The sequence below is a fragment of the Haemaphysalis longicornis genome, unplaced genomic scaffold (genome assembly GCF_048455015.1).
Source record: "Haemaphysalis longicornis isolate Haplotype H1 unplaced genomic scaffold, Haemaphysalis longicornis Haplotype H1 scaffold_2, whole genome shotgun sequence".
In the NCBI taxonomy this organism is placed as follows: Eukaryota; Metazoa; Arthropoda; class Arachnida; order Ixodida; family Ixodidae; genus Haemaphysalis; species Haemaphysalis longicornis.
The window spans coordinates 254,875,276-255,098,895 of NW_027526295.1; the positions used below are offsets into that span (position 1 = coordinate 254,875,276).

Sequence of the window (223,620 nt, forward strand, 5' to 3'; positions counted from 1 at the left end):
GAGTGGCCACCGGTGAGGTCCTGCGGCGCCTTCCCACTCGTTTGATATAGCAAAAACGAAGCGTTCCCTCGTCCACCGGTCGGGTTCGCACCGGTGGCTTTAACAGAGCAGTACGCCTCCACAGGCAGGTACGCAAGGCCTCACCCACCTGTGCGCATTGCGTGGACCATGAGGCCTTGGAGCACATCCTATGCACCCGCCCCAAGAATGTTGGTGACCGCCAGTACTGACGGTACCGCAGAGGAAATACTGCCTCATCGGGGGCCCCGCATGCTGCATGCACAGAGACCTTCAGGCTCCTCAAGACATGGCTCGAGGAGGCGGGCCCGAACACCCGCCCCTGAATTGTCAAAAAGCTAAATCCACCCACCCGCCCACCCGGTTTCCGTTTTTGATCGTGTGTGTGTGCGTGCAGAATATGTATATATAATGTGTGTAGTCTGTGTGTATATGGTGTGTATATGGTGTGTATATAATCTGTTCATCGCCTGTTTTTCATTCCCCTTCCTATTATTTAATTACTCTTTCACTAACCTTCCTTTCATTGTTCTACCATCCCCCCCCCCCCCCCGGCGGGACCTGTGCCCTCTGTTGAGAAGAAAAACTTCGCCATGTAAATATTACCCGTTCAGTACACACTTACTCTCCCTCTATTTATCACACACACACACACACCCACATAGACAAATCCCAACCTAGCTGCAACGTTCGAGACTCCTTGCCTCGCCGGGAACTGCGAGATCCTTCGGCTCAGCCCCTCCGCAAACGTCCACGCGAGCCTAGCGGCCCGTGGGCGGGAGTTGCTAGCCCGGTACGGGGCCTGTGAATGAGGCTCCGCTCCCGTCGACTGGTCCCCCCCCCCACCGGAGGGGGCTCACTCTTTTGATCAATCAATCAAAGTTTGATCAATCAATCAATCAAGTAGTTGAGCGTTCAAACAAAAACGCTGTCTCTTGGACAAGTTCGGCCTTATAACAACTCGGTATTTTCTCTTTCTGGCGATCCCCTCCAGCCTCCGTGCAAGCGTAGGGGAGGGGAAAATTTACGCCGCCAGCTGTCACTCAGCCATCAGCCGCATAATCAATTAGGCGTCACCGCTTACGGGCGAAAAGCCTGTATGTTACACGAGCAGGTGAGCAAGCACGTGGTGGCGGGAATGCATACCGACTCCGAAGTGTCAGTGGAAAGGGGACGGCTAGCGAAAGACAACCGTTCCTACGGTGATGCACGACAGAGGAATCTCGTTGCAAAAGAGGCCGCTTCTGTGGCCGCCTGACGACAATAATTATCCTTTGTTTATACGCTACACACACAATCATCGGGACTTGACGGGCGGCCTGCCTTCGCAAAGGAGCGTATCCCCGCGGCATTGTCCCCACCTCGAAAAGCTGTCTCTCGAACGGCCGCAGCGAGTTGACCACGGCAACAGCGTAGTATTAACAGTTCTGCGCCTCCAGACAGAGTGGCGGGGTTCTATCCTTTCAATCGCAAGGCGAGGGCGTCTGGCCGCTGACCACGCGAGTCGACCTTTCAGCAGCTATGTGCGCGGAAGAACCACGGAGCCCGGGACGTTAAGATATGTGTCCACGGCCATTTTAAGCAACCGGTTTGGCAATATGGACATGTTGAAGCTAGCTCCGAGCTCTATGACAGTTGTCCGAGCAGTTGTTCGCTTAGGTAATGGGCCGAATCGTTTGGAGTCGACCTCTGTTGTCTTGTCTGCTCGACCTGTAGACTCAAGCGGCCTCTTCCGGGCTTGATGGCGGAATCGCAAAGTTTACTTGAGATTTTGGTGTATCCATCTTCAAGTGGTTTTTGTGGTGGACCCCATGACGCTGCAGTAAAGGGACGCATGACGAAACGATCGAGGCGTCTTCCCTAGTACGCTGGCTCCTCGGTGCGAGCAGCAGCGCAGCGGTACCGCGCTTCCGTCGCCGTTGTTGCCGGTGTGGTAATATTTATGTTGGGTCGAAGATAAGAGGCGGGGGGAGAGGCAGGAGGATATAGAGGAACGACAAATCTTGTAAATCCGTGTCGTGGTTAGCTGGTTAGTCACCGATTGTATAATCCAAAAAAATTGGCTCCAATCCACGCTGTGAAGGTGGTTGGAAAGCAAAGCTGTAAACGACACCCACAACAACTGCCCATGCGACGTCGCTGGAATTCACACACATGGCTCTACAAAGAGTCAAACCAGAGATTCTGCCAGCCGTTACCCGGAATACGCGGGGACGTCTTCCCGAACGCAGAAGCGTCGGCCACGCCGGGCTAGAGCGACGGACACCGCCGCTCTAGAACGGCCATGCATCGGCAGAAAAAAAAACAACAGAGAGGGTCGTCTTTCGAAATGTGAGACAGCGGAACCTAGCCATCCTGATGTGCTAGCGAGGGGCTACACTACTCAGCGGCACAAGCGCATGGCACCGAAACAATTCGTCATGCGAGCTTAGTAATTCCCATTTGTACCAATTTAAACTAGTTTTGTAAGTTTGAAAATTGCGAAAAAGCTGAGGAAACTTTTATAATCGCTATTTATCAGAGCGAGTTGCTCCTTTAGCCCTTTGTAATACCTCTTAAAACACAACCGAATCGGTTTCACCGATATAGAAAACAGAGTCCCATTCGTTGCAAGCGGTGCGTCAAAGGCTGCGTTGCTCTAGCGGCCAGATGTCTGTATGTGGTTTGTATATTTTGTTTTCCCGCCCTGCAAACCAATATTTAACGTATGTTTGCCGTACGACCAGTTAATTCCGTCGGGTGTGCTGTCGGGTGTAGCCTGTCGGGTGTATCCTGGAGGTGCTGTCGAACAAGATAATCAAGCCGTGCGAAGGAAGCGCGTAATGTACGTGAAGTTGCGCCAACACAGGCCCAAAACAACTGTCGCTAAAGCGGACGACAAAGCCGACGGAATGTTCCCGCCGACGAGCCCGCCGGGGCGAGCAGCTACAGCGCGCGGGGAACGCTGGGTAATAGCGCTCATTCTCCGCGCAATCTACTTTTTGCTCCGTGAGTGAAAAGCGCCCTCCCTCTTCGCAGCCACGTTGGGAGTTTCTTGCCGCGCACGCCACGACGAAAAAGTTGGCTGGTAGAGTCAGAAAGCTTTACTTTAAAAACACAGGGGAGAAAAGCGGAGGGGGTGGTAGACGCACGAATGAAAAACGCGTTTCATTGTAGTGAATGGCCGCTTGAGCAACTATGTTTACTATTGCAGATACCCACACGCCTACAGTGTCCTCTGATCTATATAAACTTGAAATAGCGTTGTCCGAAATCTTTACACTAGAAGAGGCTGTTCAATGACTGCCGTTATAGCGAATATCTTTAAAAAATTGGGAGCTCATAAAATCTAAATAAGGATTGAAGTCTACACATACCAAATGCAGAATGTTTTGGTTATAAAGTCTTTTCACCTGGCGACTATACATCTTTATATTTACGGTTAAACACAAGCGATGCGTTTTCACTTCCATCTTCCACACAGAAAGCCGACATTTTACATTCACACGTATCAAATGAGATCATCAATAACATTCAATTCTGAAGCTGAAAAATTCAAATTATTCCTTTAAAGCAAATCTTTCTACCCCTACCAGCCAATGGTTCCGTAGTGGTGGGCGTGAAAAGAAACTCCCAGCGCGGCTAAGGAGGGGAGGGAGATTTTCACTCACGGAGCAAACTGTAGATGGTGCGGCGAATGGGCGCTATTACCCGGCGTTCCCCGTGCTCACCCCGGCGGGCGCATCGGCGGGACCCTTCTGTCGGCTTTGTCGTCTGCTTTAGCGGCATTTGTTTTGGGCCAGTTTTGACGCAGCTTCGCGTCCATGGCGCGCTCCCTTCGCACGGCTTGATTAACTTGGTCGACAGCACCTCCTGGGTAGCCTGGTTTATACGGAATTAAGTGGTCGAACAGCAAAGATACGTTAGGAATTGGTTTGCAGAGTTGGAAAACAATATGTAGATATCATGTACAGACATCTGGCCGCTAAAGAAACGCTACCTATTGCGCACTGCTTGCCACGAATCGAACTCAGTTTTCTAAATTGGTGAATACCAATTCGGTTGTGTATTAACATGTATTACAAAAGGCTAAAAGGAGCAACTGGTTCTGATAAATAGCGATTATAACTTCCCTTAGCTTTCTCGGAATTCTCGAATTTGCTTAACTAACTAGCTTAAATCGGTATAAATGGGAATCGCTAAGCTCACATGCCGAATTGTTTCTGTGTCTGCGCTTGTGTCACGGGGGGATGTAGCCACGAGCTAGCATAGCAGGATGGCTAGGTTCCGCTGTATCACCCTTTAAAAGGCGCTCCTGTCCCTTTTCTTTATGCCAACGCACGGCCGTGCTGGAGTGGTGGCGTCCGCCGCTCTAGACCGGCCGCAGCCGACGCTGCTGAGTTCGGGGCGCCGCCCCCGCAAATTCCAGGTAACCGCTAGCAAAATCTCCGGTATCCCTCTTTGTAAAGCCACGTGTGTGAATTGAAGTGACGTCACATGGGCAATAGTTGTGGGTGTCGTTTACAGCTTTGCTTTCCAACCCTCCTTCACAGCGTGGATTGGAGCCAGTTGTTTTTTGTTTAATTTTTTATTGCAACTCTTCGGCAGCGCGATCCCAATTTATAAACTGTGAGAAGATAAATAACGCACAATATTTTTGTACGTCTTTATTTCTGCATATAACCGGTTAAAACAATTGCGGCAGAAATAGGGTGGTTTATGGCTGTGGGGAAGGGGAACCGTTGTCCACTTCTTCTCCGAGGTTGGGTGGTCTCGGAGCTAGCTCTGCGTAGAAAAGACCAGGTCCTTGTTTTTTCTTAAAATATTGAAAAAAGGCGTGCCAGAGGCGAAGCACGATGGCCCGATGTGCGATGGCGGATCGACCTACTCTTGTAAGGTTCGACGTCGATGGAACGCCGAGGGACGGAAGTGCTCTTTCCCGGAGCTCTGTAAAGGCAGGGCGTCTTTACAGGAGATGCTCGGTCGTGACTTTTGCAGGGCATGATCGGCGCTATGGGCTCATACATGAGCGCAGGTTACTGAGGTGCAACCGTGCTGGTGAGAGAAGTCGACCAGTCTGGTCTCGACGTAGAAGTGCCTCTACCTTCCGGATTGTACTGGGCGGACGGCGATATAGTTTCTCAGAGTTAACAAAGTGTCAAAGAACGCTGCGGCGATATCTTTGTGCGCGATGCTATGTCTCTGCCGTATCCATAGACGGCGACGGCGGAATTGAAGCGTCGGCAGGGTCCCAAAAAGTTGGAACAACAGCGCCTCCAGGCATAGCTGCGGAAACAGCTGCAGCGCGCGCTGCCTAGTGTTCCTTTTCGTTTGCGGTAATTGCTTAATGTGCAGGAATACATTTTATGACGACTTTGTAGGCTTGCGCTCGCAGACGGGGGACTTCTTTGCTGATAGGGCTAGGAACGGCCTGGTCGGCTACCCCTGCACGGCAAGCGGTGTACGCTGCTTGTGAGTCAGGGTAAACGCAAGGCGCATCTCGTCTTTTTCCTACCCGACTATGGCAAGGCGTGTGGCATTGAGCTCAAGGTTAGTGACAGGGTGCTCCTCGGAAAGTACTTTAACTAGGGTGATGTCGGACTCAGAATCGTGGCAAGCTGTGGCGGCGCCTTGTTGTAACTGAGTTGCATCTGTGTAGAGTTGGATAATCCCTTTTTCGGCTGGCTTGTATGAAAGCTCTCTGTGACATATAGCTGCAGCTTTGCGTCTTTGGGGATTAACTGAACTCATGTTATTTGATAATTACTTGCCATCTACTACGTCGATCAGCCCCCATGGTGGAGCCGGAGACTATAGCGGCTCTAGGTGGTCAACGTCGTACCTCCTTAATGCTCGCAGTATATGACAACCAGCCACCGTTGTGGAGAGACGGACACGCTGGGCTTGCCATTGCTGCTCGGCCACATCCCGCGCGGCATTTATTTTGCTTCACGTGTGTAGATCCGCTACTGCGCATTAGTGCGGTAAACTAGTAACTAAGCGCATCGCTGTCCGATTGATTCGCTGAAGCTGAAGACATACGTAACATATTAATGCATAGCATTATCGGCCTAGTACCGCCACAACCAGGGCTGTGAAATGCTTTGCATTTGCATAATATTGCAGAATTGGCGTAAGTAACACCCTCATTGTTGTATTTGGGAAAATAGGGATAATAGGTCGTACAAAATTTCGAAAACACAAGAACTAATAAAAACGAAAACCCCTACAATTCTCACAACAGGGATTTGATGAAATAAAAAAAAACATGCATCTTTTGCATCTCCTCGAATAAACGAAGGCTAAACTAAAAAAAGCCGGCAATAGAAGACCGAAAATGCGTGTGGAAAATAGCGAAAAGGGGCAAACTGTGTAAAGCTTTGCATTTCTACAAAAACGCATAACTGGCGGAAGTAACGTATTTAATGGTTGTAATAGGGTAAATGGAGATAATTGTTTGAAGAAAAGTTTTTAGAAAAAGTGAAAATATTTTTACAGAAATGAACTGACATAATCACAAATATGGATATTATACATTTCCTCTAAAAAACGAAGCCTAAACTAAAAAGACCTTTTAAAAGAACGATAGAAACACAAATGAAAATAGCGAAAATCGGCTAACCCTGCGCTACGCCTTGCCCCTGGGGAAAAATACAGGTGTCGAAGTAGAGGCAGTACATCGCTATAAATCTGTCAATTTACATCATTGGCGGAAAAGAAACAAAAGTATACTTAAAACAATAAAATAACGAAACGTATTCCGATACTCATGCTCAAACCTGGCTGCATAGAACTGAAACTCTAGACAAGCAGAATGATAATGATGCGCATTAGTAGACAATTATATTAATTTCTGCAGATTTTTATTGACGAGGACGACAATTTCAAACCGTTGCTGACAAAACGGAATTCATCATGATGACCTGGCGAATGCTCGCGCGTTAAAACTTCTCATAAGGCACTTTCAACATCAGTGCCCCTTTAAAGTGCCTCTCTTGCTCTAGGCTTTTAGAACTTTCGTGTTGCTGATAGATGGTTGCTTATTCCTGAAAACAGCAATTATTGGGCTCCATCTGCGACACGAACGGACGCGTATAGATGCATGCCATGCGGTGACACAGCGGTTACTGGTAACTAAATACCAGTGACTACTTAGCAGTGCCCCTGAACATCTTCGTGATTCAGCGAAGTCACTCAGCAGCTATCTCGTGCTGCTGAGAACGAGTGTATGGGTGAGACTTCTGCCGTGGCGTGGCTCTTGTTTTAAGTGCGATGCCCTTCTTAAGCGACCCTGAACCTGCGTCCACCGGCGATGTCCGCATAGCATACCCACGTGGGGGATTGGCCAGGAATCTCCTCGTCTTCCTTTGCAAGGGGGGGAGATGGGGATTGGCCAGGAATCTCCTCGTCTTCCTTGGCAACGGGGGGAGATGGGCGCGCGCTGCCTGGCCGCTGACATGGCACATACCCACGTAGGGGATTGGCCAGGAATCGGGTGTGAGAAGGGCTAATGCACCCGCTTAAAGGAGTACTGACACGAAATTTCAAAGCTGAGATCCGCCCTAGCAATCAAGTACAACGACAACACAAATAGGTGTCTGTGAATAAATGCATCTTTCTTTCTTTGTAGTTGTGTGTGTGTGTGTGTGTGATCTCTCTTTCGCGAAGATTACCGAACCGCGCAAATTCAACTCGTGCATTCGCACTTTCACATTCTTCCCCTCGGGGAAATGCGGGGAATTTTTATGATGGAGACGAATTAAAGATACGCCTGCGTGTGCGAAGTTTCGGCGCCTGCCAAAAATCCCAGTGGGATCTAAATTAGTTTCGAGTCCTCGGCTGCTGCGCGCCTCGTAGCATAGCTTAGACGTGTAAAAGTCCTATTGAAACTCAACTACAATACTTCCTGCGAAGTCCATCTTCCTGTCCCCTACTCTAAAACATGTTCCATTCGCTGAATATGAAGTTTACAGTATATGAAAACCAACTTGCAGTTTCTTTCCTTTCCAAAGACAACACCGAAGGGCGCAGGAAAAAAAATGATGCAAGTCTCCCGTGCAGCCGAGTGAGCTGCCTGGTTCTCCGTAGTTGACTCCTCCTGTCCAGGCGACCAGTACGCGAAGAAGATGAATGCCGCTAGATTTTAGGATGGACCTCCGATGAAGGATTTGGTTGGCGATAGTATTGGTCGACGTGGGACTTCTTAAAATATTTACGGCTCGGAATGAGCCCGTCAGGATGCTTATTTGGGAAGGGACGGAGGAGCGAAAGTCGAACATGAGGAGGTCCAGGGACTTAGCCAGAGGGAGGTTTCGGGGCCCCGCGTAAGCGAGGCTTTGCGTTCTTTTTGGCCAATCTCCTCCCTTCCGATAACCCATAACCGCCTCCGAAAAACAATTCTGTCAACGGTACTGAGGACGTCTATGGCTTGAATGATGGCATGGAGTTCCGCTTCCGGGATGGCAGCACGTGGAATATTAAGCGTTCGTTTGCCTCGGATGGAGGGGAGATCAGGCGATGCCCATGCGGTGCCAACTAGTGGAGGAGCTATGCTTGCGTCAGTGTAAATTTTGATTTCGTGGGCGCGTTTACTATACCGGAAGGCGTTGATGCGGGGAGCGTGGACGTGGAGGGCGCTACGCAGGACGATATGGCTGGCCGTAGAGTCTATGGCAGAAAGGCGGCTCCAGGGAGCCAGAGGCGGTCGGATGTCGTGGGGTTGCAGTGGCCTGGGGTTGCCCCAGGTGTTGATGGAGACACCTTAATGCGTTAATGAGCGTTTATGAATGGATTGCTGTACTTGCTCTGGAATACTATTTTCTAAGAAAGAAACGCCAATACCATAGAGAAGTTTTGAAGGAGCAGTGAAGAATTTGCTAATAGGTGTCGCCTGTGTTTCGCCTTCACAGCATGTAAGCAGACTTAAATGCCCGAGCTGAGGAATTTTTATCGTAGTTATAAGGATGCGCCTCCATAAACAATGAAAAGAAAAGTAACGCACAATATTACTCAGGGTGACGACATCTTTTAGCGGTTCCAGACTTTCGAAGGCCCTAGAAACAACACTTGTTATTCGAGCATTGCGGATGGTCACATGTTAAAGCTTTTCGTGGAAAATTTGAATGTCAGCATGCGCTGCGAAGAGCATGTCCATCCCTTGACGTTTACAATCTTGATCTTGCTTATAGATCGATGTTTGACACTTACATCATGCGGAAATTGGGTTCCGGAAGCTTCGATGCCTCTCCAGGTGTTAGTGATTCAGCGTCGGTGACCTATAAGTGGTGACTAAGATCGTCGCGGATCCACTGCATCGGTTCGATGAGTGTGTCCTAACGCAACCGCTATATTGACGCAAGAGAACTCCTTAGGGGGACAAGCCTATACCGATATCTTCTTTCGACACCTTATAGTACACTAACGCGGCGACAGTCAGCTCTGTTGACAAATACAGTCCCGATTCCTTCCCATTCCTCAGACGATGCACAAATTCCCCAAAATTCAGGATACTAGAAAATGTATACACTGCGGGAAGTACTCTGACATATATCACACACCTTGGTCTTGTGCCAACAATTTCGCCCTCCCTCCCATACGTCACGCGACCTTCGAAAATGCGAGGATTGGCTGCCTGACTCAAGCGTGCAAGGCAAGCCACAGGTAGCTGAACGGGCAGAGTTGTCCTTGAACTCGATACCCTCAGCCCCGGGTTAGAATCTAGAACATTTCGTTAATAAACTTACAATATTGTCCGAATTGCAGTCACAGGGACCCAATACAATACAGTCATCGGCAAGGCGCATCACACAAACTGGGAAAATTTTCTGAAAGTCAGGGCGACCTCTACCCAGCCAGACCCAGGCTACAGTTGTTAGACCACTCAACTAAAAAAAAGACATCATCGGCCACACCATCGAAATTGCCACCACTGAAGATATTCCCTACATTGACAACCATTTTCTTGGAATTTGGGAAGCCTGCCAGCACTTGACCAAGCGATGGAAACGACAACAACACAATACAAAACTACGAAAACGCATTACGCAACTCAACGCAAAAGCATCTGCCTACGCAAAAGAACTGGCCAAGGAAAACCGGCTAAAGATACGTGACGAGGTTACTGGCCACCTATCCCTCGAGCAAACATGGAACCTCCTTCGCCACCAGATTGACCCAGCGAAAGGAAAATTGGAGGCAAAATGGGGGATCACTCACACTATCAATGCCTACAAGGGCACCCACGAGCAGCTTATTGACAACCATGGCCACACTATACCTCCGATGCAAAACACCCGCATCAAAAACTTCTCACCCAGACTACAGCGGCCTTCCAAACACCACACTGGATGAGCCCATCTCAATTCAAGAATTGAAGGAAGCGCTAGCCTCGACTAATGAGAGCAGTGCATCAGAAGCCGACTCTATAGCGTACAAAGCCCTGGCGAACTTGGAAGACGCTGGCCTCGAATCACTCCTCCACCACATGAACCAAGCCTAGGAAGAGGGTTTCATTCCCGAGGAATGGAAACACTCAAGTGTAACTTTCATCCAGAAGCCAGGCAAACCACTCACCATTGAAAATCTGAGACCAATATCCCTCAGGTCTTGCGTGGGCAAGCGAATAATGGAGAAAATTATAAAGCCCGACTACAAAACTTCCTCGAACAGACCGGGCAACATGGTTGGCTTCCGCCCTTATCTTAGCACCCAGGACGTCCTCCTCCAACTAAAAGAAGACGTATTTGACAAGGCCACCCGGAACACTTACAGAGGTATATTGGCACTGGACCTAAAATGTGCCTTTGATAACGTGCTACATGAGGGGATCCTTGCTACACTAAACAGCACTGACTGCGGTGAGCGCGCCTATAACTGCATTCGCTCATTTTTAACAGGACGCACAGAGCAAATCAAGATAGGTGGCTTGAAGTCGGACACCTTCCTGATCGGTCACAGGGGCACCCCGCAAGGGTCAGTCCTCTCTCCACTCATCTTTAATCTTAATATTCTCCACCTACCGCATAAACTACAACGCATCCCAAACCTCAAGGTACTCTTCTATGCAGATGACATTCCCTTATGAACCACCAAACCGGACTCCCTGGGCAAGCTACAAGATACACTCCAAGAAGCCGCAGACATAATTACAGAACACGTGCATGCCATGGACCTCAAATGTGCACCTCAGAAGACAGAACTGGTGTTTATGAAGATAGGCAATTCTCAAAACCCTGCAATCCAACAAGTCAACCTCCCCATAGAAGACCAAAAGGTATACCCTGCATGCAAGCCAGTCCGGATTCTGGGTCTCCACATTCAAGCCAACAACAGATGGACCCATCAGATCAACCACCTCAAGAAACAATTAGAACAACTAGGCCACATGATCCGGAGGGTTACGACTAGACATCGCGGATGAGGAAGCAGACACCCTCCACCTGGTACAAGCCTTCGCCATTTCCCGAGTTGTCTACATGACTCCCTACATGAATCTTAAAAGCCGACAAGGCCGACTGGAAGATATACTCCGGAAAGTTACAAAAACAGCCCGGCATCTTCCAGCCTCGTCATCCACGCAGATACTTATGGAGATGGGCGCCCACAACACCCTTGCAGAATTGGTTGAGGCTCACCACGTTAACCAACTGGTTAAACTTGGTAAAACACCAGCAGGAAAGACCATCCTCACTCAACTGAACCTCAAGCCCATCCACGTGGGTGAAGCACCCCGGAAAATACCACCTGCCTGGAGGTCCCTTATCGACGTCCGCCCAGTACCAGAACACATGCACCCAACGAAGCACAAGGGCAGGCGAGAAGCACGCACCATAGCACTAAGCAAGATGCTTCAGCACATAGCCCCTCACAGAGTGGCCTACACAGACTCAGCCCTGGTCTGTGCAAGTGAAGTGGTAGCCGTGGCATGTACCGGGGACGACAACTCGAAAGTAGCTTTTCTTCGCACCCTGTAAGTGAAGAAGTTCCGATCGGTGACCAGGTGGCCATCGCTCTAGCCATCATACAGCATCCCGGCTACATCTACACCGACTCCCAAGAGAGAGAGAGAGAGAAACTCTTTATTAAAGAGGAAAGTGCAGAGAGGTTTGCCGACATCAGTTCGCCGGCATGCTACTCTGCGGGGAAAGGAGGAGAGGGAAAAAGGTAGTAGGTGTAGTGAAGAAAAGGAGAGTAGTAGCAGTGAAAAAAAATAAAATATGATCCTTCTTCAGGGTATTGAGTTCAAAGGCTCTTGAGATGGAGGAACGACTACAATTTCGTCGACACACCAATGTCCTGGAGGAATTCGAATAGCGCGGACAAGATTTTGCGCTGAGCGGAGGGAGAGGGCCATGGTCCAAGTACCAATCTTAGTGTCAATGGTACAGGGTGGAGGCAATCAATTTTATGTTGTAAACGGCACCTTGAGTCGGCATAGACAGAGCATTCCAATAATATGTGTTCAACAGTTTCAAGTGAACCACAATTGTCGCAATATGGGCTTGAAGTCTGGCCGATCCGATGTAGATAGGAATTTGTTAGTGCTGCATTAAGACGAAGTCTATGCAGCAACGTCTCCAAGTGGCGGGGTAGACGCTCTGGCAGCCGCATTCTGACATATGGGTCTATGGAATATAAAAAGCCGTAATGACGCTGCTGCAAGGACCATAAACGGTTCCTTTCCGACAGAGCTAGTGCTAGCACGTTGTAAGCTTTGAAGTGCTGCTCTCAAATCAGAGAAAACGCTCCAACATCTCGGCGGCTGGCGTAGAATATATCGAAGTGCTTCTTTAATCCCGTAGAGCTCCGCTGACGCAGGCGAAGTCGGTCGCTCAAGCCGATATGAAAATGCTTTTTCACTTGATGGAATGAAAATTCCCGAGGAGCTGCACTCAGGTGTTGCCGATCCATCGGTATAAATGTGAGTAGTTGCCGAGTAAAATCTGTTAATGTGTGCAAGCGTCATCTGTAGCAGGCCAATTTGAGGGATATGTTTTTTTTAATCAATTCCGGGTATGAATGATTTTATCCGTAGATGCGTCAGATTCCAGGGCGGGAAGTTCCGTGGCATGGTCGGCGGTGCTTGAATTGGAATTGGGGCATTAATACTTTTTATTTTGTCCAAAGCTAGAATTCGGATTTTGAACCGCAATACGGGACAGGAAATGGGTTCGTGCATGTAGCGTATGCCTCAAAGGAACGCGGAGCGTTTCTTGGAGCCGTAGCACGTCCAAGGGGAGGCAACCTGCTTCAGCAGTTGTCCCAGAACATGACGAGCCTTTCGGAAGTCCGAGGCATTTTCTGAGGCAGTTATTTCTCGCCGCCTCCAGCTGTCTTTAGCTTGTAGGTGTCAGTTGCTGCAGGACAGGAAGGCTATAGCGCAACAGGCCATCCACATACGCCTTGAACAGCAAAACCATGGAGCGGCAATCGCTACCCCAGTGGCTGCCAGCAAGATACCCAATAATTTGCGATGCTGTTGATATTCGCTTCCGTAGCCTCTGCACTTCAGGGGCCCAGGAGAGGTTTCTGTCTAAGAGAATACCAAGATATCTTTGGGTCCGTCTGTAATGCAGAGGCCGACCACCCAGGATTAAGGGATATCTATCCAAGCATTTGCGAGTGACTGCCATGGCGACGCTTTTTGCTGAGGAAAGATGGAGTCCTTTAGGCGCCAGGTACGCAGATATATTTGCAAGCGCCTTCTGAAGTTTGTTTTGCGTTACCCTCCGGGATTTTGATGCACTCCAAATACAGATGTCGTCCGCATAGAGAGTGATCTTGACGCCACGGGGGAGAACACGCTTCAGGTGGATGAGCGTGAGATTAAAAAGTAAAGGGCTTAATACAGCTCCTTGAGGTACTCCTCTTTTTATTTCATGATGTGATGTTGGGCCTTCTGCCGTGCACATGAAGAGTTTTCGTCCTTGAAGGTAATTTGAAATCCATACGTATAATCTTCCGCCTAGTCCAAGTGCAATAAGGGATGATAATATGGCATCGTGATAAACGGAGTCGAACGCTGATTTAACGTCTAGAAACACTGCGACGGGTACATCTCCAGAATGTAGTTCTTCTTCAACAGACGATACAAGGGCAATGATGTTGTGAATAGCCGATCTGTTTTGCCGAAATCCATTCATTTGAGGTGGATAAAGTTTTTTGGTTTCCATGTACCAAGTGACCCTCTTAAAAATCATTTTTTCCATTAATTTTCCAACACAGCTCAGCAAGGCTATCGGTCGAAAGGAGTTGTAGCTTGTCGGTGGTTTTCCAGGTTTTAAGACAGCAGTGATTTTCGCCAGTTTCCAACCAGAGGGGACGATGCCATGTAGCCATGCTCTATTGTAATATACTAGAAGACGTAGACGGGAGTGCTGAGATAGATGAGAGATTGCGTCATAGGTGATTTCGTCATAACCAGGAGAGGAGCGTTTTCTGACGTCGGAAATCGCTGCGTTGAGCTCCTCTATTGTAAACGGAAGGTCCAAGGCAGGTGAAGCAGCTGGCGGAGGAGCGATATCGTTGAACTGTGAGCGCATGTGCGTCGACGAGGTTGCCGAAAGGAGCTTGCAATACTGTTCAGCTGCTTCCATCTGAGAAATGTTTTCGTGCAGCGATAGCGCCCTGAATGGGTGCAGCTGCGAGATATTGTTGCGCATGCCCTTTACAACGCGCCAGATGTGCGACGAAGGTTTGTGAATGTCTAAATTTGCGCAGAAGTCTTGCCATCGCTGCCTTCGTAACTTTTCTAAATGGCGCCTCACATGTCTCTGTGCCTTGCGGGTTGTTGCAGGTCTTCTAAAGTTCTGGTGTGTCGCGCCTTGGCCTCCGCACGCCTGCGAATGGCTCGTAATCTCTCATATTCCTCATCTGTCTTGATGTTCAAACGCCTTCGCATCACACACGACGATTCCTTAAGGCAGCGAGGTATGGTTGGAATGAGGTCATCATCTGTAGTCGCAGCAGTAATCAGCTGATCTACACTGTATTCATAGATGTCCCAGTTGGTGCACTTCATTTTAATTTCCAGTCGGGGCGCATCTTTACCGAGGTAGGATAGTAAAATCGGGTAGTGGTCGCTGCCCCTAGTTTCCATGTCTGTGTGCGATGAAAACCTGTGACCGCTGCGGCTTGAGACAAATGAACCGTCAATGCAGCTGCTGACTGTCGTGTTTTTCATATATGTGATGCTTCCATTGTTAAGGGGCTCAATAGAGTGTCTCATCATTAGCTCGGATAGTTTCACTCCGCGGGAACTTGTATATGCGCTGCCCCAGATCTCATGGTGCGCGTTAAAGTCTCCGCAAATAAGGTAAGGCGGGGCCGTGCTGTTTATTATACTTTGTAGCCTTGAAGCATCGAAACCGTTTTCTGGTTCTATGTATGCAGTGATGAATGTGAAATATTGAGTGCCGATCATGGTTTTGGCCCATACGTATTCTTCAGTCTCATGAGTAGGAACGGCAACTCTGGCTACAGGCACGTCATTGCGGACGGCAACAAAAAACCGACTTACGCCGTTAGAGCGTTGCGAGTGTAGTAGATGGTAATTTTTTAATCTAAAGTCATCTTCAACCCGAGATTCGCATATTACAATGAAAGGAAACCGATATGTACGTACAAGTTGCCGAAAGTCGGTGAGCTTTGATCGTAGTCCACGTGCATTCCATTGGAAAACTGTACAGGTCTTAAGATTTGCGTTGATAAACGGTTTCAGGGTGCAGGTGTCCGACGAAGTCATTTTCGTTGGTCTCCGGAGACACGCCGCAAAGCCGAAGAAGAGGCAGCCACAAGATGTTCTAGGGACAAGACAGCTTCTACTTCAGGAATACGTTCGTAGGAGGGGTTGGCACGCAGCAGAGCCTTTATGGCCGCAAATAGCATGGGGATCAAGATGCCAGTAATGTCGGCCGGTGTGTCCTGACCTGCCGTCTGCTGATTCTCCGTGCGGGAACGTCGACTTGCTTGGTAACTTGCACCCTGCGAGAGCGCGTCACGTGTGACCTGAGTAGTCTTGGTGGTCCGCTGGTCCTGTGTGGCTTGCGCGTAAGACTTGCTGGCAGGAGCTTCACTTTGAAGCGGAGGGCCATTTGTAGGCACAGCCAAGGCTGAAAGGACAACTTCTGGGTTGGATGGTGGTTGGCGTCGTGCAGGAGCTTTCCCTTGTATTTGCTCGACACTGCAGGCAAGTGTACCTGCCTTTTTCTTTGGGCAAGCCCCGTGCGACGCGGGATGTGGGCCATTGCAATTTGCACATCGGGGTTGGTTGCGCGAAGTGCAGTCCTTGTGTGTGCTCTCCAGAACAGATCTTGCAGCGGAGTTTTCCCCTGCAGTTCTTGGTGATTTGCCCATGTCTCTGACATTTGAAGCACTGCACAGCAGATCCAACGTATTCTGTGGCGGGGAAGCTATAAAATCCAAGGAACACTCGAGCTGGCTAAGGAGAGCCTGGCTTGAACTCCAAGATGACGGAGCGTCGACGACTTTCAGCCACGGCTTGGTTTTCATCTGGTGAGTAGGTGACTTGCCGACGAGCAGATCTCACACGTTGATCGTGCAGGTAGTTCCTTAGTTCCTCATCCGTGCACTCGAGGGGTAAGCCTTGAATTTTCCCATACGTCACCATGTATGACTGCGGCACACGCGTCTCGACTGCCGTACCAGCAAGGGTGGATATACGAAGGAGTCGGTTTACGGCGCTGAGCGACGACACGGTCACAATAAGGCTGCCATCTTTGTTCAGGCGATGGGTCAAAACTTTTTCTTGCGCCGTTGCCACGACCTCAGACGCCAATGAGTTGGGGTTCGCTCTCCACAAACTGTAACCTTCGGCTGGTTTGAAGATAACGGGAATTCCGGCGGCTCGCTTTTTGTTGTAAGTGACCATTGTGAATTCTCCTTCATTCATTTCCGTGTCAGTCGTGTCAGAAGACGCATTTTGACTGTTGGGTTCTCGGTCAACCGCACGCTTTTTAGAGACTGGCGCATTTTCCCGGTTATCCTCAGAATTGAAGTCATGTGGAACTGCAGGAATACCTTGATGCGGTCCACTTGGGGTAGGCAGAACCTGGTTAGTGGAGTCCATTACGGCACCATGCAGCGCAGGTGATGGCGGCACCCTGCTCAACTGCAGGGCCCGCTGGCAGCTGCGCTGAAGCCGTTTGACGCGGTGAGCCCGCCTTTTTGAAGTCACTGGATGATCGTAAGGAGGCAGGGCGAAGGATTATAGGCACTGCGAATAACCACGGTTACAAAAAACCAAAAAATACGGCCTGCCGTGCCTACCTACGTGGTCGTATTTGCCCTAATGCTCATCACATCCTCGACACCCACCAACCACCTGAAAGGAAGCGGATCATCAACATCATCTGGACTACGTCTTATACTGAGACCGAAGTGAGGGCAATGCCCGAGCCCATCACTTGGCACGCGAAGACGCTAGCGCCCGTGCCATGGTTTCGGGGGACGAAGATCCGGAGGAGCGGCTGCACCCACCTACCCCACTCACCACCTTTAGGAGCATCACAAAACACTATCGGGTGCAGCGGTGCACTCTACCACCACCTCATCATTTGCTTGACAAGGGTGAGCAAGTCAAGTGGCGTCTGCTCCAGAGCAACATCTACTCAACACCACCCAGAATGAACCTGCTCTACCCCCAGCTCTACCCCTCACCCGCATGTCCCAACTGCCAACAGGCCCGCGGCCTCATCTACCACGTGGTCCTTGCCTGCCCCAACCATACGGCATAACAAGACGCTGCACGACTGCGAGACCACTCCAACCCCTGGGAGACGGCTATCAGGGCCTCGGACGCGGAGGGTCAGCGCCAGCTGATTTCCTTAGCGGATGAGGCCTGCAGGACCAATGGGACCCTGGACGTAGTGACCAGCGCAGGTTGACCACCCGAAATCCTTTATAGCTACAATAAAGTCTATTCCTCCTCCTCCTACAGCAACTCTCGCGGGTGCACTCCTTTGGCCTAACTTTTGTGTTTGGGGTTTACGGCGTGAATCGATACTGCTGCTTGGCGTTCAGTGACCAATGTTTTGACTGGGTGTCGGTGTGCGATGTTCAAACCGAAGATATTACGTTAGGCGTAAGGTCCAAAACCTGAAAAGGGAAAGTTAGGCCTAACGTTTTGTGGCTAAAAGCCTTACGGCACGCAGAGCAACGCTATTCTCGTGACGGATTCTTTGGTTGACGTCTGAGTAGAAACGGAGCTACGGGACATAACTCGAGGGACCCACGTTCGATTCCGGCCACTGGAAGCGTTTTTTTTTTTCTGTCACTTCATCCACGATCCTTCGTCATCATCGTCAGAGAAAGTTGGCTTTCCTTCAAGGCGTATTGGCGTACAACGGCATCAGTGAAAGAAAAAAAGCTTCGCTTTAAAAACCAAAGCACAAGGAAATCGTGGAAACAAGATTAGAAGAGAAACCTTCAGAGAGAAAGTTAAATCAAAAGGTAAAGAACGATAGCGGTGCAGGAGAAAACACAATCATCATCATCATCATCATCATCATCATCACCAGCCCATTTACGCCCACTGCAGGGCAACGGCCTCTCCCATTAATGTCGATTATCCCGGTCCTGTGCTACCTGCGACCAATTTATCCCCGTCAACTCCTTGATCTGATCTGCCTATCAAACTTTCTGCCGCCCCGTGCCACGCTTGCCTTCTCTAGGGATCCACTCTACCATCACAACACCAACAAAAAAATAAAATACCTGCTGGACAACGCGTTGAGTTTAAGAATGGTAGATTTCGCTTTATCCCAGATTGCCGCAGGAAACGCAGCAAAGTGTTCGTCCTAAATGAGTCATTACTGTTGGCCCAGGGTCCAAGAAGTGACGCAATTGAAGCCTGCCTTCACGTCGTATACGGCACAGGGGGTAAGAGCACGACCAGCTGTAAAGTTGGTAAGAGTAAACCCAAAAGGAACACAGCTCCCTCTAGTAGTCGATCGTGGCGCCCGAAATTTTCGCTGCATTTAATTTCACCCCTCGTGGGTGTTGCTTCATTGTTGAAACAAATGGTTCTAAAGCAGCAGCTGAGGAAAAGCAATTGATGGGCACGGTTTTTTACGATGTTCTTATACTATTCCAGAAAAGGGAATAAAGTGCACTGTTCTGCGACGCAGCACCTTTTTATAGACCCTTGCCTGCACGTGTACATGCATAATGAAAGAATGAATTACTTTGTTATCCCCGTATATACGAGAAATAAAAATTTTTGGCTTGTCACACAATGTTTCTTTAAGCGACCAGTTAACGAAGGAAAAAAAAAATTCATGCCTAAAATCTCATCTTACACGGCGTGGTCGCGCAAAACATGCGCCTTTTGGCATGCCTAAACCGGCCCGCAAGCAATAGCAATGTTAAGACGCTGCCTGCAAGTAGCTAAAGTCTTTTCTAAAAGCACCTGTCAGGACTAAATAAAATGGTGACGACCGTTACCCGCATGAAAGCATGAATACAATAAACTAAAGGGGAAAGGACATTTCCCCGTTTCTCGCGGCACTTCTTGGTTAACCAAGCCCGTTAACCAATCCGATTGGTTTCTTTCTGTTGTAGAATAAAGCTTCCATTCATTCATTCATTCATTCAAGACAGGATAGGAAGTACAAGGAAGTAGAAGGCTGTGATTGGCTGCGGCCTCAAAATGCAGTTTGCCGCTTCCAGTTGCGTCGTTCGCCGCCGCGCGTTCGACATCTAGCTTGCGTAGATCGCCGGCGAACAGTAGTATTTTCGACGCCGGCGGCGGCCGCCGCCGGGCGACCCTTTTAAGAGCGAATGCTCTTTATAAGCGACCCCAAACCATCCACCGCCGGCGTCGGCGGCGGCGTCCGCAGTGCTCTTTAAAGAAAAAACAGCATCCGGCGCCAGGTTTCGATCCGATGACTTTGCGGGCCGCAGCGCAACGCGCTACCGACCAAGCCACAGACGCGACGGTGATATCAGTGTTAGACGCGCCTTATATCTTTAACGCATTCAAACTACGTCGTCAGCGGCGTGCGTTGGCGACTCAGCGGCGTTATAGCGGCTTGATAACTGCGTGGTGTACACGTGATACTACAAACCCGATGGAAGAGATGGAAGAGAAGGCGGCGAGGGGGTGGGCTGCGGGGGCCGAGCGCAAGCGCCGCAAGCGGGCCGACAACCGTGCATTCGCACTTTCACATTCTCCCCCTCGGGGAAATGCGGGGGAATTTTTTCGCCTACATTTCGCTGCATGGAGGTCGGCCTTTAGTCGACCCTCCAGCTCGCGACGCCGACCGTAAACGGCAACGTCAAGCAACGGATTCCTCGCTTCGAGAACGAGAAGCCGCTTTGAAACGCCAGTGGCGAGTAGCTGATCCAGATTACACGGCTTTGCATCCCCCCTCAGGGTTCCCACGTCTGAAGATGGAGTAATTTTTTTTTTCTAGGTTTGCTATGATTGGGGGCTTGTTATTTAACTAAGTAGGGTGTGCTAACGTTGAGAGATTACTTCGTCACAAAAAAATCTCACATAAAGGTTGTTTGAGCGCTGTTTTGACTGGCGTTTGTCGCCTAGCTTCCTGTCCACGCGTTTCGTTCAAGTACAGCTCTCCGATGGTTTTAGTTTCTTTTTTTGTTTCTACGTACTCTCTTAGAGTAACTAAACTAAACCATAAGGGCTGTCATCGTGTAATAAAAAACAATTCTGGATGTATTAATAACGCTCTAAAGATTGTTTTTAAAGCTTTCCTTTCCGGTCTACGCTAAAATGGTTGGCCGTGGACCCACTATATTTTTATAATGGAGGGCTGTAGAACAAAATAAACTTGCATGGCTGTGGCAATTGTATGTTACTCTTCTACCGCTTCTCCATTTTTCGATGTGCGATGAAGAAGATGCAGAGCTCAGCGTTATAATTGTAAGCTTACTTACAGCTGAGGCGTTCTGCATTGTATACCTGTTCCGTATTATCAGCTGTTGCCTGTTCGGTAGGTGCTAACTTGCGGCTGTGGAAACGGACATGCTGAAACTGCCTTATGACGCATACAGGGGACGGAAAAATTGCATGTGCGTGGCTATTAACTTTAAGCGCGCTCGCGCGTAAATCTCGGTGTAATACTTATGGCGTACGCTGAAGGTTATAAACGCTCAAATTGGGGGATCGAGCATTGTTAACACATAGAAATATTTCCCGAGCTGGCCCATAAGGCTCCGGATGGGAGGCTTTTTGTATTTTTATATTATGCATTACATAAATGGTTTGGGTAGGATATGCGACATGAGAAATTTTCGATATGTCCTTACATTTTATTTTTAATTACGTACCCTTGCATAAATTTGGGTCATATTTGCTGCAGCAAGTTTTATTTATTCGTGGCGGGATATTTACTGCGATAACCATGTCTGCCTCCGACTGGAACCCTACATAGGACTTATTTACAGATAGATGAAGTGGCGAACTTCCATTTTGTGCATGCTCAGTTGTAGCTCTGCTCGGACTACGCTGCAAATGTGCCGTTAGAATGATCTTCTTCAAAGACTTGCGCAGCGAAATGTATCGCTCAAGATTTCAGAAACTCGAGACCTCGAGAGTGCCCTTCGCAAGGTAAGTAATGCCAGAGTCCTTCAATGCTTTTCTGGTCACGAAACGTCTCCGTAACGCTATGGGAGAGCTTCATATGGGAACCAACGCTCCCGCACGGTGGCGCTACGAGTCTGGTGAAGGTAAGGTCCCTGGGTGAAGGCGGCTTTGACGGCGGCGGCCGTATTTGCAGTGCGTTGGAGCGCGAGCTTGCTCGTGTTTGTTGTGTGGTATAGCTTTCTAAACTCATTACGAAGGGCAAATTATGTGAACTACCATGCCTCTGACGTGCTGTGTACCTAATTGCCGCTCTGGCTGTCGGAATACAACGGAAAAGGCTTCATTGTTCTGCCTCCCAAGCGACCGCGAACAACGCGACAGGTGGAAGCGAGCCATTCCACGACAGGAGACGGACGCTTTCAGCTTCGAGTCGAAGGCCGTTCGTGTGTTCGGGAAATATTTCGACCCCACGGACATTATTCGAGCTGATGAGTTCAAAATAAGTGGACAACCTGTGCTTCTGCAGCGCGAGAAGCTCAAGCTCCGCGTCGCCCCGGATATTTGAAAACCTGCCGGCGTATCTTACGAAGCCCAGGGCACGATCGCGCTCACAACGAGAAAATCCGTCTGCTAAACGTCGTCGCGTTTCGTCGCCGCACAAAGATCGGACTGCAGCTGCTGTGATTTTGGTTATCCAACCAGATATTTTGAATTTGGAAAGCGGAGCATGGCTATCTTTGCCTTCATATATATATATATTTTTACTTGCCCGCCGCGCTTTCCCAGGGGCTAAGGCATTGTGCTTATTGATAAGCCCAAGGACGCGGGTTCCCAGCCGCTTTTCTGATGGAGGGGAAAAGAGAAAACGCTTGTGTGTTCGAGATTTCGGCGCAAGTTAAAGATACCTGAGTGGTTAAAATTAGTCCGGAGCGCTACACTACGGCGCGCGCCCGATTGCCTGTGTAGCGTCGGCACGTTAAACATCATAATCAATCAATCAATGTTTTTTAACTTGCCGCTTGGGTGGGAGGGGTGTGACAGGCACTGAGCGGGCGAGTTTTTATCTGTTGACACCCTATGCCTATGAGAACAGCCGAGAAAGTAGCTCAAAACTGTAGCATTTACTCCTACCCTGGCCCCTCCACGCGCCCATTCTGCTTCCATTTCGTGAGCGTTTTTTTCCCTGCTGTCCACGCTAACTTTCCGAATCTGGATTATTGTTTTACATTATTAGTGCGCTATAAAATAGCGCAAACACAGCGCTAACCCAACGTGCTGTACGTTTGCACACCTATTTGCTCAGCGCAGCATGTCGCGCCCAGGGTGAATACAGATTTAATTCTGGCGCTAGTTCACTCAAATCATGCAGGCGGCTGCAAAGGCTAGTCAAAAATTGAAAACGCCAGATGTCCGCCTTTTCGAAGCAAGAACGTAGCGGTGCTTGCCGGAACGAACGAACACTGCAACGTATGCGCCTCAGTAACACCCGTGGTCTTGCCTCAGTTTCACAGCTGAGCTACGGAACAACTGACTCAAAAACAACAACTGACTGACTCAAAAACTGACTCAAAAACTTCGCTCGCATTTTTACTGGTGGAAATGAAGAGCAGATGAAAGTAGGCGCGTGCCGACGGAGTAACAGCCGGCCAGCAAGCGTGGTCGACCGCCGGCGAAGCCTTCACGTAGAGTTCCTGTATATGCTCCCTACGGGAGCTTATACCTCCCGTAGGGAGCATATACAGGAACTCTACCTTCACGTTAACAGGGGCGATCCTAGCGGCAGCTTTTGTCCCTGAATGGAACTTCGGCCGGAGTTTCGTGACCAGAAAAGCATTGAAGGACTCTGGTAATGCTCTTTAAGGGCGCAGGCTGGGCATTGTTGTGCCAGAGCGCCTGGCCCAAAGGCGTTGCACGAGGCGACGCGCCGACAGCGAGGCTGAGTCACGCCTCTCCCTTTGTCGCTGCGGCGCGGCCGACTCCTGCATCTCGAAACGCTGCGGCGCGGCTGAATCCCTCAGCGGAGAACGACCCAAACAAGGGCATGTCGCTACGCCCGGAGGCGAGGTCACGGAGACGGCGGCGGCATCGCTCTCCCTTTCCCCATTGGCGGCGCAGCTGACTCACCGCTTCGCTACCATTCGTCGGAATTCAAACTTCAGGCAGCGAGAGCCCTGATTGGAGCATTTCGAACTTCTTGGGGCCACAACGAACTCCCGGGCTATAAAAGAAGCCCGGAGGCTCTCATCGTCGGCTTTCCTCGGCGGCTTCTCTCCGGCACCAGTCTCTTCGGAAGCACCGAGTGAAAGGGTGCTGTCGCCTTTGTGCGAATGATGAAACGTTTGCTTACCCTGTAAATACTGTATATAAATGTTACTTCAACTCTTCGTCGGCTCGAGGACTTCGTCGCTCTGCTCTGCGCCGCGTCGATAGCGGACGGAGCAAGGCAACATCGCAACAGCGGAGACAGCGTCGGGATGGCTGATTCCCAACCTCGGTGACGAGCAGGAAGGCGAGTCACAACCTTGGCGACCGCCCTGGGATAGTCATTCCCAACATTGGTGCCAGCGGTGGGAGACAACGGTGGGATGCTCATTCCCAACAGTGGATGGCAGCTGCGGGATCGACCGGCAACGGCTACTGCCTGGTGTGGTAAGCGCTCGACGTTTTCTCTCAGTTCACCAGACTTCTCTAGCACAGGTTATGGTAGTTTAGAGAAGGGCTGGGTGAAGCACTGTGTATAGCTTTGAGTGTTTCAAGCCTAGAGAAAGTGTTTTGAAACCAAAGCTAGTGCCGAGAGGTAAACAAAAGAGCGTAGAGAATTACTTGCGCGTGCCTTACTAGTAGCTTGGTAGTATAGGAACGGCAAGGGAATTCTAAAGCGGGTAAGCAGCAAGAGGCCAGTACAAACGATGGAGGACCTTAAAGTGAAGGAACTCATCGAAATTTGCGAGGAGCTGGGCCTTGACTTAGGCCGTGCGAAACGGAAGCATGCGATCCTTGAGATCATGCGGAAGAAGAACGTAACGGCTGAGGAAGTCAATGAGGCCAGGGATGATATCAAAGTGCGCCGTGAGCGCGAGGAGGCCGAAAAGAAAGAGCGCCGTGAGCGCGAGGAGGCCGAAGGACAGACCGGAAGAGCCGGACGAAGCTGGTCGAGACACCTGGGCAGCACGGCGAGGTACCTGTGATCCGGACCTGGCAGGCGGTACCTGTTCAAGGAGAGGAACTTGGTGGAGTCGCCCTTTTCCTGGGGCACTGGAGGTGTACCTGGATGAGCCTGGCGAACGAGCGCGCCCAGCATCCGAGCCACGTGGAGGCAGCTCGTCTTCACGGCGCATTGTCTGGCGGCGGGGGTGCTGTTGTGCCAGAGCGCCTGGCCCAAAGGCGTTGCACGAGGCGACGCGCCGACAGCGAGGCTGAGTCACGCCTCTCCCTTTGTCGCTGCGGCGCGGCCGACTCCTGCATCTCGAAACGCTGCGGCGCGGCTGAATCCCTCAGCGGAGAACGACCCAAACAAGGGCATGTCGCTACGCCCGGAGGCGAGGTCACGGAGACGGCGGCGGCATCGCTCTCCCTTTCCCCATTGGCGGCGCAGCTGACTCACCGCTTCGCTACCATTCGTCGGAATTCAAACTTCAGGCAGCGAGAGCCCTGATTGGAGCATTTCGAACTTCTTGGGGCCACAACGAACTCCCGGGCTATAAAAGAAGCCCGGAGGCTCTCATCGTCGGCTTTCCTCGGCGGCTTCTCTCCGGCACCAGTCTCTTCGGAAGCACCGAGTGAAAGGGTGCTGTCGCCTTTGTGCGAATGATGTAACTTTTGCTTACCCTGTATATACTGTATATAAATGTTACTTCAACTCTTCGCCGGCTCGAGGACTTCGTCGCTCTGCTCTGCGCCGCGTCGATAGCGGACGGAGCAAGGCGACATCGCTACACCGGTGACTGCGCTCGGGTGGCCAGTCGCAACAGCATACGTTCCGATCCACAGCTGTAATCGATATGTTTTTTCTATGTTTTTCGACACATTGTTTGATCTGCTTGTAGCATCGCAACAAGCACGACACATCGGGCTTGTGGATGGAACCTGAACTGTTGGGAGTGAATGACTGAATCACGTTTGGTGGTGCCGCGCCGCAGACGTCACGTGCTTTTGTACATTGGAGCACGTCCGCAAACGTTTTGTTCCACTTACCGACGACCACCATGAGCTCTGACTGCGTTCACAATATTTAATTATGACTTTTCTTGGGGTCCAATCCATTTTGCTAAGCACGAACTTCGAGCGTACAATGGGAGTCTACGGTTAAACCGAAACTGGAAAAGCCCAGTAGGGGCTAGTGTGGCGATGTCGACATCTGGCTAATGCGGGCTGAACCGTATGTATGTATGTGTGTGTGTATATATATATATATATATATATATATATATATATATATATATATATATATATATATATATATATATATATATATAGTTAATACTACCGACGCTAGAGGAAAGCTGCCCGGCCAGCCCGTGCATATGGTCCCTAGGGACCACACCGTGCATTGCAACCCTCACAGCGTTGCCCGCTGTCTTTTCGCCTACTAGAGTTGGCGGCTGTATTGGGATGGAACTAACGAATTCCATAATGGCAGCCACCGTTGCAGCGAATGCCCTGTGACAACTTCTCTGAGTAGAAACGTTGTGTGAAGTTTTTCCTGTGGTAGGTAGCGAACTTTTGTGCCATGATAACGTCTCAGATGCAGTGTTGAATTCTCCGCAAATTAGAAGGGTAGCGCGTAGATTAGCGGGTACTTCGCACGCTGGAAGAGGTAGCTTTTGCGTATGCGCCACGGGAGTTCGGTCGTCGCTTCTGATTTGATCGGACGTATTTTTTCGTGTTCCTGTGCTTCGAAGGGACTTCATTTCGGCGGCCCGTTGTACGCGCGGGCCGTCGCCGTGGATTTGGATGTCACCCGGCTTTCACTCTGCTGGTGTGGGCGGTGTTACGAATGGGCCAGCGCCGCAGTACTTCCCCGCATCACTCCTCGGCTGTGCGGCGAAGCCACTCGTGCTCCTTCGAAAACAGGCGCAATCATGTCGGCAACAAGTTGCGACAAAGCCTCGTCAGACGCTTCGCTCTCTGCGCATTCGGCGGCTGCCTGCGGCGGCTGAACTTCGGCGGCTGCCTGCACGGCTCGTCTCCACGCTCTTCAAGGACACAGAGGCAGGCCCCGGTGATCGCAACGGAGTCCTCCTCTCTCCCCTCTCTCGGACTCAACGTGCCCGAGGCTATGAACAGCTTACGAACTCTGGAAAGAGTGTGTAGTGCGTGTTCCCACGTGTTGCGTTTGACCGTTATCGCTTTTGGGTATAAATAGAGCTTGCCCAAGCGTTGTAAACCATTCCTGTAAGAGCAGCGAATCGATGTTGTCGCTCTGTTCGAGTCCTGTATTGTAACCTCGCCCGTCGGGGCATTGTTCTTTGGCTTCGGCTCACCGCTCGCTATGAAGTAAACAGTTACGTTAGCCTACAGCTCTGGACGTCTTCCCGGCTGCAGTCTGCCTTTCCGGTTGCAACAACTGGTTGGCAGCGGTGGGATGGCAACTTCGTAACACCTGAGGCCAGTGGTGCGAGACCCAACACCACGGACGTCAAAGCGGCTTCGGACTTCGCAGAATTCACGGCGGTCAATGGTGAGTGCGGGACTTTTCTTCACTGAGTTCTACCAGGCTTCTGAGGATAGCTGGTAGGGCGTGTGTTTTTGTCGCGTGGGTTAATCGCGCAAAACATTTTTGGGAGCAGTGGGAAAGCAGTACTCTAGACCGGCCATGAATTTGAAAGCGTTGAAAAAAACCGCAGTTGTTGGAGCTTGCAAAAGAGTTGCGCTTGGATGTTACGGACGCGCTGAGAAAGCCAGAGCTGATACAGGCTATACTCGCTGTTGGTGCTGACGATGAGGAGCTTTCGGAATGCATTGAGCGGATCAATGGCAGGGAGACCGCGAAACGTCAGGCCAGGTCAGGCTGCAGAGGCTGAGCGCCAGCGTGAGGAGTTCGAGTGGCAGAAACAAGAGCAGGAACGCAAGCTCAAGCACGAGGAAAAGATGCGATGGTACGACCTCGAGTTCGAGCGCCTTGAACAGGAAGCAAAGAAGCTCGAAAGAGAGAGACTCCAACGGGAGAACAAGCACCTAGAGCATGAAATTCAACTCGAACAGGGAGAAGTGAAGCCTGAGTTAGAATTGTTGCTCGAAAAAGACCTCGTTGTCGAGGGAAGCACCATGCCGGCGCTGCCAGTAGCAGACGCTCGGTTGCGCGAGTCGGAAGCGACCGTTGCTGCCCCGCAGCGCGTCAAGGTTTCTGAGAGAGATAACGACGGCGCATTAGCTCAGACTGTCGGCAGAGGCGGCAGAGGGCAGTGCTTGTCCACTGAGTGCGATAATGTGTCGGCGTTTGTTTTGGAGATCTCGGCGGAGTGTTCGGACGGTTCAAATTCGCGGGAGGCCATGGAAATGGCTACCGGTCTGAACATGAACATTTCGCGAGATAGCGATGTTTCGCTGGAGTGCGTAAACCATGGGGCTACCGAAAGACAACACGAGTCCGCTGAAACGGAGGTTGTTCCTTCGGACGGTAGTGAGGAAACGAGCGATGTGGTGGCAAAGCCTGCAGTCGAAGCAGCGAGCGGTTTGCACAGCTCAGCTGGGAGTCATGACGATCTCGCCACTGAGCAAGCCGACTCCGTCCTGCCACCCGCTCAGGTAGCTGACCTCGAGCAACGGCCAGCCGAGCTCGTCGAGATTCAGGTGTCGCGAGGCAGCGAACGGTTTGCACGGTTCAGTTGGGAGTCGTGACGATCTCGCCACTGAGCAAGCCGATGCCGTCCTGCCACCAGCTCAGGTAGCTGACCTCGAGCAACGGCCAGCCGAGCTCGTAGAGATTCAGGTGTCTGGGGCGGCTGAGCCGTCTTTTGAGACAGAGCAGCCTGCTTGTAGTGTAGTTCTAGCGGTGAGGAAGGAGAACGGGAACACACTTCGGCCTTCGCGTGCTGAGGCTGTCGCCGAAAACGCGAGGGATGACGAGATAGGGTCTGTTGGAAGTTACGAGGTGTCGAAAGAGCAGCTCGTGGCCTTGTCACTCCCAGCTGATGCTCCCGATGATAGGCCAACATCGGCGGAGCTAGTTGAGGTTGCGGTGTCGACTGCGGCTGAGCCGAAGTCGGGAACAGACCAGCCTAGAGGAGAGAACGCAAACGCATTCCGGCGTTTGCTTGCCGAACGCGTTCGCGAAAAGGCGAGCAAGAAGGATAGAGGGAAAACTTCCGCGCGTGCTTGCGGTGCGTGTTTCAGTGCGGGCACGCCAAGGGGCAAAGCCGTGAGCTCGCATCGCGCCAAGGGAACGCCGCCTCCTAGAAGGAGTGCGCGCCTTACGTTCGAACGCTGGAAAATCTCGCTCGCTTCTCCGCGCGCTCGGCCTTTGTCGAAAACAACGGCCGGTGTCATTTCACGCGGTCGCAGCAGCGTTGAGGGAACGGCTGCTGACGTGAACGTGAACACTTCGCGAGATAGCGACGTTTCGCAGGAATGCGTAAACGATGAGCTTTCCGAGACGCCGCACGAGTCCGCTGAAACGGAGGTTGTTCCTTCGGACGGTAGTGAGGAAACGAGCGATGTGGTGGCAAAGCCTGCAGCCGAGGCAGCGAACGGTTTGCACGGTTCAGTTGGGAGTCGTGACGATCTCGCCACTGAGCAAGCCGATTCCGTCCTGCCACCAGCTCAGGTAACCAACCTCGAGCAACGGCCAGCCCAGCTCGTAGAGATTCAGGTGTCTGGGGCGGCCGAGCCGTCTTTCGAGACAGTGCAGCCAGGTTGTAGTGTAGTTCTGGCAGGGAGGAAGGAGAACGGGAACACGCTTCGGTCTTCGCGTGCCGAGGCTGTCGCTGAAGGTGCGAGGGACGACAAGGTAGTGACTGTAGGGAACTACAAGGTGTCTAAAGAGCGACTCGTGGCCTTGTCACTCCCAGCTGATGCTCCCGATGATAGGCCAACATCGACGGAGCTAGTTGAGGTTGCGGTGTCGACTGCGGCTGAGCCGAAGTCGGGAACCGACCAGCCTAGAGAAGAGAACGTAAACGCGTTCCGCTGTTCGCTTGCCGAACGCGTTCGCGAAATGGCGAGCAACGAGGAGATAGCAAAAACTTCCGCGGGTACTTGCGGTGCGTGTTTCAGTGCGGGCACGCCAAGGGACAAAGCCGTGAGCTCGCATCGCGCCGAGGGAACGCCGCCTCCAAGGAGTGCGCGCCTAACGTATGAACGGTGGAAAATCTCGTTCGCTCCTCCGCGCGCTCTACTGTTGTCGAAGCGAACGGCTGGTGTCCTCTCACGCGGTCGCAGCAGCGTTCAGAGAACGGGCGCACCTAAAGTGCGATACAGGAAGGGGAAAACTCGGAGCAATGATGAGAGCTCGAATCGCAGCTCTCAGCGCGAGAAGTGGCCTGTAGACGCCTGACTTTCTCAATTTCATTGTTTTTCCTGACGCAGGTTTCGCCCTTTACGATTACATTTTTTTTGTGTGTGGGGCATTTCCAATCACGCGAAATGTCAACTTTCAGGTTTGTTCACGTGTCTAAAGTACTGCTGGGCAAAAACATAACTAGTGTAGTCAGTTATTAGCGTACTTTTTCGCAACTAAAAGCCTGGTAGAGCTTCAGTGTGGATTTGTCTTCGCACTTGCCGGCGATGCGGTTGTGTCTTCCTGTGGTGTTCTGTTGCTTGTCTGACCAAGCCAGAGACGTTCTTGGGGAGCCACTACTCGTCCAGTGACCCGCCCGGTGAGGCTCCAGCACGGTGTCGTACAGCCAAGGCCTGGAGTCGAGCGTCTGCCGAACACTTCACTTCGACAGCATCCCTCCGGACAACGGTTGCAGACCCTTATCCATCGGGATCTCGGACCCCCGGCGGAGAAGCTGTTACGAATGGGCCAGCGCAGCAGTACTTCCCCGCAACACTCCTCGGCTGTGCGGCGAAGCCACTCGTGCTCCTTCGAAAACAGGCGCAATCATGTCGGCAACAAGTTGCGACAAAGCCTCGTCAGACGCTTCGCTCTCTGCGCATTTGGCGGCTGCCTGCGGCTGCTGAACTTCCGCGGCTGCCTGCACGGCTCGTCTCCACGCTCTTCAAGGACACAGAGGCAGGCCCCGGTGATCGCAACGGAGTCCTCCTCTCTCCCCTCTCTCGGACTCAACGTGCCCGAGGCTATGAACAGCTTACGAACTCTGGAAAGAGTGTGTAATGCGTGTTCCCACGTGTTGCGTTTGACCGTTATCGCTTTTGGGTATAAATAGAGCTTGCCCAAGCGTTGTAAACCATTCCTGTAAGAGCAGCGAATCGATGTTGTCGCTCTGTTCGAGTCCTGTATTGTAACCTCGCCCGTCGGGGCATTGTTCTTTGGCTTCGGCTCACCGCTCGCTATGAAGTAAACAGTTACGTTAGCCTACGGCTTCTGGACTTCTTCACGGCTGCAACAGCGGCTGGCCGCTCGCATCATACACGCTACCACTCGTATGTCGGAGGCCACGGAACTCGGATCGGGTGCCCCGCCCGGTCGCAACAGCGGTCGAGTACCAGCTCCCCCCCCCCTTCCTGTGCCCCTGTCGGCCGCACTCCAATCCAGCGAACTCCGACGCGGTCGGGACCGCCGCAGACTTCACTCCTCGTCGTAGCAAGCTCGCCTGCGCGCTTCACCGTTCCTTTCGAGGCTTCTCGTCTCCCGGACGCAGCATTACGCCAGCCAACAGTGTTCGCTGTGTTGTGTGTGACGGAATCGACCACCGTGGAACTACTCTTTTCTAATCTTTCCTCACCTTTCTAATCTTTAATTTTCTATCTCATATCCTATTTCCCCTACTATTCCCGCTTCTGGACTGTGTTAAATGCAGGTGAGCTCCCATGAGAGCTTAATAATATCCCCAGTTCATTTATTTTCCTTCTTCCTTTTAAAAAAAATAACTTCCCCATGATTGCTTTTTTCCCCTGATTTTTTTTCTGGTGCCTTCCCCCATATTCGCGCATGCGCTGTTTGTGTATATATCCTTTTGTGTGTGGTAAAAGAGTTCAGTTGATATGCAGCGCTAGTCCTGTGTAGTATTTTCTTGGTGGTCCCGTCTGTACAGCGCTAATTTAACATGTTTCACACGCCCCCCCCCACACCCCCCACGTATGCGTCAGCTTATTGTTTTCGCAATCTATTGGGGTGCTCTTTACAACTACTTGCTTTTCTAGCGAATGGAAGTTCAAACTGGACAAAGCTTCCAAGAAATGCTTGTAAATGGAAATCGTATTTGTGACTGCACTTTATGCTAAACAAACACGCTTTCTGAGATAGTATAAGTGCCTGTCTACGAGGCCCCTGCAGCACGTGTGTCAACTTTTGTCTCCAGTTCAAAGGCTTTCAGGTAGTGGCTCTTGCATTAGATTATATTCAATAAACGGGAAATACCCAAGCCTAATATTACTGTGTTATGTGCATCATGAAACTCACTCAAGAGATTTTTTCTTTTTCTAGGTAAGCTTAGAAGATTTTCCATTGGTTGTGTGCTTTTGGACGTCACACAAGATAGATTACTAATGTTGCCAGGTTGCATTAGTTCGCAATTATTCTATTTAATAGCAGCTTAAACAAAATTTCAACAAAAGCAAACCAGAGACTAAAAGGGTATCATGAAAAACATGCAGTGCCATTCTGGGTTGGCGGTAACTATAGCTTTCACTATTTACAAACACAAATAAAGTAGTGCAAGTCTTCATGAGTATTACCGCACGGCACTTTACCCTTTAAAGTTCCACATCCCCATCTCTCAGAATGATTAAAGGAAAATTATGTGGACAACTGACTTGCTCCAGCAAAGCCATGGCAGTTTTAAAGCTTTAAAGCCAGACAGGGCTAGAAGCCAAAACGTTTTTGCAAGGAAAAGCAATTTCAATATGAAAAACATTTTGTTGTTGAGAAGAGCAGAAGAACGAAATAAACTCGTACAAATAGTGGCAGCATAAATAAAATGAGAGGCAGCATGAACGAAAGGCATAAGTGAGAGGCAGCATGAACGAAACAAGGGCAATTCTAAGAGCCAGTTTGGCACAAGAACCTGTCAGAAAGGAGCAGCTCCATTTCAGGCAAAAATTAAAAAATGTGTACAGTATTTACATCATGTACACAGCAAATCAGTCATATTTCACTTGAAGATACGGTGCAGCGGAAGCAATCAAATGAATTCTTGTCTTGAAGGCGCAGAATGAAGTGCGTAAGATGGGAAAACACCTCGAAATTCTGTAGGGTGTTACCAGCGTGTAGCATCCTTCGTTTGCCAATTTTATTGTTTTTCATGCTTATTTTTATGCCGTTTGTTTATTTTTTTGTCCGTGGTGTTGTCTTTGCACCTGCCATTCCCATGCCCTGTTTGTTTTTTATTTTCTCCTCAATTTTCTATCCTTTATATATACCAGTCATTTCATTCCCTTTCAAGCCCCTTATTACCATTTCCATGTGTACCGCAGCCAACCGGAAAGTTCATCTCATTCTTTCGTCCTTGAGTAACCTCCCTACCTTTCTTCTACGGCTTCTTGCTTTCCTTCAACTCGCACACCAGGTCATGTTAGACTCGCTGTTAGCATTACAAACTTCCCTAAAGGCCTGGTGGGAAAATTTAATGAGAATTTCTCGTAGATATGGGCCCGTTGCATTTTCTGTGTTTCTTTTTGCTTGTTCTCGCAGCCAAAGAGTAATGTGCTATATGTGCTGTACGTATGAAAAGTAATGCAGTGATGTATGTGCACAGGATTTTGCTGGGTTCAGCTTGCAAAGATAACTTCTCATGTCTCAAACATAACCTGCTGAGGAATGAGAGGGAACGGTTGTCAATGTCAAATGTGTCTTTGTTTCGTTGCCGGAATCGCAACACAGAATATATTCTGTGGTGTTGATATCTTATGTGTGTTGGCTATGTTGGCCATGGCTGTGTGTTGGCTAAGATATGTTCTGTGGTGTTGGCTGATGGCATTATCATGCCCCCATTATTTTTGATGGAACTAAGAATGCTGGTGATTTCAACGAGAATGAGCTGAAACTTTCATAATCATCTACAGAATTACTTGCACCCAGCTTTGCTAGTGCAACTTCGTCATCATTCTTGATGCTGTGAGCAGGCGGGAATGGAAGCTTTGAAATTTGACAAGGTTTGGTACGGCATATCTAGGGTCGCCGGTTTGACGTTCGAATAAAGAAGAAGGCTGTGCTACTTGTATAGGACTGGGAGGCGGATGGTTTATTATTCCTCCTTTCTAACGGATGTATACAGCTGAAGAACGTCTCTAGGTGGTCCTGGCTGAACTGATACGCGCATATGTAATTATCCCAATTTAAAAAAAAAACAGTTTAATATATTGTTGGCTATCTAATGACTGCTACATGCAATACATATTAAGTCTGAAAACTCTACACTAGTGAATGATGATTGTTCAATGCTAAGCAATTTGATTCACCTTCTGTAGTTAATATTTGGCAGCTGTTTCAACATTACTCACTATAGTTTAACTGATAAAGCGCAATCACTAATTTATAGATACACTCAAATTAATTTACTTGTGAAGGGAGACATACATCCTTGGTCGACTTCGCCTTGCACAAATACACAACATGCCATCGCGACTTGAGAATGCGCGTATATACGTTAGCACAAGACTCTTCGAAGGCGGTTTCTATAGGCCGGCAGATTTCTGGCCAAAACCGTAGGCATTTCAGGCAAAACCGGGTGCCAATGGAAGCGGCCGTTTCCCTTCATTAGCGAAGGCGCACAGGGAAGGACAGAATATTTTTTAACCCCCAACAGGGCTGGTCCCCAGACATCAGCGCCTAAGGCTCGCATGAATAAATTTTACTCCTCCGCCTCCTTCTCTGAGCAGGCATATATGTGGGCCATATAAGAGTGGAAGTAAAAGTAAACGTAAAAAAAAAATTAACTTCGCTGATCTATCGAGAATCGGTAATGTGTCATGCAAATCCTCAATAGGAGTGCATACGGGTGCACTATATCTTATCTTTAAAAATTTTGGATGGCGTGTTCAGTGATAGAAGGAGGATCTATCAATCGAAAACTGGTACCTTTCTGCTTCGCGCTGTCCTCCTCTAGAAAGCCATGTAATTGTGCAAATAAAATTATTATTATCAATTTTCTTTGGCGCTTGTTTCATTTCTCACTCAAACAAAAGAGCGTTTAGTGAGAGTACAACAGCACAGGTAAACAAGAACCTAGTTTTAGGCTAGACATCGTAAAATCTTTCGGACGCTTGTTTGTTTTTAATTTACGAGTCATGTACTTTCAAATGGAGCCAATCGTCTCAGCAATGTCTCGCCTAACATGACATGACCGGCTGACGGCGAGTTCATCATATCGGCAGCAGCCACTCCCAGGCATCGTCGGCAGTGTGCGGGCTGCAGCACGGGGGTAGATATGATAGTTTCCGCAAGCGTCGAAGTGACACAGTAGACGACACCATGGTGTGCTAGTGTGAAGCTTTATAAATTACTTCCACATGACTGACGCTCCTCACAAAATACCGGAACTAAATTTCGCGCCTCAGCCCCCCTTTGTTGTCGCCTAATATTACATTTATTTTTGTTCATCAAACATAAATGCGCTGAAAAAACTTATAAAGCCAATACAATACGTAGTAATTGTACTCCTACGTTTAGGTTAGGGGCCTGAATTTGTGCGTGATCTGGAAAATACTGTTAACGGTACCTTCAACTACTGATCTGGCAACAACAGTGTGGCATCATGGCGGCATCCGTGTTTAGACACTTTTCAGGGCCAGCTTTACCCGCCTGGGCTTAACGGCTCGCTGTAAACCGTCTATATCCTTCCCTATAACCTTCTCCATTAAGATGTTGCTGCCGTCTAGGAGAGGTGAAGCGAAGTAGTGCGTCATGGCACTAAGAAGGTCTGACAGTTGTCGCCTCGATAGCTGTAGTGCTTCTCCGCCGCCTACTGATGCGAGTGTGATGGCCCCGTGTAGAAAAACTTGCATTATAAGGGAACGTTGCGTTAAGACAGAAACTGTTGCACTAAGGCAGAAAGGCAACAGTGCCGAAGGGCGAATGTCGCGCTCGTGAGTGCTTTGATTCGACGAGAGACACGTGAGCGGGAAGCGGAACTCGTTCACGCATCATGGTGCACGCTACGAACTCTGCCTCTCGCGTTCGACAAGCTGAGCTCGCCGCAAGTGAATGGTCTGCCGTACACGCCACAGAGCAGCACGTGGTCGCACCTTTGCTGAAGCGACCCGCCAGCAGGACGTCCCTCGCCAAGTTTAGCCACAAGACAGCTGCTGACCTGCAAATCATGCTTCTTTCGCTGCAGCAGACTGTGAGTTCACCAAACGATTATCTGACAACCCGTTCGGTTTTGTTTGCAGGGTTTGCGACCGCCTGTGGTTCCAGTCGGATTTACGCAATGCTCCGCTGCGTGCAGTCCAGCGTCTAACGTTGATACGTCTAACGGTGCCATACCGACATAATATAAATAGCGATGTGCAAGTTCATCTCGATGCACAATAAACATTCAATTGATCCTGTGGAGGCACATTTCACTTTCGTTTTTTTACCGATTTTGATGAAAGAGCGATCAACCATATTTTTTTTCTCTAGTGTTAGACAGTCAACTTTCGCGTTTGCCTTTTGGTAATCGTAACGGCAGCCACTCTGGTGCAGCCGCTTGCCAGCCACGGTACCTTGACGGAAAAGAGTTTCACTTGTACACCTCGTCCAGTAACAACCGTGACCACACTCGGGGCTCCCGTGTCGGACACTGTGTAGGGCGCACACGTAATGTTGCCGGGCCGCAATGTCATACACAGCGGGCTCACCTGTTAATCATAAGAGCTCTGTTTGACGTTCTCTTCCATAGTGCCTCACTGGTTAATTGCGGCTTGTTTGGCATCAAAAATAGAACGGGTTAAATTCCACAAAGCAGGACGTTCCAATTGCGAAGTGATTGCCATTACCACAGGGAATACACCGAAGCACTGTCGTAGCTTCGGATAGCTTCCTCTCTTGTACAGCGCCTTCTTCCTCTCTTGTACAGCACCTTCTTGATTCCCGATTCAATCTAATAAAAAAACTTGAGTGTTACCATCCCATTGATGTGGGTGAGTTGAGGTGGAACAGCTGCCGGCGACATTTTGAAGGAATCCTCCCGGTAGCTACACAGCATCAAAAAATTGGCGCAGCTTGCAATAGTGGTGCAAGGCTGGAGAAATAGCGGTGAAAGGCTGGCAGAGCTGAGGATCGACCTATTTTCTCCCCATACTGATAACGGATCCCAGGAGAGAGCAAGCAGTCGAACCCCAACAGCGCAAAGCCATTTTGGACCGCCATGTAAAGCAAATACCATTAAAGCATGTACGGTGTTATATTCAGTAGTAATCATTGTAATCCCTTTCGTTGCCGTCGTTCGACGTCGCAGCCGCGCAGAGGAAATCCTTTTGTAGCGCGTTCCGAAGCTCAAACGACCAAAATTGTCCCGTGCGCAACACAGCGGCCTCCACCTCTACAGGAAGGTGATCTGGTTCGTGGATAGACGACGATACCGAAGCGAAGACGAGCAGGGCTCGTAACATCTTCATCAATCGAATAACGATAGGCGCTCGAAGGCCGTCAATGCCTTTAATTCGCGCCTGCCTTCTGGTTTCAGACAGCGACCGGCGCAGAACGGGTCCGCCGCGTCGAAGACGACGGCGACGATGGCGGGGCTCCTCATGTGGCGGCAGCCCGCGCGCAAGCATGGATGACGCCGGGCGCTCCTCTCAAGGGGCCCGCTTCAGTGCAGTCGGTATTTTTTTGCTAAATCTGCTGCGCAAAGGTCGGGCCGGGTGCCTCGCGCCGGGGGAGATTTTTTTGTTGTTATTTTTTCTGGTTGTCGCCAAAGGACCAAGCTCAATCTTAGCAGCTCTGCTGTTAAAACAAGCTCGAAAAGCTGCCCAGAAATGCTTGATTGAGCACTCTATTCTATACACGACTCGAAAGAAACAAAGAAAGAAAGACGAAACGAAAGGAAGAAAGAAAAAAGAAAGGGAGAAAAGCAGTGCAAGGGGAGAGAAAAAAAGGTCAGATTACTTTAGGCGCAGATGTCACATAAAGTGGCGACTACGACGCGCTCCTGATCTGGCAACCATGGTAGACTGGAGGGAAAATTTCAGGTACGCCAGGAAAAATCTGCCCTCTATGTGGAGATAACGAGAAAATCTGTCTGTTCCTCGTCACGCTCAAAGTGCGATCCCTTAGCCACATAAGGAAAGGCTCTTCACAAAAAGTCCCAGAACATTCATATTTTCATAGGTGTGCTTTTGTATTGCCTCTGAAAAATGTTCTTCCCAGCAATGTAACTGCGGAAAGTGGTGAAGCTTATTTTTTTAAGGTGGCTCGCGGTATGGCGCTCCATGGCGTCATATGGAGACATATTCTCAGCGATGCATTTGTGTATAACACTGAAGCCTAATTTCAAGGGCTCGGTGTAGAGCGGAGCGCCTTAATAATGCAGTTACCCCATAAGTGCAGATTTTAATAAATAACGCTGCAAGTCGTACCCGCCCAACCTGCGGAAACGTCCGTTGACTTCCGGAGGAAATGCCGCCGTTTCCCGTAACATGCTTTTTTTCCCTAACAGAGCTCACTCGTTGCACGCTGCTGCGTTAAATTACCGTCATATCACCCATAATGCTCGAGCAAACTTCCGAAGACTTGCTTGAAGGTCAGGCTATTACATTCCTATTATGATGTTCGCAAAAAATATGGAATTAGGCTATAGGCTTACCCACAGTAGCATCCTCCCCCTTTATTTCCCCCACAAACAGGATTCCGCAAGTTAATGAAACACTGACGGAACTCCAGAGTAGTACTCGCATGCTGTCTCGAGGAAACACAGTGTTTAAAACGACATACATTACGAGTCTGAGGCTTGCACGTAAATGAGCGTCCGGGAGAGCGGACTTTTATCGTCATTTACAGACAATTGTATATTGCTTTTTGGGTAGCATTGTCCCCGCCTAATAATAATAAATTGCGCCATATCTAGGAGTGTAAACAAACTTTTGTAATCGATGGACTGACTGCCTCGTTAACAACGACGCCAAACGTCCAGTTTCGGGAGCATGAAATATCAAAAATTTTCTTTTAATATTTGTTTTGATGCGGGTAAACAAATGCTTGTAAGGTTAGTAAAACGTTTTCAGAGGACCGATTTGTCTAGTATCATAACACAGTTTTCCTACACAAATTTCGAAAGCCAATTTGAGGGCTTTTGTTCCAGTGTGACAGTTTATTAACAACAAGATAGGAAATTGTTTTTTTTTTGCGAAAATAAAACTTGAACTACATTGCATTTCTCATCCACTACAATTTCTTATGTTTTCACAAAAAGGGGGTTGATACTAGTGACGAAGGATAAATTGTAGCCGGGGTTGACTGTATTTCGACAGATTATAAGATAATAGACTCAAGCGTTTGTTAAATTTGCCCTCACTATTTTACACAAAAGCTATAGTAGGTTCGATTAGCATTTGCTGTAGTAGGCCGAGATAGCTGCATGCCGTCTGCTACGGTTCCTCCCAAGGCTTCGCCGCGCGCGGGGAAAATGCTCAATCTAGCCACGCTGGAAAAAAAACGCATTCCAAATGAGTTATCAAAGCATGTATTGCTACACACAGAAAACTTTAAATACGCATTCTACTTTCGGAGGGTCATTTTCGGTACAGAAGTTCGCGTTCAGCACTTTTATACTTGTAAAGATAACACAACACGGCAAACAATGTGATTTCATAAATTCATGCTTCAGATTTTTAAATTACAAAACATTTAAAAGTTTGGGGTGCATCTTGTGCGCTTTCCTCAATAATTCAATTCCAATACTTTATTCGAGTGCTATGGCTGCAATGATTCAGTACAAGGGCACGCGCCACGAAGTGGAAGGAACCGCAGAAGACGACACGCAGCTATGTCCGCCTCTGGCACTGACTGCACATGTGCCGCAATATTCCCGCAGCACCCATCATGGCGCACCGATGTTACCTGTAACTGTGGCCGCGCCTGTACAAGGCGAACGAAACCCGCCACCATGCTATCCCTATAATACAAGATGGCGGCACACACAATACTGCGAGGCCCTTCGCCAACTTAACGTACTGTTTTTGCATTCACTCCAACAGCTAGAGGTCGTAGGTGTCACTAGAATTTGTTTAAGATGAAACGGACTTCAAAAGTACGGTTTTTTGCTGCACCATTCCTGAGCTATTTCGTGTATTTGGCGGTGATGATATGTTAGCAAGTTCAAAGGGCTTTCTATAAATAATTGTGAGCGCTTCTTTAGTATAGACTGTCTTTCATGCAGCAAAAAGTAATTAATAACTAATCCGGGTGGCAACCTTATTATTTTGAAGACATGGGTAGCACAACAACGTGCTGGAGAAGCAGTGCGACATCATTGTGTTGATTTGGAACGTTCCTTCACGTGGGAAATGGCGTTTTCTTTGCGAACACGTTTTATATGAACGGAAAAGTATCCGTCTAGCTCGAAATGGGGGAAAGTCCACCTTTCTGAACATTCAGTTTTACATTTCAAGGAAGCAATATTAACAGATCTGCATTGAATATTACCGAACACCGATTATGAGTGTTCTTCCAGAAAAAAAAATGCACAGAAGAGTCCAATAAAGGGCCGTCCCAACCGTAGTTTGCGACAGGTAAAAATCTTCAACGAAATACGCTTCGCAGTTGAAAAAAAGATAAGGAGTCGAAGTTGTAAAAATAAGGAAGTCGAGAGAGGGATAAACGTTTATTTATCCTAAAGGGAAAAGAGTAAAAGCGGCAGCGGTCATCCTCCAAAGTCCAGGATTTTGATTTGATTGATTGTGGGGTTTAACGCGCCGACGCAACGCAGGCGATGAGGCGCGCCGTAGTGGAGGGCTCCGGATTAATTTTGACCACCTGGGGATCTTTATCGTGCGCCGAAATCTCGTACACATGGGCGTTTTTGCTTTTCGCCTCCATCAGAAAAGCGGCCTCCGCGGCCGGGAATCGAACCCGCGACCTCGTGCTCAGCAGCGCAACGCCTTAGCCACTGAGCCACCGCGGCGGGTCCAAGTCCAGGAGGCCACGTGCCCGTGCTGATTCTAGTGCCCTGTCGACGAGAGCTTTTTGTTGCTTCGGGGCGGAGCTGGTCAGCGCAGACTCCCACTGCTCAGATAATTTGAGCGGCTGGGCTGTCTGGGCATGAGTGCAACAAGTTAAAAGTAGTCAGGGGGGACGTTGCAAGTGCGCCAGTCGTGTTAGAAGAGTGATGGAGAAATGTGGGAGAGAACCGTGTGGTTAAAGCAAGTGCTGGTCTGTAGCCGGCGCCAGATATGAAACTGTTCGTTACTAAAAGTGGGGTGATGTGGGAGATAGATCCTTCTGGCGTGCAGGTACTGGGATATTAGTTCATTGTATGTAGGGTCAAGGGGTGTAAGAGAGGGGTTTGGGGAACCTTGGCCGCTCGTGACATCTTGCGTTAAGGATGGGAGCGCCCGGAAGTGCAAATCGTGGGCGGCAGCATGAGCTGCCTTATTCCCCGCAAATCCCGAGTGGCATGGGGTCCATACGATGACGATTTAAATATCTTCGGGTAAGTTCCGGAGGATGCGAAGTGCGCTTGCCGGTCTCTGCCGCACTGATACAGTCAGCAGGCCTGTTGAGAGTCGGTAAGAATTGTGACTTCGGGTTTGTTCCGGTGGGCAGTTGCAGCATGGGAAATCCCGATGGCCTCGGCCCCGGTGAGGGATAGATTACAGTAAGACGCTTCCGTGGCCACCTCACCCAGCGGAGTTGGGGTAAAAATTGTGGCTCTTGGTGATCGGAAGTGCTGTGAAATGTCTGTGGGCTGAACTTTATGGTCTTCGGAGTATTTTATAGTCAGATGACGAACGCGAGCTTCACTGCGGCCTTTGTTGAATGTTGGGTGCATATGGAGGGGTATTGGAGCTACCCGCACCTTGCACCGTATGTTGGGCAGGATCGGGTGCGGGGCGTTGTTGGAACTGGAGGGTCCTCCCCTATGAGTCGTAGTACTCTCCTGCCTGCTGGTATTAAGGACAGGCGGTTGAGTTGCGCCATGTGTTGGGCTTCCAGAAGTTCTGTTAGAGTGCTATTACGGGTGCTGTGTATTCCGGGTTGTAATAGTTTCCCGTTGCTCGTGTGTGCAGGGAGTCCCAGTGCCGCTTTCTAGGTCTTGCGTTCAAGGGCATTCAACTTGGCTTGCTCTTTACGCTGGATGGCCTGGAACGGCGTGTCGTACATGAGGCTACAGAGGAGTAGCGCTTGTACGACGCAGCACGGGTTCTGTTCTTTCATTCTAAGTTTTTTGTTCCTGATGCAGTTGGGCTACTGTTGTTTGCAGTTGAGGTAAGAGGGCCGCGCCGGGCCCGTCGTAGTAGAATGAGGGCCCCATAATTCTTAGAGTCTTTACTTGGCGTGTGGGTTGACCGGAGATTGCTACCTGTGGATCAGGCGTTGGGGGAGGTTGGCGACCGCGGTGCGGGACTTCAAAACAATAAGGGCGGATTTGGAGGGTTCACAAGCCAGCCCTGTGGACTGGAGGTAGGAGGTCGGGGTATCGACTGATTTCTGTATGGCACCTTGTTGGGGACCGCTCGAGCCTTCTGTAGTCGATAGGGTAATATCAGCATAAAATGCATGCCGAAGGTACAGTATGGGTTCCAATTGTGAAGGAAGAGGGAAGAGGACTATATATAGTACGAGTGAAATCACCGGCCCTTGGGATATCCTCTTGGCCGCAGTTTTGAAGGTATGGGCCAAGTCAGAGTGTTGCTGTTCGATTTGTGAGGGAGGTTCTTATGAAGTTGGTGTGAATGAGCTTTTCTAGGATGGCTTCGTGAGTTACGTTGTCAAAGGCCCCCTTTATATTGCCACACTACAAAGACCAATTACCCCTCAGGGGTATGCGGATGCAATTATAAAGCCAGCTAGATAACCAATGGCACGGACTGTAATAAAAAAGTGGTGGTTCTGGGGCGGTTGCCGATGTTCTGTGTGTGCAGGATCTCCGATAAACCAACCTCTTCCCTCTGCTGATACAATATCGAGGGCCAGTACGGTGTTTGGCGTCGAGTGGCTGAGATGATCAATGACTTGCTCTTTTAGTTGTATAAGAACATCCTGCATTTACAGATTTTGAGAAAATCCAAACATGGTGGGGGGGAAGTTCTTGTATTTATACGTAGGTTGTCAAGGGTTAGTGCACTAAAAGCTCGAAAGGTTTACGAATGCACAATGTTGGTGAGGGGGGTCAAAGCGATGTTGGGGAAATCTTCTTGTGGTGTTTTGGAATTGGGGTGATGTCAAAATGTTTCCACTGGACCTGCAAGGTTCCCTGGTGCCAGTTCAGATTGAACAATTCTAGAAGCGAGTTTTGAGTTTCTTGGTCCAAGTTTGTGAGCAGTCGGATGGCGATCCCGTCTCTGCCCGGCATTGTGTTTCGGGTGAGACGTGCTGGCGCTTGCTGGAATTCTGTGTTGTGTGAAAAAAGCGTACAGTTCGCTATTGCGCTGAGCCATGTATTCAGTTGAAAAAGGGACCGGATACGCTGTAGGGTGACCGAAGAGGCGGGTTTTGATAGCTTGGAGGAGTTCTCCGGGTGTAAGACCACTCTTTCTGATCATTCGATAGATCTTGAGTTGGTGATGCACCGGGATTTGGGGTTGTCGATGAGGTGGCGCAGTATATGCCAGGTGTGCTTGGTACTGACAGTGCCCTTCAACCAGAGGCGTAGACAGAATTTTTCTCGGGGGAGGAGAGGCTGAGATTGCACCGCAGCCTCCGCCATATCATTTTTCAAACGATTAAAAATATGTACACAAAATACCCTACTTACCCGATTCTAACGCGCACTTTTTTTCCGGAAAAATAGGTCGAAAAATCGCATGCGCGTTAGAATCGGATACGAAACCGAAACTGCCGAAACAGCGGAAATTTCGTCCCACGTACCCATCGCCATCGCCATCTCAAGATGGCGCCAAAGCTTTTAGCAACGCGTTTTCGGACGCAGGAAGCACAGACGCCTAGGCTTTTCTATCGGCGTTCACACAAATCGTCAAATCGTTCCACTTGCGCGCTTGATAACAGCAATGGCAGCAGCGGCTCTTACGCGTTCAAAACGAGCGGTCGGCTGAACCGTGCGCCTCTGGAGAAGCTCGCGAGATGGGCGTGCGAGGCGTGGGCCATGATCCCATCGACCATGGTTGAACATTCGTTCAGAAGTGTGGCATCGCGAACGCGCTTGACAGCACCAAGGACGAGATGTTGTGGTCAGCGGTGAGCGACGAGGAGTGAGATAAGTGAGATTACTTCGAGAAATAAATCGCCCTTTTCTCTCGCATTCGTTTTTCTTGCGCACAAAGTTCCGTGCGCGTTACAATCGGAGGTTCAAGTTTTTCGGTTTTTTTGCCAGGAAAATCGGGTGCGCGTTAGAATCGGGGGCGCGTTAGAATGGGGTAATTGCGGTACATATCTATTAACAGATGATCTGAATATCTATTTACTAAGACTAGTAACTTTAAATTTTAAGTATTCACTGAAAATACATAACTAATAATTGTCCAGAACAAAGAAACTAAAATATTTTATAAAAAAATAATTCGCATGTTCGGAGAATCGTACCAGAACCACTATCACTGCTTGCAGTTTTCCGTTTTGTCTACATAAGAGGATATAACATTTTAAATATACTCAAACGTAGAACAAATATAAACATATGCTCATCAAACATGGAAGCAAAAACCATCAGAGTAAGGAACTACTTTATCTGAAACTAACGAAGCATGTAGCGCAAATTATAAACATGAAAAGTACGAAACAACTTGTGGGTGGTCCTTTTATTTTAAAGTTGCTTTATTATGCCAATTTTTTTTCTCATTATTGTATACATGTGACGGTTAGGGACAAATGTTAACGCCCCTGTCTCCTAGGCCAATCTACTGCGTAGGAGCAGCTTGTTACCGCCGCGCATTGCGAAATTTGCAACAAAATTAGCCACAGAAAAAATACGTCAAGATTACACTTGTACTGAAAAAACCGAGAAGATTGAGTACTTAAATATTTTGATCAGGGCAACCGAAGTGCCAGTGGCAAGGAAATGTACATGTATACAGAAAGCATGTTCTACATGGAGCGATACTCACCTACGAGGCAGAAACTTGGAGGCTCACTAAAACGATTAAACTTAAATTGAGTACTGAACGGGCAATGGAGCGGAAAATGATAGGTGTAACATTAAAGGGACAGTGAAGTGAATTTGTCAAGCTCCCGGTTTTGCTTACACTGCGTAGACTGGCTGAAATAGGTGTCGAGTTTTTTTTCCTAAAGGAAAAGCTTTAGTACTTGGTACATTTTACCGCCCGCCAAATAGTAGTGAAGAACCAATGGGCAAACTTACTGACGCACTATCAGTGATACCTGACGGGTCAATTTTAGGGGGCGATTTTAATCTGCCCGCCTTTGATTGGATTGTAGGAAATTCGACAAATATAACTTCTCAGCTTTATCGTAAGTTTAAATAATTGGTATCTACGTTTAGCTTCAACCAGTACGTTTTAGAACCTACCAGGCAGAACGCAATCTTGGATTTGATGTTATGTAACGACAAAAATATTATATCTAAAGTATCTGTTATTCCTGGCATAAGCGACCACAAAGCAGTTGTAGCAGAATCATCCTTACTTAGTGCTTCGAATCAAATGCAACATCCTCGCCAAGTTTTCCTGTGTCATAAAGGAAACTATGAGGCTATCTCTGCAGAATTACAATCATACCTCGAAATTTTTATTCGGCTGTCTGAATCCCTAGGGTTGGAAGAACTCTGGTGTATCTTTCGCGGTAAATTAAAACATCTAACGGAAACGTTTATACCATCGAAGTACCTAACGGCAAAAAAATAACAAAAACCTTGGTTCAGCGCGGAAATACGCAAGATAATAAGGAAAGCCCGGCGAACCTATAGACGTTTCTGCAGTAATAGTAGCGAATTTAATGAACAGGCTTTGAAAGACTCTAACAATAAGGTTAAGATTGCAATAAAAAATGCGAAAAGACAATTTTTTTGGCCAGTTGAACATTAACCTTAAGCAAAACCCGAAACAGTTGAAATGCTGAAATGGCGGAAGCATTCCATGCATTTTTCCAGTCTGTTTTTTTCACAAAAAACGTCAACTGCTCCTTTACCGTCATGCGTTAGTTATGTAACCCACTCTATGGATGATATTATTATAGATGTTTATGGTATATATCACCTCTTACGCGAACTGGGCACTTCTAAGGCATGTGGTCCAGATGGGCTATCGCCATTTGTACTGAAGGAGTGCCATGACGTTATTGCAAGGTATTTAGCTATTATTTACAAAATGTCACTTGAGTCAGGCATTGTTCGCAAAGACTGGAAATTTGCAAATGTAACGCCTTTTTTTAAGTCTGGGGATAGAAAAAAATTTGAAGAATTACACAGCAATTTCTTTGACTTCGATTTGCTGTAAACTCTTAGAACATATTATATATTGTGCATATTTCAATACCTCAACTCCCTCAACTACCTTACACCTTCTCAGCATAACTTTCGCAGTGGATTTTCATGCAATACTCAATTAGTAGAATTTCAGCATTACTTATCACTGGCCCTCGATAATAATACGCCAGTAGATGCAATCTTTCTAGATTTTAGGAAGGCTTTTGATACCGTTCCTCATAACCTTCTAGACAATAAACTTGCATCCCTGAATATTAACTATAAAATTCATTCTTGGGTACGAAACTACCTGCACGGCTGCGAGCAATGTGTGGTTTTAAATAGTCATAAATCTAGCTCTATTGCGGTGAGTTCTGGCGTACCACAAGGTAGCGTACTAGGACCATTATTGTTCTTAATTTATATAAATGATATAACAGAAAACATTACGTCCGAAATTAAATTATTTGCTGACGACTGTGTTGTTTATAGGCAGATAAATTCACTAAGCGACAGATACGGGCTACAAAAGGACCTAGAAACGGTAGCTCGGTGGTGTGACGGATGGGGCATGAACCTAAATATCGAGAAATTTATTCACCTCCAGTTTACACGAAAATCAGCTATAACCCAAGCAAATTATAAAATAAAAGACACAACAATCACTAGCGTTACAGAGTACAAACACTTAGGTGTATACTTAAAGGAGCCATGAAGACAAAATGCAAGTTAGGTTTATTAGAAATACTACTTAGTCCCGATAACAATGATACCACTATCATCGCAATCTTCGAAAAAATGACGGAGATATTGAAGAAAACGTGTGAAGCAGTCGCGACCCTCTAGCCAATTTCCCGCAACTTTTCTGTGACGTCACGGAACCTTGTTTGTGCGATTGGCGGCCGCCTAATTGACCTGTCGTGACGAAACATGACTGAACGTCTGTAATGGGGCCCCTAGTTCCTTTGACCGCATCACTTGAATGCTAATGTGCAGTTAACGCACTGAAAATTAAGTTTTATTGTTGGCCCGTATGACGTCATTCTTGCTCATAACACGTCACTGTGGCGCAAAATTTGAAAGTTTTTAAATATTTCTTGCTTTTTTTGTTAAAAAACATCTTTTGTGGCTGTAATGGAGCTGAGTGAGATACTAAATTCTAGTTCTTTCAAATTAAACGAAGTTGTATAGGCCAGTAGAATGTTATATTTTATCCGTAAAAACTTTAAGGATGCATCCAGAGAAGTGAAAGAAACACTGTATTTTATGCATGTCCGATCTATACTTGATTATGCGTGTGTAGTGTGGGACCCACACCAAGAGTACCTTATAGTCAGATGAGAAAAGCTGCAAAATCAGGCAGCGCGTTTTGTTACCAACAAGTACGACCCTTTTGCTAGCATCTCGGCGATTAAAGCTACCCTGAACTGGGAACTACTGCAGTCCAGACGTAAAAAGTTAAGGTTAAAATTTTTCCACTGCATTTACTACAATCGTACAGGTATCGACAAAAAACAGTATCTCCTCGAGCCAAACCACATATCACTTCGTCATGATAATCCTAAAAAAGTGCTAGAGTATTCCTACAGAACAAATATCCTTGCAACTTCTTTTTTCCCTAAAACAATAAGTGACTGGAATATGTAGTGAGAGGAATTGGTTAGCCTTCGAAATAACGATCTTTTTTTCTCCCGATTATGATCAATGTGGTGTTCGTTTTTTTAATCAATATGAATAAGGGCTTTTGAAAAAGTGTATGGATGTATAAATGTATTTGTATACTCTGTTCTGTACATGTTGGATGTCCCCCGTACAAAAATGCACTCGTGGCGATGTAGGTATCTCGTAGATAAATAAATAAATAAATTACCACACTTTTGATCGTTTATCCGGTTGATAAGTTGGTAATTATTTTATAAAGCGGGAAAGAAGAAAAACTACCATGCGCGGTCTGTGGTGGCCGCACCAACTAAAGGCTGTGACGTCGGGAGGAGGTGGCACCATGATTGGACGATGTCCAAGGTTGGCATTCAAACAAGTTTCGGTTTCAGTTCTGTAAAACAACATGCTTAACATCCGACGGCAGCGTTGGATGGGCGTTCTCGATATCTCACTAATCGTCGTACCACGCGTCTGCCATGTTGTTGGCTGTGATTTGCCTAAGATAAGCCTCCCAGGACGGCTCGGAATCGTAGAAATCACTAGCCGAGGCCTACGCAGTGAATGAACGCCTTCCGCGTCACCGCAGACGCTCAAATGCCATGCGCTTTTCCCGCATATTCGGAGCTTGCCTCACTCATGCCTGTGTCGTAAAAAGCGTGGTCGCACCAGGCCAAGCGTCTGCTGATTCAGGCCTGTTCCCACTGCCCGCCAGCAGTCGGCGCTTGAGGCAACAGCACGCCAACGAGAACTCGCTAGCGCGTCATTGTCTGTCTGCGCGCGTTCTGCGGACTCGTTCATGGAGAAGTGAACGTTACGGCCCAGAAATGGGAAACTCAGGTTAGAAAACATCGGCCGCAAACGAAAAAATCAACTTGCAAAAAAAAGCATGCACCCTCGCGGATTCGAACTTACGACTTGCAAAACAAAAAGCCTAGCGCTTCAGACCACTCGGCCACGAGCCAGTTCTGCTTAAGTGGGATATATAAGGTATATAATGTACAATACTTTTACACTTTTATTTAGTTTTAGCATTTCAAGTACTTTAGGTGACTATTTCTTGTATAGCGCTCGTGCAGTAAACGTCCCCCAAACTTCCACAATATCTCACGTCTAGCAATTGCTTTTCTTAAATCGAAAGGCGTTCGCAGATGTGTGGTCGTGCTACTGACCGCTGTGCTTGTTCACCCAGCGCAAAAAAGTGCTTCCTGCTCCCTAGTTTTGCGCTGTACAGTAAAAGTTTCAGTTGATTTTATTTCCATAGTACCTACATTGACTTCGCTGACCCTTCTCACGCCTTCAAGTGGCATCAGATTTTCCTACTAGCGTAAAGTCAGCGAAGCGTCGCATATGCACTTGTGCAGCGCTTGCGTGGAGCGACCCGGATTTGGAGCTTGATACAATGTACAAACTAACAAAGTAAAGAAAGGCACATTCTTCCATTCACAAACGTGTTGTGGCTTAGTTGCAACTGAGCGAGCGAATTGCGACGACCTGTCGGCGGCCGGCGGACTAAACGCTGGGCCGACTGACTCGGTCGGAAGGTCGGCGAGCCATGCAGTAGCGCAGCCAATTACCAGCTCATCTCCTCCTGACGTCACACGAAAACGCCGCAGAAAATTGGCGAGGGTGCAGACAGGAGGACAGTATTTTCGAATTGATTTTTCTACTAAATAAATTCGCGTAAACGCCCTCAGAGTGGCCGAAACATGCGCTATGGACTCCGGAATACAATTTGCGCTAGTAATTCCGCAATGTTTACAAATCACTTCAGTGTCCCTTCAAAGAGAGCGGAGTGGGTCAGGGAACAAACGCGTGTAAGCACATATTAGCAGAAATTAAGAAGAAGAAATGGACGTGGGCAGGGCATGTAATGCGAAGGGAAAATAACCGTTGGTCATTAAGGGTAACAGAGTGGATCCCTAGAGAAGGTAAGCGTTGCGGGGGGCGGCAGAAAGTTAGATGGGCAGATGAGATCAAGTTTGCGGGGATAAATTGGTCACAGCTGGCACAGGACCGGGGTAATTGGAGAATAATGGGAGAGACCTTTGCCCTGCAGTGGGCGTAGATAGACTGGTGATGATGATGATGATGACATGGAGCGAATTTAGGTACCTGCAAATTTGCTGCTGCGGCACGGCTCGTGCGGGAAAGCGACCTATTTTTGGAGCTGTGGCAGTAGATCGTTTTGCATACGAACGGCACTGAAGCAGCAAATTCGCAGGTAAATTCACACCATATGGAGGGGGAAGGAGATGACGAAGTCCCAAGTAGTTAACGAACTTGTTTACAGTTGAGGTCCTGGTTGCATGGAGGTGCTAAAGCAGCAAGGCTTGCGGTTCGCTTGCAAATATCCCCTAGTTTGTACTGAGCAGCGACGCTCCTTCGCACCGCGGAACGCGAGTTCGCAGGACAACCCCGTGGATGATGGCCTTACAGAGGAGTTAGGTATGCCAGGAGGGAAACGGGCCACCGATGGAGAGTATGTGCGCTTTCCGGACATGATTCCTGGGGGGTTGCAGACAAAATCCTATGATGGTTTCCAGCGCAAGTTATAGCGATCGGTCACCGTGCATAGCAGCGCGGCAAAATTTCGATGGAGGGAGGGGGCGGAAGCACCAAAAGCTCCCCCCCCTCCTCCTCGCTACACCCCTGTAGCCTAGGGATTGGGTCGTGGCTTGGGAGAGGGCGGAGATTGCCATTTCCAATTCGAGCTGACATGCTGTAAGCGCTGCCACTGTGGCGTGTAGTTGGGAGGTTGCTTCGGCCAAGGCTTTTGTAGTGGTGCCCAGCAGAGACTCGTAGTACTCGTCGAACTGCTCGGGCGCCGGTGGGAGGGAGGCAGTAGATGGGATGAGGGAGGTTTGCTTACTTGTTCTGTGAGGGCATCTTGGCATGCCTCAAATTGTTTTTGTTGCTGGGTGCATTTGTTTAGAAAGGCTGTTTTGTAGCGGGATACGGGAGGTCGTTGTAGGACATCATTAAGTTGAAGATGTTGGGAGGGAGCATTGGGAGTGCCGCCTACGACCGCTGGCCAGGTCATCTGCGTCGTTGGTAGTGGAGCATCCTGAACAAGAGTAGCGGGCTCCTGGCGCCGCTGCTATTGTTGTATACGGGCCTGGAACTATGCAGGTTGCTACTTTTGTGCTCGCTGGGGTAGTGGTGTCGGAAGACGGCTGCTGTGACACTCTTTTCTTGCAGTGAGGTGTGGTTGATCACTGAGTTTGTACTTTGGAAGACAGGTGTGTTTTGGTGGAGGGCTAGCAGATCCACACTTGTTGTCTCTGGGTGGGGACACACGCCTCAGTGGTGTCCCACCTCACGACAATGTTGGTATGCTTGTTCCACCCGCCTGTAGGGCGGCAGCGAGTGAGTTCGCACCCCACTTTCACTTAAGGGTACCTTGATTCCACTGAAGGCCAGAAGGGCTGAAGATGTCCGGCCCTGTAGCCTTGCATAAATTAGGTATAAGGGTTATTAGCAGCAGGCAGTTCGAAAAGGGTGTCATTTTCGACGTTCTCTGGCAGGCCGGGGATAACTCCGCGGGACGTCCCAAGAGGAGGCTTCCTGTTGGCGGAGATTTCGAAATTGGTTTACCTAAGAGTGATCGTTGTAATTTGTGGAAGGACGGTGGCGATATCGGGATCTAGGGCATGCCGCCTACGACGAGGTCCTCTGCCGGCTGGGCTTGGATGGTCACGCGTACCACAATTGTGCCCTGGGGAGATCACTGCAGGCGATCAACCCTTCTGCAATGTCCCGCGTGACCCCGGCTCCAACTCGCATGTCCGTTCTTGGTCGACAGACGTTGATGTTATGCGATCCCGGAAGGCGGGAAGGTGGAATGGCGCATACCGGCACGTGAGGCTCATCAAAACAGTTTCTGTTCAGCGTTGTTTGAATCTCTGCCCGCGCTTTGTCGAGAGACGTGCGGGTTCGCGCAGCGATCACGTCGGTCCATCGGTTGGGTGGGTAGACCGTCCCTCTGCTAGATTCATCGTAATCCATGGCTTCTGGTGGTCTTCCGGAGCTCGCAATTGTGGTCGGTCAGGGATGAGCCTCGCGGGGAAGGCCCGGGCCCGTTAGACCTGAGGACGAGGCTTAGCGCTACTGCAGGAGTGATCGGGGAAGTTAGTGGGCTGGGGTCGCCACCCGGTGGTTTTCGGGGGTCTTTTTGTGCAAATGCTCCGCTTGACTTTACGGAGTCAATGGTGAAGTTTTGGGCGTGGTCAGATGAGACTGTCCGCTGGTAGAGCGACAAAAATGGGAGCTGAAGTAAGCCGCGCGCGTCTACTTCAGCCCCAAAGTTAAAAAGAAAGATGATCTGCACCAGCTCACCAATACCTCAGTACCTGTGGCCCCCAACATTCTGTTCCTCTCGCTTCCCATAGCCTCGAATAGTGCGAGTGTGTGTTGACCAGCTCGGACCAGCAGGAGCAGAGCAGCCTGATCCAGCGGGACACACAAGAGCCAGAGATGGGCAGCCTACTGAACTGAGAAGGCTAGACACCATTTATGTTTCTTTGATGAGTTAACGTTTTACCTACCTACCTGCCTGCCTGTAGGCCAGCCTGCCCGCCCGTCCGCTCGCCTGCCCGCCTGTCTACCTGCCTACCTATACTGTCAGCAGCACCATAATTATCATTGTCATCGTCATAGTCATCGCCGGAATCAGCATCATCGGCGACGGATGCGTCATCATCGGAATCATCACCATTATCACCTTGCACGCAAACTTCGGCCCTAGAAATCCACTACACAGTGAATCAAAGCGCTATATTTGTTAAAATACGTAGGCACTAACAGATAAGGGTAATCAATAAAATAACTTCTAGTTACCCTTTCCAAAGAAGAGAAAGCATAAAAAATTACTTGCACGCAAGCCTTGCACACCACTGTTACATACCATTAATTTTGTTTGTCCATTTGCAGTCCATATTTTGCGACGGTCTCAACGCTTGGGAAAGGAAGTAAAAGGAATTGTGGCTTAATTCAAGTTCGTCTCTAAAAAATAGTGCAGTCGCTTAATCAAAGAAAGAGCACCAGGTTGCAAGGATTTTTTTCGCGCACAACATATATTTAGCCTGTACGGAAAGCGTGGTTCCTCTCAGTTGTTCCTTGCAGCACTGGCCACCGGGCTTTCCTTGCGTGCCCCACGCAGCGTGGCTATTCTTTCTGCTTATTTAGAGAGCGAAGCAAGAAATGTTGCGAACTTCAATAGCGACCGAACGACAACTTTATTAAAAACGTCAACGGTTTAAAGTAGCACTTGATTATGGGCTGGCCCTTGTGCTTAAAGTCGAGACCGCATGATCGCATACTTTTCCCCCAGTTATAACGTACTGTAAAAGACTGGCACAAATTGAGAAATGGTACTGTCACAACTGCGTGTCACTGTTCCACAAAGCTTTGGAAGAGCAGTTAAGGGCAAAACAGGATTTTTTGGAAAGTGTTATTTAATCTTCAAAATGACGTATTTTCAACTACAAGTCTTCCTCATTGTATACCTAATAAGGGCTGCCTTATTTCACAGGCACACTTTCCCCTCCAGTTTAATGAACAACGCCTAAATTTCTTTTGTCTTGCTGCTCACTTTCTTAGTTCATATAAAATTTTCATAGCACAAAAGTCTGTTCACGTGCTTTGAAGCGAAAGTTTGGCGTGCTATTGTGACGGCTACCTTTTATATCAGGTACACCCCTCGGGCCTCGGCACAGCAAAACGTCCCAGGACATCTAAGGACATTTGAGTTGTGAATACTGCGTTTATCTAATTGGGTACTCTTTCGATTTTTTCGCTGCGACTTATGTGACGCAGTCTTTCCGCGGGGTATCAGCTACTGCCGAGGGAGGTTTCGGCCGCTGACCTAGGATGCGCATGCGCGTTATTGCGTAGCGGTGTCGTACGTATTGCAACGCAGTGCGGCCTAGTTAGGTGGGGATTCTTACGCCGTTCGGGGAGGCGGGTGTATGCTTGCGTGGAGTTCTTTAGCACTGTGTGAGCATTGTATCTCGCATGTAACAGAAAATACCAGGGGTCAGCTTTGGGCCAAACACCTCTGCAGGTATCCCTTATCGCCGTTTTTTGGCTTAACATTAGGTGGGCCTAAGTCTGAGCCTAATGATGTGCGAAGCCACATCGTACTTTTTAATCAAGCTCTGGGTACCTTGAACGTCTTTAGTACACAGTTCAAAACATATTAGGCCAAAATAATGACAACCCTCCCCCGCCCCCCCCCCCCCCCCCCCGAGGATTGGCCAATACACTGCTTTGGGCACACGGGGTGGCATGCGCACGCTCAACGACAAAAACTCCTGGGCGCAGTGAGTCAGAAAGGTTTTGCGCCTGGCACAATGTACCGCCAAGTATTCGCCCTGGGTTTCAAACTAAGAAAGGCGGATGGCATCACGGTTTGTACTATGATACTGGACATGTACAAGAGAATTGTAGTTTTGATGTGTTATCTGCAATCAATTGCATGTTATTGTTACATGTTATTATAACGGTGTGGCCGACCAGCTGTAGAAATAAGGTTTGTGGGAGACACATCACCAATAGCTACGGTGTAATTACAACAACAAAGATCCTGAAGCTGTATTAATGAATACAGTTGTAGGAAGTATATATGCGAAAACATGTCCGCACGGTTTCGGAAATTTAACTTCAGTTAGTCTTTCATAAAATTTCCACTCTCCTTCTTAGCACGCATTTTTGTTCACAAATTGTAGAGGTTGCATAACCATGCCTAAGACTTCCGATCGACGAGCCAGAAATTAGCATTACATCTCCCTGAATCCCTAAGCAAACCTCCAGACACGTGTTTGACAAACAGACCGGTACGTTCTCCAGATTACGCTGGTAATATCCTTGTTGCTCTCGCAGAGAGGATATCATAAATGAATGGGAGGCGGACGGAATTCCATTTTAGTATTTGCATACAGTGTCCAGGAAACTTAGCGTTCAACTTCGAGAGAGGCCGGTATGATGGATGCAGTTGTAGGTCGGCGCATGATGATTGTTTATATGGAGGAACATTTCAACGCCACATCATACGTTGTTTACAAGCTATTCGAGGTTGCTTATTTTTGCTGGAAGCGTCACTCTATGCGGAAGGTAATGTGAGAGCAGCAGTGTTTATACGAACGTAAACAAATCCCCTGATTGACATGATTAATCGGCTCACCGATCAACGACCAGAGGAAATCTCTACTTGAGGAAGCATCAAATGCGCAATATTCTTGCCTCTGGCGTATTCGGCTGTGAAAACAGTCGCGTCCTTTCTTTAGAAATTTAATCAATCTTTCGAGTGAATAAAAATTTGTTTGCAAGTTACTGGAAAAAAATTACCGTCAGGAAATGTCCAGTAACAGCTCAGGCACAATGTTTCATATAAAAACACCAGAAGTGTGTTTCAGGATTTTTGAACCAAAAAAGGAACAAAGAAGACCGCGCCGAACACCATAAGTCAGCAGATGAGCTTTTGCGTGTATTACAGGAATACCCTCAATAAGGCTTTCACCTTCTAAAATGTCTAGTATTTTTATAAACAAAATCATTTGATGCGAATGAAAAAGTATGAACTACAGATACGTTTGGCTGTGCTTCGACACGTGAATAAAAGTATGGCCGAAATATGTTGTCCCGTTTCCCGCAGTACCCGATACTACAGTTAGTAAGTTGAGTGAGTTTCGGTCTTTGTACTCGCGTATGAGGACGTATAGCTAATGCATGTTTTTCAGCTCGGGAACTCGGCCTGGAGAAAGAACACTGAAGGCGAGAAAATGACACAAGCATTTTACTGGTTTGTGCGCAGGAGGATGTTTTAATGCCCTCCACCTCATGGGAGGTGCCGTTATTCCAAGACACCCTGTTGCTGGCTGGCTGTCCGGGCCCGCTCTCCCAGTCCCCGCTGGTCTTAGGCTCGAAGCTGGTCAGCTGCTCCACCCACTACAGAAAGGGAGGGTTGAGTTTAGAGGTAAGACTAAAGGTCCGTTGGAGCTCCCTCCATTACCACGTGATATCATGTGCCAACAATAGGGCAGAAGTTACAGGTGGAGGGGTTTTGGGTGGGGTAATGCAAGCAAGCGTGTAATGCCAGCAAGCGGGTAGTAGTAGGGGGTTATGAGGATATGAATATGTTTGTAGGCGCCGGAAAGTGGTTCTTTCGTCACGTGTTAGCTACGAATGGGGTGGTGGAAAGCGGTGGTTGCCGTTTTGTAGTGAGCTACGAACTCGGTGTATGTGTGGAGTGGTAATGGCTGCTAGAGTTTTTGTGTTCCCCTTCTCAGGAAACGGCCTGGTGCAAACGAACACAGGAAGCGGCTTCCGCCTCCTGGTTTTCTTAGAGAGCGATAGAGAGAGAGAACAAAACTTTTAAACTTTTATTCAGAACATTTATGCGTGTCAGTAGTTTGTTAGGCCGTAAGTTCAAGCAGCGTCTTCACACGTTCTGCCCTATCGGTCAGCATGACGTGGTTGGCGACGTGTGCGCTAGGCAGGGCCATCTCCCACTGCTCGAGGTTGGCGTTAAAGAAAGGGAGTTGGTGGCCTGAGAGTCTATTGTGATTGTTAGGAATTCGTCACCTGTTTTATCAGCAAGAGCGACGGCGGTTTTCTCAGCCATGTATACGTAGGGCTTAGAGTGGTTATTTCTGCAAGTTCTGCAGCTCCGGGGTTTACGACGCTGCCTGCGTGGGCTTGCTGTCGGGGAAAGGCAATGCATTTGTGTATCGCGTGCCTGGTAAATGGTGATGGTTAATGGGAACTATGTGAGCTCTAGCACTGCGTAGTTGTTTGTTGAATGCAGTATGCAATTTTCGGGGTACGTGTGCTAGGCGGATGTGTTTTGTTACACCTAAACCACTCGCTCCCTACTAAGTGCACGTTCACGCCCTAAGCTTTCGCGTAAAATGCCGAGAAGAAAACGGCGCGCGCCACCTCACAGCCATTTACAAAACCACTTCAATGACATCAAACTGTTCTTCAAAGTGGTCTTGTGCATCCCACTGTGCAAAATATTGATTTTGAGTTAATTACTTGTTATTGGTCACTTTTTGCTAGTTTACGGACACTTTTTACGGACGAAAGGGCACCTCACTAAGTCAAATTACATCTTGTGGACTTGCGAACATATCGTTACCGCCAACTTAAGAAAATCACCAAGACGACGGGTGCACGAAAGTGCACTTTTGAAGATCGTTTTACGGTAAACAAATTCCCGTAAATCGGCCGAAAAATTCTGATGTCATAAACTACGCATAATTAACCCGATAAAGTAACCAGGCAATCTTTTCGAAGTCCTTCGGTGTCCACCAGCGTGACAAACAAGAAACGTCTGCAATTAGGCACTGAAGAACTTTCACTGAAGTCGACATGAGGTAGAATTTAAGACGGAACCACTTCGCTTGCCGTGTATTAAAAATGCCTAAAATAATTTATTTTTTATTTCCTCCAGTCTTGTTTATTTAACTGCTGTTGCTAAAGCTTTAATGCAACAGCGACATGCATTACGGATAACCGTAGTCATCAATTTATACCAGTTCATCACAATACCGGGTGAATACTGCAAAGCTATATAAACATACCGCCTTTAATTTAAAACCCAAGAGCTAATACAGGCTTACACTGCGAGTTTAACTTCTTAAATTTTGAACAGATGTCACATTTGGTCAACCGCCTTGTTAGGAATAGCTCCTCCTTTGCTGAATACCATCGGAACGGGGCCCTTGCGGAGACCCCGGCTGCTGCTATTTCAAGTAAGCAGAGATTTATGACAAGAACGATGTTTATAAACACGCTAAAAATAGGTTATAAGTAAACATAGCTTCTATCTAGGAGCTTTTTTGTTCATTAGCCGAGGGAACTACATGTACAATTGCATATTTTATAGTCAACGAACTGAACTAAAACCCGTGCTACCTCAAAGCGGTATGGAAGCCATCCTGCCGTGACATACACGGACGCGGCCCTCTTTCCCGGAAGGCGGGCCTCAGCAGCAACAGTTATCATAGGCCAAGAGCACCGCACCAGCGTATCACTGGCCCAATCACTTCCACACTTATGAGCTTTGGGAGAGCACCTTGGCCAGCTCTTCCCTGGACGTCCAGCGCAAGTTGGTGGAGAGGGCAGAAGACGCGGCCCATGCCAATGGACTCCTGGAATGAGGAGGCCACCCTAAAGACTCTTTACTAAGAAACAATAAATATGTTTAGTCTCTCTCGTTTGACAACCATTGAGCGGCTCGGAAAATGTCAGGTAATGCCAGCAAAACGACGCGGAAATTCATACAGATTAATGTTCTGCGTAGTACGGATCAGCTAGTTATTTGGCATCCTTGCCCATCTGACAAGTTCCCTTTGAGTTGGCGCGCACGTTTTGCATCAGCCTTGCAACGACCTGTTGAAACGTTCTAACGACGCTACACGCTAAACCGAAAACAGATTTGTTCGTGCCCACAGCGAATATAGTACGCGATGCTGTCGACGCCGCCGACACATCTGCCTGCCCAACGGCCTGCAGTCTTAAAAATAATCCCAGCGTATTTTGCTAACCGGATAGGGAAAATATGGAACATGCGCATGTTGCCAGACTAATATCCGTCACTGTTGCCTTTTCGGCAAGTATAAATCCCGCGGTCAACCTTCCCGACGTTTTAACATGACAGCCATTGTGTGCATTGCGGATCCGATGCATTGGGTCAGCGGCGTGCTTTCCCTCTATACAGTTGATTTGTTAGCGCAATGTAAATACACAAGAAACGATGAGCAGACAGTTTGCCGTGGGCACGCTGCGTGAGCAGACCTTCAGAGTTGATTGATTGATTGATTGATTGATTGATTGATTGATTGATTGATTGATTGATTGATTGATTGATTGATGGATGGATGGATGGATGGATGGATGGATGGATGGATGGATGGATGGATGGATGGATGGATGGATGGATGGATGGATGGATGGATGGATGGATGGATGGACTCATGAATAAATAGGCATAGGTTGCGGAATCGGATGACAACCTTCTACGTACAGACGATCCACTTCAGTGAGCGTTAGGCCACGCGGCTAGTTTCTGCGATGAGACTCGCATGGGCCCCCACTGCCTTTGCGGTAAAATTCACGCCTTCAGTTATCTGCGCTGCTAAACACTCCTCTCATGGAGTGATAAGCGCAAGGAAGAAAAAAGCAGGTTGAGTAGGTAGCAGCTTCCGTGTGTCTGATGACGTTTGGCGGACACGATGCAGCTTTAACAAGTGAAGTTGTTGTGCTTGTTGAGGATACTGCGGTATATGACACGCCCTTTCTTCGGGTGATGGTTTTGATCATTGTATACTGACCGGTCTTGTTACTTGGTATAAAGCTTCAGACCCGCCCAGCTGCTCATATTACTTTATCATTTTGCCGATGCTTCATGTGGGAAATATTAGATGTATAAGCCCGGTATTGTGGGAGGAAATTTGCTCCGTTTGAATGTAAATGGGATATTGCAGTGTTTTCAGTCTTTCTAGTAATTTTAAAGTTTTCTATTCGAAATTAGGACGTTGTATAATTGATCAATATTCGTGGTGTCCGGGCTGGCATTAGTTTGTTGGTATCCTGAACGAAACATCCTCATGGAGGTGCTTATCAGTAGCGTGAATTTGAGGATGAAGGCAGTTGGTTACATTGGGACTTGATTGTATAAGCGTCGCAAGCAGAATTATGCTCCTTCGTAGCTATTTCAATTTCAACTTTTGGCATTGGGGCTACCAGTTCTGATTCACCTGTCGCCTGAATTACTACTGTGCACCTTTTTTTAATTTCATGTTCGGAAGGTCGCTTCGCATGTTTTCACCACTTTGGAAGCTTCTAGTGCTTTTCCACTGCGTTTTTTAAAAGCTGGCTTCGAACGTATTAGGCATGATATGTTTGCTTGTTTTAGGCGGCAGGGTAACGCTTCATTTGAAGAACTTCTGTCCATGCCGCTACAGCAGTTAAGATAATGCCGTTAAGCTAATGCAGTTGAGCTAAAGCTATAGGCTGTCGTTTAACAAGCCCAGACAACTGCGTACGCTTCATATTTCTTGTGCTTTCTCGACCGAACAACTCGCAGTTCACATTATGGCTGATTCAAGATCAGTGGATCAGAAAATGGTTGCGCAATTGCAGGAAAGCCTCTTGTCTGCATAAAAGGAAACATGACATGGGTGGGAAAGTGCCAAAAGCACGAAACAATACAGTGGGCCGAGCGGAAGCAGATTTGTTGTAATATCCACATAAAGATCAGTCGATTGTTTCCACTGCGCAGTCGCAGCGCATGCTAATTTCACCCATCCTCTATCGTGTTAGCTGCACTAGCTCTGCCTCTGCCTCTTTAGGCGCTCGCTCTACATTAGTGTTACTGCTCCCAGGTGCGTCAACTGTTGGTTCAGAGCATGCGAACAGGCTTTGGACGCTTCGGAAGTTTCAGACACGCGCACACATTTCCTGCGATCGATCCTCCTGGTATTCGCGCATTATACAGTTGACATGGAAAGCAACACTTGATTTTACTAGACAAATGTTCGCATAATCCTTCGTTTTAATTCGACATCAATTTATCACGTCAATTCTTTATTCGCGCTCTTCAGCGGAATGTCACCGTACAGGAGCAAACTGCGAATCAACGTATGAATGGGGTAGTGCCCTCCTCCGCAGGCGTTGTCGACATCGTCAAAATTGAGTGTGTAGGTTACTAATCCACCGTAACCACTGGAAATAGCCCATAAGACCTGTAACGGTAAACGCCAAGTAACTTTAAGACATTACAGATCCGGCATATTAAATAGGAAAACCAGCACAGCCTGAATGCGGTTTTGTCTATTAAGGGTTCCATGTTTGCACATATGTTTTGATCAATGCCTTCCTTTCGAGAAAAGCAAAGATAAGAATTTTAGAGCCCTGTAAATTTTTAGCAGGACGTGGACTGCTTCACAATTATGCAGATCGTCACCATGAAGCCCTATTCTTAGAATTATTACGCTAATTGTGCTGTGAAATTATTGTACGCGCAAGCATGCGAATACAGTATGCGATTATGTCCTCTGCGTTTTTGCAGTTTTAGAAAGAGCTAAGAAATGAACGCGCACACACAAACTTCTAGAAGCCGAGCGGAAACGCTGAATTTTGGCAATCTGACGAACTAAGGAAGGATCCCAAAAATATTTATACTATTCAACTAAAAGATATCAGCGATATGCTTCAAATCTGACACATTTTTGCAGCTCACGTGATCACTCAGCGGCTTCCAGGCTCTCCAGAAAGAGCCAGAAAATCCCTTAAAGATTTTGCAGTGTTCATTTTTTACAGAGCAAGTCGCATTCGATGGTAGCACACACCAATTTGTAGGTGATGATGAAAACCCGGAGCCTTATTCATGACAGAAAGCCTCAGCATTATAATTGGTAGCTCTGTCGGCCTTAAGGCCAGATCGTGTTCGTGTGCGTTTTAATGATGGTTTTTCTTGCACATGTTTTCTAGCATTGTAATTGGTAGCTCTGTCGGCCTTAAGGCCAGATCGTGTTCGTGCGCGTTTTAATGATGGTTTTTCTTGCACATGTTTTCTAGTGTTGTAATATATTCCAGTTTCAGTATTTGGTTAATTATATTGCGGCGATCTGGTTTAGCAGACTAAATATTTTAGGCGAACTTATTTGGTTGTTTTTTCCTGCCGCACTAGCGAAGCTGTGTGTCATTTGCTACCTGAAGTTGCTACAGATTGTCGTCAGCACCTTTCACAACGTTTTTACCCGAAGTTGCTGCAAATTTTCTTCGGCCTCCTCCGAAACGTTGTGTTCCACCGTAAAATTTGTATTTCATGGGGCTGAGAAAATGACAACGATGAGCCCGACGGCTCTCGATTCGGAGTTGAAGAAAGCGTAAGCTTGTAGAACCACTCGGGAAATTGCGCCCCGATTTTATTATCTGGAATGGAATTTGCACAAACCTTGGCAGTGATTGCTTTCTCCTCGTTGTAGGCAACCCATACAGTTTCGTTGTAGGCATACGGAGCAACAACTTTGTCGTCGTATCTGGATGTTGTGCCGTTCTCCTTCACGAACATGCAAACCTGCACGAATATTCTCCGTGCATGGCTACCATTTACTGCGTAGTCCCGACACCTGACAACGACGCTCAAAGAAATGACAGATACTTTATTTCTTCATAACAAAAATTAAATAACAGTTCGTGCAGCTTATGCAGCGTCAACGTCACTGTCAGTGCAACGGCAGCCTCAAATTGTTTTTTGTTGCCCCTGAGGTGTCAGCCTGCTTGTAAAAGTGCATTTATTTAAGGCCGCTAAACTGGCGGCCTAAATATGCGAGGACAACAATAAAAGTTATTTTTTGTGCAACCATATTCAAACCTGGACGGTTTTCGCCTACTTCAACGTGAAATAGTTGAGCTTTCTGAACCGCAGTACAGTGTTTTGCAGAACAAGGCTTGAAACATGAACGAAAGGCAATGAATAAGGTTATACCTTTTAATTATTTTTAAAGCGGAAGCCTAATATTACCTCTATGAAGCATAAAATTCTCTATTACAGTAATTTTGTGCTAAGCAATCCATCGCTTAAAACAATTCCGTGTTCAATGGAGAAGACAATTTTAATATCTGTACTTTGGCGCCGCACAGTTAGAGCATGTTACACTTGACATAAAATTTCCAACGCCAACTGTTGAATCTTCTACCTAAAGTTCGCTTTAATACACGGTACGACTCTTTTAGGTTTCCGTACTCAGCGCGGGCAAAATCTCCGAACGTACTATAATAACACTACCTTTCTAATTATTGCAGCCGAAACGCTGTGCTCGTATTTGTGATAATCTGGTGGGAATCGTACTTTTAAGTGCGGAGCATTCCAGGGGCCTGGCTTTTCGTCGTAGATCGTACGAGGCGTCATGCACCTAAACAGAGGCTTCGAAAAGATCACCGCTTCCCCTGGTTGGGATCGAACGTGGGTCCCTCGCGTTAGAAACCGATGTAAGTCCCATTGCGCCGAGCCACACGTCAGTTATGTGCAAATCGTATGGGATATTTTTTGCGCTGAGCCGTTGCCACGGAAGCTGCCGTTGCTGAGCCGGAAAAAAGTCCACAATAATATAAAATAGGGAATAAATCATCACTTAACGCATTATTACCCCAAATGAATGAAACTGCATCCAGTGGGTTTAATATAGGCTTTTTCAGTGGCTGCGACGTCCTCTCCAAACTACGTTTGGTATCAACGCCAGGATGATACTGAAATTGGTCTAGAGAGAGCCCCACAGCGCCCTCTGGCGAATCACTGCTTCATACTTGACAGCTTTCACGTTGAGAAAAAGTTTTAATTGCTTTAAATTTTTTAAGAGAGTTTTAAGGAACAAAACACAACTCCTGTGCGGAAAAGGAGTGGGGAAGTGAGTTTTGTGGTGTGCCCTTTCCCGACAGTCATTTTAGATGATAGATTCCGCGGAAAATTATTATGTGCTATGCAGAAGCGTTGAATTTACCCTGTATTTTTTGTCGTGTTTACTTCATGAATGGCCTGCCTTTTACATGATTTTCGTCAAAACCTACAATCGCTGCCTCACGTTCAGTATTATGTAAAAACGTTATATAGGATTCATTTGTGAGCAGTTTTAACCTTTTGAGAAATGTGCGTTAGCCTGAACCCATGTGCGGGTGCCGATAGGCAGCAAATCACTATAGGGTACAGATAGTGTATAGCAATATTTATTTCTATGCGGATGTATGTCCGTTGTGTTCTCTTGTAGATATCATTTGTGTTTTTCCTTTCTACTATTTGAACTAATTCATTGCAGCCATCATATATGAAGTGACATACACAAAATGCACGGATCTGGCTTGGTCATTTACTAATTCCAGTGAACATTTGTTTCCACAGCAAGGCGTTATGTATACAAGGTCAATTTTTGTGCATACAAAATGCTGTTATCTATACAAAAATGACGCTTACCCAATTGTACTCTACCATACCGTTGCTACGTCCTGGTCCGGGCCCACTGGCTGGCGCCAGAAAATCGTGGTCTGACTTGTTCGCTAAAGTAAATGTTCTCCCAAACACCGGCAGGCCGACATTCAACTTGCTCTTGTTTAGGCCCAGTTTTAACAAGTAATGAACAGTCCAGTTCTGAGCAGAAAAAATAGGCATAATTTACGGGAGAGAAACAGTGGCATACGTCACACATCAATTAAACGCGAACTTGACTGTACGGCGGCGTAAAGTCAGCGTGGCGCCACTCTGACGCCCCTGGTTAAAAAATGAGCGCTTTCTTAGAGTAGAGTACGGCTGCCGTAGCATGTTCTTGTCATTTACAAAGCCTTTTGTGAGCTGTGAGCAAATTAATTTGGTCGAAAATAGGTTGTACCTCTTGCTCGCCAGTCGCGTGCTCAAAACGGTGCGTCTGAAACTAAGGTTCAAAGCTATGTTAGTCTCCGGAATGATCCCTTTTTCGTCTGTTTGTGCATCCGCCATTAGTAGGTTTTCCCGGGTTCCCAATATGATGGCAATGACGTACGCCGGATTTCCTTCGAGAGGGGTAGCACAGCAGAAATAAATAAGCCAGAGAAGAAGGAAGGAAGGAAGAATGTAGAAGAAAGGCAGGAAAGTTAACCTGGCTAGAGCCTAGTTTGCTATCCTGCACGGGCGAAAGGGGAAATGGGCAAAAAAGAGAGAGGAAAAAAAGAGTAAAAGTTGGACCTGACACGTATGCCCAGCACTGAGGCACTGACAGTGATTGACACTGGAGGCTCTCAGTCTATAGCCTAGTGTTCAAGTTCGTCGCCCGTAGAAAACGTAATAGTTCCTTAGTCGCCTTCTGACCGGATGACTGAGAAGGCCAGTGGCACAGAATCTTTCCCTCCGAAATTGGCCGCCGAGAGTCCAGGTTCCTCAGCGCTGACGAAAGCTTTTTTTTTCAGCCAAATAAGCCAGAGAGACTGCACAACAAATCTATTCAACGTAAAAAGAAGTTGCAGGCGACATCTTGGTTTAGGTCTCAAGATGTACGACGTGGTACCATTACTTCGACACTGAGGGAGCCTTTTATAACGGAGTTACTGCATTTATGATTTGCGTTTTCCACGTACTGAACGTTAGCGAAGAGCCGCAACTGATTCAATCGCCGTGGCACAGGAAAGACAGATGCCATCTACGCTGCTGTGGTTTAAGATGTTGGTGGACCGATTGCGTCTACGGGGTTCTGGTCAATTTGAAGAAGAAGGCGACAGTGTCAGTTTTTGAAAGAGCTTATTAAATAATTGCATGGCCGGACTGAACGTTCTGGTTTTTTGCTCAGAGAGAGAAAGAGACATAAAAATCTTTCTTCAGTACAAATATTAGGAGTCTGGGAAAAGGGGGTTGGGAGCTCAAGTGTGAAACTCTATGTTCAGGGCTCCAGATGCGGCATCTATTCCCCCTGCGCTCTCCATCAGCTCACGCAGACCCTGAGGTAACGATGTGATCAAAGGAGCCTTCTATGTCTCTGTAGAAGTGAAATTTCAATGTTTCAGTTGCTCTTCCCTCAGCATGTTCGCCCCTGAGCTAGGTTACGTAGACTGGAGTGAATGTTTTCCCGCGTTCAGCAAGGTTTAAAGGTAATATCTGGTGCTTGCCATCAAACACCTTCGCCCATCTAGATTTGTAGATTTAGTGGCTGGTTTATCCTGTGGAGGGTTTGGGATACTTCAGCGTTGAGATTCAGTTGTGGCCACGGTATGGATTGCTTTCCTAGGCATTTAATGAGGATAAGTTCTGCATACTTATGGCGGGCGGGGAGGGGGGGGGGTGTTGTGGTGTTGCTGCTTAACAACATCTACGGAAAGATGACCAAGGATTGTCGGCTTAGAAGGGCAGATACAGATAAACACATGGACACAAACTTTACGCACCATTTCACCTATCTCGGCCTGTTCTTTTGTAGTTTGATTGTATACAGAATATTGTGGGCCATCTAGGACTATATATTACAAGCCAACTTCTCAGAGTTTTTCCTTACAAGCAACCACAAACTAATTGTCACCATTTATATAGGTAGAGTTCCGTTCAAACAATATATTTTGCCAAATTCCTCTCCCGTTATATCTGTTTTCTTAATTTTTACTCTCCATAATTTAAGTGAGAAGGGACCTTCAAGTTGAATGAAAACATTCTTTACATTGCGTTTTTACCTTGATAACATTTAATACTACTCTTCCAAGAACACCATAAATAATTTTAATAAACGTTTCATCTCTTTCTGTTTCTCTTTAGACTACTCAGGAACATTCTACATTTTTCAGTATTTTTTTCATTAACTACTATCGCGAAGCTATCAGAACGTGAAAAGAATAAAACTTACAACGTAGGCCGTGGAGAATAATCTCTTGTCTGCATAACTTATTCGTGAGCTGTTCAATTCCTCTTTGTTTTCAAACAATGGACTATTGTGCCTTGTGTAGTTTCTGTACGTCTGGTACAGGTGGTAGTTATAGCACATTAGGCTAATAAAGTCAACGTGCCTGCACCAAAAGACACCACAAAAGAGAGAACAGTAAAAGATCAAAGCATGGGCGTAAGAAACAATTTTACTGCATCTAAAAAGCACTTAAAAATTACGTGACGGCGGTTGAAAACAGTAGCCAGGAATAGAAACTAGCATACGTATAAAGGCAACAATACAAGTGCCGCATAACCCTGTGATGCCCAAATTTTCTTTATTTTCCATGTGAGAAGCTTTTGTGATCTAAAAAGACTTCCGATCACAAATATGATGTCACAAAAAATTTTGGTTCATTAGGACGGACACTAGGACACACTGGGCATTGGACAACACTGGGCACTGGCTGGCCATATATCCCTTGAAAAATAAAGCTACCTTGATAACCATGATTTATGGTTCAAGTGCAGACCATAACGTAAAGTTTGCATTGCTATCATTTGTAACAACAATGACATTGCACAGTTTCGTCTACCTGTAACTAGCCCACTCAGGCTCGGTGCAAGTTGACACACGTAAACAGCATTTTTTTAGCACACTTAACTACGTGCTGCCCTCTCTTCTTTAATTTTAAAGGTCCGGAATCCTTTGTTGTCGATAAATGGTGTTAAATGTCGAAAAAACTACAAAGTGCGGGTGAAAAAATAGTGTTTGAGTTGTTGCTCCTGAGAAACATTGGGCATCAAAGGGATAAACGTTCGTGCTGCCCGGTAGTTCCCCATCTAGACTACTGCAACGCGACTGAATTGGAGAGCAGAGCCTTTACTTCATGCAGGGCAATGTGTTTAACAATTAACTTCTTTCCTCAGATTTATTTACATAGTGCTTGTTCCTTGTAAATTTAAGTTTATCATTCGTTTGCTTGAACGTAGAGCCCTGATGATGAAATGAGTGTTGCCGTATGGTGACCGCTTGTAGGAACACAGGCAAGTTCACCAAGATGAAAAAGGAGTGCTCTCGTGGTACGTTGCGCTATTCTGCAGAAAATGCTTCGCAGAAATATTGATGTTGCCCTTCACTGTACGATGTGTGTGTTCTTTTTCATGGTACCAAAATCCATTAAGTGTTCTTTTCCGGTGCAGGAAATAGCCGCCGTGACAAAGAAGATATAAAAATATGCCCGCCAATCCACTCTGTGGGGGTGGTTGGAAAGCGAAGCAGTAAGCGACACCCACAACGATTACCCGTGCGACATCACTTGAATTCACACACGTGGCTCTAAAAGAGGGAAACCAGAGACAAGTGAAATGCACTTACCCACACCCTTTATTACTTCAAAGAGATTTTCTTTGCAAAAGTTAAATCAATACATTATCCATAAACGGTGGTTGGTTGAGTTGTATTGGTGAAGCACATGACTGGAAACTTTTTTATAAAATTAAAGGAAGCTCAAACCCGTTGTTATGGTATCTCACTTCTCCGTCTCTTCCGCCGCCGATGGAGGCGACGAGATCGGTGGCAGAGGTGGAGGAGAAGTGAGATACCATGCGTTGGTGTGAGCTTCCTTTAATTTTTATAATTCCTAGCGCATGCGCAAGGCGCGCACATGAACGCTACACGTGCCGTGGACGGAGTGCAGAGTGGCTGCCGAGGTCGCTTGGCGCTATCACGTGGCATTCAGCGAGAACGAAGAGGGTGAACACGCAGATGTGTTCTGTAAGGGCACCGTCTGTCTCCTCCATCTCCGCAGGGGCCCGTAGCTCAGTCGGTAAAACAACGGGCTCTCGCTCCGTTTCTCTATTCGTTCCAGGTTTTATTTCTGGCGGTGCCAGTAACGTCTGTTATTTGTTCGCAGGAGCTTTCTGCTGACACCAACAGTCACGACAGAACCATTGGGGGGTAGAGGTAAAAAGCTTCGCTTTAAAATTTGGCCACATATCTGCTCCTTTTGTTGCAAATGTCGACGAAAGACGATAGTCGTCTGGCGCCCCTGCCAAATAAATGCCTCCCTTGTCTCTTCCGCTCACCTCTAATGCTGTTCCTTCCCGTCTCGCTCCCCCCCAAGATAAACGCGATAGAGTTTTGCTCAATTCAATTTACATTTACCGCGTTCCACTGCTCTAGGCCGGCGGCCTCGATGCCAGCGCCGCCGTACGGCTGAGACACGCGTGAATCGAGGCACCCTACTCCAACCGTTACAGAACCACGTTGCACTACTCTGCACGCCTTCCAACCGGAACGTGGAGCCTATCTGTTAAAACATTTCGTCACTTTTGCCGTTTCATTTCTTAAAATTCCCCCAGAACCTATAGCGGCGCATACAACAGCAGGCGAAGGAGGGAATTTTTTTCTGCAGTGGCAATAGCACTTGCTATTGCAAAAATCCAGCATCCATGAATTTATATACATAAGGGACACTACAAATGCAATACAATGCAAGTCTATCAATTGGTAAGCCGCAAATGTCACTTATTTATTGATTTTTATTTGATATTTGCGTAATGTTTTGTTCTTGTTCAACAATGTTGACAACTATGAACATTGCCACCGGACTTAGGCGCGTTTAGGTTTTGCGGTGGGTACATAAACCTATTGTGCAGATTTTTTCACTTTGGTCGGGCGGCTGAATCGAGTGACAGACAGACAGACAGACAGACAGACAGACAGACAGACAGACGGATGGACCAAAATTTTCGCGTTCAAATAACCCAGGAAAGACTGTCGTGTTTAAAAGCGTATTTGAGCTTGCAAGGAAATTTGAACCCCGCTCTCCAGTGTAGGATCCGAGTGATTTACCACTGCGCTACTATCGCATGTTGGCAGCGGTGGAACAAAAGTTGAAATTGTGCGTGCCGCGTGACACGTGCTGGCGGTGGCTGGTGAGTTGAACAAAAGTGTTCCAGCCGCGTAGATAACTGATTCAGGGGAACCAGCCGTATGTGTTACCGCCCTGTTTGTTGAATTCATTCTAGCCAAAAGGCGAAGAAATGAAAGCGAAGGGACACACCAAAATGCGATGTCACAGTACAGGTGACTGGGCACTGGTCTGTCAAAGTAATTCGTGCCAAAAGACGAAGAAACACGCATACACAACAAACTATTAAAGATGTATTGGATAATTATCTCCAGGTACTCTTCATCAAATCACGTAACCCTATTTAGGTTCCCCAAGAAATTTTATACGAACTCTGCCAATGATATCACCTGTTTTCCCCAGAAAAACTGACCTTGTACAAGACCCTCATTTTACATTTATTTGCACCGTAAGCAACGTAATAAAAGCTCTGTTCCTTAACAAGTAGTACTTGCGCACACACATGTAAGTCGAGGTCTGCGCAAATGACATACAGCCAGTTGAAGGCAGTTCTCAGGTTTATTTTGGCAGTTTACACTCTCTTAAAAATGGTGAAGAAGAAAAAAATATCACTTTAGAGCCACCTGCGCGCTCAGTCACTTGAAGGGGCCATGCAGGTAAAATATAAGTTTGTTTTATACGAAATATTTTGTGTTTTATAGTGCCCCCAGCGCTTGTCCGGATGCCAACGATGCTTTATTCACTGAGAAAATAATCAATTTAAATTAAAACATATTTTTTCGGTTAAATCGTGTATTTTTGTGGTCTCCAGTGATATCACAGGAACCGACCGCTGTGACGCCGATTGCGAAGCCTTGTTTACCGTTAGTGAACCTAGATGGCGCCACCATACCACATCAAGCCGTTTTCTGCTTTTGATTTGTTTTTTACCGTATTTAAACCTGGCTTGTACTTGTTCTGGGAGAAAATAATCGTTTCGTGAAACATAGTGCTCGATCGACAAATATGGTCTCATCAGACGCCGTTGCTTTTCTCAATCGGCCAGTGTCGTCCGAGGAAACCCCAAAGCCCCGCAGTCCTGTGCACCTAAACGGAGCATAGTGCGCGCAGTACCAACAGCAGTACACACCGGTACTTCTGTTTTTGCTTGTGCTTTCGTAACTTCCACTGTTTCTCCCACCATTCTTACTGCTTTAAAAAGAATGTGTCCGAAATTTAGGTGCAAACAGTTCGTTCGGCAAGCTTATAAGCTATGCCTGATTTGCGTTTGCTTTTGCCGGCCTCCGCCAATCGCAGAGCTGGCTGGTATGACATCATAGGTTCTTTTGCTGGAAATGAGCTAGTGGGTCACACGGCCATATTCCCTTTTTCCTAATTAGATAGCTTATTTGGGCGAAGTTTACGTTAAAAGTGGTGTCAGTATGATTCTAAAGAAGGAATCCTTTGAATGAACCAAACTTGTGTTTTGTCTTCATGGCTCCTTTAAACGTATTGGCGGACTTTAACTGTGTGTGCATACTTTTTGATATGCCCTTCGAGTTCAATTACAGGCTTTCGTGGGAAGCCGTGCCGGCGAGATCTCAGTATTTTGCTGAACAGAAACCATGCCGGCGGTCCCGAAGCCATGAGCACCGTCATGCCTTGTCTAAACGGGTACTGGAGAATCAATGCAGTGATGCGATTACAGCTGCTACTGGCCTGATCATGACGGCACTCATATATTATTACTCAAACCTCTTCCAAGTTCAAAAATGTACTCAGTGAAGAATGCAAAGACAAATCTTAAGCCTCCTTAAATTCAGCGAGGAAGATTTCGACTTTCTTGGCAAGCAATTCTCACTCAAGAACTCGTCAGCGGTATTAACTGATTTGTAAAAGGAAAACCTCCGGGAAAAAGTTTCACCGACACATTTTATGAGACTTTATTCTAATTTGTCGCCATTTTCAAGTTTAATGCTTGGCTTAGTGATTCAGCTATATACACACTACACGATACAGCCGAGCACGTCATACCTGGAAGGGAAGACATTTTAGAAGAACGTCGCTTCCGATTAAGTCACTTCCGGTTCCGGTCGCAAAAGATTCGCGTCGTGCTTCTCATTTTTAAAGGGGCACTGCCACAAAAATTTTGCATCTTGGTTTTGTTGTTGCGATAAGTAGCAAATGACCTACTTTTCATATGTACACTCCTCATTGGTTTCAGCGTACGACGGTTGTTTAATTGGGACGTTGTTAATGCGGCCAGTTGCAGTTTCGGTTTCAGCGCGTGCAACCAAACGTGGGATTTTGTATTAAAAAAGCTGCCCACGTGATTCGACCTCTTCGTAAAAAAATGTCTACGGCTTTGTCCTCGTAGCTAGTTTTTTGCGCATAGGCCTTTACCATCTTTAACCTGTACCTCTTGTTTAATTTGATGACAATGGTGCGACTTTTTTGTTAATGCTGAAAACTCCTCCACGTTTCCTGCTATTTTTATGTGGGTTAAGAATCCCACCAAGTGTTCTTTCTGCTCTTGAGGTCTACTGCAGCGCAGACTATGTCCGCTAGTCAGCTGCATGAAGCCAGTCTTGTACACGTTCCTTTAAAATAGGAACAAAAGCTCGTTCCTCGTTGCTTCCCAATTTTGAAACGAGTTCCCGTTACAAGTTCCTTTATTGCGAAAGGAAGGCGTTCCAGTTCGAATCCTTTTCGAAAATTGGAACGTGTCGCTACATTAACGTTACATTTCATTTTTAAATTAAAATATGGTGTCGGATAATCGTTAGGCGAAATAAAGTTAGAAATTTAAAACTCACACCGAACTACGTATATTATACAAATAGGAACATTGCTGGCAGCAGATTATCTGGAGATAAAAAGAATCTAAAGAAACGCTCCTAGACGAATTTTTTCAGGGAGCACCGGACAAAATCCAGACATATCTAACTGCGATTTCGGTGCTCGTCTAGTATGTGTGCAACACATATGGCACTTTCCTCTTCGGTCTTACAAATGCGCAGTTAGGTTAGTGCGCTTCAGATGTGCAAATAAAAAGTTACTCCCACGCCGAACATCATTACATTTCTTGATTAAGAAACTGTGTCGAAACGAACAATACATAAGCGTTTAATGAAAGATTATTCAATATTGCAGTTTATTTAAAATATTTTACAGGTCCTTTGCAGGGAATTTAGTAAGCGGGTTACAAAAGTCAAGCTTTGCGGATCATACACAGAAATTTGCGAGTAACAAAACACAGAAGAACAAGTAATGGCTACGAGGTTCGAAATACAAGTTTAAGTAAGGAAGACGACAACAAGAAGAAAAAATAAAAGTCAAACGCGTAGTCACACATCAAATCTACACGCAAGAATTACAAAGTATACCGAACACAATCAGGGTAGTAGATAAAAAAACAACCACAGATAGCCAAATATGTGGACTCGACGCACAAATCAGTTGCTGTGGTTAAAAATACGCGTAAGGAAAAAGCACAATAAATAACGCGGAGCCTAATCACGTACGTAAAAAACATTTACACTACAAAAAAAATCAAAGCACAGGTTGAAACGGACACACTAAAGAAACTCTGAACGCTGACCGTCCACGTTCACGCGACACGCGACGAAATTATGCCCTACAAGGACGAAATTGTTTGCTTAGGGCTGCACTGAGTTATGAAGTGATTGCTGTCTGTTCTTGTATTGTATGAAGTTTTTTTATGTATTTTATGTACCTCCTACATTGTATGTGACGATGCTAGAGCTGTTTTGCTTAGTATTTTTGTATTGTTGCCACTCCTGCCTGGGCCTAAATATTGGCCTGCAGTACCAATAAATAAAAATAAATAAAAATTCCTGTCCTTTGTCAACACGACGCGTGTATTACAAATACACGCGTGTATTACACGCGTGTATTACGCGTGTCAACACGACGCGTGTATTACAATCGACCCATTCCCGCCAGATCGGCGACAGACCACGCCATGACGAACTGCGTGCGTACTCTGTAACTTCGAGCAGTCCAGCATCCCGAAACACTGCGGTGACCCTTCGAATGACCTCCCCTCAAGCGCAACTCCCACGACAGCAACGCACCCGCGCCTCGCGCGCACTAATGCGGTGAAAATATAGAGATATGGTGGTTTCACAAGGGACCTGCAGCACCGCCCCGCAGGGAAGAATTCTATCGCCCACACGCGCACCCTGCAGCCTCTCCAGACAAATGATGAAAGGTGAAAAGCATTCTGGCGACTGCGCTATTCACCCGTCGCACGCCGCGTAAGCTCAACCGGCATGAAAGCAAGCACACACTGCCGCCCGCTGCGTGGTTATCCTTCCGCCTTAGACTTTCGAGGAAGTACGTTCCGCTGATGGGCAAGCTTGTGGGAAGAGAAACACAGTAGCGAATTATGGATTTTTATACTTGAGCATTGGCATCAAAAACAGTCAAATCCTAGCAATGTAACGTTTGCAGAAGGAACGACGTTCTTGCCGTTCCTTCATAAACCTAACGAGTTACCGTTACAGTTGCACCGACCCTTAATGGAACGGTGGCGTTCCTCCGTTCCTCCAAACAGAAACTAGTTCCAGGAACGCCGTTCCCTGGAACGCGGTTCCGTACAACACTGCATGAAGCCTTCTGCTTTTCTAAAAACTTCGCTTAACCCTATAATATACCACGTAAAGTCCGAAATATCCTCTAATAGTACATGTAGCTTCCCTCTCTAAACAGAGTGCGTGCGTTGAACATTGCCAGGGTCAAGTTCTAAAGGTGGCCTGTTTGGGCCAAGAGATTCTTGGCATTCTCTGCTGTGTGCTGGCCTGACCGCCGCTCTACAGCTGCTGGGAACTGAGGGCCGACAGCTGCATTGTTTAATCATGGGAGCTGGGCGCCAGCAACTACACCAGGGTGGCTAGAACTTCTCGGATGAGGGAGTACTGTTTGTGTACCTAGAAGCATTTCTAGCACGGTTCGACCTTTCTAGTGTAGCTCTTCGGTATCTGGGATGATGCTTACCTCTGGAGCAGGCAACACTCCAATTCTACAGTGGTTGTGCTCAGAGAGCCACACGAAGAAAGATGATAAAGCACTACGATACGGATCACACAGTGGGAGTGTATATGCCTTTTTAAAAAGATAACGTTTGTATTAAGCCTGCATTTAGAAACATGTATCTGCTCAGGCTTTCGTAACAGCTAGCAGTTAACAATGTGTTGGAGCAGTTCTTCTGAATACGTTAAGCCCTTTTTCAACGTGTGTTTATGCAAGCGCATTTTTAAAGAACGTTCACGGACGTACAGAAATACAACGAGTTAACAATGACATATAATTACTGATTGGTTCGTATATTTTGCTTTCCACGAATATATTTCACAACGTATTGAAATCTGCGCCGAACAGACGAGTCCCAAACTTAGTGCAATTTGAGCCTTTTGATTGCAGAAGAACAACATCAGAAGGAAAAAAAAAGAATTAGAAATAGCATAACGTTCACATTATTTATGCTTACTTTGAAATGCCACTTATGTTGTATCCCCAGTCTATGTGAATCTTCGTGGCTGATACAGGGACTGACAGCAGCAAGTCTCCGCAGTATTCCGGATCTGATTTGTTTGTAAAAGCTTTGTGTAGTTCCTGTTGGGGAAAAATGTTCATTAAAAATACAAGTTAGCTGGTCGATTTGCGATTATTCGTGTTAGTTACTCGACCATGGAGAGAATGCAATATTCACGGTCAATACCGCTTGCCAACGGCCGCAATACCAGTATTGCTTCCCTACTTTTAAACGTAATATACTGCTTCCGTCATGATCATTCTTAAGTCGTAAACATTATTGTTTACTCGTACGAATATTAATTCACCCAATGTCTGAGTTTCCCTTAACTTTTCCCATTAGGAACTCTAAAGATCTTGAGTTTTCTAAATGTATTTTGCGCGTATTTTGCAATTAATGTCGCACTGTATTTTGTAATGCACATTCCACGTCAGAGTGACAGGTTATTCTGCAAAATACCACGTGGAAGAGAAGGATTGGAGGTTTCAACAGAAATTAAAATCATCCGCATCGTGCGTCTGGTCCAACGTTATGTTTTTATACCCACATGCATAACTGGAATATTTGCTGCGTGTTCATGCGTGGTTTCCCTCGCAGGTCAGTAGAGGTATAATGGTCACGCTCCCCAGTGCGCTACTAAGAAACGACCGGAGGGCTAATACAGCGGGGTTTCATAGTATGCGTGGTATCGGAATCCCACCTCCTCATGTCGCTCGTGACGTAGCGAGAAATGCCATTAAGGCCCGCGACAAGTATAGCGCCATTATATGTCTCGCCATTGCAGTTCTGACGGTAGTGACGCGGTCGAATCTTATCAACGGCATCCGCTACGCCATTCTGCTTCTTGCGCTAATAAGAACCGGGAATAAAGGAAACCTGGCACTCCGAAACCTTTATCGCGCTCCTAACTACGCTCTTCAGTGTAAAGAGCAACAGCATGTCTTACAACGTTCATGGAAGCAAACATAACCAGTAAGGTTGATGGAGACCGGTACGATAACGCCGTTTGTTTTTTGCTACTTCTGCGGCTGAAACGCCACTCCAGTTCACCAGAAAAGTTTTGATGCTCCTTCTCATCCTTCCACTTTACGCTTCTGAAAAAGTGATTCAAATCACCAGCATTCTGGATAAGAAGCTGGACCATTATTCCGGCCATAGTTCATTCTGTGACTTGACGCCATGTGTCAAGAAGGATGATTATCCCAAGTATTTTTTCCCCCGTTGTGCTACAAAATAATGGACGAAGCAGTGCTCTCCCTCTTGCCGTCCGATCCGAAATCCCGATCATTATCTGGTCCTCCCTAGCACAATCACATCGATGTCCAATCTAGGTCATGGAAAACGTACTTGTCCAGCGCATTAGTCATGTTCAACAATTAAGAGAGGGACTCATTTCGCTCAGCTTTTGAGCGAGGAGCAGAATAAACGACACTGTTCCTCCCGAGTAGTGGTGCATAATCTTGCTCTTCCCTCCACTTGGAATAAGGTCGATGAATCACCCTTGCCAGCTACGGCAAAAGACGACCTTTCTTCTTTACTGAAACTCCATGCTATGTTTCTAGCAGCGCATTGCCGTTGCGCTTACATGGATGCGAAGACCAGAAAAATTTGTATTGCGAACAAACAAGCCTGCGGCCCACAGTGGCTGCGTCGCCTCCGAAGATAAAAGAAAATTGAGAGATAGGTTAAATCAGGTAAAAACAATCTAAAACCCCCACGACGGACATTTTTGAAAAAGTCTCTTTGGGGACTACGTCGATAGGAATTCAAGGTGTGGAGCACGCGGACGGATGACACCATTTCTAAAATTAGAAGCGTAGGACCCATCGCTGCCAGTGAGCACGAGAAGGGGGTGTACGAAGCACAAGTCTAGGCCGTCACTCGGCAGCAATGACCGGATGGGCTGCCGCCCTGCTTTTCTTCAGTTTCGAAGAAGGCAAAGAGGAGGCCTTGTGTTACATTCGCTCATTGACAAAAAGAGCTGGCTTTCGCATTCAAAGTTAAAAGGCAGGCGTCACTGGCGGACTTCTTTAACCATGCAATTGTTGACGTGCTCTACTGCTCTCCAATCGCCTTGTGCAAATTCCGTCCTTCGCTTTGCTAGTTCGAACTTTCACTACTTCGAACTCAGGTGTCTTCTTTTTTTTTGCAATTCCAATTAACCGGCTTTTACTGTATGCTTTTAAACAAAGTAAATATTCGTTTCCATTTTACCAGGCATTGTGTCAGAGTGAAAATTAAGTGGCACGAAATATATATTAGCATTAAAAGTCAGCTAAGTCAAAGACAGCAATGGTAGTAGAATCACCTCGAGAAGAAGCACGAAATTTCCCTTGTCTTCGGAAGCATTTTTTGTTATAGGGTTGTTTTTATAGTGTCCAGGGTATTCCCAGTCCACGTCTAGGCCGTCGAATCCATATTTGCGAAGGAACGTCACAGATGAGTTAACAAACCTGTCAAAGAAAAACTTCATGATGCCTGTTGAGGAACCTAGGCAAAACAACTAAAAAAAAGACAAGGACAGAGAGATATACACGATAGGAGCTGCGCTGTCGCACAGTACATGTCGTGCATATCTGTCTGTCCTTGTCTTTTTTTGCGCTGTTTAGCCTAGATTAGGTTTCAGCACGCCCAGTTTTTCTCGTTAATCTGTTGGGGAACGTGCATTCAGTCAAACATTCTCGTGATTACTTTTGGATTTATTTTTATTATTAAGTAAAATTTTTCTGTGGTAGCGCATGTAGTTTTTAAAACACAATCAGCATCTTTACGCTACCCATTATCAGCATCAGTGCAAAATTGACACCTAGCTAATGCAGATGCATAATAAAATATGCACCATGTACGGAACATAAATAGAATGTATCGTGCAAATTTTAGAAATGGAAGTGAAATATGAATACACCAATGTAGACACCTCACACAATATAAATGCTGAATTAATTGCATGATCACGTACGCTTTTGGTAAAAATAAGTACCCTAACAACGAGAGGCACAATTGCTTTTGTTGTATGTGTGTTGAATGCCGGACTATTTGGAACCTGATTGCTTTTTTTTTTGTTTTTAGCGCAGCGCTGTTATCACTAGTCGCTGCACCCTGATATGTGGTTTGTAATAAATTCTCTAGTTGTTTTTTTTTTGTTTTTAGGGCAACGCTGTTGCCACTATTCGCTGCACACTGATATGTGGTTTGTAATAAATTCCCTTTTCCCAGACACACAGATAAAAATTTTCTCGTTTAAGTAGCCTAAGAAAGACTCGCGTCTTTACTCTTAATTGAGCATTTATCGGTGGATCTTTCAGACAGTGTGACCATCTCGTCCCTCTGTCTACCTAATTTGAGGGTCCGCCGGGTCCGCCCGATGCACGTGCCTTGTTGCGACTGCCTGCTTTGCTGTCCTGCACTGGCGCACAGTTTTGCAATGCGTGCAGGCGGTTGCGGGAGTCACTGAGCCCGTTGATATGGCGTTGAGGCTTGCTCGCCGCGCTTTGACTTGCTGTCGCCCTGCTAACTTCGGCACCGTAGCGAAGGCATCGGTGCCAACAGCCGACATTCTTTACGGTTCCGCGCCCTCTCTGGTCTGTATGGTTCTGTACTCTCGAGTCATTCTCTCCGTTGACAGATCAACGCTCCTGTGCAGATCAACGCAAATAGTTTGCCGACATTCTGTATCTGTGCTGACACAATAAAAATGCACTGCAGGAAAACCCATGCTGCGTTCCAATTCGCAGACAGCTTGGTAGACAGTCTACGAAGCAGTCTAACTAGACGTCTAAAGGAATAAAATTGGAACGGCGCCGCGGTCGCAAACGCAACACCAGCGCAGACGACAGCGTCGGACAGCGTGGTAGCAGACATGTTAAGTTGAGGCAGCCGCAAGTTTCGTAACTAATATTACCGTTGTTATTAGAAACGTTAGGTAGTTTAAAAATTAGGCAAAGTCATCTTCATCACTATTAAGTTATACTAAATATTTAAATAAAGGAACACGTGCTTTTGTTTCAACCTAAAAACGCAAAAAGGTGGCGCTGGCGTCGTTTTTCAGTTTAGAAAGGAAGGTAGCCTGCATCGTTGCTGACTTCGATGCTGTCTCCTCGAAGCAGTCTTCGTTGACTGCTTCGTTCGAATTGGAACGGGGCTTAACATGGCGTACTGTCCGCGAAGACGGCAACGAAGCTGTCTAAACGGTAAATTGGAACGCACCCCCAGTTTACACAACGGGAGGGAACACGATGATGATGATGATGATGATGACGATGACGACGAAGCGAGAAAATCCCGGGCCATCTCAACTACCATGAGACCTGCGGAGGAGCGAAGCATGCAGTGTATAAGTGTATTCGAAGATTGTAAGTCTGTCTTGCCACCCGGCGTGCGCTGATTGGGCGCCCGAGAAGCGCTAAAGGGAGGAGCAATCACGCGCTTGCTGAGGCGGTGGCGCTCTCTTTTGTGTTGAACCGGATTTCAGCAATTAAACGAGAGACAGACTGGTCGTAGGTTATCTTCGTGTTATACGCCGCAGAATGCTAAGAAGTATGCTAAGTAGTATCGCGAGGCGTTGGAAAAGGAGTGTCTCGGTGTTTTATTTCAGCGCGCGTCTTTGCCGGTGGAGGTGAAACATTCTAGCAGGAGGAGTTGGAAAACGAGTGTCCGGGTGTTTTAGTTCCGTAACTACCTAAGACGAGAGAACACGCCGACAGTACAAGCCCCTAGGGTGCTTCACCCCTAATAAATCAAGCAATATTTAGGCTCGTTGGTTGATACAATAGCATATAAGAAATGTTTAGAAACCAGCATGGGCGCTCGCTCTTAATGATAAAAGTGGTAACATAACACACAAAATATATGAGATAATAACGCTGGCGGAAACATTTTATTCCAGGTTGTAGGTTGCCAACGTCACGCAAGGGGGGAGTATTATCAGAAATATCCTCGTTGCCGAAGTCCCAGTTGTAACAAAAAAACAAAGTAGGAAAAGCGTTTATGGTGGGGGAAGAAAGAAGAGACTGCAGGAGACGATGGTATAGTCATACCGCTTTATTATGGACACCTCCGTTCCCCAGAAAAGTCGTCCATATTAACGAATCAAGTACATAAACACAAAAATTAAGGAATAATCATTCCAGGAAAAAAACACGGTTTATTCAGCCCCCCTTTCCAAAAAAAAAACACAAAAACACTGAGTTGTGGGTTTGCCCTGATGCCTTCAAACTTCAATGCTACTGTATTGTCTAGAAAGCGTACCATGTAAGCTACTGTGATCGTTATGTGCCTCCCTCCGGTTCAAAATATGCGATAGCTGTCTCAAAGTCACGGCGAGCTACACACCGACTGCCGATTGGTCTGTCTTCTTTTGGGGCTGATTCTGTCGGCGCTGAGCTTTCTTCGTGTTGATGGGATTGTTCAGCGGATCCGGAGACAAACTCCACGATCTGCTCGTCTTTCACAGGCTCTCAGGCTTTGGTCTCTTCCTTCATTTTCAGGAAGGCCAATGCTTCTTCATCCGGAATTTTTGCACCCAGCTTTCAAAGAGCTTCACCAAGCGCAACGATTGGAAGGTCATCTATCGGATCGTCCTCTTACATAACAGAGCTGTCGAAAATACTACCTGCGTGCCGCCAGCATTTCACAATTGCTTCAGGCGTCGCCACGTCCCATGCCCCTTTCCACGCCCTGAGTCCGTAATAACGAGACAAAAATACCTTTATTTACCCGTTTAGTCCCCAAAATAGCCGTCCATAGTCCGTTCTGCTAGCTCCATATTAACGGGGCCCAAATGCATGGCGAGAGACCTGTCGCCAAAAATTTCGTCCATATTGCGGGGTGTCCATGTTAACGGGGTCCATGTTAACGAGACATGACTGTATAAGAGTTAACCTACTAAAGAATGGAGGAAACGGTGTGCTCGAAAAGCGCGCAAAGTCATTCTCATATTGCTTCATAAGTTGAAAGGTACCTCTAGTCTGGGAAAATGACAATAAAATCCTGCAACCCTCCGGCTAACGACAACGATGGTTGAACGCGAAGCCTTGTCGTGATGGATTCTTTGGTTGACCAATCCCACACTGAGAGTATGTGCACTACTCTGGAGGAACGCAAATCTTTCCTAGAATACTAGCAGCAACTCTCGGGTGTGCAGTCCGTAGGCCTAACATTTGGGTTTGGGCTGTAAGATCTGAATTGGTACCTGCTGCATGGCGTTCAGTGAGCGATTTTTTTAGTGGTTGTCGGTTTGAGGTTTTAAACCTTAGGACGTGAGTGTAGGCCTACCGTCCTAAACCTCATGATGGGAGTCAGGCCTAACACATTGTGGCTAACAGGCTTACGGCACGCACAGCAACGACATTCGTCTAGTGACGGATTCTTTGGTTGTCGTTTGAGTGTTATAAACCACTTCGCCCAAGTCGAAATGGAGCAATCGGATAGACGCCGGCTTCATAAGACGAGGGACCCAGGTTCGATTGGGCCCGCGGGAAGCGTTTTTTTCTTTTACTTCACACTCGATCATTCCCCGCCGATGATGATGATGATAATGATTGCTATTGGTTTCCCCTTTGCAGGGGGTTGATGACGTGTCATCTTACCAAAAGGATAATATACCCATGTTTTATACTCTTCGTTTAATACTAGCGCTGCTTAGAACAGGCGCAAATAACTTACTATGCACAAAATGCTTTTTTTTTCGTGTTACAGGTGGTAACTGTCCTAGGCAATATTCCCTCATCTGCTTTTCGTCCACCAGCATTTTATTCTTCTTTTCGTCGCCTCGACAGCCTTGACGTTAACTTACTATGTGCTCCCCTCAATCCTAGGTCTTCTGGAAGCGGGATATTTTACTTATGTATATTTGGATGGATACCCTCGCATTCTAACACTATGTGCCGCATAGTTTTTGTCTCTTTTCCGCATACCATGCATACCCCATTGTTGGAACTTCTTCCTCTTCTTCTCTGTAGCAGACTACGCTTCATCATCATCACTCTCATCATCACGGACCGAGTGGTGGCACGCGCTCACGCTGCACCCGCAGCGAGTTCGATTAAAACCCTCATCCTAACCTGACGTGTACTTTCCGCTCTTTCACGGCGGCTTGGCAGCCGGAGGACCTCGAGGTCCATTACATGGTGCCGGAAACCCGGGATCTCAGGACAAGGCCATCTCATCGACGCACGGAACCGCGCAAGCCTGTTAACCGACGCGACATCGGCGACCTTGGCCCCAGAATCCCCGACCGCCAGCTGAGCGCCATGGAACGGCTACTCCGACGCCGCTAGAGCCTCCGCTCACAACTGGATGGCATAATATTCGAAGTGAAAGGGGCACTGCGAGGGTAACCAGGACTTTCGGCGACCGAGGTGAGCGTCCTGCTTGAACGAGTCGAAGCGCTCCACCAACAGATAAAGAAACTTGGCGACCTCATATTTGACGAGACGCCAGAGAGAGACCCTGCTCGAGAGCGAGACGTCGGACGCGGGAAAATATGGAGAAAAGGTTGTGAATACGGCAGCAGCTCTGGGCTTCAGGTTGCAAGACGCACTCGCATCCAGACCTACACGACAGCCCAGTTACCAGACTCCGACCACCAGCAGGGCTAAGTTGCCTGAACTTGACCTCATAAAGTTCGACGGAAACCGGAAGAACTGGCAACGCTTTTGGATGCAGTTCGCGTCGTCCGTGCATAACAACGATGACCTTAGCACGGCGGACACGTTTAACTTGCTGAACACCCTTTCAACCGGAGCTGCCGCATCGTCCATCTCTTGACTTTAGGCCAGCGAGGAGTGTTACAAAGACGCCATCGACATCCTAAAGAAGCGCTTCGGTGACGAAAGGCTCATCGTTCAAGAAAACCTCAGACGCCTTCTGGACTTCAAACTGGTTTCTCCGTCTTGGAACGTACATCACCTTCGACAGCCGAGGTCCAAGTACACGTGCGAACTTTGAAGGCACTAGGTACTAGTCCCGCTAATTACTGCCTAAGGCTACGGGAGATCCTGTTCAGGATGTTGCCGCCTGCCTTGGTGTTAAAGCTTGGCGAACGCTTCGCCAAATAGACGCCTTCAGCAACGACATCTAGCTCTACTCAAGCTGCAGGCGATCGACAGCACCAAACGACACAAGCCGAACATGAGCTCCAACAGCTTCTAGATTTCATCGACCAACAAGTACAGTGTCGAGAAGCCTTGGAGCACTATACAGCAAGACCTCTGTCGGTGATGTACAAGAGCCACCTAGACAACAGCGACCTCGGAGTGCACACACCGTGTCATCTCAGCAGAGCTCAGTGAGCAGCCCTCAACAGTGCTTGTTCTGCCAGACGACGAAACATCGTTCCGAGGCCTGCGACTGCAAAGAGTGGAGCCCTACATGCAAGAAGCAGCGGTTCGCCAAGGCCGATGTTTTAGATGTCTCAAACAAGGTCATTTGGTGAAGGAATGCTGAGGTCGACTGCAGTGCGACAAGTGTGCACGAAATCACGCAACAACTATATATATATGTGCAAACGCCCAGATCTGCAACACTGTGACCTCGACACCCGTCAGCCTGCTTTACCGAAAAACTGGCCCTACGGTAGTGCTTCAAACTTTGACCGCGACAGTCGCAGGCTCCGCATCCCCGAGACACCGTCGAATTAATTTCGATGTCGGAAGCCAACGCAGTTTCATCACTGCAGAGGCGTCTAAGAAACTAGGATGCTAGTTTTTAGAAGAGGAGACCTTGACTGTTGGTGTCTTTGGAGTTAAAAATGATACTAAAAGTACGTGTTATCGCTGCCGAAAAGGCAGAGAGGACGGTACAGACTAACGCACTCGAAATCCCGTACCGGACTACCAAGTCATAACGACGGTGAGAGAAATGCGCTAGGACACAAGGGAACTCAGAGCACAGCGATTCGGTGAAATAAAAATATCGATCCTGATTGGTGCGGACCACTACTGGCAGCTAGTAACCGGCAATGTAAAACCACTGACCACGATGCTCGAAGCAGTGGAAACGTTGCTAGGCTGGAGTCTACAGTGCCCGCTGGCAGTAGGGGAAAATTTCACGCACTGTGCGAACGTTACCGTGCTCCGTGCATGCGTGGAAGCCAACGAGGTGTTGAAAGTTCTGAACCGTTCGTCGCAAGTTGAAGGCATAGGCATCAAAGCAAGGACGAAGCAAGCTCGGACACCACCAAACTGGTTATGACCCGAGTTACAAAGGCCATCGAAGTGATGAACGAGCGACAAGAGGTTGTTTTCCCGTGGCAAACAAGATTTGACGTTGGGGATAGCCTTGCTATTGCGCCGATGCGGATCCACAGTTCACCGAAAAAACTAGAAAAAGGTGCCAGGCTTGTGAGAAGGTGTGACGCAACGACTGGAGTGAACCTAAAAAAAGGAACCAAGAAAGAACTGAACATATCTCCCGTGATCCAGCACGTCTACGCACAGGCCCTCCTTGTGGGAGTACGAAATATCCTGACTGGAGTTCGCAAGAGGTTCTGCATACCGTGCGCCGACAACTAGTAAAAAAGACACGAATTCGATGATGCTTTGTTGGCCGAAGTTTTCGGTCAAGTCATATTCAGTCAAGCAAGGAATACACCCGTTCTGCAAAGACCATTCAACTGTAGCGCGGAAGAGTGTTGGAACTTCTCCCTCTTCTGCTCTGTATAATACGACGCTTCATCATCATCAGTCTCATCGTCACGGACAGAGTGGTGGCACGCGCTCGCGCTGCACCCGCAGCGAGTTCGATTAAAGACCTCATCCTAACCTGACGTGTACTTTCCGCTCTTTCACGACGACTTGGCAGCTGGAGGACCTCCAGGTCCATTACACCCCTCATTTTGTGAATACTTCCCCACAAAGCTCTTAGTTCGCAAGGAACCTTCTCTAGCTCAGAAAGCAAAGCACTGCCCTGGGAATTATCGCAGAAACTTTCCTTTCTGATGCCCAATTTCTCAGCCTTGTACATCTCTAACGACGTTTTAGCTTCCTTTTTTCGCCATTTATTCGTTTCTATCTGCCCTGTCTCTATTTTGGTTAACTTGGCTATTTTGGGTTCTCCATTGTTCTTTCCGTATTCATCGTTAGCCTTCTAGTCTTCCTTAACCACTGCGTGTCCACGCTTTTCAAGTATAGGTAACTAAAAACCTTGGCTTCCCACCTACCTTGATCCATTGCTCTCAACCTCTTCTCAAAATATATTTTTCTCTGCGCTTCTCGAACTTCAAACGACACCCAGTCCATATCTCCCTGTACTGCTTCGTTAGTTGTTTTCCCATGCGCGCACTTCAAATTCAGAGAAAGTTGGCTTTGCTGCAGGACGTACTGCTTCGTTTGTTGTTTTTCCATGTACGTCTACTTCAAATTCAGAGAAAGTTGGCTTTCCTGCAGGACGTACTGGCATACACCAGCGTCAGTGAGGACTGTAAAGCTACACTTTAATAATTCTGATACACAAGCAGGCAGGCGTCAAAGAGACTAAGAATAACAGACGTATCTGTTTACTCTTGCTTGGTACCAGGTATTCTTACAAAAGTAATCATTGAATGGTTAAGCGATGACCTAGGGATCTGTCAAGCGAGTAAAAAGGCTGTAGTTAAGCAAGACTATTTAACAATGGATCTCATTCATCTTTGTTATGAGGAAACAGAGAAATGTGAGAAGTATAATGAATGCATTTGCATTGCATTTAAAGATTTGGAGTAAGCCTTTGACAGTGTATACGGAGCGAGCTGTAATGCTAAAATAGTTGAAGGACTAGAGAACAGATGCATGCACGTTTCTTGAATGCCATGTACAAGAAATGCACAGTCAGGATAATCCTTCACAAGAAGAGGGAAAATTTCTGTAACAGAAAGGGAGGAAGGCGCTAAAATGCTACCTCTCCAAAATTGTGCAAAGACTCTGTGGTAAGGCTATTCGGGGAACTTGAATGGAAAAAGTCATGCACACGAGTAAATGAAGAATACTTGAGCCGCTCGTCATTTGCTAGCAACGTTATCTTCATCCGTGAAGCAGGAGAACAACTGGACAAATGCTTATGAAAGTGCACTGTGAAAGCTTCGTAATAGGATTAAAAATGGATAATAAGAAACCGATAGTAATGTTAAACAGGCACTCAGTGCACCGCACCTTTAATGCAGGTAATGATATTGTTGAACGGGTCGGTGAATACAGCACTAGTGGACAAGTCGTATGTGCAGACCTTGAGCAAGAGTAGAGAATCCGGCGGCGCGGTAACATGGGCTAGGGACGTTCGACAAGCACGTTGGAATCACGGCTACTAGGCCCCTCTGTCACTAAAATTAAAGGTATACAACCGGCGCGTTCCGCTCGAGATTACTTCAGTTCCAAATACTTGATACCTTACTTAAAGGGGCCCTGAAAGGCATTTTGAGCACACTAAATGAACTAGCGAAACCGTTAGATTGGGTCGTCAACGTCCTCTGTGCCAAGTATTACTATTTTACGCGCAGCGGAAAGCTCACACTTTTGTTGCAAAGTTTGTCGCTTTTTTCTCACCCTTTCCTTCGTGTTTTTGGACGCCGCCATCTTCACATGTCCACATCATCGATTCCCAGATGTTCGTCATGAGCTAGACATCCTGCTATTGGGCGGCTTTTTCACGCACTTCCGGCAAAGAGATGAATCGTCTGCTCAGCGTCGGCCCGCCGGCTGATCTGCCAGCGGAGTGTCGAAGTGCTTGGACATTTTACGACAAACGAAACAAGTGTAAACAAACGCTTAACCGTTCCTATTGAATGCAACACGGCCATAACACGACATGGATATTCTCTTACCTGAGTACGTTCCGTAAAGAAAGCGTTGGAGCCCCGTGGCACTTCTTTCGTGCAATCCCAGAGAACGCCCTGAGCCGAATGCCCGGGTTTGACGGATACATTTTATTCCACTTCAAAACAATCCAGAGATGCGTTTCGAACGAACACAACGTCACAACATGCGTTGCAAGTCTGAACCGCGATTGACAGACGATAGGTTGCCTCCTCCTGCCCGTCGTAAATTCGGCACTCACCTCGCGCGCGGTTTGCGGGGACGAACAGCAAGTCACTTAACTCTGGCGCGCAGGCCGAGATGGCTTTTAGCCACGCACACTGCACATACCCCATGCGAGGTTGAGTTGTACGTCGCTCGAGAAAGATAATCCAGACCATGGGAAGCACTATACACCCGCAGAAGCACAACGTCGCAGTTCATCGCGAAACAAAGGCGTCCACAACACACACACCATCGCCTCCTGTAATATCAAACGCTTCTCGCACTTCCCAATGGGAGTGAGTGGTACGCCTGCAGTGCCCACATGTCGCGAGGTGGGGCCCCGAGCTGAACCGGGATCACGCAACCGTAACTGACTTCTGGGGAGGTTTGTGCCTTGTTGCCAAGGCAACCGATGTTCGACATTGCCAAAGAAATGGCGCTCGCTCCAGCACTAGAAGGCTCAGAGCCGCGCCGGAGCATGTTTTGCCAACGTTGCCGCTCTCCACCACGCGTCGCCCCAAGCTTAACTGGTCACATGATTGAAGCGTTTTGTGCAAGGGTTCTGTATCGGCTGTGGTATCGGTTTAAAATGTCTTTTTCACATGCCGCCGGCAGGAATTACCACCACCGCAAAATAAGACCCGGCACCAGCGGGGCCATATCTGATACGGCGCTTTTTGGATAAACAGTGCGCGATGCATGAAAGGGACCGAGCGCACGACCCTCCCCGTGCGGCTGCGAGTTCGCCGCCGATAAAAAGTCATGTGCCGCCAGCAACGTACACCGCGAAAGGGCAAGGCCAGGCCGCCGCATACATGCGGCCGGATTTTTCGTTCGCTTTTCCAGCCTTTAGCGGAGTGCGGAATTCATGGTGTCAACAAAGCTTGCCCGTAGCAGACGACAGTCTGAGCCAGGCAATAGCGGAAGTACGTCACCGATGCGGAGCGCAGCCTCATGGGAGGAAGGCTCGCGTGCCGTCAACAGCGGAGAGTAAGTCGAAAGGAGGAGGAAACGCGGAGCGACGATAATGCGCGGTTTTTGATTTACGATTTCTCAGCTAATACTCATCGCTTTAACAAAATTCTTGCGGGAGGAGATTGCAAATACATTGCTTTATTTGGGTACATGTACATCCATGCATCGGCGGAAGGTATTTCAGGACCCCTTTAACGGCTTGAAGAAAACTTTAGGTCGGTCCAGCCAGCATCCTATATATCAAATGACGAGAAATATGGGATGTTTATGTGATGAGGGTAACTGACAACCCGTGGATCACAAAGGTGACAAAGCAGCTACCGACGGACGGGTCGAGAAGTAGAAGAGCACTATAACTCGACAGAGGACATGAAATAAAAAAAACGCTCAGGCAAAGTGAGCACTAGTGAATCAAAAGACTGGAACGGCTGGAGAAAAAACGAGGAATGTTTTGTCCGGCAGTTGACACAAACAGGCTGATGACGTTGTTATAATGATGAAGATTGCGGTTATGATGATGTATTATAGAACTGCAGTTCCTTGCAGGTTATTTATCATTCTTTGTCTTGCACATGGCATCGCCAGTTCCTAAGTTCGCGTGCGAACTTAGCGACCACAAGCCAGTAGGGGAAAGATACCGATTCTCCGCCCACCTTCTATTATGCCCCAAGTTTATACCTGTATAAAAAACGAATGACATAAAAAGCGTACTTGCGACGGCCTTCCGTGGTGTTGACCAGCCTGCTGAACATTGTTGAGCCGGTCCTATTGTTGTGGTTGTTGATTCCTGTGGTTACCATTACCTTGAGACCTGGGTTGCAACTCCTGAGGTTAAGCAGAGCTCCGTACTGCTCGGGGTCTGTAGGTCGCACCATCGTCAGCGTGCCATTCTCAAGAGTCTTCACGAATCCGGCAATCAGGTGGGTGCACAGGTACGCGGTATTTTTGTCGAGCTTCAAGGTATAAGGTAACGTAAAATAGCACACACGCCGCACATTGGTCCTATTTAGATTCCCTGCAACATAAAATATAACATCTCTAATATTCACGGAACGACGGCGTGGCTATATCCGCTTGAAAATTAGGAAATTTCAGGAAACCCCTATATCATGAAACATCAGGAAACCCAGATGTATGATTTGACTAAAAAAGTGCATGTGCGCAGGGACAGCACGCAAAGCGTGAATGGCATTTTGCATTGCGCAACGTCCCTGCGCAGATTCCATTCTTCATTCAAATTGAATGCTCGGCCACGCAATTCGTCGAATTTGCACACCAGGTCACTTCGAATGCTCATATTTGAGCATTGTGGTGATGACGCCCTACGGGGACTTCTTAGAGTGTACGATATTGCAAAGTAACCAGCATGTGCTTTTGTATGGTCGTTTATTTATGCTCATTTAGCACGAAAATACTGCGGGTAAAACAAGAGAACTCTGTGGGCGAACTATGAAGCCCACGCGCGTACTCAGGAGCTTAACACAATGTTACATACCCACACAGTAGCACATACCCGCAGATATGTAAAATCTATGGGTTTCATGATACGGCTATTTATCTCAATTACTTAAGTTAGCCGTCAACTGGAATAACTCAGTCAACAAATGATTGTGCAAGCGCTAGGACGTTCGATCCCAAGAAGCCCGCGTGCGTACTCTGCAACCTGGCACAGCGTTACCTACCCACAGATGTGTACGGAACAACGTTTTATAAGCAGTTATTGACGCCGAATATGATCCACCCACATTGAAGAGAAGAAATGAGACCTATTAGGACCAGCTTTATGTGCAAACTAGCCAAAATGAGGCTTGCTTTCTCACAGTGTATCGGCATCGGCTGGCGCACAATTCTACCTTTCTTTTCAAATGCGTCGCAGTTGTATTATCATGCTCTTTAAAGGTTCTAAGCAGACAAAATCCAAGTTTGTTTATTCGAAGGAGTTCGTGTTTTACAGTGTCCCAGCGCTTGTCCGACAGGACATGATGCCGTCTTCACTGAGAAATTAATCAATTTAGGTTAAAACCTTCATTTCCCCGCTAATTCGTGTGCTTGCGCGACGTCTGCCATGACGTCATAAGTGCGCGCATTCAAACTAACTTCCATTGCGTCATTAGGCTCGGCGGCATTGCTTGCCGGCAGTCCTCCGAGATGGCGGTACCATACTCATCCACGAACCGCGTTGTGCGCCGTTCCTTTGTTTTTGACCGTATTCGCACCTGGCTTGCTTTTTTTAATGTAGAAAGTAATCGTTTCGTGAAACATGGGTTACGCTCGACTAACAGAGTGACGTAATACAACGTCGCTTACGACAAACGGCCCGTGTCGTGTAAGACAACTCCAAAGCGGCGGAGTGCTGTGCAGCTAAACAAGCATAGTGCGCCCAGTAGCCACAGCAGTGCGCATCGGTACTTCTATGCTTACGTGTATTTTCGCAACTTTCATTGTTTACCGAACCATTTTTGCTGCTGTACAATGAATATGCATTACATTTAAGCGCAAATAGCTCACTTGGCAACATAATAAGCTCCGCCTAATTTGCGTTTGCTTCTTTTGCCGGCATCAGCCTATCGCACAGCTGGAAATATGGCATCATAGGTTGTGTTGCCGGACATGAATTAGTCGGTCGCATGGCAATTATTTTTCTCCTAATTATATAGCTTATTTGAGCTAAGTGTGCGTCCAAAATGGTGTCAGTATGATTACAACGAGGCAATCTTTCGAATAAAGCAAAGTTGTGTTTTGTCTGCATAGCCCCTTTAAGAATGGGCCCAGTAGCTACGACTTTGTGTAGTAGAGCTTTTATGGCATGAGGCCATTTGAATCATGGCGAGCACCATTCGGATTCTCCAGTTATCTTCTATTCACAGACTGTTCGGCATACCCCGCAATTCTTTCCTCATGACATACGAATCATATAAACGGCTTTTTTCAGGAGTATCAATGTACTGGATTTAACAGAGGGGCTGTTGTAGAAGCCGGTACAGAAAAAAATATCACGAAAATGCAAACGCTGGTGAGCGCGTGCCCCGCGGCGACCCCCGAATGCCCTGGCACGTGAATTGGCGTTAGCAAAAAAAATAAAAATAATAAAAACAACTGGCAAAAACTTTGAGGAGAAAGGCAATGCCGATTGCTCGGGAGCAAAACGCCGAGTCCCCGGCTCGCGCAGTGGATTTCGCAAATATATATATATATATATATATATACTGGAGGAAACCCCGAGGAGAGAGAAAATGCCGATCGCCAGCGCTAATGCAAACGACGAAACGACACCCTGCTTAGGAAAGGTCACCGCGGCCGCCGCATTCTTTAGAAGCCATTATGAACAGTTTGAGACATGGCTACCGGTGCTCCAATCCTTCCCGACACGACTTGCAGATCCCGCCACCTTTGCCTCGAGTCGATGATGAAGAGCTTGTGGATGTCTACAATGCTGAGGATGACTTTGCATTCTTCACTCGCCGCGAAGAACACTACTAACATGCACATCACGATGACCACTAACACCAGAATTATGCAAATAAACAATGATACTGAAACTTAACTCTGTGTGCGGCAGTGCTCACCTACAACACGTTCGCCATCTTGCGCGTGAGTGCAGGCTTCCCTGAATTTTGGGGGATTTGCCAAATACTTTAGTGCTCCTTGCTTTTCTGGTTTCTTTTTGCACCACAGCCTTGCTACCTTTTTAGCGCGCAGGCAAGACAACCTGAACTTTAACTGGTGAAACTACTGTTGCTGCGAAGTTGTGTTATACTTAAGTACATCTTTCGCCATCCTACAAATAATACTCCCAAGGCTCTTCGTGTCTTTATAGCGCGAAGCGTTCCATAACACATGCTTCAACTCCGCAGTAGCCAAAAGGAACATGCAGTGGCGCACCGCGTAGGAAGCAGATCAATCTATCTTGAAAGGCTTTCAAGAAAACAGCGCAGGCGACGGGACTAAGCAAGAAACACACACCACAGGCAATGTGTGTGTGTTTCGTTTACAGCCCCTGTGTTGTGTGTTTCCTGCTAATTCCCGTCGTCCGGGATGTTTTCTGTAAATTACAATGTACCAACGAGACCATCAGTACACCCTTCTGCAATTTATTGGAAGGCATAAGGCGGAAGGGGATCGCGAAGCAAATCGTGTGAAGCGGCAAGATGACGAACCGCTTTGAGAACGCGAGGCGGAAGCAAAGCAGGGAGAAGGGGGGGGGGGGGAGGTGTTCAATTGGGTAATAACTATTGCGCATTCAGAACTCCCAAGAAGTGCTAAGGGTCCTAGTACTGTTTTCCTGCTGTCCCCGGACTGTCCTCGACCGTGGGTTAGTGCAACGACACTAATTCGGGGGGATTTCACTGCGAATGTGTGTGGAGTTAGTAGGGAGTTGTTTATGCGTTTCACGTTTGAGATATTTTGTTGGGGTAGGTTACACCGACCCGGCCGTACGGGCACCGCGTAGCGTACGCCCATTGTTTTGACATTGTCCAAGATTGAGTGTGCAGTTGGGAGTATGCCGATGAGCGACAACAAAGCTACTGTGACCTTCGTTGGTGAGTGAACATGACTTTACAGCTTCGCTCCTCATCCACATTTATAGTGCCCAATGACATTGAATTTTAAGTCCAGAGCATTTTAGGGCCCCGCCTTGTCGTCGTAGCTCGTTCGTTGTCACGATGTCTAGCCACTGCCGCAAACAGGCGAAGTAGCGCAGTAACGGACCCAAACAGAGCTCCACGGCGTTACCGTAACGGCGTAGCACAGTAGCCTCGAAAAACAAGTCGTTTGTATTGTCGTAATTCCTCATAACTCCTGAACCGTTGGCACCTGCCATAAGACTCCCATTATTTAGCGCAAAGAATACTACAGGTACATTTGAAGAAAAATCTCTCTAAATAACCGGCAGCCCCTGCGTTCATTTAGTTATGAACGCTCGTTGGGTTGATTTTTACGATAGTAAGCGAAAAAAGTGGCCGCGGAAGACACGCGATCAAAACTACGCAGTAGTGTTCCGCCGGGGGTGAGATAAAAGCAAGCGCAAAAAATAGAAGCATCTCCACTCCGTGGATGCTGGCGAGGATACGGAGTACGGGGACTCGAAATGACATCAAACTTGCGCCCCGAGTGACATCAGGGGCGGTATTCTCGTAACTGTCCCTTTTGAAAACGTCCCTTTTGCGTCCCTTTCACCGTGATGTACTTTCAGTTAAGCAGTGGTCCTTTGATTCAAGGAAGTGTCTAGCGTTCCGTCCAGATGGAACGCTAAAAAGTTAGTTCCGTCCATCATCATCATCATCATCATCATCATCATCATCATCATCATCATCATCATCATCATCACAAGCCTATCTACGTCCACTGCAGGGCAAAGGCCTCTCCCATTATTCTCCAATTACCTCGGTCCTGTGCCAACTGTGACCAATTTATCCCCGCAAACTTCTTGATCTCATCTGCCCATCTAACTTTCTGCCGCCCCCTGCAACGCTTGCCTTCTCTAGGGATCCACTCTGTTACCCTTAATGACCAGCGGTTATCTTGCCTTCGCATTACATGCCCTGCCCACGTCCATTTCTTCTTCTTAATTTCTACTAATATGTCTTTAACACCAGTTTGCTCCCTGACCCACTCCGCTCTCTTCTTGTCCCTTAATGTTACACCTATCCTCTTCCGTTCCATTGCCCGCTGAGTCGTTCTCAATTTAAGTTGAACCCTCTTAGTGAGCCTCCAAGTTTCTGCCCCGTAGGTGAGTACCGGTAAGATGCAGCTGTCATACACTTTCTTCTTCAGCGACAATGGTAGGCTGCTATTCATTATCTGAGAATGTCTGCCATATGCACCCCACCCCATTCTGATCCTTCTAATTATATCTGCCTCATGGTTGGGATCTGGGGTCACAACTTGGCCTAATTAGATATATTCGCTTACCACTTCCACTGCCTCGCCACCTATCTCAAATTGCTGTGCTGTCCCGAGGTTATTGATCATTACTTTAGATTTCTGCATATTAATTTTCAGGCCCACGGTTCTACTCTGTTCGCCCAGTGCGGAAAGCATGCTTTGCAATTCGTCCCCCGAGTTACTTAGCAAGGCAACGTCATCACAAATCTGGTTCCGTCAAGACTGAACGCCAAATCAAAACCAGCCGATTAGCCGCCATTTCTCGTACTGGGATTTGGTGTAGCGGCTCCGCCGCTGTCTACGGACGCTGTAGTCCCTGGTTCGATTCTTGGAACTTTTTTTTTTTGCTGCCGTGGTTAGCGTTTTGCAATTCACGCGATGAGAGCAGTCGGTCTGGTTTTTTACTCAAGCGGCCGAACTGCTCCCGCTTACTGGAGCCAAGGCCGACGTAGCCATCGCCAGTTACGCCCGATCTCCTGTAATTATTACCAGTGATTAATAATTAACAGTGACTCTGGCTACTCAGTGAGCGGAAGCGGTTTGGCCGGTTGGGTAAAAATCAAGACCGACTGCTCTCGCTTAATTATTGTGAAGCGGGCGTCGGGTGGCGGCTTTGAGATGCGTCCGGATCTGTATCATCTGTACTTATTAATAATGATTAATAATTATCAGTGATTCTAGCTAGTCAGTGAGCGGTAGCGGCTTGGCCGGTTAGGTAAAAAATTGGCCGCGTATCTGCTCCTTTCGTTGCAAATGCCGTCAAAAGACGATAGTCTTTATCGGCTTTTGCGAAGTAAATGCCTCCCTTCGCTTTCCCGCTCACCTCTCATGTTGTTCCTCTTGCATCGCGCTCCTCCCAAGGTAAAGACGCCAAAGGTTTGCTTAAATCATTTTAAATATCCCGCGTTCCACTGCTCCAAACCGGGTGACTCGATGCGAACGCTGCCGTACGGCGAAGACGCGCGTTAATCGAGGCGCCCTACTTCATCGTTTATAGAACCGCGTTTCCCTACTCCACGTGCGTTGCAAGCAGAACGTGGAACCTACCTAGTGGAACCTTGCGTAACTGTTGCCGGTTGATTTCTTAAAATGGCCCCAGAAGCTATAGTGGCGCGGGCGACAGCAGGCGACGGCGGAGTGAATTCTTTTTCTGCAGTTGATGAAGTATTTAATTTCGCAAATTCAAGCATGTTTGATTTTTTTATAAAGGAACACTGCAAATATCACTTCTTTATTGATTTGTTGTCTCATATTTGCGTAATGTCTTGTTCTTCTTCAACAATGTTGACAAGTATGAACATTCCACCGGACATAGACGGGTAGATTTAGCTTTGACTATATAAGACTATTGCGCAGGCATTGTTTTGCTTTGGCCGGGTGGCTGAATCGGGTCACAGACAGACAGACGGACAGACATACAGACATACAGACATACAGACAGACCAAAATTTCTGCGTTTAAGTAGCCCAAGAAAGACTATCGTCTTTAAAATCAAGAACGACTGCTCTCAACGCGAGTTGTGTTTCCTCTGGACGGAACTTTAGTAACAGTTGCCGTTCCGTCTGGACGGAACGCTAGACACAGCCTTGATTCAAATAGCGTAACTGTTCTTGCAAACGCATTTTGAAGAACTGAAACGGTATCAAAGTATCTTTTATGTGTTTATTGTTCCGCGAGCTAACCGCGACGAAAAATCGTCTGCTCCAAATCGTCTGCTCCGAGTAGCCACGGCTGATAGCTCCGCCGTGCTTGCATGGCGTCACACCCGGGTGTTCGCTTTTAGCCAATCAGGGCTCGCTCAAAATGGGCACTTTTGAAAGGGACACAAAAGGGACAAAATACCTGAATACCGCCCCTGATTTGCGCCCGACCCTCATTCGATTTGAATCGGGAGTTGCATTTTGATTATTCCCTAAATGAAACTGCAACTCACGGCTATTTCGCTTGATTCTCGCTTGATGGTGGTGTGCGCACAGATGGACGCGGACGGACATTGGGAGTTCCTAAGGTACTCCGCACCGTTACACGCGAGGTAGTAAGCCGTTTGACTCTCGGGTATTGACTCTCGGTCGAGTCCAATGGGTAAGACGACTGCCACTGACTCTGTCTGGTCTACCAGACACAGGCTCGAATCCTGCCGGTGCCTGTGTGATTTTTTTGCGGTTGTAAATGCTATGCATACGGAAGCGGACGGACATTGTGCGGTCCTAAGGGACTCCGCATTTAAAAGAACAGAACTGCCCCACGTGCTGTTCCAGGCAGAGGGCACGGTAGCACTTCAAAGGCGGGAAATTCAAATTGCGTTGGACGAACCTCTATTCAATTCATCAGCAGAGGAGTGAGACAGGGAGGGGAACAGTGTAAGCGGTGGTAGCAATGAACGCATAACGGTGCCACAGCCTCTCTGGCGAATCGCTGCTTGTACTTGAGACACCTTTCATGTTCAGTGGAACTGCTTTATTTTCAAGTGCAGATCGCTTTAGGGGCCCGCCTTATCGCCGTAGCTCGTTCGCTGTTACAACGTCTAGCCCCTGCCGGAATCTGGCGGCGCAGCGAGATAACGGAGCCAAACAGAGGCTTCGAAAAATAAGCGGTTTATGTAGTCATAACCGTTCGAAATTCCTGTACCACTGGCGCTTGCCATACACCTACCCATTGCTTATCGCAAAGAAAACTCAGGTACATTTGAGGCAAAATCTTAGTAAATAACCGGCAGCCCCCGCTTTCATTTAGTTAGGAACGCCCGTTGGGGTGCTTTTACGACAGTAACCGAAAAACGTAGCCGCCAAAAACAACGCGTTCCAAGCTGCGCAGTAATGCGGCGACAGGTGCGACATGAAAGCAAGCACCAAAATAAGAGAACTCTCGCTCGCGCCGTTCCAGGCATGGGGTGAGTGAGCCCTGCGAAGGCGGGAAATTTGAATTGCATTGGACAAACCTCCGTTTAATTCATCAAGCGAGGAGTGAGACCGGGAGGCGAGCAGCGGGATGAGTGGTAGCAGCGAGCGGATAAAGGCGCCACAGCCCACTATGGCGAATCACTGCTGTGCATTTCCGACAGCTTTCACGTTGATGGGAACGGCTTTAATTTTTTAAGAGAGTAGCTGTTGTGGCTCGCCGTAATGTGTGGCGCGTAATGCGCAACGCTTCAGAAATACTAAAAAATGCCGAGCGCCCGTGAGAGCGTGCCTCGCGGCGACCGCCGGGCTCCCCCGGCTCGCGCCGTGGCTTGAGCAACAAAAAAAAAAAAAGAGAAACTGGCGAAAACCCCGAGGAGCTCCTTGAGTTGCCTAGCAGCCAACAACACCACAGCGGGCGCAACACCTGCTCCACGAAATATCGACGCGACTCCAGGAGCACCGCGCCTGCGCCGTGCACGTACGGGTGGCCGCTACGCCCAGGCTGTCGTCAATCGCTACCGCGCATGTAATTATTGGCATGAGGAACACGATGATTTCGGTGCAGATGACAGTGATTACTGCTAGCACAGTGCAAAGCGACGACGGAACATGTAAATAAACAATTTCAGACTTGTACAAATGCGTGGTGATGTGTTCTTCAGAGCTCACGTAGGAAGACATCCTGTAGCTGCGCTATGGTTCAAGCCTTGCGCGACTTAGTTCAAGCGTCGCCAGTTTTTTTTTTTCGGTTCATGGGAGCAATTGTACGTGTAAAACATGACCAGGAGAATACGCTTATTTGGTATTTAGTCGCATTCACCGAAAAAACCGAAAACATGTCACAGGGAACGTCATCGCGGCGTCAGTGCCTCCGTGTGGAAAGACAGTGGCGTAATTAGTGGCGAATACGAAGTGTAGCCGCAAATCTTTATGTTGCTAGGCATGTACATCATTTCAGAAACCTGTAAGATCTTATATAATTCCGATTGGTGTTTAAACATGAACCTTCATTGTGGGCGTCCCTTTATTTACCTTTGTCTGAAGATGGTAACATCAGTTCCTCAAACCGTACCTATTTCTTTCCTGGCTTAATAGAATATAGTTTTCGCTTATCTGAGGTTCTGTCTATTCGCCCTGGCTTCTTGCGCTTTGGTACAAATGTTTATAATGAATTAGACAGAAATCTCCCGCTTTGAAATCTTATTAGGGCGTCGGATGCGACTTCAATAGAAAAGTGGCTTCTTGCGGTTTGGTACAAATGTTTATAATGAATTAGGCAGAAATGTCCCGCTTTGAAATCTTATTAGGGCGTCGGATGCGACTTCAATATAAAAGTGCCTTCTTGCGCTTTGGTACAAATGTTTATAATAAATTAGGCAGAAATATCCCGCTTTGAAATCTTATTAGGGCGTCTGATGCGACTTCAATAGAAAAGCGGCTTCTTGCCCTCATAAAAATGTTTACCGACATTTAATAAACTTGTTATAGAGATAGCTGAAAAGAATCCTATAAACATTTTGTCGACATTTTATAGAATATTTCTATTGAGTTTCCCTTGCAAATTGGCCACCGCGCTTTAACTAACAGTCTATAGAGCCAAGTCAATAGATCTTCGCTTTTGAATATAGTTTTTTATGAGTTTCTTATAGGAATTTTGCAAAAAAATTCAATAAGCTTTCTATGCAATTTTTACTGTGTATAGTCGCAACAGCCTGTTGCGTGTGGCTCAGATTTGAATATAGTTTCTGACGGATTTTTATTAAATTTATGGCAAAATATTTTAATAAAATTGTTATTGAGTATAGTCGTAACATCCTGTTGCGTGTGAATAAAGTTTGAATAAACTTTTGAATGAGTTTGTATTAAATTTGCCCGAATTACCTTTCATAAATTTATTATTGAGTATCGTCGTAACATCCTGCTGCGAGTAAGTCAGCTTTGAATACAACTTCTGACGGGTTTTTATTCAATTTATCTGAATTATATTTCTGTAAAATTCATGTTGTGCACAGTCATCACAACCTGTTGCATATGAGCTAAGTCTAAATAGAATTTCTAAAGAGTTTTTATTAAATTTATCTTTGTTAGCTTCTATAAAGTTATTGAGTATAGTCGTAATATTTTGTTGCCTGTGAGTCAGGTATTCTGGCAAGTTTTAACAGAGGAGCTTTGAAGGGGCTCGGACTGTCAGGCGGTGATGTCCGTCACCCCGGGCTCCACAGCGCCCAAGTGCTCTCAAGACGAAGTGATGGTACGTCTATCTCGCGAGCTGTGTTGATGCGGCGGGGAAGGCGGTGCAATGGCACCCCACATGGCACGGACAAACTACCAGACCTCCGTGGGTGGGCTACAGAAACGCAATACAGAGTCTATTAAAACTCAACATGATGAAGGCAACAAGATGCTTGCGGCGTGTTCGTAATAAGATGTTTATTGCCGGACCACAGTCCACACATAAGGAGTCCACACAGTCCACACATAAGGAGTACGATCGACCCCAGAGAAAGGCAATACAGAGTCTGTTAAAACTCAATTTAGTAAAGGCAACAACATGCATGTTGAATTTTAGATGCGGAGCGTCTCTTGCTCGGGGGTATGTCCCGCGGCGTCGGCGTCCGCACTCACACTACGCGTGCGCAACTCTTTTCCTTCCCGCTCTCCAACAGCTGCGCATTACTCTCTCCACTTCTCTCCTACCACCTGCTTGCGCTTCTCCTGCCTTCTCGCTTCCGCTCTCGCGGCGCATGCGCTACTCTCCTCCTCTAGTCTCATCTCCTTCAAGTGTGAATATAAAGCGGGTAGAGCGCTGCGCGCGTTCAGTGCAGCGCTTGCTTCGGTTGACTCCGTTGATGCTTCTGATGAAGTGTGATGGAAGCAACAGTCCCGTCAGTGAGTGAGCTGACGCAAGCACGCGTCAGCATCAGCCCAAACACTAATAGCAACGTTACGTCCACTCAAGACAAAGCTGCGAAGCGAAGGGCACGCGACGCTGAACGCAAACGCTTGAAGCGAGCTGCGGACCCTGAACTTCGTCAGTGCGAAGCAACTTCGAAGCGTCAACGTCGAGCAGCGGATCCTGAGCTTTGGCAACGTCAAGCAGCGTCGGTTCGATAACGTCGAGCGGCGGTACTGGAACTTCGACAATTTCCCCCAAACCCAACTACTAACACAACGGAACGCAACGGAACCCCCCGATGCTCCGCATTCTACTCAGGGTTCCCCTCGGGAAGATGGGGTAATTTTTTTGCAATATAATGTTTATTGATTTTATGTTGGCCGCAGTGTTTAAGAAGGAAGATTTGGTTCACTCTATAGAAACGCAATATGAAGTGTATTAAACCTCAATTTCTTGAAGGCAAGAAAATGTTGGTTGAGTTTGTGCAAGAAAATGTTTGTTGACTTTCTAACGAGCACAGTCTATAAGCGATGAGTTTTAATTGACTTTTTATTGACTCTATAGAAACACAATAGGGGGTCTATTAAAACTCAACGTCATGAGGGTGCGCTTTGGTACAAACGTTTATAATGAATTAGGCAGAAATGTCCCGCATTGAAATCTTATTAGGGCGTCGGATGAATTAGGCAGAAATCTCCCACTCTGAAATCTTATTAAGGCGTCGGATGCGACTTCAATAGAAAAGAAAGTGCCTTCGTGGTTCTCTAACCGCTACGCAGACCCGCAAAAGGCCCGCCAAAGAATGCTTACGCTTTGTCTCACAGTACTCTTTTGGAAATTTCTGAGTCACTTTTTGGAATTTTATTAGTGTCTCTACGTCCCTTAGTTCCCCGTTGATTCCTGCACGGCGCAAATAATCGAGTCAGCGATTGCGACACATGAAAAGCTCTTCAGTCGTCACTAACTTGATCTTGACTGAATGACTTGAAAAATTACGTGACTTCCAAAAATACAAGTAAACAATTAAGGCCCCGCATAACGTTTGCATAGTGTTATTTGTACAAATGTTTTAAAACTTCTCAATGTAATCAGTTATACATATAACGTACACATGCGAGGCGTTGTTTGGTTTAGTCTGCGCATATAAAGCTGACGCCGATAGGGTTCACTTGCATTTCCGAGATATTTTATCACGGTAGCTTGTGGATGTACAAGATTCAAATCATTCTTATGTGTTAAGGTTTTTTCCTTGTTACTCTCTTCGTACTTGACACGCAAGCAAGAATAGTAAAAAGAAAGAAATGCGCACAAATATGTTGACGACACGTTTTGATGGTTGCTGATGTTGAACCCAACCCTTCCCTCCTCAATTAAAAGAACGTTTATCATATGGACTTGGTAATGCTGACGGAATAACCTTTACCGTTACTGTGAAGGAAACAAGAATCAGAGACACCAGTTCCAGCCAGTTTTACGCGCACGCCAAAGATACAAACGTGCCTAATTAACTTGTTTCCCACCACTGCTATGCGCCTGACTCATGAGGAGCATAATTTGGACGCATAAAACCCCTTTGAAATATCACTTTCCGCAGACTGTCTTCTTGTACCCTACAGCAAATTATGGGGCGGCTCAGTCAACTGTGCTACTTGAGACAGAATTCGTCGCTGACGTCTCCACGGTATTGGTAGGATTGTAGGGAGCCCTGTATGAAGAAACGCTGCAAAAAACATTAAGTTACACGTCCGCTTTTAAGAGGGAGGAAGAGGTTCACAAAATTCACCAGCCAATCCGCTTTGTGAAGGTGGTTGTTCAGCGGATCTGCGTGGGTGGCTGCGGAGGGTAGGGGGGGGGGGGGGGGGGGGGGCGCCAAAGCTTTGCTGTCCGGGCAAGGGCGTCAGCGCACTTGCGTTTTTGCGGTCAGGTAGTTATTGTGCACCAGTTTGTTGCACATGTTGCAGTTCGATCAGAAATGACGATTACAAAGACTCTTTGGAACTTACGGTACGCGTCCTTGAGGTCTTTCAATTTGGTATCATAACCCAGAATGCGCTTGACGGTATTCTCTGAATCACTGTATGCACCATCGGTTCTCGCCGATTGCTTGATTGACACGGGACACGGGACAATTGGTTGATTGACACGAGACAAAAGGTGATTTTGCGGGTATTCAAAACATTTCCAGTTTGAGGCCCACATGCCCAGAACGGTCCACTAAAATGTTTGTTGTTCATCTGCCTTGAAGCACAATTAAACGCCAAAGTGGGCGTCGGTTACACACACGTGGATGCTGCTTTTTTGGGTCTTCTGCGGTGACTGCTCGCTAACGGTCATTAAAGAGGAATATAGCAGTATACGAGCGCGCACAAACATTTCTGTTTGCTTTATTGGCTTACTGGTCAACAGCCAGGCGAAGTCTTTACTTAGAGGAAGAGTGTGGGGGGACGTGTAATTTAAATAGTTCTTGGATTGGCATTAAAAGGACGCAAGTACTTTGTGATACGTTTTATCGCCGTTCTTAAGCGGCTAAACTTTGCGTGCAGGACAGGGAAAAGCCTTCTTTTGGATCAAATGTCGCATCACGTTAGATGCACACGGTTGCCAAATACGAGCCCTTCAATGTATGGGAACAACAATGGGGGACCACAATTGGGGACCACAACTAAAACTAATTATAACAGGATCATTGTATTGCAAAAAAAGAATTTTGCGCGTATATTTAGATTATCATGGCTGTTACGCAGATTTGAGCACAAGTCCTTTATTTACTGAATATTCAATGCTTCGAGCTGACCAAATCTATTACATGAAGGTTCTGCACACCATTTATAAGCAAAAGACCCACAATCAAGTTAATAATAAATCTGCTTACTACCATCTCAGGCATACAATACGGCACACTCCAAAAGTAGGAACGAACTATGGTGAGCAATCTTTCCTGTACCAGTCAACTGAAACATTAAATAAATTAGGAGAAAAATTAAACTTCCACGCCAGTGAACTTACGTTGAAAACACAGGTCAACGAAGTGCTACTTAAGCAAAACGCTTGCAGTACTGATATATATTTAGGGGTTTGTAATATATGTCTACATGTTCCTCTAAAGGTGGAAATTAAAAACAATTACAAACAAAAATACATTCATACGTAATTGTGACATAGTAGTGTAACTAATGAAACTTCTTGCGTACGAATTACTGCGTTTATGTGTACACTGTGATTCTTCCGTTAATTTTAGACCTATTCTTTGTATAATACATAGGAAATGTAGTAATGACTTTCCTTTGTGCTATTTCTCTATTATGATTGTGCTATTGTGCTAATATGCTTAAATTTGTGAACAGACGTGTTATTATGTACGCTGTAAATCGGGTGGCTGAGGCCCCTGTCAGGCCACGTCCGCTTTTAGTCTCAGCCTCCCCTTGGTTTTTCCAAGAAATAAAAATCAAATACTCACATACTCAAATCTGAGACTGCTAACATGTAATATGTCCTTATAAAAGAAATCAGTATGAATGACGAAGCGTGGGTTACAGCGTGTAGTGAGAGGTATTTTGACACATTTCAGCGAGGACCGAAATATGTTACATTTCCCGCACTGATCTCATCGGACCTGCATACGCTTCGGCACCACGGCACTCGTGAAAGTACCTGACATTGCTGCATTCTTTTTTTATTTTTCTCAGGAACATATTGCCTTTAAAAGGTTACTGTAGACAATTGTCTTATTGCTTTATTGTACTTTTCAGTCAGAGTAGAAAATGCATAAAATTTGTTCTGCTTATTCACGGCTAGTTTTTTTAACGACAAATTGACTTCAAGAGTGCCACTCACCATTCGCCATCTGGCAGGTTTTGTGAGTTTGATTGTAAGGACACATTTTAAAGTCTAATTGAGAGCACGTTCCATTTGCATAAACTTTTCCTGAAATTTAAAATCGTCATTAATGACTATCAAATGCATTAACACCAGTACCTTCACAATACGGGCAGCCCGCCACGCTGTACATTAGTGCCGCGATATTCTGGCAGTTCAAGAAGTAGCCACTATGTGGCACATGGCGATTTCTTTCAACAGCGGAGCTGTTTTAAATTGAGCTTGGTCCGGTGGCGTTAGCAAAAAATCACCAAGAAAAAACTGCGCCGCCTGTTAAGGGTGCACCAGCACAGATAGGATGTTATAACAGTGAAGCCGGCTTACGTGCCTGCTCGACTGTGAGCGAAAGGGGCATATGCTGATGCGCACCTCTTACAATGCCAAGGTGCGCCAGTTTCCTTTCCCCGTCTTTTAAGACAAACTCTGGCCTCGAGGATACGCTGAATATTTAAATTAAAGGTTGCGCGGGGATAAGTACAAGATGCAGGAAAAACGTAGAACTGGACATATTAACCTGAGCTGCACCACCGCTCAAAATGCCCCTGGAAGAATTTTCAATGGGATTTTGTTTTAAGTGTGTATCAGAATCGATAATCCGTTGCAAGTGGCCGTTATTGCTGTCTGTGCCGCTTAAAGCCCGTTCTACATGGGGTGAATTTCGCCTGCGAATTCGCAGTTGCGGCGCCAGTGCGGCAAAATGATTTATTTTCCTACTTTCACTGCTGCGACATATTGCCAAATGCTAAGCGACGTTCACAAGAGAAGTTCGACTCTTCCAAACATTTGGAAATTCGTGACAGCAACGAGAATAGAACGTTTTGGTGCACGAGCGGCGCCGCAGCTGCGAACTCGCAAGCGAAATTCGCCCCATGTAAAACGGGCTCGAGGCGCGGTTTCGCCCAAGGGAACCACGGCGGAATTAGCCCCATGCGGTTGCAGTGCTAACAGACACCCTCATCGGGCTCCGTCTTTTTGTGCAGTGGTCCACTCGGCTTTGGGAAGAAGGGAGAGGGCAAAAGTCACGTTCAATGTGCCGCTGTCTTGTAAGGTGTACACTAAACGGGCTGCATTTGCACGAACAGACACATGGCGTCATGAGGTACGAGCAGTGTGGCGTCGTCGTGCTGTTGAAACGTCACTCAGCGGGCCGCTCTCTTGGAAAGTAGTTGTTCGCGTAGCTATGAGTGGTCGTTTCCAAAGATAGCACGCAAGAAGAACACTGTACTCGGCGCACGGTCGTTATTCACGCAATTCTGCGTATATACTACACTTCGAATTTCTATTCGAGTTACTCCTAGCTGAAGTCATATTCGTAATATTTCCACATTTAAAATTTTTGCAACTCCCATACCTCGTAATTGCACTGTGCATCGCTGTAAACTTTTTGCCACTTGGAAGTCCTTTGGGGGTGAGCTAGGATGATCTGTTCGCGCAACTGAATATCAATACTTTTTTTTTCTTTTGGAGAGGGGAGTGTGCATGGAGCACGCGGTTAAGCGGATGACGCGTGAAGGTCAAAAGTCATGTGCTTGGGGCAACCGGGAAGCTAAGATAATTTAAATAACTTCTATGGCACAACACACCTCTATTTGCTCTGTATTATCAGACCCGGACGGGCTACAAGAACTGTCCTTTGCTTCGATATTCCGATCAGGGCTGCATATTAATGACACTTTTGTTAATGTGTGTCAGTAACCACCATATACACTGTGCCGCCATCGTATCCTGTATTAGCTAATAGCACGCATTGCTAATAGAATACTACATGACACTTCGAGAATTCGCTTTGTGGTGACGATCATATTCAAACCCACAATTGCCATCGATTATAAACCAGAGCAGCCATTCCTGTTACATAAACGTTGTTAAAAGGGCAACACATATTCTCAATTTTCGGGTGGTATAAGGAATCTCCTGCAATTCCGAAAATGATTGTGGGGACTCGGCGACATTTAAACAAGTACGTAGAAGGAAAGTTCGGCCGAAATTTCTCCAAGCAAATTTCAGCAGTAGATTTTTACATTACACGCTTCAATTCAAATAATGCCCAAATGACTGACTTTAGATGATACTTGCGCGTTTATGTGCTATGCTTATCCATTATAAGCCCTCCCTAATTTGCGTTTGCTTTGGCCGGGGCATGTGACATCATATGTTCTGTTGCGGGAAATGAGCTAGTGGGTCGCATTGCCATTCCATTTTTTTCCTTATTATATAACCCATTTGAGTGAAGTGTGCGTTAAAAGTGGCGTCAGTATGATACTAACGAGGCAGTCTTCCGAGTGAACCAAACTTGGGTTTTGTCTGTCTTCCCGGATTTTCGGCACCAATGGTGCCGAAAATCCGGGAAGCAAGCCAGAGTTGCGGCGAGCCTTCTCCTGACGAGCTGGGTACGCCTTTCTTCAGCTACGACCGGCATGGAACGTATCAAGAATAAGCGCGCGTCACGGCGGGCTATGAACACGAATATCATCAGCGAGGTGGACCAGCTGCTACAATCTCAGCAGTTGGAGCTTTCCGCCCTTCGTGTCATTCACGGACGTCTCTGAGCAAGCAATTCAGCATTGTCTGCGCTCAACGCCGAACTCGAAGCCACCTGACCTACGGCCAGGCAGCCGAAGACTACGTTTCGGTCATGGAGTATGACGACGCAGGGACCAGCGCTCTGGCTTTACTCAAGCATCACATGGAGGTGTTGAGGTCATCTTCGACGCTCCAGACTGCTCCTCCATTGGAAGACGCCAGCGGAGACCGCCGGGCAGCGACGTCTACCGGACAACCCATGCCATCGACTCGTGAGTTTGGAGCACGTCTCCCGAAACTAGAACTGTTGCGCTTCGACGGAGCGATAACGCGGTGGCAAGCTTTTTGGGACATGTTTCGACATTCCGTCCACGAGAATCCCCGGCTGTACAATATTGACCGGTTTCATTACTTGCTTTCGCTTCTTGACGGAGCTGCTGCTGAAGCCGTTGCTGGCCTGCAAGTGACAGAGTCCTGCTATCAAGATGCTCTTAAAGGGACACTGAAGTGATATGTAAACATTGCGGGATTACTAGCGCAAATTGTAGTCCGGAGTCCCCAGGCCATGTTTCGACCACTCTGGGCGCCTTTACGCGATTTTATTTAGTAGAAAAATTAATTCGAAAATGCTGTCCTCCTCTCTTTACGCTCGCCCATTTTCTGTGGCGTTTTCGCGTGACGTCGGGAGGAGCCGAGCTCTCAATTGGCTGCGCTACTGCACAACTGCCCGGCCTTCAGACACAGTCAGTCGGCCCAGCGTTTCGTCCGCCGGCCGCCGACGGGTCGTCGCAATTCGTTCGCTCAGTTGAAACGAAGCCAGGACACGTTTGTGAATGGAAGAATGTGCCTTTCTTTACTTCGTTAGTTTGTACACTGTATGTAGCTCCAAGTCAAGGTCGCTTCACACAAGCGCTGCACAAGCGCACATGTGACGCTTCGCTGTCTGGTACGCCAGTAGGAAAATATAAGGCCTGTTGAAGGCGGGAGAAGAGTCAGCGAAGTCAATATAGGTACTAAGGAAATAAAATCAACTGATATTTTTACCGTACAGCGTAAAACTAGGGTGCGGGAAGCACTTTTTTTGCGCTGGGCGAACAAGCACAGCGGTCAGCAGCACGACTACGCATCTGCGAACGCTTTTCCGTCTAAGAAATGCAATTGCTAGACGTGATATATTGTGGAAACTTGGGGGATGCTTACTGCACGAGCTCAAAACAACAAAAGTCACCTAAGCTGCTTGAAATGCCAAAACTAAATAAAAGTGTAAACTGGTTATACAATATATACCTTATATTTGCAAGGTCAGCCGAGCCCGCCCTGTGGTCGAGTAAGAACCTGATGATGATGGCGTCCCTCTAGATCTAGTAATGTTACTTCGTCTGCACAGTATATGGAGATGCCGAATGGCAGTCCGCCACTCGGACATTGATGCGCGGCCAGTAAATGAGTATTTCCGAGAGGCCATATTCTCTTTTCTTGAAGTTCAAAAGGCACGCCAATGTGTTCCAAACTGGTTGTCACAAATGGAGGAGTTTACAAAAATGAAAATATTCTAGTAGTCAGCACTGTACCCTAGAGTGGAACAGTGATTTTATGTCTTAGTGTAATGGGTTTGTTTTGTTGTTGTGTATTATGTTTGTACCAGCGGTGTTTGTCTGGAAATAAAAAAAAAAGAAGCCTGGTGGTCGAGTGGTCTAGAGCGCTGGGTATGTCATTGCAAGAGTTCTGCAAGTTGCGAGTTCGAATCCCCGTGGGTGCGTGCTTTTTTGTTTTATAAGTGAACTTTTTCGTTTTCCGCCGATGTTTTCTCTACTGAGTTCACCTTTTTTTGGGCCGCAAAGTTCATTGCTCCACGAACTAGTTCACAGAACGCGCGCAGGCTGGCACTGGCACGCTAGCGAGTTCTCGTTGGCGTGCTGTTGCCATAAGCACCGACTGCTTGCGGGCAGTGGGCACAGCCCAGAATCAACATACCCTTGGCCTGGTGCGAACACGCTTTTTACGATACAGGCATGAGTGAGGCAAGCTCCAAATATGGGGGGAAAGCGCATGGCATTTGAGCGTCTGCGGGGACGCGGAGGGCGTTCATGCACTGCGTAGGCCTCGGCTAGTGAATGCCACGATTCCAAGCCGTCCTGGGAGGCTTATCTTACGCATTTTACAGCCGACAACATGGCAGAAGCGCGGTACGATGATTACTGAGATATTGAGAATACTGAGATATTGAGAATGCCCATAAAACAACGTTGTGTTTTACAGAACCGAAACCGAAACCGAAACTTGTTTGATTGCCAACCTTGGTCATCGTCCAATCACGGTGCTCCCTCCTCCCAACGTCACAGTTTTAGTTGGTGCGGCCGCCGCAAACCGCGCATAGTAGTTTTTCTTCTTTCGCGCTGTGTAAAGTAATTACCGATTTGTCAACCGGATAAACGATGAAAAGTGGGCTAATTTGAGCCAGTCTACGCAGTGCAAGCAAGAACGGGAGCTTGACAAATTCAATTCAGTCTCCCTTTAATATCTTGAAGAATCGGTTTGGCAATTCCAAAGTGATCGAGCTGAAGCATTTTGAAAATCAGCGGAAGCTCAGGCCTGTTGATTCAGCCAGCAGCGTGGCCGCTTTGAGGAAGCTGTACGACCACGTGCAAATGAACCGGCGAGGACTGGAAAGCTTGGGTGTTGGCATTTCTTCTTACGCGGCTATGTTGAATGAAGTGCTTTTAAAGGTGATACCTGGCGACATTATTGTCGATTACTTCGAACAGCAGAGCCTTGCAGCCAGCGCCGCTTCCACGAGCAGTCAGAGTTCTTCTGCCCAGGACGTAGAACATCTGCTGTCTTTCCTGCGAGTGAAAGTGGAGTGCAGGGAAAGAAGTTTCCAGATCAGCAAGCCTCAACGAAGTGAGGAGGCTGACCGAGGGCCCAAGAAGCAGCAGTCTATTACGACCGCTGCCGTCCTGAACAACAAGGCACAGACTTCGCCTTGCTTCTTCTGCTCCGCCAAAGACCACAGAACGGAAGAATGTCCGAGCGACATCCCTTTGGCCGACAAGCGAATCCGCCTAGCAAGAGACGTCCGATGCTACAGATGTACGGCGAAAGGGCATCTCGTGCGGAGTTGCCGAAAGAAGGTCCGGTGTGGGACATGTAAGCGACGCCACGCCACCACAATGTGCACCAATGACCCCGCTCGGAAACCGTTCGAATCGGCTGCAGAAATGCGACATGTAGCGATGCACGTCAACACGCGCAAATCAGCCATCCCGAGACTCTCCGGCGACGTCTTACTACAGACGTCCCGGGCATGGATTATGACTTCGTCCCATTGCTGCTACGTACGTGGAGTTTTTGACAACGGCAGCCAACGCACTTTCATTAGACAAGATGTTGCCTCTAAGCTAAAGTTGGCTGCGATTGGTGAGATGGATCTGGTAATGAGTGCGTTCGGACGCTCTGGATGTGCTAGTCAGAAGTGCAAAGTCGTCGCAGTGACCCTTCGGAATTAGCTTGACAGCGCGTCTGTGGACATAGAAGCAATCGTCGTGCCTTTCATCTGTGAAGAGATGGCTGAAGCACCGAAGGACAACGCGCTTATTCAACGTCTGATCGCCGAAGGAAAACCACTAGCTGACGCCATCGCCTTTCCAGGCGTAGAGCACGAACAAGGAGTGAGCCTACTTGTTGGCTCAGGCCAGATCTGGAAGCTAATGCCGAAATCGAGCGAGGTGCAGTGGGATGAGAAGAATCCATCCCTAACCGCCATCAAGACGAGCATGGGATGGACCCTACAAGGACCGTTATCACTAAAAGAGAGCAGTAAAAGCAAAGGCAGCAGCCTCGTGTGTGTTCTCCGCACGGACACGCGTGAGAACGAAGACCTCTCTTGCTCTCTTCGGCGGTTTCGGGAGATAGACACTGTTGGTCTAAAGAACTCTCCGAACTCGCATCCCGGTGAAGATGTATTGCGCAAGTCTGAAGATTCAATACGGTTGGAAAACGTGCGCCATGACATAGAAGTGCGATGTGGGTCCAGACCAGTATCAATGGCCGACTACCACAAAACTGCCCTTTTGAGCGCTCACGGAGTACCTCCACAACTTTCTTCAATCGAAGAAGGCGTAAGACCGTACGATAAGGCTATGAGGCGACACCAGAGGACTGACCACCCGGAAAAAGTTGTGAAGGGAGCGCGTGGCTCAGACGATACCTACTACGTGCCGCACCGTGAGGTTCTACGAGAGGTGTCAAGAGCAATTCAATTTTATACTGCATCCTTACATGCTTTCGGAACCTCTTCCTGGAAGAACGGTATTAAACAGAGACTGAATCTCAGCGTGACCCCGGAAGAAAGAAGACGCGCGGTACAACTGCCGGAAGATCGCCGTTGTACCCCCTAATTAACACTGCTCGTAAGCGACTTCCTCATCGTGGAATCAGCAATACTCTTGCTGAAAGACGCAAGGCCGCCCAGGGAGTTCAAGACACCGACTGTGTGCGAAGAAGATGCTTCGACGCTGCAAAGCCTGCCGGTGTGTTAAGCTGCAAACTGCGAGAACTCTCGTTTCATCGTTACCGAGAGACGGAGTCAGCAATATGCTTGCAACGCTTTAGAAACTTGGACAATCGGTGAAGTGTAATAGCAAATAACGGTAACACTAGGACCGGGCAAGTACAGCTAGTATGCGTTAGAGAATGAGCTTAACTAGTGCAAATGTTGTGACTGTCGTTGTATCTATGCGAGTGAGCATTTGGTGGGCCCGGAGGATGTTGCGGATTTATAATTTACCGCCAACATGAACAGTAATGATGATGAGAGAGACGCCAACAACGAAGTTGCACGTTCACGCGCCTGGCGATGTGTGCGGGCACGTTGGCTCGTGATTGGGTTCGGAACGCTGCGCTGGTACCACTGTGCACAGCCTTGCGTCGCTCTCTTCACGGCGCGAATAAACGCTGAAGATCGGCTTTCCCTTTTCGTATCATGGCCCTTTTAAGCACGTATTTTCAAGGATACTGAGCCCGTTGATCGCTCTGTGAAACCACGCCATCCCCTCAGCGATGAGCCACGACCCCAACAAGGAGTGCCAAAACCTCCAACTCTCCCCACCGAAGAAAACTCGCATGATCTTCCATTTCTCTCTCACCCGCGTTCGTTGAGAGAAGCGCGTGCAGTCGCGCAACCACACATGCCCTCCAGGTCTGGCAGCTGCTGCGCTTGCGGCCACCGTGTACAACCGCAGAACCGCGCGCGTCTCGTTGCCTACCAGCTGCTACGCACTCGTGGCGCAGGACGCTCCCTTGCCGCGATTGCGTACGACTTGCACAAAGTAGCAGAAACATGGAATGCACGGAGAAGGGGGGGAGGGGAGCCTTCTATGACCGCGAGACCGTTTCCCCATTGTCTACCCGGGAATTAAACGATGACGGCATAGATGGACACTCCTGACACCTACATCGACTAATAATAGAAGCACATGACAGCATGACATTATAGAATTTCTTGCAAAACAACTGTTGCCTGAGGCTAAACCCGATCTACACGTAGCCAGAGCTTCTTCAGGACATTGGTGGAAAGCTCTGTGGTGACAATCGAAGAATTTATAGCACATCCAGGAATAGTGCTATAACAACCGCTACAATGATGGGCTGATCAGTCATGTGAATGTGTAGTAAATGCAGTTTTTGCTTTGAGGTAATGTTCAAACAGAACGAGATCTCCACGGGACGCACGAGAAAATTTGTGGCACTTCTCAGCGAATCGCAGTCACTTGTTTTGTTTTTCAGACGAACTTTTTCCGCGTGTCTAGGGCGGAGCAGCCACGTGGAGTTTTCATCCTGCATGTTTCGCTGCTTCTTGTTAAAGTAACGTGAGGCAGATTTGCCGTCCCATTGTCTAGAACGGTCGTGGCCCAGCCGAAACCGATGGTGAATACGGGGTTCGGTCGATAGTGTAATTTAATAAAGAGGATAGTCTTTCGTGGGCTACTTAAACCCTGCAATTTTAGTGTCTGTCTGTCTGTCTGTCTGCCGGTCTGTCTGTCTGTCTGTCTGTCTGTCTGTCTGTCTGTCTGCCTGACTGTCTGTCCGTCCGTCCGTCCGTCCGTCCGTCCGTCCGTCCGTCCGTTCGTCCCTCGATTCAGCCATCCAGCCAAACGGTAAAATAATTCTCGAAGGAGAAGTTTATATAGGCAAAAACCCCCCCAAAACCAGCAATCTAGAGGCATGTTACTTATCAATATTGTTGAGCAAAAAGAAAACATTGGGCATATTTAAGGCGAAACATGAATGCGCAAGATGTACTCACAGTGTTTTTTTTTTATTTAAAATAAAGTGTGCTTGATATTTGCGACAGGGAATAATAAAATGCACATTGCATACAATATTTTGACCCAGAAATACAGAAAGATCTCGCGCCCGAGCCTGGATTTCGTGGCGCGTTCGATGTTCTACAGCAACGAAGATTCCAATGGGTTACTTCGTTAAGCGCCTTAAATAAAACACAGGACGAGGGAAATAACGACCAGCGCTGCTTACAAAGGTGTAAGTAGCGCTGGTGTGAGCAGCGCTGGTCGTTGTTTCCCTCGTCCTGTGTTTTCTATACAGCGCTTAACAAAGTAACGATAGAGTACCAACTGCAGGTAAACCTGAATGTAACGAACCTCTATGTTACGAATTCCTGGAGTTAACAGTTTTTCGATTCCCCATTGCCAGACCCATTGAAATCCATGTGTTTACGACCCCAACGTAACGAAGGCATTGCGACGGTTAACCTTGATGTAACGAATTTGCTAGGCTGATGATCATGGTATTTCGCAGTTTTTCTAAACAATCGGCTGGACAAATGCCCTAATTTAGCTAAGTTCACCCGCACCGCAAACTACCGTGCGTCTTCATATATCACTTCTGTGCCGGTTAGGTGATAGGCCCGCCTGTTTGTCGCGCGTACCCACTGCTTTCTGAGGTATAGGTTCGTCGGTGATGAGTTTTTCTGCCAGAAAACGAAAACTTTAGTCTATTCAAAAAACACGCTCGTAATTTAACTTCGTGAGAAAGCACTGTGAAATAAATTCTTAAAGGGAGAGATCACTATCTATGATGTCTCACTTTAAGTTTCTGCTTCATTTACGGGAGCCTGAACTGGAAAACTGCATGTAACGAAAAATTGTCAATTTTTATCAACTTCGTTACATCCAGGTATTACTGTAGCTGGTACCCATACGTTGTTACATTATATTTCCAAAAGCTGGCGCGCGAGCAGCGGGACTCGGGAAAATTGAATTGATTTCAGCGATCTTCCTTCCTTTGTGTTTATGGGGGGAGGAGTAAAATGGGAGGGGAAGGACGCGATATGTGGGCTTGATAGAGCCGGAGGCATTTACGTGGCCGAGGCGGTGGAAGACTCTCGTCTTTCGGCGTAATGTGCAGCGAGGTGAAGGGATACATGGTCGATGTTTTACATGACGTGAAAATGAGAGCGGAATACAAAAGACAGGTGGGCTTCTATGCCGCCACAGTGTTCCAGATTTGCTGGATTTCCACAAGCCTATGGATGCCATTCAAATCTCCGCGTCACAACACGCATAGAAGCCCTTGGCACACCAAGTCCACTCCATGCACCGGTAAAGCTCCTACTCCGTTCTAAATAGCAGCGCTTCAAAGCGCAACAAACCTGAACAGCTGCCGGTGAGTGAGCGAGGCTGCGCTGAAATCAGGCGTGGATTTCACCTTTAAAAGCTAAGCTGGGTCATTTACCGAACACCAACTCAGTTTGGTGTGCGGAGAAAAGAACTATTCGCCAAAGATTTATTTAGTTTTTTGGTCTATGTCCAAAGACTGAGCAGATTGCCGCTGCCAACTATGTATAATGCGTAACGTGCGCAACACAGATCAATCACGAGAGCACATGTTCCTTTAACAATCGTGGGCAGTTGCCGTTGGCGTCGGCCTGGCGACCTTCGTGGCACTTCCCTATTGGCGCGTTTTTAACGCGCTTTCTTTTGTTCTCCTTTTGCTGTCTTTTGATATTATATTTGCAAGCGTCATTCGTGTCCTTTTGCCCTTTTCGTGACCTTACACACTGCCCACGAGAGGAGATTGGCCATACCTTTAGTGCCACAGAGGAAGATTGACCGCTTCCATTGCACAACGAAGAGCCTGCTGGCTTTATATCAACCACACTCGTATCCAATTTTATTACAGCAAATTACACGCTCACCCACCAGCGCCCTAGAAACTACGGCGTCCACAGCAACGCAGAAACGTCACATCCAAATTTATGCATATCGAAAAAGCCAGGTGAGGAGAACCTGATCACTTGAAGGAAATGTGGTGCGTGAGTCGTGACCGGTCAGGTAAAGCATGATTTTAACAGCGATGCCGTTTAAAGGAACCCTGAAGAACTTGACAGTGACTATTCGGAATGTATTTTCGGTTAAAGTCTATCGTTCCAGCAATGTCCTCCCGCAATAACTATAAAAATCTGTTCAGTATCACCGAAGCTACGGGAGATGAAACATCGCGTATAATTATTCCCTCTAAACTCGACCGGGGACTACGCGACGAAACCTGCGCGCTCTTGCCCGGAGACTGCGGAGACTCGCGGAATTCTCTTCGGCGGTCTTCGATATGGCACATGCCGGGGAGTTTTCTCTTTTTCTCTCCAACGTGGAGCGGTCTAGTTCTCGTCTGGGTGCAACACAAAAGCAGGCATTGATGCCTGCTCGCAAGCGCGCTCGGCCTAGGAGGGGGCGTTTTTGAAGCGATAAATATTTATCGTGGAGTGATCAGGTTGAAAGGAAAGCATTGGGGCCGTCACTAAAACGCCGCGCGCACTCAAAACGCAAAATAAACGCCGAAACTGTTTGTATAGGTTCCGGCAAAGAAGACGTTGGTGCACAGCGCCGACAACGACGGCGGATCGTCACAGGAAATGCGATAAATTGACCAGCAACTGCCAATAGGACAACCACCGCCGAAATGACGTAATTTCAGCGGTGCCAGCGGTGCATACTGAAGGAATTGAAGAGAGCGCGGTTGGTTACCGTAGCGAGGTTACCGTTTCATATGCACGTGTAATATTTGGCTGAGATATTCCTGGCACTGTAATGTAAACGTCACGCAGGTTTATTTACGTGGATAAAAGCGTGTTGCGCGGTTCTTTTTAAGCCGGTGGTTTGGCCGGCGAACGTGCGCGTAAAAACCTCGCCGAGAGATGACGTCATCTCGCGCACCAGCACCACAGTAGCTTTGCCTCGCCGTGCTCGGGTGCGATTCGTGCCGCCATGTGCCAGAGGCGCGATACAACTGGTACCTACACGGCTTCGCAAAATCGTCGCGGCGTGGCTTGCGCGCTTGTTTATACGAGTGGTGCAGTTTGGATCGTGCAAATACAAGAATTAATGCCAACATGAAAGAAGCCAAAGGCCGAGAATCGATAACCTTAATCAACTGCTCAATTAGCGTCCCACATGCCAGACCACACAAGCCGAACGGTGGCCACCGAACGAGTTCAAAAATTTTGAGCAAACGCTCGTGCCGCTGCGCCGGATACTCTGTACCGGAGTTTGACTTGGTCGCTAAGACGTTGTGCTGCTGATCCCAAGTCGAAGGTTCTATCCCGGCCGCGGTAACTGCTTTTCTAATGGAGAGGAAAAGCGAATACGGACGTTTGTCTATATTTAGGTGCACGTTAAGGTCCACAGGGGGTCAAACGTAATCCGGAGCCCTCCAGTTCGGCGTCCTTGATAGCCCCGGTGTAGTTTCGGCGCATTGAACCCTACTGTTGCGGAATTATGGAAGGCGAGGAGGGCGACCGCCTACTATCATGGCCATCAGGGGCGAGAGGAGGAAGAAGCTAATAAACCTCGGTCCAGCTCAGCCATGGCCTCGCGTCTGCGTCCCGTTCCATAACATTTCTGGTGCCGTCAAACCCGGGAAAGACGGATCAGCGGACTTCCCAGTGCAGCGCCTTCAAGGTAGTGCGTGGCCTCAGGTACGTCGGATCTTCTCATTTCGGAGGCCTCACGCTTGAACGGTGCCTGTCATGGCTGCGTGCTGGACACAAAGCCCCCACCTAGAACCGGAGATGAACCCCACCCATCGGCCAGTCCCGACCCCTGCTTCGCTGCGCTCTCTGGTATAGATGACAGGCAGGTTGTGGACCAACTTATCAGTTCGCGGGCCATCCTCCGGGCGGACATAACTGACATAGCCAGTACAACTGTTCGTGCCTTGCAATCGTCAACACCTAATATCAGTATGCTTATGGATTTGTGCAGTGAGGTAGAACAAAAACAGGATCAACTTCGAAAGCTTGACGGGCAGATACAGAACCTTCTGGACTTTGACAGCTTCGTAAAGGACTTAGAAGAGGCCGACGAATACTCATACACGGTCAGTCGCGCTAAGGTTTTATTAAAGGAACGAATTTTTCTGGCAACTTTGAGGACGTCGTTCACCCCGACGAAGACTTTTTCCCTACCTCAACACACGCAGGGGCCTTTCAGAGGGGGCAACTCCCTGAAAAAGGACGCGGCCAATACAGCACTCCCCTTCGCAACAAGGGCTGCTTTCGAAACCGCGAGTTCGTCGTTTTTAGTGAAACAGAGGACGGAGCAGCACAGCGTCCCTACATTTGCAACGTCGTCGGTGAACCAGGCGGCGGGACGTAGCCGCAATACCGAGTTAGACGGAGCAAGCGGCGCCGTGCCATTCCGCCCAAGTGAGGAAAATACCATCCCAGACTCGCATGCTCTCGGGGCCAAGCCCAAAGGGCCATCGCGCACGCGCAAAACTCAGATGAAGTCAACGGGTGACAGGTGTCCCGTGTGCAACGAGAAGACATTCACCCGTGTGCCAGCGTTACGAAACGAGTGGCTCGGCAGTAAGTCTCTGAAGAAGCGAATTCAAGCACGTGAAAGACAAGCGTCCGCTCGACCACCTGAAAACATAAAACGAAGATCCATTAATGACGATACAGATGCAAGTGGTTAAAACTCAGCCAGCACGCAGAAAGGAACGTCGAAGGCGAACAGGAAAACAAAAGGGCACCACTGACCAGAAGGTACAGGCTGCATTCCAAACACGATTTGTCCATGCTCACTCGAGGACTAACTTTACGGCATTATTTACAATACAGCCCGACCCAAGCAAAACTTGGGGCCCCGTCCCACCCAAGAAAGTATCCAGAAGAACGCATCGAGCCTCGAAGCATCGATGGAGGGTAAAGCAGGCGCAAACTGCCACCTGTCGTTTTCAAACGAATGACACTGGACCACCCATCTATGGCAGAACCTATACTAACCTGTTCTGAACTTGCCCACTAGTGTCACCGTCGGGGGTGGGAGTATGTTGCGGAATTGTGGAAGACGAGGAGGGCGACCGCCTACTATCATGCCCATCAGGGGCTAGAGGAGGAAGAAGCTAATAAACCTCGGTCCGGCTCAGCCATGGCCTCGCGTCTGCGTCCCGTTCCATAACACCTACTATCAATAAACTCTGAGCTTCACCGTAAATCCGGTGGGCACGCGTACATTGTACGTACGTTGATGACCGAGTGTTGACTAGACTACTCTTTGGGGGCTGACGACAACATGACGAAGAAATCTTGACTGAGTATCAAGGCATAAGCACACAGAAAACTTTGCGGAGTCTCCAAGCATAACCAGGCATAAACTTAGCCGAAACAAGAATAAGCTAGGTGGGGCCGCCAGCTTCGCTGTTTTCCCAGCCTTCGCGGCACTAGAGCGAAGATGCCCCAATTTTTTTTTCTGCATGTCATATGTCAAGGGCACCACCGGAGAGGGGGTACATCAAAACCCCCGAGAAAAAAAAGAACAAAGAAACGAAAATTGAAGTGCGCGCCAGGAACGCACCAACGAAAAGAAAGCCGCGCCGAAACACCGAGGCATCACGGCCAAATATGGTAACGCACAGAGCAGCCAATCAGAGAACACTGCGCCGGAGACAAGTGGCGTGATGACTAAATATGGATACGAAAAGACAAGGAGCCAATCAGAATGCCGCGATCGAGCCCAGAGGGGTTAAAAGCGGGCGCACAGGGCGAGGGGAGGAGGCACGGAACCAGGAGGCGGAAGGAGCACGTGAGGAACGAGCCAGGGGGACGCGGCGAGGCCTTCGACCATGCAATCCGAGCCTGGGCAGGAGCGGGGCGACCTCGCATCGGCTGTGGCGTCCTTGGAGCTCCACCAACCTGTGTTTTGGTGGCCCCAGCGGCATCGGTCGGGCACCAGCTGTTCAGTGTCCACGGTCTGTCGACCTTCGCTTAGACAGCCCCGAAGGGCTACGTTCGTGCCGAGACCTGGAACCTCCAGCGGCAGCGGCTACCATGGGGTAGCCACCGAGGAAACACGCCGGGAGGTGCGGAGCCCACGCCATCCAAGGAACTACAGCGCGCATCGAATGCCGGCATCAACAACAGACTACTGCTACCACCGCGTCGCGGCCCTGCAACTGATGCGACACGCCAGCGCCGACGACCGGGGTAGGCCAGTCCATTAGGGACACGTCTTAGGACACAACTGGAGAGTGTTTGGGGTAGCCACTTCACTTAGGACAGTGATATGGCTTACTAACGAGTGCATTTCAACGAATTGTGTAAAACTTTATTGTGGAGACTTTTTTTTTTGTTCTGGTGTGAATTGTATTTTGGGATATTTAGTTAGGAGTTTGATTGTGTGCAATTAAGTTCTTCGGTGGTTTGCTTTAGTGTTTTTCTAAGTGTGCATTGAATGTGTGTTTTGTTAAATCCGTCAACGGCTTTCGTGCGTCCATATCTTTGAGCTGGTCAAGAGATTCTCACCATCCATCACGCGACACTGGACACGTGGCGTTACAAGAGAATCAAGTTGTCCACGCCGCATCCTGGGTGCACATCATCCACGCTTTCCCTACCACCGCCTCTCCAGTCCCAGCAATACAAGGCACAGAGGAAATACCTAACACATATAGGGACCTCCTCGACCACTACCGGAAAGATACACAGCAACACCCTTCTCAACATCACAAGCTCGACCGAGAACAATCCCCCACCTGGCGCCGCTTACAAACCAACTCGTATCGACAGGGAACATTAACCTGATGCGATACCCCGAGGACTGCCCAGCGTCAATGTCAGTACTGGGAAGACGAACCGAAGACACTGAAACACGTTTTGCTGGACCGTCACAGACCAGCTTCGTGGCCCCCACCATCACCTCAACCACGATGACAGAACCTGCTGTCCAACCCGACGCTGGATGTCCATCTCTGGCTAGCAAGTAGCGCGCCGCAGGGAGCTGAAAGTCACGGGTTCTCAGATTGCGGAAGCCGACCAGAACTGCAATGACCATTTTCAAATATATGTTGATTCCTTTCTGATTGTAAATCACCGGTGGGCGAGGCTTATACGGCACGCCGCGGAAGTGCTGGAAGAGTAGCTAATATACGCTGCACGTTAAAATCTGTTTGATTAAATAAAGTCAATTCCTGGTTACACCGCCCTACCTACCATCGCAGATTCCATAAAGATGGTGTTGCTCGGATGTCCGTGCCATAGCTAGGAAAAAAACTGGGATGATTATGATGATTATAGTGGTGGTGGTGATGAGGATGATGATAACAGCCTTTATTTCTTGAAGAAAGGCCTGTTCGCTGTAAGGAGGGGCGGCGCCGGAAGGTTGTTGTATAAATTCAGGATTGTGGTAAGATGGACTTCCCGGAGAAGTATCACGGGAAATCAAGTTTTCGTTGACGTCCTCAAAAAGTCTGAGAACGCCATATTAACTGAGGCAAGCTTGATACAATTTCCGAGTGGCAAAACTGACAAAAGGGGGGTGCTGGATGAACAGGGTGGTGCCATAGTTAGAGGATCTGGAGAATGAGGGCAGCGTTTGCCACATCTGTGTTTATGAACATTTCGGTGGAATGTGGCAGAGGGGAACGCCGAAGAGGTACCCTGGTGGCATCCCGGGGGCGATGCGGCCTTCCCGGGCGTGGTGAGCATGATCAAGCCGTAAGACTCGTTCCCACTTGCGGTTGGAGCGACAAAACCGCGACGCTACTTCTGGCGCTGTAGTCGCATCGCTGAAGTCACTCTGGTCACGGCGAGGAAAATTGGTCGACATCAATCGCTCTAGGCGCCGCGACAAAAGTTGCTTGAGCGATGCGGGGCAACTAGGACAACAGAAATAGCGTCGCTTTTTTCGCTCTTCTCTTGTAGCAAGTGGAAACGGGCCTGTAGTCCGGGGCAGGCTATAGAGGATGAGGAACAACCAGTGCAGGTGGGGAAAGGGGCGGGGGGGACCCCAGTGCTGCGTCATGTGCACACCAGTTGGCGTACCCACGATCCATGTTGCCCGGCATCCAGGCGATTTGTGTGAGCATGTCATTTTAGGGCAAAATACCCACCGTTATAAATAGTATTTGTTCAACCTTAGGGTGTCTTAGCGCACTTTGTTGCACTATCGAAAACGTCATGGGTACGTGGTCGTACTGAGAGCGGAGAGGGAGCTTGAGCAGAGTTGGCTATGTAGTCTGGGTCTCACAGAAGACACAAAGGTTCCGCTTGCAAATCACAAGGCCTTGGAGAAGATTTAAATAAGCAAGCAGCTTCTGTGCCTTCGAACGTACTAATCCTCACTGTTTCGGCTTATTTCAACCCTTCCATGACCTGTAATAATCTGTATAAAGGTACCTCCACAAGAATAACAAACGTGTTTCTGTCCATATATTAAGTGTTTTCTGAACAAAAGGAGAGGTTTTAAGCCACTAGGCCCTGTCGACGCGTAAAAATAAGCTGCTTGCGACTCCTAAGTGACCTATTGACACGAAACATGAAGGTTTAATTAGGGACGTGGCTACTCTAAACATTCCAGGCAGCTGAACGCATATCTACGGCTAAAAATGACTTGAACCTTCACTCTGAAAAAAACCTTAAAATAATATTTTATGCGAGCTCGTATTCACGTGTGTTGTGTTCATCGAGCAAAAAAATTAATGTTGGTTGTCTTTGGAATGCCTGGTCAAGTTACAGTGTGAAACTTATAATACGCTCATGCTACCCATTGACTCACCCTTGTCACCTAAAATTCTCCACCAGAAAACAGAGCAAGTTAGCGATGCCAAATGTCAATGAGGCGCAGCACTCTATCGAAAACATCTCTTGAACGAAACGAAAACGAACGCTCACTCGCTTGATGCAGTGGACCCAATAAGTGAAGGGCCGACAGAAGAGCCGCTGTGGGAACCCAGGAAAGCAACATGTCATTGTGATGATTGTAAAGCCAGTCCCGAAGATGTTTCGTCCAGCATTTATAATCGCCCGTTGGTTGGTGAACTAAGATTTTTCCCCTGACCGTTCTCGTGACCTTCAGTGTAAATGCTGCCACGAACATCCTGCTGATTATGCAGCCATTGTTGTTTCACATTCTTCATGGCTACCTAGCAGCGGTAAACAGGGACACATATCTTTCTATTCGCTTCCGTTACGGGAGTTTCAACTAAAATCGACATAGAACCCAGAGAAGGGGAAGACGCGAAAAGCGAAGTGGAAGCCGACAGGTTACCCGAGCGTAAAGTTATAAAAATATACGGGGGGAGTCGCTTAAAGGAGCTACGACATTTCGCCCGCAACTGCATTTTTGTATATCGTGTATTACCTACAAGCGCACCTTCCACTTCCAGGAGTCGAGCCCTTGTGTGGAGCAACCTGACGCCTCCACCGTTACCGTATTTGCACGATTTTAACGCGCACCTTTTTTTGCTAAAAGTAGCCTTCCATTTGTGTCCTCGTTGCAATAGGGCTCAAACCAGAAGTCAACTTCAACGCGGCTAGCACAATCGCAGTGAACACGAACTCCTCCAAAAACCCAATTCAATTCAGTCCAAACCAGTCCGTCAACATCATGTGAATAAATTTTTGTTCACCCATTCCACAATGTGCAGACCTTAGCTAGCTGTTGCACATATTTCTATTGCTGTAACCAGGACCTCGTTCCAGCCGTTATGGCTCCGAAGAGGTACCGCTATGAAGGGTCCATCAAACGCAAAGTAATTTTACCTGCCAAAGTTACGAGAACAGAGAAGCATCAGGCACAGTCGGGGTCCCAGAGACATGAGTGCGTGATTGACGTGAACAAAGCAGACCTATATTCTTATGCGAGACTTCACCGGCACTGAGCACGGACATCTTTAAGAACTTAAGAGCGCAAAATAGATTTCATAAATTAGCAGCGAATGAAATTGGTTTACTGATTTATTTATTTATTTATTTATTTATTTATTTATTTATTTATTTATTTATTTATTTATTTATTTATTGATTGATTGATTGATTGATTGATTGATTGATTGATTGATTGATTGATTGATTGATTGATTGATTGATTGATTGATTGATTGATTGATTGATTGATTGTAGGGTTTTACGCGCCGACGCAACACAGGTGATGAGGCGCGCCGTAGTAGAGGGCTGCGGATTAATTTTGACCACCTGAGGATATTTAACGTGCGCGGAAATCTCGTACACACGGGTGTTTTGCTTTTCGCCTCCATCAGAAAAGCGAGCGAATGAAAGAATGTCCCGTCCGGGATAAAGTTATGAAGGTCATAGCACTTGAAGTCACAAACGGTTCCAGTGTTACCCGCTCCACTTTTAATGCCAGCGGGAGCTGGATATGCATTTTTTGGAAAAACAAGAGGTTTTCGCTGCCACAGTTGCGTGTGTCGAATAAAATGTAGTCGGCCAGGTACGTGGTACCATGTTTTTTACACCTGTCCGGTAGAATCGGAGTCAAACTTTTTATTTAACTTACCTACGTAAACTTCTTCGCCCCTTACGATTGGGGCGCGTTAGAATCGTGCAAATACGGTATGCTACCGCGGTTGATAAGAATGGAAAAATTACGGGCGACGCTTAGAATGTTCAAAGAATGCGAAACCGGCAGTCAAGCTTGACCTTCTGTTGATCTGTTCTGGACTTTCTGTTGAACTTTGCGGCCGCGACCGCTACCACTTGACCAACCATCTGTACAGCCAACTCCGAATCTCGTTCCGCTCGGTAGCCGGGTCAGAAGCCTCCTGTTCGCCCTCGTCGGCGCCTTCACATCTCAAGGCGCCTCGTATTGCAGGTGCGGCCACGGCCTACCCTCCTCTGGCCCAGCTGTTTCTTTTTCCCGGCATGCCCTTCTTCGCCCCTCCGCGGAGCCCTCTTCCTAATCTCCTCCCTCGCTGATGTTTACCTTTCCTGGCGCGCGATCCAGGACTCACGCTTCCCGGCTAGCGCAACTTCAACTCTAAAGAACGTTTCTCTGTACCTCATAATTATTTGCACCTCAGGTATTCCGTGAAACATAAAGATCTAATGCTATCTAATGCTTTCAACTTTAAAATTTTATCGGCTTGGACGAAAGTACAGATAGCGGCGGCTTAGTAAATTTAAAGTTTGCTAAAAGACATCACTATTGTTCTTGAACGAACGCAACAGTGTACAAAAGCAGTGATGGCAGGTGTAGCAAAGTATACTCACGAGAAAAATTCCACCTCCAATTAGTAGCAAGTGGTGAGCTGTTCCCGAAAATACGACCAGCAGTGAACGGTTTATACTCTTAGGCATTTATGACCCCATGTGGTTGGCTTGAGCGTGCCGACACACCGCAATCCGACATCTTTCACCATCCTTTACCGCAGCATCCTTTCACTACGGGCCTTTCACCATTCTAGAATGTGTATTAGGCTTCGCCGTGGCTGTTTTTGTTCCCAGGTAGAGAAATACAGATTTTTGGGACAATATGGTAGTATGGAGTGTGTAGGCTATGAAGTCCCTAACATTTGTGGGTGGTATCATTTGCTAGTCTATAGACTTGGAAAAATCCCACACCGTATTAGAAATGTAGTGTCGGGGTTATTTATTCTTCATAGGTCGGCCTTGATAGGTGGAACAGCGAGGGAATAGGGTGGTTTTTTTGTGTGTTCCTTTCTTTATGCAGAAGATTGCAGTCTTGACGCTTAACATTTCTGTTGTATAGTTGTGTAGAAAGGTAATCGTATATTGTGTACATATGACGCACTCGGTTAGTGTTTCATATGTATAAGAATTGCGTCGTGTATAACTCTGTTGTAGGCCTTGTGAAGTTACATTTTCAATAGCTCTCCAGGTTGCGTGGTGCGGATGAGGCCGTTAAGCGCTCTTCGGGGATTCGAAACAGTTTCTTGCGCAATGTGACAGTGAAATCCGGTAAACGGCCTGGTAGGACCATTCGTTACTTTGTATTGAAATTTAATTTTGCGCAGCTCACTAACTATATTGTTCTTCCAATGCAGGACTTGAGGAGTATTAAGCTTAAATCCTCCCATGTTGGGGGAAGTTGGCGGCATTAGGAGGAATACCGGACATTAGAGAATTTCCGGTCTCGGTAATTTTATAATTTGGTATTTGTAGTTACGTACGGAGAGGGTTTTTAATATTTCATTACTGATGATCCTGGAAAAATTGTATACTTCGTGGTCATTTTTTTAGGAGGGTGGGAGGAGGACTGGGGTGCGTTGTGTCATTTTTCTGGGCTCCTTTAAGCCCCTTGGCGGTTTGTATACCATCGATATATCTGATGTTGCGTTGTTAAAGCTGGATTCGTTTGTTAGGTGCTGGAATGAAAATGTGCTCGTTGAGTTTCATTACAAGTTGCTTAGAAGTAGCGTTAATTCTAATTTTGATATCTGTCACTTGGTCTATGTGGGGACTGGAATGGTATTGGGCCACCAAAAAGAATCGCACTTTCATATGTGGATCTTGGGTGGTTACATTCTTGACTCAAGTTCTGTTTCGGCGGTACACGTTATTGTGCATTTCTTACTCGGTGGTTCATAGGTCGCATTTTTTTCGCCGCTTGATAATGCTTTGGTGTGTTTCCCAGGCGGTCAGAAGGTGGCTTTATACGCCTGCGGCTTAAACTGTCGGAAAGAAGAGGGTGGGGGAATTACATTGTCCTTGAAGAATTCCAGTCTACGCGTTTAAGCTCAGGCCAGAGTTTAACAGGGCCGTCATTCAACAAACACATGCGCTGTGTACACTCTCTAGCGCTGTTGTGTTTCAGCGACAGCACTCGTGTTTGCTGGTGCACTCCACGTTACTAGTAATAGAGGTTTACCAGATGAAGCGAACGTTGCAACGTTTGCAGAAAAATCATATGCGCGCACCATAGAAGCGTGATCGCATGATTCCCAATACGCATTAAGTAAAAGTAGACACACCAACAAAACTTTACATTATTGGTCACATATTTCTTCACACATTTGTTCTTCGATATCGTTTTGTATTCCACTTCTTTTTCATTCGTCAGGGCTTCATTATTTCGGCAGCGTTGTCGAGTTCAGGAGCAAATCACGAATCAATGTATGAATAGGGTAGTTGCCGGCTTGGCAGGTGTTGTTGATATCGTCAAAGTTGAGTGCGTATGTCATAACGCCTCCGTATTTGTTGGAAACGACCCACTCTACCTGTAGCGTGGAAAACAAGAGAACGTCAAGACAGTAAACGTCCATGAATAAACTAGGGAAACAGAAATAGCCTGAGCAGTCCCTCTCGCCCCAAGAAGGCCGCACCTGGCGCAGAGTTGAAACATCCTTCTTCCCCACACGAACGATTCTTTCACACATTTCACTCGCGCTATACTCTTCCCCATCAGCCCCCAATGCCAAGTCAGAGGCTTAGTAACTCCCATCCTACGGCAATGCTTCTTTTTGACTCCCCTAGCCGTCCCGAATCCCCCTTCAGGCTCACTATCCGCCACGTCATGCTCCCACACCAAGATGGAGTGCGCCCTGATCGTTAAGGCCACTGGGAACTGCGAAACCATGCCCACCTAGGCCAGTAATAAACGTTCTTTTTTCTCTCTCTCGACGTCGAATGTACCGCAAGCTATTGCTACGGCTAAACGCGGTCAACCACGCAAATTCGCCGAAAAACCCGACGCGCTTGAGTCGTACTATGCCAGCTCAAGATAAAAATTCTTCAAAAACTTGAGTCTGCCTACGCGCTTTGAAGGCGAACGGTTGTCGATTATCACAAACTTCTTTGCGGATACGTCATGTGTTCGACTTCTAACTGCGAAGCTGTTTGGCAAATCGCTATTTTTAGTGTCCGCAGTTAAAAATACCAAGAAAATTCTGAGCGCACGTAACCGCGTACATCGCGGCGACCGTACGGCAGTTAAAAAAAAAACCGAAATTTCGGAGCGCCTGTGGGTGCGGGTCTCGCGGCAACCGCCCAGCATCCCCGCCGCACGTTTGTCAAGCCAAGCATACCCATGCACTTAAGGAGTGAAACTTAAACGCAAACTGACACGGGGGCGAGAAAGGGAAACGACACCAGCACATACTATGAACTGAAAGTTTCATTAAAATCGAAAGCGCATATATACCCTGACAAGACCCATCAATCAGGCACGTGTGACCGTCGTGGGTCTTGGCAGGGTATATATGCGCTTTCAGTTTTAATAAAACTTTCAGTTCATGGCAAGCGCTGGTGTCGTTTCCCTTTCTCGCCCCCGTGTCAGTTTGCGCTTATGTTTCACTCATGGATGTTGACCAACTAGCTTGTCTCACTATTTTGCTTCACTTCAGGAGATTGGACAAGGTTGGCCAACGAAAAAAAAAAAAAAAAAGGAACTGCAGTGTTCGCCGTAATCGTGGCAACACTTGCTCGGAACGAGAAAGACACGTCATAGCGTACGCCATTCCAAGGTGATGTCCAATGATTATCACTTCCAAACAAATGAAGGAAGCTCACACTTATTGCAGCAATGATGAAGTAAATGTCGTTGCGGCAGCAGCGAAGGAGAAAATCGGCTGCCATCGTGGGCTTAAACCTTCGTGATGGTCGTGAAGGTTGCGTACAGCTTCGCTACCTTCACGTCTTACGTGTTAGTGTGAGCTTCTTTCATTTTTTTCTTTATAGCATTATAGCGATGAAGTGCCTTCACATCGATAATGATGCGTTTTTTTTTTCGAAGATCCAAGGCGTACTGAAGAGTTCGTTCGTTCTGAGCAATTTGTGTTAGCACCAACGTTATTTTACGGACTTTTCTTGTTTAGTCTTAGGTTTTGGGAGGAGATGTATAAGATGCATATTTTTAATTTTGTTAGATCTTTCTTGGGAAAATTGTATTTTTTTAATTTTTCCAATTTCTTGGTTTTTCAAAAATCTACCCGACAGATTATCCTTACTTAGGCTATTCTAATGCTGTTTCTTAGGATATTCTAATGGTGTTTCTTCCACAAAATCGGCATTTTTGTTGAAATGCGGGGCGTTACACGGTTCTCGCTGTGGATGTACTTTGCAAGAAATGCTACACATTAAAATAAAAATATCAGACACTTAAGCAAAGAGTGAAAATGAACGAACAAGATCACTACAGTCTATCTCATTCATTGCCTTCACGCGATTAGCTAAAAAAATATTTACATGTCATATTAAAAAATACATATACAGGGAAAAAAACGCACAAATAGAAAGCATACGCCTATGAATTTAAACCAACTAGCCAGCATTTTGTGTTATTAAGGCGAAAGACATAACTGCCCATTGTGCGAAAACGCAGCGTGGTGGTTATTGTTGTAGTTGTTCCGTCAAAAAAATGGCTGCTGCTGTAAAAACTAAACAAAAAGCACATGATTGGTGAGATGGGGTTTCAACTCGTTGTGTACAGTAGCAGCCGGATGATCTGCCGTCTGTACTATACCAGCAAGTTGCGTGCGACAGAACAAAAGTTGTTCCCCTTGTTGCTGTTCCTTTCTTCAGAGCACATGCCTACTTGGGGGATCCATCCGGAATAGGGAGCTTTAAGGGGCTAATGTGCCCGCTTCGATAATTTCACAAATCTGTCAGTTGTAAACGTAGAATTTGTAAAATAGTGCATGCCGTGTGACACGTGAACGTGATGGCACGTGAGTATAGAACAGGTGAACACCAGCCGCGAAGAACCCTGATTCCAGGGAGGCCGTGGCGTGTGCCAGTCTGTTTGCTGACGTGATTCGCGCACTTTGCTGAAGAAATGAAAGCGAAGAAAGAGACGCATAGAGTGCAGCAGAAAAGAAGCCGGTCGAAGTAGCTCGTGCCAAAAGTCAGAACTGAAACAAACAAAAGCGAATAACTAGAGATGTAAATACGATGTAGCAGTAAACGAGTTCGTAATACGTATCGCCAGATTTTCGGCTTGAAAGCACGTGAGCAGATTTCAGCGCCCTGAGAAATTTTTACCCCCAAAAATGTATTTTTTTTCTATATTTGACAAATATATGTACACCTTTATGGTTTGCCATTCTTATTTTCACATTTCTTTTGTTTTTAGATTTTTATCAGTCGCAACCTTCTCGGCCTATCCTTCTCCACGGAGTAATTTGGCAGTACCGTTCAAAGACGCTGCGCATGAAAATGTGTAAACAATAAAATTCTGGAAGAATTGCATTCCGATTGCACTATAAGAAGTGTGAATGAAGCAGCACATACCTTCGCAGTTATTGCTCTCTTCTCGTTGTACGCAACCCAAACGGTCTTGTTGTAAACATACGGAGCCTCGGTTTTATTGTGATACATGCGCGTCGTCCCGTTCTGCTTCTCAAACTTGCACACCTGTTCGAAAAGTTTCCACATCAGGCATGATTAGTGCTTAGTCATCACAACCATGTTGACGAACCGGTTTTTTGGGGGGCTTCAGTTCGGTTTCGGGTTCAAGCCATTCGGTTTCGGTTCCGGGTTCGGTTCCAGAGCACCGTTCCGCTCCGGTTTGAACCAGTTCGAACCGATTCAAACGGGGTCAAATGGGTTCGGAAAAAAAGCACGGGTGATTTTTTTTCTGCTATTTTTTTCTGTGGTCGGTTGTCGTTTCTGTGTCATGTCTTTATAAAATGTAGGCTTCCTTGTGTAGGTTTCTAGGTCGGTATAATGTAGGTTTCTTGGTGGAAATCTCTTGTCTTGGCCAACACAAAGGGACCCTGGAACGCTAGCGCTTTTTTCAACCTCTTTCTAAATGTTGAACGCTTGCAAAACATAGTCAAACAACACATTCAGTGCTTGTATTAGGGGGTTTCAGCCAGAAATTACTGTTCCGTGCCATTAGATAACTTAGGAACTTGCTAAAAATATTTTTCTCTCCTGCCGGGTCTTGGCGTTTTTCGACCGGTGGAATTACGTCATTACAGCGGTGTAGGGGCTATTTGCCGTCTTTTCCTAAGTTGCAGTAAAGAACACATTTTATACCCACTTTACAAAAGAAAGTCTCCAAATCAAATCCGAAACGAGGGCGTATTCGCTGCGGCCAGCAAATCACACAGTGTGGCTTCGTGCTGGCAGTAGCTATAGCCTTCGTAGTACCTCCAGAAGCGACGTAAACCGTGAAAGTTCTTATAAAAAAAGTTGAAGAGTCCCTTTAACTGTACAATTCACGGCAAAATGTTTTCTATGGTAAGTCAACGATTACAACGTTAACTGAAACAAAATAGCACGTTCGCTGCGGCGCCAACGGCTGCGTTGTGTATGAATGTGAAAGCATTACTCTTAATGTCGGCAAGTTTTATTTATTAATTTAGTTTCATGGGTTCTTAAAATTCAAGTTAATTTCATTTTTAGCTCATAAACCCACAGTTTCATACCCTGTAGGTGTTATCTTGAGGAAAGAAAAAAAATTGGCTGACGATTACGGTACTCGCCAATGCGAAATTTTTGTGCAGCGCGAAATGCAGTCTCCTCGGCGACGGCGCATAGCTGCCGTGTCTCAGGAAGTGATCGCGCCATTAGGGAACACATGACGGCACACTCTGGAGCTATCTTGTAGCGCGTGGCCGCCGGGCAGCATGTCTCGCGTGGTCTCGGCATTTGCCCTCCCCCTCACACGTTCACCATACTTTCATCCCCCCAGCTTTCCTGCTCGCTCTATCTTCGGTAGCCTCTTTGTTCTTCAGTTACAACGAGACCGACGGTGATGGAGTACGCGAAACCACAGGAGCGGGCGCGTAAGGGCTCCGGTCTAAAACATGACTCTAGATTGCCGTTGCAGTGCCGCCTTGTGCTCCACCCTGTCGCCGACCAGTGATGGGCGCACCTCGTCTCCAAATAATGCATCCTCGCCTTGGTCTTCTGGAGGGCAAGTAGCAGGCTTCTGAATAGTCGGCAGAGCCCCAGTACCTCCGACGCCTCCAGTCTCAACCTTGTTGCATCTGTCTTAAACTTCTGGCAATGGGCAGCATTCCTGCAGGATGTCCATTGCCCCGTCCCTTCACTAAGCAGAGGACCCGTACGTCCATCATCGTTTTCGGTACCCTCGAGTGTCGCCATGGAGCGGCTTTGCACTTTGCAACCACCTGCCCATCCCCCTCCCCCTCCCTCTCCACTGGCCGGCTCGTGGCGCCCCCCCCCCCCCCTCATCTCCAAATCACGCATCCTCGCCGGAATCTTATGGCTGGCCGGCAGGCAGACAGGCAGGTAGTTTACTGGCAAGCGGGCAGCCTCTTTTTGGGGCAGGCAACTTCTCTGGGTGTTAGACAGCCTGCGCGCCCGCCATGTATTCTGGTGCCATCAAATGTCTACACACACAAGCGCGCACGCAGATGTATTTCCGCACTATGAGGGAAAAAAAATCCGCATTGCAAATAAATTGGTTGGTCCCCTACGCTTTTTATGTACCCATAGCTTGAACGGTGTTTTAGCTTTAACACGAGATCATAGCAGTGCTAGAAACCGAAAACTGTCCCGCGTCAGCGCAAGCATCCACTGTCAAGCGTGGCAGTTGGCGTTTAAAGGGATGTCATTTTTCCGAACTTCCACCCGCTAACAGACCGGCTATAGAAGGAATCTCACTAACTGACCGAACATAGGGAAGTACCAGTGATAACAACTTGCTAGTGATGCTTCAGTGACAGGCGGCAGCGATTGGGTTCTAGGAAAGATATAGGCTTAGTGAAGTCACAAGCAGTGGTAAAGGTCGCTCGTAGAGATAGAGAGAGAGAATTAACACTTATTGAATCGAGGAAAAGTTTCAGAGAGGCGTCCTCACTCCAAGATGCCTTGAGCTCGGGCTGAGTCGACAGCCCTTTCGATTAGGCGCAGCTGATCTTCGATGCCGGAGCCGGTCAATTCTTTCTCTTAAAGCTCCGTGGAAAGGTGGAAGTTGTGCTATTTATAAATGGTTTGTTGCAGCCGCCAACTAGGTTTCTGAGGGTCCCACGCTCTCCATAGAAGAGGCAAAGTGGAGAGAATTGTGCCCTATCAAAGAGGTGAAGCTTCGGGGGGTGTGAGCAGGTGTACGCCTGCAGGGCGCGGAATAGGTGGTATTCGTTGAAAAGTTTAGCTGTAAATTTTCTCGTTTGGCAACACTGGGCTCCAGGCATGGCCGATGCGCCACGGACATGGCGCGGCTTGGGCCACTGCGCCCGCACGCCGAAGAAAAAAACGCCGGCGTGCGTCGCCTGCTCTATTTAAACCCGACTACCGGTGGTGTCAACAAAGATGTTATTAATCGCACTCACATTGGACTCGAGGCAATACTTTGCGTTCGGTGAGGTAGAGGTTGTTAACGTGCAACACCGTCATGTGCTTAGAACGGACAAGTACCGCCATAGCGCGGAGCCCGATGTAACAAGTGACGGCGCACTCACACGGTTGCCTGCATGCGCGCCTCGCCAGTGAATACAAGCAATAATCTTTCCTGGTTAATCGGTAGCGATTTATGCGGGGGGAATACGTTCTACGGGAGAGCCTATAGTGCCGCGCAGTTTCGTAGTATGTGACTAGAGGATGCAGGCGCTCGGGCTCGGCATCATCAGCGCTGGCTCCGCGGGTCAAATCTTGAGCCACGAGGTTGGCGATCTCGTTGCCTGGGATGCCGCTATGAGCTGGTGCCCATATAATCCGGTCTGCTGTCGGTGGTGGTCTCTGATTGATTATTCGAATTGTAACATGCAATCGGCCGTTCGGAAAGTTGCGGCACACCTGCTTGGAGTCTGTTACGATAACTTTGGCGCCGCTTTGGCTAAGCGGACTTGCGATTGTAGGGGCTGTGTCCGGAGATTGAGATGCTGCACTGTCGAAGGCTGCAGAACTGTAGCATGAAGGAAGAGAACGTATTGAAGAATGCTATCGGGTGTCCTTCGCATCAAACCAGTTGCTCGCTCCTTATTTTTTTCTTTTAGTTTAATGGCTTCATACAGTCTCAACTCATGTATATACTCGTTTTGACGGATGGCCTTTTTACGCCCGTCCGTGGAGTGCGTCAGGGGTCGGGGATTTCACCCTTTCTCTTTAATGTAGTGATTCTGCCGCTTGCCTGGCATCTTGGCTCCATATCACACCTACACCTTCTGGCGTACACGGACGATATTACAGTATGGACTGTCCACCCAGACTTGTCTCGGCAAGCCGCTAGTCTGCAACAAGCTTTAACTGACACGCAGAAATGGTTTGAATACGCTGGTCTCTCGCTTTCAGTCGGAAAGACAGCCATTCTGTCCGTGGCCAATGCTTGGGGCCCTCGTGGACTGGATACGTCACCGATCGCGCTACAACTAAACGGGTGCCAACTTGGACCTTTCGACTTTATGCCAAAGGGCATACTATCGGAATTAAAAAAAAAACCCTTGGATGAATGTAAAATATGCATTAGGCAACTATTTATTAACTTTTGTTCGAGATGTCAATCTTACGCTAGAAACAACATAACGTCGTAAAACGCGCATAAATAAATAAGTTTTATAGCATTCAGGTGGTCATCACATAAAAACTTTCCGGCTGTTTTCTGCGCAACTAACTTTTCTGATTGGTCGAGAAGGAGAGCGCCACAAAATTTACAAATACCAAGTACCCCAAAGATATCATGGTTGGTACGACCCTCTAATCCACTTTAACCTACCCGGAAATTCCTCTCATGCAAATTAATCAACACACCAATCCCAATAATTTACATTGCTTCTTCCAGTAATCTCACTAATTCACCCCAATCTACCAGCTCATCCGCATTAATCGACTTTTTTTTTCATGCTCTCCTTAATTTTAAGGTTGAGAAGATTGAAGGTGACATGGAAATTCTGTCGCATCTACTTTAAAAGTTGTAATGAGAAGGCCCTAAATTTTTTTTCAATTCTCATGCTCTCTTAGAGAAGAAGGGACGCAAAGGCACTATACAAGATGAAGGGCCGATGACGTAGAGAATTGGGAGTGTTTATGTCTCACTGCTGTTTGCATAGAACTGCCCATTCAATCTAGAATAAGGGGAACATGTAGATTTATGGTTGGTAGTGTCACTGAAGGCCTTCACAATAGGGCAAAGATCTATTCAAATTAACAACACATTGAAAAGTTGACCCAATATTAAACACCACGCAGATGGAAGCCATAGAGAATAATCCATGATATGTTGCCTCAGAATAAACGTTTCCTTAACTTATTCTAAATGCAAAAGACAATGAGGGGAGATTGGCAGTATCTAATGCAAACTGGGAGTATATAGGACAACCTTACATTAAATTGAGGGGAATAATAAGAAGAGAACCTGATATGTTATTATGGAATTACAGACTATGCAGAATATTTCGTTTCGTAGTGCTGTCAGGCGAGGGGTAAAAAAATACACTTCTCCTTTTCTCTCTCTCTCTTTTTCTTATTCTTTCATCATCAATACTGTGCAATGCCGATTGTAGGGACAGGAGGCCGCTGTCAGGCAGAGTACATATGCCTTTTTACTCTGTATCCCAGGCTACTTCTGTCCGAATAAATTCCAACTTCAACTTCAACAGTTGTGAAACCCCGGAACCGGTTCGGAACGGTTCCTTCGATTCGTTCCGGTTAGGGTAGTGTTCCAAAATGGCGGAAAAATTACCGTTCCAGTTCAGTTCCTGTTCCGGGCGAAGGTTCGGGTTCGGTTCGGTTTTCGGTTCGGTTACGGTTGGACACCCTGATCACAACAATGTTCAAGAAAATTGCAGGTGTCGAATCATTCCAAGAACACGAACGATAGTTAATTAAAGCTTATTTAGTTTCTAAATTTTTTGTCAAATTCTGGGGGTTTGACGCGTCGAAGCGACGCATCAGCTACATTCGCTCCGTAGCGGTGGCCTCCAGTGTAATTTAGAATGTCTGGGGATGTGCATGTGAGCCGAAATATCCACAAACTTGCGTTTTCGCCTTTCGCCATGGTCTGAAAACAGGCAGGAGTGTGGGACGACTAAAGGGAACTGGCTTTTATGCGCATTTTTTGTTCATGCACGTTTTTTACGTCTTTGGTCGAGTGGCTATCTAGTCACCCGCCGCGATGGCTTGGTGGCTTCCGGCTTCCGAGCAGAGCGGTTGTAGGAGAACTGTCTCCGAGCCAGGCACTTCAGCGGCTATGTCCGGCCACAGTGACAGGGGGACCAGTCTGCCTTCAGGCTGCGGGATCCTGCTTCCAAATTCTCCCTACGGAGGACTCAATGATGGCGTGCCTTGTACTTCACTGTGACCTTGGTGGACGATGTAACCGGAAAGAAGGCTTCCGCACGCTGTTCCTTCAGTTGGGCGTGCTTCAGAATATCGATGGTATTGACCCCTTTCAAATGGGAAACGTCTGGCTGACACAGTTCCGGACACCTCGGCACGGCAGCGGCCTGTGGACGCCGTCGGACTGCAAGTGAAGGGGTGTTTTTAGCGTCGTTATCGACCCCATCAAGTAAGATGTTATAGTCAAGTTACAGTGTGTGCCGCTTCACGGCGCGGACTGGTATATACGCAGGAGATTTGAGGACTTCGATGACGTGAAAGATGTGCGACAGGACTCCTGGGGGGGCGTCAGGTTTCGAGGCTACAGAGTCGATGCCACGACTAGAACGCATGATTTGCGTGATAGCCTCACCCTGGACGACTTGCCGCAGATGTTCAATTTTTATGGAGGCTTAAATTTTGTCGTCATCGTCGTGCCTGAACTGGCGCCCCAATGCCTGCGGTGTCAACGGAGGTGGCGTATCCCGCGCTGTTTCAAGTATAAATCTTCGGACGCTTGGCGCAGGATTGTGTACCACTGTATGCAAGAGCCATCGGGAGGGCCGAAGAACCTGAGGTCAGCCCTCATGTCATGGATGAAGACGAGGCCGAGGCAGCTGCAGTGTCTTCCTCTGCTACGACCGGACTTCAGGAAAGCAAGGTGAATGGCGCCTCGAACACCGTAAACCCGCCCTCTGTAAGCGCGGCAGGCGGTAGTGAATCGCGCTAACAAGGATCCCGAAGGAACTACGGAAATTAATGACGGCGCAATTTTCCGGGCGAGCGTCTCTGCTTGGGACGAGAACGCGGCCAAGGACCAACCAGATGGGAAAAAGAACACGCGGTTATGCTAGTATGGCCTCCCTTCAAGATGCTGTCAGCGAAAAGTTAATTTCCAACATGATAAATACTTCGGTCGTCAACTCCATGACTTCTTGATTGATTGATTGATTGATTGATTGATTGTAGGGTTTAACGCGCCGACGCAACGCAGGCGATGAGGCGCGCCGTAGTGGAGGGCTCCGGATTAATTTTGACCACCTGGGGATCTTTAACGTGCGCCGAAATCTCGAACAAACGGGAGTTTTTGCTTTTCGTCTCCATCAGAAAAGCGGCCGCCGCGGCCGGGAATCGAACCCGCGACCTCGTGCTCAGCAGCGCAACGCCTTAGCCACTGAGCCACCGCGGCGGGTAACTCCATGACTTCTATTGTACAGCCACTAGTAAGTTCATTGTCCGAATGTATGTGCCAAATGCAAGCTATGACTCAGAAAATGGCAGAGTTCCTGCAAATGTTCTCGGCGATTTCCTCGGGCTTTCATCTTCCGCCAGCAGGCGTTGCATTATCACTGAATAGTGTCGCCCTAGCAGCAGCAGCCCCAACTTCCACAATGTCGGCTCATTTGGCCCCATTGCCGCCTGCGGATGCACTCCCGGGTGCCCCTCGTGGTTTTGAGCCACCTCCTCATGCAGGAATGTCATCTCCTTCTGATCACAAGGCGGCAGCCAATGAGGTAGAAGGACAGTTTCCTTTGCATCCAGATACGCCGTCCGCCAGTGTTGATGGCTCGGACGAGATGGAGGTAGGCCAGTCCAGCCCACTGTCACAAAAGCGCAGGCTCTCCCCCACTGAGGAGGAGGTCATTAAAGTTCCCAAACCAAAGAATAATAAAAATACAAAAAGAACTCGGTGCAGTCTTCCAATCAGTCTTATGACATACTACAACAGGCCATATCCTCGGCGCAGCATGGCTAAACATGACAAGTATACGAATTCTCCAATGGAATTGCCGCTCTATATTCTCTGCTTCTCGTGATCTCAATTGGCTCGTGGCTCAACTACACCCTGATGTTATCCTACTTCAAGAAACTTGGCTTTCTCCATGGAGATCATTTTTCATTCTGAATTTTCAATCTTTTCGTTTGGACAGACAAGGTAGGGGTGGTGGTCTGTTGGTTTTAGTACCATATGTTGCACCATATGTTGCACACATGTCCTTTATTTCCCTCTCATCTGAGAATGAAATTCTTGCAGTTGACTTTGACTTACCAGGAAATGTTTCATTTTCGCTTGTAAATGCATACTTTCCTAATCGGGTGACCTCGACTGCTTCACTGGATGCAGCTGTGGCGGCTTGTAAAAATAATGTCGTATTCGCAGGGGATTTCTATTCTCACCATGTTGACTGGGGCTTTCGTACTGATGCTTGCGGAAGGCGCTTATGGGAATGGGCTCGCGACCACTATCTCTCCTGTATGAACTCTAGAGTTGCTACGTACCTACGCGGCCAAAGTAAGTCGGCATTAGACTTGGCTTTTGCAAAACCGGGTCTGGTTTCTGCTTGGTCTACGGGAGACTGTGCAACATTTAGCGACCAGCTCCCCGTGGTTTTTGATATCAGTGTAAGGAAAAAATTACGCCCACCTCCCCTCGCGGGAACCCTGGTGTGCGACGCTGAAGGAGGTTCCATTGTGCGTTTCCGTTGGGTGGATTACTCGATTTGCGTGAGCAATCGTCGGGTAATTCGAGAGAGAGAGAGAGAGAGAGAGAGAGAGAGAGAGAGAGAGAGAGAGCAAGCGTAGCGCGGACGACCGTCGAATGAGAAACCGGCCGGAGCGCGGCACTCCGGCAGCGCAGCGCGCCCGAAGGAGAGGAGACCGTGGAGAGAGAGGGCGCTGCACATGCGCACAGCGCCGCGCGCAGTTGTTGGGAGAGAGCGTTCGCTATCGGCGCTATCGGAGAGAGAAGAGGAGGCGAGCGGAGGAGAGACGCAGCTGGGCGGACGCGGACGACAACGACGCAGGAAGGACAGGGCCGCCGGCAAGAGATGCTCCTCTCAGCGTCGCATCTAAAGCGTTATCCGTAGCAAACTCCTTCGTAAATATGCCTCGGTATGGAAACCTTATGCGTTCAGCCCTACCTTCGATACCCGCTCAAGATAATCAATATAGCGCCAAGGAGCTAGCATCATTAATACAGTATTCGGCCCCGCGAGCTAAATTTACTATTACTTCAGTCTTGCAGTTTATAGTGGAACAATGAATGTACGAGGGACTACCGTCGAAGAAAAGCAGCGCGGAAAAAAAATGCGGTATAATCAGTGTCATAATAATTGGAGGAATTTTAAGTATTTTCGGGATGTGTTTAAACGTACAGTTTAAACCGCTTCTCTATTCTCTCAAAAGCTTGTAATAGGCGTAAGCTCTTCAACTTCTTGCGGGTAAGGAAAAACGGCGTTACGGAACCAAACCTCGACTGCTTCATTCACACGCCAACTACCTTAAAAAGTCTTGAAAAGTTGGCTTTAGGACTGCAGGCTCGGTTCACTTCTCAATATTCTGTACTCGCCCCCCAGGTGACTGACTCCCCTTTAGTGAGCTCGGCTATAAATTTTCAGGAGGTTACAAGGGGTGAGTTATATGACGTGTTGCAGCGTGTGCCAGATGCCGCACCAGGCCCAGATGGAATTACAGTTCCAATGATAAAGGTGTTGTTCAGTGAGTCACCCGAAGACCTCCTGCATATTGTCAACCACTCTTTGCGTGCCTCCTAGATTCCTTTTGATTGGCGTCTGTCGAAAATTATCCCCTTGCCTAAAAAAACCCGGATTAGGATATGCATTGGATAACATAAGACTGATAAGCTTAACGTCTAACCCTGTCAAAATTATTGACAGGATTTTATTCGCCAGAATCGAGAAGTTTTTAACCAGTTCTAACATATTGAGCCCTCGGCAGGTGGGCTTTAGGCCAGGCTGTTCGATGTGGTCGGCGCACCTGTTCGCCTACAAACGCCCGGGCGAAGGATTCAAACGGTCCTTCTGAAACGTGTTGCCCCATCTCGGTGAGGCATAAACTAGGGATTGGAAACCTCCATAAGCATAAAAGAAATTGAAGAAGAAATACCTTAAATAATGCCAAATCTCCGGGACCCGATGGGGCTTGGTTTGACCTTTTATAAATGTTTAAAGCTGTCTTGGCACTTCTCTTGCACAGTGTTTTCAGAGTATCCATCGTAAATAGAACCCTTCCACCAATATTCTCCAAAGCGCGCGCGATCCGCATACATATAAGCAACGACAAAGAACTGCTCGCTACCTACCACGACAGCCAAGAGTGAATGCTGCCTGCATCCATATTACAAAACAATTAACAAATAAAAAACTTCCCAGTATAGCGCGCACACACACGCACGCGCACAGAACAGGACATTTTATCCGCCGGTGAAGAGCACGTTTTCCTCTGCAAGAGACTACCTAAGACAGTGGTGGAACTTAGCGAAGCCAAACGTCCGTTGCCCAACGCTCGGCACACCTCTCAATTTGAAATAATTAACACTATCTCTAGAATTTCAAACTGACACTCGGAATTTCGCATTGATACGTGTCTTAGCTTATTCCACCCGTTGCGGTGGCTCAATGGCTAAGACGTTTTGCTGCTGAGCCCGAGGACGCTGGTTCGATTTCCCGGCCGCGGCGGCTGCTTTTCTGACGGAGGCTGAAAGCGAAGACGTCTGTGTGTACCTGGTTTCGGCGCACGTTAAAAATCCCCAGGTGGTCGAAAGTAACCCGCAGCCCTCCACTACCGGGCGCCTCATCACCTGAGTAGCGTCGGAGCGTTAAGAAACCACACACTCAACCAAATAATCAAAATTCACCTTGTTGTGACCATGATAAGAGCGTTCGGGGCATTTTGATTCATCATCTGAAGGGGAAAAGTGCGCGAGAGATTGCGAAGTTGATGGCGCGTGAAAGAACGAAGCCCCTAATGACACTGACCACCCGTTATCAATAACGGGATGGTCGAATCGTTTTGTCCGCAATCAGGAAGCGTTATTTCTTTTTTCGGTTCAGTTCCGGGTCGGGTGTAGCCGGCTCAAAAAATAACTGCTCGGGTTCGGGTTCAGTTCCGCCAAAAATACCGGTGCGGTTCCGGTGCGACACCCTGCTTTTTAGCTAACAATGACTTTAAGGTATTTATGAAGGTTTTACCCAAGAGGTTATGGTCTTTCATGAAGACCCTTGTTGGCCCGCATCACACATGCGCTATCAGGAGAAGGGGAATCTTCACTAACATCCACACAGCGCCCAGTATCTTGGAAACATGGGATATAGATTTCAGAAAGCTTGCGATGTTGCAGGTAGATTTTGAGAAGGCTTTCGATCAGGTCGGTCATGTCTTCCTTTTCAAAAGACTAGTGCACGTGAGAATGGGGAAAACAATTCTAGACGGGGTGAAAATTGCCTTCCCTGAATGTACAGCTAAATTTATTACTAACGGGCACCTGACCCCTCCTGTAAGGCTGTGCCCTGTCGTGACTCCTGTTCCGCTTTAACTTGAGCCTTTGGGTACAAAAATCATCCAAAGTCCTCGGGTGCAAACATTTTGCCTTGAATCTTGCGAGGTGAAAGCATTGGCTTACACCGATGATGTTGCATTTTTTGTAATAACCAAAAGAGCGTTAGTAATGCACTGAGCATTACACAAGAATATTGCGGTATGACGGGTAGCACAATTAACCTAAAAAAGTGTTCCAGATTATTTTACGGAGAATGGCTAGAAACGCCACATAACTTCAACAGCATTTCATGGTCAATAGAGCCGGCAACTAGTGCCACCAGATAAGGTTACAGAGTATCGGCACTTTTTTCTCCAACTGTACCGTGTCGCCGCCATGATCATTGGTCAGTTCACACTGGTCAGCCAAAGCGAGATGGCCTTCAAAACAAATTCACGCTTCTAGACGAACAGAACTAGGTCATTGTCGACATGGTAAATGACAACGTAACATCGGCAATCAGTGAATCAGCACCAGCTGTCGAAGGAGCAACATGTGGGGAAGAAGCTGAAAAACTAAGAAAACTAAGGAACTAATTGCCAAACCAAAGAACATGAAAGTGTCAAGTACGGCTGATCAGACTGAATTATCCGAGCTGTGGAAGCTTATTAACAGAAGTAAAACAAGTGATATTCGTGCATACAACGTGGCAGCGATCGAGGAAACGCTGTTGCAATTGGGGGAAGCTTGAGAGCAACAAGGAGAACGCTAGCCATCGGCAAAGACAGGATGTGCGCACTCAGAGACGAGCAGGCTAACATCTCGCACAACTTTGACTAGGTAATAAAGATAACAGAACGATTCTACACCAAGCTGTATGCCAGCGAGCTTAGACCTAGGGAAACTACTGAGAGTGCAAGCTCAAGTTGCGGTATCCGACTAGTAACTAAACAGGAAGTTGGAGAGGCTCACAAACGTACGAAAGTAGGAACAGCTACAGGTGACGACCGCATAACCCTGGATCTTTTGAAGGGGGGAGGAGATATTGCACTGGAAAATATTGCTGTAGCTGTGTTCCGAATGCTTGAAGACTCTTTTGAAAAACGCCAACAATATCCTCATTTATAACAAGGCACATCCCAAGGACCTCAAGAATTACAAACCCGTCAGCCTACCCCCAGTTGCCTAGAAGCTGTTTACCAATGTTATAGTTAGCCGCATAGATGAGAGCCTGGATTTCCCACAACCGAGAGCGCAGGCTGCGTTAGGAAAGGGTACTCAACCACGAGTCCCATCCATGTTGTCAATCAAGTGATAGAAAATCTGCAGAATACACTAAATTCCTTTACATGGCGCTTAAAGATTATGCGAATGCGTTTGATTCCGTACTCACCGCAGCCGGGATAGAAGCACTAAAAGACCAGGGAATTGAGGAGACCTACGTAAGACATCTAGAAGACACATATGAGGAATGCATGGACTGGATAACCCTCCACCAGCAAAGCGATGAATTCCCGATCCGAAGACAGGGAGATACTATCTCGTCAAAGCTATACACAGTTCGTCTGGATGGGTTGTTTAGAATGCTTGGCTTGAAAAACATCGGATTAAGGATAAACGGAGAATACTTGAGCCATTTGAAGTCTGCCGACGACATCGTCTTATTGAGTGAGACTGCAAAACACCGGCAAGCAATGCTTGAGGAACTACGATCAGAAAGAATGGTTGTGGAGGTAGAAATATATATAAATAAATCCAAAGTAATGATAAATAAGAATGCCAAACATGCCCTCTTCAGCTTAGGAAACGAAACGCTAGAAGAAGTAAAAGAATATACCTACCTCGGACAGATCATTAGTGCTGACCCCAACAACGGGAGATAAATCCGGCGCAGAATAGGTATGGGTTGGGAAGCACTCGGCAAGCACCCTCAAATAATGAAACTTAAGCTACGTCGGTCACTTGCAAAAAATATACAACCAGTGCACAATGTCGGTTATGACATACGGAGCTGATACGTGGGGCCTTACTAAACACCGAGAAAGCAAGTTAGGTCGGCTAAAAGGGGAATGGAACGAATATTGTCAGGAGTAACAATAAAGCACAGGAAAAGAGCTTCCTGTATCAGACCCAGTCGAAAAACACAACAGAAAAATACGACAGAATGATCCTGTGAGGGAATGGGACATCCTGTAGTCTGTAGTAAACCCTGTCCTGTAGTCTAGTAAATCCTGTCCTGTAGTCTGTAGTAAATCCTGTCCTGTATTCTGTAGTAAATCCTGTCCTGTAGTCTGTAGTTAATCCTGTCCTGTAGTCTGTCGTAAATCCTGTCCTGTAGTCTGTAGTAAATTCTACCCTGTAGTCTGTAGTAAATCCTGTTCTGTAGTCTGTATAAATCCTGTTCTGTAGTCTGTAGTAAATCCTGTCATGTCTGTTTTCGTAGTAAATCCTGCCATGTCTCCAATTTCAACTTGTTTGGCATAAGAAATTTACTTCCCGTGATGTTTTTTCTATTAAGTACCTGAAGTATGCAGGATATGCATAACAATTTCAATAAAAATATGACCAACAAACATAAGCATTTGGGGTCATTCTTGCCTTTCTGGTACAAGCTTGAAATTGTTTTCAGTGAATAACTGATTTCAGAAAGCTGTACCAAAAAGCATTTAGGCAATGCAACTAGTGGTACATTCATGCATGCAATACAAAAGTTTGATGTTACGCAGACTGTACATGCCTGATCACAGTCCGAAAAAAAAAGCAGTTTGCGGTGCTTATCCATTTTATTTTCCTCTTTTTACAACACTGTTCCTGGGCACTACCGTGGCTTCACTTTTTGTCATGGAGAGGCTTTTACTGCTCTCTTATGTTGCTGTTACACCAAACAAATAATTTGTATTTTATTGCCAAATATAAAAACAAAATATGGCGCGTTATTTGTATGCTCCATGATCGTGCTGACCTGGATACGGTCAGAACTATAATTTCTTTTAGTACAAAACAGCTTTCATCCGCACGTCATGCGAAACTGCGCCTGCTGCAAATTCACGGGAACCTGGACGCTGGTACACGCCGGACGCGAAACTCGTGGATCCAGCAGCCGCTGGAACGTAACGCTGGAACACGCCCGAGACCACGCCGTCTCCAGCGAATAGCGTGGCCGATGCTCGCGCTCGGCCTTTTTTTTCTTTAATAGCCGTGTAATTGCAAACCCGCGTAGCGGTTAACAAGAAATACAGAAGTCATTCCTTCAGGAAAACCTCAGTAGCGCTACAAAATTTAGGCAGACTCATTTGGGCACTTTTCAGCTGATTTGGCCGTGCTTCGGAAGCAGGGCCAAATCGCGTCCCATCATCACGTTCCGTCAATGACGCTCAACCTGTTCATAAAAGCAAATTTATTCTCCCCGATAGAAAAAAAAATTAAACGAGCATCGACAATAACCGTTCGAAAATTCGTTCCTTATATTAGTTAGGGCCATTAAAACACAAGTGAACAAATATTTCTTTTACACTGCAAAACGTGAGAGAACGTGAGAAAATAAATTGGAAAGTCAATCTTTAGCTGGAATGCTTGCCTTTGTGAACCTTGTTCCGTTGCATTCGCACAGCAAGGCGTGAAAGGGTATCCTGTGGCGAAAAGCGCACGTCTCTGTGGTTCTGCACTATCTTGAAGAGTACGCACGCACGATACCTGCCGAAGTCACGCAGTGATCGATGCAAGTTCAGTCAATTGTGGAAGCAGATCGCACGCATTCCAAATCACGCCGCCTGCGAGATTCGTCGCATTCACTCACATTAAAGTGCCAATTATCCCAAGCACCCCGGTTAGTCGTCGCTGGAGGAGTCCTCACATCGAGATGCTTGAAATTTGGACCACTGATCTTGCTTTTACCACAGCTTCCGAAGCTTCAAATGTTGCTGCTGACACTCCGCGGAGACATAAGATGCACGTTTTTACAAAAAAGTTAAGCCTAACTTCAACTAGGCAAAGCGCCGATGTGAAATGTGAACGAGCCACTGGGCCACGCAGCCACCGCAAATTTTGACCGGGAGACGAAAAGCAGGAGGGAAGAAAGCAGGAGGGAACAAAGGAAGGGTAAGGAGGGAACCGCCGATCACGAGAAGTTGTTTCGCGACCCCTCCTCACCCCTCTCGATTCTTCGTATTGTGGTCTCCCCGTCCCGCGCGTTCTGTCGCGCCGCGACATGCCTTTAGTGGTGACGATGCTTCCCCGAACTTCTTCCGAAGGGCCGGGCTAGAGGGAAGGCGTGCGTTTTCTTTCTTTCTACATTTATTTTTTTAACACACCTTGGTAATGCAGCGAGTTCACTGGCGCCGTTTCTTTTTTTTTCACACAGGTAGCGGCAACTGGTTCGCTGTTTTTAAAATCTTCTTTTAACTATTTCGGCTTGATTGGACACATGTTTCGCGTGCTCGCTAAAAAAAATAAAACAACAGCACGCAGATTGAAACAATGGGGCTCTCAAAGACACCCAGAAATACATGTCAGAATGTGCACTGCAATTATTACACCTCGTCTTCAAAAAGCACATTTGCTTGTTTTTTATGCGTCCGTTTTGCCGAGGGGCTACCCTTGTTGCCTGATTCTTTTATCAAACATTGTCCACAGTACAATATATGCAATTGCGCACGCTAAAAAAGTGGGATTTTGCGGCACCGCACGGCCCGCAAACACCAAGTTTCGGAGCATCTGCGTCGATCGCGGTGCTGGAACACAACCAGTCCACCCCTTAACCGGCGCGCGGCATTCCCGTGTCCAGCCAAGCAGCGGCACCATACCATCCCGTACTATCCCGTTCGTGATATCCTCTTCGCATTGGCTGATGCCCTGTCCCCAAAGGCAATGTCCCATGTTGTTCGATGCTCTCCAGTACCTCCCCGCGTTGCTGTTGTTCAGCGCGGCGTTTTCCTGTGTATTCCATTCTTTCCGGGCTATTCCATCGCTCTCCTAATGCCGGAAAACGCGGGAATTTCCGACAGGGTAAGCAAGAGATTTTGTAGCAATACTGAACGGTCTGTCATGTGACACTTTTGCAATGGATCTAAACTTCTCTTTCACACTATAAAAATCTGCAGGGACTACAAAATGATCTGTCGCATGGCAGATAATAATGGTAATTACGGAATGCTGAATGTAGTGGCTGAAGGACAGTCTGTGGGCCAACAGAAGTTTGTGTTGTGCCTACAGGGTGTTGCACAATAACTGTAGTACAACATAAATGTCTCGTGCGACAGAAATTTTGTAGTTCTATTACAAAGTTTTTTGTAGTGGGGACTGCAGAATGTCGGTCGCATGATAGATAGGTCTGTTGTACTACATAAATGTCTGTCGTACGACAGATTTTCTGTAGTTGTACTACAGAAATTTCTGTCGCACGACAGGCCACCCTGTAGTCCCAACAGAAATTCCTGTCGTGCGACAGAAATGCCTGTCGTACGACAGATTTTCTGTAGTTGTACTACAGAACTTCCTGTCGCACGACAGACCATCCTGTAGTCCCAACAGAAATCCCTGTCGTGCGACAGAAATTTCTGTTGTGCGACAGAAATTCCTGTTGTGTTTTTCGACTGGGGAGAACAAACGAAAGTAGAAGATATCATAGTTCAAATAAAGCAAAAGCCATGGACTTGGGCTGGTCATGTAGTAAGACGAACCGACAACTGGTGGACAGTTAGGGTCTAGAAGGGAAGGCCCTTAATCCGATTGAGGGATGAAATAAAGGATTTCAGGTGTAAACTGTGGTCTTAAGCAGCGCCGGGCAGGAGTGGTTGGAGGTCAATAAGTGAGCCCTTCGTCCAGAAGTGTAGCTGAGAAGGATGATGATGATATGATGATGGCGCATACGCTTGGCGTCTTGGGCGAGAACTGCTGGGTCCTGCCTAGCCTGACGCATGCCCTAGAATGACGTCAACCTCCGTCCCCTTTCGAGAGCAGCTGGAAACAAATCTTTACCAGAACACATGGGGGGCGGTCCCATTGTTCACCGGTGCCTTATCATTCATCATGTAATTTTGATGCTTGTCTTGTGTTTTTTTTATACGAGCTCTACGCTGCATGCCTGATTAGGGTGACGCATGCGCTCGGCGTCTTGAGCGAGAACTCTAGGTCCGGCTTAAATTTTTTTTTTTTAAACACAAAATTTTCCGAGGCTGTCTGTAAAAGATCTTCCATTTACGGAACGTGAAATTCGCTTTCTTGATGTCAAACCGGACGTCCTACTCTACGATTTCTTCTTTTCTTTTTTATTTACAGAGCATATTGCCGCGAACCATGGATCGGATTTGTTTAATTATGTTTTTGCCTTTAACGCCTGGCTGCGCTGGGCTGTGTTATCTCTGTCCCAAGTGAAGCGCATGCTCCTTCCTTCTTTTACCTACAGTGTTCTGCATCTAAACCGACGGTTCGAGAATCACCCGCGCCAAACGATAAATGTCCGCAGAGCAGGCGCCACGGCATTCGATTCCCCGACACTCGCCTGGGCACGTCACTTTTTTGACTGCTGCTTCGCTGCCAGTGTATTGTTTGAGTTGTTAGGGGAGCACAATTTCGCTCCAATGAACTTGTTTTTCTTTCAAGACAGCTGCGCCGTATTTGGCTACGTGACAATATAGAAGAGCAGAATGGATGTCAGAAATGTAGATGTGAATGAAAAGTCTGTCGGGAGGTACTTTGTTGAACACCGCTGTAAACTACACGACGTGTTTATGAAACTGGAGTACGAAGATGAAGTAATCTGTGTTATGAATGAACTTTCTTTCTTAAAAGTTCACAAAACTGTAACCGCCAGCTAAAAATGTGGCGGTTTTTCATGTATGTTTTTTTTGCTTGCTCAGCTGTTAAGGCTGATTCTGATGTACTTGTGTTGTTGTGCCCAGAACGACAGTAAAAAAAGTCGCTAAGGAATCTGACACCCATGCGAGCCAGCCCGTTGGCCGAAGTTCGAATCGTATACAGGGTATTCTTCTTCTTTTTTTTTATTGAGCGTCTTTGTGCCGTTCGATACGAAAATGGTCAGATTCCTGAGAGAACTCTTTAAAAGGACGTATACCTCAGCAGGATAACTTTGTGCAAACAGCCAGCAGGTTCGAGTTCTGCTACAGTGGCTGCCGAACAACTGATGCGGTCGTTCCGCCGGCAACCTGAATAGCAAACTATTTATTATTTCATTTTTAATATTTGCAGGATACTTACATCACCACTAGGGCATTTTGTAGGAGGGACATGTAACATGTAAAAAAACAGACGAGACAAATACATTTACGAATTCATACACTTTTTCAAAAGCACTAAATCGTATTGGTTAATAGAAAGTACACCACAATGTTCATAAACGGCAGAAAAAGAGATCGTTGTTCGAGAACAACATATTCCAGTCACGTATTGTTCTTGGAAAAAAAGAATTTGAAAAAATATTTGTTGCGTGGGAATACTGTAGCACTTTGTGTGAATTATCAAGACACCGTGATATGAAGTTTGGCTCGAGGAGATACTTTTTTTGGTGATACCAGTGTGATTGTAGTGAATGCAGCGAAAAAAATTTGTTTAATCTTAATTTATTACGTTTGGATGCAGTGGTTCCCAGTTAAGGGTAGCTTTAATCGCCAAGATACTACCAAAAAAGTCGTAATTATTAGTAACAAAACGCGCTGCCTGATTTTCCAGCTTTCATAATCTTTCTAAAGGTACTCTTGGTATTTTTATGACAAACAATAAAGGATCCAATATTTTCAAAACGTCGGGTTTACAGCTTTGCAAAATATTATAAAAAATATCGTTTAACTCTTTAATGTCATTAACACGGAGTCACTGCTAGTTGCCCTGCTGACTGAGGGTATAACATGGTCGCTTGAGATGCGCCTAAAAACGAGCATTTCAATAGATGCCTCCTAAATTTCAGAAGCAACGAATTGCGAAGGCATTTCGGATTTAAGTTATTACAAGGTTGTTCAAACAGATAAAATTAACCAAACACATTTTCTCTTCCCGACGGCTTCGAGAACAACATCGCTCGTATATAAACATGTGAGGACTGCACCAGCACTACCTTGTACCTTACCATTAGCCTTAAAATTGCAAAACTAGAGTTGATTCGTTTGTGAGCACCTTTAACACGCTTAGAAAGATGTGTTGGCGTGAACACTATGGCGGATGTGGCTGGGAAGCAAGCAGATATTCAAGGAGTCTATGGCGTTATACGTTTTGTGCGAATATAGATTGGCGCAAACCCATTGATCATTTTTTCTTGTACACCTTTTTTAGGTTATTGATTGCCATTCATTTAACGAATTGATTTTATGAGGCATGGTGCCTAAGATGACGAACTCGAAACCAATTCCGATTGGCATGTGCTCTCACTGCAAGCTGCGACTAGGGCAGAAGCTGAGGCATTGATCTCAGTGAGGATCGTGCTTACCCAGTGGTACTCAATAAAGCCGTTGCCAATTCCTGGCCCGGGCCCAGTGGCTGGCGCCAAAAAATCGTGTTTTTCCGGGTCCGCAAGACTAAATGTCCGGCCAAACACTGGTAGGCCTACATTCAGCTTTTTTATGGCAAGGCTCTGGTTTATCAGGTAATGGACGGTCCAGTTCTGTGCAGCGAAAGAAAGAAAACGTTTTGACACACAGGAACAATGGCAGAGGTGACACGGAGCGTGAACGGCGATTTGTCCGTAATGATAGGGTCGCTTCATCTTTACGCTGCTTTCACAACCCTAAAATTAAAGGTGGGTGCTTTTGCAGGCGTAATACTGTTACCGCAGCTTCCTTTGTCCTTTGCTAAGCGATTTGTGCAGGTTGGGGAAATGTGTTAGCTTAAAATAACTGTCACCATTGCTCGCAATCGGCATTCAGGACGATCGAGATGACGTTGAGTTTATTGGTAACGCTAGCCACCGGTATTGGTTCGTGTTCGTCCGTTCGTGTGTCCGCAATCATGTTCATGTTTTGCAACATGATGGTCCCTCCAATTCTCTCAAATCGGTCTTCTGTGACGCTTCTTAAGTTCTACATATAATGAATTTCAGACTGTATGAAAGGGTCTCCTAGTTGCATTGTTTCAGAATAAAAAGAATTCCCAACGCCTTCCACGCTGCCACTTCCATGCAGAGGAAATTTCTGTGATAAAGAAATGTGCTAGGAAGAAGACATAGCTCTGCTACCTCTTCTGCCTCCTACCTTAAAGGGGCCATGCAGGCAAAATACATATTTGATTTATTCGAAAGATGTAGTGTTTTATACGGCCCTAAGCGCTTGTTCGGCAGCAAACGATGCTTTATTCATTGACAAATTAAATGTTTCATGTCAAAATTTCAATCCTCCCGCTAAATAATGTGTTTTCGTTACGTCGACAGTGACGTATAAAGAGCAGGGCCTTAAAACTAAATACAGCCTGCTGACCAGACCACGGAATCTTACTCCGTGTACCAGACTGCTCCCACCTCACAGGCGACAGATTGATTATCTTGTTTATCGCCCACTTTAACAGACGGCGCTGCAATACTGCTGAAGCGCCAGTGTTCACACTTAGCTTCTGGCCGGACTTCTGCGCCTTCCGCATTTTTCTTATGATTCACACTATTCGTTTCATAAAACAAGCTATGACTCGACAAACATGGTGACGTAAGCGACCGTCCGCTTGTGTCAGTTGGTCAGTGTTGTTTCAGACAAGTCCAGCGCGTTCGGCGGCTGTGTTAGCGGTCGGCCGGCAAAATGCCGCGCTAACTGCTTCGGTGCTTACGTGTTAGTTCATAACTGCAATTGTTCAACCCACAGTTTCTTACTGCAACAAAAAGAACGTTCCCCACATTTAAGCGCAAATAGCTCGTTTGGCAAGCTCATAAGCTGTGCCTAATTTGCGTTTGCTTTTGCCGGCCTCACCCAATCGCACAGCAGGGCTTATGACATCACAGGTTCTGTTGCGGGAAATGAGCTCATGGGTCGCATAGCCATTCCTTTTTTTCCTAATTATGTAGCTCATCTGAGCGAAGTCTGCGTTAAAATTCGTGTCAGTGTAATTCTAACCAAACAATTTTGGGAATGAACTAAACTTGTGTTTTGTCTGCATGGCCCCTTCAAGCGCTTCTATTTTTTTGGTGCCGCCTTACGCCATGTTGTGTAGTATAGGGGTCGTAGGGAAAAGACGAACAAGAGATAAGTTTAGCGAAGGGGGGGGGGGGGGGGGGGGCTGTGAAGTTCTGTATCTATCGGCGGAGCAAGGTACAGTGGGGGAAGTTACCAACTTCACAGATTTTTGGTGTTCAGGTTCTTGAAGAGCGCGAACCGAATGTGTGTTGTTTACGCCTTTCCTCCTCCAAGCCAAGACACCTAGTGTTCTACAGCTGCCTGCTTTCAGAAGGAATTTCCTAATACGAACTCGGGAAAAAACTACACAGACGACCACATCAAAGCGATACGACCCACACTGACAGTGAAACGTACAGATAAATGGTGAGCATAATTCTAAACAACAACCTTTGTGCGGTGAATTCTGTAATTTTAATATAAAACGAAAAAAGAGCGGAGTGCGCGCGTGGGTCCAACACATGTCCAAATGTGGTTCTGGGCCTGGAGCAGATGACCACCGACAAATAGTGGCAAGGTACTGGCACTGCAATTTTTTACCAACACCACTTGTGGATATGTGCATGTGTGTCTGGTCATGGGTCCGTAAGAGCAACGTCACGTGTTTGGCGCTCCTAATTCCTACGGCGTCGAAATCTAGAATCCACGATGATCTTTTCTTTTGCTTCTACGACATTAACACACGCCACAGAACGTGGATAAAGGACCCGCAATTATGACACCTTGCCAGCATGGACTTGTAATTTCTGTTCCTATTTCTCATGTCATTTAAAATATGTATTATAATAATAAAATATGACAACTGATTTATAATATCAAGTTAATATATACTAATAATACAACACACGTGCTCAAATGCATTCCCGGATAAGGATAACCGGCATACGACAGTAACAGCTGATCCGGGTGCTTTGTTCCAAAAGTACAGGTACAAACAAAACAAGCCCAAATTATTCGGAGAGTTTAGCCTGTGTTGGCATGTTTTTTCGTAGGGTAGTTTTTTCGCGCAAAAATTCGTGTGAAATACAAGTATACCCTCACTGGCCAAGTTATCATAGAGTCTTTTTGTAAGTACGGGTGATTACCACAATTTTAACCGTTATACTTCGTTCCCATATAATTTTTTCAGTTTCCTCTTCCCCAGATCTGTTTTCTTTTTTTCAACACCTTATTTTAATGAATGAACTTTAAATCCAGATGAACATTTTTCACAGTTCGTTTATTCGTGGTACTCACACTGTCAGAACTGTAACATTTACAAGCGGTTGTCTTTAATTACCATTTACATTAGTAGTCACTGTTCATAATACTCCCGCACTATACCTCGTCAGTCGTGCATCTTTAAAACTTGTAAGTTTTAGACCGTTCCGGAAGGCGTCACTTTATACTGAAGTTGTACGTATCTTAAACAATTGCGCCCAGCAACCTAAATGCAAAAAGAAGGGAACTTACAACGTCGGCCGTAGAAAATAATATCTTGTCTTTCCAAGATATAAGCTCACTCTTTAATTCGTCTTGGTTTTTGAACAATGGACTGTTGTGCCTTGTGTAATTTCTGTACGGCTGGTACAGGTGGTAGTTATAGCACATTAAATTTACAAGGTCAGCGAACCTGCGTCGAAGAACAATGAAAAAGATAAAATTGCAACAGCGAGACTTGGCCGCCTCAAGCTCTGTATGAGAAATATTTTTGCAAGCGCTATCTGCCGAGTTAGCTCGAAATTGAACACCTTTCCCACGGCCGGTCGGAACAACCACAAGAGTTTTCTGAAGTCATGGTGTGTTTTCAAAAAGGCATTTTCGAAAACGTTTGCCCTGGACGAGCTGGCTGCCATAAAGTCATTCACCCATTCATTCCACATTAGGAGATCGCCGTTTCCCAATCGTCCAACACTTGCAGCGTCGCTGGCGCCTGGAAACCTTACAACCGACTTAACGAAAGTCCCCATTTAGCAAAGATATCTCGAGCACCCATCAGACGCCCATGCAACTTAATGATTTCAGTAACTTGGAATAACAAAACTAATATCATAATCTGTCCCTGGTTAACGAACCGTTTCTATAAAATGCAGCTGAAAAAGTGAAACATGGTTATGTCGCGCGGTAAAGACGGGACAAAAGTAGAGACTACACAAGACTAGCGCTAGACATCAACTGAAAGTTTTACTAGACACATAAAAAGATATACAGGAACGGCGCATGCGTGAACGTGCTCAAAGCACAAAGAAAAATCATGACAAGGTCAAGTGGCAGGTTCTCGCGGCAAGTTCGCGTGGCAAGTTCGCATTGAGATAATCTATTTCTTTTTTAGGGGCGAAGCTCCTCTTGCTCGGGCCCTGTCCCGTCCCTTGTTGCTGCCAAGCACGGTGGAATGATGATGATTGTGGCCGGATCCCCCTAGGGATTGGCCAACCAAAGATTGGCCGAAGATGTCAAAACGTTCAACGCGTTCGTTGCTACCCAACAAGGAGGAGAGGAAGAAGAAGAGGTTGTCGTTCGTCGCCTGCGAGCCGAAGACACGTACTGGGGGTACGCGACACAAGACGCTCTGCAGAAGACGACGGCCAAGGTGGCTAAAATGTCACACACCGAATTCGCCAACTTACCCATGGAGATTGTCATCGTCCCAAACAAAAAAGCCCTACATAATCACCACAAACATCGACGTCGTCGACGGGCTTGTCAACGGAGCGGTTGAAAGCTTGACGTGTCGAGCCTCTATATGATGTGTGGGCGAATGTTTCGTGGTTTTACCGATAAGCATTTGAGCTTTGCCCCTCTCATCATCATTCACTTCGTGGAGATGGCGGGATTTTTCGACAAACTAATAGATGCCGCGCTTACACAATTATCACCGGCTTTCATGATGCACCACGCTTCAAATAATTCACGGCTGGCTGGGTCCTTAAAACAGCGCAATATCAGTGCCTTTTCATAAAGTGGAAAAGTGTTATTTTTGGTCTATTTTGTAACGAACGTCTCGAAAGTGATTCATGGTGCGCCAAAGATGACACCGCAGAGATTTTACGAAACTTCGCAGCACAAAACGGCAGTTATAATTTTGAGGTGAATTCAGCAGATGGTGCCAACTAGAAGAAAAGTTTCGTTCAGATGTCATAGATACGGCACTGACTTTTTTAGACCGTGCTTTGTGTTGTTAGTTCGCCGTCATTCTGAGGGTAGTTCTCGTGCTTTCACCCTTCTTAGACATCGTTCTCTGTTACAACTCATGTTGTTTTTGTGAAGTTCGAAATTCTTAAGTCTCCAGCCCGTCTAGGCTTGCCACTTTTGGGCTCGCAAGTCGTGTGTGCAAGCAAGCGCACCGCTAAACGTTGTAACGAGCATGTCAGACTTGGAGCCCTCGGAGAAATTCCTAATGCGATTTACAGAAGTTCTCGATCCAATGAAATACTTTGCGACTCCTCTCAATTTCGTTAAATCGAGTTTGACTGTTTTTTGTTGAAAAAATGAAGACGCTGCTTTGACGTGCGGACCCAGAAATGGCTGAAAATAAGAAGCTGCGTTTTTTTAATGCGTGCTGTCAAGCAAGAACTGTTCGATGGACTAATCCGCAACCCTCCAAAAACAATCGCAGGGTTCGTGTGTGAGGCTATGATGATTGCGAAGATCCTCTAAGTGCGCTTGAGATAATACGACTGGCAGGTCAAAGTGTTCCCGGCGAATGCCCTCGACGCCGCTGGAGTGACAACGGACGCCCTAATAATCCGCGCCGTTGTGCCAACGATATGCTCTTCCCAATATGTCCCTCCAATTCCCTATTCATCCTCTGGGCAATAGAACGCAGCCCTTAACAGCTCGGACCTGAACGACCAGCTTATGCTGTTCACCAAGGCTCTAGAAACTGCGCAATACTCTGGTGCTTCGACAAAGGGCGCCATCACATCAGGAAGCAAAGCAAGGTTGCGCTCCATATCAATAAAAGTTATTCCTCCTCGTCCTCCTTCCCAATGACACTTCTTCCTGAAGTCATTTCTCTAACCGACTTGATCCGCGAAGAAGTTCAACAAACATTTGGAACTGCTACTCCTCCGGAACCATCCCACGAGCACGACCTGCAACCAGGGCTTACGCTGCAGCTGTTCATCGCCTTCGCCTTCCTATAACTCGTCGCCAGAAGGCACCATTCCACCATCCCCGTCCCCTGCCCGACCGCCTGTTCTCCAACTCTGGATCCCCCCAAAACGACATGGGGAAAGTCCGCTGTGCTACCCCTGCGGAGAAGCCAGCCACATTTGCCGTCGCTGTCCCTCCAAGCGGCGGCTGGGACAACGAGGCTTTTTCTTGGGCGCCCCGTGCCTTTTGCCTGGTCAGCGCTCAAATTAGATCGACGAGTACCCGTCGCTGAGTAGCCATCGCAGCGGTCTTCAACCATTTGCCCCCGCCCTTCCCTTCCCATACCGACCTGTGAACCGTCGCAGCAAGGCTGACTTCACGCGTAGCAGATCCCCCGTCTACGTAGGAGAAACTATAAGTCGCAACCTATGGAAGTGAAATCGCTCTACGGCCAAAGAACGGAAACCCTTTAATAATGAAACGACGCACCGAAGACCACGATTGACGTCGCGGCCTCACCACGACGACCGGACCCAACCCTGACGTGACCCCCCGATCACGACGACAGCCACATGGTGCACCCCTCACCCAACAATACCAGCCCCGACGTTATAAAGGCGACAACAACGCCGACGCGTAACGGTCGACTGTCAGCACCCATGGTATACAATGGCCCGACACACCAGAAACTCGAAGACGACAGCGTCCGACGTACGGGTACGCTTCGTCGGCCTTGACGTGGTCGCTCTGATAGACACGGCAGCCGACAACCCAGTGATGACTGCATCACTCGCGACGAAGATAAAAAAAGTGGGCCCATCTCCCCGCGAGGGGGACTCGACTAGATGCGTCACATAGGGGGTGGGTGTATTGCGTTAACGTTTAGTGTTTGGGGAGTTGGTGGTAGTGAATGCGTTGTATCAGCAGCTTCTTGACGTAGTTTGAATGAGCCAAGGATATAAGGCGCGTTCGTAGCCTTTCATTCTGTGTCGATTTTGTGGCGCAGTGGGAAGAGCACCATGTACCTCGCGTTCCGCCCACATGTAGTGAATGCGTTGTATCAGCAGCTTCTTGACGTAGTTTGAATGAGTCAAGGATATAAGGCGCGTTCGTAGCCTTGGATTCTGTGTCGGCTTTGTGGCGCAGTGGGAAGAGCACCATGTACCTTGCGTTCCACCCGCAGGGTCGTGGTATCGAAACGAGGCTCCGGTAAGTATTATTTTTTAAAGACGATAGTCTTTCTTGGGCTCCTTAAACCCAGAAATTTTGGTCTGTCTGTATGTCTGTATGTCTGTCCGTCTGTCTGTCTGTGACTCGATTCAGCCACCCGGCCAAAGCAAAACAATGCCTGCCCATTAGTCTTATATAGTCACAGCTAAATCTACCCGTCTATGTCCGGTGTAAGGTTCATACTTGTCAACATTGTTGAAGAAGAACAAGACATCACGCAAATATGAGACAGCAAATAAATACAGAAGTGATATTTGCAGTGTTCCTTTATAAAAAAATCAAACATGCTTGCTTTTTCGAAATTAAATACTTCATCAACTGCAGAAAAAGAATTCACTTCGCCGTCGCCTACTGTCGCCCGCGCCACTATAGCTTCTTGCGCCATTTTAAGAAATCAACCGGCAACAGTTACGCAAGGTTCCACTAGATAGGTTCCACGTCCTGCTTGCAACGCACGTGGAGTAGGGAAACGCGGTTCTATAAACGTTGAAGTAGGGCACCTCGATTAACGCGCGTCTCCGCCGTTCAGCAGCGTTCGCATCGAGACACCCGGTTTGGAGCAGTGGAACGCGGGAAATTTAAAATGATTTAAGCAAACCTTTGGCGTCTTTACCTTGGGAGGAGCGCGACGCAAGAGGAACAACATGAGAGGTGAGCGGCAAAGCTGAGGGAGGCATTTACTTCGCAATAGCCGATAAAGACTATCGTCTTTTGACGACATTTGCAACGAAAGGAGCAGATACGCGGCCAATTTTTTATATAGTGTAGGGGGAGGGGTGTGGACCTGTCGTTGAGAGCGAGGAGGGTAGCGTGATGCGGGGGAGGAGGAGTGGGGGAGAGGGAGCACCTGCGCACTGAGCTGTTGCGGACGCACGGCGGACGCTACATGTGAGTTAAAGAAATGCTCTGCATTTAAAAGTTGCGACTCGCTTGGATGATCCGCATATCCGCACAGCAGGAGGTCATCTCGTCACTCGTCATCTCGTCATCATAAATTGCAACACGTGTACTGCCCATTTCGTCATATTTCCCAACTTCTCGCACGATGTAACTCTCGAAATGGACTCGGTCACGCTATTATTGATCTACAGACCAAATGAGCAAGTTTTTACCCCGATCACACCATGACGCCGAAGCCAAGCCCCAAACAACGTGCTGCTCTGAGAATTTCCGATTAACAGATCACCCTGCCTCCTCGAGCAAGCCTAATCATTGCCAATATGCTAATCCTGACACCGACAGAATCGTGGAAAGCGACCGGAGCGTCATTCTCGAGCGTGGTGACTCCGTCACAAAAATCCCACGTTCTGGCCCTGAATTTCACCGAGGAATGTCCCCATATATACAGGGACGCTGCTATTGCATTCATCGAAGAAATGCAATAAGGGAGTGTTAGGATTCCGGTTGCCGACTTTGAACGTCAGCCCCAAAACACATTTAATCTTCATGCTTCCACAACGCCTCCGCCCCGATCCGAACACCTCCTTTCTTTGATGCAAACCCGGTGCCTACGCAGGACAAACGAGAAAAGTTGGGGGCTGTGCTACGCCATTACAGACTGTTTTTTCCATATTTTGGAGATACGTACACAGACGCCTTTTGCGAAGCACCGAATTATCACCGAAGATGGAGCCCTGTCTACACGACAGTCACTGTACCGGGTGTCTTGATACGAGCGCGAAGCTATGTGCACACAAGTTGAAGACATGCTCGATGACGTTACCATAAAACCCTCGAAAAGCCGCTGGTCGGCCCCCGTTGACCTAGGGAAGACAAACGACGGTACTGCGTTTTACTGCTAAGACAGTACTGACGGTACTGTCTTAAACAATTGAACAAAATCACGAAGAAAATGTATACACCCTCCCACAAATCGACGATGCCCTTGACCACCTCTGCCACGCGAAGTCCTTCGCTTCGATGAACATGAAAACCGTGTACTGGCAAAAGTGGAGGAGAGACACCGTGAGAATACAGAGTTTATAACGCCAGACAGACTGTACGAGTTAAAAGTGATGCCGTTTGGACTGTGCATGGCACCAGAAAGGTTCCAAACTGTCGCGCACACTTGAAGCCATTCAGAGCGTCCGGATTAACCATGGAGCCTGAAAAGTGCCGCGTTGCCTACGAGGAACTGAAGTTTTTGATCCACGTTGTCAGCGCCGATGGAGTCCTGCCTGACGCGGTAAAAACAGCAGCCATCGCCAACTTTTCGAGGCTGAACTGCAAGAAAGGCGTGCGAAGATTCCTCGGACTGTAGGCATACTCTTTGTCGAAAACTTCGCAAAAATCTCCAAACCCCTCACGCACCTGACTAAAGACAGTGTTCACTTCTACTTGGAGGAAGAGCAGCAGGATGCTTTCTGCGAGCTTCGAATTCGCCTACAGCGCCCCCCCCCGTGCTGGCACATTTGGACGATACGCTGACACAGAAATGCACAGAGGCCACTGACACAGGCTTGGGTGCTGTCCTCGTCAAAAAACACAACGGCTGCAAAAAAAGTAATCTCTTATGCCGCCTCGGTCTCTCAAAAAAAGAAAGAAACTATTCGGCCTCTTAAAAAGAGTGCCTCGCAACAGTGCGGGTGATTTCAATGTTTCGCTCTTATGTCTACGGCAGACCCTTTACGGTGTAACAGACTATCATGCGCTCTGTTGGCTCGCAAATTTGAAGGACCCCCTCTGGTTTCCTTGGGCGATGAATTCCGCGCCTGCAGAAATTCGACGTGATCATCGTTTTAAAATCGAGCAGGAAGCGTACTCGGACCCCGCCTGCCTGTCACGCGCATCTGTCGACCCGCCGCCACAGGAATCCGGAGAAGGCGCCGCGTTCCTCGGCATCATGACAGAAAGTGGATTGGCCGCCCAGCAACGAGCCCACCCCGAGTCAGGCGTCTTGATCGACTACCTCAAAGGAGGCAACGTCGTCGTGCCAAGGACATTTAAAAGCAACTCGACTGCATTCTACCTGAGGAGGAGGAACGCTCGCAAAATGTCATTTGGCGAGCGTTCATACCTCGGCAAAACTGGACACCACTCACTCTCTCACCCACTTACTCACCCACTCACTTAAAAAATATATTTTTCCTCACACAGACACTCGAGCTCACGTTCACCGGTCTCCGTCACCACTAGCTATCACTCGCGCTCACGCTTACCACTCCCCCTCAACACATTCACTCTCAGTCGCGCTCATGCTCATCCATTGCCGTCACCGCTCGCACTCGCTCGCGCTCACGCTCACCACTCACGCTCACGTTCACCACCCGACGTCCCGACTCGCACTCGCACTCACCACTCGCCCTCACCGCTTGCACTCCCTCGCGCTTGCGCTCACCACTAACATTGGCCACTCACTCGACTCACCACTCGCACCCTCCACTCACACTCGCACTCGCACTCACCACTCTCATCCCCCGCTCACACTCACTCATAACCGCCACTAATACTAATAACCACCACTAATACTTATACACATTCCAACTCATTTTGCGTCTTTCCTTACTTCATGAGAATTTCAATCGCTTTGTTCGTAAACCACCTGAACCATTCCATTTTGTGGAAATCTACAATGAGGCCCCGTTAACACCGATATCAAAATGATACCGATACGTGCAACGAGAAAAATGACTTAGGTGATTTACGAGCGAAGCTGCACATTGGCTATTTTTTCAAAATTTCATCCTACCAATTATCTCCATTTACGTATAACGATTACATTTGAACCTTGCGGGACATCTGCATTGATGTGGAAATGCAGGGCGTTACACTGGTCGCCATTTTCCGTAGTTATTTTATATTTTGCTTATTTTTCATTTTCTCAAGATGTCGTTTACGCTATTATAACACTGACAGACGTAACTTTCGCGAAATCTGCATAACTGTGGAAATGCCATGCGTTATAAGTCTTTGCATTTTTCGTAATTTTTTCTATTTCTTTATTTTTAGCTTTGCAAAATTTCGTGCGATCAGTTCTCTCCATTTACGCTATTATAGCGATTACAGGTGGAACACATCTTCATTTTTGTGGAAATGCAATGCGCTACACGGTCCTGGCTGTGGGGGTACTCGGCAAAGAATGCTACGCATTAATAATTCCTTCAGACTTACGCTACGGGGAGCAGTTTATTATGCGATTGAACACTTCTTGTCATTGCTCCAAGCACTTTTCCGCAATTGGGAAGTGTGCAGGCGCACTATTCTTTGGCAAACAGTATTTAGGGGTAATAAAAAGTTTAATGATGAACTCTACAACAGAGACTGAGTGCTGCAGTTCTTTTATGTAGTAACATACTTGTACTAAACAAAATGAGCGCTGCACCTAACCGACAATTCTTAAACCTAGTTTGTTTTAACCTTCTTACGTAACAGCAAATATTTCGCACAGAAAAAAAATTGGCGCAGCTTGCCCTACTGGTGCAAGGCTGGAGAGACGGCAGCGCTGAAGGTTGACTTAGCTTCTTCCCACACTGACAGCGGATCCGAGGAGAGGGAGCAGCCGGACCCCAGCAGTGCGAAGCCGTTTAGTACGGTATTAATGCACGTACATTAATTTATTCAGCAGCATTCGTCGTCACCCCTTTCGTCGTCGTGTTCCGATGGTGCAGCCGTGTAGGGGAAATCCTCTTGTATCGCGTCCTCGCTTTAGTAGACCTCCACTACTTCGTCAGCTGGCCCGGTGGCCTTCTACATGTGTGGATTGTGAAGGGATCACTTGACAGATTCGTCTTCATCGTCTTCAGCGCAGCGGACCCGTGGCGCGCCGGCCGCTACACGACGACGTCTACGAAGATGGGAACTACTCAAGTGCCCATGCGCAAGCCTGGAAGACGCGGGGCGGTCTCCGCGAGTAAAGTGCTCATGTGCGCTCGATATTTCTTTTCTTTCCCCCTTTTTTTATTATTTTTTTTTTTGCAAGAGCCACTGCGCGAAGCTCGTGCCTGGCGACTTGCGCCGGGGGCGCCGGGAGGTCACAGTGCGGCACGCGCTCACGTGCGCTCGGGGTTTTCCATCTCCGCTGGACAGATTTGTGTCGGCCAAAAGAGCTCTGCAGTTAAAAAATTGGCCGCGGATCTGCTCGCGTCACTGCGAATGTCGTCAAAAGGCGACAGACTTCTGCCGCCATTGCCACGTAACTGCCTCGCCGGATTCGCGGATTTTCACCGCTCTTCTACCCTCTCTCTCTCTCTCTCTCTCTCTCTCTCTCTCTCTCTCTCTCTCTCTCTCTCTCTCTCTCTCTCTCTCTCTCTCTCTCTCTCTCTCTCTCTCTCTCTCTCTCTCTCTCGCTCGCTCGCTCTCCTGCCTAATGAGCTCACCTCTGTTGCCCTCCCGCCTCGGTTCACGCAGTGGAGGTTGCGGAGTTCAATTTTGCCGCTTTCGCGCTGCTGGCGCGTCATTTGTTGGGACTATTGGAACTTAGCGGTCGAGCCACGAGCGCGCGGCGCAGCCCGAGCATTGTTTGTATTTTAGTCAACACAATGTTTTGAACGCATTTCTTTTTCATTTTCTCTCGCAAAAATCAAGCACGCATTTACTTTTAATTCAAGGAACTGATAACACCAGTTATGTATTGACGTCCTTTCTGAAGCTTAACATTATCTTTTCGCTGAACAACGTTGGCAAATAATGAGCACATTTTTTATTTATTAGATTCAAAATGTTTGATCTATATAAACATCTAGCTTAAGAATTCATTTTAGCTTTTGTTTGTGTGGTAGAATAGCCCAAGAGAAACTGTTTTCTTTAAAACTTATGATAACAGCAAAATTTTTCGAACTTACTTTGAGATGTTTCTTATGTCGTAACCGGCGTCTATGTATGATTTTGTGGCTGATACCGGGACGGAGAGTAGCAGGGGCTTGCAGTATCCTGGATCTGATGTGTTCCTGAAAGCTATCCGCAGTTCCTGCAGCAAAACGAAGTCCGCTAAAGATACAAAATACCTGGGCTGTTTACATTATTTTGCAGCAGCACACGACAGAAGACATAATTGCCATTGTAAAATTACCTTGCCTCGAAGGTAACAGGTTTCTAACATAGTATTTTGGTAATTTATTTAAACATTCTGTCTGTGGTGACCGCGCGAGAGTCGTAGCAGCGTCTGAATGTAACTCTACTGTTTTAAATGGGGGTCAACTAGCAGACACAACCACTTTTCGGAGGCGTACTCGATGTAATGGGCCTTGGTGGATTTCAATGAGTTTAAAGCAGCCCATCGGTGTTTGCCTCATAACCGATTACTGCATCTTCAGTGCTTAAACTTCTATGTGACTGTTTCAATAAGGTCATAATTCGGTATGAAAGAACGTGACATCTTCAGCTTGCTCCCAGGTATTAGCAAGTTTAAAAAGTTCTAACATTACGCATTTTTAAACTCAGAGATCAAGCATATCAAGTATTGAACTGGGTTTTTTTGTTCAAGACACTGTACATGTCTTTATTTAGAATAAACATTAGTTGTAGACAGGAATTGTAAACATTAGTTGTAGAATGCGCATTTTTTTAAAGAATGCTGACTCCAGGCTCCGCAAAGCAAGAAGTACGGTTCACAATAGTAGTAGTAGTAGCACCTTTATTGGTAAGGAGGGCCAGAGGCCGGTTTAGGGAAGAGGAAGGGGGAGTAGGGGAGGGGAATGCAGCGTCTTTTACAGGGACGTGGCAGCTTGCAGGGACCAGAGTCGACCCCAGCTACACTGCCCGTGCTAGGCCACTTTTGATAGCAAACAGCCCTATTTTGTGCAGTAGAGGTTTCTCCATAGTATGATAGTCTTCTGGGGTGCTTGTGGGCGCGTGGAAAGATGTAATGATGTCTGAGCGATGTTGCGAGAAGAAGGAGCAATCCCGAAGGAGATGGTTTAGGTCTGCATATGTGAGGGTATTGCAGAATGTACATTTGAGAGGCAGATTGGGTGAGAGCCATTTTCGGATTATGTGCGGGGTGTAGGCGGCATTTGCCAGGAGCTTGTTGAGAAATACCTCACCGGCTCGTGGCAGGGGAGGAATGCCGGTTAAGTACCCTTGTGGGGTGGCAGCGATGTAGCGGTTCCTCTTGTCGCGTTTATGTCGAAGTAACTGCAGGGAAGGAGGTAGCGGTGACGGAGTCGGCGTGCAGGGAACCAACGGAGGTGTGATACTGCTCTCCTGTGCCGCAGAATGGGCGGCCTGGTTACCCGTGCAAGCCGTCTCGTGGCCGGGAACCCAATCAATCCGTACAGATACCCCGTTGCGACGGAGTAGGGCAACATGGGTCAGGATTTGTTGTGTGAGGGGGTTGAGAGAGGATTGGCGTCTGAGTTCTTGAACTACGCCGAAGGAGTCCGTGAGGATTCGAATGTGGGATGGGGGCATCTGCGAGACGTCGAAGCTTATGTGGTTGAGGGTACCGATGATGGCGTGGAGCTCAGCCTCCAACGGCGTGATGTGGACAAGGTTGAGGCTTGCTGTGCCGCTGAGATCTGGGTTCTCCGAGCAGTGCCAAGCCAGACCGACGACGTGGTCCCTGACGCTTGCATCCGTATAGATGTCAATCTCTCCGGGCAAACGGGACCGCTTGAGCTTTTCTAGGCGCTGTTTGCGCAGCATGGAGTGACCGCGCGGGACTGGTTTCCAAGGTGCATTAGGGGCGACATCCGGGAGAGTCCATGGAGCCATTGGGCTTAGAAGGTTGTGCACCTGGATGGGCCATTGGTTGTCCCAATCTGAGAGCGCCAGTCCTTGCAGGGTAAGAGTCCGCTTGAAGTCCGCTTGCATTCGAGTTTCCTTCATTGTCAGATCGATGGGAGGGAGTGGAGCAGCTTGTTCCAGTGCCGTAATTCGTGTATGCCGAGGTAAGCCGGTTATGGTTCGGAGTGTGGCTCTGTGAAGGGTGTGGAGGAATTTGAGATTAGTCTTGCTGAAGTCATATACAGGGGCACCATATGCGAGGGCACCGATGGCCACAGCACGAGCCAAAGCAACGCATGAACTTTGTTGTGCACCGCCGTACTTGTTAGAGAGGCGCTTAATAAGGTGAAGCATCGGTTTCCATTGCTTTTTTAATTTGGTTAGCCAGATCTTTGGACTGTTGTGACTGCCCAGCGGGATGCCAAGAAGCCTTATGTGGCCGCAAGTAGCACGGATAGTGTTATTTGCGATGTGGAGGGCGGTTGGTTCCGTATCAGGCGAGGACTTGGTTCCGTGAACAAGGAGGAGCTCAGTTTTTTCAGGCGCCATCTCAAGCCCGAGTTGAGGCAGATGGTTCTCAAGGCTTACGACAGCCGCCTGAAGTTCAGTAATCATACTGTCCGTGTTTTCGAAGTCATTACCTTCTGTCCATATCGTAATATCATCCGCGTAGATGGCGAAACGGGCGGATGTGTCTCGCTCGAGTTGACGAGCCATACGGGTCATCGCCAGATTAAAGAGGACTGGTCCGAGTATAGACCCTTGAGGAACTCCTCTGTCCAGAAAGTAAGTACGGGGCGACCAGCCCGGATGGGAACCGTTAAGTTTTATGGGTCTACTCTGGAGAAAGTGACGCACCCAGTCTTGAGTTTTTTGGCTGGGATACGCTTGGGCTAATTCCTCTAGAATTGCGGTTTGACTGACTCTGTCGAAGGCCTTGCGGATGTCGACGGCTAAAACGTAGTCTGGTAGGCCACAACTCCTTGCCGAGCGGTTGATAACACGGCGTAGAAGCCACAGACAGTCGTGTGTACCGAGATGAGGGCGAAAGCCGGTTTGGGAGGGGTGAAACCAGGGTTGAGCGTATTCGAGGTAGTATTGTAGCCGGGCATGGATGAGACGTTCTATTAGTTTACACAGAGTAGGAGTAAGTGAAATCGGCCGCAAGTTTGTGATAACATTTGGGTCTTTGTTTGGTTTGGGAATGGGATGGACAAGGGTGAGTTTCAGGTAATCAGGGACCTCACTCATCTCCCATAGCTTGTTCACGTGGGCTAGTAGTCGTGTCAGGGTAAAATCGTCCATGTTCCTAATTTGTTGCCAGGTGATGCCGTCATGGCCAGGGGCAGAACGTAGTTTTCCCTGCATTATGGCGGCCCGGAGTTCTGCCAGAGTGAACGAAGAGTCTAGGTCCTCGCGTGAATGGGGGACCTGGATGACCGGTAGTGAGGCGGGCTGGGTGAGTGATGCCGTGGGGAAGAAGGTAGTAATAAGTTGGTGCTCTACTGTGGCTGGATCGTCCGTCAGTGCAAGGGTGGAGAACAGTGGTTGGGTTTTTTTCGATTTCCCGGCGAGGCCTCTGTAAATTCGCCACAGCTTGGAGAGGCCACGTTCCTTGCTAAGTGAGGAGCACAAGTCATTCCAATGATCATTCATTAATTCCTTCTGATACGAATTAATCAGTTTGTATTGATGCCTGATGCGCATCAGGTCCCGATGGCGATGGCCATTGTAACGGTAGCGGTGGGTGAGCTGCTCGATTCGCTTCCACAAATTCGATAAATGCCCGTCAATGGCAGGGGTGTCTTCATAACAAGTTACTTGTTCGGAAGCGGTGTGCGAGGCCTGTTGGACGCCAGCGATGAATGCCGAAAGATCGTGGTCCTCATGTGCATTGAGAGCTTGCCGAAAGGCACACCAGTCTGTTCGAGTGATAGTTTTCGTCATGCGGAGTCGCTTGCCGCGTAATGTAATGGATATAGGATAGTGGTCACTACCCCACGTTGTGCTGTACGTGGACCAATTACGGATGATGCCTGCAGTGGTCCATGTCAAGTCAGGGATGGTGTCCCGTTGAGATGGATGAAGCCCCACCCTTGTTGCGCAGGCGAGGTCGTTAACAAGGTGTAGATTACATAGTTCAGCAGTTTCCTCAAGAGCCGCTCCTCTCTTGTCTGTATTGGTATAGCCCCAGGTGTGGCTCTTTGCATTGAAGTCACCTCCAATAACCATATTTGTGCAGGGAAATTGAGACTTAAGTTGGTTTATCCAATTAAAACTGACATTACGGAGGGATCCTGTAATGGGCCTGTAGTAGGCCGAGGCAACCACTATGGTTTTTTCCGCTAGGTAGTCGGGCATGAGTGACTACGACTTCATGCTGAGTAGACGTGAGGCCCGGCACAATGACTTGTCGGCTAGCGAGGTCTGCACGGACCAGTACGGCCGCATAGCCGGGTGTGAGGGTGGATCCATTTGAGTTACGATGCGGTTTGCAGGTAATGCAGGGGCTGGTGTAGGTCGTATAGCCGCGAACGTTAGGAGTTGTGCGAGTTTCTTGGAGCAATATAAATAGCGGTTGGATTTGCCTAATGCGTTGTAACAATGTGAGATGATTCTGCTGGTAGCTGCGGCAATTCCACTGTAGAATAGTAGGAGTAGCCATTATTGCTGAATAAGGACTTTACGCGGGGGTTCCTCTGGAGCCTCTGTTGGGGTTATCCCTTCTGAAAAACGTTGCAGTAAGGCCGTTGTTTGTTGCACATGACTTTCGAGAAGACTTCGTATTTTGCCGATGTCATCTTGCCGTGTTGTACGTTCACGCTGAATGTCGGTTCGGATAGCGTGGAGAGCCTGCGTGAGCTCCGGGTCGATCCTACTTTGTGATGTGGGAGTACGTTTGATGCCGGGGCTCCGGCTAGGGCGCGTATTGTTGCGCGAAGAGGGTTTATTGGGGTTCGTTTTGGTCAAATTCTGACTCTTTGCGGCTAGGGCTTTTTTGAGTTCCTGGTTTTCCGTCTTGAGCTGCTGGATTTCTTCTCGCAAGGCAGCCAGCTGGGCCAAGACGGCGGCGTAAGGGGGGACTGGCTGAGTGTCACAAGAATTTTGGCTCTCGTTTGGTTGGCGCTGAGTTTCCTTCTCACGTATTCTGTCCGCCCAAGAAATGCCCTTGGCAGAATCCTTAGCGGGTGTGCTATTGGAGGGGAGCCTGCTGGGGCAAGTTGGACTGACAGCAATGTGGCCTAATTCATCACATGCAGCACAATATACTGTCGGACCGCAATCCTCACCTACATCATGTGGTCTACCGCAGGTCCTGCACACCGTCTGGCTGGGACAGTACTTGGACATATGACCGATGCGGTGGCAGTTGTAACATACCATTCTCTTGGGGATATAGGGGCTCACTTTAACGATGGCCATGTAATACTTCACCGCTTTTGGCAAAGTTGGGGAGTCGAACGTGACTACCGCACGGTTGGTTTTGCCGATGCGATGTACCGAGAGAATTTCTGCATGTTCGCAGCGAAGCCATTCGAAAATATCTTCGTTGGAGTCTTCAGGCTCAACTGTAATTACTCCTCTTGTGGTATTTGGACGGTGCGGGGACTTTTTGACCTCAACTGGGATAGAGGTACATTTGCCATTTTGTTTAATCGTGAGTTGGGTAGTAGTCAGGATGCGTGAGGCATGTTCGTCATCGTAAACTGTGATGTAAAGGCAATTGCCGGCGGCGTCGTACTTGTGAGAGGCTATCTCGGAATGAAAGGCTTGTGGGGCCGTAGTGCCTATAAGGTTAGCGAAAGCACTCTTAGGTATTTCGCGAATGTTGATTTTGGATAGTGGCCTTAGCACTAACAGTGAGCGGGGTCGACTTACCCGGTCAGTCTTGGTGACGAGTGTTGTTCCGGTGGTCTTGTTGCGGTGCCAAAAAGTCCAGGGCGCTGGCTGGCTCGGTAAGCCGGGCCCTTGGTCGTGTTCCATTTCAACAGGTTCTGGTTGTTGTGCGGCATCAACAGAAGTGGTTGCTACTTGCAGCGAGGAGGTCGGATGACCATCTTGAATAACGGGATCCCCACCGAACGCTGAGGAAGACGCTGCGTTCAGCGGCGCTCCCAGCCTCGCGGGCCGGAGCAGTGAAGGGGGACCGACGGCGTGGCGGCGGGTTAGGCTTAGCTTCACCCAAAAAAGAACAGGGCAATAACTGGCCCCAGAGGGGTCGTTGAGAGTCACAATTGGCACGTACGTGTAGCGCTGCACTTCACGAGTACGTTGGTACCATTTTCAACAAGGAGGAAACACAATGTCCGCAGCAGAGGCCACATAGAAGCGAAGCAGACTTGAGTGCCATTCACACAGATGGCGATCGCAGCGGCTATTTTTTCCGGTTCACAATATAAACGCTGCCTTCTAAAATCTATTAAATCAAGATGACAGCGGATGTATAATCACCTTGAGAAGAAGGGCGAAGTTTTTTTTGTCTCCGGTAGCATTATTGGTGGGATTATTATTCTTATAATGTCCAGGGTATTCCCAGTCCAAGTCCAAGCCGTCAAATCCATACTGGCGAAGGAACGCCAGAGCTCCGTCAACAAACCTGTCAAAAAATCCTTTGGTAATTACTATGAAAGAAAGTTTATGCATTACAAAACTCTTTGGTAGATGTTTGTATCTTTTTGTATGTTGAGACTTCCTGCGGTGTCGCATGAATTTTGTATGAACGTAGAATAAGCCACGTTAATCCGCCATAGGAGACTGATTGGCGATAGTGTGATCTAGCTGGCCGAACTCACCGCTAGGGCCCACGTACTCCTGGCCATTGACTAGGGGATTGCAGTGTGCCGGTGCCCCAAACCGGTGCCTCTTTCTATGCAGCTTTGGATAAATAAAGCTTTTACCACTACCAACACCACCACCACCACCATGCACCAAATTCTCATCGGCGGCTAGTTTTGGCCATTTGCCGGTCTATGTTGGCAACATCTGCCAGAAATATTTAGATCCACTGCAAGCCAACACCGGCTCTCTTCGCTTGCATGTTTTTTTTTTTTTTTTTTTTTTCTTGTCGATAATGGTAGTGGTGGCGTTGACGGCGTGCGGAGCGCGGAGCGCTTTACCTTTGTTTTCGCGTCGTATTGCGTGGGGCTCCGGTGGTTTTTCTTGCCGTCAAGTGTTTCGACTCTTCTTCGGCTCCCCTTGCGATTGCCACGTGCCCCGATTAGTACGACGCAAGTTTTGAAATCGGTAATTCAGCTGCTGCCCGAAGACAACGCGAGCAAATCGACCACCCCTGGATGACGGAACCCGCGGGAGCGCCTTTTTCCAAGTAAACCCGGCCCAAAAGGTTTCCGTGGACCTCGCCACAGTCGCCAAGTCGAATTAGAGAAGTGTGTTGCTGATTCCGCCACATAACAGCGCAATCGCCGAAAAGCGGTGAGTGTTGAACTGATACAGCTCAAAGCAAGCGATGTCGCTCGGTAGGTGGGCATCCTGAAAACGAAGTTCAAAGGGTCACAGGTGGCCGTGTGGTCGCAATGTTTGAAAAATAAATGTTCTTTTCCATGCCTCCGCTGGCCTTGTGCGAGCTCTTCGGCTGTTCTACCTTTCTTTTTTTTGTTTGATAGGTGGGAAATTCAAAAACAAACCTTTGTTGAGCTCCTACGCATAATAAGAATGTACTCCCGAAATTTGAGGATTTTACACCCGGAACTGTGGGCATTTTCTTAGAGGTGTAGTTCTAAAACATAAAGCTTGGCTTTTTACAGATTTTCTAGGACAAAATCCTGAAATACAGTTGCCTGAATTTTTATGGGCAACTTTTATAGTAAAAAGCAGTTGTGATATCAATAAGCTGAATAGATATTGAGGAATACGCAAAACGCGGAAGTTAACCTACGTGCTGATTCGCTCCATTGCCCGCCCTGGTGACTTAGTGTGTGTGCCTTTGTGCTGCTGATCATAAGGACGCAGGTTCGACAGCGGCCTCGGCCGCCGCTTTCCAGTTGGAATCAAAAAACAAAAACGCCCGTGTGTCGAGATTTCGGCGCGTGTTTAAGAAACCAGGTGATGAAAAAAGCTCCCGAGCCCCCCACTACCGCGCACCTCATAGCACCAGTGTACCTTCGGCGCTTGAAACCCGCGCGATTTGAAAATTTTAATTCGCTCAATTAGGGGCTGGTTAGCCAGAAACCCTGTTAAACAGCATTTAGTCATTCATATGGGCTACCTATATAAGGAAAAACCAGTTCAATATCTGAGCGAACCTGCGATGAAATAAGTAATTCCTAAAAAGATATTTTAATCCTTGTCGGTCACCCGGGTTTCTAACATTTAAAAAGCCCAGTCATATTGAGCTCCCAGAGCCTAATATAAATCTACTCCCAAATATTCAAGCCCATAGAGCCAGGAGTTTGTTTGGGCGTTGATATTACCTGTTTAAGCATTTCCACTCTGTTAGGAGCGTAATTTCGAAGAATCCTTCACGCCCTTTTAGGGGTGTCTGAGGGAGAAATGGCGCATTTGTTTGTGTATTGGTGTGAGTAACATTTTCCAACCAAACCCAATTCAATACATCAATCCTTCGAACATATATAATGATGAATGCGTAAAAACACTCAACTTAATCCAAAATGGCAATTCGCACCATATTGTTGGTAAGGGCGAAATGTCGAAGCCACTTTTGGGGAGATTTGTACGAGATACATATGTCAGCAAACATGACTTCGATACCTCCACGCTTTCCTTCGTAGCCACACGGATGCATTGAGGTAGATGTCAAATTTTCATTCGCGGAATTCTGGACGAAGCCGGGCGGTCCTCGCGAGGTGCACGCTGACGTGCGCTCGGCTAGGCTGAGTTTTCTGGGAACGCTTCACGGCGAAAGTAAAAGCTTAAACAGCTCTGCTGTTAAAATTAGCGCTGAACTCCTAGAAAGGGGTAAGGGGGGGAGAGATGATCAGATGATCATCTCCAGCCAAAATGTTTTTGCACCCGGGGGTAGTACTTTGGCGAAGAAAGGAAAACGAAAAAAGCCTACTTGCGCCGTCCTAACGACGTGTTCACCAGGATGCTGAACATTGTAGAGTCATTCCTGTTGTTGTAGTTGTTGACTCCCGTGGTTACAAGCACCTTCAGACGTGGGTTGCAAGTCTTGAGGTCAAGCAGGTCTTGGTACTGGCCAGGGTCTGAAGGCCGCACCATCTTCAATGTGCCATTAGGGAGGGTTTTCACAAATCCGGCTATGAGATGCGTGCACAAGAAGGCTGTCTTCCTCTCGGGTTTCGGGTAATAAGGTAGTGTAACGTAGCACACCCGCCGCACATCGCTCCTCTTGTAAGGCCCTGAAACAGAATACAAGTCTCGTAGAAGCCCGGATACCACGGGGGGACTATTCATGCGAAATCATTATAATACCTATGAGGCAAAAAAACCTGGCTTCGTCTACGTGAGATGACCTGAAAACCCTACGGGCCATGCGTCATAACACAAAAAATGGAAGCGTTTCCACTCCGTGGAAGATGGCGAGGGTGCGGAGTACGGGGACTTGAAATGACATCCGATTTGCGTCCCGACCGTCATACGATTTGAGCCGTCCGTTGCACCTTGATTATTCCCTAAATGAAACCGCAACTCACGGCTCAAATCGAATTTCGCTTGATTTTCGCTTGATGGTGGTGTGCGTACGAATGAACGCGGACGGACATTGCGACGTCTTAAGGTACTCCGCACCGTTACATGCGAGGGAGTAAGCCGTTTGACTCTCGGGTACTAACTCATGGTCGTAGCCCAATAGCTAAGACGAGTGACACTAACTCTGTCAGGTCTACCAGAAACAGGCTCAAATCCTGCCGGTGCCTGTGCGATATTTTGCGATTGTAAATGCTATGCGCACGGAAATTGTGCGGTACTAAGGTGATCCGCACCTAAAACGTGACAAGGGCGGCAGTCGAATCCTTGGGACGCCTGCACGATGAAAGGCTAGAAGTGGGTATTCTGAGTGAACACCACTTAGAACAGTATTTTTGCAAGCTTCTTTCAATATGAACTAAAAGCTTTCAGAAACACAAATAAACCACAAAACGAGCGCACGCCCGTTGTAGTGTTCATGTCGGGTCTGTAAAACGGGTGCCAAGAGGAGAAAGGAAACACATAATGATTGCGCTCCTTTGGTGGCTCCATAGTCCGCAACGGGAAGTCGTAATGCTTTCGTACTCAAAGTAGGTCCGTAGAGCTACGTTCCCTGTAAGTGCTTAGGGAATTTTATTCGCCTTTAACAAAACAGCATGTGTAAAGATGTCTCCCGCCCAATATGAAATTCCTAAATCGGCATGATGGGCATCTTACGATTACTTAACTCTACGGGACCACTGTTTCCGTTGAAATAAAAGCGCATATTGATCCACAACTCGTAGCACGCCTCAGGAAGAGTTGATGACATATGTATAGATTCAATTTCTCAACTTCTACAGGGATGTTCTTCAAAAAGAAATGGTAGGAGGAAGAGAAAGAGAAGAGAATTCACTTTGCCAGAAGGTTCCCAAGACGATTTCAAGGCCTCCAGCGATGGCGGAAGCAACGGAATGTTCATTCGGGTATTTAAAAATTCGGGTATTCAACTTCATGTTTCACTGATTCTGCCACATGAGGTGACCAAGTGGTGTCCGAGGGAAAATCATTCGCCTCAAAAAGGGATTATTTTGCTGCCAAATGGCTCTTATGGGGATCTCCTGAAATTAGCCTCTGATACTCGATTCTGCAAACTGATTGTACATTTATTTGTGAATCTTTAAGTATGCGCGAGAATCTCGTCTCATTTCCTCGTGAACTTGAGGGGCGGCCCGATGAGCCTGCCTTACTCGGCTGCAACAGTCAGCAACACAACCTTTGTCACCCGTGCCTCGCACCATGTGACAACTTTGCGTAGCACCCGAACTATCCCAGTGGTCATCTTTCCTGTATGTAGCAGGGCATTGGCTTCCTGTCACTCATTTTATTGTCCATCAGTTCATCGGGGTCATTTCAATTCTTTTTTGTTTTTCAACACTCTGTAGCTGCACACTCGATTCTGCAACACGTACTTAGATGTTGTTGCCTAAGCACATGGCGGAAAAGTCATCTCAAAATCTCCAAACCGTGCTGCGTTTACTTTTTGGGGCACCTGTACATGCGGAAATGGAAGTCCAAAGACCGGTCGAGTTAGCTCGAGGGGGGGGGGAGGGGGAGGGGGGGGTGCGCTTCGACTTGTCTTTTCTTGGCAACGTCGCCAGCGTTACGAAGGCAGCTGTATTTACGTGTTCCCTCCAGTCTGTCATCCTGTGCTTTTCTATTCCTCACCCGCCGCGGTGGCTCAGTGGCTAAGACGTTGTGCTGCTGAGCACGAGGTCGCGGGCTCGATTCCCGGCCGTGGTGGTCGCTTTCTGATGGAGGCCAAAAGCAAAAACGCCCGTGTGTACGATATTTCGGCGCATGTTAAAGAACCCCAGGTGATCAAATAATTCCGGAGTCCTCCACCACGGCGCGCCTCATCGCGTGCGTTGCGCTGGTACGTTAAACCCTACAATCAATCAATCAATCAATCAATCAATCAATCAATCAATCAATCAATCAATCAATCAATCAATCAATCAATCAATCAATCAATCAATCAATCAATCAATCAATCGATCGATCGATCAATCGATCAATCAATCTTTTGTATGTCTCGCTCTGATCGTAGACCGACGCAAAACAGACTGAAATTTTGTGGAAATGGTCCATGAATCCCTCACGCAATTCATGAGGAATCAAGCAATTGTGCAATCAAGCATTGGCGATTGGGAAAATGAAGCAATTTCTGTCATTGCATCATTCAAAGGGGCCAGAAAAACAAAATTCAAGTTTGTTTTATTTGAAGTATTTCCTCGTTAGAATAGTACTGACACCACGTTTAACACGAACTTCACCCTAATAAGCTATGTGATGAGGACAACGGGGTAATAGAGACGCGACCCAACAGGTAGTTTCTCGCTGAACTTATGACGTATTCTGGGCCGATTGTTGCTACTGGCTGAGCCTGTCAATATCCGACGCAAATTAATCAGTGATGATATGCTGTCAGTACGATCGCTTTGCTTCGAATTAAGTGAATTATATTTTCATAGAAATAAGAGCTGGCTGGAAAACGTGGAAAACAGGACGAACAATTGAAGTTACGAACGAACGCATAAACATTGAAGCAGTTAGTGCGGCACTATGCCCGCCTACGGTGCCTTTCGCAGCTCTCGGGCGCGTTGGGCCTGTCTGACACGACACTGGCCAAGTGGCATAAGCGACACCTCCACTTACGTGACCCTGTTTGTCGAGTCATACCCAAAGCGTAACAAAACAGGTCCTACCAGACATAACAAAACTACGGTAGGTAAAGACTGGTTTACGAGCCAACCAAGTGTTCACAGCGCTCCTTGAGCCTGATTGCAGGGCCATCTAGGGTGGAGGACAATAACTGTGATTGGTTATTGTTTATAACCAAAAAAGTTAGTCTGTCATGTCGCCGCAGCATCAGTCGACATACTAACTTTTGTTTTCGGTACCTGACCTTGATACGTTATTCCTGACGTCACCAAAAATACCATGCAGCGGGAGAAATAAAATTCCGGTTTAAATTGTTTTGTTATTCAGTGAATAAAGCATTGTTTGGTGCCACACACGCACGGAGAGTGCTGTAAATCACCAAATCCTTTGAATAATACCAGCTTGTATTTTATTTTCATGGGCCATTTGAACTCTAGGGCGTTAGTATTTAAACATTTAATTTCGATCCAGCCATCACAACACCAGCCCGCGAAGTAAGAGTGTTTCCGCGAGCAGAGCCGTTCTTCTCTACATACTGCAAAACATGATCAGCGCGAAATCCAGCTTGGAGGCAGGCTTCTTCATCGTATTGGTGCGCGTTGCTTACTTTCTATTTGAATATTACGTATTGAGCCATCAAAGACAGCTTCTTAAAGATATGGCCCTATACTGCGGCTGAAAGCAAGAAGAGAGATGGTGTGCCGGCGACACCGAACTTTATTGGAAATATCGGACACGTGCGGGTGAATGATAGTGTGACCGTGTTATTTACCAATTCTTGAGGATACGCTGAGGCGGAGTAACTGCAATTAGGAAAAAAAAACTGACCTTGCCGATAGACGCATGAAAAGAAAAAGTTGATCAAGCTGCCTTTAATAAATGGAGCTCTGAAACGTGAATGAAAATAAACTTGTGCACAAATTGCGAAAACTTTCGTTGATATTTTTAGGAAGTGCCATTATTTTCCTTAGCACGCATCTTTGTTCAAAAATGTTTCGCAGAGATTGAGTGAGGTGGCCACCCAACACGCCAAAAATGAGCGCTACATTTCTCTGAAACCTGCGGCAAACCTTTAAGCGATTGGGCGAGAAACAAGAACTGCTTCTCGCTTATAGCCATGATGCCTGCAAAAAAAAAATGGTCTAGGCTTACCCGAATTATATTAGTCATTCTTTGTTCTACAAAAAAACGGGATTCCAAAAATGAATGCAAAACTGACCAAACTTCACAGCAGCATGTGTAGTAGCCGCGAGGAAAGCCAGAGTTGAACACGCGAAACATTTCCTAACAGAAGGTTGGGGTCAGTGCCCGCTAAGAGATTGTTTATTTGAAAGCAGGCTCTCTTAAAAGCCAAGATGTACGACATCACTTACAAACGCTTGAAGATTGTAGATTGTTTTTTTTTCGTTAGGGTGGCTTCTTCCACGACTATGAGGCAACAGTGACAAACGAGGAATATCTTTACGAGGCTAAAAAATTTGCCGTGCATACCTGCTTACTTCGCTGCAAATGTCGTCGAAAGGCGAGACTCTTCTGTCGCCGCTGCCATGCAGATGCCTCTCTTCTCTTTCTCGCTCACCTCTCACGTTACTCCCATCCCGTCTCGCTCCTCCCACGATAAAGACGGTGGAGGTTTGCTCAAGTGTATTCAATGTTCCCCTGCTCGTGTGCCATCAACTGGAACCTTTCGTTAGTGTTGGTCTTCTCGGAATGCCGCCACGAGGCCTAAGATCGGGCGGAAGCGCTATTTCAATTCTGGGTCAAAAAATGTGGTTGATTCTTCTGTCATACGAATCACTAAAGCACGAAAGTGAAATGTGCAGCGAAATCTGCAGCGAAAGCAACATAACTTCCGGGATGGTGGCTGCCTTGTCGGTGTGCTTGGCGAGCGACGTTCTGCTAGCGGGTCGCTTCAGGAAAGGTGCGAGCACTGCGTCACCGCGTGGCGTATACGGCAGACGGTTGCGTTGCGACGAGCTCAGCTTGTGGAATGTGAGATGTAGAATTTGTAGCTCGAACCGTGCACACACAAGAACGCGTTCCGCTACCCGCTGGCGTTTCTCTTCGCGTCAAATCAGTCGGCGTTCGCGCCATTCGCCCGTCGGCGTTGCTACAACGCGGCTTGCACTAACTGTCGGCGCTTATAAGCATCATGATGCCCTAGTTCGCTTCAGATGTCCTAGACAGCAGCACCATCCGCGTCAATGGACCTTTTTGTGGCGTTTCTCTTGTGTTCTTTGTGCTGGCGTCATCTGTGACGGATATCTGTGACGTGTGATGTGTTAAAACTCTTTTTCGACGCGTATTTTCAAGTAGTCCAAGTAAGACAATGTCTTTAATAATTTTCCTGATTGATGGGTTGGCTCACTGCTCAACGAGCAGGCAGAACTTCCGCACTTTTTTTTATCAGTGACGTAATTTCCTATGAAATGATGCGCGCCGTTTTTTAGACATTGTAGCACTGTTTTACAACAAAACTGTATACGGCTCACTCACCAAGAAACCTTCGTTTCCTAGTCCGTAAACAGAGTACGCTTTGCGGCAAGACCACCTTTCTCACGAATGTTGTGTAGCGCTCAGTCTGATCTCAATATTTTATAAAAATTAGCGCAGTTGACTGATAAGGCGGTTCTATTATTACACCATATTTTACCTAGTTGTCATAATTTGTTGATTACGCAGTTGTAAAGAATTCGAAATTTTCGTCTTCTGTCAATTTTGGGGCATTCACGGGGGGACTATGGGCTACAGGAAAGGGCTTTCAGTCATGTTTTATGCAAACAAAAATATGAGACGTTGGACTGCCTAAATGACTACATAACCATGGGAACTTTTGTCTCCGCAGGCATCATGTGCTACTATTAGTCGCAGGTTTTATGCAAATACACTCCTATGCCGGTTCTATTCGCATGAATAAGTGGGAAGGGAACTCATAGCCTCGTGTTTGTCCTTCAGAACAAAACAGTGCTGCTTCGAGGTTTCATAAATCTGATTACTAACTCCGAAGTATGCCAAATTGCAGAATAGAAGCAATTGTGATTGCAGGCGTTGGGCCTGCACTTCGGTCGATGGGCTGGTAAATAAACTATCACCAAATTGAAATTGAAAACGCAGTTATCATGCTTTATTTCATATCTACTTATATTTTCACAGCTTTGCTGTCCCAGTCTGTAGGAAGGACTGAGTGTCAACTATCTCCTTTTAAGTGCTCAAACCTGTGATTTTCCATTTCATGGACCCCGCAACGGCGCAAAGCAACAATTAAAGACGGTAATATGTTGCGCACTGTCTAATGCCATGTAAAACATACCTAACCACTGTTATTTGTGGGAAAATAGGTGGAGATATCGATTTACATTTCGTCTACCTTACAGAAGCGGCCCTGCGTGCATGGCGCAAACAGTCAACTCAAGGAAGTGTTAGGCTGCACACTGCCTAATAAAACCTAAAAATTACCTAACCACTGTTAGCAGCTGTAAAATGGGCACGGATATCGATAAGCAACATTTTACACAAGAACTTCAAAGCACGCAGAGTTTACCAGCCCAAAACTCAGGCCGTTACAAGCCGGGACAACTACGTCAAAGCCACGAAGACGGAACGGCAGGCCCTCTTGAGCAGTTAGTTGGAAGAATTTTCCTGCGTGTTGAAAGAGAACCAGTAGTTGGCGCTAGGCGCTTTCTCGAAATGGCGCTGCCACGAAAGGTTCTGTATTGATTGATCGGGGTGTTTAACCGGCCGAAGCCGCACCTGGGCTACGAGGCGCGCCGTAGTGGAGGGCTCCCGATTAAATTTGACCACCTGAGGTTGTTTAACGTGGGCCGAAATTGCGACACACGGGCATTTTTGCTTTTCGCCCCCATCAAAAAAGCAGCCACCGCGGCCGGAATCGAACCCGCGTCCTTGGGCTTCGCAACACAACGCCTTAGCCCCTGAGCCACCGCGGCTGGTAGGGCTCTGCATGCGCGCGTGAGCGTAAGAACTTTTGGCATTCGTATTTATTTACTCGTAAACTTCCCGCAGCTACCCTTGCACTATTACAACCAACGTTCTACGACTACTGCTACATTTACTCGGAAATTCTGCCTTTACAGTGTTAGCGCCTCGTGGCTTTTTTACTTAAATCGTTGAAACTACCTGAATTAGCAGTTTTTGGTATTAGTTTGTCTAGTCAGTTTTCGGGCATCTGTTTTCCGCACAAAACTGACTTCAAAAGGGCCGCTTACCATGCACCGTCTTGATGATTTTAATTCCGTTGTGTCGAAATTGTTTTTTAATGCACGTGTTTGCAACGTCGAATCGCCGGCACGTTTCTCTTGGATCGTTTGTCCCTGAAACAGAAAAGTAATTACTGATAAATCCGCGAGAAATCAATATTGTGGAGTCTCGCGTAACAAAAAAAAAAGCTATGGTTGATTCCTCTGTTATAGGAATCAGTAAAACACGAAAGTGAAATTTGCGGCGAAATCTGCAACGGAGAATTATTTGCAGGTCGGCGGCTGTCTTGTGGGTGTTTTTGGCGAGCGACGTCCTGCTGCCGGGTCGCTTCGGCAAAGGTGTACGGGCGTCATTTCCGTGACGGATATGACATCAGTGAAATCTTCGGGCATGGCGTCATAAACCACTTTCGTGTTAAATATAAAACCTGAAAACGAACAGCCCTATGTATAACGTCCTCTTTAGTATTAAAGGTTGCTTCCCCGCAAGAAGACCCTGTGTGCAGGGGTGCACCCTTTACAGGCCACTTGCCCTCGTACTGGCGTCGCTTCCATGACGGTTATGACCCCAGCGAAATCTTCGTGTATCCGGGAATAAAACACTTTCGTGTTAAAAACAACGCGTTAAACCAGTGTGGCGTCCCTGCGTATTGCAAGAGGTGGAAGCCGGGTGGTGCATGGTATTTGCTCTTCTCCAGAGCCTGCGAATAAAGCGAACTTAGAGACTAGGTAATGGGCTGATTGAATAAATAAGGAAGTGTGTTGAACTACATAATGTATCGGCACTTAATCGTTGGGCAAAGTAACATAAGGTGCGCCATTTAAGAGATGGTATTCAATGTGATTCAGTTTGTATCACAAATCGGCTCTTTATTTCTAGCAAATAAAAACACAGAATAAAAGTGCACACTGGCACACGCAAATAATTATTGCTAGAAAAATCTTGGTGCTCTTATCTCAATGACGTCACTATATCTTGGGAAACGAGCCTTTCATGGTTGCCTGCCTGAAGCCATCTGTATTGACCCTTTTTGACGGCGCCGCCTCTATTCAGGCTAGTTTTAAGGTGGCGTCGCTAGTATGGCTACCTTCAGCCTGCAGGTGTGAAATGGCCCTGCAACGCTGGGTGGCTAATTTAAGCGTTAGTTGTCAATCAATGCCAGGGAGTGGTTCGGCATGGATGGAGATTTCAGTGCCTGATTACCCAGAAATAAAATATCTCGCACCACAATACTAATCAAAATTACGTCAAACTAAATGTTTCAAAAATGCCCCTTCCAGATTGAACTCTCGTGCGTCATAAACTTCAGGCCAATGTGCGGATCCGCGCGACTGTCCGAGCCGTCACCGCTGAAAGGTCCAGTGCTAATAGACAGAATATATTACTTCCTAAAAGAGCAAAAGCTCCATAGCATTAAACAATTCTGATTCACTCATAACAAATCGGCAACCATCGCTTTAACTAAGATAAAAAAGAAAATTGCCCAAGCGTGATTATAGATAAAGCGGTATGTATTGTCACCTCTTTATATTATATAAAGGATGCATTTAGCTGCATCAAATCCTCCGTCATTGTAAACTATCCTAAAATCAGGGTGTTCAAAAAATCTGATCATTACGGCTCATAATTAAAATAATGGAAATATTACCTATAACACTGACAAATAAAGAATTCAATAAGATCTTAAATCAGGTTCTCCGCAGGGTTCAAGTTTAATTCCATTATTTTGTAATATAACAATTTTAGACCTTCCAAACAGCAAATTTCCTAGCGATGTATATATCCAGGCTTTTGCCTATGACATAACCCAATAAATTACCAAAGCATTTATAAATAATTTATAAATTTGTACAACCGATTGGAATAACAGAATAGAATATTACTATGCTCGGGTGCAAATTAAGAAAGGCAAAGGAAGTTCCCGCTCTGCAGCCGAATTTAAGTCCACGCGGCGCATGTAGTGCGTTACTGGGAATAGTTAGAACATGGCACGAGCCGTTTCCATGATTTTTTTTTTTACTTAATATGCTTTTAAATGTCTTCAGCGGCGACAAACAAACTACGTGGAAAAATTCGGACGATATCACGCATTCATAGAAATCTCCTTTCAAAACGCGCGCGCCCGTTGACAACCAGGTCCGTCGCTTAGGCGGAGTGATGCCGTACATGAGCTATTTCCGTTCTTAACTTGTTCCCGAGTATACTTCATGTGTACGCGCCTGTACGGCGTCACCACAACACGACCAAGCTTGATATTGGCGTGAACGAGCGGCCAAATAGGCAATATATAAACCGAGGTCGCTTACGTACGCTTGTACCAGCTCCAAGTTTGAGACGAATCTTCAGTCATTTCCTCACATATTTTAGACCCCAATGGCCAGCACAAGTCGTCACCGTGTACGCTCGGTGAGAGGGTCGTTCTCTTTTTGCACAGTTTTTAGGCGTGATGTGAAAGCGTAATAGTCCCGCACCAGTTTTTCCGTCAGCTTTTTGAGCCGTGAGCGGAGTGCAGGATTGATAAGCAAAATGATGAACAAATGGCTCAAAACGGAACGCAGGAGGTCAAACGACCCAGTACCAAATTGATGTTGCGGCGCAGAACATTGCAGCAGCAGACAACGCCCGCAACCGGATGTTCTTGCGGACGTCACCGAGAAGCGAAGTATTCGCCCCGAGTGCAAACACAGTCGGCCCCTGGCGGCGGCGGGACGAACCGCTCCTAGGGTGGATGGCGCTCTCGCGTCGTCTGCTTTTTCACGTTGCGTGCGGCGCAAGACACGTGCTGCACACGACAAAACAACCAATATGTGTGCTCGTTTGGCAGTAAGCAATGACATAGTAACCTCTGCGTGCTCGTTTCCTCTAGAAACGCAAGAATCAGCGGCCGCTGCGGGTTAATGAGCTGGTTTATAGTTCCACGAAACATCTTCGCTGTGGTCACCGCTTGAGTGTGAAACGTGTTATAAACATTGCTTCCACACATTGCACTTTTCGTATTGTTGAGTGCAGTCGTCTGCCGTTTCGGGAACGTCGAAGGGTGCTTTTTGAAGGTGGCGTGGCGATTATTTAAAGGATAAAAGTTTAGTACGCGAAACGGGTAAGAAGCGACAAGACCTGTGCATACGCGTGCAAATTCCACACCCTTGTAAAATTGCGCTGTGTCCTTATAGAAAGAAGAAACAAACAAAAACATTTACACTGCACACGACCCGTGCGCTATCGCCCATACATTACCGGACACGTATTTTACACCCGCAAGCGTCTGTGTGATCGTGTCCTTCCCGTACCTTTTTCTAAAATAAATACCATTTTTGGACAGTCGTTGGTTATACTCAGGAGGAGGAATAAACATTTATTCAACTGTATCGAGTTGCTAATTTTACGTATTATTTAAAATACGTTTCTATGGATGCGCAAGAGTATTTAGGGGGAATGTTTCGGTAAAATTAAGCAGTTGTGAGTTTGCGTCAGTCATGTGGCATTTTGTGTGTCATTTTCATATATATCATTTTCAAATCCGACATGAATCACCGTGTCCAGAAACGTGTCTCACTCAGCATAACCAAATGCCTAATTTGGTCACGTCTTAACCTCTTAAGGTGGACCTAAGCTTAAAGAAAGAGAAAACGCGTTATATATAATGCACGTTGTTGCCCACATGTGTGTGGGGTGTGTGCCATGACTCGCTGTTTTCTTTTTTTTTCCCACAATCCTTGCTTTCAATACCATTTTGAAAAAGGCGTCCCACAATTCCTGGACAATCTCGGACCAAAGGGGGGTTAATCATTTTGGAAAATACGTGTACTGCTTTTTCACCGCTAGAAAACACGACGCCTAGTGTAGTTTCGATTGTAAATAATACTGATAACCGTAGTTTGGCTTTTCGCGCGCGTTACATGCGTTCTCTTCTCGCTGCTCTTGCAACGTTGGCAAGACCACCCCCCCCCCTTCCCGAAAAAAAAAAACTAAATGCACAGAATTTCATTTTTTAACCAATCCTCAAGAATTAAATGCCAAGACAAAGGCGATATTCAGTTTACAAAACAAAGTAGTTACCGGGAACCCATTACGCTGATTTGCAACGAGAAATAAAAAGGAAATATTTTACTACATTTGCAACAGCGAAACTTCATTTATTGCCATCTTTAGGGTTCATAAGCGACCTTATACGCAAGAATACAAACACATCTCGCTGTTGCAGGCACCTGTTAGATTTTAAAAGGAACGCAAATCGTCAACAGAGCAGCCGTCACAGAAAATTTGTGCTCACTATGAGGTCCCAGTAAGCTTGGTTTGCACACTGTAAGCCTGCTTATCACTTTGCGAAAACCTAGCTAAACATGAGATGTTGATTGTAATGCGTGCGTTGACAATTCAATTCGCAAGTTCACTTGCGACGAAAGCCGTAAATAAGTGATCCGAAACCGTTATTCATGAAACCTTCCTTCAGAGTCGCTAAAATTTCATTTAAAAGACCCGTTAGAGGGGTTACATTTATATCTCTGCGCTGATCAAAATTCTGTAATTTTATGTTGCCTTTTGAACACACACAAAATATCGTAAGCTCTTAGAAGGAATTTCGGGGCAGTAAGTAGTGTTACCATTTCAGAGCATCCCACAAATGCAAGAATGCGTCATGCTACCAGTGAAAGCGACTGAGATTGCCGTTGTAAACTGAATTTCAGAGATCGAGGCTTCCTAATTTGTTTCTATTTATGCTTTTATTGAAGGCTCAAAGCCATAGTCTGGAAAGATGGAGCTTGCACAGAGCCACAGCGTACAAGTTCATTGTTACAATTACGGCCATTCTGAGATTCCCGATGGGTCGTCGCGTTTTTTGGCGTAATAATGAAAACTTACTGCCGCTTCCATGCTATACATTGAACGTTGAGTAACCGAACTACAGCATACCACTCTTGTTTGCACCTGTCGTGCGCACATACGGCGAGAAAAAGGCACGAAGCGCGCCCACAGTGTGCATTCTTACGGGCCGCTCAGCGGAGCATCCACACTAGCAGCGCGACGCTGTCGCCACCTACATGTCGAGCTCGCGGCGAATACCGGACAGTCACGGTCACGCGGTGCGAGGATGTGGACAAAACGAGGCACAATCGCGGTGCGGACGAACATGCCATGTTTTGATTTGCAATATATTCACTAATACTCATTGCTGTGACAAAATTCTTAAAGGGGTAATTACTAGAACTTGAAGTATTTGAAAATGTGAACGCCCATGTGTCGGCAAAAACCTCTTTCAGGGCCCCTTTAAAACAGTATCCAATCTGGCCTTAAACATCATTCTAATGTCCAACCAATTCATTTAACGATCGAAAAAGAAAACGAAACATTTAGCGTACTCTTTGGCGGAAAAATGTTGTCCTGGTAACACCGCGTTTTTATAGGAGGCCAAATAAGCAATAAAATAGATATATGGCAGCTGCATCCAGCAGACAAGGAATCTTTAACGAATCTTACTCAATAAATTTTACTGACAGACTTAAGAGTTTTTACAGGCGGCTCGCAAGATAAAACTGACATAGGAGCAGCTTTCATAATTGTGAATAAGGCTGGCAAAACAATAGAAATAAAACAATATATGCTTCAGGAGTACAGCCATAACTTTGGGTGAGATGGAATCGCGACTTTAAAAGCGATTGCCTACCCCCAAACTAGCTGCAAAGAAGGGAACGTCTAGTTTTGTACTGATAGTCTGTCAACCCTAAAAGCAATTAGTCATCCAAATAATCGAAACTCAAATATATGTAGAAATAAAGAAATGCTAAACAAACAAGAAAACCAGGTCAAAATAACTTTAACTTGGATTAAAGGTCACAGTGACCAAGTCGGCAACGAAATATCGGATGAAATGGCTAATAAAGCAGCAAAGTATGGCGAAAAAGTAGACTGGCCTATTTCACTATAATTTGTTAAAAAACAGCTCGTTATTAATGGAAGAAGAGATTGGAATGTTGAGTGGCAACAATAAAGAAGCTTCAGAACTTGTCTCAAGTGTCCGGCTCCGTTGGCGGAAGCTGATTCCAAGCATCTTACGTGGACATGCGTGGGAACAAGAACAGCTTGAGACAACGCGCTCAGAAAGGTTTGTCTGCGGTGGGATAAACCGGATGACTACAACCTTGGGCTGCAGGAAGATAGATACTGAAGGTCGCTGATGAACTTTCTGCACGCAGCTAGACTGCATGCATACCTGCATAGTTGCAGGTATTCATGCATACTTGCAGACCCGGAAACCTATCGGTTTCGTCATTAACTGCGCATTTTGCAGCCCCGCTCTCTCTCTTGCTTTCCTACTTTCCTTCCTTTCTCTTGCTTTCGTACTTTTTTCTCTCTGCCCATCTTCAAACCTCTTTACATATGCCGCGTGGTAAAAGCACGAAGTAAAAAAAAAAGCTACATCTTCCAGTTGATAAAAAATGTTGGCAAAATTCCGGCCCACTTCAACACAAACTATTACACATCGCAGGGTATTACTGCACATGTTAGATTTCAATTTTACTTTCACAGGTTTGACATTACAAATAACAACAAATGTAAATGTAACCTACAGGCAGAAAACTTCGCCTACTGTTTACAGGATTGCCCCATAACAAAACAACATGGAGAACGTTTTGCCGTTTTTCGAAATAATTTCGCGAGACGAAAACCTAAGCTAACAATAAATACAGGAACAAAATTTTAGAATAAACGACAATACTAATTAACGGTAATATTCAACAATACTAGCACCTCAAATATTTTTGTAACAATGTCCCATACACACAGACATAAAATCAGGGGCAAATAACTCGATAACAACTTTTAGATCTTGTGTCTGGTCTGGTCTTCTACATTAGATCTGGCCTTCTTCATTGAGTTATTTTCTGTGTAATTATCTGATGTAATTACCTTATTCACATTTGTTTTCGATTTTAAATCCAAATATATTCAATATCGATGTATTTTTCTTTACCCGTTATACCTTTGTGGTACGGGAAGGGTCTCTATGCATGAGCCCGTTTATTAAAGTGAAGTTGCTATGACTGTATTGTATACTTCAAATTTGGTTCATTTCATCATTTATCGAGGCTAAACTAAGCAAACCTTTATGAGCGCTTGAGCAGTAAGCCGTATTTAAGACCAACCAGCCGGGTAATCTGCGGCAAAGACATTAATTAGGCCAAATAGCTAATCGAGAACGTGCGTGAGTACCGTTCCTCTCACCGTCAGTTAATATTGTGCATCACCTTAATTGATTTGTTGCTGAATGAAGGGAACTTTGGCTGTCTTCAACGCGTTATTGCCTTGCTCAAGTCCTGAGAGGAGTTTGTGCAAACTAAGAAAAAGTTCTGACGTTTTTGCTTGAAGCAAAGTTGCCTCAGTCAAGATTTTGCACCCCGGTAAATTTTCATGCCTCAAGAAATTTTGTTATTCTCGCAATTTGCAATACTGAGCAATATTAACAGCCCACCTTTTTGTACTGCAAGCTCTGTTAGGCTGCTGCATATAATATTTTGTTTCTTCTCCACTGCTTTACGGCTGCTTGTAGCCGTGGTCACGAGCTATCGTAACTAAACGCTACTGAATTCCACTCTTTAAGTAGGCATATACGCCAGTTTCCCGGAACCAGCGATATTAAAGCAATGATCCACCAATGCGCCAACCGCTTGCGCTAAAAGCCTCCACCCTCCACCATATGCCCTTCCTCTCAGAGGCCTTTTCCGAAAACTTTCTTAGCCTGCCATTCTCCCTCCGCGATCTCCCTTTCACCCCGATCCTCTAATCACTCTACCTTTCCTCCTCTGCTGCGCTTCCCGTCGTCTGCCATCCTTCTCGTGCGCCACTATTTTTCCATCTCTCTTATATTCGCCTGACTCTTTCTTATGCCTCTTCTGCTTCCCTACCTCACCTTTAATCTTCGTCCCTCACCCCTTGCCCCCTCACCTACCTTCCCCCTCCTAATCCCTTGTCTGAACAGATGAGTTTGGGCTTGTGGGCCCACACTGCGTTACAATATTATGCCGTAAAAGCACTACTGGTATAAACTAGCGAAACCGCCTAGATACAAAGGTCTGGGTCACCAACTTATATTATAAAATGATCATTTTAAGTGCGGAGCACTTTACGGGCCAAGCTTGTCATCGCAGCTCGTCCAGGGTCATGGTATCTAGCTCCCGTAGTAACGCTAACGGGTAACGATGCGTCACGCACCCAAACTGGGCATTCGAAAGCACCACCGCTTCCCCTGGTCGGGACCACACGTTGAAACAGAATTTGGGGCAGGAAGATTTTTGTTGCAGTTAGCCATTAAGCATCGATAAAGGCATTAAAAATTAACGAAAATTTTGGTGTTAGTACTTATTTAATACGGGCTAGCTAGACACCTTCATGGTGCTCCTAGCACATGTCTCTAGAGAGTGAGACAACACTCATTTTCGCCCGTAGTTCCTCTTTAATGGCAGCCTTGGTTCTATTCCGGTTCGCGAAGGCTATGACTCCAGTGATATGCCACTGACTCTCCATTCATTTAGTGACTCCAGGATGATACGCTGATTTGCTTTGATTGATTGTAGGGTTTAACGCGCCGACGCAACGCAGGCGATGAGGCGCGCCGTAGTGGAGGGCTCCGGATTAATTTTTACCACCTGGGGATCTTTAACGTGCTCCAAAATCTCGTACACACGGGCGTTTTTGCTTTTCGCCTCCATCAGAAAAGCGGCCGCCGCGGCCGGGAATCGAACCCGTGACCTCGTGCTCAGCGGGGCAATGCCTTAGCCACTGAACCACCGCGGCGGGTCAGGATGATTCGCCAAGTTGGGGTCCCAGCCAGCCTATCATAATGTACCATGCGTTGTGCTTCTACGAGTACGTCCAATAAATTTTGAATGCCCATATCCAGTAACGTTTCGGTGGAGGTAGTCATCGGAATGCGTACAGCCGCCTTGGTGGCCTTGCATATTATCAGTTCTATTTGTCTTCCTCTGCAAGCTTGACTTCGAGGCACGGAGCAACATAAGTAATTATGCTGCTTCTACCCAGAATTTTACAGAAAATTTTATGCTCTAATTTAAGTGTTCACTCTCTCAGCTTATGTGTTCATCGTTGGAAACTTCCATGTGGACCTCTCAAAACCAGACAGCAAATCGTTGGCTTAGTTTGGGCTAGATGAGCTTCTAGCGCCACACCAACACAAGTCACTCACCTGCTCAGCAACTGTCGTGTATCGATTTAACTTTGGCCAAGAATCTGTTTAATGTTCGTACCGGACCGCTGAATGGATATCACACTAATCCCAAAGATATCATCCCTACCGTGGGTTAAAGGACAGTGGGTTAAAGGAGGTTACTAGGATCGGGGTAAGGAGAAGTGAGCTCTAGATTGAAAGGGCAGAGGCCTTGTAGTCGGTCTTCTTGGAGAAGGACGAGCCTTGTTGGGGTCGGTCAGTAAGAGGAAAGCAGGCCCGGCGTTAGCAACTGCTTTCGCTAAACCTCTTGAGAATCAGAACAGTACAGTTTTTTGAAGGATAGGATTCTACGCTCGCTAGCGATTCCTGTCTACATCGCTCTGGGACCGGAGTCGATCTGCTGGATCCTAGCCATTTACAGCTTTGCTGTAAAAATATCTTTCTAGTAGTCGAGGAGAAGTGCTGCTGGGTCACTTCAATGTACTTTCTGGAAATATTGAGGGCGTTAGAATACCATTAGGGCCCTCTGAAACGTAAAATCAAACTCCCCAATAGTAAAAAATGACCGCAAGGTCGTTCACGTTCAAGATAAGTTTTCGCTCTAAACAATCGTGGGAGCTGAATGCGTATGTAGGATGAAAATCAACTACGTTGAACGTAAATGTTTATGCGAGCAATCACCGCGCCTGCCCAGTTTTTGTCTAGAGGGAAAATAATAATACCTGCATCTAGATATTGCGCATTTTAAAGTGTCTATGAATGCGTGAAATCACCCCTGACTGCGCGAAGAAGACTAAGCCACTTGGGGAAGTTTCCAAGCTAACACTTTCTACCGAGGCCACACACTTCCCGCAGTTTGCCCTTTTCAATACCCCTTCTCCCCTGACCACTTCACCCGTTGTCCTGCACTATCCATAACATGGTGTGGGAAGAGAGAATGCCCAAAAGATCAACCGATCCCTCCTAACTCAACCCCATCCCCCCAGCAAGGTGGGAGAACCGGCTGGTCAGCCCGCGACACGCATCTCGGATGCACCAGATATTCCGCGAATAGCGGCCCACGCTCAGGGTATTTCAGCTGAGGCTGTAAACCCAAGAGTGACGTTCGCCTACTCGGTAACCGCATGAGACCGCAGGGACAGACTGCAGGCAGACGTTGAAACCAGGACCACCCCCCACAAGGTTCGACAGCAATGGGAAGTGAAGAGCCAAGAACTACAGAGTGGACGGCGGCGCCGCACAGAGGATTTCCCGGATCTACAAGCAGTCAAGAGCACCACTTCGGATAGCAGCGATAACAACGCGCCGAGAAGCAGCAGAGACAGATCCAGAGCGCGTTTGCTATCTCGATACAGCTCGCGAGCTTCATCCCAAAAGAGACTGAGCTATGCCAATGTGGCAAGCGAATCTGGAAGAAGCTCAGAAAACGAAGCTGCCATCAAAGCCTTAGAGATGAAGATTCAAAGCCAGCAAACCTTGATTGATAAGCTGCTATAGTGCTGTTGAGAACAAGAAGATGCTAAACACCCTCCACAACAAATTCTACTCACAGAGGAGCGAACAATTTAGCTAACTGAAGACAGAATAACCGCACTTGATCAGCGGATCATGGTAAACCTACAGCGGGTTGTCGCGGCAGAAATCCAAAAGGCCATAGTGCCTTTTGGCGCAGCAAGCATCGCACAACACGGCAATCTTTGACAACTTCGTTGCATGTGCCAGGAAGAATTAACTACATCCCCAAAACGGTGTCCGATTCACTCCTCACCCCTATAGATGCGGCGCGTAAAAAGGCAAGAAAAGAAAGCCACGACGCTCACGTTCTTGCTCCTTAAAGGAGCCATGAAGAGAAAATGCAAGTTGGTTTTATTCGAAAGATTTCGTGTTTTATAGTGCCCCAGCGCTTGTTCGGATACAAACGGTGCTTTATTCACTGAAAAATTAAACAATTTAGGTTAAAATTTTGATTTTCCAGCTCAATCGTGCGTTTTCGTGGTCCCAAATGACATCACAGGAACCGACCGCTCTGCAGCCTAGAATCCCTTCATTCACGCATCCGCCGTACAGGGTAGAGACACGTATACGCTGGCGCCGCCATTTTCGGTTGCTCGCTCGCCGCCGAAGCAAGTCATTGTGTCAAAACCGCGCTAAAATTATCGCCTCAACGCGGTTTACTGAAGAAGTTTGAATCATATTGTTTGTTTTGCGTTGCTAGGTCTCGTGGGAAACGAATAGAATAACGCGTTCAGCCCGTTGGCCCAATTGCGGCGGCACGGGACCGTTCAAAGGTTGTCTCCACCCTGTACAGCGGTGTTGGTTTGTTCCCGCGTTTCTTTACGTTCCGTAACCTAGATGGCGCCACCATACCGTGGCAAGCGTTTGGTTTGTTTTTGCCCGCATTTAAATCTGGCTTGTTTTAATTCTGGGAGAAAATATTCGTTCCCTGAAACAGTGCTCGCTCGACAAATGGGGTCACGTAAGACACCGTTGCTTGCGTCAATCGGCCAGTGTCGTCTGAGACAAGCCCAAGCCCCGTAGTGCTGTGCAGCTAAACCAAACATGCTGTGCGCAGTACGAACAGCAGAACGCATCAGTACTTCTATGTTTACAGTGCTTTCGTACCTTACACTGTTTGTCCCATCATTCTTATTGCTTTGTAAAGAATGTGCCCTAAATTTAAGCGCAAATCGCTCGTTCGTCTAGTTTGTAAGCTCTACCTAATTTGCGTCTGCTTCTGCCAGCCTCCGCCAATCGCAGAGCTTAGCTCATGTGACATCATTGGTTCTGTTGCGGGAAATGAGCTGGTGGGTCGCATGACCATTCCCGTTTTTCCTAATTATGTAGCTTATTTGGGCGAAGTTTACGTTAAAAGTGGTGTCAGTATGATTCTAACGAGACAATCTTTTGAATGAACCAAACTTGTGTTTTCTCTTCATGGCTCCTTTAAGCCGAGAACAACACTCTGACGTGGAATAATTGGAAGATGTCAGTTCAAACTAACGGCACCGCCGACGCCTTACTAACCGAAACCTGGCAATGTAACTATATCTATCAGGCGCAAAATAGCTGACCTCCTAGAACTCACAAAGCAAGATGAACCAGATGTGATATCCCTCCAGGAAACATACAGCCCTAACATTCGCCTTCAAGAATACAACGCCTTCAGCAAAACAGAACGCACTGCACTCCTGAATAAAAAGACCCTTACCATGAAATTGCACGATTCACAGACACAAACGTGGAGTACACGCTTTTAGAAATCTTACCTGAGAGAAAGACTCAGAAAACTCTCTATTTTAATTGTCTACAGCCCCCCTCAAAACCAGATGCCGAACGTCGAGCAATTTATAAGGAAAATCAGCAACATAACAAAAGGACACAAAGTCGTGATCGCGGGTGACTTTAATGCTTCACACATGCCGTGGGGGTACCTGTCAACAACCGAGAAAGGGACCCGCATCCATGACGCAGCCAAATCCTACCATTTAAGCCTCTGTAACGATCCCCTGGAACCAACCCGGGTAGGAAACAGTGTCTCCTGAGACACTAATCCCGACCTCAGCTTTACCCCCGGCATCCCGCAGGCGGAATGGACCCGACTGGAAGAGACGTTAGGAAGTGATCATCATATACCACAACTCGAGATAAGCCATCGAAAAAGAACTATTCGGTCCGGAACAGTAAAGATCACGAATTGGAAAGCCTTCCGTACCGAACTCAATCCCGGAAACATCGAAGAAAATCACGAATGGCGTTTTAAGGTGCTTGAGAAAGCGGAAGAGCACACAAAAATAGTTCAACTGAGAACAGATGTTCCCGCTGTTGAGCTTCACCTTTTCCACCTTTGGAAAGCAAGAAGAAGCATCCCAAACGGTGGAAAAGAAAAAAAAGCACAAAAGAAAACTAAAGCTGAAAAATCACCGCCATCACTAATAAAAACGAAAGATATGGCGCCCTACTATACCATCAAAATTGGGACAAAGCCTGTGACCAACTTCAGGGCACCCTGAGCATGAAAATGGCCTGGCATATCTTACGAGGCCTCTTGGCGACTACAGCGACAAAAATGCAGCAAAATAAAAACCTCCAAAAAATGATTCACTCATACGCAGGCACCCAACAAGGCATACTAGATGAGATCCAACGCAAATTTGCCAGTAACATCCCATCGAGTCTGACAAGTGCTGATCCGTACCGGGATGATCCGGTCGGGAGGATCCAACATAATCCCGACTCGATCGACCTTTCACAAAAGCTGAAATGTAGGTAGCCCTGGCCAAACTCCCAAGGAACACTCCGCCCGGCAAAGACAGGATTACTAATAAGCCCCTCCGTAACCTACCTTCAAACGCAACAGAAGCGCTCCCAGAGTATTTTAACGTATGCTGGGAAACAGGCGAACTGCCTCCAACGTGGACGCATTCGGATGTGACCATGATTCCGAAGGCAAACAAGCCTGTACTTGTTGAGAATCTTCGCCCTATATCGCTGACTTCTTGCGCGAATAAACTTCTTGAACACATGGTCCACGAACGGCTCCCGCCATATCTCGAGGACATCCAGTACATACCGGACACGATGTTCGGGTACCGACAGAGTATCTGTCTACCCAATACATCTTTTTGCTTCAGGAGGAGGACATCATAGACCGCCTGGATCGCCATTACAAGTCCTGTATACTCGCCGTTGACGCAAAGGTCGCTTTTGACAATGTCAAGCACGAAAAGATCCTCTAAAATCTGCAAAGTACGAATTGTGGCGACAACGCTTTTAATTATGTTCGAAATTTCCTCACGAATCGCGCGACAATGGTGGGTATCGGCAACCTTCGAGGCGAAAAATACCACGGACCAAAGAAAGGCACGCATCAAGGTTCGGTGGTCGCCCCGCTGCTTTTTAACATCCCCATGCTACACCTGTCAAAGAAACTTCAGACCATCGAAGGACTAAAGCATGCTCTTTACGCAGACGACCTAACGCTGTGGGTGAGAGTGCCTACAACGGGAAAACAACAAGATGTTTTGCAGGTGGCTATCCAGGTGATAGTAAACTGCTGCGACTCTTGCGGCCTCCAGTGCGCTCCGGAAAAGTCCGAACTTCTCGTGCTGAATGCTCAAACTCGAGGACGACCACCCAAACTTGTTGATGCGGATCCTAGCATCACTCTTTACGTAGTGGAAATTCCCAAGGTCAACTGCCTTCGGGTACTGGGTCGTACAGTACACAAGAATGGATAGGGTGCAGCTCAACTTCCCAAGCTACACCAAACAGTAACACAAGTCACCCCACATCGTTAAAAGAATCACAAATCAATGAAGGGCGCTGAAAGAACAAGACACATTACGGATCATTCAAGCATTAATAACCAGTAGGATGACGTGCGGCACCCCATACTTAGCCTTAAAAAAACATTGAAATAAAAAATGGAGCAGCCAAGACTGCTCTGGGCGTTCCTTCCACGGCATCTAGAGACAAGCTGCTTACATTAGACGTACATAATATGTGGGAGAAGATGGTCAAAGCACACAAAGCCAGCCAACTCGAACGCCTCAAGCTCACTCCTACATGCAGAGCAGTACTCTGCTATCTCAATTACAGTGAATTCTACATTGCGGACACCGACCAAAAAGCCAGACTACCAACGAAACTCCGAGAGACAATCTGTATAGCACGCATGCCACGTAATATGCACCCCTCTTACAACGAAGAAAAAAGACAGGTAAGATCGAAGACACTCCTAGAAAATATGCTAAAGATCCCAACATAAGATAAACAGACGCTGCTCGATACCCAGACCACACGGCTTTCGCAATAAGCGAAACCGACCAACGAGCGAGGGAACTGACGTCGGCAACAATACCGGCTCGTAACCCCGAAACGGCGGAAGAAGCAGCCATCGCCTGGGCAATGACGGCCTGCAGCGACCGAGCACTGATATTCCCCTACTCCCAAGCGGCATGTCGCAACTTCCAAAAAAATGACGCGTGTCCGCGACAGCACTTAAAATCTTAAAGACGCGCCCCAACTTCCTGACAGCTACGTCGCCTGGATCCCGGGGCATGAAAGGATTACGGCAAACGAAGCAGTGCTCGCTGCAGCTCGAGAACATACCAGCCGGGCCTTCCTGCCGCCCAACATCGTGCTGCAACGGTCGCACAAGGCGTACACATTACCCATAGGGCAATGTTGCAGCAGCACCGATTTGAGCGGAGGAGATATCCCCCACCACACCCCGATCTCACCGAGGAAGAAAGCGTAATCTTTCATCGCCTCCAAAAAAAAAACACATACGCACACGGAATAATCTTGAACCGCATTTACCCCGCGCAATTTCCGTATCTCTGTCCCCTGCGACATACCCGACACCTTGCCGCACATGATCCTGGAATGCCCTTGCGAAGACCGCCGCCCAGACCAACCTGTGGATAGCCAAGCATCCTCAACAACCTTGACTGACGCACCACAAGATGTTGCAAGCGCGCATACAACCGATCAACATGACATTGCTGAAAAGCGGGAGGCACTGCTCGTCTGCCAGGATCCGGAGAACCAGAAAACTCTGGTTAACCGGGCGAAGATGGCAGCCACCGCCAGAGGTTTCCTGGACTGAGGAGATCTACCACCTCGGACCGGCAAGGACGAAGTCCTAGATGGTCTTTTCAAGCAATAGACGTTTACTTCTCTCTCTCTATCTCTCTCCCCTACGCAGCTCATGCTCGCGTTACCTCAACCTATAGTAGCCTTAAATGTTCAGCAAGAAACCGGTAACATTTTAACAAGACCAAATGTCAAGCTGGTATAGCACTAACGCAGAATTCAAAGAATAAGTGGAAAACAAAAACTGCTCTCACTTCCTTTAACATTGTCTCCGTCCACTCCTCCCACTAACTGGAGAGCCGACAGAAGAGCTACTTGCGTTATCCAAGAAAGCCACATGTCATTCTGGACATAACGAACCACATGTGTGCGATCTTGCATTTATAGTCGGACTCTGGTGGATTTACTGGGTTTTTCCTCATTTCTTTCCTTTTTTGTTTTGATCATTTTCTCGAGCGTTATTATAAGTGCGGCGAACGAATGACCGGAACTGGTACCCAGCCATTGTTGTTTAACCTTTTATAGCGTGCTTGTAAACATGCACACACAATCACACATTTTTAAATTTGTTTTTTTTACGCCAGTTCAAATTAAACCTGATATACAACCCGTGGAAGAGCAATAACTAAATAACAAAACGTGCAGGGCTCGACGTTCCAAAGGTGTGCCTGTTATTTTAGTGTCGCCCTATAGAGGGTAATTTTTTTTCTTGTTTTCGGGCCCCTGGGGCCCTTTGGAGATAGGAAAGTTTTGCGCAAAAGTGGGATTTAGTATCGCGTGCTTAATAGAAGTTCAGCTTCCGAGCTGCCACGAACCGAAAACGCATGCGCAGCAGCATAACGTCTCAGTCATTATGCTTCGTCAGTGGGGAATGGCGAGAACAAATTCGACCCCTCAAACAAAAATATATGTAGTGACCTTTACGTAAACGTAAATTCAGGCGATAAAGTATTCGTTTGGGTTAGTTGGAGACAAGATACGATAGATTGAACAGCTCACTTTTTTTTTAATTACCGAAGCAAAGAAGTACACAACACAAGCCCTGGCCCCCAAGAATGCGACTTCCTTTTGCGAAATCATTATTGATGGCACACAAATGCAGTTTCCTCCCGATCCTTCCCCTCTGGCAGCTTCAACAAGTTATTTGTACACTTTTTTTTTTTTGCTTCGAAATATACCGGTGGCTTTATCGAAGTACGGAGTGCGACAATCATGGATGTAAAGGCGTACGTGGCCTTGTGTCAGACGACGGACGTTGTAATCGCGTTCTTTCAAGCGTTCGTTTAGGTGTCGGCTGGTGAATTTCTTATTTCTGCTCTTACTTAGCTGCTTAGTCCTTGCAAAAAATGTGCGCTATTAAATATTCAGTGCGTTAGTGAAATGCGCATTTGCAGTGTACTTAAACGAAGGCATGGGGTACAAAAGTAGTCAAGGCCTTATTAAAAAAGTAAATGCGTCCAAAAAATTCAAACTGTGATCAGTGGCAGCTGGTGAGAGGTTTCTGAAAGCACCGCCAACAGTAAACGGTGGGTGTAGAAGCAACCATTTATGACTTAATCTGAACCTGGCGAGTTTTGCGGCGGAGTAGTATCCGGCGTCCTGGTAAGACGGGACTTCATTCGACCACCGCACCTTCTTATCGTTATAAATCCACAGACTCCGCATGCTGAATTCATTACTTACCGTTTTATTTGAGCCTGATCTTATATATTTATGCCCTGATACAAGCACTCGTCCGGAATGAACATTGGAGACATTAGTTGCGATACATGATTCTGTGTGGGTCAGAATGCAATTGATCTGAAAATGCATTCCCAAAGCACTCGTACTTAAGGGCGGGATGACTCCGTGTCAATGCGGAGAACATAATGCTTCAATAACAGGTCCCGGGAAAAGAGAAGCAGCTGCTGATTGCTAGCAAGATCCTTACCAGCAAGTCTGGCAACATGCCGTGTTCTGTAAAGCACGTTGTTGGGCTAGTTGGTTCATCATACTTATACTTCAAACTGCGCATACGGACGGGACAAGAAGAGAAGAGACAGGACGGGCGCATACTCACAAGATTCAGGAAGTTTTTGATGCTCAGGTTGCCCGATTGCTTTCAGCTGGGTTTCCCTTAATGGTTGTGACAGCGGTCGCCGAGTCCTTGTAACAGAAGTTGAAAGGAAACACACCCCAAAGGACAGATGGCCTTAGGCGCAAAAACCGCTGATTGTTCCGTACGTCCATTGAGTGGCACACAACCTCCAAAATGTGACCCAACAGGCATAAAGTGCCGGTAGTTTTTTCTGTGCCTTACAAGATAGCTTGCCTGTTGCCCCAAGATCCTGAAAGGAATGGAACAGACACCAGGTTGCTTAAAACGACATACGACGGCATACATGAAGTGCGCAACCGGTGTGGTGTACATGATCCCGCTCACATGCGGGCGGGTGTACACCGATCAAACGGGCCGCTGTCTAAACGACCGTTTAAGGGAACACCAGCTCAATATGCGTAACAAAACCTTCCGCACCATTGCGTGGCTTGTGAAAGCAAGCCAAGCGAGCCACTTTTGACTCAGATGAAGGTGCTGAGCAAAACCTGAGAACAGGTGGCAAGAGAATTAATTGAGGCCTTCTTCATTCGAAAGCATGGCGAACAGTGTGTGAGTGAACCATCCATATCTTTGTAGGGAAATGAGTATGAATTTTTAAACCGTTATATCTTGTGATAAAGATGATGACATGTGTGCGCATGTGGTGGTGTGGGCATATTAGCATGCTTCATTTTTCATATAAACTAGTTGTGAGTCTGCGCCCGTCCTGTCTCTTCTCTGTCCAATGTGTCAGCTCGGAACTTCATCGTTTAAAACGGGTCACATGTATTCGGCTTATCAAAAATAAAAGAGCAACTCTTATTTAACGTATCTGCGTTAACTTTAGTGACAAAAGTGGTATTGGCTCAAGCAGGTTATACGTAGTAGGAGGAATGAGCCCTTCAAAAGGAGAAAGCGGGGAAGGGAATGGTTTCGTTATGATGATAATGTTTTTTGCTCTAACAAAGCTTTACAGGGTGTCCAAGGATTTTCTCCTGACTCCGGGGATTCGGATATGTACACTCGTGAAAAGTGTGTGCCTGGGCAGACTTCTACAACAGGCGTTGGTCTTCCAGTGTCTCACATACCAAGATGAAGTGTTAGGTGCCCGTATGAACCTAACGGTGTCCACATACTCTACGTCAACCTTTCTCATGTGTTGTTCTTCGGAGGTCAGTTTTATTTTTATTTTTCGGAGCCATTCCCGTATGTCTTCAAGTCGTCTATTGTCGTGATACCAGGGTGCGCCTTGGAGACAAATACATGGGCTGTTCTGCCAAGCGCGTCCAACACTGGCACCAGACGCGGGAGAGAACGCGTATGCTGGCCAGAAGCTGTTTCCCGTGGTCCTAAATTATTTTGCCGGCTGGAATCGGTAGGAACGATTCGTAGGACTAACCCCGGTATTCTGATTCCTTCGTCCACTCGAGACTTCAGTGGAAGAGATCCTTGAAATTGATTTACCCGTGCATAAGCATTTCGGAATCTTCTTCTCAGCCGAGTGGAGGGAGCAAATTGAGTGGAGGAGGGACTCAGAATACGGCCCTAAATGTGGTTGAGCGGAGCGCCTGCGAGAAATTTTGTTGGCCTCGATTGCTCGGAAGTGTGTCTCGGAGTTGCCCTTACTTTCCTGGTGTGGCAGTTTCATTCAAATCGAATTTAACCATGAACGATAGTTTTCAGCTGCTGCCGCATAGTTAGAACGATATTGACGATGACTAAATGCTTAATTGTGTCGGGATGACGGCATATGCCACCTGGCCTATGTTTGATTGTAGGGTTTAACGCGCCGACGCAACGCAGGCGATGAGGCGCGCCGTAGTGGAGGGCTCCGGATTAATTTTGACCACCTGGGGATCTTTAGCGTGCGCCGAAATCTCATACACACGGGCATTTTTGCTTTTCGCCTCCATCAGAAAAGCGACCGCCGCGGCCGGGAATCTAACCCGCGACCTCGTGCTCATGCAGCGCAACACCTTAGCCACTGAGCTACCGCGACGGGTCCACCTGGCCTATGTAAGTTAATTGTCTACAAATGTTTGTCATTTTCTCCCACTGCAACTAACACAAATACTTTGTCCCAGATTATGCCCTTACGCTAACTACGGTTGTGACCGCTTTTGATCGGGCCCCTTCTATGCTTTTTTCTCCACTAATACTGCGGCCAATTTTTGCTAATATCAACTGCAGACTACTTAATGCTTCCCTCGGCAGTAAAACCCAGTGGCTCGGGAAGGTGGTTTTTACCCAATTCGAGCGCCACAGATCCTTTGTAATTGCATTACTGTGTATCGATTGTTTCCACTCCTCACATAGACACGCCTCATCCTGTAGCGATTATCTGCTTACATAGGTCATTTTGTTCAAGCAGCCAACTCAGGCCTCAAAAGGCGACGTATTCCCGTTAGTGATTTTGGAGAAATTATCCTCCTTCGTTTGCCTCCTTTTTGAGATGTTGAGGACCGTAGGCTTTATCTTCGTAGTTCCCGGATCGCGTTCTCGCAGTTTGTGTACACCCGACGGCAAAATAAGCCGGGGCACGCGAGCGCGTGGAAAAATGCATCGCGGCGCCATCTTACGTTGGACTTCTGGCGTAGAGACACCGATGTGAACGTCAAACCCCTGGATTACACCCTTGACTTTTCCTTCCCTTCAGGCGGCATAGCTGATAGCATTGAGCGCTTGAAGCTTGGGGTCATTTTTACGCTCAACACATCTCGCTGGCACACGCTTAGGCGGCGGACGGCGTGGGTGGAACGTGATTTGCTCTATCTGTCTGCCTCTGCAAAAGGACGCATTGCTATGAGATTTTGATATTTAATTTTGAGGTACCCTGCAACACTCTGTTCAACTTTTTTCGAAATCTTAAGTGATTTCAGAACATAGTCAACAATTTAGATTGCGGGTTGCGAAATACCTTAGCCAAAAATTAAAACTTTATGCTCATCAGACAACTTAGAAGATTGGTAAAAAAATATTTCTCTCTTTCCCGCTGCTGGAGTACTTCGACCAAACGAATGACGTCATTGCAGCCATGTACCGTAATTATTCCATTATAATGTGGTCGCGATTATAAGGCGAGGGTTTGGAGGGAAAAAAATCGCCACACTCACACACACGCATGCAGATATATAAATTTATATATACATCTATGTATATATATATATATATATATATATATATATATATATATATATATATATATATATATATATATATATATATATATATATATATATATAGCAGAACAGAAAGATACGGGACGAGGGACTCTGTAAGGACATATATCAAGGTTGCAGTCGTCATTGCCAGTGCTATTCGGCTGTTTCCGAAATATTTAAGTGCCGAATAACGTGTGGTTGTCATGTTTCTTTGATACAGTAATAAATAGGCGAAAATATAAACCGAGAAAAAATCCGCAGTTTTTCCGGGAGCGGGAGTCGAACCCACATCTCCGCATAACGCGTGCGGTGCGTTAACCAATTACGCTACCCCGCAGCGGCTCCTCTACAGGGGGGGTTTATATTTACAAGTGCTCTGAGGCCGGCCAACTAGCGCCGCCCCTCGACCACCACGGGAGACGTAGAACGTCTTTTTTCCCAGCGGCCGCCACGTAAGACGTGGTTGGAGGTAGGGGTTAGCAATTGGCATATCCGAACTGCTGGAGTCAGAGCCCTCGTAGTGCATGTAGCAGAACAGAAAGATACGGGACGAGGGACTCTGTAAGGACATATATCAAGGTTGCAGTCGTCATTGCCAGTGCTATTCGGCTGTTTCCGAAATATTTAAGTGCCGAATATATATATATATATATATATATATATATATATATATATATATATATATATATATATATATATATATATATATATATATATATATATATATATATATATATATATATATATATATACATACATACATACATACAGTGAAATCTCGTTGACACGCTTTCCACGGGAATCGGAAAATAAAACGTATTAAGCGAAAATAGTATTATACAAAGAAGTTAAAATTCGGAAGAAAATATTCATACTCCGTCCGCAACTCACTTTAAGTGAGCTTCATTCAAGTGCAACAAGGTCGAGAACTGGGCGAGTACCTACCTGGTACATTCAAGTACCTGGTAAATTTGGGCTGCAATTTTTTTTTTCAATGTCTGGGAGTAAATTCTTCCGAAGCGTAAAAAAGCAAGCCTCCCGTATTTCTCGCTTCGCGGAGCACTGTTTCGTACGACAAGCCATGTCGTTCCTCAAATCGGTAAAATTCAACCGCCCGACGCTTGGAAGTCTTCGATGTCCAAGAAGAGCGTGGTGTTAGCCTGTAGGCGTAGACTGACCCGTCGACGTTCACTGCTGTCTCTCTAACTTCCTGAACCATTTAAGAAGGACGTCTTCCATTTGCTGATACTTCGCATCTCGCAGTTGTTTTACAACGGGGCCGAAAACATATAACTCCTATCAAAGTTACTCTTGATAACGGGCAATAGTGTTTAGCATTGATACTGGCAAACCGAGCTGGCGTGCCAAGTTCACGTGCTACCTCTTCGAGTTCTCTCGGAGTTTGCTTACAATTTCTTTTAAAACATACAAACGATGTGGACACGTGGCTTGTTTGTTTTCGTTTAAAAAGTGCGTCCTTAGTGGCCTCAAGCGCAGTTTACGAACCGTGTAACGCCCTGCATTTCTACAATATTGCAGATATCGCTAAAGTTCCAAATGTAGTCGTTAGAATAACGTAAATGGAGATAATTGTTCGAGCAAAATTTTGAAAAACTAAAAACTAATAAAAATATAAAAAATACGGAAAATATCAAAACGTATACCCAATGGAATTTCCACAATAAGGTAGATTTCGCGAACGTTTCACCTTTATTCGTTATAATTGCGTAAGTGGAGGTCATTGGTTGAACGAAGAGCGAAAACGCCCGTGTGTACAAGGTTTCGGCACACAGTAAACATCCCCAGGTTGTCAAAATTAATCCGGACCACTCCACTACGGCGTGCCTCATCGCCCGCGTTGCGTCGGTGCGTTAAACCCTACAATCCATAGAAAAAGGCAAACTGTATAATGCATGGCATTTTCACAATATTGAAGAGTTCGCAAAAGTTTTACCTGTAATCGTTATAATAGCGTAATTGGATATGATTGGTCGGACAGTATTTAAGAAGAACCAAAAATTTGGCTGGAAAAACCTCACACTCACGACAGGCGGCATAAGAATGCCGCTCGTCGTGAGTAGAATATTCTCTGAATTTCTGCAGAATTTTTTTGGAAAAAAATCTTTTATTGCCTGGTTCACCGTTACAACTTACATGTCGAAAAAGAAAGTTAGTGACCAAGAACGGGCTTTGTACGAAATAAAAAGGCGCATTTAAATAAAAAGCAGACGCAGAGCCGAGGAGGTTTGTGGAGTATAGGTTTGCCATTTGCCTTCAACAATAGCAGGACACGGAAATCTTTAATAACTATTTGTAAAAGTTATCGCGCTTCTAGTTTTTAATACTAAGAAGAGTTTTGTGGCCTAAAAAACAGAAACCGATTACCTCTGGAGAAATTATTCTAGCCTGAATTAGTGACTTTAATCAATCTGCGTTCCTATCGGTAGCCGGTACTGCTCGTGCCGTAGGAGCCGGCGTTCGCACGAAAAGTGTGGCTGTTCCAAGAAGTTCGCAACCGTCGTCGTCTTCGAAAACACATTGCTCTTCCGAATGAGCAGCGCTACAGCTCCTAATTCGCAGGAAACTTCACAACATACAGCGCCGTCATTTGTGTTTTCGTGCTCGCTGTGCCGGTAATGAACTCATAAGCCACCCCATTCGCAACTATAGTTACGAAACATTTTCACTCAGGGCGGTGTCAGTGCGCGTGCGGCATTCAATTCAAGGAGAAACGCATTCTTGAACACTACTTCCAAGATGGTAAAATGCGTTATGCAAGTCAAAAACGAAAACGAAAGTGGTTGCACGATTCAATCCATAATAACTTCCGGAAGCCATCGGGTCCCAATCCGAATCGAGAACTACCCATCACGCCCATCGCGGCGGGCGATCGCAGTGGCAGATTCCTCTCTAGTTGCCATTGTATGAAACTCCATGGTTCCACCACGGCCTCCGCGATCGGCTGCCGGCGGCGCGCCGTTGCTACCACGCACATAAATGGACGCTAGCTGCGAGCGCGTAGCGGCATGACAGGCGCGGTAATCTGGGATGCTGCAAGCTGGGTACGACTGTGCCTATAAAAAGAATGGAAAGGGCTGGCGGTATGTATGAACCAAGGGGGTCAAAATCTTGGCAATGGAGATCACATCTAGGTTGGGTCGTAAGATGTACGACGCGATAGCGTTACTTCGACTCCCACGGATCGTTTTGGAACGAATTGCTGCATTTACAATCTATGCTTCACGACCCCTGAAGGTCAGCGAAGAGAGAAAGACTTGCAACGAGGGTGTTTAATCACCTTGGCCCCCCTGGAGAGACAGAGGCCCTCTGTGCTTCTATGGCTTAAGATGTGAGTGTTGGTCAGTTTGAGCGAGAAGGTGGCATTGTCAGTGTTTTAAAGTGTGTATTTTCTAATGTCGGCGCCGGACTGGACGTTTTTGATTTTTTGCAGAGAGAGTGAAGGTCTTTGTTGCGGAAGAAATACTGGGGGGGGGGGGGGGGTAGAAAAAGGTGCAAACGGAGGCTAGAGAGCTGAAAGGTGGAACTTGAACTTTAAGGCCAGGGATGCAACAACTCCTCTTGCCGTCCGGATCAACTCGCGCTGATATTAAGATCACGAGTCGGCCAAAGGGGAATACGTATGTATCGTCCAAGTCGTTCGCCCCTGTGCATGCCTAGGTTGCGTGGAGGAGGCTAGATATTTTTCCTAGTGCAGCAGAGATTTAAGTTAATGTATGCTTTACCCACCGAACATCTTCGCCCACATTTCTATGTAGATGCTTGAGTGTGTTTATCCCCCATAGTCTTCGCAATTCTTCTGCATTGAGAACCCCTTGAAGCACGGGGGAAGATAGTGTTTCTAGTTGCAAGATTACGAGACGTTCTTAACTTTTTTTAAGGAGGGAAATGCAGTAGTTCTGGTCGCAAGGAGCACGGTGTGTGAGTGTGCATGCCTCTTAGTCGGTACCTCGATCTCTTCAAATCATTGTGCCTGGGTGTCCTGGTGACGTCGTCAACTTTCTTCATTGTGGATGGGGCTATCTTACCGGAGCGTTTAGGTATTCTGCCTGCAGCCAACAGTATAATACCCTTTGTTAGTCCGTAATGATGTTACGAATCTGTTTAATACTTCCACTAGTATGATTCCAATTCTTGTTTCCGTATGTGCGAGGGTCATGCGGTCACAAAGATTGCCAGAGTAGTCCACTAAGGCCATTGCTGCCTCCTACTTTCGTTCATTTTAGAGTCGGTGTAGAATTTTCTGTCGTGATAATTGACTATCGTCGAATTAACTTATCCTCTTATGTCTTACCCTTGTGTAAGTTTTCATCTATGTTTTTTGTGGAGAGTTTTTATGCGAATACGCTTCATCGGAGACATTACCGTTATGGCGTGCAGTCGAGAATTTTTGTGGGGAGGCAAGGGGGGGGGGGGTGGGGGGGGCTTCTTGTCTTTTATAGGATGGCCCGTCCCGTTTTTGTTTTCCGAGCAGCGCTCTTTTTGCCAGGAGAGTGGTTTGTCTAATTTCTTCAAATGTGTTTTAAGGACACAATTTGGAGACCTATTCATCAATAACATCATCAACAGCCAATTTAGGTTTACGCAGGACGAAGGCCTCCCCCAGTTACCTTCATCTTCTCTTGTGCTGCGCTGCTCCAGTACATTTTTTGCCTTGGAATTTTCTTATTTCTTCCCTCCATATAGTTAAAGGCCTTAACCTTCTTCTAGACCTGTCTCTGGGTGTCCATTCTGGTACCCAGGTGGCCCACTGATTCTCAGTTCGTCTCACGTAAAAATTGCGAGGTGGAGGTCTGCCTGATATGCTCTCATGATGATGGTGGTCATTTGATCTTGGGAGCGCGTAAGTTGTTGGTAGGGTAGGCGTATTGAAATCCAGCTCATAATAATTGGTTGCACGAGTCTTATCGTTCCCTCTCTCGTTCCTGCTCTTCTTTTGGTTAGGCGTTTCATAATGTGGGCAATGGGGTTAAAGATGTTCACACTTTTTTTGGCGATTGCGAGATCGGCTCTTCCGCTCGACTTTAGAGCCATGCTGAGCATTCTTGCGTGACTTCTCCCTGAGAGGACTTGCATGCATATTTTTAGGATGACTTTTTACCTTGCCGCGTGGCTCCTTCCGTCGTTTGCTAGACACAGCTTGCGGCGCAAAAATAATATCTGTAATATCGGGAAATATTTCGAAAATTCATGTATTAGGCGCTATTGGGTTTTATCTTATTGGGTTTTATCTTAGTTCGTATCTGCTTGTAATGTATGTCTTCCCTGGTTTTTGAGAGACTGGTGTTAATCCTTTACCTCCTGTTTTAGTTTAGTGACCCAATCCTGTCGCCCACATCAGTTCCGATAGAAAACACGCCGCGGTGGCTCAGTGAGTAAGGCATCGCGCTGCCTAGCTCAAGGACACGGGTTCGATTTCTGGGTGCGGCAGCTGTTTTCCTGATGGAAGTAGAAAACAAACACGCCAGTGTGTCGATGTTTCAGGCATTTAAAGATCTTTAGGTTGTAGAAATTAATCCAGCGCCTTCCACTACTGCGTGCCTCGTGGCCAAGTGTGCCTTCGCCACGTAAATTACCGAAAATTTAATTTTTTTATATTCCAGTGGAGAGGGGCGTGTGAGGGCTTCAGTTGTGGGCACGGCTGGTGACCGTGTCTACCGAGCATGCTACCACCGACACGGCGCAGAACGAAGTCAATGCGCAGGCGCGTCACCTACTGAAAATTCGTGTCCTTTCTTTCGTCTCTGCCGTAGTATCATTGTCTTCCTTTCGACACTTCAGCTGCTGTTGCGCTATAGTCCAGATTTAGGTGAACACTCTTATCTCGCTGCCTCAGTCGTAGCTTCCGGGCGGCAGCGATGATGTATTTCCGCGGACGCTGGACGAACACCCCTGATAGCGAACGGCTAGCAGCCACGGGGATATCGAAAAATGAGCCTAATAATGCTATCTCGTTAAAACCGAATCATCGCGCACGTTGAAGGTGACCTATGCGCGTGAAGGTGGCCCGTGAAAGGCATCAATATTATGGAATGATTTTAATCTTCCATCTGAAACTATGACATCTCGTCATGTGATATCTTATGATATGACGATATGACATATTACCTGACCCCGCGTGAGGTCGGCAGTTTACATGCGCAGAATCGCAACGCGATGTCTTTTATACATATTAACGCACAATCGAAACGAAATAAGGAACATGAAATTCTTGCACTGCTTCCAATCTTTTGTTTTTTGCATGATAGTATTATAATATCTGAAGCGTGGTACGAATCCGATCTCGATGCACGGAGGCCTCCTGGGTACACAACCTATTTCATCAACCGATATTCTAGAAGGGACGGCGGTGTACTGTTAATGGTAAAAAAAAACGACTCACGTTGTCATTTGGTCGCATCCCGTTCTATGTCGCTTGCGATATTGAAGTGCTCACTGTAAAATCTATGGACACGCTGCAGCAGACGACGTTCGCACCTGGCGGAAAATCACCGCAGCAAGTTTCCGCGCGTCGGTGACGGAGAAGACGCATACCTGCGCCGTATGCGCGTACCGCGCGCTTCTTCGGCGACTCGCCCGGTTTGTTGCCGGGCGCAGGGAGCCTCTCGGCTGCATTGCCACGGTGTACAGCCGTTGCTGTGTAAATGCATCCTCTACCTAGTATATCCTTTCATGGTTTAAAAAGCAACAAGATCTTTGGGTTTTGCAATGACATGGGGTAAGTAATAAGGGTCTCTCAATGGAAGCAGCATTGTTTCATTGAGCACCTGTGAAGTGGAGGAAAAGCAGGGTTGTTCATCCTAATTACAGCGGTCCTCAAAGAGGTTTTACCGATACATGGGTGTTCATATTTTAGGTAAATCGATGTCCTAGAAATCACCTCCAAGAATTTTGTTACAGCGACGAGTATTAGTGGAGTTACTGCAAATCAAAAACAGTGCATTTTTGCCCGCGCCGTGATTCCCCCTCGTTTCATTCACCTCCTCGCACCCCCGCGAGGGTGACTGCCCATGATGCCTCGCTTCTCAGGGACATCTGCAAGAACGTCCAGTGGGGCGCGTCGTCTGCTTCTGCGATATTCTGCGGCTCAGCATCGCTTTTGGGACGGGACCGTCTGGCTTTCTAAGTTCCGCTCTGCCAACTCGGAAGTCGGCGTCGCCGTGGTGTCGTCTTCCTGTCGGCCTAGCCAACGCGCCTTGACAAGAAGCGTGGTAATAGAGAAAAACAGAAAATGCGAGAAAAAGCCGTCCAATTGAAAGATTTCTGCTGCGTGAAGCGCGTGGAAGAATCGATGACGTACACGTGGGAAGATGGCTGAGCCAAAAAACATTAGTAAAAGGGTGGGAACGCGGCAACGAACATTGCAACTAAATTGTCAGCTTGCCGCCGCACATAAAACAGTTATACTTGGCACGGATAACGTTGGCCACCCAACCTAACGATTGCGCTAGTTCATTTAGCGTGCTCAAAACGTCCTTCAGGAACCCTCTAATATGTAACAGTCGTTGCTCAGTACCTCCACAGCCAGAACAATGTAGCTATTTGCATTTCCACAATATTGCAGATTTCGCGCAAGTTCCGCCTATACTAGCAGTGTTAACGGAGATAATTGGCCGAACAAAATTTTGAAAAACTAAAAAAATTTCAAGAATATAAAAAAATCGCAAAGTGGCGAACCGTGTAACGTCCTGCATTTCCACAATAATGCAGATTTCGCGAAAGATCAAAATGTTATCGTTATAATTGCGTAACTGTAGATAATTGGTCGAACAAAATTTTGAAAAATTAAGAAATAGGAAAAATATAGAAAAATACGGAAAATGGCGAACAGTGTAACGCCCTGCATCTCCACAATAATGCAGATTTAGCGAAAGCTCCCCCTGTAATCGTTTTAATAGCGTTAATGGGTATAATTGAGTCGAAGGAAATTTTCAAAAGCTAAGAAAATATCAAAAATACAGAAATTCTGAACCGTAGAACGGCCTGCATTTCCACAATAATGCAGATTTTGCACTAGATCCCCCTGTAATCATTAGAGTAACATAAATGGAGATAATTGCTTAGACAGGATTTAGAACCCCCCTCCCCCCCCCCCCCCCAAAAAAAAAAAGAAGACTAGCTGTAAAGACTTCACCCTCAAGACAAGAGGGAAAAGAATGCTGCGCATTAGTTGACAATTCTCTGAATTTCTGCAGATTTTTTTTTAGGTCAACACACGTTAAAACAATACACCTAAGGACCTCTTCCCTTGGTGTTCCCCGAAACTATGTGCATAAAGGTAATCTTATGTAAAATCCTTGAAAACAACTAATCGCGCTGTTAAAATGACCTATCTATTTTATTTTGGAGTGAAAATTTTAATACCACAGTTGAAACATGATAAAGTTACAATCGCGCGTTGCAGAAACATTTCGCTGTATTAGGCTAAGGATCACAGATCAGGCCTTGCAAGGGCAGCTAATGACTGTGCAAGCAAAGAAACTGCAAGAAAGTTAAACCAGCGTTAAACCACGCCGTACTGTTCACATGTTGTAATATTTAACAAGTAATAAAGCAAGACCTTGCAAAAAAAAATATTTCGTTTCATCACTTGCACTCGTGAGCTCAATATTTGTGTTATTTTGGGGCGCTGTCAAAACAGCACACGACGAAAGGGCACGCGACAGAAGAGCACGGACATAACAGCACGGCGTCAAAAGGGCACCCGACAAAACAGCACGCGACAAAACAGCACGGCGTCAAAAGCGCACGCGACGGAACAGCACGTTGGCAAAACAGCACAGCGTCAAAACAGCACAGCGACAGAACGGCACGATTTTATGGAACGCCTAAATGGGCAAATATTTTGATTTTACCATGGATAAAAACACTTTAGTGGGCGCAAACTGCTCTCTCTGAGGTTCTCTTCACGTTTCGTTACTCTTTCTTGGGAAAAATACTACGGCTTTAATTATTACAGCATGTGGGATATCTGAAATGAAAGAAGCAAAAGCCAGGGACGACATTTGGTAAAACTTTTGTTCCTTTTTAGGTAGCCCTACAATTTTTATGATAATAATAATAATAATAAGAAGAAGAAGAATAATTTATTTCCGAATTTGCCGCTGACAGTTCTCCAAGACTGGTAGGCCCGGATCATTTCGTCCGCAGGCTTTCACATCTCTCCCAAAGTGGACCGCGTTAGCACGCGCTAAAACCGGTGACCGAGTCTAAAGTCAACGCCTGCGCTACGAACCCAAAGGAAATACTGTTCGCCCGGAATGCGATCAGAGCAAAATCGGTAATAAAAACCGCAGGGTAGTCTTGGTATGTCTGCTTTGCGCCGCAGAAACATTTTGCAATTTTTTGATACGAGCTTTTTATTTTAGCGCCGTCTATGAAGCGACCGCCGAAACCTCCGCGCTGGGCTGTTAAGTGCGCCGTTCCTTGCGTGCGTCTGTTCGGAATCCGTGTATTACCGAGTGAACCGTAGTGGTTTGGCGTTAAGTTAGCGGTTGCAGTGCTTGTGTGTGTGTGTTCTGTTTTGTTTTCATCATCTGCGGACGGATTTTAGGTCCTGATTTGCGGCCAGAGCGGGAAATTCCGACCCCGGCTGTTGAGACCAGCAGTGGTGCCGGTGGTGCTCCGCAGTTCCGCGATGAAAACGTACCGGTATGGCACCGACTGACATAGAAATCGATATCGTGGAGTAAATACGTGTTTTCAAAGCCACCGTGATTGTTATGTTCACCGATTAGTCATGTTTACGGAAGCGCGGACGTCGAATGCGGAGCGCGCAAAGCATATGTGGGTCACGGTGATCCGTGCTCGCGATGGACTTTCGACGAGGCGATTGTTACGCTGTTGGCATTGCGATGCAATATAATCTTTCTTAACTAGACTTATGACGGTTACTGACGAAACTAAATTACCCGGGCGGAAAAATAACGCGACCGCACAACCAGTCAAATTACTATTCGAAGGTTGAGCAAAAGGGTTAACGTTCGGGCGAGTTAATATTGGTTGATCATGATCGTGATCATGATTGACCTAACTCTGCGCAGCGCATGTGGCCTGTCGCTCGGAGCCCACCTTTGTGAAACCGCTGCTTTCACCACAAATGCTTTACGCGACCAGCAGTAACTGTTTTGTAATTGTAATACTTTAGATTCCATGGCAATGCAAAAGGATAAAAAGCTTTTCCTTTGACCGCGTTGTGAACAGGTTGAGCTATTTTCCAAATGCAGCGTTCACGCGTACCTCGAGCTGCGTTTCCACATTTGGCTGCCTGCTTATCCTGCTATCGACCAGCAGTGTGCGATGGAGAAAGTTATCCTTTCAAATCGTTTGGCAGTGTAATGCGTTGGCCTGAAAAAAAGTTAACAAAACGCCGTGATTTTAAAGGTTAGATTAGATTAAAAGGGGATGGTTTAATGCCAATCGGCTGTAATGACCAAACAATATATGGTATTTTAAATTGACTACAAGGAACCAGAAGTTATTGTAGTGTTGTATTGTATCGGCGCTCGTGACAGATCCCCAAGTGGTCAAAATTAACCCGCAGCCCTCCACTACTGCGCGCCTCATCACCCATGAAGCGTCGGGGCGTTAAACACCATAATTAATGAATGAATGAATGAATCAATCAATCAATCAATCAATCAATCAATCAACCAACCAATCAATGCTGTATTGTAAAGGATAAAGTTGCTTCTAACATTTCAGAGGGTTCCGTTCCCTGTCGCAGCTTTGCGTGTGATATATGAATTTTGATCCGTCTGCTTGCCGTCCAAGTGCACCCAACAAACCCTGGAGTTGGTCGTTGGTACAAAGTCGTTGCGATTTATCCGCTCTTTCCAGCCCCTACAGGTGGCGCTGCGGAAAACAGCAATGGCGGACGAGACGGTAATCGGGCCTTCGTAGCAGCATGTGCCCCAGCATCAATAGCGGCCTAAATGAAACTTCGCAGTTCCGCTTGAAACAACCACTTTCTTGAAACATTAACACATGCATACGTTGCCGACTGCGAGACAACATTCGATTCGTTTCAGGGTGTCTGCTGCGGTGTAAAAAGCGCTGCATGCGAGGCAATCCGCTGTGCATGGCTCAGGCCTAACTGAAGTGGTTTGAGAACAATACCGCCTCATTGGGCAAACAACCTAATACATAATGTGCAACGCTAAATTTTGGGAGATTATTGCAGTGTAAGTCGCCGAAGTGCACGTTTTACTTAGGCGTGTTCATTTTCCTTAGTACATACTAAGCAGAAGCCCATGCGCACAATGCGCGGGAGATATGTGCGTATTGCGGTGTTTTTCTTAGATGTCCTAAAACCTAGTTGTGACTTTGGGCAGTAAAACCGCGAAGACGAGGCTCCTATTACGTCGTATCAAGTGGTATACAAACGAACATGCTAGCATTATATATGTAAAAAAAAAAAGGTAAGCGTACGTGTGATATTGAAGCGTACATGAAAATACAGGCAGTACTTTACAGGTGCGCTTTTGGCTTGTGATAATTAGAGAAACCTCCTGGCTGTAAGTACGTTATGTTGATTTGACTGCCGGTAAGATTTTTAAGTGCGTGAATGCTTATAACCAAAACCAAAACGGGGGCTACAAAATGCATTCAAGAGCTGCATTTGAACTACCAGACTCAGTTACTATGTTGTCATTGCTAAAACATCTTGCTTCGACATATATATGTATTTTTTCAGTCATTCATCAATAAACGCATCCCCACATTTGCTTCTCGCCTTCACGTGCAAAAATGTTTCATTTGTTTCTTTACTGAAAATAAAAGCAAGCGGATTTGACAGCCTCTGCTGCTTATATGTTTGAAAGCAGTGGGATGGAGCGAATTTAAGCTCATATAAGCGAAGATTGGTTGACACATTATGCGGCAGTGACTGTAAATAGTATCCGAAAAAGGCGATCACAAGGTTGTACAAAGTTCCTACAAAATCGGCGCCCTCACAGCAAATAACCAATAAATGTGTTAGCCATAATTCAGGAAAGAATAATTTAGGCACCACGCACGCATGTGTGGGTCCGAAAGACTTCCGTTTTTCTCCGCAGCAGATGCCGATGAGGCCTAAAACTCTTTCATTTACCTGCAGCTTCTATACGCCTCGAGCGCGGCCTGTAGGGGCGCCACTGAAATCCCCCTAGCGGCCCGTTTCGAAAGCAGCCGCGGGAGTCCGCGTCCCGCTTCCCACTGTCGCCGCTGCTTTTGCGGCACGTTAACGACCGAGATTTACCTTTTGCGGGTGTTTGAAATCCATGTTTATGTGGAGCAGTAACTCTGTTCGCAAATGGGGTGTGTTTACGAGAGTGTAAATGTTTTTGACGCGATCTTAGTGTGGTATATTCGGTCTGTATAAGCGCCAGGTGTGTGTCACAGGCCAGCGTCGCGGAACCGGTGTATGATGGAGCCGATTGTAGTTACACTGCCCTGAATTTACTAGCAGTGTCTCCGTAACCACCGGTTCCCCAGATGTTCATGCTACGGCTATACACTACGATGCAAGTCAGTTTTGTGCGCTTACATAATCAGCGGAGCACTCATACCTGACAGCACGCCAGTTACGCTTGCCAATATTATACCTCTGATATTGATTAACCATTTACAAGCCAGTCTGTGTTAATTCTGGGAATATTCAACAAAAGTACGATCGGCAATGCATAATTATACTCGGGGATCAGCACACGGCAGAGTCGCCTTGTCGTGAGGTGAGCGCCCGCAAACATTCATCTGCTACATATATCCTCTGCGAGCAGCGCGGAGGAGGGCTTACAATTTAATACGCGTCCGCGACTTAATGCTTCTTCGAAATATCGTCATATGGCACAGATAGCCTGTAGAATAAAGCAGAAACGGAAATCAGAGGGCCTTATCACATACCACACTCTTCCAACGACCCCTTCATCGCTTGTTGAACTACCTACCCTGTATACTTCCAAAAATGCGTCCGCCGTACGACCAGCTGTTCGTTGAAGTAGGAAAACAAAAGGACAGTGAACGTGAGATTTGTGTGTGTGATTATACTAAAACGTTCATTGCGTGATTCCGCTCCGCATTTGTACACAACGCCCCCCCCCCCCCCCCCTTCCATTTATGTTTCGCGAAATAGCAGTGCATTTCGCGTATAGTAGGTCTGGTGAACCCTACCTGGCTTAAGTTTCGACGAACGTTTTTAGCGTGTCAGAAGTTGCACTGTTTTTTTTTTCATTTCCGTTAGAGCTATTATATTTCTTCCGCACTTGCACAGCATTTATTTCTCCGTGGTTTCATTACTTGTCTTGGTTCTTGCTATAAGGCGTGTGTGGGCAAATATTTAACGACGCACAGGCTTGGAATATACTTAACATTTTCGCATGGTTTATATTCTTATAAAATTCATAAGTTATTGTCCGGAATTGTGTAATATAATATCCCCGAAACATGTTTTTCTGCAACGTATATATTCAAAACGAAGGCGCTTTCGTTGTCCACGCTGCAAAATGAAGCCAGCCTCTCACTGCGCCAGTATCAGGTCTAAACGAGGCGACAATAGAATTCATTTGTGCTTGACGTATTTAGAGGTGACAGTGGTGATATGCTGCTACCGTCGCCGACGCCCGGAAGAGCGGTGCCGAAGTGCGCAGAACCGCGTCCCCGGGTAGCTCTTGCAGGCGATCGCGTACTCTACGAAGACGCAGCTGCTTTTTAAGTGACCTAAACGTACTCTTTGCTTATAGACGTAACCATAACAGTTTTTTTAGGGCGCGGAAAGGCGAAAAGAAGTAAAAACAGAACCAAAACACTGCACGAGCCCCTATCAGCCCGCAGCGCAAATCCCGTCGACGCCGCGGAGAAGCGGCGGCAGGCGGCGCAGCGATCGCGAAGCTCGAGGCGTATAGCTTCAAGAAAGTTGAGAGAATATAAACGCGCGTTCTGCCTGTATTTCCCGGTTATTTAAACGGCATTGTCGATTACTATACTTGCGATTACTATTTTCCTTTCGCTTCTGCGAGGCTGCAAGGATGCCGCCACCCGGCTCCGCCGGAGTATAGTGTACTAGAATTCTATAGCCGGAGCGTCCGGTTCGCCGATCACCGTCTCCCGGCTTCAGACAAATTCCGCGCGGCGTTACTAGCGTCGCTAGAAAGAGCGAATCAACGGAATCCACCGATATCTCAACTCTGTGTGCGTTGGGAAGCGATGCCGCAGAAACACGCCGCAACCGCACTGCATTTTCTCCAGGCAGTGTCGTGCACATGCGTGCTGTCAGCGACTGTTTCTCGCTTTCTCTGGTTGTTCAATAACCCACCACCACGCAGTGCTGACCAGGCGACGTTTGCGCCTTGAACGGCATCGCAGCATTGGCTAACACAGTTGAAAGTTCCGCAAAAACTAAGCACGCGGTGCGAAATACTCCTGAACTACGCAGTGTAGCACACCACGCCGAGCGATGTTAGCAGCCCAGCGCGCTCAGGCATCGCTGGTCGGCCGCCGAGAGAACTGGTTTGAGAGTATTTTCCTCCTTCCCGGCTGCTTATGGAAAATGGTGTATAGCAGGGGAGCAACTCATTGTACGTCTCCGCGTGCGCATTGTACGCTCTGCGTTCCACAGCAGCCACTGCCCCTTTGTTCGTCTTGGCGGCAACAAAAGCCGACCCAACCCTCGTTTTCTTGGAGGAGAGGGAGGTGGTCGAGGGGAAACGAGAGGGGGCAGTTGCTAACATGCGCATTGAGTGGAGGGATTTTGAACACGAGCCAGTTTATTTTGAGAGCGGGACTTGGAAACAGGCAAAACGCGTTCGGGTTGTTTCGTGGTCCACCCGTTCTTGCATCAATCGTTGCATCAATCGTTGGCTTTTCATTGTACCATGACAAGTGACAGTCTTTGATTCTCGCAATTTCTGGGAAAGTAAAGCCGTCAGAAAGATGCACACGAACATGTTTATGTATTTTAGCGAATGAACTGCATATGTTTCTGCACAAATGCGGTTCCCAACAACAGAGTTTGTTGTTTATGGTGGGTGACCTGTTTTTATGAGCTCACCTGCTGCCGTCAGCAATTGTTAGGCTCCCGCAACACGCCGGCAAATTGAACAAAGCATGTTAGCCAGCAGTCTACTAAGCCTTGCAGCAAGATAATAGGCGTCATAGATAATAGCTATATGTCATATTTTCGGGGAAAATCAAAAGTATCGAAGCTGCAAGCTGCAAAAGTATCAAGGTCCAAAACCTTAGTGCCGCTTCGCTTGATTCTAACTGCAGATATCGAAGCATTTCAGATGAAGAGCACAGTATCGCAGCTTAGGTAACGCAATAAACCATTCATCGGGTAAAGTTCGTTTTTTTTTTTAAATAGCGAGAAATCGGTGAGCGTGATCGCTAGTACAGCTTTATGTTGTCTGATATTCAGTGGTGCCGGCCCACTCCCATTTTCGATACATCATGTAACCTAAATAATATTGTACCTGTAAAAGCACTCACTGCACAGCCTGAATCGTGATACTCGCTTCTCAAGCGTTAATAAACGAAAGGATACAAGCAATGGAAGCACGGGAGAACATACTCGTACGACGACAAATTCGCATGCAGCATTTATTTCAAATAATTTCAGCCTTAGCAAATATATTATGTACGGACCGATGCAAATACATTGTGCACAAATACAAACATGTAAAGACAAATAAACTGACCCCCTCCCTGCTTCCCTTATACAGGCGCTCATGCATCTTTATGCCAAAGGGCATACTATCGCAAAAAAAAAAAAAAAAAAAAGTAGTGGTGGGACATTTTTTTCCTACTTTGAAGTTGGGACATGTTTTCCGGCCCCATTTGTTCCGGGACTATCAGTTCCGGGGCCAGTAGCTCCGGGACCATTTGTGCCGGGACCATATCGCCCGCACATCGTGCGTATGGTCTTCTGCTTAGCAGTTACACAGGAAAAAAAACAAACACGCCTCCAGTTTAACGTACACTGCGATGACGTACACTGCAAACACCCCACGAGATTAGCGTTGCACATCCTATAGCAGTTTTTTTCGCAATAAGGCGGGTGTTCGCGAACCACTTCCGTGCGGCCGGAGCCATGCACAGCGGATTGCGTATAACGCGGCTCTTTTTGCGCCGCACCAGGCACCCTGAAACAAATTTAACGTTCTCTCGCATTTAGCAACATATGCCTGCGTTTATCTTTAATAAAGTAATTGTTTCTAGTAGAGCTACGGGCTTTTGGGCCTCTATTGATGCTGGCGCGCATGTTGGTATGAAGGCCGGATCACAGTCTGGTACGCCATGATGATTAAGATGATGATTACGATGATGATTATTAGAAGCCCTCCATCTGTATCGAGACGTCCGTTGCCACCAACCAACTTGCCTGTCTTATTCTACTCATTAAACCTACCCTCTATTACCCTAACGGGTTAGCCCTCCGCCTACCGGTTTTAAACTCGCTTCTCCTATTGCCGTTTTCCGCAGCGCCACCTGTAGGGGCTGGAAAGAGCGGATAGCGTTGAGCCGCCGAGCCAAAGAAAGCGAGTTAGATGGCCGCAATGGTGGTTGCATTTCAAATGAAGGAGAAGAGCGAACACGCCGGAGTGTCGCCGTTTAAATGCACGCGAAGAAGTGTGAAGTCCCTCACTGCGGAGCATCCCATATTCCAAATTTAGCGTTCTGGTTGTGAAGCCTAAAAAAGCTGAAAGAAATGAAAGCTTTTGTGTGCTTCTTTTTAATGAGTCCGCACTGCGAATACAAAAAAGAAAAACAGCATCAAGACAAGAAAAGACCTTAACCCGGTACCGAGGCATGCTTAGCAGCGGCCGTGATCTTTCGGCTCCCACAAGATCTTCTCTTGCTGCTGTTTTCTTTTTCTGCTGTTTTATCGAAAGTGTAAAAAAAGAACAAGTGCCAGTTGCAATAGACATGCCTCAGGTTATCATGAGCCGCTGCAACCCAAATCATCTGGAATATGATTGAAGCGAAAAAGCCGAAGTGTAATCCTTAAGCGCTACTATTCTGACGGATAATTTGCTTCTTACTGAAGTCCTACACCACTTAATTCTAATTTATACATGGGGGTTTAATTTGTTTAACAGCACAGAGGAGCTCTTATTGGGTATGAAATATTTCCGCAACAATATTGCGCGTCAAAGCAGCGTCCGCGAATATGAGCTACTGTGGATCGTGGCTCATTGGTGACGCGGCAGCTCACATTCTTCACTTTAGTGAAAAAGACCGTCACTATACATCGAAGTTTTCAAAAGAATGGCTTCAATGAGCAAATTAATAATTCAAACAACATTTATAAGAAAAGTAATTAACTAATAGAGGATCCAGGAACAATCCTCAGTAAATTAACACAGAAAAAAGTGTTCACGAAATATGCAGATTCATGGCTCTGCGTTAAATTACCATGAAAAGGGCACAGATGCCGTCTTCATAAAAATAGATCCCTGAATTCATGACCAAAAACCAATCAATACAACGGGATCGAGGAACCACCTTTAATAGGCAATTACTGGAGTAGTCGTTTCATAGAAATAATTGCACATATAACCATGCGTGAAAAAGAAAGTAATACGAACAAGTAAAATCTGTAATTGATATCAACGGCTCACTATTTTATGTTGCTTCAGCCTATCACAGGCACACCTAAATCTCTTCCTGTACCGAAATCGCCCTCCACTGGAATATGCGGGTGCCTAAATGTCCATGTACTGATATGTTCCTGCACAGATAAGTGTTGTAAAAATAAGTTCAAATGAATGTGCTTTTCTATTCCTTACTTGCCGCAGAGTTTGGATTCCGTTCCGGCTAGTGCACTATGCCATACTACCTAGCAACGCCACCGCACCCAACTTTTACAGTGCTCATCTCTTGCAGTGTGCTGTTTTGTCGCGTGCTGTTTCGTCGCCGTGCTGTTTTGTCGCCGTGCTCTTCTGTCGCGTGCTGTTTTGACGCCGTGCTGTTTTGGCGCCGTACTCTTCTGTCGTGTGCGGTTTTGTCGCTGTGCGCTCTTGTCGCTGTGCTGTTTTGACGCGTGCTGTTTTGACGCGTGCCCTTTTGACGCCGCGCTGTTATGTCGGTGCTATTCTGTCGCGTGCCGTTTCGTCGCGTGCTGTTCTGTCGGTATACCGTTATTTTGGCTGGCAAAAACTACACATTTCCAAAAATTAAAGGACCTAACGCAAGTTGTTTAACGCGTAGGTAGAACCATCTGAGTGACTTTTCCCTCTCTCGCTAAATGGACACAACACAGTCTTGGTCACGGTAACAGCTGCACAACGATAGGCCGTCGCTTTAAAAAACTAGTAGTGCTAGCACAACAGCACCTAAACGGCTATTCACTTTGTATATCCCATACTTCAGCATTTACTTATGCAAAAGGTACTCTTTAGATTCCACGAAAGGAAAATGGTACAGTAGAATCTCGATAAACGGAAATCGCTTAAACGGAATCGCCTCTTAAGCGGAACAGTAGCCTGCAAGTTGGTTGGTTTTCTATTCAGATAACGTCAAAACAACAAAAAAAAAAACAAAAAAAACCTCTCGGTAATCGGAACTAAAATTTCCGCGCCACCGTGTAAGGGGAACCAGAAGTTGAACTTCTTATGAAACCCACTGGCATGAGAATCAGCTTTTCACGGTTCCGCCTGTCTCGTATTTGTTTGTTTTTTCGTCCTCCATGTTTTTCTTAGCCTCGTTGGCCTCGGAAGCCTCGCCTCGTTAGTGGTCAGCCGTGTTAGCGCAACGAATGCAACAAAGCAGTTCTTGTTCCAGTCGTTCGGTCTGGATTCAAGACGCCGAGGTTACAGGGCTTAGCTCCTGCCGCCTCGTTCGTGCCATCGTGGTGCTATTCGCGCATAATTACCGTGTTGCCGTCTTATAAATTCGGTGGCTAGTAAGTACTCGCGAAGTTGAGGCCTCTAGCCTCCTTGAAAACGCAATTGCAAGGAATCAAACAAAAATAATTGATGCATTTTATAGTGCGCAGCCACTTATTGTTGGCGAATCAACTTTGTATATGTTGTGCCTAAACCTATTATAGTTTTCTTGCTTTCTAAAAAACAACCAGGTACAGTCACCTTCTAGTGCTTAGAGTTCCATGAAATGGTATTAAGAGTGTGTACGCACATAAATTTGCACTTTCAGACATCTATCTCAGTAAACGGCACTCCTGTTAAACGGAACTAATTTTTTTCTGTCCCTTGAAGTTCCGTTTATCGAGAGTCGACTGTATATCAAAAGGAAGTATGCGATGAGCATGTTCCAGGTGTTGAAAGCATGTATCAGAAAACAGTGGTACATTGGTCACATTTTTGGCGTTTTAATTTTCGTACGGTTTCCGTCCGATTTTACACATCGATTCAGAATGTGCGGCCAGGAGAAAGCTACTGATCTGAGATTGAGAAAGCTTTAAGCACGTAAGACATAATAGGCACAGTTCGTGATCGGCCGCCGTTCGTGCGCGGTTCGTTCCCCGTCAAAAGCTGGATGATAATTAGAGGCTAAGCTAATCAAAGCTCCTTTCCGATATTTTAAAAGCAAAAAGCCTTGGTAATCAGGCCACTGTGTTTTAACTCGTAACGCCAAGGTTAACTACTACGACGGTAGACTAAAGCAAATATGATTACCCTACGAAAAACGGCGTCTAGGTTGGTAGCAAAACGCTGTCGTGCTTTTCACGATACATAGCTTCACTATGCACAGCGACTTTTTACTGTCAGTTTCTCTGTGAAAACAACAATGCGAAACGTGAAGCCTCCAACGCGCACATTCCACGCTGCAGTGAGAGGCCACAAGCACCGGCGCGCTCGCTTCCGTTCCATCCCCTACGTCACATCCGGCCGCTAGCACTGGCAGCCTTATTTTAACAGCGGAGCGGTTTAGTAAATCGCTATTTTTCATGTCCGCAGTTCCAAATACCAAGAAAATGCCGAGCACACGTGAACGCGTGCCTCGCGGCTACTGCCTACAGTTAAGCAACCAAGAAAACGCCGAACGCTCGCGTGTGCATGGCTCGCGCCGACCGGCCAGCGTCCCCAGTCCTAATGATCCCTCCTCCTCCATAGCGTGTGACGAGCAGTGGGAGGAGGCGCTGGGTAGCTCGGATCCGGGGATCCAAATCCCCCTGGTGAACCGAGCCACTGCTGTCGCCGCCAGGCTCATGCCAGCGGCAACCCCGCCCTCTTAACTGCCTTGTACAATAAAGTTTTTCTCTCTCTCTCTCTCTCCCCAGCGCACGTTTGTCAAGCCAACCATACCGACTTCCTGATATTGCTCAAGACTGCCCCCCCCCTCGCCCCACTAAAAAAAAACTCGCCCCACCTCCCCGAAGGGGATCGTGCGGAAATGCGAATGCATTGGGTGCACCGATGAGTGCGCTCCGGCAAGCAGTCACGGAGAGAGGCGGGCGCTCCACTGCATTTATACATATTTTTCCGAGCGCAGCGAGCGGAGAGAGGGTACGCGGAGAGGAGAGAGAGACCCGCGCAACACGCCCGCCCCACGCGCGAGCTCTCTCCGCCGAGCTCCGCGATGCGAGCGCCCTCACACGCCCGAGCGCGCTCCTCCTTTCCCCTCACTCTCCGCTACTCCGCCCGAGCTCCGCGATGCGAGCGCCCTCACACGCCGAGCGCGCTCCTCCTCTCCCCTTGCCCTCCGCTACTCTCGCCCGAGCTACGACGTCCTCCGGTTGCTAGGCGCGCCACAGCTGTTGCTAGGCGCACGCCGGCCAACGCACGACAACCCCCGACTAAGAAATGCATTCGCATTTAAAACAACTACATCGTTCGCTGTAATCGTAGAAACACTTGCTCGGAACGACAAAGACATGTCATAGCGTACGCCCCTCCAAGGTGATATCCAATCATTATTACATTTTAAAAAAATCAGGGCAGCTCACGCTTATAGCAACAAAGATGGAGTAAAGGTGGTTGCGGCAGCGGAGAAGCAAATCGGCTGCAATCGCTGACTTAGACTTTCGTGATGGTCGTGAAGGTCGCGTACAGCATCGCTACCTTCCAGTCTTACGCGTTAGTGTGAGCTTCTGTCTTTTTTTTTGTCAGTTTTAGTTCCGAGAATGTCAAGTTTTACGAGCCGTTTGGGTAGCGCGCGTTCTTATTTCAAACGCAGGGTTCTGCATTTTCTGCTATTTTACGTGTACTAGATTGCTGAAAATTTGAGTGCAGTTGGCCTTTAAGCAAATAAGATCATAACTTAAAAAATCATTGGAGGCACTGCTTAAAGGGACACTGAAGTGATTTGTAAACAATGCGGGATTACGAGCGCAAACTGTAGTCCGGCGTCCCTGGGCCCTGTTTCGACCACTCTGTGCGCGTTTACGCGAATTTATTTAGTAGAAAAATCAATTCGAAAATGTTGTTCTTCTCTCTTTACGCTCGCCCCTTTTCTGTGGCGTTTTCGTGTGACGTCAGCAGGAGAGGAGCTGACAATTGGCTGCGCTACTGCACGGCTCGCCGACCTTCCGCGACCGAGTCAGTCGGCCCACCGTTTAGTCCGCCGGCCGCCAACGGGTCGTCGCAATTCGCTAGATCAGTTGAAACTAAGCCACAACACGCTTGGGAATGGAAGAATGCGCCTTTATTTACTTCGTTAGTTTGTACACTGTATCTAGCTCCAAGTCAAGGTCGCTTCACACAAGCGCTGCACAAGCGCACATGCGACGCTTCGCTGACTGGTACGCCAGTAGGAAAATATAAGGCCTCTTGAAGGGGGAGAAGAGTGAGCGAAGTCAATATAGGTACTAAGGAAATAAAATCAACTGATATTTTTACCGTACAGCGTAAAACTAGGGTGCGGGAAACACTTTTTTGCGCTGGGCGAACAAGCAAAGCGGTCAGCAGCACGACTATATATACGCATCTGCGAACGCTTTCCCGTCTACGAAACGCAATTGCTAGACGTGAGCTATTGTGGAAACTCGGGGGACGCTTACTGCACGAGCGCAGTACAACAAATAGTCACCTAAGCTGCTTGAAATACTAAAACTAAATAAAAGCGTAAACTGGTTATACATTATATACCTTATCTTTCCCATTGCCGTCAACGGCCCTCTGTGGCCTAGTCGTCTGGGGTGTTAGGTATGTCATCGCAACTGTTTTGCCAGTCACAAGTTCGAATCGCCGCGGGTACATGCTTTTTTTTTTAATGAGTTAACTTTTTTGTTTTTCGCCGATGTTTTCTATACTGAGTTCACCTTTTTTTGGGCCGCAACGTTCATTGCTCCACGAACTAGTTCACAAAAACGCGCGCAGGCTGGCACTGGCGCGCTAGCGAGTTCTCGTTAGCGTGCTGTTGCCATAAGCACCGACTGCTTGCGGGAAGTGGGCACAGGCCAGAATCAACAGACCCTTGGCCTGGTGCGAACACGGTTTTTACGATACAGGCATGAGCGAGGCAAGCTCCAAATATGGGGGAAAAGCGCATGCATTTGAGCGTCTGCGGGGACGCGGAGGGCGTTCATGCACTGCGTAGGCCTCAGATAGTGAATGCTACGATTCCAAGCCGTCCTGGGAGGCTTGTCTTATGCATTTTACAGCCGACAACATGGCAGAAGCGCGGTACTACGATAACTGGGATATTGAGAATGCCCATCCAACGACACCATCGAATGTCAAACATGTTGTTTTACAGACCGAAACCGAAACCGAAACTTGTTTGATTGCTAACCTTGGGCATCGTCCAATCACGGCGCCCCCTCCTCCCAACGTCACAGCTTAGTTTGTGCGGCCGCCGCAAACCGCGCATGGTAGTTTTTCTCCTTTCGCGCTTTGTAAAATAATTCCCGATTTGTAAACCGGATAAACGATGAAAAGTGTGCTAATTTGAGCCAGTCTACACAGTGCAATTAAAAACGGGAGCTTGACAAATTCACTTCAGTGTCCGTTTAATCCGAACTGCAGATCCTACCATTATTTTAAGCCTGTGCGGCGAAGCAATGCATGCGCTCACCGTTCCGCTTAGTCATTACCGGCAAAGCACGCGGTACGCGCAGGTGGGATTATTACTGAGTGGCACGTTTCGGTCGCTGTTTTAAGGTCTAATCGTTGCACACACAATCTGCAACAGGTCTTGTCGCAAGTAATTCGTAATAAATAACAGCGTATTTTTCTCGGCAGCCGTCCCAGGCGGCACAGAAAGTGTGCCCCAAGACCGGCCCGTCTATGGCCGCTTTCTGGCATGTCCGGCCAGCATCCAGGTTCTGGCAGCCACTGATCATGCGTTGAACGGCCAACATTCGGCAACCAGCGCTTCGGTATTTTTCCGTCCGCCCGTGTCCGGACGCACAACGGCAGCTAACCGGCTGCCAGATATTCAATTCTCTTACGGCTGCCGATGTTGAGAAAGAGAACGGCCGAAGTACGGCCTTAGGGCATCCGTTTTTTTTTCGGGAAGCGGTAATCGGCCGAAGCACGGCAAGCGACCGGCCACAGAATATGCGTATTCTTGCGGCAGTTGGTGTTCGAAAGGAGACCGGCCGGAGCGCGGCTGCCGTGCATTCGTTGTTTCAACGGTGAACCGCGCGTCCGGCGGTAGAATCTTCCGGCAACCAGTGTTATGAAGGATACCGGCCGACGTACGGCCCCAGAATATACGTTTTTCATTCGGTTAGCTGTCCTCGGCCGAATTGCGGCAAGTGAATGGGCACAGAATATTTGGCAACCGGTGTTCAAGAGGAGACCGGCCTACGTAAGGTATCTGGTTATACGTCATTTTTTCGGCAAACGGCATACAGCCGAACAACGGCACGCGCCCGGGCGCCGAGAATTCATGCACAGACGTGTTTGGAAGGAGACCGACCGGTTTTTTACCGGGGCAGAAAAAGCCGTTAGGGAGCCGAACGACGGGGACGCGTTGTTCATCCGCTCCGTGTTTCTACGTTTTAAATGAACGAACATCGTTTGTCAAACAGTAATGAGTGATCTCGGTGAACGGGAAAGGTGCAACGACTCACTGGACATTAGCAGGGAACCTTTTAGGCCATCGAAATGTCATTTATTGCCACAAGAAGACTGTGCCACACCGACGGGTGAGCTAAGCCTCGCCAGTCATCGCCGCTACCACGCCTCTGCCGCCGGCTTCGTCGACGCATCAGCTCGAGGCTATTCGCCCCCTCAAGAAATGGAGAGAATTGGAGACATCGACCCGGCAGAGATGTCCGATCCGAGATGGAGATGGTTCACCAAAATAACTGGCCTTCAAGGGCGTCGAGCAAGCGGCCACCACGCAAGAGCTAAACCGCCACCATGTCAAGGACTCCCCACCAAAGAAAGGCAAGTGCGAGCAAAAGCGCAAGTTATTCTGCTTACAATTAAACTGCGACAAGCAATGTTGCACTAAGTTGTTGGTGATAAACGTGGAAGAGACTCGCTCGTGCATTGGTAGGATCACCTTCATGCCCTCCACTATGTTACTTCATGGGATTTTACGACTGCCTATTTAGAAAAAAAATTATTTTAAATTTGCGATAACAACAGAGCCTTGTCACTGACGAAGCCTAGCTGTTAATTTATTTCCGATGTTTGAAGGTGTGCTGAGCTACTCTTGGGATATGACTCATTTGCTTAAACATAATCGCCAGCATCCTAGCAAACACGGATTTTGTCAGGATTTTCTTGCTCAACGCAGATTGTTGAGTTCACGCACGATTTGGCTCTTGGAATAGATAAGCTTAAAGTGGTTGACTATACAGTCGGCCAAATCTTTAACTGGCGTGCGCGAGCGGCGACTTTTCTGTGCGTCAGCGCCATATGACGGAGCCAAGTTGCAAGCTGTTTGAGGCTAAGCGCATGCCCAGAAAGCCGCGCTCAGTTGTGCCCATCGTCTGCTAGGCTGTTCCTTCCTTAGCGCGTAACCCCTTATGAGCGCACTGGGAATGATCCAGGCAGCGGGGTAAAGCGAATGGGTTTGCTCTTATTTTATTTTCCCAAGATTAACGTTGCAGCAATCAATCGAGTAAATTTCAAGATACGCCGAACACGCCCAATCATGACATAAGCCGAAGACCATGGGTTACTTATTTCTTCTTTCGGTTTTTTTTTATTTAGATGCCTACTTTATAGCTTCAGCATGGGCTTCAGCACGTTGAAGATATCAAGCGCGCATACGACTGATAACTGCCCTTAATACACACGAGAAAGCGTTTACGTCACAAAATAAAAAATGAGTGAACCCTATTCTTCAGCCTATCTCATGAGTGAACGTGTTCGGCGTATCTTGAAATTTACTCGATTGATTGCTGCAACGTTGATCTTGGGAAAATAAAATAAGAGCAAACCCATCCGCTTTATCACGCTGCCTGGATCGTTTGCAGTGCGCTCACAAGAGGTGACGCGCTAAGGAAGGAACAGCCTATCAGACGATGGGCACAACTGAGCGCGGCTTTCTGGGCATGCGCTTAGCCTCAAACAGCTTGCAACTTGGCTCCGTCATATGGCGCTGACGCACAGAAAAGTCGCCGCTCGCGCACGCCAGTTAAAGATTTGGCCGACTGTACATTCTTGGACTGCAAAAAAGCAAATGATGGTGTTCCATATCACCTTCTGCGTAGTACATTTCTTCC

The 223,620-nt window shown here is 47.1% G+C and overlaps 2 protein-coding genes across 2 annotated transcripts; both read right to left on the reverse strand.

Moving 5' to 3' along the window:
• Nucleotides 1-60,380: 60,380 nt before the first annotated feature.
• Nucleotides 60,381-120,906, reverse strand: LOC144168599 (chitinase-3-like protein 1). The gene is made up of 9 exons (XM_077697549.1): nucleotides 120,824-120,906; nucleotides 103,072-103,161; nucleotides 88,267-88,570; nucleotides 76,899-77,043; nucleotides 74,546-74,670; nucleotides 66,162-66,321; nucleotides 63,779-63,952; nucleotides 61,766-61,888; nucleotides 60,381-60,551 (listed from the first exon to the last, which is right to left on the reverse strand). Exons 1-9 carry the CDS (start codon nucleotides 120,894-120,896, stop codon nucleotides 60,381-60,383), a joined length of 1,365 nt encoding a protein of 454 aa, XP_077553675.1. The 5' UTR covers nucleotides 120,897-120,906.
• A 3,998-nt stretch (nucleotides 120,907-124,904) lies between these two features.
• LOC144170440 (chitinase-3-like protein 1) lies at nucleotides 124,905-193,165 on the reverse strand. Its single transcript, XM_077700235.1, has 9 exons — nucleotides 193,058-193,165; nucleotides 177,034-177,138; nucleotides 169,515-169,818; nucleotides 166,931-167,075; nucleotides 160,597-160,721; nucleotides 150,965-151,124; nucleotides 147,847-148,020; nucleotides 128,138-128,260; nucleotides 124,905-125,127 (listed from the first exon to the last, which is right to left on the reverse strand). The coding sequence occupies exons 1-9, from the start codon at nucleotides 193,140-193,142 to the stop codon at nucleotides 124,978-124,980; spliced, it is 1,371 nt and encodes a 456-aa protein (XP_077556361.1). The 5' UTR covers nucleotides 193,143-193,165; the 3' UTR covers nucleotides 124,905-124,977.
• Between the last annotated feature and the right edge of the window lie 30,455 nt (nucleotides 193,166-223,620).

Excerpts from the sequence above, each read along its gene's own strand:
- LOC144170440 (XM_077700235.1), bottom strand. The coding sequence starts at position 193,142 with ATGTGGCTTTCTTGGATAACGCAAGTAGCTCTTCTGTCGGCTCTCCAG. Across the intron at positions 160,722-166,930 it reads ACTTCGCCCTTCTTCTCAAG|GAACTGCGGATAGCTTTCAG; the intron begins GTGATTATACAT and ends GTTTTGCTGCAG. Across the intron at positions 151,125-160,596 it reads GACATAAGAAACATCTCAAA|GTTCGCTGACCTTGTAAATT; the intron begins GTAAGTTCGAAA and ends TCTTCGACGCAG.
- LOC144168599 (XM_077697549.1), bottom strand. The coding sequence starts at position 120,896 with ATGTTGCTTTCCTGGGTTCCCACAGCGGCTCTTCTGTCGGCCCTTCAC. Across the intron at positions 103,162-120,823 it reads GGGTCCACTGCATCAAGCGA|GAAAAGTTTATGCAAATGGA; the intron begins GTGAGCGTTCGT and ends TTTAAATTTCAG. Across the intron at positions 88,571-103,071 it reads AACCTGCCAGATGGCGAATG|GGAATCTAAATAGGACCAAT; the intron begins GTGAGTGGCACT and ends TTTATGTTGCAG.